We start from the raw sequence: 283,800 nt of genomic DNA, 5'->3' as shown, positions 1-283,800 counted from the left end.
TGCATGTGTGTGTCCGTGCGTGTGTGCATGCGGGAGCTTTGCTAAAAAGATGTCAGCCACAATGAGTCACGAAAGACCACATCTATTCCGGTTTATACCTCATATTTGACACTTAAAAATGATTGAATTTGTCAGTGGTTAGTTGTAATTAGTCAAGCAGATTAGCAAAATTTTATTTATTTTTGTCTTTTGACCTTACATGTACTTTTCAGAGAACTTGTACTTGTACACAGTGAGGCAATATATATACAGTATATATATATATATATATAGTTAATTTGTTTAAATATTTACAATTAAAATGGGGCTAGGATGAGTTCTATACCAAACTCGTAAACATTCCTGGGTTTTAAGATGATGTTGCCACTAACCATTTAGAGCCCAGGCCCCCAAACTCCGGGCCGTGGGACAGATAAAGCCCGCCTCCACATTTTGCCAGGCCCCCGAACAACACCACAGATGCATTACACTTTTTTTTCAGTCTGGCCACGTGATCGAGACTTGTACATGCATAGAACGTAACATTCTATTCCACACTTCCACACTCCGTGCCCCATCTGGAACCCCTCCCTCAAAAAAAAATAATAATAAAATAAAAAAACATACCCCTGTCAAGTAAAACGGAATAAAGGCAAAAAGATTAGGGAAGAGAAGGCTTTTTGGAAAACAATGAAGGTTTATGTTTCGACTCGTCTGCGATTGTCACACACTGACCCCGGCCCTTGTCAGAGAAAGGAAAAGTTATTTGGCCCTCACAGGAAAAAACTCTGGGGATTTCGAGGGATAAGGATCACACTACCATTGGAAATCGAGTTTTAGTTTTTGTTCACCACAACCCAAGCAAACCCCTAACAAGCTCTTCTTGGTCGCCCCTCAAGACATCAACCAGATAAAAGGTAACAACAATTACAGTTCCATTGAAATGCAATCCCGCTTTTTGGTTGCACCCAAGCAAAAGTGCACCGCGCTTAGCACAGTAAAGTCTAATCTGATTTTGCAAAGCAAAATCTAATGTGATCTAATCTACTTTGTCATCTGCTCAAAACAGTACTTAACTGCTCAATCCTCATGTAAAGGTGTCTGGATGTTCTTTCCCAAAGAGGAACGTTTTGGAAACCCATTGGACTAATAAATGTCACTTTTACGTTGATTTTCTGTGGCTCGACATGCAATTGTCTTCTTATCAGCATCTTTCAACGGGCGCTTTTAACCTGTTGAAAAACAAGATTAAAATGAATCCTCCATAATCCAATTTTCCTTGCAAAAAACACTAATTCTGTGTGAAATTGCTACACTGTGTTATGTGTTAGTGGTGTGCAAAATTACTTTTGGCTCTTGGATTCACCTCACTGTCATGAGGGGAAAAAAAAAGGTTTCTGTTTTGCCAGGCAAGAGGTTGTAAATTGGCTGAGAGCGATTTCACACAATTTGCTATGCTTTCCGTGTTGCATAATGCTTCAGTTTTGCGCACGATTCAAAGGATATTGTAGCTTGGGTCGTAGCGGCGGGGGGGCGGGGGGGCGGAGGTACCATCTGATTTGTCGGCTCCAATAAAAGCACATATTATGATAAAGGCATGGCACTCAAACTAGCCCATTTAACAACACACTTTAATTGATCACCTTTCTACATTTAAAAAACAAAAAAAACAAAATTTGATTTATTTGGAAATAGGTACATTTATTTAATGTCAAAGGAGGATTCCATGGATATTTATTAATACGGTTATTATACTGTAGTCATTAAACACTCTCAAGGGGAATTTCAACTCCCACTATGCCATGTACTGTATGTTGTGGTGCACACCATACAGAGAACTAAATTAAACACATGCGAGGCCAGATGTCAAGGTGAAAGTGGCGCACCAACTGTGTGGCAGCTCTTTGTGCTGGGAGTTGGGGAATGGTGCCTTACTCAAGGCACCTCGACATCAGACAGCTAGTCACCATTGTTACATTTGTGCGACATCAACTGTTCGTCGGGTGATATATTTATTTTTATTTAAATATATTTATTATTATTATTATTATTAAATATATTTATTTAATAAATACATATATTTATTTGCACGACTGTCCGTGTTTTATGTTATGTGTTGTGTTTATTATTTTACTTTATGTTAACTCTTTTGTTCAGCGCTTTGTTACAGCTGCCACTGTTGTGAAAGCGCTATATAAATCAGCATGTATTGTATTGTATTGTATTGTATTTTGTTTTAAATGCATGACGTCATCGAGTTTAATGCTCTCAAACAGGGGTGTCCAAACTTTTTTGTTTGAGTGCTCCAGACAGAAAAATGTAACGATGAAAGGGCCACGTTAAAATTCGTCAAATTTTTGAAACATGCTTAAGAAAGCAATTCACTATTGTTTGTTTCTGTTAAAGGTGTAAAGGCAAACAGTTTAGGTTTTTTCCAAGTTTTGGGGTGGCCAACAGTGTCATGGTTCTGTTTGGTGGCACCGTAGGGCTACCCCTGCAGCTGCACACCTGTTGGTCATTGTGTCATTAGTTGTCTGTATAAAAGGACTCCCGGCATGATCACTCAGTGTCGGGTCATTGTTGTTGTTTGTTTGTTTGCTGCTGTCAGGTTTGTTTGAGTCATGTTTCGGTCACTGTTATGTTTTAGCTTCAGTCATGATTTTTGTTTGATACTTTGGACTTTGTTTGTTTTGGATTTCGTTTTCTTTATGTTTTAATACAATTTGTCAAGTACACCATGCTCCTTCCTCTTGCCTGCTTTTTTTGGGGTCCACCACCACCTCGTAACGTGACAAACAGTCGTCTATCTCACACAGTAAATCCAGCTCTGCACCGAACAGCAGCTGAATCCCATCTCCAAATTCAGAACCAAAAAAAAAAAAAATGTTGTCAGGTGACCATTTTTCAGCTACTTGAGGATCATTAATGTGCCCTCTTAATAAATCAGCCAACCAGTACTAAGTGGAAGAAACTATTTTTGGCTCTAAAATGGAATTATCTCTATTCACTACAGTGTTCTGAAGATACATTGTGTTATTCCTTCAATCCCCAAATGGTTTCTTTGTATCTTTGGATATCGCGAAAAGATTAACAGTACACCCTCCCTTCTCACACTGCCCACCGTCTCCCTTTTAACTAACCTTGCAGCCGATGTTAAATGTCATCTTTCGGCGTTTTTTTGTTTTGTTTGTTTTTGCTGCTGAAAAATGGATGGCGGGCCATTGTTTGGATCCCCCTGCTCTGAAATATGACTAACCCTTACTCTTATGATTTATAATGAAGAATCTTGGAATGCTGATAGGCATGAGCATGTGTCGGATGTAAACACGGATATTGAGTTTTTGACAGGCGCTGGAAAGAAAATGATACCCCATGGAAAGATTCTAGCCACCAACACGCCACGAAACGTTTTGATCGGTTTGTGCATCTCAAGTGCCTTATTGGAGCAGGAACCAAAACTTTCCGTCTGCCACAAAAGGCATTGAAAGATCTTCCAGGCTTGAGGCCCCTTTTGTGTGTCCGTGATCATGCAATGAGTTTCTGAGACCTTCAGAATACTTTTTTTCATTCAATTCTGACAGAGCACTAACGATGAAACTAGAGCATCTTATGAAACAATTCTGTGCAAGGCCAACCAATAGACAGTGGTTGAGGGCAAGTATTTGCTCTTGGCCGAGTCTTGTATTCTGGACATGTTAAAGTCAAGACTGGCTCACTCCCACGTAATGTGAATTACAATAATTAACACCGGAGGGGATTGAAGCATCACTGACTGATCTTGAATTAAAGAAAAAAAGAAAAAACCCGCAACTAGTCGTCAGTAGTCTCATTGTACAATACTTCATTGACAGCAGACGCTGTTGATGTTATGAAGTTCATTCTTGAGGCAACTATGAACAAGTGGCTATGTGTCAAAGTAGTAGAGTAGTGTGTGTAATGTAAAAACAACTAGTACAATTACATAGAGATATGGACGGGGGAGAGAGAGAGAGAGAGAGAGAGAGAGCTATATAGATAAATAGCTAGAGAAAGATAGCTAGCTAGCTAGCTAGATAGATAGATAGAGAGAGCGTGGGAGCTAACTAGTTAGCTATAGAGAACTTGAGAGCTAGCTAGCCAGATAGATATCCATTTTAGCTAACAGGTTAAATAACGATTTGCTTGTTTTCATGCATATTTCCTTTTTGTAGAGACAGATTGTTCTTTGTAAAGATTTGTGTGCATTGTGCCCACTGAGCACTGATATGCAGCAGTTGTTCAATTGTAGTGATAAATTACCCAAAATGCACTCCCTCCTCGGCTGTCTCCCATGCTGATTCAATAACATGAATGTCAAAGCTTTTTTTTTTTTTCAAACAAATGTATTTTGTTCACGCACACAAACTTTCACACAGACAAAGCAGAAATACAACTTCCAAGTGTCTTATCTATATTGTGTTGCACGATACCAAACTGCGATTGGCTGGCAACCAGTTCAGAGTGTGCGTCGCCTACAGCTCGAAGACAGTTTGCCGAACGATAACCGACAAGGCAGTTCACGCGCATAATTTCACAAACCGAGTCACCCCTGGTGCTTTGAGTCACCGTGATATGACTGCCCATCCACAAGCAACGTGAACTGCAAGAACAAATCAAAACATATTTAATAAATGCCGAATGACCCTCAATTAAAATAAAGATGACCAGAACAATGGATGACTTTAGCGCCTTTTCTCCATGCAGCGTGTGTGTCGTTGGCATGGAGACAAGACCCGGCCAACACATATGCTGACCGAGGAAAAGATGTGGTCTATCATACACAATGAATGAGCTGATGACTGCGCTGTGCCAAGTGAGGCGTGGCTTAGAGCCACACCATTACTTGGTGAACACGTCATAGTTTCCGGTGACACCGAGAGGCACAATTCGGGCCGAGTTCCTTCTGCTCCACCAAATTGCAGCCTACTGTGTCCCTTCAAAAAACATCAGTTATCGTTTCATCACTGGGAATGAAATTATTCAAATTCCTCACCCTTCCCACATTCAGAGCATTTTAAGGCTTTCTTTCTTATCTGGGCTTTTTTTTCCCCCCCCTGTCACCGAACAAAATTGTAACCTTTATGAAAATGGAAATCAAAGCTTTTCATTTCAAATATTGCTATAAGAAGAATTTGATTACTCTGAATGTACCAAGTTGCATTCCAGTGATGTCAGCGACTTTGTCTGGCACAGCGCTGCCACAAGGGCTTTAGAAGGCAGAATAATGGCAGAGGCCACAGCGCATTTCATCTTTTCACAGTGAATGATTGATTTGCTATTCACAGCATGAAGATGGCCATGGAGCACATGTGGAATGTGTGTGAAAGCTTCACATTGGGCTCGGAATGCCAAATTAAAAAGGGGCGACTGCGTAACAAAGGATGCGTGAAATGAAGAAAAGAAATTGTTGACATTTAAGTTTAAAGTCACACGTTTGAATCCACATTTTGCTTGTCTGCCAATGAGTAGACAAGCCAAAACATAACTAGGCTGTCACATTAAACTGAAACCAAAACAAAAAGGAACATGACCCATCCATCCATCCATCCATCCAGCCAACCTATGCGCAATTGTGTCACAGTGAGTCCAGAGAAGGTGTGACAATTTCAGTCTCAATTTCCTTTGCAATGCAGTCAGATTCACTTTTCCTGTGGGACATCAAGACAGATGAGCAAAAAAATAAAATAAAAAATCCGGCAATGTTCCAGTTGTATCCCAGCTTTCGCACCCTGGGCTCCTACCAGCTCGGTGTGACCAGAACACCTCGGAGTCATTCTAATCAGATAACCAAGCTGCCTCTCAAAGTGACTGAGCAGCTGCTCTACTTCAGGCTCCTTTTGAATTGAACACAAATCAATGCCCCATTCGACAGGAGGGAACCCGATCGCGTTTACATGAGCCAATATTTTGGGTTAGAAAAGGGGGAACCCAGGAGTCTTTTTCGGGTTTTTAAAAAACGAAACGAGAGCTTATTCAGGTTTTTTCACATGTTTACTTGGCCTTTGAAATCCCGAATACTGCCAATATTTGCCTTTTAAAAGGGTTATTCAACATAGTCGAAATTGGAATTATCCGGCGTAACCACGAGTTTTGAACGCAAACAACAAGAGAATGGCTTCTTCGTATTTTCTATTTATTAAAAAATAAGGTATTCAAAAAAGGGTTCTCTTTAGTTCTCACATTGTTTGTCTAATTCGTTTGTTCTTGGAGAATTTAAAAGTTTGTTTGGTCAAAAAACGGTATGGCTTCAGGCATGAGCTGGTCTCATCTCTCTGCCTGGCTCACTCCTTCTCCACACTGTCCTCATTCGCCAGTCGCGTGACGTCACAACAAATAGTTCCGTCAAAGAAATATTCTAACATGCATGAAATAATAATGACAATGATTTCTACGAAGTTATTCAATATGCCAATTGAACATATCAAGACTACACGGCATATGGAACACACAAAATCCGACCAATATCAAATTGGCACCTACACCATCCATCCATTTTCCGATCCGTTTTATCCTCACAAAGGTCGCAGGGTGTGCTGGAGCCTATTCCAGCTGTCTTCGGGCAGTAGGCGGGGGACACCCCGGACTGGTTGCCAGCCAATGTAATTGGAATGAGAACATTTACATTTCAGGATGCTCATATATGTTTCTGTTTCTCAGTCTTGCGGTATTTTTTTCTTGTTTGTTTTGCATTTATTTTGGCCTCACTTCCCTTATCAACATTATACCATTATGTGTGACAAAATGCCTCAAACTGCATAGGAGGCATGCTTATTTGCATCTCATTTTGTTCCCATTCAGTAAATTGTGATTATTCAACATATTTCTTCTCATAATTGAATTTCATTCAGTGGGAAAGGGTTAAGTGACTGTTTGGCCTGAGTGTGTGTGTGTGTGTGTGTGTGTGTGTGTGTGTGTGTGCGCGCGTACGTGCGTGTGTGTGTGACAGGCTGAGTGTGGGATTTCGGTGGAAGGGTTGGGGGGGAGAATGAGATTTGTGGTTACTGGTGATTTTTTTTTTAAAAAAGGAGGCAGCAGATGAGTTGATTGGTTTGTGCAGTGAATTGGGAGATGACCAACTGCTTAAATGTCACATGATTGCAGCAATAACTCCGATGAGACGGCGCCTCTGGATAGCTAACAGCTGTGGCTTAGCGTGTACGCAGGCTGTGTTTACCGACACATGTTTTTGAGTCCCCCCAATAATTTGTACTCCTAACTCGAGCACAAGTAACATACAGGAAGTGGAGGTGGCAGGATTTTGGGCAGTTTTTAAATTGAGTCAAGCAATCACAGAGCGTCTTAATGTAGGCAGGAAATCCAATTAGGAGCCCCGTTCCCAAAAGTAATCCAGATGGTTTAAATCCAATATGATATGGGATTTGTTTACATTATCAACAGCTGCGGAAGCTTTCAAAGTGAATGGTCATAGACAATTCCATCACCCAACTGTATGTTTTTCAAATGGTCTTGATTTGTTTATTTCTTTCAGCTATGGTCGTCAGTGTTGGGAAATTCTTCCGCATTATACTGAGAACTGTTTCTGAAATTTTGATCCCACGTAGCTGTGGCTAACCATGAGAAATGCCAATCTATGCGTTTCGACAAAGGAGTTTTGTTCTGCCAGCAACAACGCAACCGAACACCACTGAACAATTGTGTGTGGGGTTCTGCAACGACGTTTCATGAGTTACCGAGACCTAGCTTGGCTGCGATTCCAAATGCGGAATCACTTTTTAGTAAGACTGATTTTTTTGTGTGTTTTATTGTGCCATGCCAGTTATTCCTACTGGTTAGGCACGAGAGTGAAGGAAAGCAAACAAACAAATGATTGAGAACACGAATAAGCAAGGAGGCGAAGGGACCTGACAGAAAAGGAAAAAAAATGCAGAAAATTAGATTGGCATACTGCAGTATGAGAAGAGGCTGCGAGAGAAGCAAAGCATTCGATGGACAGAACAAATCATGTACTCGGGTTGTTGAACTGTTGGGCCGGTGAGTTGATTGATGCCTGGCGTGCAGACCGAGCCGGTGCGGAGAATCAGCAATGAGTAGTGGGCTGAAGCATGCCGGAGGAGTGCCACACCCACAACACAATTGCTGGCAAACAAAGCGCACGCCTTTGGAGCAAATATGCCTGAAGATAATCAAGTGTGTGTGTGTGTGTGTGTGTGTGTGTGTGCATGCGTGTGGTCCTAAGCTTTTGTCTGAGCCAAACACGAGTGTAGATTCAAAAGGTAAAACCTTTGTGTGTTTATTTATGCATGTGACAGTGGCAAGAGGCGCAACTCCTGGAGATATTGCTGCCAGCCCAACGGCATTTTTACTAGCCTCTTAAAAATTGCACACGCTCACGTCCAAGCCAAGCACGAAAGTTTCAGCCTGCTAGTTTTATATACCTTGACTTTGTTACGGTCCACGTCTTGTGTCACAGACCCTTGTATGTACTGTGGGCGTATGTATGCCATCACCTGCGAGTTGGCCCGCCACAGACGTCATGTCAGCAGGCGGTCCTTTATATTGAATTGACAGCTTCACAACAAAAAAGCAAAATGTGAACAACAAATGAATAGAAGCTTCTCCCAAACAGTGTGGGTGGCAACTGGCTGAGCACAGCACTCACTGCTGGCTCTCATCTCCGGTGAGTTGACACAAACTCTTGGCCCATTTTGTCTCACCTAAGTCTACACTCGAGGCCAGCACTGATGGGAGAGCAATTGCCCAAGTCGTCAAATCTGTTACAAAACAACCACAGCGTTCAGTTCACACTGGAGGCAGATTTTAGTTTCACGTTGTGTGTTCAGTGTGTGTTGCTATTATACAATAGCTAGCATAAATGAGGAAGTCACTGGGGGCCAGACAACTTGGAGAGCAGTGCTACATGTGGGCTGCTCAAAACTGGTCAACTGTCACTCCTGAAAATAAAGAAAACTGAAAAATCTCCTTCCTGAATTCTGGCTGAATTGCCTTTTTATTCTTTTTTCACCTGGCCTGCTGTTTCGCCGCATAACAAATAGTTGGCATAAATGACTCTTGTTAGCATGTTCAGTGTGTGGTGCTGTTATACAATAGCTAGCATAAATGACATCACATACTCAAATTCTACTCTTGTTAGCATGTTCAGTGTGTGTTGCTGTTGTACAATAGTTAGCATAAATGACATCACATACTCAAATTCTACTCTTGTTAGCATGTTCAGTGTGTGGTGCTGTTATACAATAGCTAGCATAAATGATGTCACATACTCTACTCAAATTCTACTGTTCTTAGCGTGTTCAGTGTGTAGTGCTGTTATACAATAACTAGCATAAATGACGTCACATACGCAAATTTCACTGTTGGTTGTGACTCATAAATAACTATTAACAGTTGACAAATACAGGATTATTTCCAAATATTGGTGTCTGTATGACTTTTTTTTTTTTTTTATTCTCTGTGGCCGTTCACCCTCTTTGGGTACAGGTAAAACAATTGTGGCCCTCTACAAAGTTGCCCATCCCTGATACCGGGATACTATTCCGACTTGAGCAGCCAGCTCAGCTCCTTTAAAATTGGGCCTGTACTTTCTGTTTAAGGGCTAAAACCATGGATCACTGTCAGATATTATCCAACATATGAAGCTGACTGTGAACTGCGCATATCCAGAAGTCATTTCCCTGACAATGTAACAGCATGCTAGCAAAGTGATCGACATGCCACTTTCTCTAAGAATCTCTTGCTCGTGTCCAGGGGATTGGAAATGTGCTAAACACGCTGAAAAACCAATCTGGTTTCTCATAATCATGCCTGGGACATTTTACCCCCATCTCCAAATGCAGGAGTGACATTAAGCCCCGTAGCAGCAGGATTGGCCTATAGTTAGATGTGCAGCCTCTCAGGCTTGAGCCTTTCCGGGCATACACACACACATGCATGCACACGCGCATTATTTTATTTCTGAACGGCTTGATGCTATTCCAACACGATGCACTTGTATTTTCAGGAGAATACAAAGCTGAATCTTAATTTGTTGAAAATGAAGTTGATTTTTGTGGTATTCAACAGTGCATTGATTTATGTGAAGTAGTTTTTGAATGGAGATGTTTCTGCGCTAGATTCATGTCACGCTGCTCCCGAATAAACATGTCAGTGAGCTAGCAGCCGCCCTCGCCCGGTCAACCGTCAAAGATTATGTTTTGGCACGTGACGGCCGCACTCTGTCGCATGACGGCCCATCGATGACAAGTTTTGGTACCGGCACGTCCCGGTCTTCACCATTTAAGTTTAACATGACAAAAAAATGCATTTGTGTTCCACACTTTTTTCCGTAAACTTCTACTTGCCCATTTCTCGACCAATTCTCACCATTCCAATTCCAACATGTTGGAAAAAGTCACGCCTTTTGGCGTACTCATTTTTTCCCCCCCCAAATCCCATGTTTTTCAACAACAACAAAAATTCGGTTCAGCTCCTTCAATTCACTTTGGCAACAACTGTCAGCCTTCTTACAATTCCCACATACAGTAACATTAGAATTGTTTGCCTAGTGACATTTTCAGTGAGGCAATTTCAAACCCAGATATAAATTTCAGGTTAAATACATAATATGCTCGAATAGGTTGTATGCTCTTGAATTCTGAATTGAATAATCCCCTTCCACTCCCGGTTGTCTCCAGTCAAACACAAAACGTAGCTTAGTTTGAAAGATGTAACGTGTTGCATAAGACAAAACAAAATCCACTGGAATTTCTCGTCTGGAATCAGAGTTGGGAGAGAAATAATTGGCTATGTGTCCTTTGTTGTCTTCTCCCCCAGGCTCACCGGCTTATTATCTTGTTAGACATATAAGTCGGTAGTTAACATCTGTACTGCACTTATAAATCACAGACTACAGAGCATAGAACTGTACTGTGATTTTGCCAAATGAAACAAATTTCTCTGAAGAAAAAAAAAAAAACATTTAAAACTGTGGGTCCATTATTGCAAAAGTGACAAACCAAGTGTGCTTGGCTCACAGATTTTCTTTCTTCCGTCATCTCACTGACTAACAACACAAGATCCGGCTCTATTTTTGTGCCCCGCACAATTCTAGCTAAAGGAGGCTTGCTTGCATCTGCACAGAAATCAAAATGCGCCAGTTTTTACACATGGCTTTGTCATGTTTTGTTGTTTTTTTTTAACCTTCGACATTTCTGTGAAAAATATTTAAGTTGAAATTTTAAACAGGTTAATGCTCGTACAAAATGTAAATTCTCATGTGCAATGTCATTTGCGTATTACATAGTCCAACACACACATCACTGATCTTCGTGATCCCTGGCAGTGATCTTTCTATCGTTTCTATACACAGTGTTAGGACCATAAATATTCGGACACAAACATCATGATATATACGCAACGAATGTGAGAATTTCAAATTCAAGACGTAATCAAAGTATGGCTTGAGTGCAATTCAAACGTTGCTTATTTCCGGAACGCGTTACCTTCAGTTTTGCTATAAATCTTTTGGTGGAGATTTAGCCCACTATATACTGCACTGCATTGTTTTGCTTTTCAGCCACCACATTTAGGTCTTAGATTGAGGATTTTAACCATCATTTAATCACTCTTTTATCACAAGTAATAGAGAAAAGAAATATTTTAGATAAGATCTTTTGAAACAATAAATATGCAATCCACCTGTACGTCAACCATCCAGGGATTTACTTTCCTACTTCTGTCCGAGCAGAATTCGCTGACTGTGGTTGGCTTGGATTTGTGATGGTTATTAGCAGAGCTGAGCCAGAACTTCAAGGACCTTGGACTGAGATTGACTGGCTGTCCAGAAAGAACATGCGAGAAACACGTTTGCATCTGTAGTTACTTACCTCGATTGAAATTCCACGTGATGATAGGGTGCGTTTAGAAGTTCAGTTTAGAAGAAAAGGCAGTTCCTTCAGTGTGGACCGTCATCTTGCTCGTCTGCGTGTGAATTTCCCAGCATCGCAATTAATTCCCCATTGATGTTAAAGGTTGATGGCACTTTCATCCATGTTCCGACATTCCCTTTTCTGTGCTCTTAATAATCCGCTCTTTTGATGCATTTCTTTATTTTCACATTACTTGGGTCAGATTTTTACGTATAATTTCCCCATTGAAATCATATCTTTGCAGAAAGGATCCCTCGCAGCCAATAATCACGTTATTGCCTTACTAGTGCCTTCCAGCTTCCAAGGCAGGTACAGCTCAGTGGCACTCAAGGGACTGACGATAGGCGTGTTGGCAATGCCACTAAAAAAAGAGCCTCCTGAGGTATTTTCATTAGAATATGCTGCGTGGACAGCCGAATGGCCAGAGGAGCCCCAAGGATATTAGACCAAAAAAAAAAAAAAAAAAAGATTTTTCATCGGAGTGATAGTGTCACTGCATTCAGATAATGAGCTGTGAAACACATAGCTTGGTTAGCCACGTGATTAGTGCATCTGCCTCATCGGCAAAGGTCCCGGAGTTCAAATGTTGGAATGAGGAATAAAAAGAAAAGGAGTAAAAAAAAAAAAAAGTGATGATACCCCAAAAGGGAGATAACAGAATAGCATGATTGTAAGAAATAGAAAAGATGGCACTGTGGCAAAAGCAGAAGACAATGAAAAGATAAACGGTATCCGAAACCAAATCCTGAGATGAGGACTGCTGCAGAATGTTTCTTTACACAAAGAAAAAAAAATGGCAGGAAGTATACAGCTCAGGAAGCGGCAGAGTTGGGGGCACAGTTGCGCTTTGTTGCTCCGCTTCTCCACTGGCAGTCACAACGCTTTGACGAGAAAAGAGAAAACAAACTGACAAAGAAACAAAAATGAAACTCTGCACAAATCCAAACACAAGCAACAACGCTGTCATGTGGTAAAAGTTGAGTGGCGGGGCATCTTATGTCGCTTACTTGCAACCATCCTGACTCCACAGCGCTTTTGAGAACGACCCCGGAAATTGTTCCATCACTCTGATACTGAGAGGAGTAAGGATGGAGGAGAGTCCACAGAAGACCCCTAATCAGCGGAACACTGATGTAAACAACGCCAGTTTATAACACGCAATGAAAACCGGTCCATCCATCCATCTTTCTTTTTTGGCTGATCTGGGGTCGGCTCGTGTGGGCAGCAGCATAAGCAAGGAAGCTCTCAGACTTTGTCCTGCTCTCCCAGGGGATCTCGAGGCTAACCCGGTGACATGGTCCCTGCGGCATTTCCTGTGCCATCCCCCGGGCCCTGTTTCCGGTGGGATGGGAACACCTCCCCAGCAAGACATCCAGGAGGCACCCCGATCAGATGCCCGAGCCACCTCATTTGGCTCCTCTCAATGTGAAGGAGCAGCGGCTTAACTCGGAGCCTCTCCCGAATGACCAATTTTCTCAGCCTCTCTAAAAGAGACATTATTTAATCTTTCTCCCTTTCAATGTGACTCAGTCGGGTGGCGCCTACCGCCCTCTATTGATGAGCCGCCACCGGAGATAACCTCATTCCACGTGTAGAAAGTGAACCGACTCAATTGACACGTCACAGCACACTGATAAAGTTTGGCAGTTGCCTCCGCCGAATGTCTTGGTGCAATATGTGTTCGCTCTGTCTGTAGTGCCCCCAGCTCCCGTGGCACCGGAGCTGGAGGACAATGCAGATGACGTGGGGGTTGATGGAAGCGGCGAGGCGATGGCAGATGGCGGCGGGGATATACATCCAGACGGCCGAGGACGGGTTTCGACGGAGGGATTGGCCATGGGGGAAACGCTCTGTTCCGAGATCTCCGGGTGGGTTTGAGAAGCCGGAGCAGCTCGGCATACTGAACACCCGAGCCCAGAGGCTTCAGAGTAGCGTTCACGTCCATTGATGGCAGCACCACGCCCGGACCGGCCCAGGCGGGCTCTGCAAGGCAAACGAGGCAGGTTGGGCTGGGGGCGGGTAAGAGGAGCCTCCCATCTCAGGCGTCCATTTGAGAGATGACCATACTGGCGGGAGTGAAAGAATCACGCATGCGCAGATTGAGGGAACTTGGCATACACGCGCCACCGGGTAGTTCACATCACAAATCACCCGGACTAAAAGTGAACCTGCAAATGTTCTGAATATTTTGTCTTTGATGAGACGTAGAACCGGATTGAGACAGCAGAGCTATTGTTGTATCGGGTTGTCTACTCTGACGAGATGTCTGACCTTCAAGGCTGGAAGTGCACACGCTCTGCTCAACCCGCATAAAAATGGACACATATTGAATTCCACTCTCTATTTTAGATTGAATATTACCTGAGGCCATCTCGCTTCCATTAAAATTATATTGATTCATCCCCCGTCCCCAAGAATACGGTATAAAAGCACACATACTCTGTGTTGTATTATGGAACTATTAACGGCACAATATCAACAAATAAATTCTCAAGGTAATTGGAAATCAAGACAACGAAACTTTCGGCATATAGTTTTTCCTGCCGAACAAACCCCCGTGCGCCATCAACTAGCAGAAAATGAATGTGCTTGGAAGCCTGCTAAATTGTTTCAAAATTGCAGTTGCGTGGGCAGTAACTTCGTTTCATCACATCATGCTATTCCTATGACCTAAATTTGTCACATCGATGACAGCCAAAAGCTTTTTGAATGAATCCTCCATGAAGCATCTCCAGTTGGTCCAGAATGCTGCTGCTCGCTTCTTGACAGGTACTCGTAAGGGGGAGCAGATCACGCCTCCTCTGGCATCCCTTCACTGGCTGCCTCTACATTTTAGAGTTCTTTTGAGATCCTATGATTTGTTTTCAAATCTTTAAATGGACCCCCCTTAGCTCTCTGAGCTTCTTTGCCCCTTACGCTCCTGCCTGGCGCCTCAGGTCTGCAGACCTGACACTAGGAGAGGTCGCGAGAACTAAGCGGAGGCTCCGAGAGAATCTGGCCTTTTCCGTTGCTTGGGCCTCTCTTTGGAATGACCTCCCGCTGAACATTCGGCAAGCCCCCTCACTGCGCATATTGAAAACTAATTTTCAAATTTGGCTTTCAACTCAGCATGAGACAATGTTTTGATTGACTGTTTTTGTGCTTTCTACTGTCTTTGTTTTTACTTGATTGTTTTGTGGTTTGTTGTATGAATTCTTTTTGCTCCATGCACAGCACTTTGTATTCACTGTGGGTTGGTTTCAAGTGCCGCAGAAATGCAATTGAGTTGAGTTGAGATTTTCTCTTTGTATCCTAAAGATTGCAGTGGCTGTGTTGCTGAGGGCTGGACTGTCTCAACACCAAAAGTAAGAGATGCAGTTTTCTGATTTGAATTGGTCTCCAGTAATGAGGCCAAGTCGCACAGTTTCCACACAAGCTACATTTCTTCAAGTCTTTCTGTAGCTCAAGGGCAAGGCCACTTTTTTTTCTTTTTTTTTTGCTGACACCACCTCCATACATTGACCTTTCTGTGTATGTGCAGACAGAGGCACTTCAATGATTGAGATACCAGCCAGCAACCTTTGCACCTGATGCCTTGGACACGTCTCCTTCATATCCATGAAGAATGTCCCAGACGGATTCTCTTATACTGTTATTTCAGAGGCTGGGGGGTGGGGGGTGGGGGGGGGGGGGGGACTTGATTGCTGGGCCTGTTAATGACGTTGCATTCTAATCACTAACAATGCAAAATGTTCTTGCGGCACAATGGATATGGATTATATGGCCGACGGGCCTATTTTACTTTGCATACGAACTTAATTACTCTGCCATCTCAAGCTAATTGTCATACAGGGCCACGCTCGAAAGTGATTTTTATGAGTTGTCTGTCTTCTGACGTAATTGGGATGTTTCTGACATTTCTGGATCAGCATGGTGATACAAAGGACTGTGAAATGTCAAGGAAGTGTGGTTTCTGCCCCCCCCCCCCAAAAAAGGCCAATATGTTGTTGTTTTGTCTGAATCATACATATACATATTTCTCAGTCAGTCTCGCTTGGGGAGGGGGGAAGGGGCACCTGTTGGTTTCAGGATTCTCCCTCTTCCAACACACCTGGTTGAAATGAACAGCTCATCCGCAACCTCTGTCAAAACCTGAAAACGATCCTGATCATTGCAATCGGGTGTGTCAGAAGAGGAACTTCTAAAACAAGCAAGACTGCGACTCCATCGGCCGGAGTCTCCTACGCCCGGTCTAGCTAATCATCACGGGGACGCACACACACGCACACAAACAGCTCGTGCATGTGGTTTGAGCCCCCCCCCCCCACCCTCCCGCTACATGGCGGTGAATCCTGGATGGCAAATGCACTGCAGGAAAACATGCTCAATGCATTCCACCTGTCTATGACATATTTTAAACAGGAAGTGGCAAAACAGAATATGCAACACCACCGTTCCACAGAATTGTCCAGCATGTGCAACTTGCTGAAGAAATGACGCACACGATGGATTGGGCACCTCGTACGTACGGATGGTGGCACGATCCCGAATGACCTCCTATACGGTGAGCTAACACAAGGCCCACTGGTAGTCCAGCCCTGCGTGACAAAAGGTGTCTGTAGGAGTTACTTGAAGGCCCCCAGGCATCAACGCAAAGCTCATGGGAGGTCGTAGGTGAAGAACGAACACCCTGGAGACAGATAGTCAACCGCTGTCTCTCCAGCTTTGAAGGGTCAACTGCCCGGCAACTGGAAACCAAGAGAGAAAGAAGAAAAGGCCAAAGAAGCTTCTCTTCACCATTATTCATCACGATTCCAAAAGAACTGACAGCCTCGCATCGGACTTTTTTAACTCAAGTGGTTGCAGGAAAAAAAAAAGCCTCAACGGGATCCAGATAAATTTTTAAGAAGATGACTATTCTACTTTTTAAAAAAAAACGTATCTGGATCCCGCTGATTTTATTTTGTGCCACCACTGACAAAATAAAATGTAGCAATTAAAAAGCAAATCTTTTTTTCAGAGTGTTTTTCAGTGACCCATGAATTAATCACTCCTTTGCCTGGTTCAGTTAGCCCGGCCATTTAAAGAGTGGTTCAAAGAGGATGTTCTCAGAGGAGCGGCCATTGAGACGAGTGTCAGAGTGTCATCAGCGGGTTGCCACAGAGCGACGAGAAGAGTCACAGCAAGTGGTGGCAGGAGGTCAATCGTATTGTCCCTTCCACGAAGAGTGCTAAGAATATTGCAAGTGATTACAAATATCGAAAATAAACAAATGAACACATTTCGGCCATGTCTACACTTGCTCCATATTAGCTCCTAACAAGAAAATACAAGCTCTGCATGCATGCGCGCCTCTCAATTTGAAAGAGAGTGATTCTGGAGAGAAAAATCTCATAACGCGCGTGTGTGTGTGTGTGCGCGCGTGTGTGCGTATACGTGAACACACAAATGAGAACCATAAAGCAAGAATTGCTGCAGTTATGGCCTATTTTTCAAACAAATTGACTACCATTACAGTCTAACTAACTGTGGCGTGTGGCGCAGTAATCATAAAGCCATTTCGAAACAGACAGCAGTGGCAGTGTAAGAGCTGATGCACGCGGGCGTTCCATTATTTAAGTGATCTCATCAGAAATAACGCCGCCGTCATAACCGACCGCTGCGCCCCCATTTACTGAGCCCGTTTTGCAATTCTAAAAATCAGCAGGTGGACAGTTAAAAATGTATCAAGAACACCTTTTTGCCAATTGCCGGCAACAAAAGGGATGTTTGTATTTTTCTCATTTCTTATTTTACAGACCTTGGGCTCTCAATGAGGGTGCCGCGATATTTGAGCATTGTGAAGAAAATCCTGTCAAAAAGAAATGGTCAGAATTAAAAGAAATGTTTGGAATAGCACATAATTCTTAAAAGCCTTGATCAACCACCGGAATTAGGATTAATTATTGTTAGTTCTGGCAGCATTACATGGTCATGTAAGTCCTTCATTTCTTGTAAATGGTTTTTATTGACTCGTCCGAGTCCAACTATGCCAGGGGTGTCCAAAGCACAGCCCATTTGCCATTTGAATCCATTTTTCAGAGTCCCGCAACGTGACCAAAAAAACAAACCTGTTCATCTTCATTAGCTTTGTTTCGTAGCCGCTTGTCACTCCTCAGTGCACCTTGCTGCTCCCCGGCGCCCAAACTCGTCCTTGTCTGTCCCCCGAGGTCAACCACCATTAAAAAAAAAAGCAGTGAAGTTTTTGAAATTGAAATTGTTTATCTGCACACACGGTTGATAAAGCAAAGGGTAGCCTGCCATCTCAAAACAGCGCTGAGCAGAATTTTCAAGGCAAGTCAAGTCACAGTTATTGATGTAGCCCTTCATCACAAACACTCTCAAAGGGATTAACATGCACAGAGTGGACAAATATGAATGACAATTACTGATCTTAACCCCCATGGAGGCTGAGGAACGCCCCCGCCCCAAAGAAAAAACTATCTCCGGAAAAAAATAGAAACCTAGAGTAGGGGCCGCAGATGGGAGAATTCCCCCTTCCTCCCTGGAGGCGGAGTGGGCAACATTTGACGCAATCTTGTTCAACGCTAGTTGGAATGATAAAAAACAAAACAAAAAAAAAAACAAAGTCTATTTAACAAGATGAAAATGTTGCAGGGAGCGTATCACTCCAATGGAATTCATACCATTGTGCACGTGAGCTTGATGACCGTTTCGTTCCACAACTTCTTTTTTTTTTTTTCTTCCCACTTTCAGCCATCGGTTGCCTTTGCCAGTCATCTTCAGGCGATGACTCCGAAATATCAAGATATATTCCGAAGGACACACCTTTGCGATATTATCACGTCGCATCTTCATCATTTTTATTGGCGGCAACAACCTCTGTCTCGGGGTTCCGCGGGGCGTTCTGACCTCATCTTCTCGCGTGTACAAAAGGGACAAATTAAATTAGGTGGAGTAATGAAGCAAGGTGCATTTCATGTGAAATCGCTCTCTTCATTGTTCCCCAAGTCACCGAAGACGCTCATCTATGCGGCACGCAATCCCCCGCTCATTTCAATGATGTCCGTTTGGATGAGCTCCCAGGGGCCTCCTTTTTCAAACACGACTCCTTATTGGAGTCCTCGATCCACCCCTGAACAAAGGTACGGCATCTTACTCGCTACGGTGATCTATGGTGGCGCGAATGGAACTTAAAGTGATCCATCAAATGAACAAATTTGATTCCCTTTTTTCCCCGGGTGGCAATGGACTTAAATTCTCTGCCGTTTTAAATCTGCACTGACCTGTAGAGGAAGGAGAGGGGGAGGAGCCAAAAAGTAAAAAGGAGAGCGCTCAGTGAGACAGTGCAATGAGTGTAAACGATATATGTAATTAATGGCACACTCACTCCTAATTAAAACCTCTTAGTTCTCACTTCACAAGGTTGCAGCAGCTGGTAGACAAGGTTCTTGCGGAGAGATGAGGGACATGTATTTTCTGACAGTATCGCACCGCAGCACCTGCTTTTGCCCGCACCTGCTACTGCTGGATTCATATCTCATTAAGTCAATGAATTAACATCATCCTGGGCCAAGGAGGAAAAGGAGGATTTACTCATCACACTGTAGGGGGGGGAGCCTTGCGCCTCAGAGGTACTGCAATGTGCCGCCTTTCAAATATAAACAGGCGATTGTGTGATTCTGTGAGGCAAACATCTTCTTCACTTGGTTTAAAAAAAAAAAAAAAAAACTATTCAGGAGCCAACTATTACATTTCCTTTTAATCACCTCAAATGTCTCTCTCCAGTCAAGCAGTGCACAACTAACATGAGCAAGTGCAGGAAACAATAAGCCGGAAGAAGGCAAAGGACAGACAACCAAGTCGGAGGCAGGAAAAAAAAAAGGAAAGTCAGCACACAAGAGGCATCATAACACAATGCCCCCAGATAATAAAAGCTACATGGGAACAATAAAGCGATATCAGCTCGCTCACTCGGAAAAAAAAAAACACAATAGGAAAGAGCCTGGGAGTGCCATTTACGATTAAAAATTAATGTCGTTTGAATAGAATATTCTGTTGTCTTTAAAGAGAGCAGACTACACAAACTGCCCTGCGGGACATGCATACCGGCAGTTCATGAATACGTGAATCTCACCACTCTGGCCTTCCATGGCCGTCGTCCCGACTCACAATGCTTCCGTGAGCTACTTGCCAAACTTGTTGCACAACACCACACGTGCTGACAATGTTCAGCAGCACTAATGTTTTCCCTTTAAATATAATAAAAGACGCACACGCACACACACACACACACACACACACACACACACACACACACATATTGGACTGTGCTGAAATTTATGTTGGATGCTGAAATGTGCACAGGGGCAGGTTAGACTGGGTTTTGGTATTTCCGCAGAAGCATGAAGCTTGGCACAGCTAAAATCTGACATTTTGCGCCGTTGTGAGTGTCAATGCCGATGACTTGTTTTGCTGACAATCAAAGCAGCTCCACTCCATTTTCTTTTAAATCAGCACAGGAGGAACAGTTATTGACGTGGCGGAAGAAGAGACTGAAAGTACGATGATAACAAACTGCAAGATAGCAAATATCCAGACTGTGTTTTATTATTATTATATATATTTACAGTGAAAAGGCAGGGCATACAGTAAGTTCATTGGTAGATATACTTTCCTACATTTTTCCCACATTTTGGCAATGTCCGGATTTTTTTTTTCTTCGAATTGCACAAAGTGATCAGCAATATATATACAGTATATATATATATACATATATATATATATATATATATAAGAGGGGCACCCTGACTATATTCCCAATGCTGTTTCCACCTGACAAATTTCCTACCGTTTGATATTTCCAAATTATTGTTTGAGGACGCGATGGCACCACAGTGGAGCAACTGGACGGCACGCCAAGAAAAAACAAAAACAGAAAAGTGCCTTTGGTTGTCGTCCTTTTGTTATAATCGCGCAACGTGGACGGTCGAGCGTGACCGACCTCAAAGCCCTCCGGAAATAAGAAAATCAACCTTTCTCAGTTAGAAAGAGAAAAATTGACATAATTAAATGTACTCCGGCATCGGCAGCCCACGAAGAGCAGAGGTTAATGCGTCGCTCTGGTCCGCGCTGTAAAACGATTGTTGAAAACGGTAGTTGTGGTATTAGGCAAAGAGCCAAACACCCACTCGGGGACACATTGTGCTACTTCACGTGTCGTAACCTTCGTCATCATGCCCAGTAAATGATGTATTCAATGCATTAAGAATAGAGTCTTTTTTGCTACATTGGGTTTCCTTCACCTGTGAAGAAAAATACTCTGAATGGCTTTCAACACCAAACGTTCAATAAAGAGTGCAAATCATAAAGAACGGTTGGATTAGTTCATATTCAGGTCACAATAAGTGAAGCTCCGGACCCCTTTCTGAGGTTTTTGAAGCCATTCTTAATACATGTGGACTGCGGGTTAGAAAATGGCGTGTTCAATTTGGAACATCTAATTCCATCAAGTGGGACACTGTGTTGTCCATCTCCATGTATCTGGAAATCGATGATTTTATTTCGTGCACCCACTTGAACAAATACCATTGAGTATATTCAACAAAAACACATTTCAGTGGACCATATATACACAGTACGTCAGTGGTCCATTTGGCACGGGGCCACAATCGGAGTCCCCCTTCTAACATTGGTTTGCAAGTTGTCATAAACAGAATCGGCCCATGAATGAAAGAAGAAGCAGTACACAGTAACAAATTGACAAAATGTACAGCTGAACGCGCAGTTGACGGGCAGCCGTGACTGAAGATGAAGCTATTTGGAGAAGAGAAGTTTCTTCTCTCCTTAACTAATAAATCAAAAATATGTGAAGTATAACATATTTCATATGGGAGAATTTATGAGAGGGGGCCAGGTCCCCACTTGCCCCTGCCTAGGCCCGGGTCTGCATACCTCCCTGATTCCCTGTGTTTGAATACAACTGCCCTTTTGACCTCTCTCCAATGTATTTAAAAGAAAATCCAGTCTTTATGTCTTTGGTAAATGTGTATACATCCATAAGACGAGACCATACACACGCATAGGCAAAGGACACACACATACGCACCCACACACACACCCCCACACACACACGCGCGCAGACTTGGAATGAGATAAACCTCACAAAGGAAGGCCTGAAGATACTCGTGGCTGCTGAGCTTTTCTGCCTTTGTCAGCTCGACAGGCTCATTCAGCAGACTAATTAGATGACAATACGTAATCTGTAAATTCAGATGAATGCAAATACAGCTTTGATGGCGACTTGAACATTTTAATAATTAGCGACACGTTCAGGACTCTCCTTTTCTGCGCGCAACCGCAATGTCATGAGTCAATTTGCCGCTCTCGTGCGCGGCAGCCACACAAGTTTCCGCCGTAAAATATGCCATAAAAATTGCGAGGGGGGCTTGCCGAACGGTTATTGACCTGATTGTTCCCATGATGGCGGAATCTAATTTCTGAATATAATTCTTGATAGAATCAATGAGAAATTTGTAAAAGGAAAAGAATATATTGTAATGTCGTAACTCCTCAAATGGTGATAAAATGTCTATAAGAAATGTCTCTATAAGAAAACCGGTCTCACCATCCATAAGGACATGTACACTACCCATATCACTAAATACAAGGACCAAATTGCACAAACCAAATCCAGCTACTACTCCGGCCTCATCCTCTCCAACGAAGGAAATTCAAGAACTCTCTTCTCCGTCATGAACAAAATCCTCCGGCCACCAAACTCTCTCCCCCTCCACCTGTACTCCACAGCAACCTGCAACTCCATAATGGAACACTTCAATCACAAAATCCTTAAGATCCATCACCAACTCCATCAAAACCTGCCTGCTCCCCCCCCATCTGAACCTTCTTCTCCTTGTCATCTCTTCTCCAGTTTTGTTCCACCAACGACTGCTGAATTATCCAACCTCATACTCAAATCCAAGCCCACCACTTGCCAGCTTGATCCCCTCCCTTCATCCCTTGTTAAATCCTGCCTTCCTTCTGTGCTTCCTCTCATATCTGCTATTATCCACTCCTCACTCTCTTCTGGTATTGTCCCATCACTCCTCAAAACTGCTGCTATCACCCCCACACTGAAAAAACATGGCTCTGACCCCAACAACTTTGATAACCTCCGCCCCATCTCCAACCTTCCATTTATCTCGAAAATCCTTGAAAAAACTGTTGCTGCTCAACTCCACTCCCACCTGTCCCTTCACTCTCTCTATGAACCCTTTCAGTCCGGTTTCCGCCCCCGCCACAGCACAGAGACTGCCCTAATCCGTATTGTGAATGATCTCCTCATAGCATCTGATTCCGGTTTAGTCTCCATCCTCATCCTCTTAGACTTGAGCGCTGCCTTTGACACAATCTCTCACCCTATCCCCCTCAATAGACTCTCCTCCATTGGTCTCTCCCACACTCCCCTCAGTTGGTTCCACTCCTACCTCACTGGCCGCACTCAGTTTGTCCAGCTCAAATCCTTCACCTCAAAGCCCTCCCCAGTCACCACAGGTGTACCACAGGGATCTGTCCTAGGTCCCCTTCTCTTCATCATCTACCTCCTGCCTCTTGGCCATATCCTCCGCAAATTTAATATCCACTTTCACTGCTTTGCTGATGACACCCAGCTCTACCTCTCCTGCAAGCCAAACTCCATACTCCCACCCCCCTCCCTCACCTCTTGCCTCTCCGAACTCAAAACATGGTTCACAACAAACTTTCTTAAATTAAATACTAATAAAACTGAAGTCCTCCTTCTTGGCACCAAATCCACTTTATCCAAAGTAAACAGTTTTTCCTTCAACATTGACAGCTCCCTAGTGTCCCCCTCCCCCCAGGTTAAGAGTCTGGGTGTCATCCTGGATAGCATGCTCACCTTCCACTCGCATATCAACACCATCACCCGCACTGCTTATTTCCACCTCCGCAATATTACCAGACTTCGCCCTTCCCTCACCCCCCGCACCACTGCTATTCTTGTCCACAGTCTTGTCACATCCCGCCTTGATTACTGCAACGCTCTCCTCTTCGGCCTACCTCAAAAGTCCCTTCATAAAATCCAGCTGGTCCAAAACGCCTCTGCTCGCATCATCACAAAAACATCTTCCCAGCAGCACATCACCCCCGTTCTCCAACAGCTTCACTGGCTCCCTGTTCAACATCGCATCAATTACAAACTGCTTCTATATACATATATGGCCATCCACAACCTGGCCCCTCCTTACCTATCCGACCTTCTCCAGGTGCATATCCCCTCTCGCTCCCTCAGATCCTCGTCCTCCCTCCGCCTGTCAGTGCCCCCTGCCCGACTGAGCACCATGGGAGCCAGAGCCTTCAGTCACGCTGCTCCAAAGCTCTGGAACAACCTACCTCCGGACCTCCAAAACTGCACACCTCTTTCCACTTTCAAGTCCCGTCTAAAAACACACCTGTTCAGGATTGCCTACAACACATAGCTCTTCCATTTCCTATGTTTTTATGATTTTATGATTTTATGTCCTGTTTTTATATAATATCTCGTTTACTAATTTTTACATTGTATTTTCTTATTGTCTGTACAGTGTCCTTGGGTGGCATGAAAGGCGCTTTTAAATAAAATGCATTATTATTATTATTAAAATAACAAAAAGATTCATAATTTGATGGGAGTGGAAAGCAGATTGCAGTGTTTCCCTGTCCGCCATGGGGTATTACTCACTGGGGTTCACGAAAAATATCATGGGTGAGTTTCTTTGGCTCTCAATATAAATGATTAATATGTGCTCATGGACTGCGCGTCTTTTACGTGTCTTACACTGATGTTATGTCAGATGGAAGCTATATGGCTGTCCGACACTTCCCCTCTTTGCTACCTACTCTTAAATAATTAGGTAGTCGATTTTGCCGCAGCGCAGTCGTTCGCTTCCGTCGTATAAATGTTTGAAACCTTTGCAAGCAGGAAGCATCCGGACGTGGGCTGAGATGGTGCGAAGGGACGCTCGGTCTCCACTTGAGCTTCAGCTTCATCTGGACAGTCATTCCATTATTAAAAACTACAGCGGAAAATAAAATGCAGTTTACAATGAGACCTTTTTTTATTTTTTTAGGACTCATACAAACTTGCGTCCTTATCGTTTTAACATGTTTGGGCTTTATATTTTTAAAATCTGAATTTTGAATATATTTAGTGGCCAAAAAAAAAAGCCAAACCAACAGCGCGTAAAATTGAGTGAATTCAACAACAACAAAACTTTTTGCATTGCATTTCATTCGATCAATAAATCACAGCAACTGCCCTCAAATTATTATTGGCAAAAAAATAAAATAATAATAAAATAAAATAAAACCATATATTAAAAAAACACAACAACAACAATGTTTCCACTTATTCTTTTAACAGATGAAAAAAGTCTTATGCCACAAATCAATTGACACGAATGACATATCTCAGAAAGCTGAAGCGCGGACTTGGGATAAGTCCATCTCGGATGAGCTGGGGCCCGGAAATGCGTTCTTGGCCGTTGTCGCTTTGAATGCTTCGAGTTTCAATCAGATCTTGTCGCCGTAGTGACAAACCGTGCAAACTGACGATGGCTTTCTGAAGTGTTCAATATGCTTTACATAATGATGTCGCTTTTTCACGCGGTGCCACCTGTGGGATCGAAGGACACGGGCATTCAAGTTTGACGCTTATGTGCAAATATTTCTTTTGATTCTCAGACGCTTTTCATGCTATGAAGTCATGTACTCTATCTCACTATCTATTTGCTCTCGGTACACTCCTTGGCTCTTCCCATGCACAAAATGAGGTGTTTGGGAAAATTGTAGATGACATTTGCGAAAATATGATGAACCAGAATGTCTTTATTTTATTTTATTTTTTTAACAGGCCTTGCTATGAGGACTACACGGCTAATTTGATACGATTTTGTGGAACTGCCCTTAAAACTCAGAAAGACGTGACTCGAAAGACTTCTCACACGCACAGTCTTCCATATTTGCTGCTGTTTATTCATTTCACTGCGCTCAAAGGAAAATCAATACTTTGAAGCACAGTCTGTCAATCTATGCCTGCACCGAAACCGATTTTGGTGGTCCCACGCCGCAATATGGAGTATGTACAAGTTAGCGCAGCATTCGATCGATGGCTTAAAGGGGACTCGCTGTCACTAAAGCGCAGGATTAACAGCTCAGGTCGAGGACCGAAACTGCATATTCATACGCGGCGGCTGAGGAAACGGGGAACATTTGAATAGTTGAAAGGCTTTGATGGGTTGCCAATCAAATAGAGTCCATTTCTGGAGTGTGAATTTGCATGAGTAGCAAATGAAGATTTCTATGAAAAAACAGAGGCAGCACATTTGGCCGTATATGCCCCCCACCCAAACAAACAGTGGCCTCTCGCCGGTGTGCGTTGTGATGCGCGTTGTAGCGCTTGAAAGTGGGATGCCCAATGCAAGATGCCAAGCGCGACACAAAGCCACCCAGAAGCGACTTTTTATTCGCCGGCTGTTTGACTCTTCTCGATGGCCTCAAGCGAGGCGACAAGCAATAAAGACTGACTTTATTTTGCTCAACACCAACAATGTCAAAAATGCTCAGTGGGCTGTGACCTCGGGAAACGGAACCTCCAATTTTGAATGCCTATTAAGTGGTGGAATTCGGAGTACGACGAACATTGCCTGGGAGGAGGCGAACTCATCCGACCCTAACATAACCTTCAACCTAATTTCACCATAAGTAGACAAGATGCACGTCATAGCGCAAGTCAGAGCCAATCGCGTGCTTTGACAAACGGTCACAAAAAGACACCAAATAAGCACATTCACCCACGAGCTGGCAGGGCCCTCCAATTGAAGCGCAGGGCCTCAACATGTTAGCCAGTTAACAGCCAGCCACCAATCTGAAGCCCATTGCAAGCAGGTTCCACGCGCTCTTTTTCAAAGCCCAAGTTTGAGTTGACTTCCCCTGAACTCGAAAACGGTCACCATTCGGTTTCGGAACAGGCCATATGGAGTCGTTCCATCGAGTCCGAGGACGCCCAATTATGTCAATTCACCATGGAAACTGAGAGACACATCAAGTCACTTCCTTCCCTGTTGGAATTGCAAATGCGGGCATTTAATGACTCCATAAATATATTCCGTAAAACGAAAAGCGAAGCGACATGGGAGCAAACGGATGCACAAATCAGCGCCGAGGTTTGAATGTGTTATTATTCGATGTGCCGCGTTAGCATTTAACTGCACTTTAAATGGAGCCATATAAGAATATATCATGAATGACATTCCATTTTCATTTGGGTGTCATCCGGCGTCAGAGAAGCACAATTTGGAAGCGGTTTGAAATGAAATCTAACGGGAAAAAACTCATTCAGACATGTTAAACTTTTTTTTCATTATTACCCCAAGTGGATCTCCCTGAGATCATCCTCATGCAAAATGATATTTCATCCAATGATCACAATTGTATTTGCATATTTGTGTCCTTGATTTTTAGACTAAAATGGAAATGTATACTGTAAATCCCCCAAAAAGATGACCTTTCTTCTTTCTGCTTAGCCAGATGTAAATGTTGTACAGGAGCAGTGACGGGAGATGTGTCCCAACCGCATCACTTTTGGAAGCCGTAATAACACTAGACCGGTGATGGGAAAAAAAGAAAAAAAAGAAAATGGTGCTCAAGGGCAACATTGAATTTTAAATGGACAGATGGGCCACGGCATTTGTACAGATTAAATAGAAAAACAAACTTCAGCCCCCCCCCCAAAAAAAATAAATAAATCACAAAGTAATAGTTAGTTGTTTCGTAATGTTGTTTTATTTTATTTGCAATACAATGATAAACCCATTACTTAATTATACAAATGCATGAAAAAAATTGCATTGTGTGTAATTCATTTCATCATAATGAATCAAACAAATATATGATCACAATAAAATGATACAATTATAATTGCTTTATAAATGTTCAGTTATTTGAGTCATGTTAATTTATTCAGCGACAAATCATTGAATTAGCTCAACAAAATGACATTTAAAAACGAGTAGGCATGGAATCTACTTTATTGTACAAATAAAATAATTCCTTTGCCATTTTGAATTTCATCTCGACTCCAATTAGAGATAATTAACCAAAACATTGTCAAAAGTGGATTGTATTTTATTGGATTGATATAAAACTCATCAACCAATCATTTAATGAGCAAAATGAATCTCAAAAATTTAAATGTGAGAATAAATACACATCAATCAACTAAATGAATGCAACAAATATCTTACATCACTATAGTTTTCTTACCGTGATCATTTGGAAGAGAAATATGAGTTGGAATGATTGATCCCAGATCAGTCACTTGCAATCCTGTGGAACCGTTTTCCATTGATGGTTGTGCCCAGGACAGAAGACTTTTATGCAAATATGCACTGCATCAACTCATAAAATTAACTTTCGCAGGGAAAAACCCCCCACAGATTTTCGCACGGATTGGCTTGTTATAAGCATCGGGCATGCCGTTATGATCCCAGACGTGGGTAATTTTGTAATTGGGGTTTTCAATGCATATTGAATACAAAATTAAGATCAAACGCTTTCGGGGGAAAAAAAGAATAAGATAAGAGAACCTTTATTTGTCTCACAAAGGAGAAATCCGCAATATGACCCGATCTTAAATATCTTGTTTTTCTTGCTATTACATTGTTGAACAATTGATTTCAAAAATAATTAAAAGCTTTGGAAACAAACATTCCATATTTAATTCTCACTCGTCTTCTCTTTCCGGTTGATATTTTTTGACGTGACTCCCGAAGAGTCACTTTCTCACCAGTCATGAAGCTCAGCACACGTCACTGGCTGCCATTTCTGCACATTGGAGCTCTTGGATTCAGATTCATTAATCTCCGCACGGCGGCGCAAAGAAAATTGGCTGCTCCGTACGTGTCATGAATCCGACATTGATTTTGCGCGTATTGCGATGCATTTATTAGTGAAAAAGCCCATTGAGTACATCTACGTCCCACTCGACTCCTCAATGCATTCTCCAGGCTTATTGTGGGTTTTAGACGTTGGTATAAAGCACACAAGTGGATGGCAAGAAGAAATAAAGACTCATTAGAGTGGCAAAGGCGAGTTGCGGCAAACGTTGAGTCAAACAACCTGAAAAATGACAACCCCGAAGAGTGGTGGAATTTCTTGCACTAAATTTGAGCTTTGAAAAAGACGAAAAACACAGATGGCAAAATGCGGATTGATGGTGTGGAGAACAAAGTGGCGGAGGCCCGAAACAGTCAATTGGCTGAGACCAGGTCCCATCACATCTGCTCTCAACCAGCCGTGGCTCCCTCACCGACCTCCTGGGCGGCGCCATCAGTCATTTCCCCGCCGATCGGTATCGTATGGACACGATGAGCTCTGCAGTATTGGCGCTTCCTGGTTTGCAGATTAATGTTGTCTGTCTGCATTCCAAGACGCCGACTTCCCAAATTCCTGCACCGCAACGTCCCTTGTGAAAGACAATCATTCCTGGCCAGTGACGACAGACAGAAAAGTGCCAACCGCGGTGCGAGTCCTGTTGGCTGACACGTCCAAGGCTCGTCCACCTTGTCGCTGATATGAAGCTACGTCATTTCTTGACCACATTTCTATTGTCACTACAGTATCTTGAAAACGATCGGGAATAGCGGGAAGGGACAGAGGCTGATCACGGCCAGCTATCTACTGGGCAGCGAAACTAATGAGAGATGGGACATGCGACAGAAATCTTAATATTATTTATTTATTTATTCGTTTATTTTATCCGCTGAGTGTTAGCCTCCCTCAGATCACTCACAGTTGTGTGTGTGTATATATATATATATATATATATATATATATATATATATATATATATATATACAATATATATACAGTATATATATACCCTTGTTAATGATGTGAAGATGTATATGCAGTATTAATTGGGGCTTTAATAATAATTAGCAAGAAAAGGGTGGCTGAACAAACACTATAATAAATGACGCAGTCAATGATGGTCTTCATCTGACAATTAAATTGTAATTGTCTGGGGATCAAGTAAAGCAAACTCAAGTCACTCCAGCTTGCGTCATTCATCGGTGGTTTTAGTATAAATGGTTAAAATATAGCCACGCGGGCCCCGTGATGATACTTAGAGGACATTTGAGTGACGCAGGCTTATTGTGAAAAAGCTCATTATCACCTCGCTAAATAATTACAACCCCCCGGGGCAGAAAACTTCCTGATGGTACGTTAGCACTGAAATAAGAACACACAGGCGAAAATACGACAAGCTGCGAATGCTTTACTGACGACCTGTATTTTGTTGTGACGGCCGTAGGAGCATCCGTCTGGGTTTTGTGTCTATTTAGCTAGCGTGCACTGCGGACCCTTGACAAGAAGTTTGAGTTATCTCATGATTATGGCGGGCTGGGTACAACATTTTTTTGTGAAATCTGCCGCGACGATATGTTTGACATGCTAACGGTTAGCGTGTCAAACATATCGTAGCGGCTAACCTATCGTCGTATTTTCACGGCCGGACCTGGCTCCGAGCTTTCAATGTTGCTCACGTGTCATCGATAAACCGATGATATTGTTGCCATTCATTTGTTGTCAAATCAACTCAAATTTGTTTATATCGTCCCCAATCACAAGAAGGTCTCAAAGGGCTTTTACGTGTCCACAGTTGACAAATATGAACGCCATCCCCTGACCATGACAAATTCAGGTGTACATTTTCTGCTTTGGTTATTATTTGTGGTTATCGGGGTGCAGTGTTTGTAATTATACAGAATTTACACCCCAATTAAATTGAAGTTGTGTTGAAAATGAGCGAGGGATTAGGGCGGCTTGTGTGAATTGCTTGAGATACTTTATCTCCATATTTCTTCCTCGGTTCCCAACGGGATCTTCCTCCGTCTGTTGCCTTATTTCTTTATTTCTGTGGAGGTCTTTCCACAGGAGATCTCTCTATCAGAGCAAAATCTGTGTTCAACCGTCCGCTTGGCAGCACTTCACTCCAAAATAGGGGGGGATGGAAGCTCCGTCAACTGAAAATGCAGGAAAGCTTGATTTGTTTACTTATCTCTCAAGAACAGTACCTTCGGCCTCTTTTTCTTCCTGGTGCACATTTTAGGACTGATTAGTGCTTACATTTGTTCATCAAGTGATTGCCGCTGCTCCTTCAAAACACTGAATGCTCGATGACTTACATTTTACCGTCATCCCGAGCATCGACTTTTATGACGTAACCAAATGATTTAGCATCTGTTGCCGGACAATGGCAAAACAGTCGTACAAACAACAATTAAAAATGAGAATATAATCAGTGGTCCTTGAGCAACGGCGCTGCGAGAACAGCAGCCTGTTTCGGCAGCACTCACCTTTTTTTTTTTTTTACATTGTTTGTGTTTTTGGACCTCAGTGCACTTTGTATTTCTTTTGCTTTCTAAACAAATATGCACGGTTTATGCTGGCTTGGAGCCATGGCTCCTTTGTTTGCAGTCGGGATCAACTGTTGGCTCTCCATGCTAGCACTACGATGACTCCCCGAGGGAGACTCGACATTCCCGGTGAGCTGAGGAGGCAGAGCTGGAGATGTCATGCCGGGACGGGGCGGCGAGCAAGGAGGCGGCCATGTCAGCCAACCCTCCCGTCTGTTATCATGGGAACGTTAAAACCATCTCCAATAAGACTGAAGGGCTAGCGATGCTAACGTGACTTGACAGAGACTTCCAGGAGGCGAGCCTGCTGCTGTTTACGCAGTCACGGCTAAAAAGAGCGAACACCAGACTCCTTCCTCCTGCTTTTATTCTTTCCAATTCCTGCCTTCACTATTGTCATGATTCGGTTTGGGACCAACGGGTGGCACTGTAGGGCTCCCCCTGCAGCTGCACACCTGTTGGACTCCCAGCCCGAACACTCAGTGTCGGGTCATTGTTTGCTGTTGGCTTCTGTCATGTTTGTTTCAGTCATGTTTAGTTCATTGTTATGTTTTAGCTTCAGTCATGTTTTGGTCATGTTTTTGTTATTGAGAGTTTTTAGTTTCTGCCATGGTGTTTGTTTGTTTGTTACCTTGGATTCATTTTGTTTTCATGACTGTTTTGGATTTAGTTTTCTGTGTTTTATCAATATACTTCTTCAAATACACCCTGCTCCTCCCTCCTGTCTGCTTTTTGGGGACCACCACCACCATGCTACGTGACAACTATTGCTTCTGAAATGATGCAAGGGTCTCTATTGTGGGACTAACGAACGTGATCTGAATTACCTCTGACTCAAGCGTACACACTAAAATTCTGATGAATTAGTTCAGTGCTGGCTTGGACCACAGATTAAGGGAGTGGATCAAAACTCCCCTCAGGCCTCCGCTGTTGTATCTTTTCGGTTGCTCTGTACAGCAAGTCAATAGTTGACTTGCGACGTGCTGTTGGATGGCAGTGGTCTGGACTCCCTCCAGTTAGTGTTATTCATTTGAAAGCCGATTCAGTGGCTGCACAGAAGAGAAGTTTGACCTGATCGACGTAACCGGCTGGCAAACGCTCATTTGCCACTTTCAGCGATGTTATGTGTCATGCTTTGTCCCACTTTTAAGTCATGGATGCCTTTCTTTTCATGCGCGCCTTTGGCTGAAAAGGTTCAATCAGAGTTCGTTACAAACCTGGTTACAACGTAACCCAATGGACATAAAAAATCTGTACATGACATACAAATACATTCAATCGTACTTGCAAATACGCTCGAATGTACTTGCAGGCTAAATGCTACCAACGTGGCATTTTTCCATAATGCGACGGTTATTAACTTGCACGTGCACGGGTCACAATTGTGTTTTGTTTTGTTTTAACAAAGGAGTATGTTCCAAAATTAAATACGTAAACATTGTCCAATGATAATTTTATCGTTTTATTATGTCTGCACTGTGCCCGATTCACATTCGCCATTTTTCGGCCACTCTACCACTGAGCCCTGCTGCCCACATGTGAATATGAGGGGACGTTATTTGAAGTCCCGGTAATAGGTCCTGACACGCTCGAGGCTAAAACTGAAAAGTTCCAGTACTCCATACCGCAATGGCCCACTTAAAGCACTGCGTGGAAACCACCAACAAGCATTTTCCACAAAAAACAAACAAAAAAATGTGTGTCGTCTGCTGTATTGCGTAAAGACGGCTTTTCCAACTTGTGGGCTTTGATACTAATGTAGTGTATCACACCCTGAAGAACAACCATAAGAGTGCGTGAGAGCAGACGTTTCATGAAAGACGACGCATAGCTGGAAGAATCTCTTTGTGAGGCAAGAAAAACCCCACAACGGGGGATAAAGCCAGTCCTTATCTACATGTCTCTGCGGCGGATGTCGTCCGTTGTTCGCGTGAAAATGTGGGGATCCTGAGGGAGACCCTGACCCCACACTCTCCTCAACCACTGGTTCTTCCTCTTTTGGTTATGTGGCCAACAGCATGAAGTCTGGGTTTGTTTGTTTTTTCTGATGGTGAACTCTACCCTCTCAGTCTTTGGGCCGTTTGAAAGGGCATAAAGCAAGAACGAAGAAACAGCCCACAAGCAATCGTCTCCACACATTAATGTCTTGCACGCACAAACACACCCGTTTTAATCCTACCGATGGCTTTCTCAACCCCAGTGTGAAAACAACGGTAGCATCATTTCAATGTTGTAGACCAGTGGTCCCCAACCCACGGGCCACGGACCGGTACCTGTCCGTGGATCATTTGGTACCGGGCCGCGCAGAAAGAATAAATACCATACATCACTTCCGTTTTATTCATTTCCGAATCTGAAAGGTGTTTTATTTTGAAAAGTTACCGGATTCTCTGTTCCATCAGTCTACAGTATATCACTTTTGACGCAGGTCGAGACGCGTTTCTCGATCAGGTGATAGCTAGGTTAACGCTAAAATGAAACCCAGATGCTTGCAAAATTAGTAAAAAACAAACATCTTTGGCAAAGGGAAAAGGCCCAGCCAGGAAACAGAAGAGGAGCCTATGACTTTCAAGCAAAAGAAGTCTACATTTAATACACAGTATCAGGATTTCCGACTTTCTCAACGGGAGATTACCACGCACCAAGCCCACTCTACATAATATGCGGCGATGGTGAATCGTATTTTTCATGCACTTTGTATTTGCGGTGGATCTTATTTTGAAGGCACGTTTAAACATTACCATAGCGACCAAACAGTGTTGCGCCTAGACAGTACATGATATGTGTTTATTATTATCCTAATAAACACATATCATGTCATGATACGTGTTTATTATTATATTTTTTAAAAATACCACCGTTTCCATGCAGGTCATATCATATTATATTGTTGAATTTTTCTGTCACACCTTTATGGCCACTCCTCGAAAATATTGTCTGACATTAAACCGGTCCGTGGGGCAAAAAATGTTGGGGACCGCTGTTGTAGACCTTGAAGTTGCCACACCAAAAATCTAGATGCCCTCGATCGTTGATTTCTTATTGGGTGAATGTAAAACACAATCTGTCTCTATCTTAGAATGAATTCAATGTCTGCTTTGTTCCAGACAAAATTTCATTGGTTCAATTATACATATAAAAAAAAAATACTCGCATCTATCACGTCGCCCATGAATACTATCAACACTGCGCTGTCTATGAAACCGATGCCGAGCTCAATCTATCATTTGTGACGAAACTTTTATCCCCAGGAAAAAACACGCTCTTCCGTGACAGAACACGTCCCCTCAATTATTGCAAACACACGAAATGTAAAAGGAACGACTTTTGACCCACGAAAAATAAATCGTTCATCCATCGGCAGCATTTTCGGGAAGAGCATTTGCATTAATCACTACGAAATTTCTAAAATGCTTATGAACTAAAATACTTCAAAGCCACTTTGAACTTGCACCTTATAGATACAGAGGCCTCGGGCGCTGACGTGAATGAGTAGTGAAGTGTTTCTAATGTTCGCATACCTCAGTACGGTCTGTTAAAATATAAACAGACAAATCGCCGTAGATTTCCGAGGATTTTTTTTGTGTGTGTGTGTGTGTGTGTGTGGGGAACCAAACCGCCCATACCGCCCTCTGCTGACGACTGAATTTGACATCCAACTGCTGGCATTGCATTTTCGGACTTTGGCCATGTGACGTTCGTAATGCGAGCCCGAGGGTAACACCTTCTGTTCATTTAAGAGAAGAGGTAGGTATTGGCCAAAACGGCAACTCAGGGAGATGGATTTTTTTTAAAAAAATAGCCAATCGGTTTAATTTGTATTCCATAAATAAACATGAATAAGAATAATGTGTTTGAACTCGTGGGGGCAACGTATTCTTGCAGAGCAAATTTTTTGCATTTAGCTCCCCTTTAAATGATGACAATTCTGACCAGTCCTTTTTCATATCCACACTTAGAATAAAGCAGAACATGTTGAGATCACCCTTGTTTACTTGAACGTGTCACGCATCTGAACTTTTTCTTCACGGGCCCACGGTTAGCCCATCTTTCAACATTCGATCAAATCCTATTTCCAAAAACAACCAAAAAAAAACAAGTGGTGGACAGCTGCAAACAGGTCTGGGGCCACTGAAGCGTGGATTGTCTGGCCGAGTAAATTACACTGGCCTTGTTGTTTTTGGATTGTCAGGAGCCTTTTGGGACAGACTCCGAGTAATGCCTCGTCCCCCATCTCCCTCAGCACTCAGCCAAATGCAGCTGCGCAACAGTAGGCCCACTTAATGTGATCTTCCCCTGGCTTTCTGAGAGGGAAGTGGCACAGAGACAAAAAGGACAAAGAAGGAGTCAGACTGATGCACACGCGTACACACGTTGTCAGCAATGCAAAACCCGGAGCCAAAAATAGTTGCTGTGTGTGGCGTTGCGTACAGAGTGGAAGGCGTCGACTGACTTGTAAGTTCTGCTTCCCGCAGTTGTTGAACCGTCGACGGTGATGATCAAAGTTGGCTACGCATTTGTTACATGCGCTGCAGTGCTTCGACTTGGACGCGCTGAAACACATGCAAATGATGCAATGGCTTTTTACAGCGTCATGTATGCAGTCTGGATGGAGCGTGTTTTTAGTTACGGCGTCACGACTCCCGCGTCCAGCTGGCAATCAAAAGAATGTGTCGTTATTTTTTTGTTGTTGTTGTTTTTTTAAACCTGAATTAAGGACATTTATACGCTGACTTCGTTCCGTTGGCATCTTGTTCCATTTGCGTGCAGCTTAACGGCTAAATGCCGCTTCACCGTGTTTGCTTTGAAACCTGGGCTCCACTAATTGACCCGAGTTTGAAGACCTCAGAGCGCTACGGGGTTTCTATTCAATTAACATTTGCTTAATAGATTCAGGACCCAAAGCGTTTGGTGATTTATAGAGCGGTAGAATAATCTTAACATCTACTCTACAGCTATGACTGGGAGCCAGTGTAAAGCATTAGGACTGGAGTCATACAATATGTTCTCATTTCTTTGTTCTGGTCAGAAGCCAAGCGGCGGCAAATACTCATTATTTATTTTCCTGAGTCACAGAGAGCCACGGCAGAAGGATGAAAAGAGCCGAATGCTGCTCTGGAGCTGCGGGTCGCGGACCCCTGGGATAAGTGGGATACAAAAGAATGGTTGCAACCCCTCATATCTCAACAACAGTGTCAGTGTGTAAGAATTATGACCGAAATAGGTATGACGACATCCAAAAGTACATTTCATTTCAAAACTATTGGTTTAAAAAAAAGGCTGTCCTTCATTCCGTGCTCCCTCTCAGTGTCAACATCGCTTTATTTTTGTAAAGATCCAAGCAAGAATCTCTTTAGTCTCCAATCCAGAACATGAGCTATTTGTTTTATTAAGGGTCTGTTTTGTGTTTGAGCTGGAAGTGATTGATCACAGGCAAGAGGGGACAGCGGGGCCGAGGCGGCCTTGTGATTTAAATCCGATCGGATAGAGGGCACATAGATAATTGGTTGTCTGGCCATGTAGTCACGTGGAGCCGGCTGTTATCTTCCGGGCAGGGGGTGGGAGGGTGGGGGGGGGGGGGGGTAAACTAGAGGGCAGCCCGCAATGATAGCAACGTACCTGACTGTCAACAGATGAGATGCAAAATGAAGCCCCTCGCACCGCCTTCTTCTCTCTCTAACCTTTCTCCTTGCCTGTTATTGTTCAAATGAGAAGTGAAATGTTTAAGTGGATTGGAAATCAGTGGACAGAATTATTCGTTTTTCTTCTCTCTCTCTCACTTGTTTGCTTTTGCGAGATCCCGTTTGCGTTGTGCTGCGGTGGTCATCTGTGAATAGATGTATGTTAGAGAGCCTGCTGACCAATAAAGCAACCTGAAGGACTTTTTTGCAGCAACAGTGACGCACAACCATTTTGCCGACCCCGAGTGCTACCGTCACCTTCTCAAGACATCTCGTCCTCCTCTCCATCACTTCGACTTTTCCGGCTTTGTTGCCGTTGTCCCACTCAGCAGTTTCCGCAATAAAAGCAATACCCGTGCTCGTCTGTAACACAGCGAGTCGGTCTTGATGAAATAAGCTGAAATTGCGACGAATGTTACTGTTGCCAGGGAGACCAAACTGACCTTGGGTATTTTCCAAGTAGAGAAAGGAACACACGAAGCAGCACTTCAAAGCAAACGATGACCGCTTGACTTATAATGGTGACTGTGTAAAATGAGTGCCGCATCATTTCTGGGGCCAATCATCGTTTTTGTTGCGCACATTCAAATGCACCGTATATGGACGATATGGACTGTGACTGAATGAATGGCAACCAAACCAGAGTCTGCTGACCCTAAAGAGGATAAACACACAGAATAGGCATGCATGTTTGATGACAGTTGGTTGGCTACACGGCACGGCGTTTATTTTTATGCTCTTCCCTTTCCGTCCATTTTTGTGTAGCGCTGATGCCAAAGCCTTGACAATGCAAAATAGTGACTGGTTGGATGAAATGGGGTTTCATACGACTTTGCAAGAATGCCTATATTATACAAGACATGACACTGCAAGCACTTCTCATTCTGAGTTGGTTTCGTGTGCTGCAGCCTCCACCTTTCTACTCATAAATGCGGATTACAGGATTCTTGGAGCATCCACGGAGAACACAATACATTAAAAAAAATACTTTTCCTAATGCTGTGTATCGGATTAAATACTTCCTGAGCCCATGGCTGCAATAATGGAGCCAAAGTGGAGCAACAACAAAACACATATATTCATATATTCATATATATTCATATTGTGTTGCTGTGTAAAAAAAACACATCATAAATATACTGTATATATATATATATATATATATATACAGTATATCATATACTTTTTTTGTTTTGGTTGACTCGTGGTCTAAAGAGTCACCTCACGTCCAAGTGTTTCTTTGAGATTGTTTTTGCTCTGAACACAGCAACTATTTTATAAGTGGGATTTGAACAAAAAATCAGGAACGGTGGATCGTCAATATCCACCTCACTGTGCAGAAGCCGTGGGTTCAAATCCGGACTCCGGCTTCATGGTTCTCTCCACACCTGCATGGTTATTTTTCTGTGAATGGTTGTCAGTGCTACGTAGGGTTTAAAAAAAAAAAACGTTGACATTTCAAAGAGCCGATTTCACGTTTTTCATTATCCATTTGCCGTTTTTTGCTTACACCGTTATAACGTAAACTTCTTTATAATGACCCGATTTTTCTCACAAAGTAGTGAGAAGCGAACTGCCGCCGCGACCTCGCGTATGAAGGAAATGTACAGTGCGAGATTTGCCGCCGTTGCTTCACGACACGACGGATCGACTCGTAGGTTGTTTGTACTTCCGGAGGCAAACGTGTCTGGTACACGGAAGCAAATCTTGCTGTCTGTGAAGGCAGAAATTGTTTCTCGATTTGGAATCTCCCGGACGAAGCTCGCCCGAGACCGCGTCAGTGGGTGACAGTTGATTTCCCCGGCGGCAGTTGCCTATGGCGAGTTATATGATGACTGAATGTTTTCAGAAATGAAGTAGAGATGTGTTTACTTCTCGATTTATGATGTCATCCAAATGCACCCAAGGACAGAAAAACATGCAAGAGTAGGACATGATTAGTGAAGGTACCAATGAATGACATGCAGAAAGTCAACTAAAATCCCACACCATCATCCTTGTTGGAAAGCATAGAATGCATCGTCATGGGGCTTTTTCATTTTGCGTCTGTTCCGCCTGCTGGCTGCTTGACAATGAGTTTGGGTGCAAGAGGAATGGGAGGAGAGGAGACCTTAATTATTGTCATTCCTACTGTGTTTCTTCGTGCGCCTGCTAATTGATTGGCTTTTTCCTCTTGATTTCTTTTCGGAAAACAATTCAGCAGACGAACGTTCATTCGTCATTGGGGCATTGCTTCCACTGCCGTCATCCAGCATCAATTATGATACCGGCGGCATGACAGAAATAAGTGCATGTACATCTTAGTGCACGGGCAGCGGTGGGCTGGCCATCTTCTGGGGCGGACGTCGTCCTGGTGGGACGCAGACCCAACGTGGGCCTGTCCGGGAGGTAAGCAAGGAGGGCGGGGCTCAGACTCTTCAGTCGATGGGGACAGAAATGGCAAGTAACGTTAGCCTGGAGCTGGCCAGGCACCATTTTGGAGACGACCCAAAACAAAGGGAACGTTGTTCATTCAACGATTTTACCTTGAATGTGAGGTTACAGTCGTCAAAGTCACGCAGTCGTATCTTCGCGCAATGCTGCAAAGTGGCCAATGAAACCTCCTGAAAATGGAGTATAGTGTTTAGCCCACTCGAGAAAATAGATGAACAACCATTCAGAAAAGTGACATAAAACAGGAGACAAAATGTGAGCTGTTCTGAATGTAAAGTTAGCGTAGCCGCATGATTTATAATTCTGAAAGGCAAAACACCTGGAAAGTAAAACGGCTGCACAGAAACCGTTCATAAAGTTCAACATATTTTGATCTGGAGTATGAGACGAGGAGAGCTGAGAACGAAAATGACGGTTATTGTCAGAAATGGTCCAATTTGTGGCTTCACTAAAATCGCTGCGGCTCTCCTAATACTGGCAAATGTCTTTTATGGTTCATTGCTTTGATGAGAATTAAAAGTCTCTGAACTGTTGGCTCAACCTCCACGACACTGAGTCCTTTGTGCACATTGTAGCAGCAGTTTGCTGTTCCTGCTAACAAATTGCACTTTGGCAATGCGTCAATTGCTTTCATCCAATTTGCCGCAGTTTTCTAACACTGCCGCTTTGGTGAGGTCATTTCAAACGCCGAAGAGCCGTTCCCTGCAACGATACTCCTCTTCATTGAGTTGCTCGCGTCAGGAGATGCAAACATGTTCAACTGCTTGTCAAAATCTGTCAAGCAAACGTGATCCTGTGTTTTGTCACAAAGTGGCCTGTGCCTGACAGAAAATGTCAGGGGTGATTTTTTTTGTCCCAGTTGCACCCCTTTGCCCAGATGATGTCAAGTGTCAAATGTCAAAGTGCAGCAAGTACAATCGTCAACTTGCTCGGCTGTCCTGTCGAGCAGCACTTCTCATCCTTGGAGTCTGTATCGATCTGACACCGACCGGTATGTCGTACTCCTCACATGCATAATCAAACTCGGCCACATTCCTCTCCCACCTAATCAATAGCTATTTCGACAGCGAAGCTCCAGAGCCACGATTCATAATCAACGGAAGACTGTAATATATACACCTGACCTCTTTGTTATGATGGCGCTGATCTGAACATGATCATAACAACAGTTGAAATCGATCAGAGCCAAGTTCACAAGGAGGTGAGCTCACTTGTACCAATTAACTTCAGTTGAGGCGTTGTGTTTTGTGCTACGGCAGAGCGCAGGCCAATTCAAAAGAATTTCATTGGATTCTGAAACGAATCAAAACGCGATTCAACCTCGGTGGTCCCCCCTGCCAATCAACAGGGGAAATCCAGCTCGCTTGTAAGAGGACCAAAATCCATGACCCTTGTTAACGTGTGTGTGCGTGTGTGCGTGTGTGTGTGTGTGCGTGTGTGTGTGAGAGAGAGAGAGAGCACGAGCCCACACCAGGGTAAGAGCAAGGGCACTGCATCCTTTTTTTTTTTAACTTGTTTATAGGCCTCCGTTTTAATCTTGAATAGTTTACCCCCTAAAGAAATCTGCTACCTGGGCATGGCAGATGGTGTACTTCACAAAAGTGTGGAAAACTGTTGTGTAGTCTATGTCATACCCATTGCACACCAACAAAACACACTTTGGGGAGAAATTGTATTTGTCAGAGCAGTTTAGATTTCTATGACATATTTTATCTAGTTGACGTTCATACACTCAGTTAAAAAAAAAAAAAAAGTTAATTACCGGTTACCCATTAGGTTGGAAAAAATAATTGTATGTGCAATGTACTAAATTTTATTTTGTCAGGTGGTTTCAGACAACGTAGTCATCTGGATACAGATGCCTTTTTTTTAAAAGTAAGTCCACTTAAAATAATGCATCTTGACCCAGAGGATTTTTTTTTTGTGCAACCACGTGACAAAATAAATTCAGTAAATTCAACAAAGCATTTTTTCTGTCATTTTTTTTTTCCACAAAATATTTATTCTGACTCAAGTAATAATTTGGAGGACTAGCTGTGGAAATTACATGACTCATGTTGCTCAAAAGTACTTTAACGTGATGATAGTTTCATTTACTCACTCATTTTTGTCCAATTGTCTACGCTCGGGTCACAGGAGCTGCAGCTTAGGCAGGGATGCTCCAACTCGCCTCTCCCCAGCCACTCCTCCGGGTTGCTTAAAAAGAATAAGAGCAATAATATGTTTTTATACTTTTGCATTTGGCATTGTTGTGGATTTGCATTCACCATATGAAGCTAAATGAGGTGACAAAATGGTATTTGCATTAATGAGGCCAATCCCAAGTGAAGTGCTCTTTAGACAAACGCTGCCTCATTTTGCAAAATAACAAAACATTGTAATTCTATTCAAATTACTGCTCGCAAGGCTAACTCTGCTTTTTTTGTTTTGCATTTTTTGCATTTTTCACTCCAATTTCCCCCATGACGGCTCACCATCAAGCTGAAAACACATGCAGAAAAGCAGCGCTAAACAGGAAGTAGGAGTTTTGCCCAGCTTCATTATTTGTGGCTTCAAGAATCCAGTCGAGTATGCGGCACACGATGCACATTTTAATCCGTCATCATTCCATTTAGAGATTCTGTCAGAGCAGTGCAGCGGTTATATTTTGGCAAGTAAAAATCACATGTTCTTCGTCGATAAATGAGGTGACTGAACTTATTCATGTACCACATAAGTTACTATGGCGGCCTCAAGAAAATACATATTGGCCAAGAATCAACAACAATGACAAAGGAACTGTCAGTATTTTTTTGGGGGGTGGGGGGGGGGGTACATTTCTCCAATTTCATGTCTTTTCTTGTGCTCTTGAAATCCTCCACAATCCAGTTGATGTGTTGAATAGCTTCTGAAGTAAATGGCATGAAAGAGAAATCTCTCCTTCCACCACTGCTCACACGCACTTCATGTGAGAACTGTGGCGTTGTGAGTGAGGGATTTGAGTCTGCTCTTTTGACAGCTTTAAACCCAGCCAGCCAATCTTAATCCGATGGGCAAAATGCTCTCTTGCAATGGTTTCTGTCATCTGCTTTTAACCTCTAACACCCACCCCCCCCCAAAAAAAACACACATTGAAACATCACACGCCTGTTGTATTTCTGCATCTGCTTGCAACATATTGCATGCAGACAAGTGGATGTAAATTTGAGCTACTGAAAGGCACATTATGGAAATGTAAATTGGTAATTGTTTTAGGCCTCGGTCGGGTTGCTGTTTATTTTACTTCATGACCGACCCTGCAATGCGTTTTTCTGCCGAGGATTGCCGAAGATTCGCTATTGTCACGTGACGACCGCTGGAATACATTCTTAAAAATAAAATAAAAAAGACTTCATTTGTCATCGTTTGCTTTATTAGAAGAATAATGAACATATCAACTCTAAATTGTATCAAGTTTGGTTGTTGGTCTACTCATTCTCATCGCGCCCCCCCCCCCCCAATATACTAGACTATATGTCTACTTAAAAAATGTTTCTGGATCCAGATGATTTTATTTTGTGCAGCCACTTGACAAAATGGATTCAATTTTTTCAAACATTTTTTAACGTAGTTTACGGTGTACTTTAAAAAAAATGCATCTGGATCCAGATTTTGCACGACGACTTGATGAAAAACATTTTGTCAATTGGTTGCATAAAATAAAATCATGATCCAGATACATTAAAAAAAATAGATTTCGAGTCTCCTTAAAACAATGTATGTGGATCCACATGATATTTTTCATGAAACCACTTGATGAAATAAAATTGAGTGAATTCAACAAAAATGTTTTCAGTGCACGATAAGACACTTTTCAGAATTGCTGTGAAATTATTTGAGAAAAGTTGTTGACATTTGCAAAAAAAAAAAAAAAAAAAAGAAACCTTGCCCCCCCCCCCTTTATTTTACAATATTTTTGCAGCTTGTACAGCCATTGCTGCCGGATCATTTAAAGTGCAGCACTGTCACACACACAAGGGTCAAAAGCTAAGTGGATCAATATCAGAAACGGTAAAACTCAGACTCTCCAAGAAAGGAGTCTTGCTGTACCAAGTGATCTTCATATTTCAACTCTTAAGTCTCAGGGGAATCAGATGAAATCTGGTGTTTTCTTCCCTTGGTTCCTTAATAGGTCTCTTGGGCTTCCCAACCAATATGTGGCAAAAAGAAAGTTTCCCCAAAAAAAAACACATTGATAATTTGTAAGTTATGCATCGGATAGTTAGTAAGATCCACCTCACTAACGCTGCTCCCTTTCCCAGATATCCCCAAGACATTTTCCCACGTGTGTTTTGTTTTTCCATGCAAGAATCTTCCCTTCTGCCATCACCATATGTACTTGAGCTCACCGTAGACTAGCACGTAAATTAGCACGCAGGCTTTGGCCTGCTTTTGAAAATTCTCGTTGTTCTCTTTCCACTTTTGAGAGTGATGTTGACATTGCTGAAATACACGGGAGCAAAATCACTTTCTACCGTTCCAGTGAATTAAAAATCATTTTGAATAATGAAGAGACGTGTACGACGATTAAAGTTCACTCACGAAATCGTCCACATCTCCTGGCGAGAAAAGCTGACGCAGCAAGGGACCACTTTCATTACTTTCTCCACGCAACCTGCTGATGCTACTCAACTCGCACGGTAAATCCTTGCAATGTATTCGTCTTAACTATGATATCTATATGGTATGTATCAATTTTATATGATCAGATGATATTCCAAAGTGGTGACTTCTCCTGCAGTGCCAGTGCAAAGGGAAAGCTCTTCGAAATTGTGTTGACTGACCACAATCGTTCCAATTTCATGGCTAGCCACAATGGTTGAAGTTACGTTTCCTGGAGCTGCGATCTTACAGTTTTGGAAAAATAAAATGTGAGGCAAAAGATCCACATTTTAGCTCTTGTTTTTTGTTTTTGTTTTTTTTAATTTCCAGACACTTCCATCTGAACAGAAGTACAGAACACAACACCATTGAGAAATAGAATGGCACTCAAGAAAGCGCAAATACTCCACAGGACCGAAAGGTTGGCAGTGAAAAAAAATACAAGCGATCGTTTTGCTACTTCCTGGTTCATGGACGCTAACCTCTGCTATGCTCTGAGCAGTTCGAATGGAGGAAGTTCCGTCATTCGGTTCCTGCCAACATTATAATCGGCACATGCTTGACCCTTGATGCTTCATCTCTCCACAAAGTGCACATGTAGACAAATAACCATGCATACGGACAATTGCGAGTCTTGGGTGCAATGCATTTTTTTAGCCATGTGGCAGGAAGCCAGAGAAATGTGCCAAAGCAATATAGACAATTGAGGGAGGTCTGAGCGTAAATCTGATTCCAAACCTTGATTCAGACCCTTCACAAAATGCGATTGTTCCTCTGTACCCGTGCGACCCTTCCACCAAGTGTTGCAGAAATTGGCCGGGTAATTGTACGCGCAAACGTTTCATTAAATTCCTAAAACAAACGGCGTCAAAAAGCTCCCTGGTTGCATTTTGCACATGATCCAAGTAATAATGCTCAAGTCATATGCGACTCCAGCGTAAGCTGTGGATCCTGGCTCAACATGGAGCAGCATATGAGTGGATGGCAAGTCTTGCGTGGAGGCGCAGTGTCTTGAAAAGGGCCGTTTGACCGGGTTACTTCACACACGCAAACACATTCATACATTTTTCATCAATTTGAATGCAATATTAGCTCGTGTCACCTGCAAGGACACCCCCTCTCTGGGAACTCTTGAACCACCCGTCCTTTGGAAGAAGAAAAACAATTTAACCCACTGTCTATTTTGATTTCTGTCATTTTTAACCCTTAAAAAAAAAAAAAAAAAGGTGAACGAAACAAATGCCTGCCTTCTTGATCCAAGTTTGTGGAGTACACAATGGACACAGGACAAACACACTTTAACGTTTGCATGTCGCCGGCGCACCCGACAATTTGGTGGCTGAAAGTAGAATAAAGGAGCTGAAAACAGGTCTAAGTTGTGGTGCGGATGGCGTAACGTGATTTTGGTGAATTTGATGGAGGTGCAGGGAGACAGGTTCTGAGCTCTGTGGATGTGTGCGGCGGATATCATCGTATTTCATTCCTCTGAGTCACTTTCGAAATCAATCCACTGAGTGCCTGATTTTTATTAGTATCTTTATTATTTTTTAAATCACCCTCCTTGACCGGGGAACAACTCGGTTCACGCACGAACAAGTGGGTGGGAAGGCGTTCTCCAAGTGCCCGCTCCCCATGCCTCATTTACTGTACATCATCCATCAATGGAGGTCTGCTTACATTTCCTTTTTCTGCTTCCGCAACGTCAAAGACTCTGCGCCTCTCGCGTGTTGTTTTTAAAGGGAATGCCCGGGGGCTGCTACTGTTGTTATCAGGAAGCTAATCGGCTGCGTCCGTGCCCGCAGCATCGCAAACACCATTTCTAACCGCTACGACACCAAAAGAAAGGCATTGCCAGCTCTCGTTCACCGACTAGTGCGTTTCTACCGAACCAAGTAGGATTTGAGCTCATTTCATTTGAATCAGTTTCTTTATTTATTGAGGGCAAGTCGGCTGAGAGCGAGCTCCATTCTCCAATGAAGCCCTGATTGCAAGCACTTCAGAAATAAAGAAATAAATAGTACATGCGAGATCTGACCAAATGCGACAGTGGTCCTCCGGTGAGGTCCTGCCCGAGGTCCGAATCCATGCGACCGGCCTCCCCCGGGTTAAGACTTGAGTGCGCTCAGCAGCAGGCTAAAAGCCCAAGGTGCTCACCTGGAAGCCAGCGCAACTCTCGAGCCTCGGCGGAGTGAGGTTTGCCAAACGTATTTGGCACCCACTGGCAGCCACAACCTTTAAAAAACACAGCACAAGAATCTGAATCCTTTTCTTATTCAAGCTTCATCTGTCACACAGTCGTGTTTCTCTATTAGGCAAGTTAACCGACGACAGAAGTACCCACGGAACTGTGGTTGTTTGAGGAAAGAAAACAACAACAAAAAAATTCTCCTGGCATCGGTTGTTGAAATGCGGAAAGTCCAGATGTGATTCTCAGCACAATGCCTTCCCTTTTTATTTCTTTTCAGGTCAACATAGCCGAGGGGGAGAGTTGGAGTAGCTGTCTTGCAATTTGAAGATTGCTGGTGTGACTCCTTGTGCCCCCCCCCCCCGACCTCTCAAAGTGTCCTTGAGGGAGAAACTGAACCCCATTTGCTCCATGTGCCAGGCCCTCACGACTCTGGGGACTGCAAAGGATTATCCTCTTCTTCTTTGAACTTATTTCTATTTTTTGGATTGGGGGAGGGCATTTTCCAGGCGAGTTAAAGCCAAAAGTTATTTGTATGACCGATTTTAAACCGGAGTCTACCCAAAATGAAGTTTCACTTGGCAGTTGCAATTCACTCTTTAGTTTTTTTTTCCCCCAACAAGATAGTGTGAAGAAAGGCTGAGAGCAAAACATTGCACTGCTTTGAAGTGGCCTTCCGTGGCATTTAACATTTACACATTCCTGTACTCTCGTTTGCTATGACATGGATGGTTTTATTAACGATGACTTGCAACCACCCCACCAACTCTTTATATCTATAGATTATGCGTGGAATAAGTAAGAAAAATGATTGCGCTGCCAATGATGGAGAAAAACCGTGTTTGGTGAGTTTTCAGTTCAAATTATAAAAAAAAAACAATCCTTTATCCTCGCCTCAAAGGGAAATGTTGTTTTTGCACTTTTTGAATAAACCATAGCATAGGTTGGAATTATCCCGGCAGGGACCTGCAGGATGGGGATTCTACGGACATGTTGGTGAGTGCTCAAGTTGGAGGATATCTTGCAATTAAGTGTTGGGGACTTGTTAACAGGCGCCTCTGCATCAGCATTTCCACTTCATTTGTTCCTTTGAGTTGCCGAGGTCCAAAACTGGAGCTTGACAAACAACACTGCTGCTACAAAATCATCCTCCATTAGAAGTGACTCTGTAAAAAAGTGCGCAGAAGTAATATGGAAATTTGCGAGCTGACAATATAGCGGAGACGACCGTACAAAGTCAGATTCTCGCCGAGCGTGGAGAACAAAGAAATCCCTGTGTCTTTTATCAAGCGTTATTTTTTGTCTCCTATGTCTCCCGAGGTCAGAAGTCTGGCTTGTGTCCATTGTCTCTCGCTACCCCAAGGCCAGAAGAATATTGTCCTCGTTTTCCTACAATGAGATCTACCTTCAACAGAGCCATTATTCCAGCTAGGATTATTCTTCCTTTCTTTCAACTTCCTCCCAGTGACAGATGGGACTATGACTCGGATCAAATCCTTCAAGGCAAAGAAATTAGTGCCTTTCATATGGATCCAGAGCAGCCAGACACCAGGGAGGTTTGGCAGAGCGAGGAGATGGGTTCAAACCTTCCAGTATCATATACGCCTCATTGTTGCAAAAAAAATAAAATAACATTTCTTGTAGAAGACAAATACAAGGCTACAATATCATAGGGACTAGCCTGACATATTGTCTCTATTGTTTTACGGAACAAAAGACCAGCGCGCGTCAATATAAATAGAATGCACAGGGTGACACACATGCTTATGTGTATGTATTCCCCTTCTATTATTATACACGCACGACTCCCATACACCTCTGTGGGCTGGTGATAACTGTTTAGCAGCGTGCGCTCCAACAATTGTCAGACCGCCAGGGCAGAGGGAGCCAGTGAGTGAGGATGAGGAGGATGAAGGAGCAAGCTCTGAGTGGCACCACCGAGTGGGTACAAGGAGAGTTGGATGTCGCTGTGGAGAAGGATTGGCAAACGGGAGCACTGTGGAGGGAATGGTTAAAAAAAAAAAAAAAAAACATGTTTTGGCCACCGGAAAGTGTGACAACGAGAACAAGAAGAAAGAAAAGCATCGAGAGGAAGAGGAATGAAAACAGGCCCTGGGGCACTCATATTGGAGGGGGATGGTCAGCCCAACCCCACCAAACTCCCCACCCCCAAATTGCCAAAACGCAATCGGCATGACCAAAACCCCAATCAAAAGTCACGGGGCCCTATATCCATGCCCAGTGCAAGTCTGGCGCAAAGCACCGTCTCACTGGGCGCAAGGGTGGAGTTTTCTTTCTGTTGACGTTTTCGTAGATGGTAGAAATGGGCACTGGTAGCCGTTATGGGACTGAACACAACCAGCTTGCTTCCTAAACAATGGAAGTGGCTCCCTTCCTTCCCTTGAAATTCAGCACAGGAGAGGCTTGTGAACTACATCGCTGGAATCCATGCAGGAGATCGCCACAGGCAAAGTACGTTTTTAAATAAAGTGCAAGAAGATCTCCACTTGCAGATGATGTCAAACTAGCCGCCGTGAAGTTAGGATATAACCAAATCCAAACGTCACGATATCAGCCTGGCGATACAATAATTCTTATGTTATTCTAGGGAAGTTGGTGATATAAAATAAAAGGTCACGATACTGCATAAAAAAAGTAAAATAATAATACTGAAAAGAAGCACAACATTGTGTTTTTGTATCGAAAAGCAGTGACAAAGGAACAGGATTGGCCAGTCATTTTATTTGCGAGTGGCGCTATTGCCTCCGCGGCGCAAAGTGTCACTTTCGATGTAGTTCTCGATGCTGCGCTCGCCTGATAGCGCGAATAACACTGAATACTGAGGCGCTTACTTGCTAATGCACGTCCACATTGTGAATCGAGTCAATTCGTGGAGGAACTCAAATGTGTGACGTTCCCCTTCATCTGGCGAATAACGTGGGCCAAACTACGGCAAATTCACATTAAACCACGCTAATAAACTAACCACCAGATGTTGCTGGAAATGTACAAGTGGAAAATAACTTGCCGTACTTAACAGAGGTGGTACTTTTAATATCGTGACGTGCCAACGACGATATTATAAGATCACAATACCTCCGTTAGCGTTGCATCCCGACTGTGAAGTGGCCACTTCCAGACTGCCTTCCAACACTGATGGTGCGTCTGAGTGTGACAACGTATTAGCATCACCAAAAACGATCCGCCACCTGCGCCATAACTTAGACCTGCTTTTATGTGGTCTAATGGGCGAGTCTACTTTCAGAATCCGCTAGAAAAGCACAGTGCCATCTGCCAAATTCCTCAAAATGATAAACTTCACATGTGCCAGTTTTAGCACATGTGCGTCTGTTTATGAAAATAAGGCCCATTATCTGTCTGTAGTGTGCCGTATGTTTCCCCCCCCCCCCCCCTTTCAAAAAACATTTTTCAGAAACTAGTCACATGGTTGTCTGCACAATTATAGTCTCAAAGGAACGACTCTGACAACATGACATTTTTGGACCAAGTAATACATATGTGGCGGGCGGGAAGGTTATGTCTTGACGTCCACTGACTACTCCCGCTTTTGTCATGGTTAGCAGTCTGTCATCAGCAGGATATGATTTCTATATTGTCCTGTATACGGTTTCAGGGACAACTGACGCAAGGCTCTTCCTTTTGCAACATAAAAATAAATACACTCATGGCGTAGGTGAGTTTTGTAACGTCTTAATTTCACTGAATTCGTCATATCATTTCACATCACCCCACATTATTTTGAGGTAGGAGAGCAGGAGTGAGAGAAGGATGTGGTGATGTGATAAGTATGCCGTGGGGAGGCTGGGGGGTTATGGTGTGGAGGGCATAGTGAAATTGAAAGTGTCCGTAGCCCTGTGGTCAGCAGTCTACTAGCACCACCATGTGGCTGAAAAATCCGGGTCGTGTGTCTCACACAGGTTGTCTTGAACACAGAGAAAAACATCCTGAGTAGCACATATGCTGGATGACATTTCAAATTCTTACCGCTCATGTTTTGGGCAAATCACTTCAACCAAATTACACTTTAGTGTACACACACAAAAAAAAAAAACAGGCGTACTGCATTTGTATAACCACAAAAAATATATAATGATAACAACAGGATGGTGCTTGGAATTGGGTCCTCTTTGGGTCGCTATGGTGATGCAGTCTCCCCCATTTGTCCATGTCAACAACTGACCTGCTTTCGTTCACCCCCCGCCCCCGCCCCCTCTTTCCTCAACACCCCTCTTCCTTGCTGCAGACTGAAAAACCTTTTAGCGTTTGGATGAGGCGGCCAGTTTAGGTTCTACGAATGGGCAGAGAAGAGAGATCGATGACATGAACCTGAAGTCTGTCACGTGACTTTTGGAAACATTAAGTCACCCAATCCTTCATGACTCCAGATTAACTCAAAACCAAGAAAAAATAGAAATTGTTTGTGTGCGTGTGTGTGTGCGCGTGTGTATGTTTTCACCGTTATGGTTTTATGTATTTTCAAGGTGCTCAGAGAATGGTGAAGTGTTCAGTGTAACTTGCCCTGTGGATGTTACGCCGGCCAAATAACGGTCGTTAATCTTTCTTCTTCGAGGGTGCACGTGATGATTCATTATCTCTGCTTTCTTGGAAGCAAACAAAAAATATGTCGGAGCAGAATCCCAGTGCACTGACCCACTCAAATAGACATTGTGTTCAATGGCTGTGTAAATACCCCCAGCCCCCTCCCCCCCCCCCCCCTGCCGACTCCTGACGCTTTTTTTTCCCTTTTCAATTACACATACAGTACATCCACTGAACACATATAGCAAAGCTGACATGCACTTAAGAGGGCTTCAGGTTCTATTCTTCAAGTGGAATGACCTCGATGTATTTTCTCCACGGGGCTGCAGGATGGAAACAATACTGTCCATCAAAGCTTCTTTTGGTGCACAAGGAACCGTAAATGTGCTTTTGACGATGACTGACACAAATTAAAATCTGCTGTTAATCGCTTGCATATAAAAAATAGGCATCAAGGATCATCCAAGGGTGGTTGGCAATATTTTTATATTTGAGAGTATACAGTAGGATTAATATAAATATGTGCATACTTAAAAGACATATGAATAAATAGGTCTTATGTGCCAAATCAGACCTGCATTCATTCTGTTGTTGCTACTGCCTCTGTTTTGCTGTATGGTGTGACTGAAGTGTGACCTGGGAACCAGCCTTGTACACACAGCGCTGAGAGGTGGCATTCGGGCCTCGTTTTTCCATCGATGGAGGTGCCGCCCACACCATCGCGCTGCCTCCATGCCGTACGCTCTTGATACAGCAATCGCAAAATGCTTGAACGGATGACTTCTGTGGGAATCGGATCTCATTGCTGAATATAAAGTTCTCGAACTTGCTCAGGCTCCAATGCAGGCATTGCTGACACTATTGTAAACAGACTTTTTAATGAGGCTGACCAAGTGGACCACGTTACCATGGCGATATTTGTCACTGGGTGAGAGGCTAATTACATTAAATAGTTTGATAGACATGAACCTATCGTCACTGATGTCGCAAATGGGACCAGAACAACTTATCCCGAGTTGTTGAAAATAGTGATACAAAAATGAAGCTTCAAATTTGCTTCATGAACCAGTTGTTGTATTTGTTTATTTATTTATTTTTAATTTTTTTCCGCAATGATATGGCACTGTTGGTTTAAAGCAGGTGAAGACAACTCCGGTCCTCGAGAGCCTGCCGCCGTGCCTGTTTTCCATCCATCCATCCATCCATCCATCCATCATCTACCGCTTATCCGGGGCCGGGTCGCGGGGGCAACAGCTTTAGCAGGGAAGCCCAGACTTCCCTCTCCCTAGCTACTTCTTCCAGCTCTCCCCGGGGGATCCCGAGACGTTCCCAGGCCAGCTGGGTGACATAGTCTCTCCAGCGTGTCCTGGGTCTTCCTCTGGGTCTCCTCCCGGTGGGACATGCCCGGAACACCTCACCAGGGAGGCGCTCAGGAGGCATCCGAATCAGATGCCCAAGCCACCTCATCTGGCTCCTCTCGATGTGGAGGAGAAGCGGCTCGACTCTGAGCCCCTCCCGGATGACCGAGCTTCTCACCTTATCTCTAAGGGAGAGCCCGGACACCCTGCGGAGAAAACTCATTTCGGCCGCTTGTAACCGGGATCTCGTTCTTTCGGTCACGACCCATAGCTCGTGACCATAGATGAGGGTTGGAACATAGATCGACCGGTAAATTGAGTGCCTGTTTTCACTCCTCCAAAACATCGGATTCCAACGATCAGAATCATGATGCTTCTACAGCAGGGGTGCCAAAGCCCGGTCCTCGGGAGCACCCTAGCTAGCCTGTTTAAGATAGCTATTTGATAATAATCTTGTATTCAATTCAATTAAGATGCCGCCCTCTTTCAGCCCACCAGGTTCAAATGATCAGGATTATTATCAGACTTTCTCAGAGCTTGCTTAGCATCCGACATGCAACACTGATTCCAAGTTTTCCTGTCATGCAGGTCTCCTCGAGATCAGGCACGGCAAGCTAATTTTCGGATAAGGCACTTTTTTCTGTGTCCAGTACTTACTGGTGTGGGCACCGCGAGCTCAGCTATTAATAGCGACTGCAGAATAAGTGCGCCATGTTTACCATCGGCTTTGAAGAATCTGTACTTTTTTTTACAAGACCGCATACGACACACATTCTTGGCTGTTCTGCTCATCTCACAAATGTAAGTCCTATCCAATGGGGAACCATTTAAAAGGGAAATAATCAGCACCACTGTAGAAAAAATAGTGAGGAAAAGCAAGAAGCAGAGTTACAACTCCAGTAGGACAAACATTTCAATTTATTGATAATTTTTTTTTCCTGTTCTCCTCAGAAAAGCGACGAACAGATTTTTCTCACCATCTAAAAAAAGAGATGGTGAGAAAGGTTGGGGAAGGATACTTTTAAGCAGCTGATGTCTGGAGAGATGTGACACATTAAATCTCCGCACACACACACGCTCGCAAATATCTTCCTTCTCCCTTTGCACAGTGATTTGGAGGGAAAAGGCTAAATCGATGGGAACAACTCAATCACATTTCCCTATGCAAATATCGAAGTGACCCCCTCCTCACTCCGCCATGCTATTAGCATCGAGCCCCGTGGCTCCTCTGGCACAGAAATGCGCATGGGAGAAATTAACATTTGCTCTCATAGTCTGCAAATGGCAGCTCGTGCTTAGACGAGCCGCTGCAGAAGAGAAAGAGAAAATATTTGAGTGGTTAGCGATTAATAATTCGTCTCGCAGAGCAGTAACATTTGCTTTCGGGGTCAGTGAATTGACAGAATGAGTTTCCTTGGGAACTTTTGATTCAAAGCTGGCTTTTTGTTGTCATTTACATCTCCCACAGTGACTCCCCATGAATCATTGTGCACATAGAGGTATATTTTCCCTGTGAAGGGTAAGTCTTTTTTTTTTTGAAGAGGTTGGTTTCAAGCACCTAACTCTGAGGCTGGCTGTAAATCAGGGAGTGTGGAGTTTTCCAGAGCCTTGTGAATGTCCTTGAAATTCAAAGTAAGTCACCTTGAGCGAAGCATTTCAGTTGAAAGATTTTTTGCAAATTACACGACGAGTCAAACCACTCATTGACTGTTACCGTCGCGATGCAAACGTAGCCGTTAGCCCAGTGTGCTAAACGTTGAAAATCGAGCGCTTAATTCCACATGTTGTGCAGTCTAAATGAAAAGGTATGGCTCCCACTAGGAGAAGAAATGTAACAAAAGAGTTTGCAGGGGCTTGCGACCATTCATCTAGGTAAATAGGACACATGGCAATAAAAGAGTAAAGGACTGTCGATGGAACACAAGCGCCCGCTGAAACGCCACGGGATCCGAGAGAAGAGCGCTGTCCCCCTGCTAGTCAAGATGTTGCACTCAAGGCGAAGAGGGCGGCAGATGGCTTTTCTCGATTCAGCCGCAGCTGGATCCCGCTGTGGAAATGTACTGCCCTTTTTTTTCTTTTTTTTTTTTATAAACTCAGAGTTTGAATGGAAAAAAACCAACAAAAGGATACATAATCAGCTACCTTTTCCATCAACAATGTCCATCTTTAAACACCCTCGTGAAAGGTCATTGCAGATGGAGGAAATTACTCCTTTCACAGAAAGGTCCCAATAGATCAATATGTCATTTAGTTTAGAGTCATTCTGTCCTACTGTTGATCAGATGGAAGATGGCTGAACTTTCATGGTCAGCCATCTTCCATACCTCTCCCTATTCCCAACTTTTTGCTGATTGCACGGTATTATATTGTCTATACTGTTTATACTGTTCACATTACATTACATTATCTGCTCTCTTGTTTTAGCTGTGTGTTTAATGCACAGCATGTTTGTGTCACGATGCAGGGTGGTGGTGGACCCCAAAAAGCAGGCAGGAGGGAGGAGCAGGGTGTATTTGCAGAACTGTATTTAAAACAAAGAAAACTAAATCCAAAACAAACAAAGTCCAAAGTATCAAACAAAAACCATGACTAAAGCTAAAACATAACAATGAACTAAACATGACAGAAACTAAGAGCAAACAGCAACACACATGACAGTAGCAATAAGCAAACAATGACCCGACCACCTGGACCCCGCAGGTACTAAGGACTGGTCCCTGTTCCACCATGTGCCTGGCGGAGCGCGTCTGCGGCCGACACCCCTTTCCCCTTTCAGGCAGCGCTGGGGATGCGGCTGTCCTGTTTTCGTCTCGTCAAGCCGCGTCTAGGGTGGGCCGAGCCCCGTCCGCGTCTACGTTGAGCCGAGGCTCGTCATGTGTCTGTTGGAGCTGAGTTCCAACAGACATGTGTTCGCATGTGTTCCTGTTTTGCGGCGAGGCAAGGATTGCCGTCGCTTTTAGTTCCTGTTCCCCGGCGAGGCAAGCTTTTGGACAACTTTGGGACGTCTGGGATCCGTCCCTTGAGTGAGGGGTACTGTCATGATTCGGTTTATCGACCAACAGGTGGCACTGTAGGGCTCGCCCGGCAGCTGCACACCTGTTGGCCATTTGGTAATTAGTCGTATAAAAGGACTCCTGCCCGAACACTCGGTGTCGGGTCATTGTTGCTTCTTGCTACTGTCATGCGTGTTGCTGTTTGCTCTTAGTTTCTGTCATGTTTAGTTCATTGTTATGTTTTAGCTTTCGTCATGGTTTTTGTTTGATACTTTGGACTTTGTTTGTTTTGGATGTAGTTTTCTTTGTTTTAAATACAATTCTTCAAATACACCCTGCTCCTCCCTCCTGCCTGCTTTTTGGGGTCCACCACCACCTTGCTACGTGACAGTTTGCATGTTTGCACTGAGGAGGATTGAGAGGAAGAAATTTCATCGATGCTGCATGTCATACATAAAGCATATTTGACAATAAAGATGACCTTGACCTTAATGATTGTTATCCTCTCTGGTTGCTTTCTCGCTCTCCTTTCCCACTAAGACCAATGGCCGAGCAACTGTGAGCTGTGCGATACATTAGACACGCTTGAAAATGAAATGTAATAGCAAATATGAACAATTTCAAGTTCATTCTTAAACGCGACCATTTTGATGGAACTCAAGCCCTGCGCCTTTGCCAGACATATTCTTGCAATTTTGCCGAGATGCACAACGTTCGCGCGTATTTTTCTCCCTTTCCATGCAGCATGTCGCCATTTAATAGCAACCCACCGTGTGCAATTGCAAACCAATGATGGCTTTCACGTATGTCAAGGAGATGACATTCTCAAAAGGACATTCAATTCTAATTGCAGGCTCACTTTGGGATTTTCTTGTTCCCCAACCATTCAAATTTATCAGGACAAGTGGCGGCTCAAACTGGGAGGTGACTGCGCCATGCTGCGATGGAAACGTTTTGCTTCCTGATCTATGACAGCCAAACACTTGGCAAAAAGCCACATCAAATAAGAATTCAAACTGATTAGTCATGTGAGTCCTTGATGAAGTCCAGATGCCCTTTAAAAATAATTTCCACTAAAACACAGGCCGTGTTTGAGGCTCCTGCCATCCGTCCCAACAAAAAAGTCAAGTCACAGTTATTGATGTAGCCCTTCATCACAAATAGTCTCAAAGGACTTGACATGCCCACAGTGGACGCATATTAACGGCATTCACTGGTCTTAACCCCCAGGAGGGTGAGGAAAAACTCAAAAAAACCCTATCTGTGGAAAAAAAATAGAAACCTAGGGAAGGGGCCACAGATGGGAGAATCCTCCTTCCAGGATGACCAGCAATGGATGCCGAGTGGGCAACATTTGACACAATCTTGTAAAACAACACAAGTTAGAATGATCAAAAAGTCCATTTAACAAGATGAAAACGCTGCAGGGAGATACCTTCGGGGGGGGGGGGGGGGGCTCCCCCTCTGAAGTTGGTCAATGGCGAACTCTTCATAGCAGCGCCTCCGAGTGGTCGACCCGGCTCTTATCCAGCTCATTCGGTGCAAATCACGTGCACATTGATCGGTGAAGAATTCATCTCGCGGCATCCAATTGGGTCATCAATACCTAGCCCCCTCGGAAGGGGGGGGAAGGACAAACCGAGGAAGCGGCAGTCAAACAGGCCATGCAGTTGACCTCAATGCATGAGTATACAAATAAGATAAGATAAGATAAGAAAACCTTTATTAGTCTCGCAATGGAGAAATTCCCGATTCACAGCAGCAAAGTTATGAAAGGAAGATGTAGAACAACAAAATATAGGAGCTGCTGGAAAGGCAGCCACTCACGCGGCGCCATTTTGAAGTCAAAATAACAAAAATAACACAACACAACACATAGGACACAGACAGTCGTGCAATAAATGTGTCTTAAGTTGGGTTTTCAACATTTCAACGGGGTTGGTTGCTCCGATTTCCATCGGTCTGGCATTCCAGAGCACTCTCGGGAACCAGCGGGCTTCTTTTTGGATCTCGGGATCACGAAAAGAGTTCGCGGCAGAACATACGGTGTCACCAAGCCAACGAGATAAAGGTGCTCAGCCGTGTAATATTTTATAAGTACGTAGCAAAACCTTGCGAGTTGACGAGTACCGGGGGGAATGTGACCGAACTTCCTCATCCTCGTCAGGAGTCCGGCGGCAGCATTTCGTAGCAACTGCAGTCTTTTAACACTTTAACACAGATATGAGAAGACCAGAGAGTAATACGTTGCAATCATTGAGGCGAGATGCAAAAAAGCTCTTTGGAGTACTTTCTCTTCCCATCTTCGTTGTGAGCGATCATATTCGCCATGTGCGCTGCAGGGCCGCGGTCCCTTGGGAATTCTTGAGTGTTGACTTTTGCTGCACTGCGTATTTATTGGCAGCTGAGCTAATTGTTGTAATAATAAATTCTATTTGACCTAAACGTGCTAGTTCACGTCATGATTTAAAAAAAAAAAAAAAAGTTCACAAAGCGTTCATTGCATGAATTATTTTCTTTTTGGACTAACGAAATGATCCCGCTTGTATGATCGCACGTACTCCGCCATGTTCCTCTAACCAAAGTAGCCTTTTCAGCTGCACCTTAATTGTGTTTAATCTCTTGTGCTCCGCGGCGAGGCGAGCCGGTTTTCATTTGTCTGGGAGTCAAGTGTGCTCAACTTCAAGGAGATGTGCAGCGTTTGATGAGCGGGTCCAATGTTGATGCTGATTAAAAAGAGAAAAAGCGTATTAGAGCGCGGCTGTTATCCGCCGCCTCCCAAGCAGAGAGGACGGGAGGCAGAGCATGAAAGAAATCCTTTGTAAGTATAACCTTGGCTTACCTGTGTGAAGAGCGTCTTGATCAGAGGATCTGTCGGATGGGGTCCTCTGACATCACATGCTCTATTTCTTTCACAACATCAGTCGTCTTCATTAGAGTCGAGACGGTTCAGCTCAGCCTTGAGAGGGCCAATAAGAGTCAGCTGCTCCTCCTCGCGCATTATTCGCTCAGGTGATGTCACAAGCGACTGCAGTCAGTATTCTTTGTCTCTCTCGGGTCATGCTTCTTTTTTTTTTTTTTGCAGGGGGGCAGTGGGGAGGGGGGTATTTTTCTCACTTGGCTTGTGTATGCTAAGTGGAGTGTCCATATATAGTGCTCAAACTGCTCGTGTGTTGAATGTGTCTCGCTCAGCAGTGACGGGCTCATCACATTCAGCCTTCGCGATATAAATCATCGTCAGCATGTTTGTTTTTGTGACATGTTTTGTTGTAAGCAGTAGAATGCCAGCGACGCCATAAACAGGTTCTGACGTCAATAGATGCGCCAAGAGTGAAAAAAAAATAAAGTTTTGCCAATATTTTCCACATTCGCAAAAAACATTGGCAGGGAAATATCATGCAGAACAGTTTGCCTCCAAAGAGTTTTCGCTTCTCACCTGTTGGTGAACAGAAATCCTACTTTTGCCTCGCACCCCCCACTGGGACATAAACCTGGCGCGATCAGAACCCCACGACACAAAAGTGATAATGTTGCAAGCCGCCCTCGGGCCAAAGAGAAAGACCGCAGACACCCGAGGGAGGCCCTCAAAAGCCGTAGTTACCAAAGATGATCGTTTGTGAAAGGTGACTGTTGTTCCAGAAGAATGACAAGAGGCAACAACACGGCCATTCCATTGGGATCGGGTCCATCAGAGAAAGGCATTTTCAACCAACACACGACTCTGATACACTTGCAACCTGTTAGCACCCTGAGACGAAAACCGGTGTGCCCCCAAAGGCCGGGCACCTCATCGACAGAAAAACAATCTGGTACTTGCTGTCAAGTGCGATGACGAATGCTGCATGTAGAAGGTCGATTGGAGAAGCCCAGCAGGCACATTTCTCAACATAGACAGAGGTCACCACTCAGCCGCCTCAAATTGAAACGGCATCCTTTCCAGGACAAAAATGTACATCTTCTGCCCGGGGAAAACAGATGGTTTGAAAGCGCACTGAGGAAGGGCAACTATTTTGAAAGTGAAAAGGCAGCACAGGAGGCGGCTCGCGTCGGATCAAAACCTCCTATGTCACCATTTGGTCAAGTTGAGATTTTTTTTCTTTTGGTCAGTCCACATGCGTGGCTTCTATTTGTACACATTCTTGCCCAATCTCAAGTCTTGAGAAACAGGGTATTCTCTTTGACCATGCAATGCTGTTTTGGGGCACTCCTGAACAGTGACCATTTGGGAGGTACGAGGATAGTGAGATGATCGATACGAATTCCGGAAATCTGGAATTAGAGTGGATCCCACAAACGGAGACCAAGATAAATCCATCCATCCATCCATCCATCCATCCATCCATCCATCCATCCATCCATCCAGACATCCATCCATCCATTTTCTGATACGCTTATCCCCAAGAGGGTCGCGGGGCATGCCGGAGCCTATCCCAGCTGTCTACGGACAGTAGGCGGGGGACACCCTGAACTGGTTGCCAGCCAATCGCAAGACACACATTGGTGAACAACCATTCGCGCTCACACTCACACCTAGGGACAATTTAGAGCGTTCAATGGGCCTGGCATGCATGTTTTTGGAATGTGGGCGGAAACCGGAGTACCCGGAGAAAACCCATGCAGGCCCGGGGAGAACATGCAAACTCCACACAGGAAGACCGAAGCCGGGTTCGAACCCACGACCTCTGCACAATCACCGGGCCACACCAAGATAGAGCCAATGACGAAAATGTATGAAAATACAAGACGAAGCCGACAAAGTAGAAATGATGACGCTGGTCACGATGAACCAGGAGAAAATGCCAAAAGGCAAAAAAACGAGAACATCAATTCACATCGAGCCGACTCCAGACCTTTGAAATGAATGACAGTTACTTTCCTTTCTGTGTTTCAGGGTTGATCTGAACAGAGAAATCAGACTTGGGTGTTGCGCAAAACGACCCGTACAGTTCCGAATGAACTTCACGCGTTAGGTTGTTGCCCAACGTTGAGATGAATGAAACAATCACGTTTCACACCAACAATGTCTGATTGAAATGTGCTCGTACAGCACTCAAGTCAACACCCTTATTTCCATCGCGCCGCCCACCCCCCTTCCCCTTTCCGTCGATCAACTTTTGCTTTGTTATTCGATTTTAAATCAACATTTTTAAAAAAGGGAAAAGAGGCAGATGAGTGTTTGCAACATCCTACTGAGATGTTGCCTCATTTTCGATGATGTCCTAGAAACATAAATCTCATTTGAATTTCTCACATCAAGACAATCAACTTGCTAAAAAAAAACATAAAAACACCCAACACTCTAAAATCAGCAGATAGAGGAAAAGGCAAACAACTCCAGAAGCATCCATATGCATGCAGTGCTTTTGACGAGAAGAACAAAAAGCCAGAAACAAATCGGTGTGCTCTGAAATCTTCTGACATTTTCCTATGCAGCAATAATGATCAACATTGTTGATTCGGGCATACAAAGAACTCTGTGTCGTCCTTTTTCGGCATTTGCACGTTTGTGTATTTTGCACTTTTTATGCTTCATTGTTTGCTGAGAATCTCAGCTATCGCTCTTTTGTGTTTGGAAAGGATTTCTTTGGACCCATCTGGTCCACTCTTGTGATGCTTGTTACTTTTAACTCACTGGTGGTGTTGTGCCTCTTGTTATTATCGTAGATTATCTTCAAATTTTCACTCTGTGTGGCAGGGCTTGGTCCAGATTTGTTTTACGTTTGGCCCAGACAGAAGCGTATTTCGCTCTGCTCCACCATCCACCCATTTTCCGACCTGCTTTATCCTTACAAGGGTCGTGGGGGGTGCTGGAGCCTATCCCAGCTGTCTTCGGGCAGTAGGCGGGGGACACCCTGAACCGGTTGACAGCCAATCGCAGGGCTCACAGAAACAAACAACCACCCGCGCTCACACTCACACCAATTGGAGTGTTCAGTCAGCCTGCCATGCATGTTTTTGGAATGTGGGCGGAAACCAGAGTACCCGGAGAAAACCCACGCAGGCCCGGGGAGAACAAGCAAACTCCACACAGGAAGGCCGGAGCCGGGATCGAACCCACGACCTCTGCACTGTGAGGTCGATGCGATAACCACTGGACCACCAGGCCGCCCTCCGTGCCGGTGGGGTGGTAAGGGCGGGGGGCGCGGCCGCCTACCCGCCCGTGGGGCTGTGCTCCACCATTCATCTTAATTGATTTTTTAAAATTTCTGGTTGCTTCCTAACACAAGTTCACGTGACACTATTTTTTTTTCTTTGCATCCGGATCTATAATTATGCGTTATGAATAATGAAGGTTCATTCCAACCTAAAAATGTTCTTTATTCTCCAACCATATCCGTATTATCAAGTTGTCATGGCCTTAATTTCATTTCCTCCATTGATGAATGTGGAGTCATTGGGGTTGGAGAAGCGGAAGCTATTTTGATACCTCATCCAACCGTGATTCCTCTGGAAAACGAAGTCGGCAGCGTCATCGCGCTCATAGCAGCCCGTAGAACCAAAATTCATTAATCAGGCAGTCCTGGTGAATGGAGGAGGAGGGGCGAGCGCTCTTCTGAGCCTGCCTTGGGTGTACCTCCTTTGTACTGTTTACAGTTGTCTTTTCCAATCCGCCACCAGGGTAGTTTTGGACCAGGCTCAGCGGTAATTGCGATGCATATTGTATGTGGTATACACAATCAGCTTCAACTCGCACTACAACACTGTGTGGAGAAACCAGACAAGTCACGCTGTGATCAAAAATACGCTATACGCGGGGCTGCTGTCACAAAAGATAGATTTCAATTCCAAACGACAGATTATAGAAAATCCCTCTGGAGTCTCACATACTTTTCCCAGACGCCTATGTTGCACCTGTCACGTCTGTGCGCAGTGGTCGTAGTGGATCCAAAAAATGCAGAGAGGCAGGGGAAGCAGGGAGTACACCGAACAAAATGTATTGCACGAAAACACTTGCATGGGTGCACTGGAGCAACTCCATCGAAAGCACGAACAAAGTCCTGAAAACCCCCAAAACCCAGTCACAACAAAAGACGCCACGATGACAAACGTGACAGCAACAAAATCCTGAATAAACCAAAGAAACCAAAGTCCATGACAGAAGCCCAACGATCCAACCGCGAGTGTTCGGCGTTGGGGTCCTATTAACTGAAAATAACTGATGGCATGATGACCAACAGGTGCGACGCTGGAGGAGAAGCCCTCCAATGCCACCTGTTGGTCACAAACGGAACAGAAGCATGACAGTTAAACTATGAAACCGTTTTTAGGGTAGCGCCTTGGTACAGTGATTAGAACAAGTGCCATGTAGTTCTGAAGCTCGAGGTTTGAATCGCGGCTCTGGCCTTACTGTACGGTGCTGGTTTCGCCTGTGCACTTGTGTGGACTTTCTCCTGGTAGGCTGACAGTGGCTTCCTCGTAGGCTACGATCCATTAAAAACTTGCTCGTTTGGCTAATTGTGATTCTACGTTGTTCCAGAGGTGTGGGTGTGAAGGCGTATTTGTCGACATCTCATCCTGGCTACCAGTCCAGGGTAGATTCAACTCTCTCACCCGAGAGCCGAATGAAGTCAAGCAGTGTAGGCGATGGTTGGCAGCGGATATCCTCTCGCCAAAAAAAAATAAAAAATAAAAAAATAAAAATTACGCAGTCTTCAGCTTTTTAAGACAATGCTGCAGCTGTTTGCCTCTGGACAAAGTCGACATATTGACTTTGTTTTGAGGGCATGATTTGTTTCAATATGCTAAATGGCCTGGAGGTTCATTGTTTGCCATTGTTCAGCTGTTTTGCGGTCACTTGGCATCCCACTGCATTTTCGTGGGCAAATCGTTGCCACTCATTTTATTTGCGACAGCAAACAAAAGATCTATCGATCAAGGTAACTTTAATGTATCCCAAATGAGGTGACAATGCATCAATGAAAATTTAATTTGTGTGGATGAAATATGTTCTCTGAAATTCAACTGAAATTGCTCTCAAGACATCATCTTACTTTTATTCCAGTCATATCCTCGCGAGAGGGAGGAACAATGCCAACTTTAAAGCTTTTCAGAGCCAGGGATAATTCCAAGTGACTTAATGCTCTATTTATTCAATCATAATAACGTCTCATCCGTGGAAGTAACAGAGCTCCATCAGTCCCTGCCACCCCCTGGGGCAACAGATGTTTCACGGCCCATATGGTGCCTTAATTTCTTTCATGGTTTCTCTGAGTCTGTGTGTCTGTAATCTCAACATTTGTTGCTGGCTTGTTCTTAACATGAGAAAAAAAAAAAAGAAATGAGGAGAGATCTGGAGAATGCTTGTGGGCAAATAGTGCGGCCCGTCGCTCACCATAAGTCAAACAATTGCTGGCCCCGCAATCTTATAGAGAAGAAGAGTGTGTCGATGATGGCTTTATATCGCTTGGAATCTTTGCGCTGGACATTATTCTAGTCAAACGTCTGTTCATGGGGTTCATGCGTTCCAGAGTACGATGCGAGTCAAGTGGAGTGCCACTTTCCGTAAGGAGTCGAAAGTGAATTACCGTGAATAATTGATCCTCCACAAAAAGGGATTGTCAATGGCTTTTATTAATACGTTTGACCGAAAACCTCAAACTGATCCCAAAACATCAACAGAATTTCAAATGGTTCCAAAAAATGTTGTATGTCCCTTAAAAATACAGGAAAGAGCTAACAGCTAAGCCCACGCGCACACAATGGAGAGTACTTGCACGTTGGGCCGTATTTGTGATGATGATGATGATCAGGGTTTTGTACGCTGGCTTGTTCAAAGTTCAGTTCAGAATTTAAAAAAAAAAAAAAAAAGAACTAGTTTAGTTGTAGCTCATAACTCAAAGTTCACCGTTCCAAAAACGGGGCTGTATCTAGCCCGGGCAAGGACGACGCCTCCATCTGATGTCCAAAAATCGTTTTCTTTTTGGAACACTCTGAAAACTAAAACACATTTTAAAGAACAATCAACATGACAATAATCTCTTTGACAAGACATGAAATAAATAAACACCAAAAAATAACATACGGTGTGCACCTTGGTAAACCGAAAGTAGCTCATCTAGAATACAGTCGACCGAATGGTGGAGGTTCGTTTCTCCCGCAATGTCTCTTTCTCGATCTCTCTGCCCCTCATTCCCTCGCTATTCGCCACACGTGATACTGAACCGGAAGTGATCTTTGAGAAAATATTCAGAATACTTCTTGAAAAGATTTGAAGAAAAAGCATCAATATCAAGGTTCATATGGAAACATAAAACACTTTTGCAAGACAACCTCAAACAAATGAGATCCTAGTTGTCATGGCAGCCAATCGACTCAATACTGGCCCCAGCTACAGGGACACTTGCTTGTTTTTATTTAGTCACACGCGAGCAACCAGCTGCGACTTTCATACTATGGTCTCAAAAACAGGTAAAAAAAAAAAAAACGTGTGTCAAATGGTCTTTATTTTTCTTCTTCTTCTTCTTAGTGAGGAATTTATCCCAAAACAGGACTGTAGTCCTTCATGTGCAAACACACAATGAGGTAAGAACCAGGCTGAGGTCGGAAATGAACACCAGAAAAGTCCTTTGTTTGCTCGATTGCTGTGTATCAAAAGCAAAATGCCTTTTTTTTAGTTTCTTTGTTCTGGTGCGGTTCATATTCACCCTGCGCTTTTTGCAAAGGAACTATATTCTGTAAACACGTGACCATCGGTGCCCAGCTCCCTCCAGGTACTCGTGTCTTGTCCATATGTACCTGTACCTCGTTGTCAGATGGTTTAATTCCCTACTTCTTTTTTCTCCTCTAATTGTTGGGCCTTTGTTAGGATAGCATTGAAATATTCCAGTGTGTCTTGTAGTGTGCCTTTTTTTTCTGTTTTTGAAAATAAATCCTCTTTTGAGACTCATACTGCCTTGCCACTCTACGCCGGGGTCCTGCGCGTTTGCCGCCATCACCTCGTAAACCAGTCAAACTTTGTCAACTCAAAATTCTCAGCACATTTTCCGATCAGGTCACAAGTGTTTGATTCTCGTGGTTATCATGTTCTGGACGGACAAAACCAAACCAAACAAACATATATTGCTCACCATTATTTCACACGGAAACGCCACATGAATAGGAAGCGGGCATATGGCGTCAGTTGCAGTGGAGCTCTTTCTCCAAGAGACCCATTCAGCTCTGCTGCCATAAACATTTTATGTCCTCCTCTAGTCAATTTTAATTTGGATAACGACTCCCCACCATGTGTAAGGTGACCATTGTTGGCATGATGTACACGCACACATGCAACCATTTGTATGCTCATTAAAAACAGATATGTGCCCTAGTATTCATTCCATATGAGTGATATTACTTGTAAGAAAACATCTCAAATTCATTTGCTGCCCGTACATGCAAATGAATAGAATTACTGCGGGTAGCGCCTTTGATTGACTCCTTCTCTATGCCGCGGCATGTTTGCACGGTCGTGTTGCTCTTCCCTTGTCGTTATGCATAATACATAGAAATGTATACACATAGCATCATGTGACTACCTAACCTCAGGCTGTATTGTTGCAAGATGCAAATGTGATTCAGGTGTGCGCATCTACCAACAACTATGCGTGAGGAAAGTGGACCTTGCTGTTCTCTCTGTGACCCTGATGCGGAATAAAAGATTGTGACCGAACTAATGGGAAAGGTGGAAGTACAGAGAAAATAAAATGGAATGTTGAATTTAATTATTACTCTGTCAGGTGGGTTGCACAAAATAAAATCAATTGGGTCTGGATTTTTTAAGCCTTTTAAGTCCTTAGAACTGTTTTATTTATTTATTTTTTCATGGAACCACTTTTTTCAGCGTAGCCAAATATGGGGCATGGTTGGTTTCAGTCACCGACTGGCCCCCCAAAAATATAAACAAACACACAATATTGCATGTGTATTGGTTTCACACTAAATGTCACATGATCAAGAGTAAAGTTGAGTTATATCATTATTTTATTCATAACAACCAGTTAAGTATGAATCTGAAGAAGGTTAGCTTATACGCAGTTGAGTCAGTTAGCTAAGTCTGAATCTGAAGAAGGTTAGCAGATACCCAGTGGAGTCTGTTTGTCATGATTCGGATTGGAACCAACAGGTGGCACTGAAGGGCTCTCCCTGCAGCTGCACACCTGTTGGTCATTAGGTAATTAGTGCTTTAAAAGTACTCCCAGCCCGACCACTCATTGTCGGGTCATTGTTTGCTCTTTGCTACTATCATGTTCGTTTGTTTGCTGCTGCTTTTTGCTTCTGTCATGTTTGTTTGTGGCTGTTGGTATGCTACGGTCATACAATACAATACAATACATGCTGATTTATATAGCGCTTTCACAACAGCGGCAGCTGTAACAAAGCGCTTAACAAAACAGTTAACATAAAGTAAAATAATAAACACAACACATAACATGTCATGTTTGTTTCAGTCATGTTTTGGTCATGTTTTTGTTATTGAGAGTTTTTGGTTTCTGCCATGGTTTTTGTTTGTTACTTTGGATTCGTTTTGTTTTCATGACTTTGTTTTGGATTTAGTTTTCTGTGTTTTATCAATACACTTCTTCAAGTTCACCCTGCTCCTTCCTCCTGCCTGCTTTTTGGGGTCCACCACCACCTCGCAACGTGACACTGTTAGCTAAGTCTGAATCTGAAGAAGGTTAGCATATACCCAGTTGAGCCAGTTAGCTAAGTCTGCATCTGAAGAAGGTTAGCATACACCCATGTAAAACAAGAAGTATCAAATATTATAAAAACTTTTAAAAATAAAAAGTCAACTGATTGCTTTAATATTGATATGACAATAATAAAGCAGATTATAGAATATGTGGTGCGACCTTTCACACACATATGCAACCTGTCATTCAAAGCTGGTATCTTTCCATCAAAAATGAAAATTGCTAAAGTTATTCCAATCTATAAAAGTGGAGAAAGACATCTGTTTACAAATTATAGACCAATATCACTACTACCACAATTTTCAAAAATATTAGAAAAAGTATTTTCTCGCAGACTTGATAGCTTTATACAAAAGCATGCGCTGTTAAGTGAGAATCAATATGGCTTCAGGGAAAAACGGACCACCTCAATGGCAGATATGGAGTTTGTGGAAGCAATAGCCACTAATATAGACAACAAAGAATTTACTGTTGGGGTTTTCCTAGATCTAAAAAAAGCTTTTGACACAATAGATCACAGTATATTATTGAAAAAAATAGAAAGATATGGCATTAGAGGTGTAGCTTATAAATGGATAAAAAGTTATTTAGAAAACAGATATCAGTACGTGCAGCTCAACAATAAAAAAAACGAATCAACTGAAAATCACTCATGGAGTTCCTCAGGGGTCAGTGCTTGGTCCAAAACTATTCATCTTATATATAAATGAGATCTGCAAGGTGTCAAAACAATTTAAATGTGTCCTATTTGCCGATGATACAACTTTCTACTGTTCTGGAATAAATCTGAAACAGCTCCTGACAACCGTAGAAAACGAATTAAACAAATTAAAAACTGGTTCGACAGAAATAAATTGTCACTTAACCTGAAAAAATCGAAGTTAATTGTTTTTGGCACAAGACCAATCAAACACCAAGCTAAAATTATGGTAAACTCAATTGAGATAGAAAGAGCGTATGAAACCAAGTTTCTCGGATTAGTAATAGACTCAAAACTATGTTGGAAGCCACATATCGATAACGTAAAAAGAAAAATAGCCAAAACCGTAGGGATCCTCTACAAAACCAAGGAAGTGCTAAATAAGAGATCTTTGTACACATTATACACTTCATTATTATTACCATATATGACCTACTGTGTGGAAATATGGGGAAATGCCTGAAAAACAAACACACTCCCTATTCTAAAACTACAAAAAACATCAATTTGAATTATTAATAGATCAGAATATACGGAACCCACAAATCCACTATTTATCAAATTAAATACGATGAAATTTTATGACCTGGTTGACTTTAAAATCGCCCAATTAATGTACAAAGCACACAATAACCTGCTCTGCCAAAACATTCTGAAGTTTTTTGAAATTCGAGAAAGCAGCTATGATTTAAGAGGTACCAATTTATTCAAAAAACTCAAAACAAGAACAAACATCAAGCAAAGAAGTGTATCTATCAAAGGTTTTAATCCGTGGAATAATTTCGAAACGGACCTGAAAAATGAGTAAATCGCTTGCTGAGTTCAAAAAACAAATTCAAAAAAATAGTACAAACAACCTACGTCAATCAGAGTTAAAATGATAAATTCTAAACATTAAATATAATGATAACTCAGAACTAAGTTGATAAATAGAGAAAGGTATATAAATATCCATAATGAATACAAGAGAAAATTGACACAAGAGTGCCAGGGTGTGGATTTATATAATCCCGATACAAACCAAAAGTTGTAAAAATATCACGGTTAAGGGTAAAGTATGAGCCTTAATGGAGACTTCTTTCTTCTTACTTTTTTTCTTTTCTGATTGATATAAAAATGATTTATTAGATATAAGCACATAACGGGGTAGGACTAGATACGTTTTATTACTTCTTCCTACTCCCTTGAACATAATAACTGTGTTGAATGAAGACTGATTTCTTTCTTTTTACTATTGTATCTACCTTATCTTCTGTCAAATTATTACTGTATATGTTTTATGTTCAATAAACAACAACAACAACAACATTTGAGCCCGTTAGCTATGACCATGAACATGTTGAATGACTATTTGTGGTGAAACTCCAAAATTGTCCCTCACTTGACCTACCTGCCCGACTACGTCAAAAGGCAGTGCGTTAGTTGTTTCTCAAGTGCTAAGTTTCCGCATCTCATATTTTCAACCCAGATGTGGGATCCAAGAAAAGTTAATCACATCCATCCTCCGAGCGTCAGCATCGCAGCCGCACTTGTCATTGCAGTGTCCCGCCGCCTCGTCATCTCGTGACAGTTTTGTGCAGTGAATTTTCTTGTCACGGTCGCTTGTCTACAGATCCCGGATCTAAACACCTGCCATTCATCTCCCGGGATATCAGGCCTTAGTCGCCTGTCACCGCTCGGTAGCCACCCCCAGTGGGATTCTTCTCATCGCAGCCACAATAGCTTTCTTTTTTGTTCTTTTTTTTTTCGTGTGTGTCAAACTGGAAATAGCCTTGATTCCATTATCATGTAATCCTACCTTACCTACATTATGCAGGAGGGGAAACTGAACATAGCCTTTCTTTGTTTGTTCACACGGCGTGAGGAGTCCATTTGCAGATGCTGAGATCTTTTGTTGTAAATGCTTCCACAGCGCCTCAAGCTCATCCGAGCCAAGAGTAAACCACTCCAGGCTCGCTCTGCAATCGCCACAATCCTCCTGTCATTAGAGACAACAATGCGGAAACCTCGACAATTTCAGGATCATTATTGACAACAGCCCCCATCCATCATTTTCCATCGCGACAACACTTGACACGTACACCGCGCCTGATAACGCAGACGCTCAAATCCAAATACTTCGTCTTGACAGAAAAATTTCCAACGTTGCAATCAGGCCTCTTCTTTGTGATGAATGCGCGCGTCCCTCTAGGTGGAATTTGTAAATTATTTGCACCGCATTTTTGTCTTGATTGCCCCTCCTAAGCTAGTGCGCGAGTAAGCTAATCTTTGTGAAGAATAATGTGACCACGCTCGGAATAAGTTATGGAGGTGTTCAACGCAAAGCGTCGTCTGCCGATTTCTTTAAAGAGAGTTTCTTTTTTTTTTTAATGAAGAATTGTCTCAAGATAAAAGAAAACCACACGTCCCTTCCTGCATGTAGAATACTTATAATCAAAAGTCAAACACTGTTCCCCTTTCTTCAGTCAATTCTGTTGGAATTAATTTTCTGTGTTTCTCGGGATCATGTTCCATTTAGTCGACCCGACCAGGATAGCTTTAACCCCATTCCCTTCCTCTCATCGCCTGAGGGCAAAAGGTAAAGGGAGGTTTCTATCAGTCTAAAGCCCAGAGCTGCGAAAGGCTTTCAACTCCCACCAATTGAACCTACGAGCGAAGGAGCTGTCAAGCCAAGCTACTGAGCCATGTGAGAGAGCAGCGAGGGGGGGGGGGGGGGGGGGCAAACACCATGACTGTCTGTCTATGCCCACAGAGGAGAGAAAAACAGGCAGAAAACAGGGTCATTGAGCAAAACGGGGCGGAAATTGTGCTCTGATCCAAACTGAGGAATCCTCATCAAGGAACACTGACGACGACGTATCATTCGGGGCAAAATACGTAGCCTGCATCGGGAATGGATCTTTCAAAGCATCCTGTTTGAATGTTCTTGTCACGTATACGTTACACCATTTCAGTCATCCTTTTTTTTTTCTCGAGGAGGAAAGAAAAAATATTGTAATCTGGAATGTACAACAGATGCATGTTGGGCAACCAGGCAATAATGCGCTCAGCTCACTTTATCCAAGCGGCTAAAGGAACACAGCGGGAACAAATGGGAAGACTGAAGGTTTTATCATGCGTTGCTGTTGAATTTATGGCTGAGCAAAATCAAGCTTTCTCATTATTTCTAATTATTAGCCGGTTAGATAATCGAGCTGTCTGAATGATTCAACCTTTGTTGACTCCCAGGTGATGACGTAGGCGCTTAGTATTTTGAATCAATTGTAACCCCCGGATAACATAGCGTGCTCTCGGAGATACACGATAGATAAGTACAGCCTTTGAAAGTTAAGAAACAGTTTTTATCTCTTTCAGATTCATGTAATAACTTGCAAAAACACAATTGCATTTGCGGTGGGGGTGTTTGATCCCTCCAATTTCGGAACAGTGAATGGCAAGCATTCATATTGGGAAGATGTCGGTCGTTTTTCTTCAAGTACCGCTTGTGGAGTGGTTCTCGAGCAGACGGCATCAAGTGAGGGTTAAATTGCAATTTATCTTTGCGAATTGAGATTTTTGTGATAATACGCTCATTTGAATAAAGCACCTTGCTTGTTGAGTTAATCTGTCAAATGTTGTCTTCGGTGATGGAGCGGAGAGTTCCCGCGAGTCAATCTCGAAATGCTGCAATCCATCACTGCTACTGTCGAAGCACATCTCCCAGCCCGGAGTGGCTCCTCATCCTTTTGAAAACCCTTGGAATGATCTTTTCACTAATTGCTGTGGCTCTCTCGGGTGATCTTAGGACTCGGTAGTCATTAAGGTGAGACCAACACGTTTATAAAAATCTTGTTTTAATAAAGTCGAGGAGGAATGAGAGAATTATTTTTTGAGCAATTCCCCTTTGTGAGTGTGTGTGTGTGTGTGTGTGCGTGTGTGCGTGTGTGCGTGTGTGTGTGTGTGTGTGTGTGTGTGTGTGTGTTTTGTTGTTTTTACATGCATCGTGTTTGTAAATCACGTATTTAAATTGCCCAACAATCACACCAGGGAATAAATAAGATATGAAAATAGAAATTGGAAAGTTACGTGATGAAATTCCATTTCGCTGGCCGTGAGGAAATGAATGCATCAGAGAGAGAGAGAGAGCGAGAAAGATCTACAGTATATGTATAGATATAGATATATTTCTATAATTTTATAGAGCAATCTCATAAGACATAACAGAGTCCGGCATTTGAGGTCCTTGGTAGGGAAGGCGCAAAATCGGTACCAAACGGCCTGATCAAGTTGATGGGTACCTGCCCATATCCTGGCAGACAAAAGACAACAACAAAAACCTCTGGCTATGAGGCAATAAAATCTAAAAGAAAATCAAAAACTGAAGCATTTGTTCCAAAAATACAAAAAAATAATAATAACACCAGTAGATCAAAACTAAACAAAAATAAAATGACCTTGATCATGTTGACGCTCTTGTGTAGACATTCAAGTATCTGCGGGATCTGCTCTGTGTCAAGCCACACTACAACCCTATTTTCAACAAATACTGCAGTGGAAACAAGATTTCACGGCGGCGCCCGCCTTTCATTTCACCCCGGAATAGTTTTGCCGCTGATGGATACTTTCAAGGGTTCTGAGGAGCAAGTCATATTTTCAAATGGTGGCACGCATATGTTGCTAGTTGAAAAAAAGAGAACCATCAACGTGAGGAAATTCAGTGCTCAACAGTTGGTGAACGTGAGAGTCCTCGTCTTGTTCATTTTCTCCAGTTTATGATGATATTGGCCCACCACCTAGCGAAAATATGTGTTGAAATGTATATTCCACCGATTAAATAATCAACGTCATTCATCACAGAAAGTGACAGACAGACCACGTTTGCGTTCATGGTGCCTTGCCATGACTGCCCTTTGCTTTCTCCCACGAGACTCAATTTTGATGCCCAAAACCGATTGTGGCGACGATGTCGTTTTCCCTTTGGCAAACTCACAAAGACGAAGCAGACGTCATACGAGAAGGGGAAACAAGAGTCACCGTCTGCTCTCTGCGCCCCGATTTCTCTCAACACTACACTTGACAAGAGTGTGACAGCAGTGCTGGTGAAACATCAATTGTGGCATGTCTGAAAATGGCGCGCTCGCTTCATGTTCTGGCATTCAGATGACTGACATCATCATCGCCCATTCTGCTCCAGTTGTGGCCACAGAAAAGGCTGTGATTCTGTTCTGTCAAGTGAGAAAAATCATGTGTCACAGCATTCGTCGCTACCAATCAATACCATTTATATTGTTGTTGCTGTACTTTTAAAAAAAAATACAGACATTTAATGAATCGTATTTCTTTTAAACGGCAATACGTTGGAGGCTAAATTCTCTGCAGTGCTTATTTTGTCCATATGTCACATGAAAATGACACAACCAGTCGGAGACTGCTGAGCTAACCCTGAGCAAAGTGAGAAGCTGGATCTCCTTCACATCCCTGCAGATGGTGCCAGTCAAAATGGACAAGGAATTCCATTTTCATACAGTTCATTGTCAGCGCTAAGTGATTGGCCTGCGCATTATTTCCAATGAAGGCTTTTCTTCCATTTCCGGCCTTTGTGTGTGGCTTTTCTCTGGGTACACATTCCAAAACCACGCATGGCGGGTTGATTGGACACTCGAAATTGTCCCTAGGTGTGTGTGAGCGCGAATGGTTGTTTGTCTCCGTGTGCCCTGCGATTGGCTGGCGACCAGTTCAGGGTGTCCCCCACATGCTGCCTGAAGACGGCTGGGAAAGGCTCTGGCACGCCCGCGACCTTCCTGTGGATAAAGTTGTTCAGATAATGGATTGAGAGGTGGATGTTGAGAATGTTTTGCTCCATCTGAAAATTGTACCTTTCATCCCTTATATTATAACATTAACATCAGTCTGCTCTACCCAGCCAATCGCAGACAGCGTGACGTCAGCCAAGCAACTGGCAGCCTGCCCCAGTTCTTTGCGGCTTCGTCCCATCTGTGCAACTTGTCCGGGGCTATTTAGCTAATTCGGCTTTGCCCTTTGGTTTCCATTTCCCTTCCTTTGTTTTTGTCGCATTCTTAATCTGTTGCATTTTAGTCACGTTACGAAGATGAAGTCGTGTTACCTGACTGCCATTTGCTGCATTGAACATAAAATAGTCAGTCCCGCCTCGTGGGGACGGTCATGTGTGTCGCCGCAGCTGCATTGCGGTCACAGCTGTGAGCCAAAAGACTTGCGAGGGTCAGGGAGCAGATGAGGAAGAAAATCCAAGGGAGAAAATGTGCTTTTTATCATTGGCGGACAAAATGCAACGCGGATCATGTGGGGCAGTTTGAGGGTGTGAATTCAGGAGAATGCAAAATGAATTTCAAAACGTCAGCTTGGCGTGTGCTCGAAACATTCCAGCTATCCTTTGAATGATTTGTATTGCCTCAAGACCAAATAGCGACATCCCAACGACTGAATCAAGAAAAGGAGAAGAAGAGCATTGAGTTTATCAGGTTCACAGGCACAACTGCTCATTCCTACCAAGTTCAAATGAAGACGAGTCCTGGCCATCTGCGAGAGCAAAAGTGAGCACGGTGACCTCCAAAGTGCTCCTCGCTTTGAGGCGTAAGATGAGCTGGCTGGCTGAGGAGCTTAACAAGGTGATGCGAGGTGCCGACCCCTCGCTGCTCTCTCCACCTGGCCGGCACAGCTTGAGTTTTGACTTGCAATGGCCTTTGAGCTTCTCCAACCGAGCACTTTCACCAGGTGGCCACTGAACCAAACAAAACAACCTCGGTGGGATCGTCGACACCATTCACAAATACGGCATGAATAGAAACATTTTGGGACAAAATAAATGTCAACAGGGCAGCACTAAACGCAGATTAAATGCCAAGCGCGGAGGTTTAACGACTATTCGGCATATCCAAACTGATTACATTTCTTTTGAAAGATTGAAGTACGACTTCCCACTTTTGACCGCTGCAGTTCACCAACCATCAAAAAGATTTTTTTCAAGCCAAATATCAAACTCGCGAAGAGGGGATGTGTTATGCGGCTGTCGTGTTATTCTGTGTTTGTTTACACACTTCATTTTAATGCGGGTCTCAAGGGGTACAATGAGCCGTGGCACAATGGGTGAGTGAATAGCACATCCAACTCATAGCTCTGTGGTTGAGGGTTTGAATTCTTTCTGTGTAGACTGTAGGGACGTGAGTGGATGGATGGATGGATGGATGGATGGATGGATAGAGCTCTCGTGTCCTCTAGTCCTCGGTAGAAAGGCGATGTTACCGCACATAACAGCACATAGCATTGAATAACGGAAGAAAATGGAGTGGAAAAGAAGACATAAATGGGGGTTGCCGGGCACAGTGATAATAGGTTGCATTAGCCACATCTGCAGGGAAACGGCCTGCAGAGAGCAGACTTGCCCAGTGAAGTGTAATCTTCAGAGGCCTGGTCCCCGTGAGAGCCGGGCGCTGTGAGTGGTTCTGGGTGGGGCCAGTGAACCCTTCCATAAAAGCAATGACTTTCATGATGGCGGGGGATAGAAATAACACACACTGAGCATAAACACAGAAGGAGCTCATCAGACCATGCAGGAGCACCGACTGAAAGGTAGATTTCGCAATGATGTGGAGAGAAAACCCGATGGTGGAAAGGGGACTGTGGGGAAATTGGCAAGAGGGTGTTAATGGGTCTGAAGAAAATACTAGGCAGCGAGCGTAAACAGAGCCGAAGATGTGGAGAGGCACTGGGAGGAAAATATTGCACCGAGAATAAATGGGCCACACACAGGGAGACGATCCGGCACAGTGGCACTTGTCACAGCAAAGACGGGAGAACTCGTCAGGCCGAGACTCAGCTGTGTACCTCTCACCTCAAAGAGGAGCAAGCACTATTTTGAGGACCAAAACGGACATACGCCGCACGGAGAAGATGGATGCCAGAGAGGGGAGTGAAAGAGGCCATCGACGTCAAGGTTGACAAGCCGTGTCAGAACACGGCATATGCGATGCTGTCCTTCCATCCCTTCTGAAAAATGTAGTTACTTTTGGCTCACAGCCGCCTCTCTGACCATTGTGACAAGTGGACGGAAGCTAACGACGGTGATTCCAGCCAAACGACTGGCGTTTCCTGGCGAGGGCGCTCACTAATGAATCTTAACAACTGCCATTTTGCATCCCAGACAAGTGAAAGCATTTTTTTTTTATTTTTTTTGCGCCAGTATCCTACCTAAAAAAGGACAAATACTTTGGTCGGACAGGAGCTGTCAAATTTTTAAGCATCAACTGATGAAGCGGGCTCCAATCGAATTGTTGACTTAATGCGCAATGGTTTCACTTAAAAAGTGAAAACACTTGCGTCTGACAAATGTATTATTTTTAATTTGAAGGAAATTGGAGAACATTAAAAGTTTAATGCTGTATTGCTGAGGATGAAAAGGATAAATACGATATTAGGACAACTATGTGCGTGCGCGCATCCCCATTTGCTAATACAGGAAGGTTGCTAAGCTATGGGTGGTTATCTTTTCAGATTCGGATTCAGAAAACTTTATTTATCCCCGTGGGGCAATTAGACATTTTGGAGCTAAATGTTAGCCTAGCGTGACTGTTCTAAGAAGATATCAGCTCGTTTGATGTTACATTGAATATTAGACACTGCGAGTTTTGTAAAACATGTAACCGTGTAAAACATGTTTCTTGCTGAGCAGAAATCATTGACCTAAGAATGAAGTGACTGTAAATGTCTCATTTTATTTCAAGCAAATGTAAAAGACTTCATGGACCTGTTTTTCCTTTGGAATGTACTGGAGATTGTACGCACACGTAAAGTCTGCTGAGGAAACAGCACGCAGTGGCTGTCGTGATTATTTCTGCCTGTTTTCAGACCAAATTTAGGGTGCAACATAGTGAGAGGGTAACTCAAAGACATAACTGTCGATATCTGGGGTACTGCTGATCCGGCCGGGGCACTGTCCCTAGCTGCTGTCATTATAGTTGGAAAGGGGGTGGGGGGGGGGGGGGGAGTCCTGTCCAATCTTCTGTCCAGCTTGCGCATGTATCTCATTATGTCCTTTTCATCAAAGTGAGATGTGAATTGACTTGGACGGAACGTTGACGAGTAAACGTTGGTTTCATTGCCGCTCGTCAATGTTAGTCGAATGTGCCAATCTGCCAATGTGACTGCGTGAACAAATGCGTGCGGGAATTCTCGCGTGAATAGTCAAGCGCTACACAAGACAATATTGATGTGCCGTATGTGTGAAAAGCATCGGGTCAGAACTGGAAAATAAAATGTTGAAGGCTGAACACTTTTCATTTGTTCTCAGATGTTGCTCACTGAGGAATCGAAACTTATCAAATGCATCAATCGAAATGGTCAGATGAACAGAAACGAGCCCTGACAACAGCACAAACCAAGCATAAAGTGTCCCCGCAATCTCAATTATTCACCAGATTTCTCAGCTTGCCTTTCTACCGCGGAGCCATTTCATTGTCTGAGTTCCATTGGTGGAGTCATTCAAGTTTTAATGTCACTCAGTGCACATTAGTGACAAAGATGCAATTTGCAGCCCCTCTCGCAAGTACGCATGCACGCAAAAGCAAAAAAAAAAAGCACTCGGAACGCAATCAAATGATACGCCGCGTGCCTGAGCAGATGAGGCAGCCATTCATCCGTCAACGCAACATGACGATTGAAGATGTTGATCGCCGCCGCTTCTTCCACTTGACCGTTTGACTCCGCCATCGTGTCGTTTGTCTTTCGTGTTGCGGTTGGAACGCTCACAGCGGCGCAGGCAGCAGATTGAGTCGACTTCATCCCCGTTTTGCACATCCACCTCTCTTCACACCCTCGCGGGTGCCTGGCCTTTAAAATAAGAGTCTGGTGAAATGAAACCGGCAGATAAACCGAGAGAGGCTCAGGAGACGTGCACACCCCCAAGGAAGATGGGCAAACTCGTCCACACAGGAAGGCGAGGCACTTGAAAGCAAATAGGGAGCAGGATGGAAATAGAGGCGCATCAGCAACTGTTGCCTGCAGCGGAGAGAGGACTTTTTGCGTGCGCGCCGCTCAGGTGGAAATGTGTGCATGGCCTGGCGTGGTCGGTGGCCAATGTGTTTGTGCGTTTAATGTGACTTGACTTTAAAAAGGGGCAGTGGGGGCCGGGGGCGGGACAAGGTTTCCTTGACAGAAATGTTTGCTTTCACTGAAACTCCTGCCCAAGTGATCAGGAAAGGGGGTTCCACAACAGGCTCTAAAAAGAAATGAGCTTGGACTGTCATTAGTATGGACAGGGCAAGTCGTCGTATTTTTCAAAATAATGAATCTTGCACAGAACCCAAATTGCTGTTGGAATGTCCCTGTGAAGGTGGTTGAATTGTGGCTTTGAATTGAAACTTGAGAAATATCATAAATAACGGAAGCAAGGTTTTCATTGACTGCATAATTTATTGTTAGATGCAGAACTGAATGACAATTTGGTCTGTTTTTTTTTTTTTTCTGGACTGCTGTTGTTGCTCCTCACTAAAATGAGAATTGAACCAAAACAGTCCTTCGAGCTTACCCTTCCAAAAAGCAGAGGTGCAGGAACACGTATCATATGATCCAAGTTACTGATTTTATGACTGTCGACGTGGCGCAGTGGTTGGCTGGTTAGCATGTCCCCCTCACAGTGCAGAGGTGCAGGGTTGGATTCCAGTTCCAGCCTTCCTATGCGGAGTTTGCATGTTCACCCCGTGCCTGCGTGGCTTTTCTCCGGGTACACATTCCCAAAAACAATGAACAACACGGGGAGATACAACGGGGAAACTGTCAAACAATGTCCATGTTTTCTTTGATGAAAAAGAGAAAGATAAGTCGGGCAAAGGGAAAAATACAAGTCCTGAACTAAAAGGGAGAGCACAGTGTCGGTTTGGAAAAAAGTCCTCAACAAAAGGCCATTTGAATACAAGACAGAATTGAGAGAACAAGACAGTCTGAAAGCACAGACTCGAATTCTTGCGCAGGCGGGAACTGGGTCGGGGGATATCGGGCGGGTGACATTTGAGTCCAGACGCACTGAGCGGGCGACCACAACCTTGTACATGTGTAACGGAGTGACACATGAAGTTTATTAAATTATGATACCTGAAATATGTGAGCTCAAATCTCAACAAGATCCTCCATATTTACGTCTCCCTTTGTGTATATGTGACATCTTTGTTTGGAATTGTTTCGGATGCAAGACATGTGGCTTGGCTCAACTCATGTTTGGAGCCATTGATATGCACGGTGTCTTTTAATTCTTGAAAAACAAACGTGCCTCTGCTGTGTCACAGAGGCAAATGCAAATGCCAACATGAATGACGCTGCGGCGTTGTTCTTGTTGAGAAAAATCAGTTGTCCTCATTCAATTGTTGTACGTCCACGACTTCATTTTCAAAGGCAAGTGGTCCCCGAAGAGTTCTCATCGATATTAATCACCAAATCTAATGTCTGATTTATTTTGTTTTTGTTCCCCCGATGCTGTCAGCAATGTGAAAAGGACACGCCTCATCTGGCTGATGGATGGGCGCAAATGTAGCTCAGGGCCCGAGAGTGGCCCGCGAGACAAATGTACCTCCTAATTTACACACAAAAATCACAAACATAGCCTCCAGATGGTTTCCCCTTGGTGAGCGCTATGTAAGATCCAATTATGCATGTCTGCATCGTGTGTTGGTGTGTGGAGGCCGGAGACGACAATGTGAAGAGAACAATCGCAATGTGTGGCCTTTCACAGCTTTTTCAAGGCGGCGCGGTAGCCTAGCGCTTAGCATGACCGCCTCAAAGCCGAGGTGGCAGACTGGCGCAGCACCTCCACTAACTTTGTCTTTAATTTGTTGGTATTTTTATTAGTTTTTTTTTAACGTTTTGGCCGTGACATTCTTTGGCAGAGAATAGCAGCACTTGTTGTGTGCGCCTGTGGAATCGGGAGCCTGTTTACACATTTGAGAGGCGGACAGGACAGGGGATAGTCAGCGTTCCTTCTGTGTGTTACTCAGCGACGGAGGAGCTGAAGGCTGTTCGAAAACAGCAGTTGCTGTTGTTTGCCTTCAAACTTTAGCTCACAGCCATCACGTGCCACGTGAGCTATTGGAGGTGTGTTACAAGATTTCCACGGAGGCGAGAACAATTGTGACGGTTGGCCAAGGTCGAAAAGCGCGCGTCCGCGTCAGAGTTCGGCGGCGTTCCTTCGAGGTCGCGAAATGTTGGCCAGATGTTTGCCAATGGTTTTAGTGTTGTTTTTTATTATCACAAGGAAATTTTGAACAAAAGGGGCTGGGGGGAGGGAAGTCTGGGCTTCCCTCCGCGACCCGACCTCGGATCAGCGGTAGAAAAACGGATGGATGGATGGATAATTTTTTTTTTTTTTAAAGTACAGGCAAGCAGCTGGCCAACATTGGTGACCTTGAATGAACCTTCACAAACTCTGACGCGGACAGGAGCATGTGGGTTATAATATCACCAGTCCCGACTAGATGGCAGGGCTTAGTTGCACTTACAAGGGGTCTTAACCTGCCTTATACGACAACATAAGCAGGCCTGCCTAATAATTCGGGTCGGATTTGAAACGACACGCTGAACAAACATGGTACCTGAATAATGTTCAAATTTTGACTGAGTTGATTTTGTGAAAACAATCAGACAAAATGCGTCCTTGCACTGAATCTTGCTTTGCAGTTTTTGTGCCGTCCTCGAACGGTAGTTATTATGCAAAGGAACCCATTGCAATGGGGAACAAAAATACCTCACCGTAGATTGTTCAAAGCCTTTGTTATTTGAACGATGGCTCTTTTATACGCACGTTGAATATCTTAAGATTCTTTGTACATTGGTTTCATCAGAAACAGATGTGCATGTTTTGGTTCAAATTTAAAATGGTGTTTTTGTCGTACATCTGCATAGGAACTTGTGTGGTCCTACGCCCCCACAAGTAGCACCGATGAAAATAGATTTTAATCACGTCCAACTGGAAATCGAGTACTTTCAGTGTAGTCGTGCAAATACCTTTGATGACGTCATTCTTCGATGCATCTGCATCGCCCCGTTTTCATTCGTAGTAATCATCGTCTGCAAAGTCAGGCAGGTGACCGCGTCTGTCATTTGAGTATCCCACTTAATTGAGTCGATGCTACCGGTGAGTATATTATTAAGATGAGTACGAGAATTTGCTGTGATTTCGGTGCGTCTGGCGCTGCTTCAGCACACAAGTTATGACAAGTCAGGTCATTTTATTTTACAGGTCAAGGTTTGTGTGTTGTTGCTGTCGTAAAACAGTGTAATTTGCCGTCTAATCTTGCGCTACTGCATTACAGCCTTTTGTTTATAGGACATTTATCTTTGGCTTTTGGGATCATTTATACAAACACGAGCTTTATAGTGCGGCAGATAAAGAGGACAGAATGAGATGCCGAGTTTTGTTATTATACGCCATAAAGTACAGTCGCTTTGTTGTGTCGCCATGGGATGTGAGCTCACATGCTCGAGACTACCGGCATGCATGCACGCGCTCGTGCTTAATGGCCGCGCCGGTAGTCATCTGGTCCACACGTGTTTGAAATTCAACGATAGTCGGGACACCTTGCCGGTGTAGGAATAACGCGCCCTGTCGAGGGAAAGCTTGGAATAGGCGGAAATTGTAAAGGACAAATGTCAGAGACAAGTCGAGCCACCGTCACCGTCCCTTCTCCCACCTCGGAGCAGTCTGAAAGCACAGGGAGGTCGGAGATGAACAGAAGTCCCATGTGGGCGGGCTTCAGCACTCTGACCTTGTTAGGGCCTCATCCCGCAGCGGTGTCAGATTTAAGACAAAGCCCACAGGTCAAGTATGCAAAGGCATGCAAGGAAAATGGAACTTGAGAAGGTGAAAGAGGACAGGAAGTGATTTGAACGAGTGTGGAAAGGCCAGAAGTCGAGGACCGGCAAATGGGGACAAAGGCGCGTGCGTAGAAGACACTTTCAGGACTTGGACGGAGATGAGTTTCATTTAGCAGCACACCGCAGGCCAATTACAGCCCTTGCGTCCCTTGCTTCGACTTCTTCCTCCTCTTCGCGGTCCCCTTCCTTCCTTCACTTGGCTTGTCCTCTCAATTTCCTTTTCTCACCTTCCGTTTTGTCACCTCACACCTCCTCTCGGCCTCCTCTAAGTATCCATGTGCTGTCAGCGGCAACCGATCCCTAAATGATACCGGCGTGCCCTGGCAGGTTTTTATCTTTGACTGCTACAATAGGAAAGACGGATCTGAAACGAGATAAGATCGAGCCACCGGCGGCGATAATAGCGAGGCACCGGGTGGTGAGCCGCATTGATTGAGACGGTGCTTCACTGCCATCTACTGGCGGTTACAACCGATGCAGCTTTTAACGACAGCCTGCTGTCGTTGCCTTTTAGAATAGGTCAACCTTTAGCGGTTATATGGGCTGGATGACTCCCTTTCATGCCATTTGCATCACGATACTATTATGAGGCCCCAATGGAAAATGCCCTAATGTACGGCATTTTCTAATGTCGGCAAACACTAAACACCACAGTCTGTTCATTTGTAAAACCCAAACGTGCACCTGGTGTGTGTCAAATGAATATCTGACCGCAAACGCACACCATTTTGTGTATCTAGCTCGCAAGGAAACATATTCTGTAATGACTAAGTCACTGCTTTGTAACGAGTGTGCGTTGAGTGTTGAGCAGGGGCGGTGCTACATGATGACCAGGGATGACTTTTGCCATCTCTGGTCACTCGCTGTCCACCCCACAGGCCACCCACGGACCAAGGGTAAAATGTTGATGTTTGTCATTTTTCAGCGTTTTTCACACGGATGCAGTACTCTTACCACAAATTATATCTATTGACTGCATACGAAAAGAATACACGTGCAGTTGTTTAATTGCAGTTGTTTGTAGTTCAGTCATTGTCTCTGTGTGTCAGATAGTGTGGTTTTTTTTTTTTTTGGTTTTGTTTTTTGGTGTGTATGAGTTTATGTCAGTGTGTATGGCCATGATGTGAATAAAGTTGTAGCGTGTTTGAAACATCAAAAATATTACAATCATAGGACCGCAGCAGAAATCATGGGACATCTGGTAGAGACATCTGGAGCCGGAGGACTTTTAGGAGCTTCCCAGCATCCTCTCACCTTGCGACTAAATTAGCAAAGTGAGGAAATATGGTGGGGGTAAACGATGCTGACAATCTAACAGAGGGAGGATAGTTGCGACAGGCTGCAGGGGCATTCATCATTTGGAGGTCTTTTTTTGTTTTGCTCTCCCACAAACAATGCCTGATAAATAATGGCCAGTGAGGGTGTTGCTCGGAGAATGTGTGTTCACGCAGATGTTTGGGGGAGGTAGACTCTATCATCTTTCTTCCATTATAATTTTCAAGTCATGGTACGCTGCACACTCTGTACTCTGAGAAAGGGTCAAATCAGAAATGTTTCAATGGGGTGGCCAGGTTGACACAAAATCTCACCGGGAGGTGGCCAGAAGCCCCTGCTGTCAGTGAGAAGTCATTGTTTATCACGTCATCCGCATTCAGGGTTTCATGCAATAAAAAAAGCACAATTATCCAGAACCTTGCTCAACGCACTCATAATGAGCAAGTCGAAATGAAAAGCAACATTTTGTTAAGCTTTACCAGATAATCATTTCACTTGCAGTTGCTTTATTTGTATGTACTGTACTGTCTCATAGTTTGCTTCTCTCTTGTGCCGATGTGCTAGCTGACAGCCAATCAGAGTCATAAATTGTTATTGACTGCAGATACCATTTTGCAGACTGCCATTGATGGCCCATTGATTCAAATCGTTGTGAAAATGACGCAAAAGTCACGTCGTTCTTCACAATTCTAAATGTTAAGCGACTATGGTCAGTTCCTGCTTGTATTATGAATGTTTATGCCAAGATTGTTTTTTGTGTGCATTGCGTGACTGCGGATAAGATAAGATAAGAAAACCTTTATTAGTCTCGCAATGGAGAAATTCCCAATTCACAGCAGCAAAGTTATGAAAGGAAGAAGTAGAACAACAAAATATAGGAGCTGCTGGAAAGGCAGCCACTCTCGCGGCGCCATTTTGAAGTCAAAATAACAAAAATAACACAACACAACACATAGGACACAGACAGTCGTGCAATCTTCACCACTTTTCTGCATACGCTTTGTCGTCTGAAGCAGTTCTAGATGAAAGAGGAGAGGATCAAAGTGTCCTTTCACCAGTGGATCAGAGACGTCATGCTGAAAATGTGCACACGTCTGCTACAAGCTAAGTTTTGAAAGCAAACACAAAGCTGTAGCGTCCATTGACGAAAAGATAAGATAAGATAAGATAAGAAAACCTCTATTAGTCTCGCAATGGAGAAATTCCCAATTCACAGCAGCAAAGTTATGAAAGGAAGAAGTAGATGTGATCAACAATGAGTTCTTAGTCATGTCGGTTGCTTGCATTGGTGTGAAAGTAATTATTTTGATTGACAATGACGATAAGAATCTTACCAATTCAGCACTGGCCTTCCATTCCTACTTAAAAAAAACAAAAAAAAAGGAAAACTTCTTGAAGTCATTTTCCATAATGGTTAAAAAGTTTGGTTGTGATATACTTTTGCAGAGCTTAAGGGTCACTGCTTATTTTATATCCCTCAAATTTGATATGCCAGTAAAAACAGGGCATCAGTAAAAGAGTCCCCGGTGGCGAAAACCGATCTGGAGCGATGCGGCGCTTTTATGCGAGTACACACACCGATGGGTCAGCACGTGTCACAGGGAGAAAAGTGTCAGCTGTGACGTGTGCTTCGCTCTCCTTGGCTTCAACGTAAGGTCACAGTGGAAAGGTGAGACGACAAATAGACCAAGGCACTCAGACAGATTGACCCTTGGGAGAGAACGCACCCTGTCTACCCAATGCTCCGCCTCCCCAATGCCCTCTTCCTTCTCAAAACTCCTCTCCTCTTCCATTTCATCTGGTTTCATCTCATCATGTGTAATTCATCCGTAACCTTTTCTCTTTTCTCATGTGCAGAATCACCAATTGCGGTGCAGGACTTGTCATGTAAGCCGTCCCAATTCAACCTCACTGCTCGCAAAATTAGGTACACCCACACAGTCTAACACAGGAGGTTTAGATGTACGTGTAAAACAATGATTTTGAATTTGTCTGTATAGAGCAGTATAATGCATGGACTGAGGGGGGAAAAAAAAAAAGGTGTGTTGGATTTACTCACTTTTATTTTGTCAAATGGTTGCACAAAATGGGCGGCCCGATAGTCAAGTGGTTAGCACGTCGGCTTCACAGTGCAGAGGTACCGGGTTCAATTCCAGCTCCGGCCTCCCTGTGTGGAGTTTGCATGTTCTCCCCGGGCCTGTGTGGGTTTTCTCCGGGTGCTCCGGTTTCCTCCCACGTTCCAAAAACATGCATGGCAGGCTGATTGAACACTCTAAATTGTCCCTAGGTGTGAGTGTGAGCGTGCATGGTTGTTCGTCTCTGCGTGCCCTGCGATTGGCTGGCAACTGGTTCAGGGTGTCCCCCGCCTTCTGCCCGAAGACGGCTGGGATAGGCTCCAGCACCCCCCGCGACCCTAGTGAGGATTAAGCGGTTCGGAAAATGGATGGATGGATGGATGGTTGCACAAAATAAAATCCTCTGGATCCGGATACATTTTTAATTAGATGTATAGTCGTGATTGGAAAATGAAGTTTCAAATTTGCTTCAAGAACAAGTTGTTTTTCACTCCCTTAGATGGCACTCTGTGTTTAACACAGACACTACTTCTTAAACTCTTTTATTAAAAAACCAAAACAGTTCCATCTAGGGAAGTTAAAAAAAAAAAAAAAAAAGGTTCATGAAGCAAATTTGAAGCTTCGATTTCCCATCCTTAACGTGTTGTCTATTTAAAAACGTATCTGGATCCAGATGATTGTATTTCCAACCATTTGACGAAATACAATGAAGTAGATTCAGAAAAAAAAACAACTTTTTTCACTGCATATGCCGTACACCACTTTCAGTTTCAAAATAATCAACGTGCATTACTTGCCTCTCGCTGGTGGCGTACATAAAAATGGGGTCTTTTAGTAAGAATCTGGCATTGGATTCTCAGAGCAGTCGTGTTTAATATTGTGGTGATGGGGCGTATGGAAGCATGCACACTTCCCGATACAAACTCCTACCTCCGTACTTTCTTTGGACTCGAGTGTCAAACCAAGTAATAAAAATGCCGTCGCAAGGACGCCCAGAAATTCATATTCTTCCTTTTGTTCCACTCCGCTCACAAGTCTCCAAAGGGTATGACGACATGCAGCACCTCTCTGGGTGACATAGAATTATATTGGTTTTGTATAGCTTGTCCTCATGCACAACAACCTCATGCATACACAAAGAGTGAAGTAGCCTGTACCATACGAACAAGGCCGCACTCTCCGTCTCTGGGGATCATGAAAGGATCTATCTCATCCTAATCAAAACGACACGGCAAATGTATGTTTGAGGTCCCCACTTAAGGGAAGGAGGAAGGAGATTCAGAAGAGGGCGTGCGGCATTTGTCCTTCCTTGGGCTCCCTCAGCCACAATCTGAGATGCTGTGCCATGTTGTCTTGTCAAATATGTCCTTGAGCGAGTCCAATGTATGGCGACATCGACGCCGTGCTGTCAAATTGGACCACTCCGGCAATGTGAGTAAAAAACAACACGACAGCAGCATCCTAATGATGTTGCACTGAACAACGGTTGCATTAGCAAACAGCGGAGGAAGGTTTGTCATATCCAATTAAAGTTGTGCACTGATGTCTTCCCTATTAAACGCTTGGCTCCGTTTAGTAGTTGCAGTTCATCATCACAGGATATTGAATGACAACAACTGTTGCCATTTTGAAAGCCAAAGTATATACAGTATATTTATTTAATAACTGATATAATAAATGGCTGACACCTCACCTTCAAGTTTCGGTGGCCGTAGTAGGCAACGGTGTAGAACTACGTGCAGCATACCACTGAGATATGTTTGTATTCTCTTGCCCATCCGTGCGGCTCTAATGGTCATCGAAATGCAACCGCTGCACTGTTTGGGATACATCATGCTCTATGGACCAGCATGTTGCTTGCTAACTCGTGTGTGCCACTAACTGTCTGTTTGCAGAGTTCACTACTGTGATTCTTCTTTTTATCAAATTGAAGGGCAAGGCGCATACGCACACACGCACACACGCACACACACACGCGCACGCACACATATGCTCTTTTGTTCACAATTCCACACTCAGCTGAGTGATAATGCAGCTTCTAGGAATCTTCGTGACTGATGGACCTTGGTTTGCCACGTACAGTATTTGTATCAATGCCTGTGTAGGTTTTGTAATTCTACTTCACAAAACGGTAATTAGCATGTAAGCCCAGGGTCAGACACAGGACATTTTGTCTTTCAAAAATTGCCTTGACAACACAGTGCCATTTGTTGAAACAAGTTTATTCTCGGGCAACCCCGCCCATTTCTTTTTTCTCTGTTTTAAGATAAGATAAGATAAGATAAGATATCCTTTATTTGTCCCACACTGGGGAAATTTACAGCCTCCAGCAGCAAGAATGTAGGCAGACAGAAGAAGAAAAAAAACAAACAACACCGTTCAATTAAGTGCAATATAAATACAAAATGGATAAATCGCAGTGCTATTTACAGTTGTTTTCCACATCATTTAATTATTATTAATATTATTGTTGCTATTTTTTATTCAGCAGCCTGACAGCAGTTGGTAGGAACGAGCGTCGGTATCTCTCCTTCTTGCAGCGCGGGTGTAACAGTCTCTGGCTGAAGGAGCTACCTAGTGCTGTCAGGGCGGGCTGGAGAGGGTGGGAGGGACTGTCCATCATAGCTTTTAGCTTAGTTAGCATCCTTCTGTTGCCCACCTCCTCGGTTTATGTATGAATCGGAGCAAAAAAGAAACAGCAGAACTATACTATATCAATATAGTCGTGATGAGGAAAATGAAGCTTCAAATTTGCTTGATGAACCAGTTGTAGTTTTTTTCCCCTCAAGATGGCACTGTTGGTTTAAAAAAAAAAGGGGCTTAAGAAATGGCGAGTCAATGTGCTTTAAGCCCGATGTTGAACAAAGAGGGCCATCTATGAACGACTGCTTCATGAATCATATTGAAGCCTCACTTTTCCATCACTTCAATATAACGACAAAAGTCTATTTCTCTTATTTTACGTTCACGGTCCACAATAAGCCTTTGAAATTCTCAGTAGCCGCTCTTACAGGCCACACGAAAATGACATGGAAGCGATCTTTCTTCATTGCAGCACGCTTCACAGACGGTGTGCCACGCGTCGTCCTTTTTGTGTGACATCATTACTACAAATATTTCGATTCTCCGGATTAGAGATTCAGTTGTTGACATTCCCACTGAGCATAAACAGAATGTACGGACTGGTAAAAAATGATCAGTGAAGATCCTGCCAATATGATACAAAATTCAAAATCATCCAAATAAAGAGTCGATACTGTCATTGGCTGTGTCTCTCGTGTTTCCATTTCTTCTTGTATCAGACTCTTCTCGAGACATAAAAAAAAAACAACAACTCTTAATACACTTACTTTCTTGTAAATTCCTCCTTTGAAATTTACCATGCTTGTCTTACACAATATGACTAAATGTAGTCCTGCCAATTAAGTTGCAGCAAAGCGATCCTTGATTAGCAAAAGAAAAGTTGAAAGTTAACAATTGGTTAAGCAATAAACGCATTGCATAGTTCTGCCTGACCTTTCACCCTTGCAACGCCAAGGGGACACGATGTCTTTTTAAATCGGGTCGGGCTCTGACAATTGCTCTATTGTAAATGCAAGACCAACATTGAAACTCTCTTCAGCTTCAATCTGGCAGGAAGGGATTTAAGTAAATTGTTGGGTGTGTATAGAATATAATTCAAAAGTACAATATGACACCCTCTCAATTCTAAGCTACTTACTTTGTCTGGTATTTTTCTCCCCTTCCATCTGCCAGGTTTAATGAGCCAAACGAGCTTTGTACTCTCCTGCTGAGAGTTGCACAACAAAACGAGCAAATTGTGCTCACATTCGAACCTCCCCAATGAGCATTAAAATTCGAAACGCATCGAAAGCCTTTGCGAAAACAAAAACAGAAACAGAAAACGCGATCAGATTTTCTATTGAGCCAGATGAAGCTAAATTGGACTTTCTTAAGTCATTTACAATTGCTTTCCTTCGGTAATTGACAACCTGCAAGAAACATTCTTTTTATTTATTTATTTATTTATTTTAAATGGAACTAATAATGCGCTCGAAAACTTTAAATGAAAACTTGGAAACAGTTAGCAGACAGAAACAAGTACCTATGGTGGACCCAGTCAATAGAAACTTCATTACCGGTCCACCTGGCAGGTAATCTTCTTGGCGACCGCTGTGTGAGAGATGTTTTGCACTGAAGCGACTTTACCCAGGCAGGGACGTACCCAGCATGCGCCTTCAGTCACAGAGTCACAAGAAAAAGCAGACTCCAGTCTCGACCCGGCCCGTCTGTCAATCCAAAACAATACAACCAAATGGATTGACATCTCTTTCTGTTGTGTTCTTGTCAAGAACACGTTTGGCATTTGACAAGAACCGGAGATGAGGCGAAGCCCGCTCGCTCTTCGCTAGAAGATGTCAGAAGACAAAACATATCACCGGATGCATTTCGGAGTGAAAATTTGTACGTTTTTAGGAGTTCGTCTCTTTAAATATCCGTCAACGCAAAGCTGTCAATGCTCCAGAAAAGCATTTTTTCCTTTTTTTTTTTTTTTTTTTTTTAATCCCATGGTTGTCCTCCAACATTAGCGATGTATATAATTGCAACCAGCAGATGGCAGGAGAGGAGCAAATCAATTCAATCCATTTTCAATCGCACTGGCTGCGTTCAACCGCCATGAACAGGTCGCCAGTGCAGTGAGTCCTCTTTCCACGAGGACAATTTTGAGGCGTCACCGATGTTTTTGCAACGTCAGCATGGGGAGAACACGGAAACTGTTGTGAGCGGTTGAACTTGTGACTCTGTTTTGGGTTCGGCCCTTTATTTTGTCACCTTTCCTTTGTTATCATGGAATTTGCCCGCTGTCTGTCAGTAGTTAAAAGCGCCATTTGCTCTGTGACGCATCTCCGATTCTTGATGATAAAGATCTCTCTGTTTTCCCGCTTCTGGGTCCAAAAACTCCACATAGGGCGTATTTTGAATCCAAAACATTTCGAGGCAGAACCCACCAGTGACTAGACAATTCATTTTTAAATATCTTTGTTCATCAATCAGTGCCAGCGACTTGTCGTGACAGAGATGGCAGAAGGTGCAATCAACTTGTGCATTTGCCTGTTGCCGATCATACAACAAAATAATTCATGCCTTCCTGCGGGTATATCAGGCCTGTATTTGATGAAACAAGCTTTGGTGTGACATTAAACAAGCCCATTTTCACCCTTTTTCACCTACTTTGCACCTTGGAGAACTCCTTCACAACCCGTGAGTCTTTACTTTCTTGATTGAATAAAAAAACATCTCAAATATTTTGCAGGTTTTCATATTCATTTGCAGAGTTAGGAAGACGTGTGTGTGTATGTGTGTGTGTGTGTGTGTGCGCGTGTGCGTGTGTGTGCACAGCTATCAGGCTAGCTTAGCAGCACTTTGATTAAAAGAGGAGACCATCGTTGATAAGACATCTGTTTGGAAATCTGGGAAGAGATTACCCAGCCTCATCTCACACAGGATCAAATGACGTAAAGAAGTAATAAAGCCCTCGGCAGGATTGAAACTTCCTTATTCAACAAACCAGGAGTTTCCAAATTTTTCACGTTGTATTGTACCGTATCACTTCCAAGTGTAATACATGTATTTGTACGTAAACAGTTTCCAAGAAATGCAAATTTTCCTCATGCCGCTTTTAAGCAGTTTGGAGAGTAACTGAATCGGAACATTTTTGCATCTGCTGTGTTTGGATTGCCAAGTATTTGAATCCTTTGCTTTCACTCGCTGGATGTACTTAGGTGTCAACTTTCAGAACAGACCGTGTTTTAATTCGCACATGTTACAGCGATTGAGCAGTGGCATTTTTTCATTCTGTGATTGCCCTTGAATGCTGTTGTCACTTTGATCGCAATTAGGCCCAGGCTGCACGGCCAGCCACAGGTGGAAATACTAAAATACTGTCACACAATATTCAGAATACATTCTTGCAGATTCATAAAAAAAAATGGAATTAACGTTGCTTTATGTTTAAAAACAAACATATGGTTGAACATGTAGAAAAACATTTTTCCACAGAAAAACAAACATTGGATTTCTGGGTGGACCATCGGTGCGTTGCAACTCTTTTGCATCTCGGATCAACTCTGCAGTCACATTCCCACACGTTGACAATCGTGTTTTGGGTTTGCGTGCTTTGCTAAAAAAATGTTGGGAGGAAAAGGGATTTATCGATGATCAACATTTCTGTAGTGCGGCGCGCGCATGTGTGTTTTTCTGATGGTCTTCAATCATCATTTTCTCTCAGCAGTATGTTTCCAATCCCAGCAAACAGCTGGCCGGGCATTTAGAACACATGGGGATTAAGGGGCTGAATTATTTAAAGGCTCAATCCAGAATCAGACCATATCACTATTTATGATGCCAAGATCTGCCTTCTGATCTTTTTTTTTTTTTTTTTTGCCATTAATTTCGTGAACAAAATGGCTGTTCTAATGCCCTAATCATATGAGCATACATGTGCCCCACCTATGCTTGTGGTTTTGTTTTCAGATCATTCTAACTCACATCAATCTCCCATGTCAGGACATTTTATATTTGGGCAATTCAGGCCATTTCAGACAAACCTGTTGCAATTCATATGGCCCGTGCTGCACATTGCATTGAGGAGTGCGTCGCGAAAGGCCAGGCGTGCGATGATGTGTGTGAATAGCATGTGAAAAGCAGAGTCTGTGAACTGCAGACGCCTCGGCGGACGTTTGGGCTCATTGGTTGGCATATGGGACTGATTTGCATGTGGTGGGAGTGTCCTGAGCCAGCCCTGGGATGAATGAGTGCTTCAAGTCAGACAGCAAGTCGGCTTTGGACTAAGCAGACATCTGCATGGCTCAAAATGCCTCGCCTCTGTCAAATGCTACGCCTCCTGCTATAAGTGGAAACGGCTGGAATAGGATATACCATAAATATGGTCGAAAGAAAACTCCTTGGACTTGGCCCGAGAGGGGAAATATGGGTGAGTGGGTTTTTTTTCCCCCTCAACTATAGAGTAGAAATTGACAAGCATGACAAGAAACTACATTCGCAATTTTGTTTAGCTGTAGAGCATGATTGACAACATGAACTGGTCTTTTTTTAAATATAAACACTGCAATCATGTAAATATATATATATTCACATGTCTCATGGTTATGTTGCAGGTATTTTTCATCCTTTTGCTTTACTCCGGCTCTCCGTCCTGTTTTGCAAGCTTCAGTCAAGCAAAAGAACTCCTCTATAGAATAAAGGAGGGGTTACCAAAGGGGACCTTCATAGGATCCATTGGAGTGGACTTGAATTTGGATTTGACAGTTCACCCCCCCTATTTTTTCAGCGTGGCTCAAAGGAGGCTCAGCGAACAGTACGTGACACTCAATAATCTCACCGGAGAGTTTTTTACGTCCGTCACGGAGATTGACAGAGAGACACTTTGCCCTTCTAACCCACACGGACACGGATGTTTCCTCTCAGTGGATGTGTTCGTGCTTCCGCAGCAATATTTTCAGCTCATCAAAGTGAAGATGATCATCGAGGATATCAACGATAACAGACCAAAGTTCCCCGTGGACGAGATCGTGATATCCGTCCCGGAAAACACAGCCATCAACGCTCGCTACGCGGTGGAGCAGTCCGCAGTTGACCCGGACCTGGGTCTTCATGGAGTGCAGACCTACTGGCTCGTGAACGACTTTGGCGTGTTCACGCTGGACGTGGAGGAGAACGAAGGAGGGGAGCTGACACCCTTCGTCATCGTGACCGATTTTCTGGACCGAGAGACGCAAGCCGAATACATCACAGACATCATTGCAGAGGATGGGGGGACCCCTCCTCTACTTGGTGCAGCCACTCTCAAGATTGTCATCTTGGACGTGAACGATAACTGTCCCCAGTTCGCAGAGTCACATCTCAATCTCACTCTGCGCGGCAACTCCACCAAAGGGACACATTTGGCACGCCTGCATGCTTTTGACCCCGACATCGGGGCAAACGCTCAGATCGGCTACGCTTACAGTGAGCGTGTGCCAAGGGGGACCAGAAGCTTGTTCCATTTGAACCGAACTACAGGCGTGATCAAATTAGCAGGGAAAATAGACGCCGCGGCAGCAGCGTCTTACAAACTCACCGTTCTGGCCAACGGACCAGGTTGTATTCCCGCTGTCGCCACCGTCGCTATTCGTTTGATCAAAGTTCGAATGGGTCCCCCTGCGGTCATGGCCAGATACATCGCCCAGGAAAAAGACGGGGTGGTGACCATCAAGGAATCTGAGCCAGCGTACTCCCCTATTGCTTTTTTTACGGTCAAAAATATCGATGCCGGTCACGGGGTGGACTGCCGTTTGGAGGGGACCGGTCCTTTCAGGATTGGACCGTACCAGCTCGTCAAAAACGAATTCCTGCTTGAAACCACAGAGCCGCTGGACTACGAAACGGCTCAGGAGTATGAGCTCATTGTGGTTGCGGAAGATAGCCAAGGGCTCGTCATCGAGACCTTCCTCAAGGTGCAGATTTTGGATGAAAATGACAACGCCCCGGTCTTTCAGCAGTCTTTAGTGGAGATATCTCTTGACGAGAACAATCCACCCAACACCTATCTCACGCAGCTCCAGGCCACAGACCAAGACAGCCAAGCCCAAGGGGAGGTCATCTTTCTCCTCGGAGGCGACGCTCCCGCCATCTTTGTTTTGGATCGGCTGACGGGTATCCTGAGCGTGACCACGTCGCTGGACCGGGAGGAGAAGGATACGTACCGCTTCATGGCGAGAGCGGTGGACCAGGGAACCCCACGGAGGGAGTCCATTGCTACCGTGGTGGTGACCGTGCGAGACCGCAATGACAACAGCCCACGGTTCATCAATAAGGATTTCACCTTTTTTGTGCCTGAGAACTTCCCGGGTTACGGCGAAATCGGGGTGCTCTCGGTGACCGATGCCGACGTGGGGGAAAACAGCTGGGTGGCCCTTTCCATCCTCAACGGCAGCGACATCTTTCTGATCGACGCCGGCCGAGGCACGCTAAGGGCCAAGATCTCGCTCGATCGCGAGCAACAGGGTACGTACCAGCTGTGGATTGAGGCCGTCGACGGCGGGGAACCTGCGCTCTCCTCGGTCACCATGGTGACCGTGCTGCTGTTGGATGTCAACGACAATCCACCCGTTGTCCTCTTCCCTCAGTCGAATCAGTCCTACATGTTGGTTCTGCCCAACACTCTGCCAGGAACATCCATCACAGAGGTGTACGCTGTGGATAACGATACAGGAATGAATGCTGTGATTGCATATAGCATCATTCAAAGAAAGGGAGGGGAGCCCGGGTCCTTTTCCATTGACCCAGAAACGGGAAATATCACTTTAGAGAGGGAACTCAGCAACCGCGGTCTCCATAGCCTTCTGGTAAAGGTCAGTGATCATGGTCAGCCGGAGCCACTCTACTCCACAGTCAGGGTGAACTTATTTGTGAACGAAACGGTGAGCAATGAAAGCTACATCCAGAGCTTGCTGACAAGGGAGGCTGATACTGAAATAGAGGACAGACCCTGGCAGATTGGCCAATTGCAGGAGGGACCCGAAAGGTATGACACGTTTCCGTGTCAACCTGCCCTCATTGCCCTTTCGGTGACATGCGTCGGGCTCTTCTTCTCCCTTGTTACACTAACAGCTTGTGTATGCTTGAAAAGATTTCACAAGCAAAAGGCAAAATCCGAGGTTGAGTTACCTCTGAAAATGAAGACGGACTCTATGCAGGCCAATAATCGGAAGTTGGGGCACGTCTCAAACATCTGACGTCACATCACATGTATTGACTATTTTAAATAGTCAATACATCTACTGAAAAAAATTATCTCGATCCAGACGATTTCGTTTTGACCTAATACCAAATGGAGTAAATTCAACATTTTTCTTCAGTGTACAAACCCTCTTAGGCCACTTCATTCGGAACACAACGAAATCCAACATATCACCACAAGTAGGCCGATACAAAGACGTTCTCTTTCTGAGGTTAAAACGTAATATATTACATATTTGTTACCGTACTTACATTTTTCGGTGGTGCAGAATTGCACTGCATCATACTGAGAAGTATTTTTAACATTTTGTCCATCTGATGCAGGGGCGCATGAGGACAACATCCAATTTTGATGGAGCCTTTTCGGTGAATCTCAATCTGTTAGATTGTGCAAGTAAACAAAATGGATCTGCTCAGTGAGTGTAGACGACTGCTTGTAGTTCGATTTTCTGAAATTCCCACATTTCTGTCAGCGAAGGAACAGAAAACGAAAATAAGAAACGCTTTGAAAATGATGTCATCATGTATATTTTGCACCTTTTTTTTTCAACTTCGAATGCACAGCTGAAAATTGTCTTATCACTGTTGGAGACCATCCGCATTATTGTCAGAGCTGTCACGCTAATATACAAACACAATCTTTTTTTGTATCAATGTGAAAATGTTTTTTTTCTTGTAATATTTATGATGTGACCATGTATTTTGGACGTAACAGCCTGCAAGGAGTTGGTTACCTTATGTATTTCCGCAGTCAAATGTGTGAGAGTTTCCCCAATCTTAAAATGTATGTAATGGCACCCCGTTCACAAATGCCATTTAAAAGCTCTCTCTCGATGTCATACATTTGTCGACCGTGCAAGAGTTTGAGAATCTTTTGAAAATTGAGGTGTTTTTTTTTTTTGTTTTGTTTTTTTAATGTCCACAAGGAATTTGATCCATCCATTTCATCGTGAAACCTGACCGAAAGGTCCGTTTGGATTTGGACGTGTTTGCAGACATTTCAGGCCTCAACCACGAGGTCTGTCTCTTCAGGTTTTGTTGAACTTCAAACTGAAACCTGTTCTCGCGGATCATTTCAGGTGCCATAGTTGGCAAGATACTTTTTATGTTGACACAGAAGTCTTCATCGGACGCCATACGTGACACCGAGGCATTCAGTTGGCCTGTGTTCTCCTACGAGACAAATCACCCTCCGCAAGCGTGCAATTCTCAATGTGTCTGTGAATTTTGACAATGTGTGAGCGACAAACATTAAAAGTGCTTTTTATTTTATTAGACATGACCGTTTGGATTCGTATTTGCAAGTTTGACTTTTTTTTTTTCCGTAAACGGATAATGTAAGCATGTGACATCAACAATACCATAAATATTCTCTTCGGAAACCCTCAACAAAAAGCCAAAGACGAAAATCCGGTTTGGCTGTCATTACCTGCTAAGGTGAGGGCTGGGCTGTTCACTTCCAGTCATGCATAGAAAGAAAACAAAAACGCACGCATTCTTGCCTTGATTATTTACCTCTATTGTTTTTACAACATATGAAAGGGAAGGTGAGTAAAACAAAGAAAACTAATTGGAGACTCATGTCAAATGTGCACCCTCCCAAGTAAGGAACTCAATGGTACCACATGACTTTAAAAAAAAAAAAAATCTTGCTTGGGTTTGGCTCGAACAACAACAACAGAAAAATGCAAACAAACCAGTGCTGGGCATGCACTCACACACGTGCGGCGTCACAAATTCCAAACGACATTGCAACAGCGGCAGCAGCGGCATCAGCGCATGTCATGTAAGCACGGAGCACATCAGGAGCAGCTCAGGATAATCCGTCCTAATCACCTCTGGCCACCCACCACCCGTCACACATAGACTGGGCTATGATATTCATTTGACACACAAAATTAAAAAGTCAAATGGCAAAAAAAAAGAAGACAACAACAACAAAAGTGCAATAACATTGACAACAACTCTTGGCAATCTTGACGGAAGAAGGAAATGTTTTGTCAGACCAAATGTCCGGACAAGCCTGCCAAGTCGAGTCATTTGGCAATGGGAGATGCATTCGATTTCAAAGCAAGTTTGGTTTTCCCACAAATTATTTCTTTTTGTTTATTTAGTCGTGTAAGTGACTGGCAACCAGTTCAGAATTCAGCACACCTTTTTCAGCAGATTTCCCATTTTAGTTTCTTTACACTTAAAATCATTTTGCCGTTGGTTCTAAAGGGGAGAAGAAAAAACAAAAAAAAACCCTATAAATATCGCTTGCAGCAGCAAACTATGTCAATAAAACAAACTTTTAGCCCTCAGAGATCCAGCCTGCGCCTAAATTGTGATGTTTTGAGTATACAATTTGAGACAGCACAAGTGTAATTTTGTGATTTTTTGAAAAAAATTTAAAAAAATTCTCTGACACACTAATATATATATATATATATATATATATATATATATAGTACCCTGGCAGACACTGGGGTAAATTAGCAAAAGTGTTTCTTCCGACTTTCGGGGTTGAGTGAACGCTGGCGCGTCTGGCTGCCGCTGCTCAACCCGTTCTGTGTTTTATTGTTTTTGTTCCTGATTGTAAAGTGTCCTTGGGTGTCTTGAAAGGCGCTTATAAATAACATGTATTATTATTATTATTATAAAAGACTCCCAACAGGCATGAAATGGGATTAGCCGCACGTCGCTAGCTTTGACTAGCCGGGTCGCCGCTAGCCTGAGATTCGTACCTGCGGCACCACAGAATGTAACAAAAGCGAGCGATGCAAAGTGACGCTTCAGTGCCAGATTGTTTCAGTGTGTCTCAAAATAGAAGGGCTACAACTGCGTGTCCCTCGTCGGTGTTTTGGGACAATGCACAACAAGGCACTTGACTTGCGCTGCGCCGTTACTTTCGTAAACGCTTCACTCGCCATAAGGCACCTGAGCGCCATTCATTCCGTCTAAAATCCTGCGCAGCTCAACGTGACCTCATCCTGCCATTACGCTTCCGACAAGCATCTTCAAACCGTGCAGAATATACTGGACAGTGGAGGTGCGACTTTGCTCTCTGTGAACTTTAGGACAAGACATTTCTCCTTCTCACATAACACAGAACATATTTATGTATGTCCTGAATCAACACAACCAAACACTCTTTGCAAGCGCAAGAACTTGTACAGCTGGTTCCTGTATAAAGGTTTCCGCTTCATCCATGAAACAAACAGCTGGATAAATAGCCCAATGCCCCCCCCCCCCTGCCCCCTTCTCCCGCACCAACTATCTGTCCCATCTGTCTCTCCGGCAATGCCCATCTGAAATTACATTAAATTGTTAATGGTGTTGACAGACAGTAATTACTGCACTGTATTATCTCTCCGATCCCATTTTGAGATTGACTTGACTGTAAATTTGGCTGCCATGAAACTCACCAAATAAACGCACAATGAAAAGAGCCAGGTCGCGTTACACCTGTTCCGATGAATAGGAAAGGCCACGTTTCAGAAGTTCTCATATCAAATGTGGTCCCCACTTCTTGGCATGCAATACTGTACACACACACACACACACATACACATGCACACACACGCATGCGCACACACTTACACACACTTGCAAAGGCTGATAAGATCAAATGGTAAACATTGCTGTGGTGGCACACAATATACAACGTTCTTACCCTTGCATGATCCCGCAATGCATAATTACTTCCTTAACTTTGCATTGTTGTTTTGCAAGTTGAATGCATTCCACCCCAGCAGCGCACACAGATGCTAAACAGATTTATTTTGGCTTTGACTTGTGATTTTGTGTCTGATTCATTCTCTCATTGTCCCCAGTGCCAATTAGTCACGAGAGTCATCCATGTACAGCGAAGTGGTTCATTGAAAGAGGTTCCCCCCCCCCCTTTTTGTCCTTCCCTCACCAATAATAATGACGTGAATACTAAAATAATGGACAGGATGTTTTCAAACAGTCAAAACTGCAAAAGAATAATGCAAACTCGTTTTAAATGGCGTGTTGTGGATAATACAAGTCAAGCTAATGATTTTCAAACAAGTTACAGTAAGTGACCAGCTACAGACAAAGCGGCATTTGTGGAAAATTGTATTTGAAAAATCATAATCTGTCCGTATCACTGAGTCAAAAACATCGTAAAAATGCTCACATAAAAGCAGCACTTTTTTTTTTAATTAAGTCATCACAAAGCAGTTTTGAAGTTAAGTAAAATTAGTTTCAAATAAATCTAAAAGTGTTTTGGAATCATAGTTTGGGGTATATTTACATGTTAAACTATTTGTATTGACAATTGAAAAAAAAAGTACATTTTCTGGATTCACAGAGGATAGGAGCAAATGTCAACCGTGAACAGGCATCACTTGTATACGCTCATTTCTACACTGAAAAGAAAAACGATTTTTGTTGAATTTACTCGATTTGATTTCATCAATTGGTTGCACAAAATAAAATCAGCAACGTTTACTTTAAATAAGTCAGCTATAAGTAGAATACACATCCAAATCTGGGTCAAGATGATTTTATTTTGTGCAACCACTTGACAAAAACATTCATCTTCCGAACCGCTTGATCCTCACTAGGGTCGTGGGGGGTGCTAGAGCCTATCCCAGCAGTCTTCGGGCAGTAGGCGGGGGACACCCTGAATCGGTTGCCAGCCAATCGCAGGGCACACAGACACGAACAACCATCCACGCCCACACTCACACCGAGGGACAATTTAGAGCATGGGTGTCAAACATACGGCCCGCGGGCCGGAACCGGCCCCCAAGGAGGTTCAATCAGGCCCGCAGGATCATTTAAAAGTGAAAAAAATGCATAAAAGACACGGAATGAATATTGTTAATGAGGTGCAATTCATGGAGTATCCGCAAGGGGACACACTGTTTTGATCAGAACAAAGGAAAGACATGATATTTTGGTTATTTATAGCAGAGTATGGTATAATTTTAATGCTCCGGCCCACTTGACATCTACTGAGGTCGTATGTGGCCCACAATGTGAATCGAGTTTGACACCTCTGATTTAGAGTGTTCAATCAGCCTGCCATGCATGGTTTTTGGAATGTGGGAGGAAACCGGAGTACCCGGAGAAAACCCACGCAGGCGCGGGGAGAACATGCAAACTCCACACAGGAAGCCCGGAGCTGGAATAGAACCCGGTACCTCTGCACTGTGAAGTGAACGTGCTAACCACTGGACTACCGTTGACAATCCCGTGTCATTCGCATACCTAACAATGCCATTTAGAAAGTTGCCCCTTTATCTTTTTACGCTTTTTTCGCTTTAGTTTCGTATACGTTTTTGAAGGAGGAAATGTATGCACGACAATGAAAGAAGACTTTTTTTTTTCAAACATCACACCTCGCTCTTTGACATGCGTTGTCTTCTGTCATGCCGTCAATGTTTGCTATGTGGAAATGTCAGCAAGAGCCAAACCCACAAGGAAGTCAAGCAAAGAGCTACTGAGGCACATAAGCCATCGATGCCCTTTTCCATCCGACCCTTCTGGGGAGGAATAATAAGAAAGATGCCGTTTATGGTCCGGCTGTGGGGCTGAATTCTCAAATCACGCCAAGTGTCAGATGAGCGCTCCTTGTTAATATTAGCCATTCATGCATTTCAGGAATCTTTTCTCTCCGCCAAGAGGAACTGAGTGCTTGCACCACATTTGGCAAAGAAAAAGCGCCGCACATTTTCAGGAATAATTTGGAAACATTGGGATATAATAATTTGTCCCCCCCGCACACACACACACCTTTTATTCTAATTTATGTTGATATTCCTAAAAAAACAATTCTCATACACCATTCAAGTTTATTTGGGCTTTTGTCTGTATTTATATTCATATGTAAAATGAGGTCTTTTCTGATCTCGTCGGCACAATCTCTTCCTCTGTTACGGGTTATATCATGAAATTATTTTGTTGCCCGTGTCCAAAGTAAATAAATAGCGTACAAACAAATAAACCTCTCCGTGAGCCGTCACCTTACCGTGGTGGAGGGGTTTGTGTGTCCCAATGATCCTAGGAGCTAAGTTGTCTGGGGCTTTATGCCCCTGGCAGGGTCACCCATGGCAAACAGGTTCTAGGTGAGGGACCAGACAAAGCACGGCTCCAAGACCCCTTATGATAAAAAAAATTCAAGGATCTCAGTTTCCCTTGCCCGGACGCGGGTCACCGGGGCCCCCCTCTGGAGCCAGGCCTGGAGGTGGGGCTCGTTGGCGAGCGCCTGGTGGCCGGGCCTACACCCATGGGGCCCGGCCGGGCTCAGCCCGAAGAGGCAACGTGGGTCCCCCTTCTCATGGTCTCACCACCCGTGGGAGGGGTCAAAGGGGTCGGGTGCAATGCGAGCTGGGCGGCAGCCAAAGGCGGGGACCCTGGCGGTCCGATCCTCGGCTGCAGAAGCTAGCTCTTGGGACATGGAATGTCACCTCTCTGGCAGGGAAGGAGCCCGAGCTGGTGTGTGAGGTAGAGAAGCTCCGACTGGATATAGTCGGACTTGCCTCCACACACAGCCTGGGTTCTGGTACTAGTTCTCTCGAGAGGGGTTGGACTCTCTTCCACTCTGGAGTTGCTCATGGTGAGAGGCGCAGAGCAGGTGTGGGCATACTCATTGCCCCCCGGCTCAGTGCCTGTACATTGGGGTTCACACCGGTAGACGAGAGGGTTGCTTCCCTCCGCCTTCGGGTGGGGGGACGGGTCCTGACTGTTGTTTGTGCATATGCACCAAACGGCAGCTCAGCATACCCACCCTTTTTGGAGTCCTTGGAGGGTGTGCTGGAGAGTACTCCTGCTGGGGACTCCCTTGTTCTGCTGGGGGACTTCAATGCTCACGTGGGCAATGACAGTGAGACCTGGAGGGGCGTGATTGGGAGGAACGGCCCCCCCGATCAGAACTCGAGTGGTGTTTTGTTATTGGACTTCTGTGCTCGCCACGGATTGTCCATAACGAACACCTTGTTCAAACATAAGGGTGTCCATATGTGCACTTGGCACCAGGACACCCTAGGCCGTAGTTCGATGATCGACCTTGTGGTTGTATCATCGGATTTGCGGCCGCATGTTTTGGACACTCGGGTGAAGAGAGGGGCGGAGCTGTCAACTGATCACCACCTGGTGGTGAGTAGGCTCCGATGGTGGGGGAAGATGCCGGTCCGTCCTGGCAGACCCAAACGTATTGTGAGGGTTTGTTGGGAGCGTCTGGCAGAATCCCCTGTCAGAAGGAGTTTCAACTCCCACCTCCAACAGAGCTTTTCCCATGTTCCGGGGGAGACGGGGGACATTGAGTCCGAGTGGACCATGTTCCGTGCCTCTATTGTTGAGGCGGCCAATCTGAGTTGTGGCCGTAAGGTGGTTGGTGCCTGTCGTGGCGGCAACCCTCGTACTCGCTGGTGGACACCAGCAGTAAGGGATGCCGTCAAGCTGAAGAAGGAGTCCTATCGAGCCTTTATGGCCTGTGGGACCCCAGAGGCAGCTGACGGGTATCGACTGGCCAAGCGGAACGCAGCTTCGGTGGTCGCCGAGGCAAAAACCCGAGCGTGGGAAGAGTTCGGTGAGGCCATGGAAGCCGACTTCCGGACGGCTTCGAGGAAATTCTGGTCCACCATCCGACGTCTCAGGAGGGGGAAGCAGTGCACCACTAACACTGTGTACAGTGGGGATGGGGCACTGCAGACTTCGACTCGGGACGTTGTGAACCGGTGGGCAGAGTACTTCGAAGACCTCCTCAACTCCTCCAACACGTCTTCCTTGGAGGAAGCAGAGTCTGAGGACCCTGAGGTGGGCTCTCCTATCTCTGTGGTTGAAGTCACCGATGTGGTTAAAAAGCTCCTCGGTGGCAGGGCCCCAGGGGTGGATGAGATCCGCCCGGAGTTCCTCAAGGCTCTGGATGTTGTGGGGCTGTCCTGGTTGACACGCCTCTGCAACATCGCGTGGTCAACGGGGAGAGTGCCTCTGGATTGGCAGACCGGGGTGGTAGTCCCTCTTTTTAAAAAGGGGGACCGGAGGGTGTGTTCCAACTACAGAGGGATCACACTCCTCAGCCTCCCTGGTAAGGTCTATTCAGGGGTGCTGGAGAGGAGGGTCCGTCAGGAAGTCGAGCCTCAGATTGAGGAGGAGCAGTGTGGTTTTCGTCCCGGCCGTGGAACAGTGGACCAGCTCTACACCCTTAGCAGGGTCCTCGAGGGTATGTGGGAATTCGCCCAACCAGTCTACATGTGTTTTGTGGACTTGGAGAAGGCGTTTGACCGTGTCCCTCGGGGAGTTCTGTGGGGGGTGCTTCGTGGGTATGGGGTACCGAACCCCCTGATACGGGCTATTCGGTCACTATACCACCGATGTCAGAGTTTGGTTCGCATTGCCGGCAGTAAGTCGGAATCGTTTCCAGTGAGGGTAGGACTCCGCCAAGGCTGCCCTTTGTCGCCGATTCTGTTCATAATCTTTATGGACAGAATTTCTAGGCGCAGCCGAAGCGTTGAGGGCGTCCGTTTTGGTGGCCTCAGTATTGCATCCCTGCTTTTTGCAGATGATGTGGTGCTGTTGGCTCCTTCAAACGGGGCTCTCCAACTCTCACTGGAGCGTTTCGCAGCTGAGTGTGAAGCGGTTAGGATGAAAATCAGCACCTCCAAATCTGAAACCATGGTCCTCAGTCGGAAAAGGGTGGAGTGCCCCCTCCGGGTCGGGGGAGAGATCTTGCCCCAAGTGGAGGAGTTTAAGTATCTTGGGGTCTTGTTCACGAGTGAGGGCAGGAGGGAGCGAGAGATCGACAGGCGGATCGGTGCAGCGTCTGCTGTGATGCGGACGTTGTATCGGTCTGTCGTGGTGAAGAAGGAGCTGAGCCAAAGGGCGAAGCTCTCAATTTACCGGTCGATCTACGTTCCAACCCTCATCTATGGTCACGAGCTATGGGTCGTGACCGAAAGAACGAGATCCCGGATACAAGCGGCCGAAATGAGTTTTCTCCGCAGGGTGTCCGGGCTCTCCCTTAGAGATAAGGTGAGAAGCTCGGTCATCCGGGAGGGGCTCAGAGTCGAGCCGCTTCTCCTCCACATCGAGAGGAGCCAGATGAGGTGGCTTGGGCATCTGATTCGGATGCCTCCTGAACGCCTCCCTGGTGAGGTGTTCCGGGCATGTCCCACCGGGAGGAGACCCCGAGGAAGACCCAGGACACGCTGGAGTGACTATGTCACCCAGCTGGCCTGGGAACGCCTCGGGATCCCCCGGGGAGAGCTGGAAGAAGTAGCTAGGGAGAGGGAAGTCTGGGCTTCCCTGCTAAAGCTGTTGCCCCCGCGACCCGGCCCCGGATAAGCGGTAGAAGATGGATGGATGGATGGACAAACAAATAAATGCAAAATACAAGAACGGCCGGGAGGAGAAATAAGTGGCAATCGTGTGGCTTGCTTGGTGTCAGGTTCTCCTGATGGACAGGTGCTCATCTGCCATATGGCAGTTCGGCGAGTTCAGACCGTCGATTCACTCTCCGAATTAAAAGGGTACACAAAAGGATTTGTTGACCAGCCGTGATGGCGTCTGGCTGCTTTTGTTTTAGCCTCGTAAGCACACATCTCATCAGAGAATAAAGATGACGTCAGGGAGACACCTCTTGCCTCGGGACTTTTGTCAGGGTAACTTTTGAAAGTTTTCAACATGTCTCATCTCCAGAAAATGATCCAGTCACGTGCCTCGAGTGGTGTGTTAGGGGCTACGAGTTGAACAGATAGACTGCTGTTTTTTGTGAAGTGTAAGTTGTTGTCTTGTCAACCGCAACGTGTCCACGAAACCAAGATGAATAAGGATCTGGTTAGGGTCCTCTATAACCCCTTTTCCACCCAGAAAAAAACTTGGTGCTCATACGGCACCAGGGTCCATGCTATGCTTCGTTGGTGTTCTGACGAAGAACATGTTTGGTTTTCCATCGGCAAAGAGCCAAGGAGGAGCCACGTCATGACGTCATCGCAAAGCGTCCAAACGTTACGGCTTTATGTCGATGTTTACCCATGAACGCCTGTGCTATGAAAAATAATAAATAATAGTAGTAATAATGCGCTGTTAGCATCTGCTCGGCAATACAGCATAGGCTTAATTATACTTGAATGTAGTACTATATACTTTCTATAACTCGGTGGTGGCCTCGGCCATCCATTATGGCATTGTCTGCTGATCAGGCAGCATCTCAGCCCGGGACAGAAAGAGACTGGAGCGACTGGTCAGGAAGGCCAGTTCTGTCCTGGGCTGCTCCCTTGACACTCTGGAGGAGGTGGGCAACAGAAGGATGCTAACTAAGCTAAAAGCTATGATGGACAGTCCCTCCCACCCTCTCCAGCCCGCCCTGACAGCACTAGGTAGCTCCTTCAGCCAGAGACTGTTACACCCGCGCTGCAAGAAGGAGAACCGACGCTCGTTCCTACCAACTGCTGTCAGGCTGCTGAATAAAAAATAGCAACAATAATATTAATAATAATTAAATGATGTGGAAAACAACTGTAAATAGCACTGCGATTGATCCATTTTGTATTTATATTGCACTTACTTGAACGGTGTTTGTTTGTTTTTTTCTTCTTTCTTCTTTCTGCCTACATTTTTGCTGCTGGAGGCTGTAAATTTCCCCAGTGTGGGACAAATAAAGGATATCTTATCTTATATCTATACTGTATCTTATCGGGACGGATCCACGATCGCTCTTCTGGCATGACACAATTGTGTCGGAGTTCACCGTTCAACACTTCCGTGTGGCCATGGAGTCATTCCGCTACATCTGCGATCGTGGTGATGACCCCGCCCCCTGACGTAGTTGTCATGATTCGGTTTGGGACCAACAGGTGGCACTGTAGGGCTACTCCTGCAGCTGCACACCTGTTGGTCATTAGGTAATTAGTGTATAAAAGGATTCCTGCCCGAACACTCAGTGTCGGGTCATTGTTGCTTTTTGCTGCTGTCATGTTTGTTTGTTGCTGTTTGCTCTTGGCTTCTGTCATGTTTGTTTCAGTCATGTTTAGTTCATTGTTATGTTTTAGCTTTAGTCATGATTTTTGTTTGATACTCATGACTTTGTTTTGGATTTAGTTTTCTGTGTTTTATCAATACACTTCTTCAAATACACCCTGCTCCTCCCTCCTGCCTGCTTTTTGGGGTCCACCACCACCGCGCAACGTGACAGTAGTTGGTGCCAAAGTCTGGCCCAACAAATAATTGGGGCCCATCTTTTAGCACCAGTTTCAAGCACCAGAGCTAGAGCCAATTTCGGTGGTGGAAAAAGAAAGAACCGGTGCTAGCCTGGCCACTGGCCTCGAACTAGCACAAGCACAAGCGCGGTGAAAAGGGGCCATTTGTGGAGCACCTGCAAGTGACTGACAAAACAATCTGGATTGTCATCTGCCTTTTTTCCACAGCTCAACAAGGTTGGGGCTCAATCTTCTCCGCAGTCCTCGAACAGGATTAATTTTTCTCTCCGGCATATGCTTCTGTAAAATCCATATGCATTTACAAAAAGGGGTAAATCATTAACCTTGTTTGAAAAAACGCTTTGTAGAAGAGAATTGCCATGACACCATCCTCTCTGTTGGTGGTAGTTTTTATTTATTTATTTTTTTGCGTGTGCACAAAGACACTCGGATGTCCAAAGGTTAATCCTTCTGTGCTTCATCACACAAAGGCGATTAGTACAAATGACACACTGAACCCTAATTGGGTGTGCATGGACTATTTTTGTTTTAATATATATACGGTAACTTGTTTCTCTGACTTGTAAGTTTTGCAGGCTTCGCGATCTAACTTAAAATGCCTTAATTGTTCCAGTCTTCACTGATATCATTGAGCTTCACGAGACAATAATATTCAATGTCCGTGTCTAGTGCAAGTCCAGCGCAAAGTGCAGTCTAAATGTGCGCATGGGTGTAGTTTTTATCTTTTGGTATTTTCACGGACGAGTTTGTGCCGTTGTGGGCGTGAACATGGACAACTAGCTTGCCGGCCAATGGAAGCCCATCTTTCCCGTTCAAATCAGTGCAAGAGAGGTGCATGGTCTCTGACAGTGCAGAAGCAAAAGTAGACTCGCTGGAGCCCATGCAGAAGATTGAAGCGCGTAAAGCACATTTATAAAGAACTTGGCCAAGGCAAAAAACGATCACCGCTGTGAAGTGGGCACTTGGAGAAGCGGGTCCTACTTTGCTGTAGGTTTTTAAGTTCCTCCATGAGGTCAGTGGGTCGGGGAAAAATGCACCAAGCAGCAAACTCTGGTCCTCATTTGAGAACCATACGAAATTTATGTGCAACCTTGACTATGTAGGTTTTAAATCATTTAAGTTTGAAGACTTTCCCGCCTCAAAGGAGAATAAAAACGTAAACTGTCCTTGAAAAAAAAAAAAACATCTCCAAGAGGCCTCCGATGGAGACATGAGCCGATAGGATTTCTCATCAGAAAATATCAAAGCACCGAATGGTGGATTTACTGAGTAAGTGGCAGAAAGCAACGAAACTCCGACTGGATAATCTGACAGTGAAGCCGAATGCTGAAACGGGTGGCGGAAATAACAGCAGAGTGACCAGCATCGAGCTCATAAGAAAATAGAGGCAACGACTACACTCATAAAAAGACAGTGAAACAAATCTTGTATAGGTTGGCAGCCTTCCATTTGGGAAGCAACACTTCTAAAGACAGTCGATCTGCTTTCATTTAAGTTTGTCTGTCACTTCAAAAGCGCAACAGGAAAGGCGATATTAATCACAGATGCTTTCAACAAAACCGTCTTTGCCATGCCCATTACTCTAGATGCAAAAAAAATAGTCAGAGAATTGTGCCCCGATCTAATTACCGAGCAGAACCAATGACCTCCATACCTTCACCTTCGAGACTGTTCTGTGGAAGAATTCTCACATCCCTTTGATCAATCAAAGGGGTCACAGTTTGATGTGTCGTGCCTCCTTGGCTGCTGTGAAACACACAAACCAGATGCTGAAAGGCTTACTTCGTGGAGCAAAACAGACGGAATGAAAGATGGCAGGATGAGTCGACAATGGGAGATAAAATGCTGCGTACCATCCTCCACACCGCATCGTCTGTTGCAAACAGTTTGAATCGTGTTCAAACACGGAGTGATGAACTCACTCACTGGCAGGTGACCAGGCGTGCAGACTTGAGAATTTATTCTGCTGCGACCATCAGAAGTTACAGAATCTGCCAAACGAAGAAGTATGCATACAGAAAGATGCAAACAGCTAGTGGCGGGTAGATGATGCCTCAACGACTGAATTGACACATTCCATAAACTGTGTTGACATCGTATTGATACTGTGGTGGTCGGTCGACAGTGAACTCTGCTGTGTGTCGAAAATCATTGCAAGTCAAGCCAATGTGCATCAAACACATGTTGGCTGGATTATTGTAATGCACTTTACTTTGGAGTCAGCCAATCCTCCATGAAGCGTCTCCAGTTGGTCCAGAATGCCGCTTCTAAGAGGGAGCACATAACTCCTACTCTGTTTCTTGAGTAAAAAGTAGGCTGAGGAAAAAACAAACAAAAACAAAACAATACTCCAGTTGAGTTCAGATACCCCAAATTTCTAAATAAAAAAAATATTACTTAATGACTTGACAGCTCTTCAAAACTCAATAGAAGCAGAATAAGAGGATTACCAAGATGTCATTTGCAGTGACATATCAAAAAGTGTTGGAATGGGGAGCTGCACAAAAACAAACACACACTAATGACAACAAGCAACAAAAAATAAATCACACCACCTGGCCTCAGTAGTTCTTGTTCATGTGGCGCCGGAGCCATTAAGTGTGGCAACAGCGGGACCATAAAAGTGACTGAAAGGTGCTTGACTTTGTTTGCGTTGCCGCGTCGCGCATCATCTTGCAAAGGCGGGGATCGATATCCAGCTGCTGATTCATCACTCAGCTTTGGTCCCCACCGTCTACGATCAAACGAGCAGGTCCTGTCTGACCACAATATTGTCTTGTGTTATGAGTAGCACAAGATGTAGTTGGCAACAAATGGGGGCAGCGTGTTGGAGGAATGACCCGTGTAGGCCGCGGACCCATGCACACTGAAAACATCCATTACCGCTTGACAAGCAGCCAGTACTTTGCTCATTATGTGCTGAATCTCTCTGCTGTGGAAACACAGACATTTTAAACCCCGCAAAACTTTGGCCATTTATGTTCTTCTTGCAGCAGTCAGTTAAATGTTACGGAGGCCCAGGCATGACATTTGGAGGGGAAAAAAAAGCTTTGTACACACCAATTACTCCCACGTGCGCACGGACTATTTGCGCGCGAGAAACAATTAAAGTGTGCACACGAAATAGTTACAGCGTGCACATGTAGTGCTGATCCCTTATTGGACAAGAGGCAAAATATATCGAGCGCGCCTTCATAGACTCGCTTCATATCACCTGATTATTGCCTTAAAAAATCCACAAATGATTACATCTGACGTTTTTCTTTGATACCAACATTAAGTCGCGATATTATGACAAAATGTTTTCATTTGGTACACATCCACCGGTAACCACGATGCCTCTCAGAGTGTGGCAGTTGCTGAACAATAAAATCTGTCGGCGTCCAAGTCGTACCTCCGCCGGTAAAGCAAGCTAGCTCTCTACAGTCTATTCAAACGTTGCTCGGTGATGGCGATTCCTTGCAATGCCAGGCTTTTCGGGATTTCCTTGTAACTCATCCCGAGCCGAAAATGAAGTTCGACCACGCTGTACCTGACCATGATGTCGCTTTCCTTCGGCTTTCAACATTGAAAGATGGTGCGTTCGCTTTACCCTTCAAATGACCCGCAAGGAGCCACGGCTACTTCGTGCGCACTTAGAACAATTTTGTGCATACGATGCAGTAGTCCAGTAATAGTTCGTGCCCACAAAGTAATTCCTTGTGCATACATAATAGTTAGGGTGTGCACAAATTTGTTGTTGTTGTTTTTTGGCTATGTCAATGTCTGGGGCTCTGTAAAATGTCTTTGATGGGATGGCACAATGTTGAGAAAATACAATAATGTTCATCAACATTGTGTATGAATGATAAGTGGATTCACTTGACAATCAATGCAAACAAAGACAATGCAACAAAAGTATCAAAACAAATGAAATCTCAAAATACACTCTGAACTGGTTATGCCAACTGTAATAGGAGCTTTCTCTGACCCTTTGCTTATGAGGTGATTTTTTTTCCCCTTGAAGTCATGTAAGGATTCCAAATAATCCCTGTAAGCACGGTGATGTTAGTGTTGACCAAAGTTGGACTCCTTTCGGCAGTTAGAGGAGTGACACGGGGTCAAGGGGCAGATATCATTCGGTGTCTCTCAACTTGCCACCCATACGTTTCAAACCAAATTCAAACAAGACCAACGACCGACGTGTGCCTGGTCCGTGCAACATCAGGTTACTTGGATGCAAATCTTTCCGTGATTTGTCACACATGGCGTCCGGAACAGCGTTCACAGTACGAGTGACATTTTGCAATTCAAATAGCATTTGCCAAGGGAGATCAACAAAGCAGTCAGATCAAGTCACTTGTTGACATGTGATTCCACGCGCATGCTAAGAAGGTGGCTGGGCTTTCTTGTTGTGGATCGAAAAGTTTGCATGGACTGTGTTTATTTTGCATTCATGAGCACTGACACACACGCACACACACACACACACACACACACACACACACTGAAGTGATTTTGGTAATCTAACTGAAGCAAAACAAGTTTAATGTGGTTTCTTGCCAGACAATTACTACACTATTTTCTGTAGAGCAGCGGTCCCCAACCGCTGGGCCACGGACCGGTACCGGTCCTCGGCGCATTTGGTACCGGGCCGCACAATAAGAATTTAAATTAATTCCGTCGTATTTATTTTGGAATACGAAAGAGTTTTATTTTGAAAGATTACCGGATTCTTCGTTACATCTGGCTGTGTCACTTGACACACGTCAAACCACGCTTCTCCGTCACGTGACTGATTACGCTAAAAACAAAACACCAGAGCTTGTTAAATGAGTAAAATAAACTGCTCGGCGGCCTCAAAAGTACGTTCGAGATAACAACTCTGCTGATGTTCTGGATTCAAGTTATGGCTGAACACTCTGAGATCGCCACAATAGCACTGTTGCCATTTCCGACATGTATTGTGTGAGGCGGGGGTTTTGTGCAGCAACGGCGACTAAAACAAAATGACGAAGTAGACTCGACATGAAGCATACACTTCAGGTGTCATTGTCTCCTATTACCCCGAGATGTGACCGCCCGCTTGCAGAAAATCAAGCTCGACGCTCGCACTGATTCAGCATTGTGGTGAGTTGAGATTTTCATACACTTTGAATTTGTGTTGGATCGTATTTTGAAGGCATTAAGACCGTAGCGATCAGAGTGTTGCGGCCAAATTGGACGCTCCTCGTGTTTATCTCGAAACCCCCCCAGTGTTCATGCAGCTCTTAGCATATTATTTTGTAGTATTTATCCGCCACACCTTAAATGCCGGTCCGTGAAAATATTGTCTGACATTAACCGGTCCGTGGGGCAAAAAAGATTGGGGACCCCTGCTGTAGAGTATGTAACCTGATTTCAACTACATATTTTGAACAATATACAGAAATTGGTAGTTGACAAAAAATATAATAATAATAAAAAATCCAAGCTGCTCTGCAATGAAGGTAATACAAAAACTCGACCCTACAGCAGTTACTGTTTGAGCAATCAAGCTTTAAATGTGCGAGCAAAAAAAACAACATTGATGCAAAGTTGTTTCTGGTCGACTTTATTTCTCTCTAGAGAAGGGACATAAAGGTTTGTGTTGTTCGAGTTGATGTAGAAATGATCTAAGAAAGGACACATTGACCGGCATTACAAGGTTCAGATATCACTGCCACAAAAGGTACCATGGTGGGGATTGGAGGGTCAGGTAAAACCAAAGATAATGGTCATTGACGATGAAAAGTGACATGAGAGGAGGGAAGCGGGTGGGAGGCAAGCAGGCAGAGAAAAGGGCATGTTGTTCTGGGAAAGCAGGCGAGTCTCCTCTCGTGGGGCGCAAAGCATTCCTCGGGTTGCGCTGAAGGTGATCATGTTGCAGAGCTGATTGATGAAGATACAAAGATGCAAATACACCAACTACAGAAGACTGTTTTTCATGCACCACCTTATAAATACTCGGAAACATCAGTGTCAATATCAGATTAATTAGACCAGTGAAACCCTTTTGTTTCGTAAATAATTACCAAGGGTTCTTTTTTTTCAGTCAGGAGTGGCACAGTGTCAACTTGTTAGCACGTCCGCCTCACAGTGCAGAGGTGCAAGGTTTGATTCACTTCCTGTGAGGAGTTTGCAATTTCTCCCCCTGTGCCTGCGAGGCTTTTCTCCGGTTCATCCCACATTCCCAAGACATGCACGGCAGCTTGATGCAACAGTCAAAATTGTCCCTCGGTGTGTTTGTGAGCACGAATGGTCGTTCGTCTCTGTGTGCCCCGCGATTGGCTGGCAACCGGTCCAGGGTGTCCCCTGCCGACTGCCCGAAGACGGCCGGGATAGGCTCCAGCGCGCCCTCCTGTGGATAAGCGGATTCGAAAATGGATGGATGGATGGATTTTGTCTGGCGCTTCGGCCTTGCTCGGAATCAGAATCCCTTTATTTTTAAACCACGTTCACATTAAATTCAGGTCCCCCTTATCTTATTTTATTCTAAACTATTAATTCAAAATGAAATGAGAGTCCCTTTTCAAAATATTACCATCTGATTGAAAATCTGTCCTTGATGACTATCTGGACAAATGCTTTGAAGAGCTTCACTTTCGGTTCCTCTTGGATAACTTTCCATATTAGCGCATATTCATTATTCATTGGCGCTCGCCTGGCGCCTCAGTAGGAAAATAAAGCAAATCTATTGGACTCGTGACACAGTAGAGCACCGCAACCTCAACTGAGCCCCCGTGCATTGTCCATTTGTCTCCTGCCGCAGGTGCGGGTGTAATTGGAACCCGGGCGCGAATATTTTGGGACGTGTAAAACTTGTCCCTCACACAGTGCAAGTGGCACGTGTGCGACGCTTGAAGAGCCATCCCCTTTTGTAATGTGCAAAATGATATCTGTGCACTGCAAGCATCTCAATTTCAGGGGGAAGGGATTGTTTTACACGGCGGGATTTGCTTCAAAGAACAAGACAAATGAGCGAGGGGCTGCTTGCCACCGACGACGAGAAGCCAAAACACATTCAGGTTTTCGCTTGCTACATTAGTGTCATTTGTTCAATCAAAAATGCAACAGATGAGCTAGCTACATCAGGTTTTATTTCAACACATCCTTTTAAGAAACCTGCATTATTACAGTCATATCCAAAACAAAATCTAGTGCTCAGTGTCAGTTTTTGCTCCTCCTTTTTTTTTTTTTTTCCAGGTCGGCATGGCTCACTGGAAGAGTGGTTGTTTCAGGTTGGTGGTTCGATCCATGGCCATTTGCGAGCATGTCCAAGTGTCCTTGAGCAAGATACTGACCCCCCCCCCCCGTTGCTCCTGATGCTGCGTCATCAGGGGGCGAATGAGGTAAGAGTGTAAAGCGCTTTGACGACCCGAGGTAGAAAAGCGCGATACAACTAACAGCCTGTTTACCGTTGCCATTTTTGCATTGTAAGCCCTTTGACAAGCCCTCCGGGTCCCAACAGTGCGCAGACATCAGAGATGAGGGAACACTCGCGGGATTGATGAAGACAGTAAAAACTTGACTGAGAAACACACTTTTGAGTTCAAGCTAATTACCGCAATCCAAATGCATCGAAGAAGGAGAGCTTCAAGGAGAAGGAACAAACATTCTATATCCAATGCGTGATTCCAGTCGTCAACTTTTAAACAAAGTTGGGTTTTTTTTGTTTTTTTAATACCCTGTAAGATGGGTCGTGTTAAGACGCAATAAGACAAGGTTAGAAAAATGTCTTTGAATTAATGTGATGCTGAAAGATTCTTTCCTTCATTCAGTCCAATGTTAGAGCCGAGTTCATACGCAGTTCATCAACGCGGGCATTTACGGAAGGACAATCATAGCACTGAGGAGAAGACCCTGCCAACTAAAAATAAATTCAGCCGCCAGACTAAATGGTGCCATCAATCCCGTGCCCGGGGTGGCTGGTAATACTGTTGGGTTGGTCTTGTGCGCCTCGGCTGTCCATCTCCACCACGGCGAAACTCGAGAGAACTGTCATAGTAGCCATCATCTTCCTCCTGACATTTGACAAAGTTGAGGGTCCTTCAGATTAAATGTCAGTCACATTTCATTCTTTTTTCCATTCCATTGTAGCTTGGGATTTCCATTCAACAGGCCCGTTTGTTTTCATTTCTTGAGAATAATACGACCGCTTATTTCTTTACTTTTTAATGTCTTTAACTCCTATGTAACTGCTTTTAAATATTGGACTTTTAAGTATGTGAAGCACATTGAGTTAACTTGTGTATGAAATGGGCTTCGTGAGTCAAGGTGCCCAGGGCATTTTGCCCTTAACAATTGGATACAGTGCAACTACAAAAGCCCAGTTATCAGTCATATAGTGAAAATGAGTGGGATAAATATTTAGTTTGTCATTAATGTGTCATTTTCAACCTTACCAAGATGTCAGCAGTAACAGGCTTGAGGTTATGGAGGAGGACCTCTTCGCAGTTTCCATAATCGCTAAACACGACCACGGCTGTGGTGCCTGATGGATGCACGGCATCTATTCTGGCATGGTAGAACTTTTCCGCATGTCGAGACAAGCCAAAGTGTCAATGCAATGTCAAATCCAGAGCACTCTATACATCTTCACTGCTATCCTGTATGCACACGTCATTTAATTGCACATTGTTCGATCCTATTATATCCGTTCCTTACACAGCTGTAAAAGAAAAAATGTTGAAACAAAGTTCAATTGCAACTTTGCAACCTATTTTTTTTCATCTCCTTGCATGCATCGCACCATCAGTATCAGTGATGGGAAAATGCCAGTTTCAAGATGCTTCATGAACCTTTTTCTTTGAGACTCGTCTCGATGACTCTTGGTTTCAAGAAAGGGATTTAAGAAACGGAAAGCCAGAGGGCTTTCAGCTCAATGCTGATCAGAGAGTGCCATCTAGGGGGTTCCATAAACAGTACGACTGGTTCATGAAACATCTCGAAGCCTCTTTTTCCCATCACTAGCTGCTATCATAATGTCTGCATCAGTGTGTGAGGTTCTAACGACTGGGCGCCAATACATACCTTACTGTCTTCCCAGTACAGAGCGAGACACTGATCTCCAGGTTTCCATGTCTGATCGACATTCGTACTTTTCATCGCCCCTCGAGGACCTTGACCTTTACCTGGCCCAGACTTTCTTTTGGGTCCGAAATTATTATGAGAGTTCCGCTTAGGAGGCTGCTCCCTGTAGGTAGGAACAGTTGTGTTGGTAGGCTTGATCGGACCAGTTCTTATGGGTGCCACATCTCCGTTTTGGTAATTAGATGGACCCCCTGTCAGGAATTGTGAATCCTGAAACATTTGGACTTCACAGGATGTTCGGAAGCTCCCTCCCTTTGGTGGCACACCATCCTTTTGACGCACAACATAGTCAGGTCGGTCAGGTTTTGCTTTTCGCCTGAAGTTGTTTAGGTTAGGGTTCTGGATTACATCATTTCCTGAAGGATTCGGCGGTTTGGATGAGGGCGCATAGTCCTTTGCCCCTCTCCGAAGAAATGGGCCAGCCGTGTTCCCACCATCATCATTTCTTGACCGCTGCGGAAATGATCCAACTGATTCCACCTGCTGTTGCGTTTCCTTGGAATGAGTAAACGATGGTGCGAAGCAAGAGGCAGTAATATGTTCATCATCACTCTCTTTTCGGTCATTCGGTTGTCTGTCTGGTGTTCCCCGTGATGACCTATCTTGACCTTTCCACTGTTGGACTGATGAAATTTGGGAGGTTGTACAGTCCGAAACGGGCTCCTGTCCTGGTTTGGGAAAGTCTGCGTCCCTGTGAAAGCGGGGTGGCCTGTCATTCTTTTTTTGCCGATGATCATTATGGGAGGAGAACTTTGTGTGAGAAGCTTCTTTGGAGTAATGGTCTGAGCCATGCCAATTACTGTTCTCATGTCTCTGGGGGGGCTGGCTCTTTGGCTCTGAAACACACACAAAAAATGGAGCAATCAAATGCAAACATTGAATGAAACTACATAGATATTAAAAACTATGGAAAGAAAATGATTGAAATCATTCTTGAGTGCATAGATGTGATAAATGTTTGATTTGCAATCACTATTTGCACACCATAAAGTCTTATGGGTGCAGAAATGTGTTATATATTAACAGTACAGATGATCGAAATACATCAAGATTCCCTCAGCTCAATAGTCTTTGTCTATGCATGTTGTATGCGGAGATTTGAGATCAGGAGGCAAATCAGTCCACTTTACCCACCATCAATGGAGAAAACACCCATCTTAGATTCCAGGAAGTCAAAAAGAGTACTTGGGCCAGAGGGCCTTCCTCCAGCCTCCTGGTCCTCATCATTCTTGAAGCGGCCTCGTCCCCTTCCTCTGCCTGAACAGGGCGCCACAAATGCCAATATAATATGGACATGTTATTTCTTTCCCATTCTTGCTTGATGTACAACTTCAATTGTTCAACAGTTCGGGACTCCATTTTGCGCTTCACAATGCGCCACATAGTTTCAATGGGAGTCAGGTCTGGACTGCTGGCAGACCGGTCTAGTATTCACACTCTTTTACTACAAAGTCACACTGTTATGCAGAATGTGGCTTGGTATTGTCTTGCTACGCAAGGTTGTTCCTTGTCACAGACAAAAAAAAATGCAACTTATACTCCAGAGAGACTTTTTTTTCCCTTTTTGTTGTCCTTTTCCATGCTGCATTTTTGTGACTAGTGTGGCTTTACACTCCTGGACGATACGGTGTGTGAGTGTGTGAGTGTGTGTATTTAGTATATATCACAAGAAGTAAAAATTCAGTTCGTGTTGCCTAGATTGAGCAAAATTTACAAGCAGCCTGTGTGACACTTCTCATCACCAATGTCTGTGCAAAAGTAGTTGAAATGATAAATCGCATTAGGTGTTGATTACTGTAATGTTTTCATCAATTATAGTTAAAGTGTGATTGATTCAATTGTTGGATAAAAATCCTCAAGGGGGATTTTAAGGACTTCAGCTCAGCAAATTGGAGAGTTTTCACACCTTGTAGTGGATGACAAACAATTCTCAACCCTTGGTAGCAAATAGTAGGCTAACTTAAACTGTTGGATATTTGTAACTGATATCAAAGGCAGGAAAGACCAAGTGGCCCAAATTTCAAAATTCACCTTTTGTCAAAATTGAACTAAAGTATAGACATGATCATTTGGGTATATCAATTACAAACCTCGAGGCTGAGGCTTGTCAGCGACCGCAGAGTTGGATCTGCTACTCGAAGGCCCCGTGAGAAGACTGTTGAGTGCCAGCTCAAGATTGTTGTTGTTATCCATCAAGGCCTGCCGGGCTGCCTCCTTGTTAAAACCCATATCTAGGATGTCCCTGAGGGCACGCTCATCCACCTGTGCATAGAGTAAGACAGAGAACAACAATATTGTTTGAAGGAGGTACACAATGTTCATTTGTGAATCCTCTCTCTCTCTACCTCCCACCCTCCTTCCCTCCCTCTATATATTTGCGAGAATATCAAGCTACCTGAACAGCGGCTCAAGCACCACTATAGATAGGAATTAGGCTCTATTAGTAATGAAATTAACACACATGTAACAGTCTTATTTAAACAGCCCTAAACATTTGACTGAAATCAAGTCCTCTCACCAGCTCTCGAGAGGTTCCCTCTTGTCTGTTGTCATGTCTATCAACCCAGTCTTCCCGCCTGTGCTTGTCACGGTTCCGTGAAGTCGTGGCGGATAAATTGTTCCCTGCGTTTCCTCCTCCACCAAATATACGGGGAGCCTAATGAGGAAAACACGGAGCAACATAAGGAAACGTGCTTGGGTGAAACAAATAAACACAATCAAAAAAAAACAAAAACAAACAAACAACAACAACAATGCAAATACATATATGCAGCCGGGTCACCCAATGGACTCAGATGGGTATTCGTGTCTGTGTATGTGTGCCGTGCGATTGGCTGGCAACCAGTTCAGGGTGTCCCCCGCCTACTGCCCGAAGACAGCTGGGATAGGCTCCAGTAAGCGGATTAGAAAATGGATGGATGGACATTAGTGGTGCACAGGTACGCACATGCACTGAAAATATAAGGACAACCGATTCACACCATCCGATTTCTAAACCGCTTGCCCAAACGAACTAATTTTTTCAGTGAACGTACTCGATGTATGTTTTGTGTACAGAGCTTTGGTACAGCCGCGGCTTTGGTCAAAGCACTACCTCAATAATGTTGAGTGGAGAAACCAGTCTGAGACTGCTGCCCTAGAGAACTGCATAAAATCTTGTCGTCTGCAACAAGCCAGTCGATGCAAGTCAGCATCCGATTGAGAATTGACCTACCTCTTTGCCTTTGGCCACCTCAGCGATGGCCGCCGTCCGCTGTTTTGCAAACTCGTCATTCTCATCAGCAATTTTGACGACGGTCTGAAGGGTTTTTCTCTTGTCAAGCGCTTCACTGTCCATTTCATCTTTCTTTGTGTTCTTCTGCAGAAAGACGCCGCATCAAATTGATCTTCGTAGATCATAAAGCATTAGTCATTGCAACTCTATTTTCAATGTGGTTAAACGCATATTGTTGAGCCCTTGAAAAGTAGCCATGATGAAGAACCAGAATACTGGAATAGTACTTAAATTTCGCTGGATGTTGCGGCTGGTTAAATTTTGTAATTGTTTTTACCTCTAAGGGAATGATCATATTCAAATCAAAGATGAAGCCAGTGATGGCACTTACCTGGCCAAATGCCAAAAAAGGAGGCGGCCCACCTTCTGCTCCGATGTTGTTTCTGCTGTGTTTAGCCAGACTCTAGTGGAGTAATAACTTGGTTAGGAGGGTTTTCAAAACTAAGACACACAAGATGATAGACAGCCAGTGTTTATTTCCATAAACGTGCGTTAGGATTTCTTAACCACAAAAGCTGAGACTTAATTTAAAAAAAAGAAAAATTAAATCCTTACACGTTGCAGTTCCCATTTCTCCACCATGTGTTCGACTTCTCCACCAAGAATAGAAATGTTTGAGTCATCAAGAAGCAAAAACCCATTTCTAACCAGAACTGTACCCAGGAGCTTAATTTTTGTTCCGGGGGGAGTATTAAGGCTGAAAAGAAAGCAAAATGAGACGTTCGTGCACAAAAGCAATTTATACATTTGCTGGTAAGCTCATGAAATGGTTCACTTTAATTGTAACTCATCCTATTGGAAGAAATTGAGCCAGTGGGATGTTTTTTTTGTTTTGTTTTTTGGGAGGGCAATAAATCAGTACATTATAATACAAATCCAAATAATTCCAGCACTGGTGCGACACAACCTCCTTCACACTAAACATTAGCTACGAACTTTTGTTTTTTATTCCAGATGCCAATCTTAGCAAAAAGAGGCAGGATTTATGATGAACACTGTCAACCGAAGTATAGAACAAAGTGAGGGATGGCTGTCACTGACGACCTAGTTGTTACAAAATCCAAGCCTTGCAATGATCACTATTTGAAATGAAAAGCGCGATGCCTCCTTGTCATGTTCCTGAAGAGTTGGACTTGATATTCACAATAAACTAAAGGGGGGAGCTGGTAAGACATTTTTGTCTTCTGTTATCCAGAGGATATCAACAATTTGAGTGAAAGCACGAGACAGCTGGAAAAGTTTCCAGCATACTCAGAGATATTCTCACTGTTTCGGGAAAACATGCCGAGTACAATTTATTCCCTGTACATGTGTCTGCGACTTCTGCCGTTCCCATCCACATTTCTTCATGGCATGGGCTAAGGCCAGTGGATTAGGTATGCACGAGTTTAATTTTCAGATATACTGTACAGTATATTTTTAGCTCACTTTTGTCAAATGCATGTTTATGGCCAGAGGAGTCCAAAAATGTTGCCCACGTATGTAAAGAGGAGACTCATGCTACACTTGTCTCTCTCCCCATCAGGAAGTCAAAGCCGCTCCAACTGTACATGCAGTCTGGTCACCATGGAAGCAGTCACCAAGGCCACCAGTACTTGGCCAGAGGAATAATTCAGGCCTGGAATTGTTAGATCAGCAGCCACCACATGGAAATTGCAGATAAAGGGAAAACAGAGCCATGTGCGCGGGCGACAAGCGTTGACGAGGAGGTTATGTTCACTGTGGGCAGAATTTCACATGTGCTTATACACAACAAAGGTGCAGGTTAATGTGGAGCAGACAAATATGCATTCTAATTTTCTATTAAGACGGAAAAATAGTCAATGTCAAGCTTAGAGTATTCTGTGCAATAAATGGAGCACAGTTAAACTCAACCATGCATCCATTTTCTAATCCGCTTATCCTCACAAGGGTCGCGGGCGTGCTGTAGCCTCACCCAGCTGTACACCCCAAACTGGTTGCCAGCCAATCGCAGGGCACACATAGACAAACAACCATTCACGCTCGCAATCACACTTAAGGACAGTGTCCAATCAAACCTGTCCTGCATTTTTTGGAATGTGGGAGGAAACTAGAGTACCCGGAGAAAACCCACGCAGGCACGCAACTCCACACAGGAAAGCCTTAGCTAGAATCGAACCCTGCGCGTTTGCACGGTGAGGCTGGCGTGCTAACCAGTCGACTACCGGGCCGCCGTTAAAAATCAACCGTATTGATAAGAATGCAAGAAGCGGTGACTGCCGCACCTGATTTTGGTCAAATGTTGAAATTCCAATCCAGCACAGGTGGTGTGGCCATCTGTCATTTGCAGGCGCAGCATTCGCAGCCCTCCCTGGGACTCGATATCTTTTGGTGCAGAGATATTCCTTAACTTCTGCAGCTGCAGAACACATGGACCTTCCAGCTGGCCATATAGAAAGAGAGAGACATTGGCGGGAACAAAAAGTGCTGCAAATTGACAGCTACAACAAAGTACGAAATACATTTCATTCTTCGTTTTCTTTCAGATACATCGCATTTGGAGCAATTGGGAAGATGATCACAACAACGGAGTCCGTTTTTTTAGTCCATTCACTTGCAGAATGGCTCTCAAACAAGCAATTCATGCAAATTCATGCCGAAATGGGTGAGGAAAGAAAGGTGGGAGGAAAACCTATCACCTGTATTTTGCAGGCGGAGTTGGCATTCACTTAACAAGAATCAATCATGCAAACTGCATAGCCAGCATGCCGCGTGTATGTGTGGGTGGTGGTGCAACACATAAAATTACGTGTTGCTCTCCTGACGGCAATTTGAACATTTCCACTTGTTTGACAGTCGGAGCATGAGAACAAAAGCGGATGCATCTCTCCTATTTGAAGGTGTGTTGGAGCCATCTAGTGACATGTAGAAGAAATGCAAGCCAGCTCATCTGTGCAACTCACCTTTTCAACCCTTCCACTATTGATATCGGATGGCAGAATTTGTCTTCCAATCGGTCTGAGATCCGTCTGCAAAAGAAATGTTGCTTAGGTGCAATAATGGAGACGGCTGACACCAGCAACAAATAACCTTTGCTCATCTTTGAATGATTTGCTTTCACTGGAATGTGTACGAGAAGGACAACGATCTGCTTTATGCAAACATCAACCCCCCCCCCCGCAAGTCTTTTCTTAAGTGTGATGCCACAAGATTTGTGTCTGGATGTACAGAAAGGTAACCTGAAGCCACTGCATCTGATGTCTTGGCTGTGTGCTAAAACTCTCACAACTTCAGACATCTCTTGCATCAAGTAGAACTAATCCCAGAGCACCAAACTCAAAACAAAACAATAGGTTTAAGGTCGGTGAACACCAAGTTTCAGCTAAATCTATGCAATATATCCCAAGAAATGGCGTTACTTGAAATATATGAAATATTGAAACGATACTGTTTGTTCTGTTGGGTTGAGGTGAAGTTCATACACATTAAAATCTCTCACGCATGTCTTGATGGATGTTGCTTTGTGCATTGGTGCATCAATCAGGAAGTTGGGAGCATGGAGTTCCAGGAAATCTGAAGGCTTTTGGCATGTCAAGAGATTTTGGGTTGGGGATGGCAAACTATCTGTTCCAACGTCCTTGCCCATTGTAGAGGGATCGATTCAGACTTGGTTTCAGAAGATGTGTAAAATTAAGTAACTTGACTCTGACTCGAGTCCAAAAAACTAAAACAAAAAAACAACGATGTGATCGGAACATCTGTGGGAAATATTTATACAATCGAACTCACATCAAGTGCAATGCGAATAATATCCTTATGTGTCATATTCTCAACAGATCCTTTCAGTTCAGCAATGCCTTCATCACTGAGGTACCTGCGGAGTAAAAACAAAAACAGCCTATGAGAGAAACAAATAAGCCCATCAACTTAGTGAAATAATACTCGCTCCTTATTAAATGTCATACATTTTCTATTGCTGTGAGCAAGGCGAACCCGCAGTCTTGAAAACTTTCACCTCATGAAACTCTTTTATCAGCAGTAGCTATTATCGATAATAATCGATCGTACAGTAACGGCGATTTTTAACGAAATGGGAAAACTATATATGCTGCAAATGGGCCGTCACTATCATCCCCGTTACTATTAATATTTTATTCTGAGCATTATTATTACTAGTGATAGCAGTAGTAGCATTGTTGTTATCATTGTATGACGTAATCACGAAACCCGTGAAGCTGTTACTCCAACTGCAGCGATGTTCTGAGTTTCAAACCGCTGCAAATTTTCAGAATTACACTTTGATGGTGTTCTGATGAGATGTGCTTTCTGGTGTTTTTCAGCACGCTTGATTGCGCACTATTTCTTCCCAGACAAGCACAGCGGTTAGCCTTCTTGTAGTTCCGCGGTACATCGCTAAAACGTTGTGGTTCCCCTTTCGCTTTGAGGCCAAGACTATATTTAGATATACTAAATGTTTAATTGTCGTGGGTGTACAAAAGCAAGAAGTCCAAAACAACTGGACGCCTTGGTCATCGATTTGTGAAGCAATGTTCGCTACCATGCGACTTACCAGCCCTCGTTGGCCAGGGACTCCACCAAAGTGGACATTGTTGTCCAAGTAGACGTATATATGACGACTCAAATATACCCAAACACACACCCGAAAAAAAACCCTCAAACAAATCACGCTATACTCTGGTGCACATATCCTTAGGTAAAAATAATACTGTAAAAATAATACCCGCTACATCGAACAACTTCAACGTCACCTACGTCACTATTATGAGACAGGACGGCGTGCCAAAGAGTTCAAAACAGTGGCCACATTTTCGTTTTGTATCAAAGGTGGCAGGTAGTAAGGCACGGCACATAGTGAAATATTTGTGTTTGTTATTTTCTCAATGAAATCGGTTAAATACAGTAATTCAAATCAACGGCATTTCAACATAATGCAATTCTGAAACCCCATTTTGGAATGTTGTAAAAACGTTGTTGTAAACACATTATTTACCATTAATATTCAATGTGACATGCTATCAGACATTATGAAAGGGATTTACTAGTTTCTTTTTCCCAGTTGTTTACTATGATATGATACACTACCTGCAACATGTTCCAAAAAACACTTGACAAAAGTCGCCTAATAAAGCTAAGTTGCTCACAAGCAAAGCGAGTTTTGGCATATGTTTCACCGCTTTGTGAAGTAAATTGTATGAAAGAAAAGAAAGTGATCCAGCACTTTCAACAGGGTGTTTCTCACTGTACAGTTGCAAGAAATATACGATGTTCATCACACTGTCATAACATGAAAATTGGTTGAACACATTGAATGCTCATGACTTGCATGAAAAAAACAACATCATTGTATGAAGATATAACACCATGAAGTTTGTGAACTCAGGGTTGGTAGGAGACTGACTTGCCTCATTTCAGACCTGAGTTTAAATGAAAATGTGTGGATGCATCATGACCTGCAAAATGCAACAACTGAGACCCTAGTAAAGAATTTGGGGTCGCACATCCAGTAAGTATTCAAAAAAAATCATCCATAAAGCTTCAAGAATTAGGGTCCACGTTTACTGTATTGTGTGTTTTAAAGGTAATGTAATACTGTGGTAAACACATTCCAGTTCCAATCAAATTCTAAATTTGTTCATATTAAAAAAAATACAGATCAAATAATAATTGTGAAACGGATTGAATTATCAATAGGTTTGCATGTCTGACGTACATGCAGGTAAGTGTTAAGTTCCCACTCATTTTTGGCGTTACTTAGAATGTGTTTGTTGTCAAGAGTTTATTCTGCCTTTGGCCCCAAATCATCGAGGATAGGCCTCACTCCCCTGGAATGTTGAAGATTTTAAGTCTGGTATAAATATAAAATGGAATTCGAAGTTTGAACACATCTTGTTGCTGCAGTGTGTTGAATACACACCGAAAACGTTTTGCAGAGCCTTGAATATCGGCCCTAATTGGATACCTCATTGAAATTGGGCTTGCATGAAATATCGGTTTCCGTTACCGCTTTCACAAAGCACATATTTAATCTTATCCAGCAGATGGCAATATATGCACATCATGAAAACAATACAAAAACAAACAGACATAAATCCAACACAGCCCCAAAAGAACAAATCCACGGGTACTTCCGAGAAAAATAAGAATCACCTCTCGAAGAATAAGACATTTTCGGTACTGCTCATCCTGCTTCGGGGTTGCAGTGAGCTGAAGCATCTAGATTAGTGTTTCCCAGTGGCATGCAGCCAGGGCCTTCAGTCTTTTCTATTGGCCCAAATACTATCATAAGCACTGACCTATATTTAAAACTTAGTTTAATTGCATTTCCAAAAGTTTATTATGATCATCTCTTAGCTTGTGCCTTGGCTGCCCAGCTTTCAGACCTGTACAGTAAATACTTTTTTTTTTGTCCAATCAGATTTCGGTTTCCATGTATTGTGATGTGAATGTAATCAGCCCAAGGCCTTCACAATCCCAACTGCTGGCTAGGACACACATAAACACCAAAAATGGCTGTTTTTTCGGCATTTTTCAGTCACCCGATTGGTGCAGCTACCAACGATTGAGTTAACAAGGGAGGCCGATTTCGGACTGCCTTAAAATACCATTCTCATGACACACTTACAGAAAAAATGCACTATCACACGAGTGATGGATGGCTTCTTTAAATTTGTTACAGACCCATACCAAAATGGAATAAATACATTTTAAATATTTTTGAGCTTTTACCTTGCAAATAAATGTTACAAAAAGACAAAACGCCCACGTACACACGCTAGTGTTTTTAAAACAAGCAATTCCATTGAATGTTAGTTGATTGGCAACATTCCTAACCAATTGAATGCACGCTTAACGGAAAACGGGAGGAGTTAGTCCCATGATAGTTTCGCCTGCACTCTTCGTTGAACGCTATTGGTGGACTCAAACAGGATATTTTTTGCACGTCTGAGCGCGGGTCTGTCCAAAACGCTGGAATGAATTTCTGTGTCGGCAGCATTTCAGCTAATCGTTACAAGAGTTTCCCTACTTGGACATAATCAGTGGACGTAAACCATATCTACAGAGCGACTACATGTCCACCGCCTTCCCCAGGTTAGTGGAAAACTGACACGTTCACCCGACAGTCCACAAATTGGATTAGAGCTATGTAAAGCCACCTGTAAATGAGGTTGGAGCCAACTTGCTAGTTGACAGCCACACTGACAGTTGCAATGCACGAGTTATAATACGGCTTGCTTTCTCAATGAATCTGGTTCAGAATTATGTGACTGTATGCAATGGACCGCAACCCCTGTATACGCCTCTTCAACAAAGGCAACTTTTGGGGGGGAAAAAAAACAAACAAAAAGCCTCTTGTTTCAACAAGTGTTTGACAAAGATGTGTGGTAATTGTACACTCAGAATTTAGATGTGCACAAGTTGAGTGAACGTCATGGACACCTACGGTCAGCGGTTCGAAGCCACAGCGGGACGGGACGGTAAATCTCATAAGAAGAAGCCTTCCGCCTCCCACCTTGGGACGCCATCCTCCGAAGACGGAGACCGCAAGCCCAAGTTTGTAAGTTTCACTTCACATAACGGGGACATTTCTCTCCACCGTGCTGCTTTTGCTGTCCTCTTATTTGTGGCAACGACTGTTCCTATAAAAAGAAACAATGACAAAAGATAAACGACAGATGTGCACCTGAGGATATGTCTGAATTCAATGGGCACTTATCATTCTATATTATATTTACCGGTATTTGGCTTCCTAGTTGTGGTTATGGCACTCGAGTAAGAAACTAGTAATGCTTTGTGAACAAAATACACAACTTTTAATGGACTGATTTAGGGCTGTCACTAGCGAATGATTTCAGATTCTCATTATTATTTATTTGGTATCGTCTAGTACTGAAAGGTGAAACTGCCAATGCGCAGGAAACAGTTGTGACCCCGCTATGTCGTTCAAACGTACTGCAAAGAAGTTTGAATGTATTAATGAAACCGTTTAAATGCATTGCCAAGCGATTCGAACATCTTGATAAAGTCGTTTGAACATATTGGTAGAACGTAGGTGAAATGCTAAAAATAATTGCAATTGCATTTTTCCCCAGAATTGCACAGGGTATTCACATGCACAATCGGGCACCACATTGTATCTGCAAGCGCTCCCAAAATGACGGACATACAAATTCTTTTGATTTCTCAATAAATTCTGACACTGACAATTTATGATGCAGAAAACTACAGTCAATTTTAGCAACATTTTCTGTAAACAATATTTCCTCATGTAATTTCCTGTCTTGTTGAGCTTCATCCCGTCCACCTGTGAAGTGACTGTAGTGCACAATTGCACATGCACAAATCATTACTCCGTGGGGTTATGGGGAAAACCCCCCAGAATGTTTTCAGCATTTAGTCTGTTTGACCACAATGTTCGAACATATTCAAATCACTTTGCAGTATGTTCGAATGACATGGCCCAGTCAAAACTGTAAATGGTATCACACGAGAGGGTCTGATGTTGTACTTACCAAGATTTTATTTACTTTGCGTTCACAACCATTTAAGTTACCTGATTGCTTTCTATAAAGGATCAGAGATTAGTTTTATACATTCCAGTTGTGGCTTGTGTGCATGGCAGAGATGCTTCATGAAGCTTGATACTGTTTTTGTGTGTCCCCTATTCATAGCATCTACCATTTAGAAATCTCACTGATGACATGGTAAGATGTGAACAATGGAAACGGTTCTTCCATCTTCTTGGCTGCAGACTATCGACTAACATGACTAAAACAAATGTATTCTTTGAAATTCTGACCATGATTGATTCCCAAACATCACATTTACGAACAAACGGAAGCCTTTCCCCATAAGTCAACATATTTGTCAATATTTCTTTCAGCCTTTCTAATCACATTTATGCTTTTCTCACAATATTATTTTCCCAACCTAGTATGCAATGATGACTCCACTCTAAGAAACATTACCCGCTGTATAAACTAACACCCACCGTAACATGTTGCGTCTATTTACTTAATTTTGATTGTTGTCCTTCTATCCTTTTCTAGCTGGACAGATTTGCAAGCATTCGGATCCCGGGTAGCAAAAAGGAGCGGCTGGCCGTACCTCATTCGAAAAACAGTACCAGCGATTGGTCTGTATTTTCGTCATCCAACTCCCAATTTGAGGAACTTTCATCGAAAATCACTTCAGAAAAGGAAATACTGGCATTGTTTGAAAAGATGATGGTATGCAAGTAATATCATCCGTTCTTCATATCACCCTTTTGCCCACACTCTTTTTTTAATCGTTTTAATGAACAGCTAACTTTCACTGAGCTAATGACTCCTGGCATCAGCATCTCTTTACATTTAAAGTAGACCAGAGTCCATCCATCCACAATTGAAATTCTACAATTAACCCAAGATACATGTTTTGGGTTCGGAGGTGGGGCTTGGTGGCGAGTGCCCGGTGACCGCGCTGACACCCGTTGAGCACGGCTGGGCATGGCAGGGATCTCGGTACGCTAACTTTTCACCTGGTAGCACTCGTGCTAACAACTTTCGCATTGACAGTGACCTAAGTTATCCATAAGAGGGTAGGTATGGATCATTTCGCACTCTCTTATGCGGAGACGGTGTCTGAATAGATCCTAAATGATACGTCGAGGGCAGAGGTGATTTTATCATCTTCATTATTTTTTCAGTCCGGGTGTACTTAACACATATTAGCGTGCCAACCACGTATACACCAGAGGAACGAACACAAGTATCAATGGACATCTGTTTTCGAGAAGCACCTATATGAGGCGATCTGCCAATATTTCCATCCAATGTTTCAAGAAACACAGGAGGCGCTGTTATTCATGTATTTATTTTTGCTTTAACGGGGTCGCCATTTGGATTATAAACGCACATGTTGACTGTGTAGCCCTGACGGGGATGCGTGGACCAGTGCACATGCGTGGATTGCTTACCAACGTGTTGAAACAGCCTGTATGTTTGCCATCTGCTTGCAAATGTGCCATTGTGACCGCCCAGCCTCAGAAAAGTGGCATGGAAAAGCAACCACGCAGGGCGGAACCAGGTTCTTGTTTTTATTTATATATATATATATATATATATAGCCAAGAACAACAACATGCCAGCTTGGTGTTGAGGAGTTTGGTGTTTCCTCCAAGGAATTGAACAACATTCATGCTTTGTATTTATTGTCCACTGTGCCACGCATTGACTGGGGGAAAAAAAAAAGATTGAAATTTTTCACACTGAGCAATATTCAAACGCATTAATGAATGGGCTTCGAAAACATAACAAAGCAAGTGTACTGTAGCCATACACGCCGTGTTAATCTGTTTTAATTTTTGAATATTCGACTGATAAATACGACAAAAGTCACGGCTCCTCTTGATGTTGAGCCCACAATTGTTTCCCAAGTTTTAAGTTCTTCTCATACGTTCGAATGTCACATTGCCTTGGGCTTGTCAACAACAGGACAGAAAAATACAGAAGTGGAGTGTAATTCCAACTTTGTCCATTTTATATTAGGAGGACATGAACTTGAATGAAGACAAAAAGACTCCCTTGAGAGACAAGGACTTGAATACGAAGAGAGAAATGGTCATCCAGTATGTCTGTACTGCATCAAAAACGGTATGTTTGATATTTTATTACACAGTGATGCTATTGTTATGCTGACATTTGAAGGACCACTGTTAGTTTTTCACTTTTATGTGTTAACACTTTGGTACCTGATGCTAGGGATGGCCAAATGAAATCTTCCTTTAGGACATTTCATCTCATTTCTAACAAATGGTTTCTATTGCCATTTTGGCTACTTAAAACAAAATTTGAAAGTTCTTTGATTTCAGATTGCTTCTGATATTGGCTCAAAGCAATTTTTCAAACTGGCTGCCAAAATCCCCCTAAAATGGAACGTTTCCTTTCCAAATCTGTTCAAATCTGTGAAAATATGACTTGTAATATGTCTAAATAAATTTTAATTTTTTTAATAGTCACAGAGCACAAAAATAGATAAACCAGATACATTTCTTGTGGTACTGCGTGATTGTCTTTAGATATCCACCCAACCAATCCCTCCAGTGTCTTAAATATGCTGATATTTGTGGGGGCGGCACCTGTTTTCTGGGTTTGGTCACGTGACGTTTCCAGGCTGAGATCGTGCGCACTGTGACATCACTCGCCGGTGGCGGTAGCGGACAAAACGGAAGCCCTCTGAGGGGGATGGAAACGGGTGGATATTTCTGCTTCCAGTTTCACAAACGCAATATTAATCAGCATTCTATGCTTGGACTCGTGGGCACGCAATACATTTGTGACTTGACTTCTGCTTGAAGTTACGTTCACTGTAAGCAAAGGTGTTTGTACGTGCAAGTTAGGATCAACGCGGTGAAACCTGCAGCGTGGTTTCGAGCCATACTCTTTTCACATGGTATGCCCGAAGGCTTCCACTCATATAGTATGTTCCACACTTTGTCAGATTCTGTTTCTCTTTCTTTCCACATTTTCATGTCAAGTCTTTTTCTTTTTTCTTACCTCAGGGTAGCCTGAAAAGCAGCTCTCAGATATCTCCTCAGGAATTCCTGGGAGAACTGAAGTCAGGGGTGATGGAAGAACGCCTGTTTGCTTGCCTGGACTCACTGCGTGTCTCACTCACGAGCAATCCTGTCAGGTACCGTTCAACAAAGATCATTAGGCTTGCTCCTATTCCCAATTGTTTTGATTACAATTCAACGTACTGCCTGATTGAACTGTTCTATCATCAATCAGTTGTGATAGCCCACGTTTGCTCTTTTCCCCAGCTGGGTACAGAACTTTGGTCATGAGGGCCTCGGACTCTTACTTGACATTTTGGAGAGATTGCTGGCCAAGAAACAGTAAGTGTTTAATTACAAATTCATGTGTCGATGACTGGCATTTTTCACTCACTCGGGGTTACTACGCAAGTGTGGAAAAGTACGGAATTTTATTTAAGAACTTGTCACGTCCGAAAAAGCGTGGAAAATAGAAACTAAATATTACCTAGCTGTAATGTTGTAGAAATTATTTGGTGACATGATGCCAAATAAAGAATGAGAATGTTACACTCACTCAAATGTCACAAATTGTTGAGAAAATAAAAACAAAAAAATGCATATATTTTTTTTTTACCCAGAAGTTTGAAAATTTGGGTTGGAAAAAAGTTATGACATTTTAAAATCTCAAATCTGTAAGAACCCTGAATAGTGTTGACAAGGTCAAATCTTGGCTAAATCGTTCTCTGCATCTCGCTGTCTGGGATTGAATAACTCTGAACGCGGGATTTACCTGTTCTGCTTTTGTCCCAAGTCAGCTGAAATAGGCTCCGGCTTCTCTGTGACCCCGAGCAGGATAAATGCTACCTAATGAATTTTGTTCGTTCCATTTCCGTAGGCAGGAGAGGATCGACAAAAAGAACCAACATAAGGTTATCCAGTGTCTAAAAGCCTTCATGAACAACAAGGTAAATACACCAGCCACCATTTCAGAACGTGTCTATGTGTACTCTTATACGTAAAATGAAGAAATGTCATACAGGCAATATGAAGGCTGTTTCAAAACATCCATCCGTTAGTCCTTCCATTTTTCTAATCCGCTTATCTTCACGAGGGACGTAGGCATGCTGGGGCCTATTTCCCCCCCCCCCCCCCCCCCCCCCCCCCAGTTATAAAATAAAGAAAAGATTACATATAAAAATGTGTCACATTTTTAGGCAGAGCAACGTATTTGAAATTGTTGATTAATTTCAGAATAATATTGCATCCTCTCTGTTTGTTTGTTTTCCGTCATACCCATTTTAGAATACAGCAGTGTTCGCCAACTTGAACATTTGGAATATAAAAAAAAAAGGAACATTACTGATATGGATGGAGATATTTTTTTCATTTTCATGAACCTAAAGTATTGAAAATGGCTTCCTCTCTTGAACGATACAATGTTAGCAACTCAAGAAACTTTTTATTTTGATTTTTAAGTGATGGTTTCGTTGATATGAGGATCCTGCCTGACATCATCACTGTTGTACTGTGCGCACAGCTGTCCTCCCTACTTCCTTTCCTCGAGTCCTAAAAGCCCGCCGCCACCCCCCCCCCCCCCCCCCCCGCCCACCCCACTTGATACGCAACAATGACGCTTAAGTCGAGCAAAGTTAATGCAAGCGCATTTACATTTGCAAAATTAGACTTTGCCTTGGTGCAGTCATTTGAAAACAATGTTAATTATGCAGTATTTAATTTGTAGCACGGCGGCGTTCCAATTTTTTTTCGTAGCCCCCCCAACTATAGGATGTGTATCACTAAAGCAGAGCAGTAATGGCTTGTGCTTTGGCTCGTTGTTTTAGTAACCTCACTGAATATTCTACCGTTGCATCCGATTTTGCAGATGCGTTTGACATTTGTACATGTTTGCAATTGGAATGAAAGAAAATACCGGGATGTGTCATCGTGATGGGATGCTGAAGTTGATCATTCGCAGGGAAGTTGGAAAGCCAGAAACGGAGGCACAAATGAGGGAACCGAGCTAATGAGCAAGATAACTCAAGTGTGAGGAGCTGAGACACTGTCTTATTGTCTCTTAAGACCATTGCACCAGCTCCATAATGATCCCTCTGTGAGGCATTCTTTTCCCGTCGTCTTCACACCGCTTATATGCAGAGTGAAAGAAAATACGGGTTGCACTCACTAATGGTCAGTAGCTGTAAGGTCAATTACGGGCTCCATTTTTTTTTTTTTTTTTTTTAATTAATGCCAAACGTTTCGCATGTAAAAATGAAAGGCCACTCTAACCACCTCTTGAAAACTCGAGCCATATTGCGGTTTTCTTTTATTTCTTCTTTCACTCTTTTAATTTTATTTCTGCGATGATGTGAATTTGTTGTTAAGATTTGAATTTCTCAATCGAGATGAAAGAACACATTCTAAATGTTATATTTTGGTGGTACAAGTGCTTTCATTATGTGCAGCAGCGAGATGATGAACTGCTCCCTCTCCAACCCCAAAAATTGGAGAAATGGTGCAAAATAGGCGCTTGGCTTGCTTTTCTTTTGAAAGGTGAATTGGTGACCCAAAACAACTTGAACCCAAAGGTGGTGGCATCATCCGCTCACCTATGCTCAGCCTAGAGTTGTGCGATCCAACGATATGTACCATAGGTATAATTTAACATGTCCATCGTATGATATAACGGTATATTGTTTACATTGCTGCGCTGACAAACTCGTGCTGCTAAAATTCAGCCTTTGCAACGGTTCATTTGCGATCCCTTTTACAGGATAAAAATATGTGGCGCGCTTGAATGTTACTTGAAGCGCCAGGTTGTATTTATTTGAATTCTTCACACTTTACTGCATTCCTTGAAAAGTGGTTGCATGATCAGATGGTTCTGGTATTTACAAAGCAATGTTTTTTTTTTTTTCATTTCATTGTGGTCTATGTAAATGATGTCGGCTAAATGGTGAAGACAGCCCAGAAAATGGTTTGATTTATTTGAATATAATTTGAAGGAAAAATACAATATTGGGATGTATGAACGTTGTCTGTATTGAGACATACATTTTTTGTCCAGATTGCACACCTCGAGCTGAGGCAGTTGTAAAGTCCTCATGACCATACATTTTTGTGCAATAAACACTTCTCGGGCATAAATATGAAGCGGTTACATCAAAGCATCGCAATAACAGAGTGTGCCTTCTGGCCGTGTGACATTGTATTGTTACATCAAGCGTGAGCTAGTTCAAGGTCAAGGTGGACCTTATTCAACCATCATACAGAGCGGGATTTAAAAATACAGACGAAAACAAAACATTTGAATGGGTTCGAAACGAAAGGGCGGAAGCAAAGATGAGGGAACAAAGCCCTTCTACAATCCCGCTCATTTCGTTGTGCGACGTCCGCCTTGTATGTGCAACTGTAAATGAAGTCAAAATGCTGTCTTGAAAGTCATTTATTGTGTGAATGAAAAGCTGTTTCCACATGTGCCTGTGTGTTGCAGTATGGCTTGGATCGAATACTCGGGGAGGAGAGAAGTCTTGCGTTACTGGCAAGAGCAATTGACCCCACTCAATCTGCGATGATGACCGACGCGGTGAAGCTGCTTTCGGCCATCTGCATCGTCGGCGAAGACAACATGTGTGTTCTCGTTTCCTTTTGGCTTTTAGTTCAAACAACAGTGGCAATGCTTTTTCTAGTGTTGCCATTTAAACCAACAATTTTAATATTGATTGAAAACTCAATGCCAAGGACATTTTTTTTTTAAGATTCCAGATTTTCAATCCCAAGTACATCTTTATATAGACTTTTTTTTTTTTTTTTTTTTTTTAAATGTGGCAGGGTTAAGAAGGGTCTGAAAATGGCTGGCATTGAATGAGTTCAAATGAATGATGTATTGTAGTATAAAATGCTATAATCTGTTATTGACGAGTGATTCAGTGCCCACCCGGTACTGTCTATCCACTTGTGATCAAGTTACAGAGTAACTAAGAATCCTTTTGAAAAACATCATCATCATCAACCCGATCTCCACTCACTTGTTCCATGTTTTCATTTAGTTTGGAGAAGGTCCTTGAAGCCATAACCACCGCCGGGGAATGGAGAGCCATCGAGAGATTTAATCCCATCGTGCAAGGGCTACGAGATCGCTCGGTGCAGCTACAAGTAAGATGCACAGTTTGAATTTAGTCTCGAGATCAACTCATGCAAAGATTTTAATCTGATACAATGCTCGTCCTTCAGCTCATTGAATATCCCAAATGTGGTAAGGACGTCAGTCATTATTGCTGAAGTGTAAAGTGCGTTACCGGTTGTTTAATGAATGCCTGCCGTAACTGTTAAATTTGTGTTTGCACGGTGTAAACATGAACTGTGACTTGTGGGAAATACAAAAAAAACGCCCGGCTCGTGAAGTCACACTTAAAGCTGCGGTTAAGGCAAATATTGCACAACGTTTCCTAAGTCGTTGAATCCAAGTGTTCTCGCTTGTAATCGTTTCCTTGTCGAATAGAGATTGTGTGCCTGGAGCACTCCAACATGATGTCTGCCATCTGGTGGTGAACAATATTATTACCGCTTAGAACTGAAGCAGGAGAGGAAGCACGTGGGTCATGTTCGTAAAACACTTGAGGGGCCACTCCGAGTGCGGATGCGGGTTGCACACGTGCTGCCGGTTTGCCCGTCCCTAATCTGGATGTTGGCCTGTCTGCTAATAAAAAAAATAAATAAAATTGAATAACAAATCATTATAAATCTATAGTAAATAAATATCACTTGATCTTTTCTGGTTTTGCTACAACATTTTTCATAACACGAGTGGATTGCTTTGAGATTGCTTTTTGTCAAGCCGCGGGACGCAGCAGTCCCACAAATAAACGTGGGGGGACAGTGAAAACCAGCTTCCAAATGATCCAATTTTCCCTTCGATTGACGGTTGGTTTTATGTCTGCGGTTGTTGCATCAATATTAAAATCAGCCCTCCCCAGTTGGAGGCGGCAGAAAATAGACTTGCATTAGTTATGTTACTTTTTCTTCCTGGGGATCGAGCTCATTTAGGATGCATGTCAGCACGCTCATCAGCTGCTGGAAGAAGGATTTTATTTTCTTACCCTCATGGCATGAACTCAAACCTGCAATTCAAACCTGCAACCCTCCCCCCAGGATCCCTTACACAGGCACACATTCACACACTTATATTTCATATTTCAGGTGGCGTGCATGCAGCTAATCAATGCGCTCGTAACATCACCTGATGAGCTGGACTTGCGGCTGCACATCAGGAATGAATTTATTCGGTGTGGCCTGAAAACCATTTTACCAGTAAGTGCAACCCCAGTGACACTTGCAATGCTCAAGTTGCTTCCTAATCTTAATACTTTATCTCCTTGCACTGTCTTTACTGTATGTGTGTGTGTTTTTTAAATACATATAGCAACTGTCATCTTTGAGGAATGATGCCCTTGACATTCAGCTAAAGGTATTTGAGGAGCACAGAGAAGAGGACATGATGGAATTCTCTCATAGGCTGGAGGACATCAAAAGCGAGCTGGAATATCCTTTATACCGTTTACCTCATGTTGTGACCGTCCGCTCTTAGTAAATGAGAAATACACGTCACACACTGAAGGTGTTACAAAGTGTGACACTCTGAATGCATTCATCGAAAGGTACCAATGTTTTTGTTGTTGTTGTTGTTGTTTTAATGCTGACAAAAAAATTATCTCCATTTATCTGCGAGTCCTTGCCTTGACTCTCTTTACTGATGCAGGGGACGTGTTCAATATCTTGCTGAGTATGGTGAAGGACAGCAGTGCAGAAAACTATTTCATCTCCATACTGCAGCACTTGGTCCTCATTCGCAATGACTACTTTGTCAGGTCTGTCGACAAAGGGTGGAGGAAGTAGAAAATGACAGGAAATTATGTAGCGTTTCTCATAATTTGACGTTACCTATAATTGGACCTTTTTGGGGGTTTTTTTTGGACCTCTGCCTGGCACTCGGCACCGGTTGACGCATTTTAGATGACTCCTTGACTACGGTACTCTTCAACTCAGCGTGTAATGGCCCTTTTCCGCCGCTCTTGTGCTAGTGCTACTTCTGGGCCAGTCCCTAGGTTCGCACACGTTCTTTCTTTTTCCAACACCAAAATTGGCTTAAGCTCCAGTACTTGAAACTGCTGCTAAAAGATGGCCCCAATTATTTGTTGAGCCAGACTCTGGCAAAAACTGTCGACGTAAGCGGTGACGTATGGACGCTTTATGTGACGTCATAACGTTGCTCTTATTTGGCTATTTGCCAGTGGAAAACCAAACACGTTCTTCATCAGAACTTGTTCAGCACCAACGAGGCACAATACAGGCCCTGGCGCGTTTTTTTTGGGGGTGGGGGTGGAAAAGGGGTATAAGACGACCCGTGGTAACAAGCAGCTTCCTTTTTTGCTTCATACTCAACTGTATTTTTACAGCACTTTAAAAAAAAAACACAGATGTATCCAAAGTGCTGTACATGGAGCAAAAATAATTCATACAACAACAACCAACAATAAAACAAATTAATAACAAAGAAAGGAGAAAGCACAAAAAGAGTCCAACTAAAAATCGAATACATGAACAAATTCCCGGTAGTCCAGTGGTTAGCACGTCGGCTTCACAGTGCAGAGGTACCGGGTTCAATTCCAGCTCCGGCCTCCCTGTGTGAAGTTTGCATGTTCTCCCCGGGCCTGCGTGGGTTTTCTCCGGGTGCTCCGGTTTCCTCCCACGTTCCAAAAACATGCATGGCAGGCTGATTGGACGCTCTAAATTGTCCCTAGGTGTGAGTGTGGGCGTGAATGGTTGTTCGTCTCTGTGTGCCCTGCGATTGGCTGGCAACTGATTCAGGGTGTCCCCGCCTACTGCCCGAAGACGGCTGGGATAGGCTCCGGCACCCCCCGCGACCCTAGTGAGGATCAAGCGGTTCGGAAAATGGATGGATGGATGAACAAATTCCGTCTGAATCCCATCAATCTTGTGATGCATGTGACCTTGGAAGCACTTATTGCACTTGGAAGCACTTATTGCACTTCAAAGTCTTCGGACTATAACGCACTTTGATTTGATTTGTGGATAGTTGCTCATCTGCTTTATTATTTTTTTTAAATGGTGTCTTTGGTCAAGTTTTTATGACACAATCCCCCTGTGAGAAAAAGCGGTACGGAGAATGCATGGATGGATTTACTGTGACCTTTTTTAATCTTGCACAAAAGAAATATCCTGGACAGTGGAACCGCGGTTTAATGGACTCATTGGGCAGGGGGGGGGGGGGTCGTCCGTTGAGGCCACGCAATTAGTGTGGCACCCTCCCAATGTGGGGAAAAACAAAGAGAAAAAAACCCAGTTGGACCCACTGTCACTGTATTTGACTTGCTGACAATCGTTCGTGGGCCGCTCATAGTCTGCGAATGGGCCCGTTTTGGTCTTCTGGTGCCCATGTCTGCTTAAAAGGCTTTGAACGGCATCAACTAACAGAGAGAATGTTGCCTCTTTCATCTCGTAGCAATCGAGCTTCCACGGCTCAAGAGTATTTCCCATCTTCTTTTATGGTACTTTTCAAAGTCTTTCGTTGGGTTGGCTCACCCACAGCTGTGTGAGCCTTGATCAAAGTTGACTTGATCAAAAGATGGAGCAATAATAAACAACAATTGTGGCTTATTTATTAGCTGCCGTGTTATTTTATTTACCCGGTATTTATTTTTTACAGCCATAACGTAGTATTTTTTTTCAAAACGTGTCTGGCACAAACCCAACACTGTTTGAACCTCTATAACCTGCTGAATATCAGCGCCATTATGATTCACTGAAGATGTTTATGCTTGGCCTTCATTTAACAGCAGTCTTTCGAAATTAAAAGTAAAACCGACTGGAGTCAAATTTGTCAGCGCAGGTTCTTTTTGTCCCAGTGAGTGCAAATACCAAAGTCGAATTTGGTATCATGACGACGTACAAACTTTGCTGTGCTCTGCTTTGATGAGTTGAGGTGCCGCTTTTGTCACCATCTTGTGGGACGACTAAATTACTTGCGATTAACATTTTAACGTCTATCGCTATTACATTTTTTAAAAAAACGACACACATCTTTGATGTGGTTTGAAAACATTTCCGTCTCGAGTGTCTTTATTTCGTCTCACCTGCAAAGCACGTTAGAGCATTTGAATGAGAAAGCTCAAAAGATGATGTTTTAGCTTTCTTGCAAATATTACTGCAGACATCCAAATTTGTGTTGACGTTGTTCCGCGCATCGGCACACCTCGGCCACCTTCCATCAGGCTGAATGCATTTCTCATCCCAAACGATCGCAATAGGGATGCGTAGGAGCAAAATAGTTTTTCGTCACTTCTCCTCCTCGCTGATGTCACTTGGTGTCACTCTCAGGTCTCAGTACTTCAAGATCATTGAGGAGTGCGTGTCTCAAATTGTCCTGCACCGTAGCGGAACGGATCCAGACTTCAGTTATCGGAAACGTCTCGACGTGGATTTCAGCCATCTCATCGGCAAGTCAATTTCTTAGTGGAGTTATTTTGCCAACTTGAACTGAATTGTGTGTTTTCCTTTTCAGAGGTTTGTGTCGATAAGGCTCGATTTGAGGAGTATGAGCAAAGAGCTTCAGAACTGGCAGAAAAGGCAAGTGTTGACCCTCAGCATTGTTTCAACCACGTGTGACATTATTATACTTGGCGGCACACTCGAGACGGGAGATTAAGCTCAGCAACTGACATGCCCACTCTGAAATGAGTGATTCTGTGCTCCTCAAGCTTGAAGTATATGCAAAAAAAGAAAATTCAAAAACAGTTTCGGGAATAATTTGGGTATTTCTGTTTCTAGCTTGATGAAGAGTTTTTAAAGCGACAAGAGGCCCAAGCTCAGCTGGTTAAGGGTGAAGAAAAGATAGCCGAGCTTCAAGCCGAGTTGCAGGCCTTCACGTCCCAGGTATGGGAGGTGGTCTTTTGACGGGCTTCATCTGTGTTACATGATTAAACCTTGATTGTAAGACATCTTCCACTCACATAATTGCTCTTTTCTTTCAATATTACGGTCATCTTTTGGTAGATGTGTTTCATTCTATTATTTTAATGTTGTTTTTTTATTTTATTTTTTTTATTTCTTTTGTTCCCCACCCAAGCCGAATGTTTTGATGGCGCTGAAGCTTGTCTACTGGTAAACTGACACCGTCTAATGACAACTCAGGCACCCGTCGACCATTTCTGACGATTCCATTTGAGCAAATCGTTTTAAAAACAATTTCTTTTCACAATCCTCATCAACTTCAACTCGCCTACTCCCCCTGATCTGCAGCCTCAGAGGAGGATTTTCATTGTCTTTGCTTGATAAATTTTCAATTTGACAGCAAAGAACACAGAAGGAGTACTCAAATAGCAGCGTTGTTTCACTGGCCGTGGCAGGTTTACGAACGGCCCTTACACACCATCTGTCTCGCCACTTTTATGAGCCTGAATAATCCAACTCAAATGCTCACCGTGAATTCGACCGTAAATGACATCCGATTAACCGAAGATTAAGGCTGACCCCCATCGTGCATCCTTAACCCAAAAAGGATTGTAGGATCGATGAACCACTTGTCGCCGTCACTGTTGGTGTCATCAGCATGTTTGGGACTTAACTATTGGAGACAAAGAAGTCCAAGTTAACTAAATATGGATTTACTGCCAGACCAAACTGCAATCACTACAATTAATAGTTTAGTGGGGTTTTATTTTATATTTGGGCTATCACTTTCACTTTATGTGCTTACATCGATTGATCCATGTATCCAGAATGGAGTTGTACCAGCGGTTGTGTCATCTGGCGGCGGCGCGCAGGAGTTGTCTTGTTCTTCTTCGGTACCTTGTGGGGTTTCACCCTGTAACCCGGCATCGAGGTTGCCGGTTCCTCCTCCTCCTCCTCCTCCTCCGCCACCGCCTCCTCCGTTACCTGGTTGCCCGGCACCCCCTCCTCCACCCGGAGCGCCTCCTCCATTCGGTGCGCCTCCTCTACCCCCACTCGGATTTGGATGCGGTTCAGGCTTGTCCGCTTGCCTTGCGCTGCCTTACGGCCTCAAGCCTAAGAAGGAATTCAAACCTGAGAATTCCACCAAGCGCCTGAATTGGTCCAAGGTAAGTCCAAGTGTTAAAACGCGGTTAAATATAAATACATCTTCATTCTATACATGTTGTGCTAGGTTTAAAGTTTCTTTTTTTCCCCAGACAAATGTGTAGATATCGCCATAGCGCCAAGTCAGACAAGTTAATGCTAAACACTCAAAAGCGGGACATAACGCGTAACATTTGCAACGAAGCATGGGCCTGTTGTTTAAAAGGCGCGCACTCGTCAAGCAATGCCGTTTGATTACCGGTTTAAAATATTCTACCGTGTATTGATAGCGACAGCATCTACCGGTACTCCTCATCCAGTCTTGATAAAATGAGTAACCAAAAGTTGAACTTGAATTCAGTGCCCCCTTTTCTCCACTCTTCACTTTGTCCCTGACATTTATTGGCAGCAACACACTTGTTTTTCCGGGCCTGAACAACAAGCTTCTGTGCGAAGACGGCAATTCTTGAAAATAACAGATGATGGCATGCTTCTGTTAGATCCCACTGAGTGGCACCGCGACGGATGTTGTTCCCTACGGGGCGATATTGGTTCACACTGCAAGTGGTGTTAGTTTGTGCCGTGATTAATTATTTAATGTCAGCTGTACATATGTACAGATGTTCGACAAACTGAAACATATGCTTGAAATTCGAAAGCAACATTTCAGGAGGACATGATGAGGGCTGCATCAACCAGCCACATGGGATCAAACTTTTTGAGATATTGTCAAAGAATCATTTCTCCTTGCCATGAAAATACAGTGTACTGTATACAGTACCGGTATGTACAGTACAGGACTTTAATGTCTTTGATTTTCCACCTGCTCGGTGTGATTTGGTGGGTTGCTGCTTTCGTGGACGACCACCGAAATCTGTGACTGTTGAGAGTTCTGAAATTTCTGAAAGGATTTGGACAGTTTAAAATTCAACAAGTTCTCGAAAACACGAATTGACTAACGTGTGATTTGGGGATTTTTATTTTGTTTTCTATCCAGATTAATCCCCAAGAAATGTCAGAAGGCTGTTTCTGGGTGCTCGCCAATGATGACCAATACGCCAAGCCTGATTTGCTCAGCAGAGTTGCTCTCACTTTCGGTTCACAAAGAGCGGGTAAGACATTTGTGTGGTCATTTTTCTTTGTGTCGCGGGACCCAATCTGCCAGTTGTGCTGCATTTGTCACTGTGCAGATCGTTGTCACGTAGAAACCATCAAGTACCGAGTTGCTTAACAGACATGACAAAGATCCTCCTTCGAGGCTCTGTCAGACGCCTTCTATTTTTGTGAACTTTTTTTCTTCCCTATCGAAGTGTCATTTGCTTTAAATGTGGCCGTTTCAGTGATTGTCTAAAATTAGACTAAAAAGGGTTTCAATGTTGCGCATGGGTGTGTGGCTGCTTGTTCTTATTCAGTCCACATGTGGACGGTGTTTTCGCATATGTCCGTATTTCCTATGAGCTCTTGAAACTTGGAAGTGAGGCAGGAGGTTTAGTTGGGGGTCGGAGGTTATGACTCTCCCACAGGCACAGTCGTGCACACACACTTGAAGTTCATCTTTCATTTTCTGCATGTTTTATGCACATCACGTGAACAGCATCGCTTGATGATGAGCACGAACCCAGTCCTTGTAGATGATGCAATGACGATTCTCAACAATTACAGTTGACGTTTTTCTTAGAACTATTTGGCAGTGTACGTTTAGTCACATTGTTTTTCACCGTCTCCGTTTATTCATTTGTCAAGAGCTTTCAGTAGTGATGGGAAAATGAAGCTTCAAGATGCTTCATGAACCAGTTGTCGTGTTGAGACCTCTTGATGGCACTCTGTTGAATATAGGGCTGACACAATGATTACCGTTTAAACACCTGCCAAAAAGCGAGAGAGAGAGAGAACTTTTTTCTGGGGGGGGGTGATAATATTCACCGTAGTAACCCGGCATTTCAAGTTTTTAACAGATTAGTAAGACTGGCAAAGTCTGAAAGAGGTCTTGTAAAAGCGAATATTGCTCTTGTGCCCTTCCCATGATTTTATTCACCGTTCACCCCATGTGTTTTCTCTCCTTCCCCATCACTGACTTTGCAGTATTTTTCATCCAACTCTTATCTACCTGTCAACTATATGCTTCTTCACTCAAAACAACCCCCACCCCATCACAACATTTTTAATAGCAAAAGTACATTGAAAAGTTCAACAGATATTCAAGCTTGGGGGAGAAGCAAATACTATCGGCAGAAGGTTGTGCTTTTCTGTTTGGGAAAGGACTCAAACTTTCACGGCACAATCAGAATTTTATCTTCCCGCACTCCCTTCGCATCTTCAGAGAAGAGAGGATCGCGAAACGCGCTCCATCAATTGATTGCTTGTTTTGCATTACATGCTGCAGTTTTACATTTGGGAAGGAATGCATAAAATATGTTCGCTCTTCCAGATGGTTTGAGGCCATCTCGGTTGTTTTCCTCTTGTTTTCTTGCCATCCCACTGGTGGTTGTAAGCACAGCATGACTGATTCATTCAGCTGTTAGAGAGACTTGCTGTTGGTGTGTGTCACTGAGTGTCGGTCTACCGAATGTGTTTGTTGGATTATTATCACAGTGTTGCCGTCTCATTTAAGAACAACATCTGGATTGTCATTAAACATTTAGACGGACACCATATGAAACAGTTTTTCCTCATCAAATTTTCATTGACATCCTTGTCCTTTTATGACATTAGGGTCCTTCCTGCTGTTGACTTAGACCGGGGATTTTTAAGCGTAGGGCTGGGCAATTATGGAAAAAAAAGTCATCACGCTAATTAGGATTGATTTTAATTAAAATTATTCTTCGTTGACTGTGAATGGCTGGCAACCAAACCAGTTCAGAGTGTACCCCGCCTACTGCCCGAAAGACAGCTGGATAGACTCCAGCACGCCTGCGACCTTTGCGAGCATGAGCGGATTCGAAAATGGATGGATGTATTATTTGTTGATTTAAAAACATTCATCTCGTCAAACTTAACTTTAAATATCACAAGAACAACCCAGAAATAAATTGAGACCAAGTAAAATATTTTATTCAAATAACATTAAATGAATGAATAAATAATAAATACCTGCTGTGTGCACCTTGGCCTCTCAAGGGCAGTGTCGTGCAGCGCATGCATGGAGACTTGTGCTTACATCCACACCAAACGAGTAGAGGGAAAAAAGTCGATATTTAACTTGATTATTAGTCGTTATTCACAAATGAGGAAGAATATATCCTTGCGGCTGTGAGTTTTCTTACAGTTCCAGTCTGTTTGTGTGAATACAGCGTTTGTGTGAGAATATTCATTCTTTGAAAGTAAATCTCCTCTCATTTCAAGTCTTGAAACGCAACATGAGAAGTAGGGGTGTGCAAAAAAATCGTTTCACTCAACTATTGGAATTTTAGTTACCAAGATTCAATCAATCGATTTCAAAGTTCAGAATCGATTTTCATGATTTTTCAAAACGCAAAGGTGAAGCTACCGCTTTCCTCCAGCAGATGGCAGTGCGCAGCCAATTTGTTGTGGTGGGTCAGTGGCCTTCATCATTCAGCAGAGTCACACTAAGTCATTTGAATGAGCCGGCGCCTGAGTCACGCAGTCGGCTCTTTCTGAAATAAATGTGACTGACTTTCAGCTGACTGCATTGATTTAAGTACATGATTCAACGTATGTAATGCTTATGGTTTATATTGTTTAGAATTGTTTGAGAAAAATACCAATGACCGTGATATTGAATCTCAAATTGCAGCATATAATCGCAATGTAAATCTAATCGTCACACCAGTATTGTGATCTGAATCGAATCGGGAGGTAAGTGAATCGTCCCACCTCTAATGAGAAGTGGTTGCCGTCTCTGTGAACATGGGATGCCCACTTAAAAATGCCCCTAAAATCCTCCACAACAACTAAATTCTTGACCAAACAATTGTACTGCCCACACTTCATCTCACGAATAATGGCCCATGTGCGCTATTGAGCAGGAAAAGAACTGGCACCCATTCAAGGAGAATTAGAACAAGGGAAAGAAAGGCTTCAAGAAACTGAGTAGTGGCTCGTCTTTTCTAAAATGACTATTTTTCGGACAATTCTTTCAATGTATAAACATTCTCTTTGAAAACAATTTCGGTACCTCTTGTGTCGTCATCTCTGTTTTTTCCTGTGACATTTTTAAAGAGCTCCATTAGCTCTATAATGACCTTGGATGGCTGCCGAAATGTTCTGTCATTATGAGAGCGCTCATCAGATGCGTAATCGCGTCTGATGGATTGCTACTCTTTGGCTGTCTCTTTCTTAGAATGGCCTTTTATTTATTTTTTAAGTAGCATCTGGAGCACTCGAATCTGGACAAAATGGATGGACCTCTGAATTGGCACTGAAATAACTTGAAACGGAATGCCCAAATGCATATCGCAAAGATATATGGTTGCGCGCGTAATCATGATACATGCGTCAGAAACTGATAACGACCTACGGTGAGCCATGGAGGCGCTGAAGCACGGCAAAGAGCACATTCCTGACATCGGCTTCTTTGAGCCCCGATCTAAATCCTACTTTGGTGAAGGCACCGTTCCAAATACGAAACGACGGCATCATTTTGTTTACCCAGTCTTGGCGAAATGACTACGTGTTAACAGGCGACAGAAGTTTCATGGAGAGTTGTAAAAAGTGTTTGATTTTTGCGGTTGCCTCACAAAGTTGTGCAACAAAATATTACCTGAAGGATGCCATCGCTTTTATCCAGGCCAACTCCAGGAGTTTGTTTCATAGTTAATTATGGTGGCGCGCAAAAAGGAATTCGTGGATCGATAGCTCAATATTTTGATGTTGTGGTTTTATTTCTCTAGCAGAATGCTTCCAACAAATTTGTCTGTGCACGTAGTTTGATTTCAGGCAGTCGGAGCAAGAAGAATTAATTGATTGTGTAGTTCACACTATAGACAATACTTTCACATGCCAACAATAGTCCTGACAATTTGTTGCAATAATAAGCGGCCAAAGACATGCACAGAAACGTATTGTTATGGAAAGCCAATGATACGTGCGAGTTAGTCCATATCATTTCAAGGTTGCCAATTTTGTAAGCGACCCGGCATTTTCTTTGGCCCTGGTTTGTATGGTCGTTGATCTCTATTTTTCCGTAGCACTCTTCTCCATCATCATTTCTCTGTTTAATTTTGGCCACCACCGTTTCTCAAGCCTCAGCGTTTCAATTTCTTCCCAATTTGTGTTTTTATGTCCTCACATCACCCAAGTAATGCGTTGGCTCCTTAAAAAGATATTTGCGTTTGCAACATTTTTCCTGTTGTGATTTTTCTCATCCAGACTTGTGATTTGTGTATTTTGGGGTTGCTAAGTAGAGACAGCCGGAAGCAGACTTGCTTCCATCATCTGCATGAAATGGGCAAATGACTTTTGAGATGAGGGTGATTTAGAATTGCCTCGATCCACTAAGAGACTTGGGAAATGTTAGGGTGACGCAGACGGAGCTTGCCATACATTTAACATTTCAGAGAGATAGTCATGTCTCCGAGAAGAGACACTGTTGCCCGACCGCTTATGGCACTCACATTAGAGCGTGCGCGCGCGTGTGTGTGTGCGTGTGCGCGTGTGCGCGTGCGTGTGTGTGTACACAAGTGACCTTTAGAGGGCACTACTTCACTGAGAATAGAGATGATGGCCTGTAAAAAGCCTTTAAATTGTGTCAATTTGTGTGCAGCCCACTATGACGTCGAAGAGTGATGTTTATGCAGAGGTGATATTCCAGTCGTTGAGAATTTAAGGCAATCCGGGCACAAGAAGCCAAGAGAAGCTTGATCAAGTCTGTTAATTTGCTGCTATCGGAATTAAAGTCTGACAGTAATTATGGCCCTTGGTCATCGGGTGTGAATCGCAGGGAGATGTGGCCTTGCATGGTTCACTTTGATTATCTCTCCCACGGAACAGCTCCTCACTCCATTATTCTGATCGCCCTCTCCCGCCTTCTCCTCACTCATCTGCTGTCCCGTCCCGTCAGTATTATTCAAGGTGGTTGATGTGTGCGTTGAGCCCATAGAAAGGGATGTTGACTTGCTGTCAGGGTGACTGAGCGCCAAGACTTTGCCATAGCAGAAGAAAAAAAAAAACGGTGAGTCAAACGGAGCAGCTGCTTTGACAGATGTGTCGGAGGAGTGGATTTCATCACTTGTTGCGCATCACATGTCTGCTGGATTTTGCTTTGGGCAGAGAGGTGTGCGTGTGCGCTCCCTTTCTTGCGAACATTGATATCATACTGTTAATTAAAAGTCGCAGGTATGAAGGAAGGCTCCGCTCCAGGCCGAATAACGGTTGCCGCATTAAAATGCACGAACGTCTGTGACGTGAGAATACAGTACACAAGTGATGAGTCATCTGGAACAGTGGTGCCCAACCACCGGTCTGCGGACCAGTACCGGGCCACGGCCCATTCGGTACCGGGCCGCACAGAGACAGACCACCGAGCTGTGAGCATATTTGCTCCGTGAGACGTGGCGGAAATGTGCGCCACTCCAGCCCATCGGAGTCCTCCTTCTAACATTGGTTTGCAATTTGAAATAAACAGAATGCGTCAATCAATGAAAGAGGAAGCTGTAAACAGAAAGTAATCGAAATACAATTGCCCAAACGTACGGCTAAACTCGCAGCTGCTCGGAAGACATGACTTCTGAATATGACGCTATTTTGACAAGAGAAGTTCCTCCACTAGCGACGTGGAGGAGGAAGCTGTTGTGCATGCTATGTCGTCAAAAACAAGGCGATACAAGAAACCTGTTGAATCTTTCGAAGAAGTAACACCCAAGAGATCGAGTGGAAAGCTTGAAAAAGCGAGCAGAGTTTACACACCTTGCCCACGTAAACATTTGCAGTGCAGTCACTAATAAGTAGCCGGCAGCCGCCGGATGAAAGCAGCCAGTCAAACGTGTCATCTTTTGATCCATCACATATGCAAGTAGTCATGATGGTAACGTCGTAACCTACAAATGATTACGTTGACATATTCAGGTGTTTTATTATTCCTGATTGGTCCATTTCCGAGTAGTTCACTGTGTTATTTTATTGTACATATTTTATATTAATATAAAAGTAAAAATAATACATATTTATTTGTACAGCAGAATAACTGTTTGAAATGAAAAAAAGGGGGGGGTGGAATCAGTGTTCGTGAAATGTTTAAAGACTCTATAATTATCTTTCTTGGCCATACCAGCGCCTTAAAACTGGCAACATAAAATGGTGGCCGGTCCGCGAACAGCATGTCCTTGTTTCAACTGGGCCGTGACACAAAAAAATGTTTGGGGACCACTGATCTGGAAGACAGAATACTCTGTTCTTTGCTAGCAACACCGAATAAATGTTGGATAAAATATATCTGGCCAAATCAGCACACACGTCTCACACTGTTGCCTGATTAGAAAACACTGAAAAGATGCAATGGATTGAATTTAAATTTAGTGTGAGTCGTGTGCAGGCTGGACAGATGGAGTATTTGGTGTGTTCAGTGTGCGCGTGTGTGTCTGTTTTGTGAAGGGCGATTTGAGGTGTGACGTTGCTGTCTCTGAGGCCTGCCTGTCATGTACAGCATCAGTCATGCTCTTTTGCAGCAGTTTTATTTCCGCCACCGTTCCCCCTTTCGTGTTTTCACAGCGCAATTTAGTGATCCAGCCTTGTGGGAATTTTGTGCTGGGGGTTGCCTGTTGCCAAAGCTTTGTCATGGACCTTTTTGCGACCTTTTCATTGGACTGGATGGTTTCCTACGCAAAGTTTCCAAAAATTGTGTGTGTCCTTTTCAACTTGCCTTATCTGTCACCCCGCATCAAATGGAGCAGTCCAACAAACCTTGTTTGTTTCTGCCCTCTCCTCTGTGTACGTTACCGCCCTTACAATTTTGAAAGAGTGTGAAGAGAGTACGTCAACTGAAGAGCCACGTAAGTACACTCTTGTGTGACTGTCGGTGTGTTTCTGTAGTTTGGTGTGCGTAAGTAGCAGTGCACGCTTGCGGACATCCCGGCACGCTTTTCAATAGGAGCTCATGTCACAAGTCGCGTCTTCACTTCATCGTAAAATGTAGCAGCCCTTGTAAGGGCGGCAGGTTAAACAGTAGGACAGTCTCCCTTCCCCGTCTCTCTCTTTGCTTTTACTAGGTTTTTTTGTGTGTGCAAGTCGTGAGCAGCAACCTGCTCATCTTTCCAACGACCTGACAGAAATGAGACACAAATGGTTTGTTTCATAAAATAGTTATACGAGAAAGGACGGCTCATTCCTGAACTCGCTAGTTTCTCGTTGACAAGATTGTTGGCAGTTGCGCTGTTACTGTCAAAAAATGGCAAGAATTTTGGGGACAATCATGTCCAGTCCATCTTCTTGACTTTCATGACAAATGTCTTTATTTTATTTTTTTTTTTTGGTAAGTATGGAATCATTTAAAATGAATAAGCAACTTCCTGTTTACTGAATGCTGAGGAACATTTGACATTTTCTCGAGTACAGTATTGAACAAATAATTTGGCTTCCCCTTTTAAATTGCATGCCTGTGGGTACATCACGCACACCTCATGTGTCTGAACTGGGAATAAAGATAATACAGTATAATAAACCTTTGTTAGTGAGCAATTTGCATTTGTCTGCAACAAAATAAACATCGGGGTGTGCAGTTATTCACCGTATTGGTAGATCACCATTTCCTGTTTGTATGTTTCCAACAGCCAAAAGAGAGGAGGAGGATCTGGATGATAAAAAATCCATTAAGAAGCGAATTAAAGAGCTGAAGGTGCTTGATCCCAAGATTGCGCAGAATCTGTGTAAGTATTGGTTTTCTTCTACACACCCCTCGCCTTCTTCTCTTCAAAGAATTATATGTTTACATTTAACTATCAAGCCTCTTCTTTCTCAAGAGCACGTTGAAAAAGTAATTCAAGCCTTCGTCAAATCCCGGCTGGATTACTGTCATGCACTTCACTTTGGAGTCAGTCAATCCTCCATGAAGCGACTCCAGTTGGTCCAGAATGCTGCTGCTTGCCTCTTGATTGGTACTCATAAGAGGGAGCACAGAACTCCTACGCTGGCGTCCCTTCAGAGAGGATCGAGCCTTTTCTGTTGCCGGTCCCTCTCTTTGGATTGAATGTTCGGCAAGCCCCTTCGCTGCCCATTTTTAAAACTCGTCCAAACACGCATTTTTATTCTTTGGCTTGTGACTCGACATGAGACGTGATTTTAAGTGTGACTGTTTTTGTGCTTTCTGCTGTCTTGGTTATTAGTTAATTGTTTCATTATTTGTTGTTGTATGAATTATTTTTCATCTACAACACTGCAGCTCCATGTACAGCAGTGGTTGTTATAAAGTGCTTTCAAAATACAGTTGTGTTGATTTGCGATGTCTTAAAAAGAAATGAGCGTAATCAGCCCAGAGACGGTGATAAACCACCTAGCAGCAATTATGGAATTGGGAGCCGGCGGTTACATGGCAGTGGATGAGGTAAATAAACAACTACTGTATGAAAACATTGTATCCAAGAAGGAATGTTTTCAACATTTGCAGTGTTGTTTTAAATTCTTCTTTTCAATGGAGGATTTCATTTCAACAGTACATTAAAGTTACATGCATTCTATTTTTAGATCCGTAAATCAGCCTTACCATTCCTTTTTCTCGACTGTGGATCTATTCCGCTGTTATGAATGAGATTTATTTATTGTTTCCTGATTTCTACAAAATGTCCCAAGGCTCGAATATAACTCTTCTTTCAGGAGCACTTTTTCTCATCAACGACTTCATTTGAGGAATAACTTTCCAATTTTGAGGACCAGGTTCATCCCAGTGACCGGACGCAAACGTTTTAGTCACCAACCTTTTTGTTCATGCAAACACTTTGTTTTTCTTCCTTCTACCCCCCAATTTTGCTGCTGTCGACTGTAAATTTCCCCAGTGTGGGACAAATAAAGGATATCTTGATCTTGATCTTGAACATAACATAGCAATATCGCAGGGGAGGTATCGCAATTGAATATTTCAATATTGCAGTGTCCTACTGAAAATCCTCTCGAGTAATTGTGTATTGACAATGACGAGCTAAGGCACTGTGCTGCGCCAGTGACATTGCAAGCTGGCCGACATATCCAAAGTGCCATTAGCGGCTCGTGCATTGATGAAGAACGCAGCTAGCAGCGGCGGGAACTAATGTCAGTTGCACGACACATTGAACATCGACATTTTCTGCCGGGTGATATGCTTCATTTTAGCACAAGGACTCCTCCCCGATCGGTTAAGAGGGACCCAACGTGTCTGATGCGCTCCCCGCCTCCCGGGTCCCCCATTTGCTGCTGAATGGAAGCATTTTATGGAGCAGATCGGAAAACTCGAGGCACTCTGTGGCAGCCATATTTTTAAACATTCAGCACAATCGTGGGCATTACGAGTTTGGCAGCTCTGTCTTCCCACGTCGATGCCCTTTCGTAGTTTGGCTTTTCAATGTTTGATTGAGCTGCGAAATGCAACGTCTGCTTATTTTGAGCCTTGGGAGTCCGACGCTGCATCTTTTTGAGTGGTGGCCTGAGCTGAGATGGGGAGCCCCAACCCCGTACATTCATGAGGCACCTTTATGCCCTCTGTGACATTTATCAATTTCCTTTTCATGTCTTGGTTTCTCTGCAGCCATTTTCCTGGGTTCTTTCCGCATGTCTTACAAAGAAATTCGTCAGATGATATTGGAGGTGGACGAAGAACAGCTGAGTGAACCAATGATTCAGGTGGGGTTACTTTTGGATCATGTTTTGTCTGACAGCGAATTGTCTTGGTGTTTTTAACTCAATGGCGTCTACACTTGGGGGAAACGAGACTCCTCATTCGTCTTAATCAATTTCGGGGGCTTTCATTTTTCGACTCTGGTATTTCCCGCAGTATAAGGCGCACCTAAAAGCATTCGATTTTCTCAAAAGCCAACAGTGTGCCCTATAGTCTAGTGCACCAAATGTAGAGTCAGTAACTCTCTTTATATTCCCCATTGAGTTGTTTCCCTGTTAGCCTTTCTATGCCATCTACTAGTGATTATTAGCAGCAACCAATTGTAACCTAAAAGGGTTTGTTGATTCAATTGTCTTCATAACTTTTGTCTTTCATTTATTGTTTGCCGTGCTTGTGATCAGTTCTCATTGTTACAGCTGCAGCGGTTCTGAAGGCTCTACATAAATAAAGCTGAATTGTATTGTATTGTTTTCCCTTTAGCGTCACAACACCATCTAGTGGATGTGTTGTGCAATCGCAGCCACTATTTTATGCGCCTTATAATGCAGTATGCGCTCTCCAGTATATGAAAACCGTTTTAAAATAGGCCATTCATTGAAGGTTCGCCTTATAATCCGAAGCGCCTTATAGTGCAGAAAATACGATATTTTGACAAGAGCAGATTTTCGTTTGTCCTGGCCCACTGTGGTGGTTGTATATTGAGCCGGCGGCCTGATGGGCCAAGGAACAGATTAATCTGGCTTTGAGCGCCCAACAAAATTGCATGAGGCATTTTTTTTATTATTTATTTTTTTTACATTTTTTCAAGGCAGAAGGGTAGTTAGGTTTTCTGCCAGAAATGTTGTCGTGTCAGATTTTTGAGATGGAAAGCCAGAAAAAGAACAAAGCATGAGAGTGAGTATCGTGTTCCAGAAAGCCCCAGCACTACTTTTGTTTGGAGATGTACGGAAAAGTGAATGTCTAACGTCACCACCTTGCTGGGCGCTATATAATGTTGAAAGCATCAAACCTCCTGACCCTACACAAATCTTTTTATTTATTTTTTAATGTGTGTTTCGCTTTTTTTTTTTTCCTTTCTATATTTTTCCCCCCTTCTCATCTCTACCCCGCCAGATACATTTATTCCTTTTTCCCCTCTTGTCATTGCAGAACCTTGTGAAGCACTTGCCTGAGCAGGAGCAGCTGAATGCTTTGGCCAAGTACAAGAATGATTATCCAAATTTGTCAGAGCCGGAGCAGTTCGGGGTTATAGTGAGTGTCGATGCAAACAAACACACGCAAACAAACTCGCAAATATAATATTCTTTTTGTACTTAATCCAAGGCAATTCAATTTCTACATCACATCTGCAGTGACTGAGGGTGCATTTGCACAGGAATTAAACGACTGAAACCAGATTTTTTTTTCTCTTTGCATTCATCCAAAGGTCTCTGTCTGTATAGACGTTTTTAAAATGCTGACACTTTTAGGTATGGGAGTCGCGTGCTCCCGATGACATGAGGCAATCAAAGGCAGCTTTCTTTATATTGTGCATTTCATCCACAATGTGCTTCACATCAGTTACAAAGACAACATTTAAAGCCAACGAATTTAAGACATTAAAAAAAAAAAAGCACTGAAGACATTTAAATGCAAAGCAGAGAAATAAAAAGTAATTCACACGAATCGCTAAAAGAAGAATATGATTTGGGAAAAATTGATCGTTGAAATGCTCTAAAGTTAGTGGGAACCATGGCAACAAAGTTTGAGCAGTGTCATTATCTTGCAGAGCGTACACTTAACAGCGGCTCCGTGTTCCGCCATTCATGAATGCATACTTGTGAATGTGCATATCTTACTTTTCATATCGTATCATATCATTTTTATTTATCCACCCCCACGACCCCATTGACAAGCGCAGACGCGCTGGACGACTGTTTTTTTTTTTCATGTCCGCCTCATGGTGCAGAGGTGCAGTGTTCAATTCCGGCTCCGGCCTTCCTATATGCAGTTTGAATGTTCACCCCATCTCTCCGGGTGCTCCGGTTTCCTCCCACATTCCAAAAACATGCACGGCAGGCTAATGAAACCCTCGAAATTGTCCCTCGGTTGGCTGGCAACCGGTTCAGGGTGTCCCCCGCCTACTGCCCGAAGACAGCTGGGATAGGCTCCAGGACGCCCCGCGAACCTCCTGAGGATTCAGAAAATGGATGGATGGATACTTGACAAGCCATTTGTCAACAGCCACTGAATTCAACAAGAATGAATTTCATGCCCTTTTTTTTTCTGTGAAAAAAAATCGAATCGTTTCACAGAACGTGAACGTTCATAATGTGAAGACTTACCTTAAATGTACATTTCCTCATGTGGCAGTCATACACAGCGGCACTTTCAAATGAATATTCTCAGTCACAGCTTTTTAACATTCAGTCTTTTTGAGCCTTAAATGACACCTGGACTACCTCCTTAATTTATGCACTTTTAAAAAGAAACACTGCTATCAATTTCTTAAAGTCTTTTCAAATGAGGCTTGTGGAGAAATTTGCATGAGGAGCGTGTCACTTTTTCAACGTGACACGTCTCCTTCAAGCAGCACGTTTACTGTAGGTAAAATATATATATATATCGATATATATCTTACCATGTTTTTACTACCCAATAGGGACAATTGAATAACTTAAGAAAAAAATGTCGATCCAACTGTATATTATAATTCCTGTTGGACTTGATAATTGGACTTGGCTTCAGCTTGGTTAATATCCATATTTATTTTACGAATAACCCCCACTCGTGTGTAGTCAGCTCATGACTGGCAGCGTTTTGGATTAGTCTTTCATCTGGGATTTAGATTGTTGTTGACACTTCACACGGATGCATTTTACAAGTTGCCAAAACATTTACTCCCAAATATGTTCTTGTACAGTGCTTTATGGTCCAAAGTATTAAAATGTAGTTCTTTACATTATTCGGGTTTTTTTGTTTTTGTTTTTTTTAATCCTTTCACTTTTGAAAGAACACACACACACACACACACATACGTACTGGGATAGTCATTTGATATCTTTGCACTCGCTGTAATTACACGAGATGGAAAATCAAATTGCACAGCCAGCTGTCTTTTTAACCCACCACGCATCCACAATCACCGTTGTGTCCAGGTCTTGGGGCCCAACGCAATATTTTCCAATTTGCTCTAATTGTGTGAGAGTCGTAATCCAAGGCAGCCTGTTGTGTGTATTCCCTTCACCTTCCCTATATGGACACTAACTCCATAATTAACTTAACAGTCCCGGGTCCCAAATCGAATCAATGCCAGCATCTATTACACCTGCCTAGCAACACTTTTGAGCATGATGTTCGCCGGTATGTTTCTGACGTTAAACTCGCTTGGCAAGAAGGTATCGGCCTATCGGGAGTTGGTCATTTTCGGGAGATTCATCTTTATTTATTTCACCTCACCTCCCTTTTCTTGATCTTCCGTCTGTGTGTCGTGTCCTAGATGAGCGGCGTGAAGCGACTGCGCCCACGACTCAACCATATCCTCTTCCGACTGCAGTTTGACGAGCAGGTCAACAACCTGCGTCCAGATATTTTGGCCGTAAACGCTGCCTGCGATGAAGTCAAGACGAGCCGCTCCTTTGGCCGCTTGCTAGAACTTGTGCTGCTGCTGGGCAATTACCTGAACGCGGGTTCCCGCAATGCCCAGTCATTTGGCTTTGACCTCAGTTCCCTCTGCAAGGTGAGCCTTGACCCTTTTTGTCAGAATTTCAAATGTGATAAAGCAAAATGGCCTAATTGAGATTTAGGCCCATCATTTGGAGTGCGCTGTCATTTTCACTCATAGGAATTAAACAAATCACAATCATCCGGCAAGGTCAAACGCAGGGTCGGTGTTAATCGTGGCTATTACTTGTGTAGCCGGCGCGTGTATTTTTGGCCTTTGTCTAGATCAGTTACAGGGGGTTCACCTTCACTGCGCTCACATTAGCAGATACCTGATATAGAACTGATTTTTATCCGCATCTACAATCAGGTGGTCTCAAAATATGCAATTTCATGTGCGCCCCCCCCCCCCCCTCTCTGTCCACGCTGACGTGATGCATATCTGCTGAGAGCAAACAATAAAATCCGTCCCTTCAATTGTGCAGTGTAAAACCAAGCTGGATTTCTTAATGGTTGGTTCGGCAGCAGCTACTTTATCAGGATTGGTTTTGGGATGACTGGGTCTGAACCTTTAATTCCAGCCACAAAGACACAAATAAGGGGGACCCCCCCACCCCCACACACACACACACACGCGCGCACAATACCAGTCTCATATCCAAATAAGTCATTTGTTTGCAAAAAATATGCACTTTATAATTTTGTAGAGGTTAAACTATATCAATTCTCGTTTCCACAACGGTTGAAATCCTTTCAAAGCGCTGAAGAAAATGCAAACAGAAAACTAACCCTGGCTACCACAAAATTAATCAATCCAATCTAACCTTAAAATCACGTATGCGGACCTCATTGGACTACCCTTGCTTCAGGTGGCAAGGACTCGGCTAATGGCTGTGCATTTTCTATAGCATGAAGACGAAACAGCCACTTTTTCTGCACAATAGTGATGATGACAGAGAGTAGAGTGTAATCCTTGGGTAGGAGACTCATCCGTCTTTAGCTGCATAACTACCAAAGCAGCCATTCATCACTGACAACATTCTGCCCTGTTAAACTTGGGCTTTCAATATTACGTTCCGATAAATAACATTTATGGTATGTGTCTACTTGATGAATTGGGTGAACAGTGGTACAATCAACATGAGAAAGTGTTGTATTTTTTTTTTGGGCGGGGGGGGGGCGGTTCTTCTTTTTGAAATATGCTGATGGATTCGGTGCACATTTTGGATGATTGTATCACCTTTGTGGTGGGTACGAGGTAGATGCTGATATGAAAAGCTGATTACTGCAAACATTACCCTTCTGTTTACATTTGACTTATTCCACAGCGCACTGCGCAGCAAACAGAATGTTGAGATTGTCAACTGTGAAAAATATGTGGTTGTATTAAGAAGCTCCCGTGAGAATTTAAGAAGGAAACAAGCAAGCGATTAATTCAATGGATAATTTGGTGGAGGATATCATCATTATCCAGAGCTGCCAACTGTTACGATTGTCCTTATTTTGTGACAGAAATCATTGCACGCTAACTCGTTACGCCCATAACAATGATTGTTCCGGATATTTAAAAAAACGAATCACAGGTCACATTGCTGAAACAGGGCGAAAAGGAGTAAAAATGAGTCATGTGTTTGACAACATACCAAATGCAGAAGAAATTAGCACCTGGAGTGTTGAAGTGCACACTGTCAGGAAGAAGTTAAACCAGCCGCAGCAACAATTGTTGCTGCTTCGTATGACTGGAACATGCCGCCGACTTCAAAATAAATCTGACCTTACCAAATAACATATGGACATTAATGCCCTGCAATGCTTTTGTTGTGAAGGTTTTTCCGGCAGTGTGTCACGGCATGACAGCTGACATGAGTCATCTTCCAGACTGTGTTTAGGGTGTTTGTATTGCCGTCACAAACTCTTGTTACCAACATCAAAAACGCATAGTTGTCCTGAAACGTTCAAGGGCGCTTAATAAAAGAAGAAAAAAATCAAATATAGACTGAATTGATAAGCAAATCAGATAATGGATGGATACACTGACACTGAATTACGCCTGTTGCCTGGCGTGAGCGGAAAGCTGCGCTTCAGCGCTTCAAATTGTCTGGCGAGAGCTGTCGGCGTCTGATTGTTTTTTTGTTTTGTTTTTCATGGGTAGTTCAACAAACGCGAATGACTATGAACACTTTGATGTGCTGGCCTGACAGTTGTTCCTGCCGATCACTTTTGAACAAACCTGGTTTACTCAAGTGTGTTGTAGCTGGCAAAATTGCGACTGTGGTTCTCGTCTTGTGCTGTGTTAAGACTAGTGGGGACGCATAGGAGATATTGTTTATTTTATACTTCTCCATTAAAAAAGTAGCTTTGTACCACAAGTCACATTGATGTACTGTGTAGTCATTCAACTTGCTATTCGGGGTTAAACAAAAGACTATTTTCTGTATTGATGGGTTTAGGTTGGAATCTGAACTCCCTCTGTGCAGCTTGACAATACTAACGTCGATATTGTTATTAATGCTGACAGGTGTGACGCTCATGACAATGAAATGACAAATAAAACAACTGCAGTTTAGAAACATGGCTTTTGGTATTTTGAAAAATAATACAGTGTAATATGAACATTCATGGTTAAAATGATCACAAGAAGTAGCATTTAGTTGTTTATCTGATTGTCTTTGCGTCTTTCAGTGAACACCATGGTTCCTTTCACATTGGTCCACATTTTAGTGCTACTTGAACACGTTATTGCCACCCCTGTGAATGTATTTTTAATTTTTTATTTTTTTGGTGGCTCTGATTTAAACAGCTGAAGGATACTAAGTCAAATGACCAGACGACCACGTTGCTCCATTTCCTGGCCCAAATATGTGAAGAGGAATTTCCAGATGTGATCAAATTTGCTGAGGACCTTCAACATGTGGACCGAGCAAGCAGGGGTAAGCGTCATGCAAATTCACGCTTGAAACACCTTAATTTTTCCATTTTACAATTTCTACAACCATTTGAGAAATCAAAGTACACTGCACTTTACATAGAGTCAACTAACTACCTGCTTGCAATTCATGACTGTCCTTGAGCGTGGTTCGAATAATCCTCGTGAGCAAATGCGTCCGTCTGAAATAACACATTTGTGCAAGTAACCGTTCATAATTTTCTTCTCGTTATTTTTTTCAATAATTAATGACATACACGGATAAATAGTAATATGCAACACTTTATTCCTTTGAATCTCATCTTATTTCTGTGTATCTCTGCGAGTGTTTACATTTTCAAATCTTCACTTCTACAATATTCCAAGGCACTCACAATGTCCCATCATCGGTGAGCTCTTTGTAGAACTGGCCTTCGGGCTACTCGTCGGGGGGTGGGGGGGTGTCCTTGGGGGCCTCCTGGTGCCCATGGGCACCACGTTGGAGACCCCTGCACTATAGTTTGCCATTTGGCCAAATAAATAAAGACAAACATGTCTGAGTCGAGATTGTGATATCAACACACCCACACACTAAACTGAACACTGACTGATTAACAACGAAATTGTACTCTACATTTAGTCTGTCAGTTTAGATCGGCTTTTTATGCTCCCAACCAACCTGAAAAGGACAAAAATGTTTGGATGCATGAATTGATGGATGCTAAAAAATTTTAATTTTTTGAGATTTTTACCTGACAGCAACAATACATTTGTTTTATTTTACTGATTGTGAGAGTTGTGCAAAAGTAGAATTTAACTACTTGAATTGCACAACCAGAAGCATTGGGATCTCTTTTGGTTTTATTGGGAACCAGCACCCTGTATTTTTGGACAGACTCCAAAAAGTCTGCAAGGTGGATTTTAATTATTTGTTCAAAGTAACTTTCGCGGGATATTCTATCAGCAAAAACTCATTATGATCTCGACAGGACAGAGAAAACACTCGGCTGGGAAAGTGGCATTAAACTTTTAACCTAAAAATTAATTTTTGTGAAGAAGATAAGCAGTAAATGGTGTTCCCTCCAAAAGACCTGACAAAAGTGCCTACCTGTATAACTGGTGAGGTGATAAAAGGGAAATGAGAGTGTTTTCTTATTGAATTCAAGGGAAGTGGACTCTTTCTTGTTGAAGATGTTTTACGAATTCAAAAATGGGTGCCTGTGTTGTCAAGCGATGAACATTTTTTAACTAGTTCATCCTACAATTTTCCGTAATAATCGCAAATTGCGATTTTTCAACGTAACCTGTAACAGATATGTACTTAATAAAAAGAATAAATGTAAAATCATCAAACACAAAGTATACATAATGTGTGTGTGTGTGTGTGTATGTGTGTATATTTATCCATGGTCTTTGTGAATGTCCAAATAGCATGTGTTAGGTTAGTTGCATTCTATGTGTTTAAAATCTGGCTCACATTCTTAAGTATGCTTCAGTGTGTTTGCTGTCTGTGTTTTCCGTCTGAAAGCATAATTGCATTTTCAGTCCCTTAATTCCCAAACACAAAATGATCAACTGTATAGTGGAGCTCTGTGTCCTGTGCCCTGTGAAAGTGTGCGCAGAGACGTGTGCTACTCATTCCTATTTATCACACAGCGGGTTGGCAAAGTAGTAAAACCGGTGTCAATGGGGGATTTGACCCCCGCAAATGTAACAATTTTTATTCCTTTAAATCGTTCTACATCTGGCAGCAATCTCTCTGCCACATAGCCGTTCAGACTCCAGCGCCCATAAAATCACCCTGGCTTGTACACACAGAAGTAAAATGAAGGGAGACACAAACATTTGCTGGCACTGAATGACTTAATATGCCTCATAGGTCCATACCACCAGATTGGTTAATATTGACTAAATTGTTGTATATATGTTGTAGATCCAGCTAGCTAACTAGCTAGCTTGCCAGCTATCGCACTATATTCCTCATACCTGTATTCCCTTCTCACTAAGTATTTGTACCAATGTACATTTGCTGCTACTTCAAAATAAGGAGCCTATATTTTTGGGGGGGGGGGGGGCAATTACAGTCTAATCACGGTAATTTATGTCATAAATTATTTTTGAGACTTTCCGGAATTGGCAGGCATGGCCATCATAACAGAAAGTGTGGCTCATTGCTTCCTTTGCTTGACGATGCAGATTCTCTCGCCCTGACTCATGTTTTTTGCAGATTAGTAAGGATACAGATGATTTGGATTTGACAATTGGTGGTTGTTTTAAAGTGCTCTATAAATACAGTTGAGTTGAGAATTGCATCTGTACATGAAGTGTAAATCTGTTGATACTGATGTGTGAGCATCTCTGTGTCTCCACTTTCACTTGATGTTTTTTACTTCATGTAAAACATTATCTGGGGTAATATATGACTCTTAGACTGTCAACATTTTAATCATATCCCCAGAGTAGCGTCACGTGTTTAATCACACATCTGCAAATACAGTTAGTCAAATGTTGTCCATGAACGTTGACTCAGTGTGTTTTGTGTTTCTCCACCTTGTGCAATAGATTCATATGAACAACACATATGCCTTTTGTCTATTTTTCTCTGTCTTTTCCACAGTACGGTACAGTGTGGATGTATTTTGGCCACTTTGATCCATTTAGACCCTCAATCTAGTAATGCATTTGATGTTTGAAATAACTGTGTTGTCCTTTCTGCTTCTTTTTCCTCCAATTTTGTGGGCATGGCATTGTGTGTTTTTTGCACTATTATGACTCTGCGTGCGCCTGAATGCATGCGGATGTGTGTTAGTGTCTGCAGAGAATTTGGAAAAGAGCCTCAGGCAGATGGAGAGGCAGCTGTTGCAGCTGGAGAGAGACCTTGAGACTTTCTCGTCCCCTGATGACCCCAGTGACATGTTTGTCAATAAAATGGCAATATCCTTTAAACACATGAAACACTACATGGCACACTCAATAGATTTTTTTTTAGATATACAGTGGTGCCTTTAGCATACGAGTGGACCAATTTGAGACATTGCTTGAATTGTTTTTCTTTTTTTGTGCAGTGGCAGGTGTCTTAACTCACTTGACAACAAATGGCAATTTACCGGTATAATACCGGTAATCAGTAAATGCTCTTTCAAAAAGAGGCTTCAAGCTGCCACCCCCCCCCCCCCCCCCCCGCCCCACATTCTCAGATGAAGGACACTGTCAAACAACCACTGAGCTTCTGCTAGCTTGATGCTAATAAAACAATGGGAAAATCCAGGCACAGAGTTGAACAATTTGCATGGAGTTGATGTTACCGAAGGAAAACAAACAGCAACACACGTAGACAGATAATATAAACCAGAGTGTGCATGAAAATGGTTTCTGTTTTGTACCACCCCCCCCCCCCCCCCCCCTCCGCCCTCCCAAATCCACCAACCTCATGGATTAATGTCACTGAAAACCTGGGCAAAATCGGGCCCACGCGCCATATTTCACCAATATAGGGAATGTTTGTGATTCTTATTAATTCATATGTTTGTTTTTGTTTTTCATTGGCGAGTTGCACATTGGCCTCAGGCTGTGATGTCAGACATCTTATGCAGCTATGTGATACCGTTGTGCCCTTTGCAGCCGTGGATATATAAATACTGTAGTGTCTATGGATCCCTCAAAAGAAATCTTGTTTTAAAAATGAAGGCCTTGATTAGCTTCTTGCTATACTGCATCTGCCTTTCGAGATTTGACAGATTTCAAAATTTGTGTTTTGGTGCAATGTTGAGCAGAGCTGAGCAGAACTGTCAGCATTTGTCATCAATCATTGCGTGGGCAATTTCTCCTGATAATGATGAAGGAATCTCAACTTGGAACGGCTACTATGAGTTTATAATCGATATTCAAACTGTCAGTGCACCGTGGGCATGTTTTTATACATTTTGTCGATATGACTGCTTGCCCACATACCTTATTTCCTAATTGTAACAACATGTTGTATGTCTACAGAAGTAGCAGCTCATCAAAGCAATACAATTTGCTGCTTTTTAAAAAAAAAAAAAAAAAAGACACGGCGGCACATTCGTGAGGCCCTTGACAACCGCTCCAGTTCCTTACAAGACCTTTTTGCCAATGTCATTGTCCACATTTCCTCTTAAATGTTGTAGACGACAGAGTATTTTCTGGACCGCTTCAATTTGACATGTCAATTGCTGTTTCGGCTCACTCGTAAGCAAACTGCTCCATTACCTCGGGTTTGATGTGTGCCTTCTGCAGACTAACTGTGTCAACTCCACCAGATATTCAATGGGATTTAGAAACGGGGCACTTGTCCAAACTTTTGTTCCCAGCCAATCTGCAGTCTTATCTTCTGGGCTGTGAAAATGTAGCAACATTTTTTTCCGTGTGTGTAAATAATTCCACCCCTCGCCAGAATTCGCCGTGACCATATCATTTAACTCTGGTAAAAGGTGCATTTTTCTTCCTGGTAACTACAAATTTGATCTTCTAGTTTTAAATTTTAAATATGTTCCCGGAAGTCGCCGACAACCTCGCGCCCCCGCCCTTCGCGCCACCCCTGGGTAGCCGCAATATAAATAACATCAGGTTAATCCTGACCTTTCCCTTTGAGCCTTTCAGGCGACTTCATGTACTTGCGCTGCTAATATGCTGCATGCATAATGAATTTGTGCTGGACCTTGACCAACACCCTCACAGCTTCAGCAAGGTGGCACGTGAGCAGTATGGCAAACTTGTGACCATGCACAGCAGCATGGAAACGCTTTACCTGAATCTTTTGGAGTATTTTGCTGTCGATCCAAAGAAAACATCGGTGGAGGAGCTCTTCACTGACCTCAGCAACTTCCGGACCATGTTCAGAGTGAGTACGCTGGGATGCGTTACGTGCACTTTTACTTGCTGCAATTTTTTTTTTCTGTTTCATTCATGTTAAGGGCCGTTATGGCTGTTCGTCACCGTGCCGTGCGTGCGTGCTGATGTCGACAAAGTCAAATGGGAGTAAATGTGACTGAATGTTAAATTTGCATATCCCATTGGTTGTGTCAATACATATTTTCCGTTTATGTTTACGATATTATCCGTGGGCCAATTTCTAAAGCGTTACATTTCATCATCATCATCTCATTGGCATTATCGAAGGGTCCCACTGAACATTGCCGTCAATGATAAAAGAAGAAGCAAAGCATTGTAAGGACTTTGAATATATGGTCAGAACTCCCCGTGCGGTCATTTATTCCACTTTAATAGGCCAAGGTGCAAGCAGCTAACACCCTGAGTCATTTGTTCAAAAGGTGCCTTTCCGCCATCATCCTGCTGGAAGCCAAAGTGAGGTCAAAGAATGCGTTCACGCACTAAATCTCAGCACAGTCACCTCTTGGTCACATCTGTGTCAGCATATGCACTGCTGTGCCAAGGTCCATGCTAATAGGTACATGTTGGAGACCACTGCGTGTAATGAACTGGGCCTTAAACCGCAAGTACGTGTGCTGTGTTCTGAAGAAATGTGCGCTTGTTTGTGTGTGCGTGGGGGAAGGGGGAAGCTGCGCGGCTTTTCCTCGACAAAAAAAAAAAGCAGCGAAATGACAAGTGCATACAAAGGCCTACCCAAACAAGCGCACACACATGCAGCGCGCTCAGTCACCCGTAGGAAGGAGACCCAGGGCGAGGCCGCACATCTGACAGGAATCCAATTGAGCGTGGCTAATGGCAGACATCCAGGAGAAGAGGCAGGGGGATGTGGGAGGGGGAGGGGGGGGGACAGACTTGGAGTGATGAGGAGAGCTGAGGGCAGTGTCTCACTCTCTCTCTCTCTCTCTCTCTCCCTCCCTCTCACTCTGCATCATCACTCTATTAAGAGTTTTGTACGCACAATATGGCATGACTCCTGACATTTTTGGAATGACAGAATAGTGATCTTAACTTTGATTACTTTGTTTGACCTTGTGCTCCTTCAAATCTAAAAGACAAATTCATTTTGGCCTTTTGTTCGACACATTTCCCCTTTTTCCCTCTGTGATTATTCATTTAATTTACTCTCCTAAAACATTGCTTTCTTTTTGCTATTGGCATCAATGAAGACCCCCCCCCCCCCCCCTCCGAGAATCTGCATCGCAATATAGATCCATGTCCTATTACAATGACCTTTCATCAAGTTATGTCTAATTACATCTGGCATTGCTTTGCAGGACAGCAGGGAATTTGGTTGAACCTAAAATATAAGGTTAGCATAAATCTATTCAAATCTGTGACTTAATCATTCATAGGTCGTTGCACAAGTGAGCACGTCATAACCTGGTCAATTTCATGCCACAGTTTTAGTGTTACAATTTTTTATTTTTTATTATTATTATTTTTAACTCTATTTACCTTTCCTTTTTGCATTTAAGTTTTATTTGCCATGAATTGTTTTTGATAATCCCAATCATGTGTTTTTATTGTTTTCTCTGCGAGGGTATTAGGATCAGTGTTTCCGACTGCTTACAAGTAAGGAAAGTAGGCTTTTGAGGTCCCTAGAATTTGCGAGCTGATCCCATCCACCAATTTGCATAAGAACCCCATTTGCATGTTGTTCTAATGGATGCTGTAGGGGGGAAAAAAATCATGTTGCTGGAGATACACTATAGTGAGTGAAAAATAACGGAATGTTTGGACCTGCAAATGAACAAAGGCTGCGAGAGAGGACGCAGTTGTATTATTCCTGTAAATACCCATCTGGTTGCCTGATTTGGATTTTTAACATCAACCAAGCACTCAACATGAGCACTTTACGCATTTATATACAAAGGTGATATTGTTCAAAAATGAATTCAAATTCACGTCACATTGTACCTTCTTTGTTCCCTTCACACTGAGGGCTCTATTTTGCATTTTAAAACGGCGTCATGATTTCTTCGGAGAACCATGTTATGAAGTGAGTACTTATGAGAATTGAAAGCCATGTCCCTCAAATTCTTGTCTTTGCCATTTTTATCCTCAATTCAAGATGGCAAATTTTTGCCAAACCTTAGCTGTGAGGTACTTAGGGCGGGATTGTCCAGGTAACCCACGTTACCGTCCCTCCATTGGTTTGTGGGCCACAGTTTGTTCTATTTCCAGTGCTTAACTTTTCTTCTGTCTCAATGAGCTCCTTTTTTACTTGTCAGCAAAAAATGTTTGTGCTGTAATGAGTAATAATATCCATCCATCAATTTTCTGAACCACTTTATCCTCACAAGGGTCGCTGGGGGGTGCTGGACCCTATCCCAGCTGTTTTCGGGCAGTAGGCGGGGGACACCCTGAACCGGTTGACAGCCAATCGCAGGGCACACAGACGAACAAGCATCCGTGCTCACACTCACACCTAGGGACAATTTCGAGTGTTCAATCAGCCTGCCATGCACGTTTTTGGAATGTGGGGGGAAACCGGAATACCCGGAGAAAGCCCACGCAGGCCCGGGAAGAACATGCAAACTCCACACAGGAAGGTCGGAGCCGGATCGAACCCATGACCTTTGCACTGTGAGGTTGGCGCGCTAACTACTGGACCACCGGACCGCCCATGAGTAATATAACTTATTCAAATTAACCGTCATTTAAGCACCGCTCTTTCAGATGGTAGACTTCTTACTCCTTAACTCCTTGTACACATATGAGAATATGGTTATAGTGAATACAGTCCCGTCCCAAGTATTTGAACATCAGCAGGTTTTCTTCAAGCAAAATAGTGCCTTTTTCATTAATAAGGTCTGATGCCGGACATCACGATGAGTGAAATGTTTTTTATTTGGTGAGTAAATGAAAATAATTTGTATGACTCGACCTGTATCAAACTCGCATCCACCACTGTAAACCTTCCGACGTCATCTGAATACTGCAAAAACCTTTTTTTTAATTTTTTAAATCCCACTGTTCTTAAATGTTTTTTTTTCTTCTTACAGCAAGCGCTCAAAGACAACATGAAGCGTAAAGAGTCTGAGGAGAAACAGAGGAGAGCACAGGCAGCGAAGGAAAAGGCTGAGCGTGAAAAGCAAGAGAGACAGCAGAAGAAGAGCGCCTTGCTTGAACTCAACGCAGGTAAAAACCATTTCACATTTGCCAAACAACTTTTGCATGCGGTTGCCGTTCCCCATTACATGCCTGTATGCACCTTCAATCAAGGATCGAGGTCTAATTTTTGTCACCCGGGCTAGTTTGACACAAGCACCCTTCAGTGAGTTTCATTAAAAACTCCTCCCTTGTGGTTTCAGTTCAGTTGGATAAGGTGTGAACACTGTCAACAAACGTGTGTGATGCGGGCCAACTCAAATCGAAAAACGTTCGTGTAAGTTCGGATGTGATGTCAAAAACATATGACTCTAGCCTGCTGCGGCCTGTATGAGCGCCTTGATTTTGACCCGAGACAGCTCCTCTTGGCATTCTGTGATTAGTAGAAGTGACGGCTGAAGCGAGGTGGCTCCCACCATGCTCAAAATGACTTATGTTGAGGTCATGACATCCATCTGTCCATTTTTCAGTCAGCGCCTATTTTCCGTTTATTCGTAGACTTTTACTTTCACCAGTTAAGAAACTATCATAACAATGACAAGATTATCTTTGAACTGCTATGTCAGAAATATCGACGATCATTACCGTTTAGTGTAGTGTGTATTATTACATTTGCATATTTAATTGACGTCACCTATTTATGTGCACTTACTACTTTAAAAAATGTCCATGACTGTGCCCTTCAGTGATAATTAAACTAGAAATTAAGAACATGCTTCAAACTTCCAGTTGTTGTTTTTTGGTTTGTTTGTTTTTTTTCCCTCCCCCCCTTTGGAGTATTGCGGATGCCAAGAACTTGTTCAACAACACAGCCTGCAGACCTATTTTCAATGCCAAAACTAAGACTGGCAGCAAACGGCCCATCACTCTCAGCCCCATACTAGCATCTATAGCTAACATTTGCCAACTATTGTAGCTTGCCTGCAGACAGAGTGCACATATAAAACCACCGCGGTGGTTTGTGCCAACGTGCTGTCACATGTTTGGCTAAATATAATATCAAAGCTTCCCTTTCCCTCACTGTAGGGTGGCACACTTGAACGCAGATCCACAGACATTTTGACAGGCTTTATTAATAGAGCACAAGGTAATCAGTTAAATCACATTCTGGTGGATGTGATATGTCACGTGTCACTCTTTCCAGTTGTGTATAGAAAACCTTCTGCCTTCCGTCTGTTTGTCACCTGAAAAGAGAAGAGGGGTAAAAGTAAAATACTGCGATTCAAAGGTATAATGTTAGCCAGCCTTGTAGATCTTCCTATTCACGGTCCTCCACAGGTTCTCAGTTGGGTTAAGGTCAGTGCGCAATGGTGGCCACGTGATGGGTTTTTCTTGTATTGTATGCAGCTTGGGATGCTGCATGGTCTTGCATGAGATTTGTTTGACTGCAGAAAGCTTATCGATTTCATTCAGGGGTGTCCAAACCTTTTTCTCCGAGGGCCACAGAGAGAAAAATTGAAGGATGTAAGGGCTACTTGGATTTTTTTTTTTTTTTAACTTCAATATATCTAGCACACCAAAATAAATACAATATGTTTTATATATTAGTATTAAAACTGCTACTTGAACAGCTTTCTACAAAGCAAATTGTGTTTCCCATCTTTATACTGTCAGTATAAAGTATAAAGATACTGTAGTAAAAAACAGAATAATTTGTCGTAAGGTGACCATTTTTCAAGAAGTTCGTTGTGAATCATTCATGTTATATGTTCACAATTTGGACCGTGACACGGCGCAAAAATGGAGGAAACCATTTTGGCTTGGAAAAATGAATTTTCTTTATTCGCCACAGTTTTAGGAAGAGAAACGTCACCAGTTTGGTTGTGGGTAGTTAATTTGCATCTCTGTAGATGTAGAAAAGCACTAACAGTACATGAAATTAATTTATTTGTCGCAAAGTCGAGGGCCGCTTAAAAATGGCGGGCCACAAATGGACCCCGGGCCATATTTTGGACACCGCTGCTTTAAATCCTTTTTTCCAGAGGTTATTTTGACAACTTTAGGCACCCTAAAAACACCTGCGGTCAGGCTAAAATGATCAGGCCAGCAACTCCTTGCGGACTTTGCATCCGCGTTTGGGACAATGGTGGCCATCCGTCAACCATGTAGATCCCCATCCAGCCTGACCCCATTAGCTGAAGTAAAACTTCCGACATTCATCTTCATGTATTTCCGAGCTTTATGCATCAGCACAAGCCTTGGGATGATTCTGTAGTGTGTATTCAGTGTTTACTCTTGATGATGTTCAAATAAAGTGGACGGGGAGTGGCGGGGGGGGGGGGGGTGAACTTGGCAGCATACACAGTAGTACATCGTTTTTTTTGGCAGTGTATCGCGACGCTAGCAGACATGCAGTCGAACCCCCGCACACGCGTGCACAGATTGTTGGGATGAAATTAATATTTCGCAGTGATTTGGCATTTTGCCACCAACCTGGAAAGCCAGTGGGTGCTATCACAAACTCTCTTGCTCTTTCCGTCTGTCTCAGACCATATTTATGAACTAAAGAGCTTACACTTTGTTTGTTTGGGAGGATTGCCCTCAATGGGGATTTTATATGTAATCATTCCATCATCCACCAATTCCCTAAATGCCCCAGAAAGTCTGTTATCCACATTATGTTGAGGGACACTGCACTGAAATAACATGAGATCATGAAAAAGGGGGAGGTTTTCTTAACCACATTTTTCAATGGACCTGGCTTGTTTTTTGTTTTTTTTAACCAAGTTGTTAAAAATGTATATATTGCATAATCATCACATTATAATGTGCACACTGACATTGGGTATTGACACCCTGATATTCAGAACATTCTCGCCATCTGCAGTCTGAGTGAGAGCGTCATCGTAAATCCATTTGTGTAGAGCCTGACGGAGATTGAAATTCAGATTGGATTGTGTTTCTCCCCCCCCCCCTCACCCCCTGGTAACTATTCCTGTGTATGACAAATCTGTAGCATTAACTCCCAGGGTAGGCCAGGAGCTGGGATGTTTGTGCTCAGACATGTTACACAACGGCGCACTATTTAACACTCGTTGTATGGCTCCAAGCTACAAACTATTCAGACATCAAATAGAAAAAGAAGCACAAGTACACCTCTGCACTGAAAGACTAAAATAATACAGAAAATGATCATATCTGATTTTAGTGCTTTCAATTCTGAGTAAATAGCCTCCCAGATATTCAAATGCCACAATATTCTCTAATTTCGATCCATTTAATCCTTCACACCACTTCTGCTCACCTAAAATGTTCTGCTACAAACGCTGAGTTGATTAAAAAATGAAAACACAACAGAAGCAAGCATCTGCAATGATAAAACCACATCCGATAACAGAGATGTTTACTGTAAATAAACCACAAACAAGACTATTAGATTCTCAATTGTATATTTGTTAGAGATTGTACTTACCTGCAAATGGAAGGTTATCTTCTGATGTCAACCACAAATATTTCCAGTCTACTGTTAAAAAAAAAAGAGATGAACCTCACTGTTCCAATACTTTTGGAGGGCGTAAACGAGCCCTGCACTGTGAATGCATCTTTTTTTTTTTTTTTTTTTTTTTTTTTGTTTATTGCAGTTGGACAACTGTTTATAAGAGCTCTGATCCCAAATGACGCTTAAGCACGAGAGCCAGGCAAGTTATGCGCATCAAAGGACCAATCGGTTTGTTGTGCTGCCAGAGCTGGGAAAGCACTCCTCGCTCTCTCGGTCCTCTCGTGTCTTGATTCTCCAGCCAGATCTTTCGGTGCCACCTTTCATGCTGTAGCCATCTTCCAACCATGAGCATGTAGCTCCCAACAAGTGCTAACCACGTGACATGTCTGCTGATCCCGTTCTAACTTTGCAGGCATATGGGGGAGGTTAAAATGTTCTGTGACAGCCTGTCTATATTTTTATAAGTCACTTTTTTTTTTGTCTGCGAGTTGTGATAAATGTCTGCAATTGGACTATTTTTTTTTATTTTTCCACAATAATGTTAAGGCTCCAGTTCTGAGGTTTTTGGGGGTTTTCCCCTCCCCTTTTGCCTCCCCTCGAGAGGCTCCCGAAGTATTTCATGTATCCGTCCTTTGGAGGCAAGTGGGCCACGACACATGACGGTACACACTACAGGTTTCAGTTGATTTATCTGCTGCGGTTTGTTTGTTTGTTTTCTGCATTCTCTTTTTGATGGAAAACATGTAGCGGGAAGTGTGTTACTGTGTGCAACACTTGCTGCCCGTGATGAATCGTCTTGGCAACCAAGACAATTTTAGACGTCAAGGAGCGTTGGGCCTGCTCCGAAATCCATGCTGCTTCTCTGTTCTGAGTAATGATGAAGAACAAGGCGCAAGATTGAGCTAAAGCTGACCTTCAGTTAAAAAAAAAAAAATCACCAAAAAATGCTGACATGTTTGAAGCATTTTGTTTGTTTGAGGAAAATAATACTCTGTCAAAGCTGTTCTTCTTGTAAGCTGTCACACATTTGATTTAGAATTAAGTTTTGATCACAATTTGTCAGCGTTTCGTCCTTTACTCCGTCATTCTTCTGATATTCTGTCAGCAAATTGACAGCAGAACCATCTAACTTGGATGCCCAGAATATTGTTCATGAGCAAACACCAGCTTATGTTTTTGTGACAAATAGTTGCGATATGCGAGGCGTCTGTGTATGTTTGATATGCTGTGCTCTTCCTTTTCTCTTTTGTGTCAGCTCAAAATTGTTTGCAACCATTATGTAAAGGCTCCCAACTATACGGAAGTCTACCTTATCTGATTTTCTTCAATCTCCCCTTATTCTTCTTTGCTTTTCAGAGAATGATGAGACGGGTGTGATGGATAGCTTGCTGGAAGCCCTGCAATCGGGAGCTGCATTCAGAGACCGCAGGAAGAGAGCTCCAAGACCCAGAGGTAAATCTTCGTCCCTTTCGTTTACACACACGCACACGCACATGCTTAGGGACCCACATTGAATAGAACAGGGTTGTCCAAAGTCCACCCCGCTGGCCAGTTACGGACCGCCACCTGTGTTTTTTTTCCCCTCCCCACACACCAGCTCATGGCAAATGCTAAAAATAACTTTTAGCATTTCCAAAAATGCTACAACTCTTTTTTTTTTTAGACTTCATCCACATGCGGTACTTTTGAGCACCGTATTTCTGACTCCAACGTGTTCTTCTGAATGTTCCGACCTTTCTGACACTTCCAATATGCAACCGCATTGTGTGTGAACTGCCTCCTTTGCAGACAACCAGAAGCAGACCATCAGTCCCAGCTCCTACCGTCAGGTTCTAAAGCCTGTTAATCACGGTAACAATCATCTATTCAGCAAAGATCTTGGGCATGGTCAACGCTATCTACTTACTCTGATCAATCACCTGAAGCCATTTCCTCCTTTGCGTGTAATGGGTTCCTTGTGCCCTCTTGCCTTTACATTCATCTTATGGTGATCCTGTGCACGCCGCACACTTTGTATGCTTGGCTACTTTTTAGCAGTGGTGTGTTTGTAACGGGGGAGGCAGTGGGCCTTAAGTTTGAGACATGTGCTTTACACTCTGTGCAGTACTACTTAATCGCGTTTTTAGCCATTCTCGTCTGTGGTTTTGCAGCTAAAAATATATTGGATGAATATTTTCATTCTGTGAAATCTTGTAACTTACATGAAGGCCTTATTGGATGTTCTGTGCACTTGCCTTGGCCAATTGCAAAGCCTGTGTTTGCAAAATACTCAGCAGAATGGCAAAACATACATGTTGAGTCAAAGTGCTTGTACATTATGTATTACTTAATATTAATTATTACTTAATATTACTAAATAAATATACAGATATATCTATAGATAGAGGTAGATAGATAGATAAAATCTCCCTGTTGGCTTTTAATGGCTAGGGCTGTTCAAGTGGCTTTTAAGCATAGCAAACCTCGACGTCTGATTACTTTCTCTCAAAGGTTTTCCACAATCATGCCTGTGCCACTTACGCTGCGGCCCTTTTGCCTTTTATTACCTGTAATTGAAATCCCCAATGGCTGAGGTACGGCACACACACACGAATAAAATTATTCAAGCTCAGTCCGCCCACATCATTGACGGCAATGATAAAGGGCCGTGCTCAGTTGTGCTGCTTTTGGAAAGCGATGAAGGGCTGGGAGATATACGGTGTGGGAGGAAAAAGACAGATCAACGCGGCTGCAGCATCAGAAATAAAGACAAATTGTGTGAGGAAGAAAGATTGAAGCTGTTGGTATGTCTACAATATCAGCATTCTGGGACTCTGGGCTGTGTGTGTGTGTGGGGGGGGGCATGCATGCATGATTGTTTTTGGGTTTTTTTGGACAAAGATTGCGCATGACAGAAGTAGGTATTAACGTTGTGGTGACGACAAATGCGGCTCACAAAGTTACCGTTTCGTAATGCCTCTGATATGAACTGTGAGAGTAATAAGCACTCGCAAGTGTGCTTGGACCAGCTTAGCCAGTCGGTAGGTGCAGGCCTAGCGTTCAATGCGAAGGACCCAAAGCAAACCGCTAATTACTTTTCTCTGCCCTGCCCAAACACCAGCTCAGCCCTCTCAGTGCCCATTCATCTTAATTTCCCCCACTCTACCATCTGCCTCCTAAATAACACTCCTCCACATTTCCCTACCATCCGCGTATCCCTGCTGTCTTATGCGATACTCTCACGGCCTGACGGTGGCCCACCCCAAACATAATTGCCTGTTATTGGTATGAAGTCGACACTTGTGCCTCAGCCCATCACTCATAATTCCCTGCCCACCTACCTGACGAGAAAATCGGGGGCTTTTATCCCCACGCTTTCCTTTCAGTGAGTTAAACCTAGTCATCGGTCTGCTTTCGCGGCAATGTTTATGCAGCGGTACGGCTACCCAAACAGCGACTTTTATGTTCACACCGCTTAAATTGCAACTTTTTTTCCCAGAGATTTTTGTAATTGATCTTATGTGGGCTGTCACTGCACTCCGGTGAAGCAGCAAAGAGTCGCAGAGCAGAATCTGCGCTTCCTGAGACTGCACATCGAAGGAAGGCTTCTTGAATGTAAACATGACGAGCCGTTTTAAGTATGGCGCAGCACTGATTAACATGAACGGCATTGTTTTCTCGCCAAACGGCATATTGAACGGCATATTTTACCCAACTCTTCTATTCTCTCATCAGTCTCTCTTTCCTGAAAAACTACAAAAGACCCCTATTATGATGATGATGAACCATCATGCAGTACTGTATGAAAATAACTCTTTTTTAATAATACTGAACTAGATTTACAATTTCATTTCAATCCGTGGCTAAAAAGCAAAGCAGGGAAAGTATCTTGAACCACAGTGCATTTTTCAAGTAAATGAATTGAGCCGTTATTGCCAAGAGCCTTACAGATACTGTATCCATCCCCTGTCCAGTTTAGCATTCTGTCGCGTCGCTCAGAGCGCGCCTGCTCTTTTTTATGATTTTATTTTTATTTAGCTGGGTCTGCACACATACAAAAGTACACAGACACACCCGACTCGAAGGGATGAACGTAAGCAGGCTTTGTGGTAGGTGCGCCTGGGTTAGGATAAGGCTTTAGGGCTCTGGGGCTCCTTGGCTTTCTAAATTGGATTGGGCTCTACAGAGTGATGGATCGATGGTGGTTCACCACACGGGTGTAGGAGACTTATTGAATCTATAAAGCAGTCATCGCTTTTTAACAGTATCCCTCTGAAAACGTCTCTCCAGGCACTGTCTGATCATTTCATTACTTTTTGAAAGCCGTTATTTTAAGGTGGTTGAGAGGTGGTTGGTGAAGGTATACACTCTGTGGTTAAACTGGGCTACGGTTTAAAATGTGAAAGTCATTGGCAGTCGTATCAATGGCTTTACCTCCTGTCATATTTTTCCCTCATAAACCATCAACAAAGCCATGCCAATTTTTCCGCTTGATTTTGCTAAGCATATGCACTTTGGAATCAATGGAAAAAGGTCTTTTTACAAAGTCATGTTGATGAGATCAAACAAACAGCTGAGTGTGGTCTTGTTTTGTATGGCGTGTCTCTGTGGTGTCAAATGAAGGCAGTTTCTGTTCAAATGTAGCGCAGCTCTTACATGTTCTTCTTGGTCGATCCAAATCATCATCCTTAAATGTATCTAAAGGTGCAGATGTTGTGTTGCAGAGAGTGATTTCTATTAGACTAAGTCGAGTTGAAAGTTGACTTGCAAGGCACAAGTGGAAATGATCTCTTGGAATCTGTTCAGATGGTAGACGTTTTGTTTGGATCTCTTCTAGCAGTGGCGGGTCACGTGAACCGAGCTGTGCCAGAGGGCCACATCGAAGACAAAAAGCTACACTCTATAGAATACTATTATTAGGGAACAATTATTTAGGGTGGGGGTCTCAGACTCTGGTCCTTGAGGGCCACTTTCCTACTCCTCAGCAAGCTCTGCAGGAGTCTGATAAGGTTCCTGATCATTGGAATGTGTTGCAGCAGGGAGAGATGGAAAACATGCGGGAAAGTGGCCCTCTCGGACTGGAGTTTGACACCCCTGCTCTAGTGACTGCAGGCTGAATAGTCATTTTGTTTATTATACTGTATTAAATTGAACTCATTTCCTCTAATGTATTGCTCATTGGCTGCTTCGGTCAAAGCATGAAGTGGCTTCCCAGAACTGGTTTTTCGTTCGGGTGAAAATATTTTCAGCTGCTGCCTCGCTAAAAAGGGGAGAGAAAAAAACTACTTGACATTTCTCTCTCCTCTAGCCTGTGAAAACTAAAAACTGCTTTCAATTCCAGCTGAACCCATCAAGCCCCTTTTTCATGTCCACTGTATCCACTGGCCTCTCTTTTGCCATGGCGCTTTTAAATGTCAACTAACCATATTATGGATCACAATACAGTTAGAGGACGAAAAGAACACAGCTGGCTGTTAAAGGACTCATTTTAAAAATAAGTTAAGAAGTGAACCGAGCTTGACTTTGGGTAACAATGTCGCTGCTTTCAAAATACTTGAGTTAGAAGCTTTTCAAAATGATTTTAATGAAGAACTTGTGAATTCATGAGGAGCAGGGCAGCATCTTTGCACAGCAAAAGAAAGTTAATGCATCAGTTACTTATTGACGGGGGAGCGCCGAAATCGATGAGTGACGGCCCGCCACACATAAATAATGCATATGTGGAAACCACCGTTTGACTTTAATTGACTGTTTTAAGTTTATCGTCGCCGTCGATGGGTCGGAAAGGGACCACAGCACAAATGTTGTGTGCGCCCCTGTGTATACGTGCTGGACACCAACATTTCAATATCACGAGTCATGCGTAAATATGCCACCGTGTGCTATTTCTTTGATCACGCCTCTTGCTAACGTGATTTGATCAAATTTATTAAGCTGTCATCTGTCATCAGACGAGACGTCGAGCCATTTGTCTGCCGCGCGGGTTCCTTGTAACACACACAACAACAACAACAAAAATAGAAAACACCAAATAAAATGCAGATAAACAGGACAAGTTGACATGGATATAAACCTGGTCTGTTAGATACTGTTTTCTATCTCTCTAATCAGCTCTCACTTTGAAGTCAGTCATAATTGCTCCACACACAGGGAGCTGCACAATTTTGCCATGTCCAAGTGATTTTATTTTCCTCTAAAGCAGAAATGTTTGGGGGGGGGGGGTTAAAATCGCATGGCAGTTTGGCTGTGCCCCAGTAAAGCCCCTTTGCATCCTTTGCTCATTCTCAACATATCCCTTGGCTTGGCCCAAAGGGACTCACTTCATCGAGAGAGGGTGTTGTTTACCAAAGGTATATTCCCGCACCTATGAACTAAGCGGCATTTCTGTAGAAATTTATGGTAGAATACGTAGAATTGTACTTGGAACTAAGAGCTTCTCTGTACATCCAGCGATAACATATTTTTCAGCTGTCGAGTCAACGCACGCAGTTGCTTCGTTTTTCTTCACCACATCCATGAAACTACCACCTGCAGTAAAAATGTTTTATTTTTTTTAAAAATACATAAAATGTGCTGTCAACCCACGATTGTACAATTGCCTTAGCTCACAGGATAAGATAAACAATCCATATCTTTTAGCGTGGACATGAGTAGGGGACAATAAATACTGAAAAAATATAAACACAAATGTTTGTTCATATCGAAGAGATTATTGCCACCCGTATTCTGAAAAGTTGATGAAATGAATAGGTATGTAGTTACAAATAGGTGTACGGTATGTAGTAAATTGTGAAATTATTTATTTTTGTCAGTGTTTATTTATTTATTTTAAGCTAATACATAACACATCAAGCGATTTCCGGGGCCATAATATTGTACTAATGGGTACCAAACCTCCAGTGTTTGTAAAAGTAAAAAGGGGAACTCAGTAGAGAGGATCAGAAGCCACACTTGAGGTGGCGCAGGCATCACCACCGCTTTTCATATAATTCTTTTTTTCGTCTCTCAACTCCGTGTTAAAAAAATTAATGGAGTGCACGGGCTCTGTCTTAAGTGTGAGTGCGTTGATGAACAAGGCTGACTTATCTAGGAAGGGTTTCGAGACGGAAGGAGCAGGCTGCCTGTAAATCACTCGTCCGCCTCTAACGCGTACACACTGAGCTGCGGCTCCGACAACGGAAGCTGTTTGGGCTGCAGCCGAGGCGACATGATTTATCAGTATGGTGAGTGATTATAGGAAGCCTCTGTACGCGCCAAGCAGATGGACCTAAAAAAAAAAAAGATCCCTTGGCGTTTCATGAAACATGCAAAGAGTCGTCCGTTGAGGCCTGTGAAAAATAGACGTATGAAGACATTGCGAATCCTGTGAATAAATTTAATACAGCAATTTCAGAAAACGGAAAAGGAAATGTGTGGTCCTGTAAACCAGGAAAATGATTCCTGATGGCAAGATGCTCTTTCCGAGCTAATTGTATGTAATCACTGGCCTTCAAGCTTGTCACTCCACTGTGTCATATTTAAAAACAGCCCGAGGTAGGAAATGACAAAACGCAGGACCTTTTTCATTTTTAATGGATAATTATCTGTCTAGGTCGTTGCAGAGGCGAAATGATGAGCACCAAAATAGATCAAGTAAAATCAAGTGTCTGTGATCTCTTTCCCTGGCAGTGAAGTGGAATCAAGTAATGAAACACTTAATGTTAAACCGCTGCTCTTTTTATGTGCAAATTCAGCTTCACACCATGACAGTTCACACAGACGCGGTTGATGGACCCCCCCCCCCGTACTTGTCATGTTTTTATTAAATGTGAGTCATTACGTCTTTGCTTGGTCCCACTTGCCATGACGGTGAAAGATTCATACTTTGATGAAAGAGGGTAAAGGAGTTGACACCCATTTTAATAAGCTTAAGTGATTCTCTTTGAGGATGCAAATGCCGTAAATAAAAATCAATACAAATAAGTACAATCACAGGCTCGCAGTGAAGGTGGTTGACAGACACACGATAACATAAAAATAAATAAGGAAAAAGAAATTGGAGCAGGTGACGGTATTTAAGTGCAACAGGGGGCGGGGGGAGGCATCCAATGGGAGATAAATGAAATCACTGAAAGAATCAGTGATTCAGCATGGCAGAACTCTCTTTCTCCCGTTGCAAAATTGTTTTTCTCCACCTTGTCATGCTCTTGGCATTGAAGAATTTGCTCTTGAATAAAGATGGTAATTCCTTATGAAGATTTTTTTATTATTATTATATATATATATATTTGTGTGTGTGTGTGTGTGTGTTTTGTTTTGTTTTTTCCCCAAAGAGAGCGAACCCTTGAAGGTTGACTTTGTTCTGATGACAATTTAAGGGGCTTCATAAGAAAAGGTGGGATTTAGTAAAGAAGCGGGCACATATTGGGTTACTTGAAAAAGGTAATTTCAATCAACTTGTTAGGTGGCAGCCATATTCAGACCTTTCATTGCTCGACCACGTGGGGAAAAAAAATAAAATTAAAGACGTACCTGGAAATGAATGCTTGGTTTCTTAAAAACAACATGAAAATACATCTTTGGCATTGAATGAGTTCATGACAGTTCTTAAAAATAATTAAGCTTTCTTGCTACGAGTTGGTTGCATAAATGAGGGGAACAATAAGCATGATGTATTTTTTGTTGTTCTTGCTGCTAAAAAAATTATGCAGTAGCCGTTGTTTGTTCTCAAGTTACTTTAGAATACTGTTCATGAAGTAAAGAATAAAAGTAAAAAATAGTCCTCCAAATGATCGCCAGAGAAAAACGTATTCAATGAAAAAAAATACGCAAGCACTATGTGATGACGTGGTTCGATCTGCAGAGCGCACGTGTGTCCGTGCAGCTGGTCAGGACAGACGCTTCGCGGTCACCCCCCTTCCCATTCATCCTCCCCCTTATTACATATTATGTCTTGTGACTTGTTGTAACTGTCATATGCTTATTTATGTGCTAGGGTCTTTTTTTATCCTGGACTTAAATTATCCTCAGAAGAGGATAGTTGGAGCATGGGTTTTTTCCCTCTCCCTACCCAGCGTTTTCCTTTCTGAATTCTGATTGTAATTTCCCCATTGCGGGACAAATAAAGGATATCTTATCTTATGAGTAGTTTCGGATTTATTTTGTGATTGTCAAATACACTAAAACAATATTTTAAAAAACAGGCAAATTCGGGCCACATAAAATGGGTTTAAAATAACATTTTGGCAAATGCAGACTGAGATAGAGCCTCTCATATGTTTCTCAAGTTTCATGGGGAGTTCTTGTAGGCTGAAATGCACACGGAAAATAGAGATATTTAAATATGGATGGCACGGCTCTTTTTTTCCACGAACAGTTGAATCACTTACTTCATTTGAAGAACATTTTAATTTTGAGGAGCAGATTTTTGCTGTTTAATCCCAGGGAGTTGAAATAATGAGAATTAATTTAACAGTAGCGGCCCGGTAGTCCAGTGGTTAGCACGTCGGCTTCACAGCGCGGAGGTACCGGGTTCGATTCCAGCTCCGGCCTCCCTGTGTGGAGTTTGCATGTTCTCCCCGGGCCTGCGTGGCTTTTCTCCGGGTGCTCCGGTTTCCTCCCACATTCCAAAAACATGCATGGCAGGCTGATTGGACGCTCTAAATTGTCCCTAGGTGTGAGTGTGGGCGTGGATGGTTGTTCGTCTCTGTGTGCCCTGCGATTGGCTGGCAACTGATTCAGGGTGTCCCCCGCCTACTGCCCGGAGACGGCTGGGGTAGGCTCCAGCACCCCCCGCGACCCTAGTGAGGATCAAGCGGTTCGGAAAATGGATGGATGGATGAATTTAACAGTATAATATGGCAATAGAAAAATTGAACTTTTTTTTTTTTTTAATCAAACACTTTTGGGAGCATTTCCGACAAAACTTGTCCTTCTGTTTGTTTGGGTTTTTTTTTTTTTTTTTTTTTTTTTTTTTTTGTTAAACAGTCTTCCCACAACATCCTAAGCAGATGGGAAGACATATGGATGCTTTTTACCACTGAAGTATACATAGGAGCACAAAGCTGACTTTCGACACAGTTCCTACCTCTCCCTCTAACTTTGTACCTCGCTTTCAGCTGATCAAATTTGCAGTGATTTATTAGAGCCGTTAGTAGCAGGCGGATCACACTGCTGGTTTGTCCCTGTCAGAGCCGAGTGGAGCCTAAGGTTAGAGAGCTTTGCCGATCAATCAACGCTTCTCCTGCTCTTCCCTCATCGCCGTCCAAATAAAGCCAATTGCTTTTCAAGCGCAAGACCATGAATGTTTTGCCGTGTGATGATGATACCCCTTTTCCACCTGATAAAACTTGGTGCTCATCCAGCGCCAGGGCCCGTATTGTGCTGATTTGGTGCTTAACAAGTTCTGACGAAGAACATATTTGGTTTTCCACCGGCAAAGAGCCAAGTAGGAGCCATGCCATGACGTCATCGTAAGGCATCCAAATGTCGATGTTTAGAGCACCTGTGCTATTAATAATAATAGTAATAATAATAATGTGCTGTTAGCATCTGGTAGGCAACATAGCATAGCATCGATTATACTTTAATGTAGTATATAACAGTCAGGGACATTCAGTCAATACACAATCTTTCTTAATCAATGTAGATGATCACGAGGCTGGTTGCGAGTCAGAGATCTCATGCTATTTAGGCACAGCCGCGATCACTCTTCGGGTGGGACACAAGTATGCCGGAGTTCACCATTCAATACATCTGTATGTCCAGAGAGTCATTCGTCTACATCTGCGATCGTCATGATAACCCCGCCCCCTGACGTAGTTGGTGCCAGAGTCTGGCCCAACAAATAATTGGGGCCAGCTTGAGCACCAGAGGCATGTAGCCAATTTCGGTGGTGGAAAAAGAAAGAACTGGTACTAACCTGGGCACTGGCCAGGAAATAGCCCCTGCCACAATCGTTGTGGAAAAGGGCTACGCGATGCAGAGATCTGGTCAAAGCTTTAATGTATTATTGGCAGAATTGAAAGAAAAATATAACAATGGCTTCAAATCTTTAGCTGTGCCCACTGTGTTCGCCTGCTGGCAACATCAAATATTTGCTTCTCAATTTGCTAACAGTCTTTCTCCCCAAGATCTTTGTAGTAGCACCTTTACCCGGAAGGCTTTGAACAGTTTTAAATAACTCACAGTTGCACAATCGTAAAAATCCAGTAATCCCGCATTCAAGATATTTTGCACCATATTTCATCATTTGCCTTTCTTCACATGTAACAGCGGCATACCTTGTTGGTACCTCTCTTTTTTAATTTCGGCTGAAATCCTTCTTCATTTACACTCGCTGAAAATGACACACCGAACTGTCAAAAGCACCTCTGACAAGAAATAAACTATGGCTAATAGGAAAATGTCTTGGAAAAAAAACATTGCAGCTACCATTGGCAGCTTTTCTGTAAACAGTGAAACCTTCAAAGACACAATCCATTCCATGAGACTGGTCCACTTTCAAAATGTTCTGATTTCAACATTTCTTGGAAGTGAATCCATTTCTTGCTGACTTCCGAGTTAAAGGTTAAAATGACTCAACCACTTCATCTTACCGACATTTAATGGAGAGGAAATAGTCAAATGTTAGCAAATGACCGATAGTTATATTCTAGGTATTGTTAGTTTAACTCATTACCCATAGACGTTTTTAAACGTCTTTTCAGACTTGGCCTAGAATTGGCTGGTACTGAACGAGTTAATAACAAATGATGGATATTGTACTTTCTTGTCTTTCTGTCTGTAGAAAAAGTAGAACACACTTAAAATGCTCAGTTGCTGTTGTGTAAAAATGGTGCTAATATCTCCAGATTTTTAATGGAGCACGTTCTCTCGCCTTTACATCATCCCGTCACCCTTCAGAAATCCCCTTCAACCTCGACACTTGATTGCCTTGAACCAGGAAATCATACGAACAAAACGTGTGCTTGTCTTTTCTCCCTTTTCTCGCTTGTGACTGATAATCAGACAGCAGTGTTGGCCAGTTCGTTCTGGACCGTCTGGCAGCCGGTGTTCATTCAACATTTGGATCACACCTCGCTGTGTGGGCACATGGCTATCGGTGGCTGTGCCTTTACGCGTTGGCAGCAGACACAAAGCAAAATAAAGATTTCTGTAAGTCAAATGATTTGCTCGTGTTTGTATTTTAGGCTGCCAATCACTATAGGACATATTCTCCGCGCTTTTGGCTCTGTGGATTCTCCCGTCCACACAAACGTGTCACTTATGCGCACCCATGCCAGATACGCACAAGCGTGGGCGTTCCCTGGCCCTGCAAGCATGCTACACACATTCTCCTGTGGATTTCAGCACATTTTCTCTCTGATATAAGTATTCGCTGACCGGAATCTTGGCCTTCTTTGTAGCTAGCTAGATGGTGCCCGACTGTCTCCCATTCATTCTATCGCGCCTGCCGTCGCACTCCGGAGCAAACGCCTCTTTGCACGGGGGGATCGTCTCTCAGTACAGACGAACCTCGTTACAACGTACCTCGACATCACGAATTTGTACGCTGTAACGTTCGTTCGGTGTAACCATTTCCAATAAAATGGCCGCCGACTACAATGTATAATACAATATGAACATTTATTGATGTAAAAACGTCAACGTGTAACACAGTATAAACATGTCCATTACAAATGTGTGTACACGGTATGTAGAAAACATTCAGTCAGCAAATGAAAAGTGCCCTCTCCGGTTCAGGATGTGCCGCGCCCCGAAGCCGTTTACGATGATCTTTCAATCTGTTGGCCTCGAACTCTGCCATGACTTTGTTGCCATTACGGATGATTGTCAAAATCGTTGCCTTTGCCAATTTGTAGTCTCGGCTGAGCGTCGTCTGGGAGACTCGTTTACGAAAGCGAAATATACAAGCACGTAAATCTAACAAAACGGAGCATTTTGTACATTTTAAAAAGCAAAAGTCCATTGTTTCAATAATGCCTAAATTAATATGTGTAATGTAAAATACATTTGTGAGTAAGACGTTGTGGTTCCAGTGGTGTTGCCTTCATTTCCATTTTCAACTGGATTGAATGCTTTCCTGACACTATTCCATGATCTTTTGACACTGCCTCGACATCCCTGTTTTGTTTATTCATGTGTTCATTTTTTATTTTCTCCAGTCTCAGATTTGGAATGGAAATATTAGAGTTCGAATGAAATTTAAAAAGCTAAATCAGCTTGCTGGCTATTGCCTGGAAAGAAGTACAACTTCACTGATTTGCTGCAGACTCAGGAGTGTTTTCAATATTTTTCAAAGCCTTTATTTTTGTTGTTTATGTTTTTACTTGCTATTTTATGATAATACACTGTTTAATCTCTTGACAGTTTTATCAATGCATTTTCTTCATTCATTGTAATTGGTTGCAAGACAAATGTGTCAAACTTGATATACTCCATTTAGTGGAACCGCCTTTACGACCAGCAGTTGCACGAGTTATTGTTTCGCCCTTTAGATTTGTGCCTTCTGTCAAATAAAGCAGGATAGATACACACGTGTATTCTTAGCATGCAATTTAAAAAAAACAAAAAACAAAAGTGGAGAGCCATATTGATAAATATGAGATGACAGTGAGGGGGAGGAGGGAGAAGGAGAGAGGGAGAGTAATGTAACACGGCCAATCATGCCCCAGTGGTTCTTCTAATCGCACAAACAAGGTCACTGTGCTCCAGAGCCAAACTGGCAGACTTGCATCTCGGGCTTGCTGCTGTCTCGCCTTTTCATCCCGTATTTCCCTTTTGCCATCATTGTGCTTGTTTCCTTCATTCATTTCATGCATACCAAACAGTGCAGACCAGCAATTGATGCTCTCGCTGGGAGGTGTGCGCTACTCTTGTGAGATTGCTCATCACTTCAGTGCATGTACATATGTGGATAAATAAGTATGTTCCCTTCTTAAACACGCACTGCGTACAAGACGTTAGCCACGGCTCCTACGATAGTAGCTTGGCTTATATATATTGGAAACTTAATATTATTGGTTTGATGTGGTTGTTGTTTTTTGACAAAGAACAATAAGTCACAAACTGCCTCACTGTCGTCTGGTGTTCCACAAGGCTCAATTCTGCGGCCTCTGCTGTTCTCGCCGTATCTGTTCCTATTGGGTTCCATCTTAAGAAAATATGTTTGTTCCTTCCACTGCTATGTAGATGACTGTCAGATCTGTGTGCCGCTGAGCAGAAAAGACGCTTTCTCATTGAGGCCACTGTTATCCTGTCTGGAGAAAATCAAGACCTGGATGACACTACATTTTTGGAAACTAGAAAAATGATTATTTGTCCATACATAAGCATCTCATTTACCTTGAACACGACTCAACTAGTCCAGATGAAGTTCATGACTGCCATTTCGACTTTGCTTAGAGGCGATCCCTTGGATATGTGCTGACAGCTGTTTGCCAAATTGACCTGCACAAGTCAAATATCTCTCTTCCCCTCTGGTGGTCACACACCTCTGTTCATCTTTCTATTTTTCTCGCTTTGTCCAAACTGCAGTGGTCTTCTGTGCCAAAGCTAGTTCATACTTTCAGTGTCCACACGTTCCGTGTGACGTAAAAACCGTCAGCCGCCCTTGTGCGTGAGCACCCGCACATACACTTATACATTCGACTGCGCATGGCACCATTTTCGTGACTGTGCATGCACCAGAGAAATGCATAAAAGTACGCAAAGGACTGGCGATGCTTCTCCTCGTAGATATCACACATTTCTTGCAACAGTGTGAATATGTGACACATATCAGATTATTTATTTATTTATTTTCATGCACTGTGCAAAGTCCAATTCCAATTTCTTTCCCATCCAACCTGGGCCTTTTTAAGGTATTTAGCAATGTATGTGATGCTCATCCGTACACACCTGACCTATACGTCATTCAAAGCCCAGCATGCGCTCGGTAGACTGGTGACATTGTCCGTGAATCTGCAAATGTTTTGAGCGAGAGTTTTTATCTTTACAATTGAATCCCACTTTGAACGTGAAGCATAAAATGGATATTTGTGGTGATGGTAGTACACGTTTCCATGAAATGAGATCAAGGAGTATTGCCTCGTATCCCCAAAATATTTTCACCTCCTTCCTCGTAGCTACTCTGGCGATATATGATACGATAAAATGAGGCCTATACGTGGTGTGCATATTAACTGGGCGCACATCACTCAACATCTTGCTTTGTCCGCTTGTGTGTCATATCACTGACGTATAGCGTAAACGTTAGGAGTCGCCTGTGTTTTTGTAATTTTGTAGTAATTTCACTTTTTAAAAAAACGAAATGGGCATCACGCCCTGCAGTGTGAACAAAGCCTTAGTCAGAGGTCAAAGGCACGATGAAGACCGCCATAACTGTCACTAGTCAATAGTATTAGGAAATATTGATTTGCTGCATATTCCAGGTCTCATGCTCTGTTTTTGTGGGAAAACACAATTAAAAAAAATAAATAAAGGCACTGCGTCTTCATGGCTGACACCTACATTTTCTGTACCACGACCACTTTTAGCATAAAAATAATAGCCCGTAGTCTATCTGCTCTGAGCTGGTCCAAACCTAATGTAAACATCTTCCAATGTTATGGTAATGTAATGGGTTTGATTTATCAATGAGACATCACATCAGTTATGCAAAAATCCTGGACCACGGCTTTCATTTCATCCTGCCCACAGGCTTGTGCATGCCTTTGTCATGTTTATTCATCGTAGATTAAATATGAGCTCAAGTGGGAATAAATGAAGCATTTTGTGGACAGAATTTTAAGTCCCTTGTGTCCATTCTCTTCTTTTTTCCGTTTTCAGTCATACATACTGTCACTACCGTTTAAATTTTTCAGAATTGCCATCAAATGATAATTTTGCAATATCAATCAGCAGCATCCATCTGACACAATTGCGCTCCTGCAAATCAGATTTTAAAAAAAAAGTCAATAATGTGTATGCTGTACATGTAGGTATACAGCCCCCACCATATTCAGCCTTGGCAAAAATGGAAGACGCCATAAGAAAATATCAATGAAAATTCTAAAGCTGCAGGTTGCAAATGCTGTGTGGGTGTTCGGGGAGTGTGGGCGTGATGTTAGCAAAGGCCTCCTGGAAATGGCACCGGTTAGAGCACTTTTTGAAGTGGGTATTATTATTTGGGCCTGAAAACGCCGTAATTGCACGAATGATGAATTGCTGTGTATGAAGATGCTCATCAATTCAGCGAGCAAGACACTTGTGGCAGACAGTGTTTATTTCTTGAGAAGATGAGCGCATGCAAGACATTTCATTAATAGCTTCGTTTATTATTCGCAGCCATTATCACTGCTGTATACTTTCTGCATGAGTGAAAATAATGTATTGTGGTGATTGCAATTGTCCTTTGGGAATACTACGTGCGAGCCCAGCACCTTCGCAAGGTAGTAGTGCGCTTCTCTTTCAAATAAGTATTATCTTGTACATTATGTCATGTTTCACCATTTTTTAGCTTGGGGAAATTTCAATTTAGTCCCGAGAGAGAAATCAAGGGTGTGTTGTACTTGCTGCTTTAAGACACAAGGTTGAAGGACAGCTCAAGGCTCGTAAGAGAGTTACCGGAGCGTTCCATCCAGTACCCCTATTAAAGGGGAAGAAACGGAGCTCCTGAGTGCGAGAAGGAAAAGGGTCACAAATGAGAGGCAAGGAGGAAAAAAGTTGTTTGAAAGAGAAAGAGGGCAAACTCGACGTCGATGGAGACAGCCTGGTTACCAGATGGGTTTTGTCAGAACGAGGGGGGGGAACAGGAGAGCAAACTGATGAAGAGACGCGGGGCCGACGTGGCTGTCTGTAATGCGATATGGCAGATGCGATTTTATTTTTAGGACACAAGGCCCCAGAACGATGGGTTTTATAGGGTTTTGAGTGGGTTGATCTTTTTAAATATTCAACTTCAATGAAATATAGAGCATGACTCCGGGCCGTTTGGAATTCATAAGTCTGTTTGGCAGGACTGGCCTTGCATGTTGAGATCTGTCAAGCAGCCTGAGTGTTAAGCACAACCACTCAACTGGCACTGGAAAACAATGGCAACGAGAAATACTTCAAAGCAAAAGGGCATGACAAACATCTATAGGAGGCGTACGTATTTACTCAAACTTCCATTCAAGTGGAAAATAGCACTTTATTGTGTCTTCTTTGTATACTTAGAGTAAGGGCGGCCCGGTGGTCCAATGGTTAGTCCATTGACCTCACAATGCAGAGGTATGGATAACCAAATGCGAAAAATTCCCCGGGGGGGGACAAGTCCTACTTTGCGGTTTTTCACTTTTCGCGGGGGGGAGGGGGGGGGTGTTCTGGTCCCCATTAACCGCGACAAATGTGAGATTTTACTGTACATCGTTTAGGAAGCACTGTCATAAATATCCACCGTTGACGTGTGTTGAATGACATTGACTCCCATTACCACATTTCGAAAATACATGAAATAAAACTCAAGCTTTCAAACCTTACCTTCAAATTAAGTTTCACTATCACATAATTACACGTGTGTGTCCCCGAGCAATAACAGTGTTTTGTCTGTGTGAGAGCCGCACAAAGGTCGCTTGCCAAGTGCTCAGTCAGTGTGACTCTTTCTGTTCTATTGAATATGTATTAACGCGCTCGCTGATGGGGGGATATTTACCAGCGGTAACCACATAAATAACAACGGGTAGCGGAGCCTGAAACCAAGAAATGTTTAATTCAAGCCAGAGGCTGTGAACTCCGTCGGCAATATTTTACCCGCGAAACAGCCAGAGTTTGATAGAAAAGGTGAAAAGGAATTGCATGCCAGTCTGCGGGCGGGACGGAACCCGAGACAGACCTTTTGGAAAGTGATGCCGTCCCCACGATGAGGATCCGTTCTCAGTCTATGACCCTGCACGTCGATGTCATTAGAGTAAAGCAAAGTAGACGAAGGGCCTCGGTTGCGATGCCATCTGCCAGCTGTTTCTGCTCTTTCTAACGTCTTTTCATCGCTCACTGGATTTCACAACACTGACTGAGTTATGCCATGAATTAAAGAATGCGTTTTGACAAATTGGGCTGGCTGAGTGACAGCCCGAGATTATCAGGTTACTCATTTTTCTTTGTTTGTAGTTTTGTTAGCGGAGAATGAAAGCATCCCTCACAAAGTGGAGTTGCTTTCGATGCGCTTTTTATTTCTCAGTTTTTCTACTTAGTCAGTCTTTGTTTAACCAAATAAGGCAGTTAAGAAGAGTTTCTCATTGTCGATGCAATGCAATATTTCCCTTAAGGCAACGGTGTGATGACAGTTTGTGGATGCTAAATAATAATAATAATAATAATAATACATTTTATTTGAAAGCGCTTTTCATCACACTCAAATACACTTTACAAGAGCTTAAAACACAGGATAAAAATGTGCACTTAAAACAAGCATACATAATTTACAAAAGCACATTTAAATGAACAAAAAGCAAAATGGGTAAAAGAGATTAAAAGGTATTAAAAGCATTGCGGAACAGGTGAGTTTTAAGGGATGATTTGAAGGATTGGAGGTCAGTACAATTGCGGATGTGTTGTGGTAGAGCGTTCCAGAGGGTTGGGGCGGCGACGGAGAAGGCTCGGTCCCCCCAGGTTTTGAAGACCTAAAGAGCTCGCTCATAAGGGGAACATCCAAATGTTACAAACCGCACTTTACATTTGATCAAGACACAAAATGTGTGTCTTTGTGACTTGGCAAAGGGTCTCCGAACCATCCCGAACTCTGGGGAGAACGGGCCAGGGTAGCGCTCGTGGTTGGGGAATCAGGTTCAATTTTGAGGCATTGTTTCACATGGCAAAGCGTGCAAACGCAATGTTATGCTTCAGTGCCGCTTAACAGCGAGCCGCCGAGCTTGCCGTTCTGTCTCCCCCTGTTGGTCATTTTTTTCTTGATGTTCCTCTGGATGGCTTGAAACTGGGAAAATAAATTCCTTGATTCCCTGATTCTGATATCCACCTATAAATTGATCGGGCTCTAGTTTGAGCACTGCCATTCGCTGAGTCTTTGCCCGATAAACGGGGTGATCTTAAACTGCAGCCATTCTAATTGGCGACTCGCTTTCACCTCTTCTTATAGTTGACTGAGATTCGGTGACATCATAAGATGTCCCATATGTGGTAAAAACAATCGACAAACGCTTAACTTGTTGTTCGGTTCGAGTCGGAATTGACTGTTTTGAGTCTAAAAATACGAGATCAATAAAACAATTTTCATTGGGCGGACGATCAACAAACCGTTCCGGCGGTTGCGGTATTTGGTGTTCATATACGTGCCGTAGGTTTGATCCCTTTAGCTTTAACATGTTGTGTCAATCACTCCACAGGGAGAAAGTGCATATTTTTATAAGTGTCGGACGACTTTCTTCTTTATGTGATCAAATGCTGCAAACTTCATAAGAGCGGCGAGATGGAGAGCGCGAGAGTGATGAGAGGAAAGGCTCATCTGCATCCTGTTTGATGTGGCAAATTCAAATGGACCAAATGATCTGATGAGGGAGGGGGGGAAAAATGTGTGAATTCTTCCTTGCAGCTATTTGCAGATGGGGGGGGCGGGGGGGAAGCATCGACGGGGCCTTTTGCGTTTCTGCAAAATACAATCTCATCCGACATGCATACATGCATGTTTACCTTTTCTTTCCTTTTTTTTTTTTCCTGAACAATAATTAGTATTTGATTTGCCCGGCAACATATGCTGAGAGCTCAAGACTCGTCAAGCAAAATTGAGAGAAACACTTTCTCTCCCCCAAATTGAGTCCCTCCATCGAGACGGACTGAGAACGTGAACAATTCAACCTTAGAGAAAATTGATGGCGGAAATGTAGGTGTTGCTGCTGTACAGTGAAGAATTGAATCACACCACAGGTTTTCGAAGTGCCGGATGTCGAGTAATGAAAGCAGCAGCAGAGGTTGGCGAAAACATTTCAAGGGCTAACACGCTATTTCCCTTCATTTAGTTTGAGGCAAAGTGTATGAATGGGATGCAACTTGAGAGGAGTACCAAATACGGTTCGTTTTTGGGTCAGTACTGCCAAGCGCCAATTCACGTGACATCGCACGGTGCCGTGTCGCGGTTCTGAAACATGTCTTTCGACGTTGTGGCGAGTAGAGAGTAGGTGAGTTGTCGATTTTTTTTATTTTATTTTTAATTTTTTTTTGTGGCACACTTGAACGCAGTGGCGGAATTCACCGCTCAACAGTTTGCGAAAAACTTGCGCGCGTCGAGGGAGTCATTCTTGGACAACACATCCTGCTCTTCCGAAATGCCTCGCTGCACTGAAGAATTCCAATTCAGGGGAGGCCCTTAACTCTTGCCTGATTATTTATTGATTAAGTGGGCGCATCAATACTTAGGCCCCGCCGCCGTCGGCCGAAACACACTCGAGGCTTGGTCCGAACAGTTAGCGGCTGGCGACTTGCGCTTGACTTGTCCTATCGGCTCTCGGATTAAATTAGCAAACGGGAGACGACACGCACTTCACATCTTTCAGGCTTGCTTTGCAGCTTCCGCGAAGGCAAACACTGAGCAGCTATTTGACTTCAAAGCAGGGGTGAGCGAGCATGTCGCTGAATGCCAGCGTGAGAAGAAACTTAACCTGAGAGCACTTTGATCATGTTCGCCACTCGAATGCTTGAAGGATCTCGGACAAAAAAAAAAAAGCGAGATAAGAGGTCATACTTTACTTTGAGCTTATAATCAATATATGCCCCCATCTTTTTATTTTTTTATTTTTAATTTAGAATCATTCCCTGTTGCAGCAAAGAATTGTCAATATTTCCAGCACAGCCCAACCTCCAAGCTGACTGACATTCAATTCAGCAGCAGCATGCTGGATGTTGGATGTTAAAAGGCAATTTACTGATAGCGCCACTGCCAATTTTCACATTAGCGCCGAGTGTGTTTCCTAAGAAATATGCGTTTATGAGGCACTGCACACACATCGGGCAGTAAAGCCGTGACCAGGGTGAATGTCGCAACGAGGAAGAACGGAATGATGGAATGGCTCTATGCCGCAGTCGAATAACGTTGTCCTTTGTTTTTCCAAATTCGATTCTGTCCCGCTATTTTGGGGGTGATGGGGCTTTTGAAAAGCAGCGTTGACACCTGTGATGTGATCCAAAGCTGACTTTGCTTAATTTTGCCGTCCGCTCTATCTTGTCTTGTCTCTCGCTCGCTCTCCTCTCCCTATATCCTTATTTATTTGTCAGAGTTTGTGTTCAGGGACGCTCCTTGTCATCCGTCAGCGTGCCCATAAAACACACTGTCATGACTGACTGGCCACGTTCCAAACTCATTACCGATTGGCTGACAGAGGGCCCTGTTCTGTTCTGCTCGGCTGTGTTTGACTCCTTTTTGCCAGACACCTCGTGCTCGGAAAAACTTTCAATGCGCCGGCGTCTGCGCTCCTGCCCGCTCCTTTCCCGTCTCCCTCTCAAGGTCACATGAATATGGATTCACCCTCTCCTGCCGGCGCGCAAATACTGATGATGAAGTCGAAGATCTACTCACGGGGATTATAATTCAGAATGCAGGTCTGATTTGGTCACCGGCTGACTCTCCTAACTATGAAATCAAATGGGAGCGGGGGGGGGGGGGGGGGGGGGAGGGGTGGGGGGCGGTGAAAGACGAGGACGGGAGCGGAGGTCGTGCGGGTGGACTCGGGCTAAATAAGGATGACGAGAGCCACCCAAGGAAAAGGGAGCGAGGTGAAGAGAGTGGATAACGATTTTGAAACCGGCGGCGTTGGGGCGAGCTCGTGTGCGCCGTGGTGGTGGACGCCGTATGAGGGCGGGAAAAACAGACTTGGAGATAGAAAGAAGCTAGCATACAATGTGATTGCGTTTCTGTTGCCGTCGATCGGCCGCATCTATTTTATCGTTTCGCGTTGGCCGTAAGCCTGCCGCAGCAAATCGCTGCGTCTGTTATACGGCACGCGCGTCCGTCCCGACTAACAGTGTCAGGTCAACGGATGCGTGCATTGACTTTGCTTCCCATTACGTGCCTCTCGCTTCTCTTTGCTGTTCTTCCTGTCGCCCCACCGTGCACATTTCCCCACACACTGGCAATTTTCATGTTGTGTTTACCGTGTTTGTCATTTTTGATTCATTTGGTTTGCTTGCACGCATGTAACCGTCTCGCTGCTGACAAATACCGTTTTGTTTTTTTGCCCCTCCCCTTGCAGAAAACAAGAAGGCAACTTTACCTCGGTCTCGCTCTCGGTTAAATGTAATCGCCGGTTCTGCGGCGGTCAAGGCTTCGCCGCCCTCGGAATCTGACAGCAAAGCGGCTTCGGCGGCACCGGCCAAAGCTGCCTTGTGTTCAGATGGAGGACACAGGTACAGGAACACCCCAGGTCACGCTCATGTGTCACACAGCGAAAGAGCGCCAGTGAGGGGAGACTCGAAAGCGACAGAGATCGATGAAGGGGAGCCCCCGGCCTCTCAGACGTGGTCCGCGGGCGCCGTGCTCCCGAGCGCCAGCGGGGATTCTGATGTGGAAGCTCTGTTAGCAAAACTCAGGGCCTTGTAGCAGTCATGCCCTCCAACCCAAATTCTGTCCACCACATGATTGTTTGCCATCTAAAAGAATCGAGTCTTGCACGAAGCTACGCAGAATTAGACGGATTCGATCTGGACCAAATTTGCATACGTGGTTGAAAGTAGATCAAAATGACACAAGTAGGCCACGATTACACTTTGCCATAGGAAACGGACACTGTGTTAACATTAAAGCGTGAAATCTGACCTTTAATGCTGCAGTGTCCAAAAAAAATTTTTTTGTTTCAATCCAGCATGTTATGCGACTCCGCACTTTTTGTATTTATCTTTAACTTACATGTATTTATCTTTCTCGTCTATCATATATTGTCAGCGGGCTCTCAAATGGATTCAGTCGAAAAGTATACTAGATCTTACATTGCATACAGGCGGTTTTTCTGCAAAGTTTTTAAACGATTTTCTACTCGTATCAAAATGCCGCTCACCTACTTTGCTATGAAATCCTTCAAAGTGAAGTTTAGTGTTGCTATCGAATGACACTGCGGCTAAGCTTCGAGATTATATTTTCCTTATGTTGCGTTTTGTATTTTCTATTGACAGTAAAAGTTTTTCTACTTACTGCATTACTTGCGATATAATTTTATCTTTTTAAGGGGCAATATTGTTATTATTTTGTTGGGGGTTCCTAACAAGTGAAATTTGACCTAGTTTTAGCTGAGGGAACATTTACTGTATACCCAAGCAGTGCTTAAAGTCTTAAAATACCATCCCAAATTTGCAAATAAAAATGTTAATGGCTGCATACTTGATACTGTACGCTTCCTTTTCTATCCTAATTTGCAATAAAATATTTGGCTGTGTGACAGATGCTGTCATTGTCTGCATTTTTTTCCCCCCTTGCAACAATCTAAAGCGCCTGTTTGGGTGCAATGTCAAATTGAGTCAAAGAGCGACCGTGGAGCTATATTTATAATCGCGCTCTGTGCAATTTTATGGCACTCTTTATTTTTTCAATCTTCCAATCCTCTGGCGGAATCATTTGTCATCTGCTGTTGATGATGTCAGTTACATTGTAGAGGAGACGAAAAGCCGGAAAGAGGAAGCCATCCATTGCTTTGTCCTTCACAGCGCGTTTGTGCGCTGTGATGCACTAATGCTTCGGCTTGCCAAAAATAATTTTGTGGCTTACTGCCGGCCGGATGCTTCTTTAGTTGTTTGTCTCCTGGAAGTATGTAATTCTTATTCCGGGTCCAAACAAACACAGAGGCCATCGCCAAATGTCGGTCCACTGGCGGGGGCGCTTGGCCTTGTCAAGAAGTCAAACGCGAGTGGTGGATTTGGACTCTGAAGACGGACTCTGGTCTGAGACTGCCCTTTTTCAGGCTACGAGAAGACTTTTTTTTTCTCCATTATGCAAACAAAAGTTCTCTTGAAACTTGGATCTTACCGCTCACTTTGGAAGCTCCCCTGGCCCTCAATTCTGGCTTTTCACTGCTAATACGCTATTTACTCCGGGTTTTCTGAATATTTCAAATCACGTACGGGATGCCAGCTCCCTCACGGGTGAAGGAGGTGGGGGAGAAGAAGACGAAAGGATAATAATGCAGAATGTAGATCAGGATTAAGGTTCACAACATTTTATATTAATGGAAAAGTGATGTTTTGTGGTTGTGAGCTTCGTTTTTATTTTTTTTAAAGTCATATTTGCTGTCTTGGTAAGAGCCAAGATTGATTCGTTTTCACTCTGTCGTCAACTGTCATTCACAGGCATCTGCTGTTAAAAAAAAGCAGCAACTGCGGCAAACATTGCTGGCAAATCGATTGGAGTGGAGCTCATTTGATAATTGACCGCTCAAGAAAAAAATGCTTTGTGACACATTGCTTGGTAGTCTTATCTGAAATGAGTTAAGACTCTTCCCCACAAAGGCTCCTGACATTTACGATGCACACCACTGGTTCATTCTTTCACCACTGACTCATTCATCGAGGTGGGGCTCAGAGTCCAGCCGCTTCTGCTCCACGTGGAGAGGAGTCAGATGAGGTGGCTCGGGCATTAGGATGCCTGGTGAGGTGTTCCGGGCAGGAGGCTACAGGGACGACCCAGGACATTCTGGAGAGACAAAGTCTCCCCGCTGGCCTGGGAACGCCTCGGGATCTCCCGGGAAGTGGCCGGGGAGAGGGAAGTCTGGGCTTCCCCGCTAAAGCTGCTGCCCCCGTGACCCGACCCCGGATACGCGGCAAAGAATGGATGGATGGATGAATATCCAAGACGTGGTGGTCAACCGGGTAATACGAAAGCGAACCTTCCTTTGCTTGTGTGAAGCACATTGAGTTACCTTTTGTATGACACGTGCTCAATCAAGTTGCCTTGCCTGCGATCCAACAACAACAGCATCGTGCACTCATCGTTCTGATTTTAGTGTGCAGCAATGTTTCAAAAAGCACAGGTCTGAAAAGCGAGGCTTCTTACTTTTTTTTTTTTTTTTCCATTTCACGTGCAAGTATTTTTCGAAGGAGAACACTTATTTCTGCCCCCCCCCCCCTTTCAAATTGCACTCTCGGAAAGCTCTAAGCCATGCCGCAAGCTGTCCTACGCTGAGGGTTCACGGCCGCTGAGGGTTCACGGCCGCCCAATCACTTCAACGATGCCACGTTTCCGTCCTGGACCGCAATTATTTCCATTCATCTTTGCTTGACTTTGTCATACCGCTGCGGTTGTCATGTCATCGCGAGGCAGAAAGTCATCCCGAGGACTTTGGCCTTTGGTCGCGCACGGTCTCATTTCGAGTCCCGCTGCGGACAAAATAACGATTGCAACTGCTGGAATTTCCGGACTCCGCTCCGGAGTATAAGTTGCACCAGCCCAGAAATGCAGAATGAGGTCGGGAAAAAAAAGGACATCAGTCACACTGACGTATAAGTCGCATTTTTTTTGCGCATAATTAGAATTTCAGATAAAAAACACACATTTAGTCCTAACCCCGCCAACTTGGGAAAAGAAGCGAAATGGAATTCCCCCCCGCCCCCACCTGCATGGCTGTCGTCAGACTCGGAATCCGTTCCAGTTCCAATGTTTCCATCCTTTCCGAATCCAGTCAGGGTGGTCTTGCTGGTCACTGAAGCCCGCACTTTATGCATCCATCCGATAGCTTGCAGAAAAAGTTGCATGGCGCATGCTCCCGCTTGCTGTCAAGCTTGGCCATCTATTATTTCATGCGTAAGACGCCCGAGAGTATAAGTCGCAGGACGAGCCAACCTATGCGGGGGGGGGGGGGAACTTTTTTTTTTTAAAAGCCGGGGTCGGCGGCAAAGTCACACGCACGTGACGACGAACTGCCGCGGCGCCTTTTGATTCTCCGCGACGTCAATCTTGAAAAAGAAACCCACCTGGGTGTCTTCCATTCAACGATTGTCTTTGTGTGAGCGGCGACAACAACGGCGTCTTTGTTGCATATGAAAGCCGATCTAATTATTTTTGATTCGTAACATCAGATGCTGGCGACCAGATCCCGAACAGACGAGAAGACATTTAGTCGCGCGCCCAGCCGAGACTCTCCTGATGGCGTCTCGGTGTTTACGCCTCTGAAAAGAAGAATTGTTGTAATTGCTCAGTGCGTCAATGCCAGAATCCGCTGCTCTTCTCAAAACTTTTTGCTCCCGACATCTAAGAAATTGGACTTCAGAGAGACTGAGCTGTGTCTTTTTATTTTGTGCGTGTGCGTTTTTTTTCTTCCTATTTCTACTACCAAAGCGTTTCATTTTTTATTTTTTCCTTACTTCCGAGCTATGAAGCTGCAACAAAGAGTCCGACTGGGTGCCAGAATCCCACTGATCTGGCAGCACCGAAGCAGGGGGCTCCTCGACATGGCGCTCAGATCCACAAGGCGACTGTTGGTAAACGAATCATGTCACGGGGACCAGACGGGCTCTTTTCTCTCAGCGGGCCAAAGATCAAGCTGGTAAGCCGCCGACTCCCGGGCTATTATCCCTTCGTGTTCCTTGTACCTGTTTGCGCGCGACTTGCCTTCTCTCTTGTGAAATGGGGCGACCGCCATCTGTTGCGGCAGGTGCGTTTGTGTGTCTTGTTCGTCTTTGATCACCGTCGCGTGACGCCAGCGGAAATGTTTGGCCTCCTTCATGTGTTTCTTTGTTTCTCTGCCCCCGCTGTGATGTTTTGTGGATGTTTTCTTGTTGCCGGCGTCAATCGGCAAAACAATGAGTCGCGTTTAAAGAAATGAAAAAGGAGAATCCCTCGCCGCGCTCAAAAGAAACATGGCGTTTGGTCACCGCAACAGGTTTTGAACAAGACCTCCTGCGGGCTGAACCGCATGCGTTGGCAAAGTCCTTAGACGGCGTCGCGTCCCGACAACACAATTAGATTGGAATGCTCAAAAAGGGCCGTATTCCGCCATTTGTGCAGTCTTTTTTTTTTTTTTATGTGCCTCGTTTGTGCACAATGTGTTTGGGGGCGGGATATGCGGCTGTGACGAAAACGTTTCTCAGTTCACAATCGACTCGATTCAAAAGTCACCGTTGTGCCCTTTATCCGCACGTCTACATTGCAAAAAGCGACAACTATCACTCGACGCCACGATGCCACTTGTCCTCGTCATTGAAAAAAAAAAAAAAAAACAAGGACTCAGCTGGTCAAAATGAGCCGCATGCTTGTCATGACATTTTCATTGGTTGCTGGGATTGGTCAAAACGGAAGTTACCGGATCGCCCAATCAGCGTGAGGTATTGTCGTGATTGTCCCGCCTTTGCGAAGCTGAGAAGATTGAAGCAAGATTGAAAAAATATGCACAAAATTAATTCTTGCATTTAATGTTGGTTTTCTGTTCAGCAGTTTTGTGCCATCCTTGAATGGTGATTTTAATGGAGATGAGCCCCTTGCAATAATAACAAATATCTTTTTGGGGGGGGGGGCGGGGGGGATAGGCCTACTATACTACTGTATGTGGTGCACGGAGAGCCATGTTATTTTTAACTCGCACTTGGTATAAATAGTTTGAGAGCCACTGACTTTAGATGATTAGAAGGTCGGCGTTTGTTTTTCCTACGGCGTGTGCGGGCGCTCGCGTCAGTCAGCCGAGGAAGCAAAGCCTTGCTGTTGGCTTTTCGAAAGCTTGTCATAAGCAATTAGGAACGACTTCTGGGAGGAACGACAGAGAAGCCATCAAATCTCCTCGCTGCCCTTCCTGATATGACATTGACGTCGGCCTTCAATACCGAGAATGTGACAAATGATATTGATTGGAACTTCCTGTGTTTCCAGAATTGGTCACCCAGATGACTTTGAATCTTGATACCTTTCAATGAGGTGTCAAGGCAATTTATCTTGAAGCGGGAAGACATTTCCGGTGCTCCCAAGCCGCCCACAACCGTGCAGATTCCTCTTCAAACACATACCAAGAAGTGAGGGCCACTTCTGTAAAGCAGATTCATTTGTCTCGTTTCCGAAAGCGGAGACGATTTTGAGCGTTGGGACGTGTCAATCTGCTGCAAGTAATCAATCTGAAATCGGTACGCGGAAAGAAGAAAGCCTCTCCCCGGCGTTTGCGCGGTGCTTGTTTTTTTTTGTCACTTTGACATGCTCGAGCGCCTGGCGTTGCTGCCGCCGGACTGTCTGGGTTGTTCGTCTCAGTGTGCCCTGCGATCGGCTGGCAACCGGTTCAGGGTGTCCTCCGCCTACTGCCCGAAGACAACTGGAAGAGGCTCCAGCACGCCCCGCAACCCTCCTGAGGATAAAGCGGTTCAGAAAATGGATGGATTGCACGAAATACAACTGGAAGCATTGGTTACAAACGTGTTCATCGCCAAGAGGTTAAGAAGCTTTTGGTCACGATGATTGCCTTTAGGCGTATCCGGAAACACAAAAGAAAATAGTCGTCGAGCCTCTCGGAGGTGGAGGACTTGTGCATATGAGCTCTCGTGCGTTATTAGGAGAGCAACGGCGGCACAGCGACGAGACTTTCAAGCAATCGGCCACAAAATGTAGCCAAGGAAAGCCAGCAGCGGCAAACCTCCTGGTTGGCCGAGGCCACTCAGTCCTTGATTATAAATTGTACGTCGCGATGGACCGCGGCGATGCTCCATGTGTGTCGACCACCGGGGGTCAGACACCCTGCGGCGACTCCTGCCAGCGCCAATGCGAGGAAACAGCCACCACTCGTGCCCCTGCTTTTGGAAAGGCGAAATAGGACTCTTGGCTTCCCTCATCCTCCACCGGCAGGCTCTCGAATAAGAAAAGACAGTCGAATATCTTCCAATTAGACTGCCGCCATTACCTTTTGCGCTCACTGGTGCACCTGCTGAGAGATTGGGGGTGGTCTCAATTAAAGAGGAACAATAGGGTGCGATTGCTGCTGATTAGCTCGATGGGCAAATGTATTCAGACACCCGTTAAGGGAAACTTAACCCAACATTGACAAACTGCATCGTCACTTTTAGGACATGGATGTTAGCGGTATAAATGTCATCACGCACACGTCGTTTGTTGCCCAGCCTCGATTTCTTTTCGGTGTTTTGACGTACAAACGTTTTCACTTTTTGCTACAATTCCACCGATGGCGGCTGCAACGGTTTCCGTAGCCGACACCGAATCGAATGATGACAGCCATCAGTCTCAACATATGTCAGCTCACACAAATCAACAGCGGCGGGGAAGCTGCGACGTCACTTTCATTCCGCAGCTGCCGATGATTTTTGTCAACAGTTTTTGTCGTTTTTTTTTTTGGTTGTGAATGTGGAGATGAGATCCGCCTGCTGTTCAGTGCAGAGCTGGGATTAATGCGTGAGAGGGAGGGCTGCTGGCCACCCCGAAAATTTGCAAACATTTGCCTGAACACCTTGAACAGAAAGTCAATGAAATCAACTAGACAATACAAACTATCAAATTGCTTTCTTGACTTACGGATTTGAAAGTGGCCCTTTTCGTCAGGTTGCTTGTATTTGGTTCTCTGTTTTTGTTTTTTTTTCCAGTCTTTTGTTGGCTTGTTGTTGCTGTCACGTCGTTTTGTTTCTTCTCGTAGTGATGTGATTTGGATGTCCTGGTGTTTTGTTGTTACTTTGAGTTTTGGTCTTTTCAGGAGTTGATTCGTGCTTTCGATTTCGTTTTTCCAGAGCACATCTGCAAGTGTTTTATTTGCCTTCTCTTTCCTCTCAGCTTTTGGGTCCTCGAGCACACATAAACAGGACACATTTTATTTTGAAAATGCAAAAAAACAAAAAAACAAAAACAAAAAGGAACTGAACTGTACAGCTGAATGGAATTTAGGACTGCAGAGCCTACTCAGGAGAGTTCCACTGAGGACAATCTTCTGTTCATGCACACAAACACACATTTAACGAGGTTTGCAGCATGCCAGTCATATTTAATCCACACAAAGCGACTGGATGTGGTCATGAATTGAACATGCTCTTGCCCCTCAAACAGTCTATGAAAGCATCATTATTTTGGCACCATTTGGAAAAGGGAGCCGCTGCGTTGCTTTTTTTTTTTGTTTGTTGTTATTTTTTTTAATAGTGTGCTTTTCAGTTTCAGTTGATACTTGTTGTGGAGAGTTGTTCAATTGGCAGCTGCATCCCAGTTGGAGAGGAACAGACCGTGGCATCCCAACAAAGTGTCTCTGCGTGTGTGTGTGTGTGTGTGTGTGTGTGTGTGTGTGTGTGTGTGTGTGTGTGTGTGTGTGTGTGTGTGTGTGTGTGTGTGTGTGTGTGTGTGTGTGTGCGCGGGTGCTTGTGCCTCGTGCACACACATTCCCCCGATAGCAGGTAAGCACTCTTTCTCAAACCTTTCCGGACAAAGGAACACCAAAAAGCTATGAAAAGAAGACCACCTTATTTTAATATACGGTTGCAAGAATAAGTATGTGACCCTGGATTTTTTTTTTTTTTTTTTTGCGGTGGTGGTGGGCGCATAAATCGATCCTCAAATGTGTTCTGATCTCTATCGGTGTCATGACTTTCTGTATCGAAACTTTTTCGGCCAAGCGCGGCATTCAGAGAAATCAAAGGATCAAGGACAACTCTGAAATTCTTCAACTTGTATTCATGAAGCATCCTAAAATCAAGTCATCCTTGAATTTATACATTTGAAAAGATCAAGGTGGCGCCGTGGTTGGCAGCCGTCTGCGAGAGCTCTGCTGTTTTGTTGTTTGCCTTTTGCCATATAGCGTTCGTTGTCCTTCGGGTGGATCCGTGTGGACTCTTTGCGGACAGGAGGCACCCCCCATTTGTACTTCAGTAACTGTTGTCTTTATTTGTCATCCTCCACGCGCACATCATTTCCGACAGACAATGTGACAGTTGCATAACATCGGGGTGAGTCCTATCCAAGAACAAGATTTATACGACGGAAAGTTATATTATCTGCAAGTCCTTCCTCTCATGATTATGTATGTTTGTTGCCTTTGAGGCAGTATTGAATGTGCGCACACACACACACACACGATGCATTTTTAATGCGCGCGTTCAGCAAATTGCATTCGTGTTGAAGACGACCCTGACCTCTTTGCCTAATGGATGAATTGAGATTAAAACAAAGTTGAAGGCCAAAAGCTACAGATGCCGATTGCGAGCAAATAAATAGCTTGTCTCGTCTAATTTGCAGATCGTGTAAAGCAGGGGTGCCCAAACTTTGGATCAAAAAGCCTCTTTAAAATGTGTCTGTTTTTTTTTTTTTTTTTAAACACGCCAAAGTCAGTCAAGAAAGCAGTTGTATATTGTTTGTGTTGTTCATCAGCTTTCTGTTAAAGGTATAAAGGCAAATAGTCGAGGAGTTTTCCAAGTTTTTGGGGTGGCCAGCAGCCGCCTATCTCACAGAATAGATCCAGCTCTGCACTGAACAGCGGCCGAATCCCATCTCCACTTTCAGAACCCCCAAAAAAGAACAAATTGTAGCAAGGTGACCATTTTCCAGTGACTTGAGGATCATGAATGTGACGGCTTCCTAAATTGGCCATGGAGCACAAAGTGGAAGAAACTATTTTTGCCTGGAAAATGGAATTCTCTTTCTTCCCACTCTGCCCACCTTCAACTTGCCCACCTTGCGGCCCATGTCAAAAGTCATTTTTAGTGGTTTCTTTTCTTTTTGGTCATGTCGCGGGCCGCTGAAAAAAATGGATGATGGTCCACAAATGGCCCCGGTCCCATACTTTGGACACCCATTGATGTACCGTGTTTTGGAAATCCCTTTGATTCGCGACTCGGGATCAGCAGGTGAATAAATGACGTGTGTGACTTATGCTCTCCTTATTTACATACGTATTATTGCCTTACTCAGCAGGCTCCACCCTATATTAACGACCGGTCTGTAATCCCAGCAAACAGCTCCGAGATGCACCGCAACAAAGATGATGAAGCACCTGTCGCCAATCGTCACCGCCGCTCCCTCGTTTCTTTTCATTTCGGCCATTTCCTGCCAGCGTGAGCGGATGCCGTATGGAGTGAAATGCACTCATTTGTTTCTGCAGACTCTGAGGCTGCGCCGTAAATGAGACGCTGGCATTCAAGAACCAGTCCCTCTAATTGTCCCTCGGGTCTAACGCTCAGGTCAGATAAAGCAACACGTGGCCAGCGCGGGGATGCTCAAAAGCCTCCAAGCGTGTGTTGGAGTCAAAGTTCCACTTGGAACGTTTCCAGTGATGGCGAGGACTAATCATCTTTCATTATGGGTCATGTTATGGTGTTTTCTTGAGCAATCAGCAATTCTATGGATGTGTTTGGGTCCATAGATGGAGTCATAATCTAGGCAGCATGTAGGAAAAAATGCTCCAGAGACTCAACTTTGATGTGTTTCCTAGATTTTTTTTTTCCCTCCCCCCTCTGGCAGATAGCGTTGCCGTTTGATTTGGGGCCGAGGGCTTGGAGTGTATGAGTCAGCTGTAGTTTTGCTCTGGGAACAGTCTGTCTTTCACAACATTTGAAGACGCACTAATATTCCATCGATTTTAAAAACTAAACTACCACAGGCAGAGATGAGGGATCCTCGTGACCTCATTGGTGAGCGAAAAGATTTCGTGTGCATCTAAGTACATTCCGAACCACTGTAGTGTTAGATTCCCACTTTGTTGTGGACCATGTATGCAGATGCGGACGCACGGGGCTGAATGTGAAAGTTGGGCTTCAAGAATCTTAAGGACACCTGACCCTCACCTTGGGCATTTTGATGCCATTAAGAAAAAAAACAGCCGGGTGGCTCCAGTTCATCCATCATACGGATGCCTTTTTCATGAAAAGAAGTCACCAAAATATCTTGAACCTTTTTTTCTATCCGAGCGGCAATTTATAAAGTTCCATTCACCTGCCATGCATGTTTTTGGGATGTGGGAGGAAACCGGAGTACCCGGAGAAAACCCACCCGAGCAAAACGTGCAAACTCCACACAGCAATCCGGGGCCCGGAATTGAACCCTGTACCGTTGCACTGTGAGAGGGACGTGCTAACCAGTCAAGCACTGTGCCGCCACATTTTTTGTGTTAATTTATGTTCACCTGCTGCACAATTGTTTCATCTAACAAACGTGTCAAATTCAAGGCCCGGGGGCCAGATCTGGCCCGCCACATCAGTTTATGTGGCGGGCCATGAAACCAAATCACGTGTGTCAACTTACATGATCCTTACTAAAATCTCTACCAAAATGTGAAATTGTTATGTGTCATAAATAACGTTGAACTTTTGCACTACATTTGTTGCCCTGTCATACACTCACTTGTACAATAATTGAACAAACTACTATAGTCGACTCGACTGATTTCAAAACGAGTCATCCATCAATTTGTTGTGATTTTTAATCAGTCCGAAGTGAAATGCGAACCATGCCGTTGTCATTCTGCATATTCAAATGATATTTTCAAACACTCTTCTGAATCGCCAACATCCCACTTCCAATGAGTTGCTTACATGTAAAGTCTTACATGAAGAGAAGCAAAATTGCTGCTTCTTTCCGTAGTGCCGAGAAGTGGAGTGCCAATTAAAGCAAGAAAGCTTTGTGTTGCTGGACAGGGGGAAAAAAAAAAATAAACGATTTCTTGAGCCGTTTCTCTGTTTCTTGAGGAAAAGTCATGACAGATAAGAAATGTACAGTAAAACACACAGCAAATGATTGGGGTGAGACTGTAGGGCAGCAAATGTATTTCCCGACATACACAACTGATGGATGTTGTCAATGCACACAGAAAAAAAAAAAAAAGATAGTCTTATCTTGTGTTGTGTTTCTGTGCGTAGTCCCAAAAGGCTCAGCTTTCTTTGACATACTGTAGAATGGATTTAAATTGATCGTGTTCACATAAATGTGTGTGCGTGGGGTGCGGCGCGGCGGAGGGGGGGGGGGGGGGGGGGTCCTTCATCGCTTTTGTGATTCAGTTTCTTTCCTTCCCCTTACTTATTAGTCGGTGATTAAAATCACCCACGAGAAAGACGACGGACTCATTTTGATTGACACCTCAAACGAACGAGGAAGCTAACAAGAGTTCAAGCAAAAACAAATGCGTCAGGAAGTCTGATCCTCTGGAGCAAAGGGCCATATTTATTCTTTGTCATGTCATTTATCTCCAACATTTCTAAGCAGTGTGCGAGTGTTTCCTGTACATTTGTAGCCACCCTTAGCTGTCTGCAGGAGCCCAAGTGGACAATGCGAGCAGAATTGAGTGGCCTTCTGCCATTAATGGTGTTTGTCTGCCAACGTGATGGATAACTTTTTGTTTTATACACGGACTAGGACGTACGTTCAAATATGGCCAGTGAATTAGAAAAAATAGTCCAAGTCCACATCGTTGCCAGGTGGGCACCGGCTGCTAGCAGTTGGAGGCTAGCTAGCCACTAACTTTTGACTTGTTCTGTATCGTGCAATGAAGGTAGACCAATTTACTATTCTTGGCATCATTAGTTATCAAATGATTTTGGGATGGTGTGTTGATGTTGGTAGCAACTCTGTCATGCCCATAAAATGTGAGATCATGCAGGCCAAAATCTTGAGAAGGTAAATTAAGCTAGCCAACAATCCACCACATGCTTCCAGGGCCTATGAGTATGTCTCCCGCTTCCTTGTCTAAGTGACCAGTCCTGGTACACCGGAGGCTAAAACTGTGAAGTGCCGGTACTCCGTATGGCTGCCTAGCGGCCCACTTCCAGCACTGCCTTTACCTGATTCCTGATGACAGAGGCAAGCATGTCACAGTTGGCTCAGTGACCCAACTTGAGGCAGGCTGGTGAAGCCAAGTAGGTCAAGCTGGTTGTTAAGGCTTCAGTCCGATTGCATCTCCTGCAAAGTGGTGGGTGGAGGGGGGGGGGGGGGGGCTTCTTCATATGCAACAAGGCTGTCATACAAACAAGTGCACACAGCATTACATTTGGCCATTTTCTATTGCTTTTTTTCGCTGCACAACATTTGGAAACGTGGGAATTGGACGACATACATCGTGAATGGAAAATTTCACATTCAAGTACAGAAGCTTGACTTTAATACATGATTGGTCATTCATGAACAAACGTGAAAACAACCAAAGTCGATCACATTGGTGCCTTGATTTACAAGTTCCCCAACTAATGACTTTTGGGATTTACAAGCCATCACTTGCTTGATTGTATTTATTTAGTTTTGCTTTTATCGTGAGCCAAATTTCAAGTTATGAGCCAGCTTCTCATACGCCAAGTGAAGTGGGGAGGAGAGGGGCGCGGGGAGCCGCGATTCCCATCACATTGTTTGATTTATACAAATAATCACACGCATGTCCAACCTGTTTTTTTTATTTATTTGTGTGTTTGTTTGTTTTTTCTCTGGATCTCCCATTGCCACAGTCTTGATCTTGACTCGGTCTCGGTTTGTTGTGTGGACATTTTGCCCCACGAGCCTGCGCTGACACATACTTACCGTACATATTCCGTTTCATTACGAGTCTTTCCTGATACGCGAGGGGCAAACGGCGGTTGGAGGAATTGCTGCACGACCAGGCGTTGTCAGATAACAGAGGTCAAGAGGAGGGCCTTTCAGATATGGACCTTGTGGGGCTTCCTGGTCGATGCCGAACCCGGAATCCTCAAACTGCGGGCTGATATTAGTCAGAGAGAGAATGCAGATGGAGGTCTTTGACATGATATTGTTGAATATCGTGTCTTTCTGCTTGGCTCTCAGCGAAGGCGGACGCTTCTGCACTGCTCCCTGCCCTCCCACCTTTTTTTTTCCCTGCTCGCCACTTAGTCTTCTTGTGCTGTCTTTTGTCCAACTTTTTCTTTTTTTTTTTTCCCCTAGCCTCCTACCGTGTTTTCATCCGAAGAACTAACCATGAAATTAGTTGGCTGGTCTCTCGATGTAATCAACAAACAATTTTCGACGAAAAGAGCGGACAGTGGGGAGCCTGCTTGCCCTCCGGGGACACTTGCTGCCGGATACGCCCTGGATCCATGGAGAAAGTGGAGACCGGTGTGCCTGACAGTACTGTCCGTGGAGGATGTGGAAGACATCTACATTATTGGCCTTTTGATAACAGGTATGCTGCTGTTTGGTGTTGGCAGCTTGCTGTTCTATCGCAAAATTCAACCGACAGGAGCGGCTCTATTGGAAGTGAAGAAGCTGCCGGTCACTCTGGATGGCTTGGCGCGAATGTCCAACACTCAGACTCAAGCGGTGACTGAGCTCAATCGCAATATTGTTGTGATTTTGGAGCGACTCCGCGCGATCGATAATACCATGGAGACGTTGGAATCCACGCTGCGGAAAAAATTTCTGGATCAGACTGATCGGTGCCACTGAGGAGATACAGACCAAGGACTCAAGGCTGTCTGGAATTGTTGGCGGCCGTCTCTCCAAAACAAACAACGCTATCTGGCCTTTCCCCTGGATGGAAATACGCACGGAGTCTATGGCCCCCACCACCAGCACCCCCCTCCTTCTCGGCCATGGACTGATAAGCCGGGACTGTCTTCATGATGAGCAGACCTCGACGATGCAGCTATGACCTGTACACGCATACACATACACAACTGGACAACCACACGCGCATACACATCCTTGTTATCACCGTCTTCATCGCTCCGATTCTTTTTCCCCCGTTCGTGACGGTGGACCGTGCGGCTGGTCATTACGGCTGCGTCGCGGTTACCCCCCCCCCCTCTCCCCCCCCCCCCCCTTCCCATTCATCCTCCCCCTTATACATGTTATGTCTTGTGACTTGTTGTAACTGTCATATGCTTATTTTATGTGCTAGGGTCTTTTTTTATCCTGGACTTAAATTATCCTCGGAAGAGGATAGTTCGAGCGTGGGTTTTTTTTCCCTCTCCCTACCCAGCGTTTTTCCTTTCTGAATTCTGATTGTAATTTCCCCATTGCGGGACAAATAAAGGATATCTTATCTTATCTTTTTCTTTGACCATCTGCTGTATGGGTATTGTGTAGCTGGTCCGTCTGACAGCTCAAAATGCAAACTGTCTTTTTTTGAAAAGACAGTTTGCATGTGAAACTTGTCACCGCTGCTGGCACAGAGACACAAATAATAGATTCACATTTCGGGACACAAGACTCTTGGTAAAAAAGGAAACTTGTATCTTCGATGCTGCCCGGACGCCCAAAACGCACACGCACACACACACACACACAAAAGAGAGACAAAGCTTCTGAATCATTAATCGCAGTGACATCTGTGTTGCCTCCCATTCCAAATGCCGAGCCACCGGAAGCTTTCTGGTGGATGCGCAAGCTCCCCAAGTGGCATCTTCAGGGGGGGGGGGGGTGTGCTCAATACAGTCGATGACTTCATAATGTATGCGCGCACGTGCAATCTGGTGGAATTGATTCAACATTTGCCATGGCCACACAGTACAGTTCCGGAGTGTTCAGAAGTGGGCGAGATATTTGCTTTGAGATAGTGAAGAGCAGAATGAAAGTCAAGCGCTTGTTTGACTCAACTCATAACACGCGAGAAAAGCAACTCGACATTCGGCCGTGCTGCCTCACAGCGATCAGGTTTCATCTTTTCATTGTGCCGGTCTTGTGTGGAATATAATTACTCGACGTCCACTGACAGTTTCACACTCTGCTCAAGCTTTGTTTTTCCACGCTGGGGAAAAAAAAAGAGGAGACAGCGAGCATTCAACGTGAACCATCCTGGAGGACAAAGAAAGGCGCATGATGTTGCATGACACTCTTTCCTGATGCCAGTGCCAGGCCCCCAGGAAAAGCTCCAGGCTGTGTGCATACTGTGCCGTGCTGGACTGACTTTTCACTGCATCTTACTGCGCATTCTCATGTACTCGTTGGTGTGTAATTGCAAACCGCTTTCACGCTGTCAAAGAGTTGTACTTGAAGGGCAAACGGAACTCATGATAATGTTCAGAGTTGTCTGTGTGTGTGTGTGTGTGTGTGTGTGTGTGTGTGTGTGTGTGTGTGTGTGTGTGTGTGTGTGTGTGTGTGTGTGTGTGTGTGTGTGTGTGTGTGCGTGTGTGTGTGTGTGTGAAATTGGCTACGTAAAGCTGTGTGTGTGTCAAAAGTAGCCACAAAAACATTTCTTGGGCTATTATACGGCATATCGGTGTACATTATTGGGATGAACTCCAAACCTCTGACAGGCAATGCATGTTCCTCAGAAGACAATTTTGTTATGAGAAAATAGGCACGACAGTTGCCCGTAAAGCATCAAATCTCTTTGGGTGTTCTCCTTATACACAACCATTCATACAACAAGCTTTCAAGTAGGGAGTAGTGTGCTTTTTGCTTCCCCACCATCATCTTTTTTGTTGCTTATAGCAATCATGTCTTGCTGCCGCAAGCTTAAAATAATTTTCAAATCAATATACAACAAGGGGTGTCCAAACTCCTTCCGTTGAGGATCGCGCACAGAAGAAGGGAAGGACCAAAAGGCCACTTTAAAATTTGTCGTCTTGAAACATGCTAAAATCAGTCAAGAACGCAACGCTATATTGTTTGTATTATTCATCGGCAATCTGCTCAAGGTATAAAGGCAAATAGTTGAGGATTTGTCCAAGTGTTGGGGGTGGCCAACGGCCCTCTCTCTCACGGAATAGCTCCAGCTCTGCACTTAACAGCGACCGAATCCCATCTTCACATTCACAACCAAAAAAAGAGCAAACTGCATTTAGATGACCATTTTCCATTGACTTGAGGATCATTCATGTGACGTCTTCATAAATTGGTCATAGAGCACCAAGTGGAAGAAAACATGCATCGCCGAGCAAAATGCTAATCTATGAAAGACACAAACGTAAGGATGATAGTAGGCAAAGTACTTCAGGCTTTTCCCTGAAGAGAAGATGCTACGAAACGACCATATGGTAGAGTCCCCAATCCAGTTTAAAACAGCACTTGCAAGGCCCGGCCTCCTTCGTGCTTTGAGTGCTTTTATTAGCTTGTCAAACATGTGCGGTATTTGCTTTAGCTTGCATGCCTCACGAGAGATGTTGGGAAAATAGTTACTTCTCTTCTAAGGCTGAATTTGATGGATTGAAGTATCCCAGATGAAGCGTGTTGCTTCAGTATGTGCTCAAACCCCCCCCCCCCCCACAGCGTGAGGTTTAATCCAATGTTTATTTGTTGACTCAACCCAGTGACCGATATAAGATGTCAGTAGTCTTGACACACAAGTGACAGGTGTCATGATTTGTCTCTTTTTTTTTTTTCTTTCTATGCACCGACTTCGACAATAACCACGTGAGAAGCAGCACGGGCCCCGCACGGGGGTCCACAAATACAGGCTGTCAATCAACCTTTGCTGCAGAAGGGACAAGAATCAAATGACGTCTCTTTTCAAACAGAGAAACTCACATGACTTCATTTGAAATTGTTTATTTCGTGAAGTTTGGATACTAAAAGAAGTTAATGTGATGATTGGACCTTGCCGAACAATGCTAGCGATAGCGTGCGCTCAAGCCAAGTGGGCCTCCTCCCACCTGGAAACAATCAAAGCTGAGGCGCAATCCAATGAGGACTCGCTAACTGGATAGATGATTGAATTACGTGTTCATGTCTCCTCCTCGCAAGAATGTCAGTTATTCTTCTTTTAATGGCTCAGTCAGCCCATTAGCCAGGGCATTTTGCGTGTTCCACCACACACGTGTCACATTCGAGAACCAGCGGAAAAGATTTTTACGTTGGCAAAAACAATCCGTTTTGATCGACACGGTCGCGTCCACTCATTGGGCTCTCCATCCGTTTTGTGGTGTGGGAGAAGAATAGAAGAGTGGAAAAACAGACAAGTAGGTGCTGCATCTTTGCCTTTGGGCTGGAATGGGAAAAGTCGAAAGACTCTCCGATTGAAGATGGAGTAGAGGAAGAAAGACGCCCACATGTGGCGACACGCTCATAGATTTCACAGTCTCGCAATGCCAATAGGAACACTTGAGAGGAAGAACATGTTGGATTTTCCTGTCGTGGTTCAAGCAAAGTGTGGAAAATATTAGACAGATTTTGCCCGGAGCCTTGAAATCAAACACAAGATCGCTACAAAGAAGGATTCTTCTGAAAGGCAATTCTCCTGCTGTCAGGGTCAGCTCAAACTCTGGCCACAAAAAACACACTGAAACCTCTCGAGCTCTCCTTCGGTGTTCTCATTAAGGCCAAGTCCCCCCCTTCCCCCACCCTCCCAAAAAACCATTGTTAAATTCAAAACAGACATATCAAATAATTTAACAGTACACGATTCCGTCTCCCAGCTAGGAATGCTGTGTGCGGCTATTGTATTGAAAAACCTCCTCCATGTCATAGATTTATAATATTTAGCCCCTTAACATGCAAATCGAGAGGATCTATTTTCCAATTTAAGGTAAGGGTCCTGGCCGAAGTTCAATCTGTCATGTTCCGTATTTGGCAGCAGGTGGCAGGCGTTCGTTTCTGCCGCCTGCACACCTGCTGCCTATTTGTCGGTGATTGCACCTGCTATATTTAGGCGCTCCGGCGGTCGACTCATTGCCGGAGTATTGCATGCCGTGCCACTGCTGTTGCCAATGTTCGTAAACATTATTCGAATTCAATTGAGGTTGGTTACATTTTCTTCTTCCCATGGGGATTATTCTAAGCGCATACGTGAACTAGTAATTGTTTAATCAGTTTTCCTTGCCGTTTTTTGCAAGCGTTTTCTGTCGTCGCGTTACATTATTTCCTGGTTCTCGTTTTTACCAGCGTTTTCTGTTGTTTATTAGGCGGAGTTTTTGTTTATAATAAATATTATTTTTTAGAGGGGCGGCCCGGTAGTCCAGTGGTTAGCACGTCGGCTTCACAGTGCAGAGGTACCGGGTTCGATTCCAGCTCCGGCCTCCCTGTGTGGAGTTTGCATGTTCTCCCCGGGCCTGCGTGGGTTTTCTCCGGGTGCTCCGGTTTCCTCCCACATTCCAAAAACATGCATGGCAGGCTGATTGGATGCTCTAAATTGTCCCTAGGTGTGAGTGTGGGCGTGGATGGTTGTTCGTCTCTGTGTGCCCTGCGATTGGCTGGCAACTGATTCAGGGTGTCCCCCGCCTACTGCCCGGAGACGGCTGGGATAGGCTCCAGCACCCCCCGCGACCCTAGTGAGGATCAAGCGGTTCGGAAAATGGATGGATGGATTATTTTTTAGACGAAGTCCTTGTTGGTGTCTGCTATTTCGGGGATCCACTTATTCTCGTTTGCTCTGTTACGTACAAAGCAGTTCCTTTTCCTGCTTCGTGCGTAACGTGACACAATCAACGTAATAATTTGTTCCATCCAGCCGCATTTTCTTTCTTTCTTTTTTTTGCCGGGAGGACACCTAAGGGATCACCCCCCCCCGTGCCCCCCCCCCACACACACACTGGGGTCCAGTTGCGAGAAGTCATCCCTTTAGTGTGTCCTCGTTCTAACCCGTCATTGCATTCCACGTTTACAAGAACGAGGTGACGGCAGTTGACACAAGAATGCAGTTTGCAGAACCACATGAAACAAATATTTCAACTCATGGCCTGATGACTTGGAACAGAACGCTTGGCAAGATGAATGGCAGGGAACGGGGGAAGGCTTTCAGCATCCGTCACGGTGATAAGGGAGAGAAATGCGGCTTCTCTTGAAGGTTAGATTGCAATGCGGCCAGCGTGAGAGTCACAAAGAGGGCAACGCTGTCAAAGTGCACCGCTCGGAAAAATCACAACCGGGTTCCCAAACTAATTTTCAGCCAGGGAGTATAATCGTCCCTCAACTGCTGTCTGCGTGTTTGTAAAAAATAAATAGATAAATAAATAAAAAAGGTGAAATGAACGATCTCAGGTTGCTGCCGCACCCAAGTGTGCAGCATCAGGGGTGAAAATTGTTCATTTTTAATTCCAAAGTAAATGCTCATCCATGAGATGGCGGACGCGCCAACTTCTGTATATAAACGACGGTGTAAAGCCATTTTTTTTGTGCTCATGATTTTCTTTTCTGTCCTCTGCCCACATTGTTGTCAGATACATCAGTTTTGTCCCTCTTGCAAGCTTCCGTTGTTCGTAACCGTCACCATCGATTTGCCACACTTCGGGGTTAAAATTCCATGTGTTGCTTAAAAAAAGAAGTTCATTCAAATTAGAGTTTACTTTTACGAAATGATTTCTGAAAAAAGATCACAGGACAAAAGACAACAAGGTGTATGCAGGAAAGTGGTTAAGAGTGCACGATTGTCTGTGTCTCACGTGTTGTTTTGTATTATTTTGTCATTTTTTTGTGAACTTTTCTTTTGATGCGGACACCCGCAGCGGCTCCTCTTGTTTTGTGTTGAGAGGGAAGAAATTTCATCTGTGCTGTATGTTCCACATACAGTACATTTGACAATAAAGTTTATCCAATCCAATCCAACGAGTGTGATATTGTAAAAAGAAAGAGACAAGGTGAACAAAGTTTCTTCTCAGATGTGCACGCAAAGGCTAAGCCAACACATAAAAACATTCTGAAAAGACAATTAAATAACAAACACTTGCGGGCTCCAATTATCATTATTTCCAAGTTTGCTGCGAGACCTGATATGTGAAAATAGGCGTTGTTGTAGGGTGATTAAATCACGGGTAGGGAAGTGGCAAGACCACTCCTGGGCAAGTAGCACACACTTCACCAGGAAATATCAGACACCAATCAAGGAAAAAAAAGAGCTTGAAGCAAACAAGCCGAGATTCACGAGTGAATCTTTTTGGAGCTGTTTTTTTTAATATATTTTTTTATTTTTTCATCCACAGACATTTTTAATTCCAGAACAAGAAAAAGAGTGGCAATGTTGAGGACGTCGCAGCATTACAGAAGCACTTGAATGGATGTCATTCCAAAGTCAAGGCTTGACTTTGAAAGACAAAGAGCAGATGGTCGGCACGTCGTGTCGATTCCCATCTAACAAGTGAGAGCTCGAAATAGACCGTTGGCCGACACCTTAGCCTTGTTCTCACCAAATATTCCAGTTTGCCACGGAACCCGAACACTGCCTGCAGTGATGCAGACTTTTATTTATTTATTTTTCCTGCACCTGTTTTCGGCGGCCAGCTGTACAGACGCCAGAAATAGACCAGCCATGGCAGAGGTACAACACATTTGGATATATTTTTTTCTTTTTCTTTTTTTGCATATGTGCTTGTTATGACAGCTGGCTCGATATTGTGTTGTGTTCTGCAACAAATACAAATGTTTGGTGACGGAATATAGATATTGTATAGATGATGCTGCAGCATTTTTTTTAAAGGCTGTATCAAAGGAGTAAAATATTTCCGGCCAAATGGAAGGTTACAGCTTCCCAAAATGTAATCGCCAGTGGAACCGTTCATTCTTCACACATGTAAGACTGCTCCTTGACTAAAGGCGACGATATTGTCATGTGACACATTCGGAAAAGTCTCATGAAAGACCTGAAAAAGTCTTCGAATTCTGCATCAATGGTTGATTGCAAGAGACATGCCATTCTTCTTCAAATCTCTTATCACACAAAGTACGAAAACCTGGCTGGCTGTTTCTGCATTCTCGGGCCGTTCATTATTTTCATTTGACATCTTAAAGCTACTGGGGGGGGGACAAACCACTTTCTTGTTTAAGCGTGAAGTGCAAAGAAGTCAAGCGGGTCGATGAAGCAATGATGTCCATGTCAAGTCAAAATCAAAGAAATGATCCCATATCGTCAATTTAACCTCACAAGGGTCCGGAGCCGTTCAGATAATGGGGGCAATATCCACACTTGCATGCGCCACTCTGATTGGCTGTCACAATGTCATCGTCTTCTCTCCCGAGAACTCGGAGCCGCCGGCCACAAAGAACGGTCATGAAATAGCTAAGCGTGTCTCTTTGTCTCTCGCTTGTCTTCAGACCTTCGCACCACAATGATATTTTCAACATTGCCTAAGGTGATGCAGTGGGGTGACCCATTAGAAATGTACTTTATCCGCCAAAACAACTTAATTTGGCTCACTGATTTCACATGCCTCGGGCTGTTACCGCTGACTGGACGCCGTGACTCCTCACCTTTTCCTTCCTTTTTCAAACGTGACCATTTAATGCAAAGTCACTTTGATTCACACCACTCTGCAGTACTTTCGCCCTTTGGAATGTGAGGAGTCCGGGATTACAGATACAGTATATTATCTCCCTCTCTCTCTCTCTCCATATATATATATACAGTATATATACATGTATATATTAGAGGTGTCAAATGATCAAATTAGTTGCGATTAATTCATTACATCATATTTAGTGCGTTATCTTTTTTTAAATCACGTTAGTCTAAATTTTAATCTCTACCTTCATTGTTTCTGTAGGTTGGTTGCCTTTTTCTTATAGCCCTTTTTGTGTGTGTTCGAGTTGTTGAGGGTGGGGAAACAACTGTCAGTCACAGTCTGAAGCGGACGTTGATTAGCTGCCATTACGTTGGGGCTTGTTTAGCCGAAGCTGATAGGCTCCCATTGGAGTTGGGCGGGCTTAGTAAGCATCAGTGAGGAGTGGAAAGGTGAAAATGGAGCAGCATGTGAGAGTTCTTGGCACAATGAATGGAAAATTTACATTCGAAAAACAGTGATATTCCCCCTCGTGGTCGAAAATAAATGTTGCAGGTAGGACTTTGACGAGTCTCAAATACAGCAGAAAGTAAATGGCTAGGACTGCATCTGTCCAAGTCTGCTGAAAAACAATAAAATACTTTATAATGCCACTTTTTCTTTTGATCTGCCTCAATAATGTAATGAATTTAAAATGAAAATAGAGGGGTTTTCAGTAATTTTTAGATGAGATTAAAATATAGATTAATTAGAGTAATTATTTACATACCTAATTATTTAATCACACATTTTTGATCGCTTGATAGCACTTGTATCGCACTTTTGTACCTTGGGTCCTCAAAGCACTTGGCACTGTTGCCTCATTCCCCTAAATAGGGAGTTCAGTATCTTGCTCAAGGATACTTCGACAGTTGCAATGGCCAGGGATGGAACCGGTAACCTCCATGCCGCCCCCAGTTAAAGGCATAACTGTGGTTCATGCTGTGCAGCTGTCACCAGTGGATGCTGGAAACTCAGCCAAAGCGGTCTATGAAGGCAGTGAATTCCATTGATAATGTAATTGCAATAAATATCGACCCTGCCTTTGACAAATAAATCACGTTGTTCCACACTCAAATTGCGTCTAATTGGTCTGCCTGTGTGTATATTTGGCAGTTGTTAAGAGCTGGAAAAAAAGTCGATTCTATTTGTGCAGTCTTCACATTACGACATTAGCAAATTGCCGTCCGCGTCAGCTGATGCTTAACTCTATTTTTATAGCTGGTGTCTTCATGCGCGCCTCACATGCAAATCTAAAGCGGGAAAACGTGAAGACACCTCAATCTCTTTTCTGCAAGTAAGTGTGAGCTAAGGGAGCACGTTTGATGAAGAGGGGATCAGTCTCTGATTACAATCCCCTCACAATCCATTAGACACTGAGTCTAATCACTTCCTTTCATTCGCCTCCCCCACATATTGATGTCCGCACGTGCCTTCCCCTTGGTGTCACTCTCAGGGGCAACGCAAACAACTCCACCCATCTATTAGTCTGGTTTCTTCTTCCCTGACCACATGCCGGATGATCAGACAATCCTTTCGACATGACACGTGTCGGTCGGTCCGTGGGTCTATCTCGCTTGGATTTATCGATCGCTTCCCCACACGTACATATCCGTGCAACTAACCAAGGGAGAACAGCTGTGGCTGTTCTCTTAAATCAACACTTTCTCCGCTAGCGTCATTTTAATTGATGTGTCTCGATTACAACTCAAGCGTCGCCATTTCAAACTGGTTCCTCTCTGCCTTTGTGCTTGTTGAAATTGATTGGACTTTTGAAATTGTCACAGAAAAAAAAAAACAAGTTTAGCTGATGCACTTTGGGAGGTTCTGATTAAAAAATATATTCATAATTAAGTTGCTGTCTTATCTGGTTTGCGGCAGGTGTTACTCGAATGCAGACGGGGTTGAAATTACTTTAGAAAATAAACAAAATGAGGGAGAAGATGAGAGGGTAAGCGGAGAACAAGGAGGAAAAGCCCTGCAGTGCAATCTAATTAGTTGCCTCTGACAGACAAAACGCTATTCTGACATGCCATTTGTCACTGCATCAATTTACTGACCGTATACACACACACACACACGTTTTTGGTTTTCGTGTGTCATGGGGACTGTCTTCGACACACTTTTGTGGACAACGGCTTTCGCAGGCTTTGAGTGCATCATTGTCAGCTGCGTTCTTCACAAAGCCTCGGCCGCTGTTTCCAAAATTAAGTGTAGCATAGAAAGCGCGCTCACGCACTTTGTCCCAACACTTAACAAAAACACACCACTCCAAAAATAAGAGTGCCACTCGCTGAACCTGCATTGAATAAAATTTTCATTGACCTTGTTTTGCACTATTCCAATTGCGTTTTCCTTCTCCTGGCCGGCTTTAATTGTAACACTAAAACCATTTCTGATTTGGCCAGTAAACATTTTACACCCTCAAGCTTTGCGGGCACATTGCAAAAGCCGATGAAACGATTCGTGTTTCCTCACTGTCTGTGAATCCTTTTTCCCTTGTGCCCTTGTGTGATGGTGCTGATGCCATTGTGGCTTCACAAGGAAATGACTCCACGGCGCCAGTCCCTCATTATCCGTGAGCGCCATTGCCCACCGTCACCCCAACAATGGCGGCTCCAAACTCAAGTTCATAGCTCAGGCTCGCTGAATAAACAGAACTCGTCTTCCCATCAGGCCACGAATCAAAATGCTGCGGCAGTTGAGAGACAAGTGATGCAGCCAATTTCGAATCTCTGAGAACGGATGGACAAAATGAATACCATGCACGCGCAGCGGGCCTAACACGTATTTGCGTGTCAGCCGTCATAAAGGATTGTAATGAAATGAAGTTTATAATGACCGGTCGCTCATTGGTGAGTGACACACAGAGAGAAGGATTCCTTCGATTCTCTCTTGTCCAAATTAGTTCTTTTTTAGCGCCGGCTCTCATCCCTCTCCATTTCTCCTCCGGGACACATTCGGCTCCACAGTGGGGGCGTCGCTGCCTGCGGCCGTAGCTCACCGCGGTCGCGGCTCCTCGCGGTCGTGGCATCGTAGACGAGACGAGAAAGTCCAAATTGGAAATGTCCAATTCTGTTTTCCATGACAAGTTTAAAGAAATTGTCGAAGCCGCGATGACATTGAGTGTCTTAACTAGCATGTCAAATTTGATGTATTTATTCATCGGCAAATGACTCCAATTTCTGTCAGGTAAAAGATCATGTCGCTCTCCATATTTGAGTGATCGGCGAAGGACTGCTGTCCAGACCGGCCTCAATATCAACGGTCTTATTGCTTCAAATAACAGCCTCGGGCATGAGCACGGAAGTATCTCTCCAAATGAAAAACTCCTTTGAGGAAATGCGTTTTTGTCCAAAGCGAAGAACAAACGACGACGCCTCTTGTTATTTGCTTGTCCGGGCACGTGCCAGTAGACGTTTGATTCCTTTTCTCCTTGTTCGGGCTTTGCCCTCTCAATTCTTCAAAACCAACTCTTGAGCCATCACCCTCAACAACGCAGTGCCCGTCTCATTATTTCACTCTCCAGCTCTCAAGAATTGATGTTTTAAGGTCATACCGCATGGGACGAAAATGGTCACAGACCGGGTTGATTACTCCGCCGCTTCACTGCACTCGCCTGGCAAATCGTTTATTTGTAGAGTTGGCCGTGATAAATGACAGTTTCTTCCATCTCGCCATCCGTAGTCACGCCCGCCATCAATCCCATTTGTCTAAATGTCCTTAGCCATCCCTCGCCTTCACACGTGTCCAATTGTGGGATACGTTTGAGGAAACGATTCAATTACGGGCCATAGTTGTTAAGAGAATAAAAATGCCAACAGTCAAAAGTGTCACTCGCTATCAGGATAAACCTTCTTGGACCCTCATCTCCGTCTCTGTCTGTCGTGTACGGCTCCGTTAAGAAAAAAACAACAACACCACCAGATTTTGTACAGCAACACATAGCTCTCTGCATGTGCAGTCTTGCATTATTTTGCACTTGGATGCTTGTTTGGGGGATTCTTGATGCCATCTGCCCGAGACTGACTGAGAAGGAAACAACTCCAAAAACATGAATTTCCTAAAATATATGACACGAGAACCCGGCGTGTGATTTGACTGAACGAACAGCCTCTCGACTTTCATTTTGCATGTGCTCCTAGCAGATGGTCATCAGACCTCTGGCCCACAGATGAAGTCCCATCAGATGCTAAATGAAACATGATCGTGATTATGATGACCACGGTAACTCTTGATGCGGCGCATTAGTGAGTCGACTCCGTTCCCCTGGCGAGAAGCAGCAGACCTTATCCTCCGCTTTTCCCTCGATGGTAAATTCGAATGAAAAACGACATTGCAGAGGGCCTTGCACCACTGAAAAGGGGAAAATACGAATAGTATATTTTCGGCTTGGAATCGAACCTGCAAAAATAGACTGTGCGTACAGACATTTTATTTGGTATGCATATTTTTGGGGGGGGGGGGTGAAAACATATTTTTCTCTCTCTTCACTACACTTCAACAGCAGGAAATCACAATGTCCCATGACTGATGAGATATATTTTAACAGGCCCATTGGCGACTCATCGTGTGGTCCTTGGGTGCTGAAGTGGTCTAGGCACAATGTGAAGAGGTCAGCATGTCATAGTATATATTTTTAATTGTACTATTTATTATCAATATTTACAATATTGCTAACTTAGCAATTGCTACCCGGCAACGTTCACAACTTATCATCATTTCAAGCATTCTAATCACACACTTGGGTATGGCAGGTAAGGGTGATATTGCATACACACGTACTTGCCAATAACGCACACAGCCCAACCAAGTTTGAGTACACTGTGAGCCAAATCCATAAGGAATGAGCTTTGTACTCCAAGTTTGCTACTTCTTAACGTCAAAGAATATTGCGCTCATGACATGCCGGCGCAAACATGCCCCCAAACGTTGACAGCTGACTGCACTTTGCACCTGTAGCATAACTACACTGCCATAAAATATTGTATGAGTTGGCATCTTACCAAGAATAGTTTAAAATTTACAACCGCAAACATGTGAGTAATAATAATAACAATATAATAATAATAATAATAATTATAGTTGCTGTCCTTCCAAAAATGAAAAATTTTAAAAAACACCAGTGTGGTGCGCTCGTAAACTCTGCTGATAGGTCCAATGCTGCAATGACTCCCTACATGGTGCAGAATAATCCTCGCTGATTGACTGGGTCAGTGTCATGTGGTTCTTCATATCTTTGGTAGGATGGATGCCACGTGTTGAAAGCTACAGTATATCATCTCTAACAATCAATCAATCTATACATTTTATATATATACTGTATATACATATGAAGAGAGAGTGAGAGAGAGATATTGATATATAGAGATATACCTGTAGAGAAATGTATTCACGCCCATATCACTCTTTCCCTAGCGTATCGCCCACCTCAATGACCCCTGGTGTAGTAACCGTTGTCTTACAATGATGAAAATGTTTCTTTCGTCGACAGGCTCTTTATGCAGATTGCTAAAATAACTTCAGAGTGGCTTGCAACAACAATGTGCAGGTTATAACAGCGCGGCAAATTCCAGGGCCATGCGGTTGTAAATAGGGTACCTTCAACTGCATTTTTCGCTGCATTATGAACATGGTAGTGAATGTTGCTAATCAAAAGGACGCAGCTGGGTACGACATTAGGGGCTGATGTTCTGCTCGGATGCCTTACAAGGATGAATGGAAAACATACAAAAGCAAGAGAAGAAATGGAAGGAATGAGAAACAAAATGTGCTCAGCATGAACAAATTTAACCCATCAGAAGGAGGAGAGCACAGCACAGGACTGTGTTCATAAACAAACTTAATGTGCAGCAAAGTGGTGCAGTGGTGAGCACATCTGCCAAGAGATCTTGGGTTGGGACCTGTGGATGACTCACCCGTTGCACACCTCTGCTCCCACCAAGGGGTTGCATGCGAAGTGCACCCGGAAAGGCCCGAATTGATATTGATTCCCGAGGCTCTCGGTTCAACCAAAAATACTCCACCGAAGTCCACCCGGAAAGGCCCGAATTGATATTGATTCCCGAGGCTCTCGGTTCAACCAAAAATACTCCACGAGATAAATAGTGACCATTCCAATAAACCTATTAAAAAACAAACAAAAAAAGATCAAAGTTGCGTTCGTCATCTTTATGCTTGCTTTTGAAGTAAGGCTGCTGTATATCTCACAGTAGCGCCTACATTAGCCATTATTTGTGTTGATCCGCATGATAAAAAAAGAGGTGCTGTGAAGATGCATCATGTGGAAAACTATGGACTGGGAGACGAGTGCGCACCACGGCTTAAGACATCAAAGTGAACGGGGCGAGAGGAAGATGAAGGGATGTGCACATGCAATGGCTTCAGTAATGCGAATGAAGAAAATCATCAAAACAACCGTAACCATTTAAATCAGGGGTGTCAAAGTTATTTCACATTGTGGGCCACATACGGCCTCGGTAGATGTCAAGTGGGCCGGACCATTAAAATGACACCATACTCTGCTATAAATAACCAAAATAATATGTCTTTCCTTTGTTTTGGTCTAAAGAAGCACAAGAACATTAGGAACATGTTGACATTTTAATGAACATTTTACAAAACATTTTATGAAGCACCTGAGATTATACTTCACGTAGTCAGCCCTAAATATACTGTAGTGGCAGAGATTTAAACTTTCATTAAGCTTCGATTCGAGCCATGTGCCATTTCAGTGCGACAGAGCAAGGTTGAAATCTAAATACAAGAGGCAGCACGCCTTTCAAGTCAAATGCAAGCCTCGCTCAAGAAAAAAAAAAGTCATCAGATATGGCACGAGTCTAAAAAATTCCACCGATAACCTTCGCACTGAAATGTCCCTGAATAAATGTCAAATGTTATCTGCTGTTTGCTCTGTGCAACCACTGCATCCAGTCTGAACGAATGGAGGTGAAAAGCGGCAAGAAAAACAGCCCGGATCTGCACGACAAATGACGCAGATGAGAAATCAGCATGTTGATTGGATCTGCTAATTGTGCAGTGCCCGTGTGGATTTGTGAGATTGTGCCACAGTCAGTGCTCGCAAAGATATTGTCCAGATGAAAAATAGAGTCGGAGAGACGGTGGCGCACGTACTGTATGCATTAGCGGTACGGGAGACATTGCTCCAGGGTGCACATACTGTCACGTCTGAATATTCGAATAGGACGGGCAGAATTCAGGCCATCTCGCCCCTCATTTCATAGACCGTGTGAGGTAATATCTGTCGGCTTTTATCAAGGCCTCCGATGTGTCTGAGGCCACGTGAGGCTGACAGGAGATGAGCATATACATGACTGCGTTTTTGATCAGGAAATTACACAAAACCTTCTTTTGTCACCTCTGAGGCCATTTTATTTTGAACACCATTCATGTCGAATTTGAAGACAGAGGCTAAAAGGAGGGAGTTGGTTATTTATTGCCACGGATTCAATTTGTCAGTCTGCGCGTATCAGTCCTGTTGCATGCTGCTGTACACTGGGTTTTCTTTCCCCACGACGTTATGCTGTGACATCTCACAATGTACTCTTTGAAAATGTTTTGAACCACGACAAAGCCAAATTTCAGCATTGGCACGTGCGGCCCTTTGCCAAAAGGAAAGTGAAAAAGTTACAAACCTAATTAGCAGTCAATGGAAAACAGAGCTACGTCTGTGATCTTCTTCTTGACCTGTGGGCAGGATGAAAAGATTCAATCCATCCACGCCTCCATATCTTATCCTCGCTACGGTCGCGGGTGAGTGGGACGCTATCCCAGCTGACTTTAGATGAGAGGGCAGAGTACAGTACACCCTGGACTGGTCACGGGACCTCTAGGACCCTTAACCTGGCTAGCCCTAACCCAGGAATATTGATGGATAATGAAGTTATATTTTCAGTAGTCAGTGTACAGTGATGACTTTTGGCTCGGTGGCGCAATACCAGAGAAGGCCAACATGCGGCTTGCCAGCTCTTGGACCGCCTCAGTGCGGGTCTTCATCCACATTCATGAACTGTGTAGCGAGTGCTCCCACGAGAAAGACTGTGAATGGAGAGAGATAAAATGTCATTACGACGTATGCCATTGGTTGATTGAACAGTAAGTTTAACAAAGGAAACATAAAAATAAAGCCCACACACAACGGGTGAACAACATCAATCATGAGCATAAAACCATGCAGTCATTCCACTAAAAACAAAGTTGTTGTTTTTTGTTATTGTTGTTTTTTTGGGGGGTTCTCTGTATAGCCCTGTCATAAAACCACAAATGGATTCGGGCTGAAGAAGAATCCGCTTTCACCAAGTGGAAGTGCCACTTCCCCAATTGCAAGGTCACCGCAGTTGATTTGCACCAGCATGGCTCCCAAGATACTTTATGCGACAATAAAGCTCACAACACTCCCATCTCCTTTAATTGAATGATATTTACTCTTATCTGCTAGCTGGAGAAACCTGCGTGATTGAACAAAGGTTCAAGCTTTCAGTCTGATGCAGTGCACTTGTACGCGATTGCGAAATACTCTTGATAAAAGGACATCTGTTTAAAGCGGCCGGATCGGACCCCATTTGGTGAATGCAATGTGGCTTGATCTCACGATTGTTGTCGCGTTTTTTTCTTTAACCTTTTCAAAACAATTGGCGCAGTTTGAGTTTTAATGAGTAGACCCCCTTGCAGTTCTTCAAGCTAGGAGCAGAGCATCACAGCCATGTAATCACTTCCCTATTTGCCTCGCGTTCTGTCAACATCTCGCTGGATTTCTGCTTGAGCAGCCACCTGGACCGCACTCTGCCCCCCAGGATTTCTGCCCGCTTTCTCTTTGGCTGCTGTTGACTTCCAATCACTTGTCCTGTACACGTTGCCAACTGATCTTTAACTCTTGGATCTGGAGAGTTAAGTGGAATAAGATGGAATGGAAAGCAAAGCAGAAAAAAACAAAAACAAAAAAAATAGGGAGGACGGAAGAAAATTTCCGATTAATAAGCAATATGAGGCTGGGACTGGGCCTTGATCCAGTTTAGACAGCTTGTCACACCTGTAGCGTCATTGGTCTGGCACGCACGAGTAAGAATCGTAAGTTGATAGCCATCTGCTTCATCATGCCCCTCTTCAATATGTACCACGGGGATTTTCTTGTCCAGCCTGTGACATGCCAATTGTAGCCAGATTCCATCTTCTACTTCATTATCTGCTCATAATTTCCTCAATTGCAAAGACACAACGGGGCCAATTCACAAAGAACTTCATATGGGTCTTCTCCAATCAATATGTTTTTTTTCTTGACCAAGTTCTCAATAATTGTCTAATTCAGATTTAGGAAATGTTCACAAATTGGAGTTAACATTGGTGTACATAATAACTAGCATGTCATATTGTCAAAGTCATATGTCAAAGTGCAGCTAGGCAGATACACAAACTCCATGGCCATATTATATTTCATTCATGAACACTAGTGATTGGAATATGGAGCTTCAAATTTGCTTCATGAACCAGTTGTATTTTTTTTTGACTCTTCTAGATGACACTGTTGGTTTAAGCAAAGGGTTTTAAGAAACGGCAAGTCAGCTATGGGGGGCTTTGGGGGTCACACATGGGCACGAACGATCAGGGTGGAAAGCAGTTTCCAAATGCCCACTTCATAGATCTGCGATCTCCATGGCCAGCTTTCCATCCATGGCGGTCTGCTCGAAGTCCCCTGTAAACAATAATATACTTTGCGGACTTCAATCATGGACTCTTCTTCCCTCTCCCACCATGTCAAGGACCGCACATTTCATGGTGATTTGAAAGGGAAGGAGAGAAGCCACTTCAATTGGCAAGTTGGCTGTGTTCACGCCCACAACGCCGCAAAATTTCAGTTTCTAGCTGCGCCAAGCGTGCGCATCAGCGAAAATGACAAAACCTAGTTCATCCCACCCCTGCGTACACCTAGATTGAACGAAAATAGAGCTCATTCGCCTTGGCTTGGACACTCAACACAAAAAAGCTTTCACTCTCACATTCAAATTGCCATCAAGGGATTTTGTTCTTTGCCCCTTAAAATCAATTTCAATTTGGTTGTCAGTTTGGATGATTTTAATTACTACCAGGACAAGTGTAAGAACCCCCCCCCCCCCACAATATATATATTTTTAACATTGTGGAAAAGCGAGATTCACCTCAAAACTTTAATGATGCCTTTTTTTTTCTTGTTGAAATATGAATCACATGGTGCTGGTGTGATGAAAGTGACATTCGACGAGAGCATTTCTGTTCCTTTGCAGCATTTACAGACAGACGGAAAAAATGATCAAAGGGAAGAAAGCCACTGTTAGACGTATTATTAGTGGCTCACTGGACGAATACTCCATCCACTATTCATGGCATATATTAATGATTCACCAGACATGCTAGCTTGTATGTGTCATCCAAGTCGCTACACTTACCAAAGAAGATGTCACCCTGAACCATTAGTCACGATCAATATTTCATCCACCAACAAAAAGGTTGATCATGTTGCTTCCCAGATGTTGTAGGAGAAGTATGAGACTATTATTCTTGTGTTTGTAGTTAGCAAATACGTGAGTGAAGACAATATATTTGGTTTGGTGGCACGGTCTGCATGCCGACGCTGCATCATGACTTCTGAGACGTTCTCTTTGTTTCCTTTGCGGCATCATCGGGAGACAGACGCTCATTCAATGGCAGCATGAATCCACCCGCTCCTTGATCCACTTTCATATGGAGTTTGTGGTTAGGAGAGCATCTGCTCATAAATGAAGCAGCAATGACTTAATTCAAGGATTCAAGGAATTGTATTTTCATACCAAGACACATTTTGACATGATATGGCCCAAAATACGATACCAGAGGTTCCAGGATTAGCACAGTAAGTCCCAGGACTTGTGAAAATGAAAGCTGAACATCAAAATAAGTTCAAATAAATATGATGAACAGATAGGGAAATACTTATTCACGGTTTGAACATGAGCAAAGATGCAATGAAGCAAAAGTGTGTGGATGCAGTACAAAGAAAATGCATGAGGCTGGGATTGCCCATGATATTTGCAAAGTCATTTTGGCCTGAATGAAAAGAATAGAGTGCTCAATAATAAAGCGCGGTGTAGGGATGAATTGGCATGGGGGTGGCTGATGTGAGGGGGCTACAAGAGCACAATTGGAGCTTAACACGAACAGTGTCCGGAAATAAGAGCCTCGCGGCACTGTTTCCGGATGTTCTGTAGCCTCCTGCTTAAAGGGAAAAGAGATGGCAGAGAGATTTTCGGGTCCTTGATGATGAAGGGAGCCCTATGGTGAAGATGTCTGAGCAGTAGCCAGGGTCCTCTGAAGAGGCTTCCTTTCTGCAGCCGTTGTGCCACACTGTGATGATGGCGCTTAGGATGCTCTCCACCGTACATCTATAGCGGCTCCTCAAGACAGAGCTCCCCAGTCCTTCCGGAGGAATTAGAGACATTCAGCCTTCTTCAGTTGAAAGGAAGTGTTTTGAGTCCAGGTGATGTACTTGGAAAGGTGGAGTCCAAGTTACTTGTCGCTGGCGACTACGTCCGTAACTGCTGCTCTGGTGCACAGTGGGGTGAGGAGGCGGTCTGAAGTCCACCACCATCCCCTTGGTCTTTCTTCCCATTGAGGCAAAGGTTGTTGTCTGTGCACAAGTCCACAATATGTTCTAAATCCTCTCTGTACTGGATTTTCACAGAGCAGTCATAGGTCAGTAGTGTGAACTGGAGGGGGCTCAGCACGCAGCCCTGGGAACGGTGGCTTGCTAGCCTTTAGCTGAGCCAGCCGTCCTGCACATTTGCCTTGCTTTTGTTGTCACGAGCAAGGTTTTCATCAGCCAGCCGCTCCCTTAGTAGTGCTGCCTCTCTTTATATATTGTATAATTCATCCAAGCTATATTTCACAATCCTTATTAGCATTGAGATGGCAGTAAACCTGATTAAGTCATTGTAAGAGGGCTTATTTTGAGAGCTCAAGAAACCACGACCCTAAGCGGTGCCGCCATCTTGTAATTTATAAGTGGATAAGTGTATTGTTTTTCATACACTGTCACAGAAAGTCTGATTTGTCTTAGACACGTCTGTCATCAAATCTGTAATGGATACACTACGATATTACATTTTCCTCGGGTGGCACAATGTTAAGTTATTGCCCCTTCAAAAATCAATCCCCTTTAAACGTGGCCATAGCAGAATGATAAATCACAATAAACTTCACTTTGATCGAGTGCACGCTACTCAGAAAGGTTCGCTGCATGGCAAGTGGCATTCCTGTGAGTTTACCTTATAGTCTGTTAGAGTCCCATTTTTTTTTCAACTACAGATCAATAATGATCTGCTCAGCAATGATTACGGTTGCCTTATAAAATGAACACCCGAAAGTACAGTACAGGGCTTTCATGGCTCCGTCTAGCCAGCTCGCACCAACCGACAGTAGATCACTCGTGCATACCAGAAATGTTTTTGCCGTGAATAGTATTTTTGCCATATCCTAATATTATGAATATGATAAGATAAGATAAGATATCCTTTATTTGTCCCACACTGGGGAAATTTACAGCCTCCAGCAGCAAGAATGTGGGTAGAAAGAAGAAAGAAGAAAACCAAACAGACACCGTTCAATTAAGTGCAATATAAATACAAAAGGGATAAATCGCAGTGCTATTTACAATTGTTTTTTACATCATGTAATTATTATTATTATTATTGTTGTTATTTTTTACACATGATTGTGTGGCAGCATGAGATTGGACAAAGTCTATTACCGAAGCTTCAAAGGTTGTTTGGATGGGACACAGGCAGTTATTGAGCTGTTGTATAAATAACATTTTTATTTAGTTTTCCTTTGCGTATCTCTTACGAAGGACTGACATTGGATATTGACTAATGCAACACATGATTAGAAAAAAAAAAGGATTTACTTTAGCATCGGTTGAAGAAATGAAGCTTTACTGGTGGGCTGAAGTTTCCTTTTAATTTCATTTCGCTCGTACACCGTAAAATGAAACAAACATGATGTCATGCAGACACTGCTCAGGATTTTTTTTCCACTCGCAATGTTTGGGTCTTTTCTCTGCATGCAGTTTGAGGTGAGTTGTTTTTTTTTTTTTTTGTATCCACAAAGCTGCATGGGAGCAACAAGACAAAGCTGTTTGATTTTTCTAAACAAAAGTAGGACTGACAACACTCAAAGGGATTCTTCGACAGTCAAACTTCAAATTAATAGCGATACAAAACTCATGTGATCACTGTTTTTCCCTATGCCCGGCATGACCAGCACACAGTCGTGACCCCTGATTAAGGCCGCCTACTGAGGCAAACATATGTTTCAAAAAACAAACCGCGTTCTCTCTCCTCCACCTACCAGAGAAAGAGTGGTCATGATGAAGGAATCTCAGTAGGGTAGAAGCAGCGAGGCTCTTTGAAATGCCACAAACTGCCTGGACTGCACACTGTGATCACACTCTGTTCACACCGGGTGAATCTGTGAACAAGCCTCACTAATAATAAGCGCAAGGTTAGCTTCACTGATGGAGTGGATATTTTGTGCCGGAACCGGATGAAAAGCTCTCTGCATATTTATTAACACAGTATGCAACCATCGGAAAGACTTTTGCTTGATGTTGCAGTTGGGAAAGACACCTGAAGACCTGAGAACATAAATATTCATTGACTCTTTCTCTCTCTCTCTCTCTCTCTTTCTCCCTTCATATACATACAGTACATATATACACATTTATATTCATATGTATATGTATGTATATATATATATATATATATATATATATATATATATATATATATATATATATATATATATATATATACTGTATTTATCAATCTATCAATCCTCTGATCGGCTTCTCCTCGCAAGGGCCGTGGAGCGCGCTGGAGCCTCTTCCAGCTGTGTTCGGGGAGTACTGGTTGCCAGCCAAATCTTCATTTTTAGATTTCATTCCCTGTTAAACTGACAATCTTAAGAAGCTCTAGAGTGCAGTTTCTGATTTAACACAACATTTTTATTATTTTTATTATTATCTTCTGCATAGATGTTTGTAGCATTGAGTTATCCAAGCACTTTTCTTCTCTTTTTTTTTTTTAGGTTGTAATTAGATGAAGGAGGAGATTATTTGAAAAGCTAGCTTGCGATACTGTGTGTGTGTTATATCCAGCATGAGATTGGACTCCTCTTCCCATATTGTACCCAAAGTGGTGGTCAAATTTCATTAACTAAAAGAGGTTGGCTTCCAAGTGTCTCCTCGCTGGCACTGAGCTAAGATAAAGATGTCTTGCAAAGCTACATTAAACTGTTTTCTCCATTAAAAATCCAGATCGATGCTAATGATGAGCCCCGCACTGCCTGCAATATATTCCAGCAGATAATTTGGCTATAAAGAATTCAGTGTCAAGATCTGACCACATTGACTAAATTGGCAAAGCAGCCCAATAGAAGCAATAAAAAAATGGTCAGTGAGTGGAGACATAGTTGGCACACTGGGCTATTTAACACAAACTAAACGAAGGGATAACGTTGACAATGTGACTAATTAGGCCAAGTCGTTGCCAACCCAGATACTGTAGTTTGCTGTTTGGCCTTTTGTTAGCTCCCCATATTTTGTCAGTAATTTGAACTACATTCATAATTAGTGGTAATAATGATTCCTTTTGAATGCCTTGAACAATATGTTCATACTGCTACAACATGCAAACTCCACACCGGATGGCCAGAGCTGAGATTTGAACCACAAACCATTTACAAAGAGAGCACCTGAAGGAGAGCAAGAGAGTACGGCTCGGGTCGCAAACCACTCAGTGATGTTTCTGCACACCCTGATGTCATGTGGTTAAGACGCAATAAAAGAATTCTGTGAGCAAGAGTTTGACTCCCTCTTCATTTGAAAGCCAGGACACAAGACAGGAGAAACGCGGGCAGTGATGGTGTCAGAGCATATCCGGTAGAGGGCCATCAGGTCAGCGCAGGGGGGCACTTTCAGCTAGTCAATAAATGTACAGGCACACACACACACACACCATGAAGCATCATAACAGGTAAACCGTGGGGCGCATCGGGTATATTAATGGCGTGACGATGGGCATTTTGCCATAAACAACTCTATTCTTCCACTCGTCTTGCGCATTTGGGTTATGAAAAAACTACCATGTATAGTAAGGCGTTTTGAGCCGAAAAAAAGGACCACAGATAGTAAGGTGCTTTTAGCCGGAAAAAAACCCGACCAAGTATAGTAAGGCGCTTTTAGCCGAAAAAAAGGACCATGTATAGTAAGGCGTTTAAAACCGAAAAAAAAAGGACCATGTATAGTAAGGCGTTTTTAGCCGAAAAAAACGACCATGTTTCGTATTGCGTTTTTAGCCGAAAAAAAACCGACCATGTTTTTTTTAGTAGTAGTTTAGATGGTTGGTTTAGATGAGGGGTGCCCAAACTTTTTGCATCGAAGATCTACTTTTCGATCAACTAACCTCCCAGGATCTACCCTTACCGGCGCGTGCATGCGCACGCGCACACACACACACGCCATGATGAGAAACAGCCTGAAACGGAGGCATGCGACGCACTTTTGCAGCCTGTTAACTATCGTAGCTCACACGTACCGTTTTAAAGTGATAAAAGATAGAGCGCAACAGCTCTGATCACGAGCTGCAATTGCAAACTGCTGAGCGCTAACAACTTCCGGTGACGTAATCACGCGCCACCGTAAATTTAAGATTTACCTGCTTTATTTATTTAAAAAAAATTTTTTTTTGTGAAAATGAGACTGATAAGATGATTAGGGTGCAGTGTGTATTAACACAAAAAATATATTACTAACATGTACAAAGACACACAAATGGTTGTTTGTTTGTTTTCTCCTCGACACTCCTCGGATCTACTTGGGACCTGTCTTAGATCTACCGGTAGATTAGGATCGACCTAATGGGCACCCCTGGTTTAGATAGTTAGGCGTTTTAATAAAAAAAAAAAAAAAACGACCATGTATAGTAAGACGTTTTGAGCCGAAAAAGACGACCATGTATGGTAAGAAGTTTTAACCCGAAAAAAACGACCACGTCGCGTTCGCCATTTTTAGCCAAGAATCACAACCATGTGTAGTAAGGCGTTTTTAGCCCAAAAAAAATTACCATGTATAGTAAGCCGTTTTTAGCCGAAAAAAACGACCATGTTTAGTAAGAAGTTTTAACCCCGAAAAAAACGGCCATGTATAGTAAGAAGTTTTAACCGGAAAAAAACAACCATGTATAATAAGGCGTTTTTAGCCGGAAAAAACGACCATGTAAGTAAGGCTTTTTAACCCCAAAAAACGACCATGTCGAGTTCGCCGTTTTTTGCCAAGAATCACAACCATGTATGGTAAGGCGTTTTTAGCCGAAAAAAACGACCACGTTTAGGAAGACTTTTTCAGCTGAAAAAAAACGACCATGTATAGTAAGGCGTTTTTAGCCGAAAAAAAAAACGACATACAGTATATAGTAAGGCGTTTTTAGCCCAAAAAAACGACAATGTATAGTAAGCCGTTTTTTGCCCAAAAAAACGACCATGTATAGTAAAGCGTTTTTAGCCGAAAAAAACGACCATGTATAGTAAGGCGTTTTTAGCCGAAAAAAACGACATACAGTATATAGCAAGGCGTTTTTTGCCGAAAAAAAACCACCATGTATAGTAAGGCGTTTTTAGCCGAAAAAAACGACCATGCATAGTAAGGCGTATTTAGCCGAAAAAAACGACATACAGTATATAGTAAGGCGTTTTTAGCCGAAAGAAATGACATACAGTGTATAGTAAGGCGTTTTTAGCCGAAAAAAACCCACCATGTAGATTAAGGTGTTTTCAGCGAAAAAAAACGACCATGTATAGTAAGGCATTTTTAGCCCAAAAAAAACGACTATGTATAGTAAGGCGTTTTTAGCCGAAAAAAAGGACCATGTATAGTCAGGCGTTTTTGGAGGAAAAAAACGACCATGTATAGTAAGGCGTTTTTAGCCGAAAAAAAGGACCATGTATAGTCAGGCGTTTTTGGACGAAAAAACGACCATGTATAGTAAGGCATTTTTAGCCGAAAAAAACGACCATGTATAGTAAGGCGTTTTTAGACGAAAAAACGGCCATGTACAGAAAGGCGCTTTTAGCCGAAAAAAACAACCATGTACAGAAAGGCGTTTCTAGCCGAAAAAAACGACAATGTATAGTAAGCCGTTTTCTGCTGAAAAAAACGACCATGTATAATAAGGCGTTTTTAGCCGAAAAAAACGACATACAGTATATAGTAAGGCTTTTTTAGCCGAAAAAAACTACCATGTATAGTAAGGCGTTTTTAGCCGAAAAAAAGACAATGTATAGTAAGGCGTTTTTTGCCGAAAAAAACCCGACCATGTATAGTAAGGCGTTTTTAGCCGAAAAAACGACCATGTATAGTAAGGCGTTTTTAGCCGAATAAAACCCGACCATGTATAGTAAGGCGTTTTTAGCCGAAAAAACGACCATGTATAGTAAGGCGTTTTTAGCCGAAAAAAACGACCATGTATAGTAAGGCGTTTTTAGCCGAAAAAAAAGACAATGTATAGTAAGGCGTTTTTTGCCGAAAAAAAAGACAATGTATAGTAAGGCGTTTTTTGCCGAATAAAACCCGACCATGTATAGTAAGGCGTTTTTAGCCGAAAAAACGACCATGTATAGTAAGGCGTTTTTAGCCGAAAAAAACTACATACAGTACATAGTAAGGCGTTTTTAGCCGAAAAAAACGACCATGTATAGTAAGGCGTTTTTAGCCCAAAAAAACGACCATGTATAGTAAAGCGTTTTTAGCCGAAAAAAATGACCATGTATAGTAAGGCGTTTTTAGCCGAAAAAAACGACATACAGTATATAGTAAGGCGTTTTTAGCCGAAAAAAACGACCATGCATAGTAAGGCGTATTTAGCCGAAAAAAACGACATACAGTATATAGTAAGGCGTTTTTAGCCCAAAAAACCGACAATGTATAGTAAGCCGTTTTCTGCCGAAAAAAAAGACAATGTATAGTAAGGCGTTTTTTGCCGAATAAAACCCGACCATGTATAGTAAGGCGTTTTTAGCCGAAAAAACGACCATGTATAGTAAGGCGTTTTTAGCCGAAAAAAACGACCATGTATAGTAAGGCGTTTTTAGCCGAAAAAAAAGACAATGTATAGTAAGGCGTTTTTTGCCGAAAAAAAAGACAATGTATAGTAAGGCGTTTTTTGCCGAATAAAACCCGACCATGTATAGTAAGGCGTTTTTAGCCGAAAAAACGACCATGTATAGTAAGGCGTTTTTAGCCGAAAAAAACTACATACAGTACATAGTAAGGCGTTTTTAGCCGAAAAAAACGACCATGTATAGTAAGGCGTTTTTAGCCCAAAAAAACGACCATGTATAGTAAAGCGTTTTTAGCCGAAAAAAATGACCATGTATAGTAAGGCGTTTTTAGCCGAAAAAAACGACATACAGTATATAGTAAGGCGTTTTTAGCCGAAAAAAACGACCATGCATAGTAAGGCGTATTTAGCCGAAAAAAACGACATACAGTATATAGTAAGGCGTTTTTAGCCGAAAAAAACGACATACGGTGTATAGTAAGGCTTTTTTAGCCGAAAAAAACCACCATGTATAGTAAGGCGTTTTTAGCCGAAAAAAACGATTAGGTATAGTAAGGCGTTTTTAGCCCAAAAAAACGACTAGGTATAGTAAGGCGTACATGGTCGTTTTTTTCGGCTAAAAAAGCCTTACTATACATGGTCGGGTTTTTTTCGGCTAAAAACGCCTTACTATACATGGTTGTTTTTTTTGGCTAAAAACGCCTTTCTGTACATGGTTGTTTTTTTCGGCTAAAAACGCCTTACTATTTACTGTATGTCGTTTTTTTCGGCTAAAAACGCCTTGCTATACATGGTCGTTTTTTTCGGCTAAAAACGTCTTACTATACATGGTCGTTTTTTTGGGCAAAAAACGGCTTACTATACATTGTCTTTTTTTTCGTTTAAAAACGCATTACTATAATGGTTGTTTTTTTTTGGCTAAAAACGCCTTTCTGTACATAGTTGTTTTTTTTTGGCTAAAACCGCCTTACTATCCATTGTCGTTTTTTTCGGCTAAAAACGCCTTACTATACATGGTCGTTTTTTTCAGCTAAAAACACCTTACTATACATGGTCGTCTTTTTCGGCTAAAAAAGCCTTACTATACATGGTGGGGTTTTTTCGGCTAAAAACACCTTTCTAAACATTGTTGGTTTTTTTCACCTAAAAACGGCTTACTATACATGGTTGTTTTTTTTCCGGCAAAAAACGGCTTACTATACATGGTCGCTTTTTTCGGCAAAAAACGGCTTCTATACATGGTCGTTTTTTTCGGCTAATAACGCCTTACTATACGTAGTCGTTTTTTTCGGCTAAAAACGCCTTACTATACATGGTCGTTTTTTTCGCCTAAAAACGCCTTACTATACATGGTGGGGTTTTTTCGGCTAAAAACACCTTTCTAAACATTGTTGGTTTTTTTCATCTAAAAACGGCTTACTATACATGGTTGTTTTTTTCCGGCTAAAAACGGCTTACTATACATGGTCGTTTTTTTCGGCTAAAAACGCCTTACTATACATGGATTTTTTTGGGCTAAAAACGCCTTACTACACATGGTCGTTTTTTTCGGCTAAAAACGCCTTACTATACATTGTCGGTTTTTTGGGCTAAAAACGCCTTACTATACATTGTCGTTTTTTTCGGCTAAAAACGCCTTGCTATACATGGTCGTTTTTTTCGGCTAAAAACGCCTTTCTGTACATGGCCGTTTTTTTCGTCTAAAAACGCCTTACTTTACCTGGTCGTTTTTTTCAGCTAAAAATGCCTTACTATACATAGTGGTTTTTTCGTCTAAAAACGCCTTACTATACATGGTCGTTTTTTTGGGCTAAAAACGCCTTTCTGTACATGGTTGTTTTTTTCGGCTAAAAACGCCTTACTATACATGGTCGTTTTTTTCGGCTAAAAACGCCTTTCTGTACATAGTTGTTTTTTTCGGCTAAAAACGCCTTACTATATATATGGTCATTTTTTTCGGCTAAAAAAGCCTTGCGTTCTCACATAGGGTCTACGCAGAATGTTCATTACAACCCTATTAGTAAAGTGGTTTGTGCGTCGGCATCCCAATGCAGAGGTGCAGGGTTCGATTCTGGCTCAGGCCATTTGTGTGTTGTCAAAAACATATGTGGCCATGCTTTTTTTTATTCTCTACATGCTCTCACTCACACCAAGGAACAATTCACAAAATGCCTAATGATTCTTAACCTTTTTTTCTGCAAAAATACTCCCTTTTTGGACATGGTCGTTTTTTATTGTGAAAAACGCCTTTCTTTACAAAGAAAAAAAAAGCCTTGCCATGGTGTATTGAAAAAAAAAGTGTCATATGAGACAATGTCAACTGCTCACGTCCAGCCAACTAGTCGAGTGGTTAGTGGGTCTGGATCCCAGTGCGGAGGTGCTAGGTTCAATTCCAGCTCTGGCAATTTGTGTGTTCTCAAAAACATGTGGGGCCATCCATTTTTTTGCTCTCATTCACACCAATTAACAATTCACAAAACACCTGACAATACATGGTCGTGTTTTTGGCTGTAAAAAAAGGCCTAGCTATAAATGGTCCTTTTTCTATTGTGAAAAATGCCTTCCAACACACAAAAAAAAGCTATTCAGGCCTGTATTTTGAAAAAAAAGTGTCTTGTATCGGAACTATGTGAAGCGTTCATGGTGGCCTGGTAGTCGAATGGTTCGTGTGGCTGCGTCACAGTGCAGAGGTGCAGAGTTCGATTCCGGCTCCGGGCTTCTTGTGTGTTTTCAGAAACAAGCGTGGCCAGACATATCTTTCCACTCACACCAAGGAACAATTCACAAACAACCTTCCTACCCATCGTCGTTTTTTTCGGCTAAAAGTGCCTTACTATACATTGTCGTTTTTTTCGGCTAAAAACGCCTTACTATATATACATTGTGGTTTTTTTCGGCTAAAAACGCCATTCTGTACATGGTCGTTTTTTTTGGGCTAAAAACGCCTTTCTGTACATGGTTGTTTTTTTTCGGCTAAAAACGCCTTTCTGAACATGGTCGTTTTTTTTCGGCTAAAACCGCTTTTCTATACATGGTCGTTTTTTTCGGCTAAAAACGCCTTACTATAAATGGTCGTTTTTTTCGGCTAAAACCGCTTTTCTGTACATGGTGTTTTTTTCGGCTAAAAACGCCTTACTATACATGGTCGTTTATTTTCGACTAAAAACGCCTTACTATACATGGTCGTTCTTTTTTCGGCTAAAACCGCCTTACTATACATTGTCGTTTTTTTCGGCTAAAAACGCCTTACATGGTCGTTCTTTTTTCGTCTAAAACCGCCTTACTATACATGGTTGGTTTTTTTGGGCTAAAAACGCCTTACTATACATGTTCATTTTTTTCGGCTAAAAACGCCTTACTATACATGGTTGGTTTTTTTGGGCTAAAAACGCCTTTCTGTACATGGTTGTTTTTTTCGGCTAAAAACGCCTTACTATACATGGTCGTTTTTTTTGGCCAAAAACGCCTTACTATACATGGTCGTTTTTTTCGGCTAAAAACGCCTTACTATACATGGTCGTTTTTTTCGGCTAAAACTGCTTTTCTGTACATGGTCGTTTTTTTCGGCTAAAATTGCTTTACTATACATGGTCGTTTTTTTCGGCTAAAATTGCCTTACTATACATGGTCGTTTTTTTCGGCTAAAACCGCTTTTCTGTACATGGTTGTTTTTACGGCTAAAAACGCCTTACTATGCATGGTCGTTTTTTTTCCGGCTAAACCCGCTTTTCTGTACATGGTCGTTTTTTTCGGCTAAAAACGCTTTTCTGTACATGGTGGTTTTTTTCGGCTAAAAACACTTTTCTGTACATTTCTGTACATGGTTGTTTTTTTCGGCTAAAAACGCCTTACTATATATACATTGTCGTTTTTTTTCGGCTAAAACGCCTGACTATACATGGTCGTTTTTTTTCGGCTAAAAAAGCCTTTCTGCACATGGTTGTTTTTTTAGGCTAAAAACGCCTTACTATACATGGTGGGGGGTTTTCTGCTAAAAACGCCTTGTAGGTGGTAATTTTTTTTTTTTTTACTAAAAATGGCTTACTATACATTGTCGTTTTTTTCGGCTAAAAAAGCTAAGGCTATACATGGTCGGGTTATTTTCGGCTAAAAACATCTTTCTATACATTGTTGTTTTTTTTCACCTAAAAACGGCTTACTATACATGGTTGGGGTTTTTTCGGCAAACAACGGCTTACTATACATGGTGGTTTTTTCGGCTAAAAACGCCTTACTATACATGGTGGTTTTTTTCGGCTAAAAACACCTTTCTATACATTGTCAATTTTTTTCTGCTAAAAACGCCTTGTAGGTGGTAATTTTTTTTTTTTTACTGAAAATGGCTTACTATACATTGTCGTTTTTTTCGGCTAAAAACGCCTTACTATACATGGACGTTTTTTTCGGCTAAAAATGCCTAACTACATTGTCGGGTTTTTTTCGGCTATAAACGCCTTACTATATATACATGGTCGTTTTTTTCGGCTAAAAATGCCTTACCATACGTGGTCGTTTGTTTCAGCTAAAATCGCCTTACTATATATGGTCGTTTTTCTTTGTCTAAAAACGGATTACTAGACATGGTTGGGGGGTTTTCGGCGAAAATTGCCTTACTAGATACATGGCTGTTTTTCTTCCGGCTAAAAACGCCTTACTATACATGGTCATTTTTTTCGGCTAAAAACGCCTTACTATACATGATCATTTTTTTGGGCTAAAAATGCCTTGTCGTTTTTTGGGCTAAAAATGCCTTACTATATATACATGGTCGTTTTTTTCAGCTAAAAACGCCTTACTATACATCACTGGTGTCAAACTCATTTCACATGGTGGGCCACATACGGCCTCGGTAGATGTCAAGTGGGCCGGACCATTAAAATGATAACATACTTTGCTATAAACAACCAAAACAACATGTCTTTCCTTTGTTTTGGTATAAAGAAGCACAAGAACATTTGGAAAATGTTGAAATTTAATGAACATATCTTTTACAAAACATTTCATGAAGCACCTTACATTTCCTTCAACAAATGTGCAATTTACTTTTATCATTCCCATAAATGCATTGCAACTGATCCCATTGATTGTACAAACTTTAACAAGTAATTGGTATTGAAAAATATAGTAATGCACTTTGTGATTAAACAAGATTTATAAAGAAAGGAAGTTTTAAACCATATACATGTGCATTTAAAATCTAACTGTAATCCCTGCCTACACCTTACAAACTATGGAGAGTGCTATTAAATGTGTAAATGTGAGAGTGCTATTGATAGCGTCTTCTGTCATGGGTCTGTCTTAGTGTTGTGTTCTTCTTTGGTCAAAACAGCGGATACTCAATGAATTGCACCTTAATAAAAATATTAATTCTGTGTCTTTCATACATTTTTTTCATTTTTAAATTATCCTGCGGGCCTGATTGAACCTCGCGTGTGTGTGTGTGTGTGTGTGTATGTGTGTGATGAATGGAATACTGGCTCAATACTGGCTGGCCAAATACGGGCCGGAGTTGTGAATCTATTTCTGGCCCAAATACTTCACTCCACAACTGGCCCTTATCTGGTTTGCCAGAGTCAAGCCAGTGCCTCCTTTGCCACTCCTGGGCCGTGTTCGGCCCACATGCATTATGCCAGTGCCAATGCAAGGCCAGCTGTGCCAGCTTCATGCCGAATCCGGGCCAGATGCCTTTGCTGACTGGGCAGACCCCAATCGTCCATGTTCAAGTTTGTGTCTACGTTCAAGGTCACAGGGGAACATATCCCCAGCGGACTTTGAGCAAAGGGAGGACTACACCCTGGAATGAATACCAGTCGAGTTGTGAAATTTGGGGTAGAAAATGAAAACTTTGTTATGATTACTTTCTCCCCGCAGATGCCAACATTTATTAATTATAGAGTTATTATTATTGGCACTGTGTGAGCTTATTGGCTGTGGAGGACCGTAAACTTGGGCAGTTGTTGTATTTGGCATAACGTTGTGACTCATTTGGAACAAACGCTTTTTGCGGTTGTGGCAATGCTGAGAGTATTCGTCATTCACACTGCTGTAGTTGGCCAACAACAACAACAACAACAACAACAAATTCTCGGGGCAAAAGGTTTTTACAAACCCAAATGAAAGAGCCGAGGCGTTATCACCCGCCTGAAAATTTTCACAAGTTTCTTTGCCGTTTGACTCGATGACCGTTGACAACCAGTTTGCAAAGAACTTTCCCAAGTTCCCTCCCCCACTTTTTTTTGTTTGTTTGTTTTGTCATGTTGGAGATGTGGTTACGGTCAAACGTCAAATGTCGCAAGATTACACAATTTGGAATTCATATTTTTGTGTGGAATATGTCCTCGCAATGATGATTTCATCCATCATTTAAGCAACTCTGTTTAGGCAGCATCAAAGGATTTACTCATATGCATGTATGCGGTTGTTTGTTCCCAGTTTGTAAAATGCTCATTTTTTGTTTTGTTTTTGTTGCCACAGTTAAATTTATAGCACCTGTACTCTCAAAGACATCAGTCAATCATGCACGTATATTGAATCCATGCATTACAGTGTCAAATGATCTCATGTCATGAGTGTTGTGGTGGTTTAGTCTGCTATTTATTTACAGGCAATGAGTCTTCCTCCAGGAATATGGCACTTAATATGTCAGGAGAGGCTTTAATTATTGTCTCACCAGAACATTGCATGTGCCTTGTGTTGTATCTGATTAGTGCTAAGGGAATCAAGGCTGTAATTGTTTGCGCAAATAGTGCGAGTGTGTGTTTGCGTGCCTGTGTGCGTGCGTGCGTGTGTGATGAGTGGCTGGTCACCCATAGGGCTAATGTTTCTTCTTTGAACAGAGGGGAAGTGATTTATTCGCTGCGGGCCTCGATGTGCATCCAATCAGCCCCCAGGACCCTCGGGTGACATCGCCACGGTCATCTCTTCGGCGGGAAATCATGCAAGCTTTACAGAATTATATAGAGTGCGAGAGCAACAAAACGGGGCCTATTCTTGTCACTGCATCAGATAAGGACCGGCTGCTGGATGCATCGTAGCAATTACTGCGCTCTTCAGCTGTGGGATTGGGAAATGATCATCTGTGAAGTGCGGTGGAGTACCATCGCCTCAAGCACAATAACTCAACATGTCCTCTTGGCTAGGCCCTGTGTGCATGAGATCCAAAGGGGAAAGTGACTAAAACAACGGGAAAAAATATAGATGTTTATTTGTATGTACAAATCGATCTCATCTGAATGCATGCTTCAGTGAAATACTGTAAAATATAGAATCGCCCTTGAATTGCGAATTAAATGCTATGTCCTCGATACGGGACACGGTTTGTTCCGTATTTTCCTCATTGTACCGTGCGTCTGTCACACACAAACGTGAACACTGAATGTGAACAATAATGAAAAGACAGGCAGGAAGGTGGTATTGGGGGGGAGGTACGCAGTACCTCTTGCGCAGCCGCGAGCGGAGCCTACATCTGCCGCGTTCGCCTCGGCTCGGTGCCAAATCCTCTGTTTGTCTGCCTGCACGCAGGCCTTTGCGCTTGCCGCTGCCTGTCATGATCCTTGCCGAGTAACGCGCTCACTGCACCCTTAACACCAGGCTGGGTTTTAAAAATGTACATTGACAGCACTTTATAGGCTATTTAAATGAAGTATTGCCCTCTTTCAGTCAAAGTGTCCCCAGATAGGCTTTGTTTAATTTCCAGCACTTTATAATGTAAACAATACAGCAGGCCACGTCTATAGGCTTAAATTCAGACTATGAAGTATTTCATAATTGTTAAAAGTGTTAACATACAAATCTTTGTTTTATTTAGAGCGCCTTTTAATAGTCTAAAAGCTATGCTCAGGTTCAGGCTACTTCAGACTGTTATATATAATATACAAGTATAATCGATGCTATGCTAAGTTGCCTAGCAGATGCTAACAGAACATTATTATTATTATTATTAATAGTGTTTTGGGGAGCCAAACCCTCAAATTTGATTTTGCCGCGACGCCGTGTGCCGTGCCCCTTATTTCCACATCTGAAAGGTGGCAACCCAAAGCGCGCTAAGAAACAGAAACACTGAGACAACGTAACGGAGATGCGGACGGCAAACAGACAGTTGAGCCTTGCAAATGACTGTCCAGTGGCCTAAACGGGAGGCACGATGGAAGGAGAGGCTGAGTGTGAAGAAAATGAAGACTAATGAGCTGTTTAGGCATTTACGCAGTGAGCTGGATAAGCATTGTATTAAATCATAATATAACAAGTAATATAACAATAGCCAGGCTGAGGGAGGTCACCGTTAACAAAAGCTCGCATTACCCTCTGCTCAGTGGCACGATATCCATTACTTACAGCGTAGACACAAGTCGGATTATTCACTTAAAATGCTTGAGTAGAAACTGTTGGACCGAGCATCGGTGGCACTGTTGGAATTCTAGTCTTGTTCAAAGAGACTCGCCTTTCTCACCGATTAGCAGTCATCTGACGCGTTCATTTCGACATGCTCATGAGCCCCCGTGCGTGCTTTGGTCATGTTACAAATGATCATCTTGAAACAATGGGTGATCATGGCAGCGAGGTATTAAATTACACTATTGTGTTTATGTTTATTTATTTATTCATTTGTGGGGCGGGGCGGGGGGGGGGGGGGCGTACAACTGCACTGCATCACAGTAGGAAGTAGTTTCTCCTGCTGTGGGCAGAAAAATGACCTTGACCGTGTTCCTTTTTTTTCCCAAAACATCAAGGTCATCCAATTTGGAATTTAAAAATCTCTTCTACCGATCATACGAAAGCTCCATCCCATCTGAAAGCCCTTGGCTCAAGAAGTGCAGCGCTGCTCCTTGCGTGCCTGCGTGTGTGGGATCTCGTTCTTTGTGTTGGTGTGCAACAGAAATAATACAGCAGAGTGTAAAATTAATTTGCTCTTTAGAGAATAAAAAAAAAAAAGAGAGAGCGGGGGTGTTTCTAACATGTCTCGCTTTTTATATCAATTTCTGGAATTGGATCTCTGAACCATAATGCTGTGTGTCTGCGTGTGTGCGTGTGGTTTTTTTGTAAACACTGTACGTGTAGGTACATCTAGTGCTGCAAGTAGAACTAACTAGAATATCCCAAGACATGGAGGGACCGGCTTTTAAGCTTTCATGAGGTCGAGTCTCATGTGGGACGCACTATCGCTAAATTGTGACAATTTTCGAGTCTGCTTCACGTCCAGTAAGTGAGAATGTCTGCTTTGAATGTGTTTGCTTGATAAGAGCCATTGTGACTCCGCATGAGTACTGATGGCGTTTTTGTGTATGTTTTCAAGACTGGTTAGTGAAACGAAGCGGAAAGATGTTGGGGCACTGACAGAAATAGATCTTTCTTTGGGTCTCAAGAAAAGACTGCTCAGATAATACGTAAAAAAAATTTTTTTAAATACTCTTTGTCAAAAAGTTGCATGTCACAAAGCCGCCTTTTTACTTGCGGATTTTTTTTTAACGAGCGTAAATTCTCTTCATACAGGACAATTTGTTTGTAACTCCCGGTGGCACAATATAAAAAGCATAAATATAATTAAACAGAAGTATCTTTCAAAGTACCGGTAATAAAATGAAATGACTAAGTAATATGTCGTCAAACATCCGATCATTATTTTTGTAAAGACAGCAGAATATGAAAACAATATTTATGAAAAGAGGCAAGTGCTTTCTTACCCACCACCTGACTGCATCGCTCTCCCTGCCCCTCCCTCCTGGCTTGTTTGGGGTCTTACTCGCTGTCGGGAGCTGTCGGTTGTGGGATCCTTGATGAAGCGGACGATGGTGACCCTCATCAGCCTTCCAGCAGGCCCCGAGGCCGCTGACGGCGCCACAGCTGGCTGGACGGACAGAATCATTTATTCGTTGAAAGGATGAACCCACCCCTACCACGTCTGCCTTTGCCATCCTCTTTCCAACCTCTCAGCCAATATATGTTCTGACATGCACGTATTCATGTCAAAGTGGGGTTAATTGCAAAACAAACCCCACACGTGACTGTAGGTTCAAAGGACCCGCGCCTACAAAGTCGGATTTCATCGGAACCACTCAGTTGAGAGTACAACTTGAACTGTTAGGACAGCATCCTTGTGAGCAGCTCAGTCATTCATGCCTTCGTCACATGGATTCCTGCAATGCACTTGACTTTGGAGTCAGCTAATCCTCCATGAAGCGTCTCCAGTTGGTCCAAAATGCTGCTGCTCGCCTGTGGACAGGTACTCATGAGAGGGAGCACATCACTCCTATTCTGGCATCCCTTCACTGACTCCCTCGACATTTTAGAGTTCTTTTTAAGATCTTATTTGTTTTCAAATCTTTAAATGGCCTCGCCCCACCTTACCTGACTGAGCTCCTCCGCCCCTATACGCGTCTGCGGACCAGACATTATTAGAGGTACCGAGAACTAAACGGAGGCTCAGAGGGGATCAAGCCTTTTCTCGTGCCGGTCCTTCTCTTTGGAAGCTGAACGTTAGGCAAAACTCGTCTTAAAACTCATTTTTATTCTTTGGCTTTTCACTCAGCAAAAGAGTTGATTTTTAGTTTTAAGGTTTTTGTGCTTTCTACTGTCTTCATTATTGATTTATTGTTTTGTTGTTGTACGGACTATTTTTGCTCCAATTGCGGCATTTTGTAAAAAGAAGTCTGCAGGTTCTGCGGCATTCTCTGTACTCCTGAATACCTTAGCTGTGTCAATTCGAGCGGCTATTGCCATGGAAATGTTTCATCTTGACTCAAGACGTATTTTGACACTGAACCAAACCTTACGTTTTTCCACAAACATGACAAACTACATCTTGCTATTGTACAGAGTCAGACTGAGTGAGCAGCGCAGCAAGTTTTTGTGTTTTCTGCACTTACTGAGGCAGAATGATGCCTTACTTACTGATGCGTTTCCCATCAACCGAGCATAATGGAGAGATTTTAACGGTCCACTGTCTTCCTGTTAATGCAGCACGTGCCCTCCAATGTTCAAGTTTGATTTGAGAATCGCGTCTGAGAATCAGATGTATTGGTGGATGAAATCACACATCACTAAACGGCTGACATCTTCCTTGAAATCAGACTTTTCATCACTAAATGCTGTGCGTTTTTGAAGATCTGGATGTGCTTCTTGTACCGTGTGGACACACACACACACGCACACACACTCGTACATGATCAAAAACATGGCTGTCTTGGCTGAGCATGAATATTCATTAGTGTACCTCTAATTAGTGTAAACAAATAAATACATCCCAGGTCAAATACAACAGTGCAACAGCCTGAAAAAAAAAATCTGTATTTTTATTAATATTTGAATCTTAATTTTTTATTTAATTGCAAGAACAAAAACCATCAATAATCAATTTTAATGGCTTTAAAATGAACGTTACATGAATGTTTACTTACCAGGAACAATACAGACAACATTGCCTTTAAAAAGAAAAAGGAAAATCTAGTTACAGCTCATTTGCAGTCCTCCGTCAGGCTTTTCAGAATATAATGAAAGTATGTTGTGAATACAAGAATAACACCCTGAACAAATAGCAAGAATAAATAAACACAGTCAAGCAACTCGTTGTTAACTACAGACAAAAAGCTACGGCGTACACAACATGTCAGCAATCCAGTGTAGAAAGATCATTTCCTAAAATAGGCTAGCGGGTGGCACGGTTCTTGGCTGCTTAGCACGTCCGCCTCGCAGTGCAGAGTGTGAGCGCGATTGGCTGGCAAACAGTTCAGGGTGTCCTCCGCCAACTCAAGAGAAAGCGACTCGGACAATGGATGGATGGATAATAGGCGACTGCCGCAGGCTTGCTTTGTTTTGTGTTGCGGTGAGGTTAAATTAATGTTAGCTAGAAGCTAAGAAGCTGCACTAGCGCCTGGAACACGGAACCGTCGCTGAACAGAAAACGAAAAACAAAGTTAAGCGCTAAAGTGAAATGATGACAAATGACCCCTCGCGATTCTCATGCCGCAAGCATTTTTGCCATCTTTTGTTCAATTCCCTTGCTCGCATCAATATTTATAAGCTTGAAATAGACCAGCTCATCGAAGGTTCTGGAGCTGTTTTGACGGAAACACAGAGGAGTATCATTTGTCCTTCATGGGTTGAAAACAGCTCCAATTATTAACTGCAAGACTGTGATCAGACGTTTGTTTTGAGCACTGCTGCTGGAAATGCACTCCTTGCTTTGAATGCCCCCTTCTTTTCCTGATAAAATGGAACGCGAACACGATTTCCACGAACCTAATGAGACCGTACTGAAAAGCCGTTTTTCTTGGAATGAGATTTGAAATACACTGAAGTCACACCAATTTCATTGTGTCTTGCCGTCACATGAAAGGAGCCCGTATTTACCCGAAAACACACTTATCACTTTATTGAGATCGACATTTCCCCACTAGATTATTTTTAAAAAAATAGATACAACTGAACAATGCGCTGTAATGTTGTGTAGCCGTGACATGTGAAGTTTAAAAAAATTTAAAAAAAGGTTTCATCCTACATTATGGGATCTGGCAATTCATGCTGGGCACAGAGAGAATCCTGAAATGGATTGCAACGTGATGTGCGGCGCACCCTTCAAAGCTTGGAGAGTTCACCGTAACCGTCGTTAATACTTCCCGCGGAGGCAGGAACGCATCTTAACCTGTGCCGACGCTCAACATTGGCGTTCAGCAAAGGCTTTTGGAAGCTCGGACAGATGCAGATTTCACACTTGACACGATGGTTTACAAAAATAAAAATGAAATGCGGATCAGAAATGTGTCTGTGTGCTGCTCACCAAATAAACGGCTGTGTAAAGTATCCCCTTTGCCCCGGGGGAAACATTTCTTCATCAAACATTTTGTGGTGTTTATCTTGCTGACCAGTGAGTTTTGACAAGTAAGTAGGATTAGACGAGTACTCTACACACGCGCGCGCACGCACACACACACACGCACACACACACTTGATGCCTCACCAAGCCCCCCTGCCTCTGGAATGATTGTAATCAGCGTGGTTTGACGCCCCCGAAGAATTAGATTAAAGTCGCCCAGACACGAACAAACGGCACGACTTACAGCGCGCGAGCATCCTCGCTCAATTTGTTAGCCCGAATACATCTTGTGATGTTTTTCCCCGCAGCACCTTCTTGAGTTAAAAGGCAGCAGATGTGCAAGCGCGCGCGGCCAATTATTGGACGACTGTCGGGAAACCGAGCGCCCGGCGAAATGTTTTTTAACAGCAGGTGCGATCCGGGGCGCTCATTAAATGCACAAAGATGAAATGACGGCGCAAAACAACAGAGGCTCCATTCCAAAGTTAACTGGAGTCGATTGGAGTTGCGTAACATGAAAAGGACCTTGTATTTTCTTTTAACTGATGCCTTTCTTGCGGGAACATTTCACGCTAAACGCAAGGCGACTCCCCGTACGATTTGGACAGGTCTGCGTTTGACGCCATTTTCATCCCAAAAGACACAAGAGCGCTACATTATAAACCTGACATATAACTCCACAAAAGCTAAACAAAACTCTTATTATTATTATTATTTTTTAGATATTTGATTTGCATGCCGAAAAGTAACATGGCAGGAAGGGTTACATAGCTGACGATATTTGGATTTTATCCTGACTAAGTTGAAAGGAACATATGGCGCAGAGAGGCTGTGGAGCTCTTCTTGAAAGCATATGGCGCCAGAACAATTCATTTCGAAATTTGCCATGCACGCAGCTTTTTTTCTGAAGGTGTGTGCATACCAAAATATATATACAGAAATGTTAACAAGTTGAAAACAAAGCTGTTTGCTGTGCGCGCATCGAAAAGCAAATTAGGAGGAATAAAAAGAGGAAGTGTTTTCAATGTTTTGTCGAGTTTACTCAGGATTTGTGTGTTCTAAATGAAACAATATTGTTCTGATCAACTATTCATCAACGATCCACATCACACGAACTGCAACCGTGCTAACATCTGCAAATCAAAGTGAGAGATGTGCAATCTGACAGCTATTTCAAAATCATCCGCATAAAGTCGATGGATTTCATGCTGTGTGAAGGTGAAATATGAGGCACCTATATGTGCCATTGCAACAAATGCAGCTTTTACATGAATATGATTTTTTTTTTTTTCCCAACCTCACCTCTTATTTTCTGTGCGGAAACATGAGTGATGTTGCGATGCTGGTGTGATACCAAGTGGGATACAATAGTGATTTTTTTTTCTTTTTTCAGGGGTGGGGAATGAGCAAGCGGCGATGGGCTGGTGTGTGGGGGGGGGGACTTGAAATGCTATAGGGGGAGGAATGAAACAACGCATGACAGAAGGCGCGAGGATCCTCTTTAGTTTACCTTTGTTTGTTTGAAAAGCAAAAGGTCGTTTATTTCTTTTGCGAAGCCCGAATTCAATTGCGCATTCAATCATGACATCTATGTGACAATGGGAAATGGAAGAGTAAGACGACAAAATGCGCCTTTTTTTCTTTTCACCAAACAAAGCTTGTCTGGTTCTTGTAGCTGAGAAGAATAAAGAACAGATGTCCTTTCTCCTTGTCCTTTGTTTACCATGTCACAAATGTCTCTTTTTGGGTGAATTCATTGTACTGATAAGATGTCAGCAACGCGTGCCTGTCTGGAGGATTCTAGGTTGGAATATCTGCTCAGACCGTTTAGCATATTGATTGCATTTTCTGCTCGTGTGAGTTTACTCTTCTTGTGATTGATTGATTTCCCCCTACATTTAAAAATATTATACATGTATATGGTAAATATTCTAAATTGCCCATACTGGAAGGGTGAATGTGTGTGTGTGTGTGTGTGTGTGTGTGTGTTCCTTGTGGTTGACTGGCGATATACTGTGTATGTTATTAAAAAACAAAAGAAAACAATGCTTTTAGTGACGTGGATGTTTTTTTACATGTTTTTACAAATAAAGGGGCCATATCATTCTAAAATCGACTGTTTTGAGCAGCTAATCATGTTAAGATGCTAATTCATTCAAACATTCAAACATACCTCCAAAGTGGCGTTTTCCTCCATTCGCAGTCCTGCTCATTCCTCCTTTTCCGAGCAAGAACTCCACCCAATCCAAGAAAACGACTCCATCCTCACTCTTATACGTCACAAAGTCGAGGAGTCACTCCCATGCGGCCTCTGCAGACTAAACACACACAGCCACTTTCTCAGAGCGGCCACCAGTGAAACTGTTTCATTTTGGCACCCGAGTTGGGGAGAGATGGCTCCTTTCTCACACTGGGTCCCACTCATTCCGATGGGGGTTGCGGCCCCCACCTCGAGGATGGCGCATTGGGCAGACGTCGACCCGCATCGGATGCCGCAGAGCAAAGACCATAGGCTCTTGACTCGGAGTGGCACCTAAATGAATGACAATGATCTCAGCTCGGACAGGTGTGTGGTTGTTTGGGACGAATGGAAAACGGCACTAGTCTGCCCAGAAACTGTTCAGCAGCCAGCTTTAGGCCGACATCACGAAAGGGCTGCGGCAGCCACACGATGAGTTTTGCTAAGCCGGAGGTCTTGCTTCATGGTTTGAAACGTAGCCACCGAAATAACTCATATTTCATCAGAAAGTAGATCGTCATTGTGCCAAAGCTAATATACAGTACATGCCCCGAGTTAGCTATGGAAAGCTTCAAATAGCATGATAGGTCACCTCCAATGTACGAAATATACTTCATTTTGAAGATCGATATGAACATACGTTGCTTCGTTCACAGCCAAAACACAAGATCAGTCTGTAAAAGAACCGATAACATTCCGCATCACTCCAGACAGCTTTCACAGACAATGCAACTGCGCGCAGATGTTTTGTTTCAGTCAGCGCGTCCCAAAGTCAGTTCCCGAAAACATTGTCTCACAGTAACTTGAAGCAGATGTTTTATGAAGCATGTCGAGGGTCAGATGACGTAACCGTAATCATATGAATTTACAATATCGTGCTTTTACTTGCATACGCACCCACGTTGCACAGTTAGTCAGGCAAATAGTGTCGTTGAGGTGAATCAGGATCGGGTTCGAAATTTCGGATGGCTATTCATATGAGATTTTGAGCTTTGTTTTGTCATCTCATATTTGTCAGTGTTGCCAAGCGTGACTTGTATGTGGCCGGCGGCTGCGTCTTGATCACAGTTGGTTCACTAATTACTTAGAAAGAGTCTGCAAAAACAGCAGATGGGTCAAAGAAGAAACATTTATTAAGGTGTAAAAAGGCAAATGTAGTTGTCGTGTATCGGCTAAACCTCTTGAAATGATGGCCTCTAGGAAAAAAGATTGACAAAGAGCCAACCGAGGGTTCTCTTTTCATTATAATATCTTAATGGTTACTGTCAGAATAAGAAATGTCTCACAGGTGAGAATTTTTTTTTAAAAGCTGCCAAATGCACATTTGGAGAGGAACATCTTTGACATCATAGATTTGCATCCTGGGACACATGACCAAACTTCCCCAATGGGGGGTGGCACAATCAGTAATTCTCAGTCGAATTTTAGATCCGCACGGACACCATTCAAGCAAGGACTGAGGTAGTGTGCCTCAACCTCGCAGTGTTTGAAAAGCATCTCTTATTTCGGTATTTTAGTTTGTTTACAGTTGATTTATGAAAATATAATGAGGTCTTTCAAAAGGAAGCGCTAAAATAACTGACTGAGTGTCTTGATCAAAATATCATCAACACGAGATGAAGTGTTTCCATAATGAGGACCAGAGTGCCCCAAAGGGACAATTTGGAGCATTGAGAGCATTCTGCTGACATTGCTTATCTGGAGAATAATTAACACCTCTGCCCTTTTTGTTATCCCCGAGGAAGGCCCGTCTTCATCACCGGTGGCTAAATTGGGGGAGGGACATTGTAGTGGTGAGCTTAGTCACACGTTCACGGGAAGAACACATCACAGAAAGGTCGCCAAACACACATTTACTGCAGATGTTACGACGTCAGGCACTCTCCGTTCCAGCAGCAATTGATCAACATTGAATGATGTAACTTGGAGCACTGCAGTGAATGTTTGCAAAAGGTTTAAGTTGACATTTGGTGGTGGTGAGGCAGAGCCTCCGGTCCAGCCAGTCAAAGATGACCCCATTCCTTCAGTGACTCAGATTATCTGGATGATGACAATTCTTTTCGGCTGCAGGATGTTAAGTTGTAACAAATACATGTGTAGATATGCACACTTGAAATGCATTTTCAGGCCGAGGTGTAAATATTTTCTTAAATTGCGTTTTTCTTAATTGGGATTTGCTGGATGAGGAAGTTACTATCACTTTGGGCTTCAGGATGTCAAGGTTAGGGTTAGGGGGTGGGGTTCGGGTTAGGGGATAGGGTTAGGGGTGAGGGTCAGTGTTAGAGGTTAGGGTTCATGTTAGGGTAAGGGTAGGGGTTAGGTGTATGATTTAGGGTTAGGGGTATGGTTTAGGTTTAGGGTTAGGGGTTAGGTTTGGGTGTTCAGCTTAGGGTTAGGGTTGGGGTTGGAGTTAGGGTTAGGGTTAGTGGTTAGGGTTAGGGGTTAGGGCAAGGTTTAGGGTTTGGGTTTGGGTTAGGGTTTAGGGTTGGGTTAGGGTTTAGGGTTTGGGTTAGGGTTAGGGTTTTGGATTAGGGTTTACGGTTAGGTTTAGCGTTATGTTAGGGTTAGGGTTAGTGATAGGGTTTAGGGTTCAGGTTATGGTTAGGGTTTAGTGTTAGGGTTAGGGTTAGGGTTAGGCCTTTGGAAGCTTACATACTGTAAAGTCAGAACAAAATGAACTAACTATGTCACAGCGAGGAGCGTCTATTTTCCGACGCCTAATCATATGCGGCCTTGACAGACACGGGGGAAAGGAACCAAAGGAATTAAGTAAAGTTATACGGTACGTTGGCAAATGTCTGCCGAGCTAAAAGTTGCGGGGTGAGTTAAGAGGACCCTTGGCAGTAGCTCTAAGAGCCACAGATAAAAGTGAGTAGGTAATGTGATGAGGCTGCGCTAGGTGAGATCAGCCTAAAGGAGAGATAATTACACAGGAGCAGAGGGATTAGAGTGATTCTAGATGAAGTGGAAAAGCTATGCAAAGCACATTATTCTGATGAGAAGAAGTAGAACTCGATCTTTATATCCTTTATCCTGTGTGGCAGCAAGCAGGTAGAGAGGATTAAGGGACCTGTTTATTTCTCTGAGAATTCAAAGAATTCAGGCCCAAAACACTCATCGTCTGATTTCTAAATGAAATCAAGGCCGGGTTTCCCCAAAACATGACTGGCAGGCAGGCAGATACTTAATTGCTTTCAACTGAATCTGTTGGCATTGTATTGTCGAAAGACACGTTTCTGTCATTGTTTCAGTCAATCGTGTGATGATGTCGAAAGCGCTGCCTTTCTGAACATATACTGTTGTGCGATGACAGTCAAAAAGCGCCGACATTTACACTGTCAAGATCAAAATCAATGCTGCTACACGCCCCTGCCTAGAAGGCGCAACCACCAAGCACAGATTGTTCTCCTTCGGCGGATGTCCTGGCCAAAATACTGAAAACAGTCCACAACGGGTCCATACAATGGGCAGCAAACACCATATGACAAAACAAAATACAAAAACAACAAAAAAAACAGAGCTCTTGAAGAGCTCTCGCAGATGACTGCCAAATATGGCGCCATCTTGAAATGGGTCAAATCACAGCATGTTTTTTTCATCCATCCATCCGTTTTCTGAACCGCTTTATCCTCACAAGTGTCGCGGGGCGTGCCGGAGCCTATCCAAGCTGTCTTTGGGCAGTGGGCAGGGGACACCCTGAACCGATTGCCAGCCAATCGCAGGGCACACAGAAACGAACAACCATCCTCAGTCACACTCACACCTAAGGACAATCTGGAGTGATCCTGCCGTGAATGTTTTTGGAATGTAAGAGGAAGCCGGAGGACCCGGAGAAAACCTGCGTAGGACGGGGAGAACATTCAAATTCCACACAGGGAGCCCATAGCCAGGATCGAACCCAAGACCTCTCCACTGTGAGGTCAACGCGCTAACCACTGGACCACCGGGCCACAGTATAAACACTCAGTCAGTATACCCGTTTGGGTGAAGAGCACTGAACCTCGAGCCTGTCAGTCACAGGCTCGATTTTGAAACGAACACTTCACAATTGTCTTACTGTTTATTGTGCATGTTAAATTGCTCCATGTACAGCACTTTGTATGCAGCGATGGCTGTTTGAAAGTGCTCTATAAATACTGTTGACTTGACTTGACTTGACAATTGCATCGGTGATGTGTTGCTAATGTGTAAAGGCAGTTCTTTAGTCCAAATTGTAATGTCTCCCTACCCAGCTGTTTTCGTCACTATCTAATTAGCCATGCTAGGAGGGCTAATTAGTCTCCCAGGAGTGCGCAAAGCTTTCCCTTAGCATGATGTAACGTGTTACACCGAAGAGCTCCCACAACAAGACATTGGTGGTGATTAGATCGAGTGTTCTGCCTGTCAGTCACCACATTAACTAACCATTTTATTTCTGTCTTCAGTAGAGGTGTAACATCACGCTTGTCCTCACGTGAAAGGCTTGATAAAGCTTTCAAAAAAAATACACTTGATGGACTAAATTAAGCTCTCAAAATAACACTTGACAACATCATAATAACGAGAAAAACCTAACCATAAAAAGAAAACATCCTGCTCGCATAATGCGGGCTGCTTGATCGGTCACCATCAAAAATCAAGGTAATGGTTGACTCACTACTTGTTAAGAGGAGTGATTATCGTTACGTGGGATTCAACTGAAGGTCAAGTCGAGGTGTAAAACTACAGCCTCTGTTGTCATGGTACCTCACATGAACAGAACATCAAAGCTTGTGGCAACATTAGCAACCGCTCAGCCAAAACAATGTCTTTCTTTTTCACCGCGCACACAAAGTACACCGTCAATGAAATTTAGAGAATCGTGGACAATGAACTGAGTGGACGACTGGTTAGCACAGTGCGATGTGCAGAGTTCGATTCCGGCCTTCCCACATTGCAAAAACATGCATGGCAGGCTGACTGAACACTCGAAATTATCCCTCGGTGTGAGTGTGAGCATGGATGGTTGTTGCTCACAGAGGGGATAGACCAAGGGTAGGGAACTCGGGTTCCTCTGGAGCCATATCCTGCCTGTTTTCGATCCCTCCCTACTCCAACACATCTGATTCAAACGATCAGATCATCAGCCAGCTCTGTAGAGGCCTGAATCGATCATAAACAACTGAATCTGGTGTGTTGGAGTAGGGAGGGATCGAAAACAGGCAGGATATGGTTCCAGAAGAACCGGAGTTCCCTACCCCTGGGATAGACCCGAGCACACCTGCAACCCTTGAGGGGATAAGCGTCTCGGGTAAATATACTGTATATATACACAGTATACACATACATACAGTACATGGTTACACATTATTGCAGGTAATTCCGTAGCAGTGTGGTTTTCAGCAGGTTTGAACATCAAGTGCGAGATGGACACAGAATTTGAATTTTAAATCTGACAATTGCAGCGGTAAAGAGAAAGCATCAAACTGTCATTTTGCTTTCTCCCATGCAGGACTGAAATGATTCAAATCATATCTGCTGAAGGTTCCCAGTGACAAAAGCCCAATGAAATGCCCTTGGTCTTGCGTGTGGGTGTTTGAGCTCCACAGTCGTGATGGCACTTTGAGACCGTGGCAAGGCCAGGCAAGACTATTGTGTTTTTGTCAGACATTTCATCCACAAGGCAACTCACTCAATGTGCTTTACACAACCGAAAGAACATTGACCAACAGAACAACTGGAGACATTTTTTTGGGGGTGGGGTTCTGCACGTGGTAGGGCCTGAAAATGGTTGCCACGGAATGAGTTTCAGCACAACCAAGAGATTCAAAGACATTAAAAGTGAAGGAAAGAAATAAAGAGTCACGTTTAGTGGGCTGAAATTTGTCGAGGCTATTCTGTTGTGGATGGTGGCATGCCGATTGCAATCGCAGCTGGATAGAAAAACGCACATGACATACTGCGCGGCGGAGCCACAAAAGTTCAACCGCTGCTGGATCGTCATGTACAAGCTATCCTGCTCAGTCACATTCTTTTTTCTGCTTTTTATTTTTACACCTCAACATCCCACTTTCAAATTCGTCACCCTGCTAAAAGATGTGTTGGTACAGCGACTTCACACTTTCAAGACTGACTTATGCAGTTAATGACAGGAGATGTGAAGTCTCTTACCGTCTCTCGCTCTCTATGTGTGTGTTTATTTCCTCACATTTCAGTTAATTCCAAGGTGTGAGCTCTTGATGCGTTGTTACGTGAACCGTCACTTCTCTATGATCATGGGGAAAAAAAAAAAAAAAGATCCATGGGGTCAAGCAATTTATTTCTTCCATCAAGTCATGAATGTTTTCCTTGATACGGTGAGTGGTTAATATATTAACTGTGTACAGTTTCTCACCTTTAGGCAGTCACAAAGTAATATAATGAGCTCCTGAGTATATTTTTCTAATATTATTACAGTAAATTAACCGTAATTGATTGGTGAAAAGTCCCAACCAATTCCGGAGATTTCAAGAAGTCAACAAGAGCATAATTAGCTTGTGCGGTCGAACATTCCGGTTCCAGTTGCCAAAAGGAATCACCCGAGTACTGGGACCACGATCCCAAACGGCAAGAAAACGTCTTTGCCAATAAAGGGAGAAACTTGATACCTTACGATAACAGAAATGATATTACCCACAAGGCAGAACTGGGAGCTGTCAGAAAGGAGATGGAGTGAGTGATTGCCCCAGTTATGAATAGCTGATATATCCCATTAGACTTTGGTGGAGGCGCGAGCCCGCAGCTCGTGCCGCTGAGGCTCAGGGCCGGTTATTGGCTGACACGAAAATTATTTTTCAAGCGTAAAGTGTCAGAAAGTAGGATTGATGCTCCCGCTCATTCATGCACCGGCATTTTGGGTGGTTTAGCTCGAAATGAATCCGAGTGAAGAGCCGCGCGCTCCATATTTATGGCAGCTGATGTTTCAGCCGACGTGCGTGCGAGAAGAATGAGAAAGAAATTACAACCAAAACAAGATCAACTCATTTTCGAGATCAATAATGACGTTTGGGTAAAACGGCTAATGGCCAGGGAAGCTTTGACCCCGACGCAGGCATACGAAAGCCAAACATCTGGCAGATTTTTCCGTGTACAGTAATAAATGGCTGCAGGCCTTTGGAAGCTTTCTGGAGTGTGACAAAATGCATCAGCTCAAATACGATGCAGCCTCTGCGGCTCACATCAAGATTTTTTTTCAGCTGCGACATGAAGACTAACCTCAGAAATGTGCCACCACATTCGGTTGCCAAATTACCCTCAAAAAAGCCGTACGGAGGAATGGGGTCATAGCAGAAAAATTTGTTGACACTTGAGTACCTATATTTGAGCGAGGGGTAATAGATTCAGTCATGGCTTCAGTCTTGGAGTGAAAAATCACAGAGTAGCTTTTGTTTGATGCCTTTACATACAAAGCTTCACAAAGAAACCTCACTCGGGCTCCGTGAAATCACAAATGCAATGAGAACACCCACATCAGGCTGCGATTTCTGGAGCACTACTGACTTTTCTAAATGTGATTCCTCGTCATGGAGGATGATTATTTTTGGCTTACAGCAGCCACAAATTACAGAAACAGGAAAAGCATGGGTGGTTTTTTTTTTTTAAATGTTCGTTGGTTGAGAAAAGAATGATCCTTTCTGTCTTCCAGTATTGTCTTTGAACCATTTGAAGAAAACAATGCGTGGCGACATTTTTGTCTAAACTTCGCCTGTCCTCTTTTTGCACTACAGCTACGGTGTTTCAATCAGGTTTCTGTGATTTTTTTTTTTTTTACTCAACACAACTCAACTATATTTCTAGAGCACTTTAAAACAGCCACCGCTGGAGACAAAATGCTGTACAGGGAGCAAAAAGAATTCATTCAACAACAAACAATAAAACAATAAGAGCGAAGACAGTAGAAAAGCCCCAAAACAGTCGAACTAAAACTCAAGTCTCCTGCTGGGTCAAAAGCCAAAGAATAAAAATGAATTTTAAGACAAGCTTTAAAGATGGCAGCTTGCCTAACGTGGACGGGAGGTCATTCCAGAGAGAGGGACGGGCTCCATCCCCTCTGAGTCTCTACTTAGTTCTTGTCCCGCTAATAGTGTCTGGTCCGCAGACCTTGAGTCGCCGGGCAGGTGCGTGGGGGCGCAGGAGCGCAGAGATGTCAGGTGATGCGAAGCCATTTCTAAATGTGAAGACAAATAATAGGTTTTTAAAAAGAGCTCTAAAATGTTTAGGGAGCCCGTGAATGGATACCAGAGTCGGAGTGATATGCTCCCTCTTACGAGTACCAGTCAAGAGGCGAGCAGCAGCACTTTGGACCAACTGGAGGATTGGTTGACTGCAAAGCCAAGTGCGTTACAGTCGTCCAGCTGAGACGTGACGAAGGCATACATGACTGTTTGAAAGCGCTCTTGAGAAAGGAGAGGCTTGACTTCAGCCAACAGGCACAAATCATCACTTTCAAAGTATTTACGAAGCTTATTTGTGCTGCTAATTGTGTAAATCCTCAGCTAAAATTATGAGCTTGGATGTTTTTGAGGTCTAAAGCCACACCTTTTTGTCTCGGACAGCATTTGCTCCATTGTGCACATTTGAACCTGTCAGGAATTTGTGAGTTATCGCTTCCAGAACATGAACAGCAGAGTCAGGAGACGGAGTGAATAGCAATTTGTGATATTGACTGCCGCCTGACTCTTATGCCGGGGTCCGGCTAAAAATTATAATGAAGTCAGCGATTATATATTTTTCTCTGGCAACAGACCCACCTGACTGATAAGCTTAATTAAAATATAAATTTGTGTCTGTTGCTTTTTGCTCTTAAGGCCATAATGTCATCTGCGTAGCAAGTTGCAGATGATCCTTTTTTTTTTCCCGGTTTTGCTCGATCGGAAAGCCGTGCTCAACATAAACAGCCAAGTACAAGTCTTAATGAAGATCGATATGTTGTTTTGGTTTTTTTTTCTCAAAGCAACACAAACGATACCGTGAACGTTGACGTGTTTTTATGTGTACGTCGTTTTGCTCATGTTGCAAAAGGGCCACCAACTCTGGTGCAGAATGCAGTCTGAACATTTCTAGATCTAAAAACATGAACATGTAATGCAGTATAAACATGTCAGTTAGGGATACGTGAATACCAGGTCAGCGCTTTGTTCTGCTTTGTGTCGTAATTGTGTGTTCAGCACCGTCCGTCTCTCATCAATAATTTCTTTTTTGTTGTTGTTGCTTACTTCCCGCGGCACTCCCATCACCTGAGTATTATTTCAAATATTTTAGCATTTTGAAGTTCTGTATCTTTCGTTTGGAAAGTTCGGGTAAGCCAGGAGTCAAAGGACAATTCACGGAATGCAGGAGGGCAAGTGTTCTTTTCAAGCAGCATTGCAAAGTGAGCCTCCAAGTCGCAGCAAAGCTATTAAACATCGAGTTGCATCAGTCAGCATCTTCTCCAATCTGAAGTCCTTCCATGCCGAACCTTGGGGGGTTCCGCGTGTTAATTAGCAGTAGCGGGCAACTGCTTGCAAGTAACATGACCAACCTTTAAGAAGTCGTCATGTATCTGATTTAGACGCGTGCGTAAAATGTTTATGAAGAGAAGGCCGCAATCTATCAATTTTAGAAGAAGAGAAAAATATATGATTGATTTGCTCAAGCGTCACTCAAAATGAGCTTAATGACCCAGTATCTTATTTTCACACGTCTGCCTGAAATTGACATTCACTTGACCATCTTAATTCACTTGGGTTTGTATGGTATTGATTGAAGGAAGAACACCATCATGCTTTAGACAACCACGCGTGTCCTGAACCTGACGAAAAACAAGTTTGCTAGTCATGCCAATCTATCGCTCGGCCGAAGTAAGGAGAACACGTTTGGGCACTCGGAATTTGTCACAGCAGAAGAAGAGTTGTCTTGTTGAAGGGGGTTAGCCGTGAACACTTTATTTTGCCCTCCGATGTACAACAATCAATTCGACACTCGGCACTGTCCGCATCACCACCATCTTGACACCATTTGCTGCCTCGTTCGACATCAGGCGCAGCTCTGGGATTTTTCTTTTTTTTTCAATTTCTTTTTCTGGTCCTTCAAATGAAGTCCAATTAGTAAAACTAAAAACTTTTTGAAACATTTGGTGGAGTGGAACAAAACCTAACGGGACATTATTTTAGGGTATGTTTTGAAAGGTGTGGAGACGGTCTTCTGAGACTTGTGAAGGATTAGAAAGGTGAGTTCTTTTCTACGGCTTATGGTAATGAAGGTTTGTTTAAATGAGCTTTCAGCTCTTTCTCGGCGGTAAATGAGATGCACATCTTAATTTAAGTCGGAGGGTCACGCGGGTGATATCCAAATAAAACCGATGCCTAACTGTAATTCAGAATCAAAATCTGTTCAAACCGCAATCAGAAAGTTGAGCCAAATGTCAAGACCCACCTTGTGACCTTACAGTCGAGAGATAAGAAGGAGAAAGTATTACGAAACAGGAAAAAGAAATCCAAACGTGTGTTCCGTTGAAAGAAATGTCATTAAAGACAAAGTTTCTAACTCGTAAAAATCTTTCATGCGAAGATTTAGATGAAAGGTTCAACTCTGAAAAGAATCACTCTCAGATTAGTTGGAAGATAAATCCTGAGCAGGAAATAATCTAGACCTGATTCATACAGTCAAAATAGTATACTTGAATGTTTTAAAGGGTACGCCGCCCCCCCCCCTCCACCCCCTTCTCGGATGAGTGGTTTTTAGCTTCTATCGTTGATCATCTGTGAATGGTTGCCTTAGTTTTGTAAGTGTCGCATTTATTGGCAGGCAATGGTCTAGCGTGGTTGTTTGTTGGTTCGTTTCAAACCAAGCAGCCGTTTGGCTTAGCTCGACGAGAGCAAAAGTGCCGGGAAGTCGTAAAAGACGTGTTACGTAAAGGACAAAATGTGAAAAATGGACTCCCTTAACCCTTCAGACAGCAACCACGAAGATTTCTAAACTCAAGGCGATATGCAAGACTGATGGCAACTCGGTAGTCGAGTGCTTATTCATGTGGGTGATTATTTATTGGTTGCTTATTTTCAATTGAGAGACTTCCTTTAATGGGAGTGTACCAGGGCCCGCCAAAGAAAGCAATCGTAGACATTGGCTGTTCAAGCGGAAAAAGCCATGAGAAATCAAGATTTGAGTTTGCTCTTCTTTTTTTCGACCTACTAATGCATAAATGAGGTCACGGGCTTCAATTCCCTTTGTGGTTTGTTCAAAATATGGCTTCAAACATAACACCGTGAATTTATTCGCAAGAATATAATTGGCAACGTGCCCTTGAGATATTAGTGAGAGAGCAAATGAATTCTAAAATGTAATTAATGTAGCCCACGTTTTGGATATATCACACCCACTCATTCTTTTGGCATACTCTAATTGTATACGACACTGTAAAAACTTTACTGGCTGTTAGAAAAAAAATGCACACAATCCAAGTGATACAACTTGACGAAACTTGGAAGGTTGCATTGTGGTCTAACTCAGGGGTCCCCAACCTTTTTTGCCCCACGGACCGGTTTATGTCAGACAATATTTTCACGGACCGGCATTTAAGGTGTGGCGGATAAATACTACAAAATAATATGCTAAGAGCTGCATGAACACTGGGGGGATTTCGAGATAAACACGAGGAGCGTCCAATTTGGCCGCAACACTCTGATCGCTACGGTCTTAATGCCTTCAAAATACGATACAACACAAATTCAAAGTGCATGAAAATCTCAACTCACCACAATGCTGAATCAGTGCGAGCGCCGAGCTTGATTTTCTGCAAGCGGGCGGTCCCATCGCGGGGTAATAGGAGACAATGACACATGAAGTGTGTGCTTCATGTCGAGTCAACTTCGTCATTTTGTTTTAGTCGCCGTTGCTGCACAAAACCCCCGCCTCAACACAGGTAGCATGTCGGAAATGGCAACAGTGCTATTGTGGCGATCTCAGAGTGTTCAGCCATAACTTGAATCCGGAACACCGGCAGAGTTGTTTTGAGGCTGCCGTCATTTGCGATCTCCAGCAGTTTATTTTACTCATTTAGCAAGCTCTGGTGTTTTGTTTTTAGGGCAATCAGTCACGTGACGGAGAAGCGTGGTTTGACGTGTGTCAAGTGACACAGCCGGATGTAACGGAGAATCCGGTAATTTTTTCAAAATAAAATATCTTTCGTATTCCAAAATAAATACGACGGAATTAATGTAAGTTCTTATTGTGCGGCCCGGTACCAAATGCCCCGAGGACCGGTACCGGTCCGCGGCCCGGCGGTTGGGGACTGCTGGTCTAACTTGTCTTTGTCATTTACTTGTGTCGCACGTACAAAAAACAAAACAAACAAAAAAAAAAACAGTACAATAGTACAAAAACGAGGTGCAGGTTAAACTAAATAACAAGGAGGACGAATAGCACCGCCTTGCTACATTTTCATTTCATCAGCGGTTGAATTTTTCTTTCAATGCCCGTGTTGGATGCTCCAAAAAGTAAAACTGAATTGTTTACTTTCATGCCTAAAAAACAAAACAAAACCAAAAAAAAAAAAACCAACAACAACAAAAAGTTCCAGTGCCCCATCAACGTGCTTTGACAACTTTCTCTTCGACCAGTGGAATTAATTACATTTCCACAAATGACCTCTTAACCCCCTTCTTTTAAAAAAACGTCTTTTGGAAAATAATTACTTTTAACGGTAGAACTAGCCCCTCCTCCAGTGGGACTATTCACACCACGCTCTGGCCCATGTCCAAAAATGTGTGTGTGCGTGTGTGCGCGTGTGCGTGTGTGTGTGTGTGAGTGAGAGGCACGCTTACAGATGGCCAACAAAAGAGGGGAGCTTAGAGTGCAGCTCACCCCTCTTCCCAGAATGATTTTCTTCTCTAACTTGGTCAATAGCCCAGCCGCTTTTATTTTACTTGATAACACAGCTGCCTGCCTGTTGACACCTTTGAGTTCATCGCATGATTTATATTATGACGCCATGGGATGAAAGTTACAGTCCAGCCTTAAAATTAAAGGTGTAAAAAAAAAAAAGAGGAATAAATGCATCAAGTTAATAGAGAAACAGAGCAAAGTGAGAAATAGGTGAGCAAAAACAATAAAATAAGGAAGTGAGAAAGTGAATCACATTTTTTCTGTTACGGTGTTGCACAAAATAAAATCTAGTTCCCCAGAAAAATCTATCGAAATCCAAATGATTCGATTACGTGCAACCACTTCAAATAAAATAAAACACATTTTTTCAGTGTTGTTAAAATATGAAAGTACAAATGTTAACGTGCGTCTGAAAAAGCGGAACTATTCCGTTCCTATGAAGACAGCACAACGGGCCACAATGTCGTGATGTGATTGGGTGGAATTTTAAAGCATGGCTTTCATGCTCCTGTTTGAAAGATGCAACTGCCAGACTCCCGACTTTCTGGGTGGGGCCCCACTCCGAGCTCCGGCTTGCCAAGGAAACCTCGCCGACCGTTAAAATACTTTGAGGCCCCCCGTCACTCAAGATCAATGGTGCTTCGACAGGATGTGATGTCGTTTTCTGCTCAGCTGATGTCCACTGCGTGAGTGAACAACAGCAACAATAGCGAGCACGCGTGCTCTATTGTTGCAGTGAAACTGAGATACAAAAGCTTTTCCCCCTGGGCTTCCTTCTACCTCCCATCTGTCAATGTTTGTTCGACACCATTTGGCTCCAACGGCTCGTCTGAAACAATTTCAAGATCAATGGAAAAAATAATAATAATCTTCATGCGTTCATATCATTCACATGCACACACATGGTTGATATTCTAACATGGGATTGTCGCAAAGCAGTAAAACCGGGGGTGGAATTCACAATGCCACGTGCACCATGATGCTCAGTCACGTTTTCTGAGATGGGCCTTTTTCCACAGCGCTTGTGGCAGGGGCTAGTTCCGGGCCCGTGCCCAGGTTAGCACCAGTTCTTTCATTTTCCACCACAGAAATTGGCTCCAGCTGAGGTGCTTAAAACCTGCCCCAATTATTTGTTGGGCCAGACTCTGGCGCCAACTACGTCAGGGGGCGGGGTTATCAAGACGAGCGCAGATGTAGAGGAACGACTCCTTGGACACCTGCAAGTTTTGCACAAACTGTGTCTCGCCGGAAGAGCGATCGCGGACGTGCCCGAAGAGCATGCCATCTCCAACTCACAGCCATCCTCGTGACCATCGACAATGATTAAGGAAGATAGAAGTGTTTGTTGATTGCATGCCCCTGACTGTTGTGTACAACATACGAGCATAATTGATGCTATGGTATGTTGCCCAGCAGATGCTAACAGTGCATTATTATTATTATTATTAATATTTTATTATTGTGATTATTATTATTATGCGCGCAGCCGCTCTTGGGTCAGTGTCAACGTCAGCGTGACGTTTGGATGCTTTACGATGACATCATGACGTGGCTCCTACTTGGCTCTTTGCCGGTGGAAAACCAAACACGTTCTTTGTGACTTTTTCTCAAAGCCGAAACAGGGTTTCTGCTTGACCTATGAACTTTTTCAGGAACTGATTTTACAAACTTCTAATCTAAACACTTTAGTTACAATGGAGTGAAATTTCACTCAAAGGCCTGAGCAGAAAAAAATCTTTTCTTTTGAGTATTGCTATAACATTTCGTACTTGCCAGGATGATATTTGAGGTGTTGGTTGCGTGTCGGGTGGTTTTTATTACTCTATCTGTTCAAAAAGTAAATAAAAAAGATGGTCTGGGTGATAATCGTAAAGGTTAAACATGTTTCGTAATTCTGATTGCAAGTCCTTATGCGTGGGTGGTGAACATAGAGGTTCGTCACTCCACAGGGTCAGTCAGGGTCAAATAGAGAGTCGCCGATTATTCCTTTACCACAATCAAAATCGCAAAGAGAAGAGCTTGATATGATGGTCCAACAGCACTTCATTTCCCAGAATACCTTGCTTTATCTCAGCCTGTAAAATGACTTCCGAAAAACCTTTTGGACATTGGACTGTAATTCAACTTGAATTCGACACCCTGTGTCGTGGAGTACATTCAAATTCAAATGCATCCCTGAATTGAATTTGAACCCTAAAATTCTGAAATTTTGCACGGCCCTGCCAGCTACCGCCTCGTTACCTCTGAGCAAGGCCACCGCCGCAGGTTGCGTGTGTGGCGCGGCGCACTCTTTGCCCACCTCAAGCCGACCATCCATCTTCGATGCCGCTGACCCTTGCGGGTGCGCCGGAGCCGGTCCCGTCGGATTTCGAGCTCGAGGCGGAGTACACACTTTGGTGGCCGTCAGGCAACTGCAGGGCACACATAGACGAGTGACGATCCGCCTTCGCGTCCGCATCGACTGTAAGGACAGCTTGGAGTAACATGACGCAGCATGCGAAGAGCCTTGGCGCACCTCTCTGAGTCTTGATCTCGCTTGGCACGCCTGCATGTGTGTGAACTGGTTATCAGGTGTGCGGTGTGCAAGAACGCATCAAATTGTCAGCGGAATTTTCAGGTGAAGGACAGTGATGGGTTTCATGAAGAGAAAAGTGAAAAATGGTTCGGCGCAAATCAGACTTCAGCTGATGTTGGCTGGAACTTTCTTCTTTTCTCCAGTATCCGCACACCAGTTCGAGACCAAAATAGCATCGCTACCTTGGAGTCCAATAATAAGCCCTCTGACAAGATGTGCCACAAAAAAGAAGAATGAAGACAGCCGGCACGTCTCTCGAGTATTTCACCCAGTTTTACTGTAAAAAAAAAAAAAAAATCTTTGCCTTATAAAGGTACATAGGACAGGTTTCCCAAAAGGCTTGAGTGAAATGCTCGACACTCACCCAAATGCACACAGACACATCTCGATTTTTCTTTTTCATTTTGATTACAGGGATAAGCTCCTCCCACGTCATTCAAAGCTACTTGCACCGATTGGAAACTGTCCGTTATTATTATAGTATCCCCGTAATACGCATTTCCATCACTGGCGCTTCAATCCAAAGACAGAATGCAAAGGCACGGACGGACGGCCATGGCTTTTCCATCCGCGAGCATTTGTTGTGTGACTGTGCACACCGGCATTCTGGCTTTTTTACTTCAGTTCAAATTATCACCAGAGGATTAGCATTGTTGGAGGCTGTCATTCTGAGTGTTGACAATTCTTTCAGAATAGGGGTGTCCTACTCAAAAGTGTCAGCTCGTTGACAAGCTCTGAGACGTCTGATCATGATCCCGATTCTTCCGTCTGGAGAAATTCTGGACAGAACGTGGGAAACATACGGAACCTGACTGGCCCGAACCGTCATAAGGTAACGATGCTAAATGTAGTCAATATTTAGGGCTAAGGTCAAAATCCTGGATTCTGAAAAATTGGGGATAACCCATTTCCACACGCGAGCGGAGAGAGTGACTCCTGCGTTTGAAGAACCGGATTGAAATGGCAACGTTATTTGGACGTGTTACTTTCAGCTACTGATTTTGTGGTCATGTGATCGGACTTGCGGCTGCATGTCTGAGACTCGGGTGAAGAAAGGGGCGGAGCTGTCAAGTGGTCACCACATGGTCTAAACATTTTGTAAGAGTCTGGCGGGGACGTGGCGCAGAGTCCCCCGTCAAAAGCAGCCTCAACCTCGGAACGTCGACCGCATCCGAGAAGCAGCAGGGAGTCGAGTGGGGTCGTAAGCCCCGTCTGCTGGTTGTAGCCGGCTGTGGCAGTCATCCCCGGTCCAGTTGGTGGGCACCAGCTCCCAGGGAAGAAGGAGTCTTGAATACGGAGCACCAGTCCTCCTGAGCGGGGTGTTCGGTCCCTTTCTGGCCCTTGTCGGAATTTGGTCCACAGGACAAGTATCTCGGGTTGTGGTTCACGAGTCTGGGAAGAATTGAGCGGCCGATTGACAGGCGGATTGGTGCAATGTCTGCAGTGATGTGGACTCTGCTGAGGTGAGGAGGGAGCTGGAGTTCTCTCAAGGTTTCTTTGCCCTCCCGGAGGCTTTGGACCGTGAATATTTGTCAAGACCTTTGAGACTCCGCTGTGATTGAGGGCTATGATAATAAATATGACTTGGCTTGATGAGCAGAAATGGGATTTTTTTTTTCAATTTTCTGGTCGATCACATTCCCACCCTCACCTGTGAAAACGGAGATCATGGACACAAGCAGGAAAAGAAATTAGCTTCCTGCGCAGAGTGTCTGCACTCATCCTCAGCGATAGGGTGAGAAGTTTGGTCATTTCGAAGGTGCTGACAGTCGATGCGCTGCTCCCCCGCATCGAGAGGAGCCAGATGAGGATGGTTCTGGTGTTTGGTTCAGATGCCTCAGAAGACGCTTACCTGTTGAGGTGTTTGTTGAGGCATGCCCTACCGGGAGCAGGCCCCCGCGAGGGAAACCAAGGACACGCTGGGGAGACCACGTCTCGCGGCTATCCTCTGTGAAGTTGCCGGGAAAGGGAATTTTGAGCTGCCCCACCCCCCCAACCCCGAGTCCCGATTAGCGAACGAAGATGGATGGATGGAGGGGCTTCTGAGGACAGGGGGCTTTTTGTTAATTTAATGCTTTTCAAAAAGCTTTTGCCATGCAATTTGAATCCCCATGAACACTAAAACCCTTCTTAGCAGGTGCATAAAGATAAGAAATTTGGTTTCGAGGGACAAAAGGCTTTTTCGTTCTCTTTCTTTTTTTTTTTTTTTACAGATTCTTCAACCTGCATGGAAGCCGGCGACCATTCCCATCATGAACTGTGTTTAATGCATTCGGCGATGTGTGGTGTTGAATCTAAGGTGAGCAATAGAAAGGCTTCCAGAGAGCACAGCCTCGTCCCTGTTCCTCCTCACTCTGCATTAATGACCGGATCTTTCCTATTACCTGCTCCGAGCCCCGAAGATGGGATTCCCGCGGTGCAAGCCGGGAGCTGTGCTGCAATTCTTATGAGGTCTCTCCTCACGTCTCTCCGCTCATGCTTCTCCAGCTCTGCCGGTTCCACTTATTTCCTTGCCTGTCTTTGGCCACAGCATGGTGTTGTTGTTTTTTTCAAGATGTACACTGTATTCTTTTTTAGTGTGCTGAACCTAGTGTGTGTGTGTGTGTGTGTGTGTGTGTGTGTGTGTGTGTGTGAGAGAGTGACAGGGTGCAAGTTCCACTGATGCAAGTGGCACGTAAGATTCAGGAAGGTGTGTGTGTGTGTGTGTGTGTGTGTGTGTGTGTGTGTGTGTTTGTTGCTTGTGAAGCGAAGCTATATGTGCGAAATAATGAGCAAGGACTACATTTGTAAGTGCCCAAACTGAGATCTCGAACGACTGCTCCACTGATTTCAGCCTCCCACACAAGAAAACCGCCATACAGTGCGCGCAAGACAGAAGACAAGAAACCGCCTGATCATAGAACACTCGATACACAGCACCAATGTCCGACTTTCATCTTGTTTGACAAGGTGAGCGGGGCTCGAAAAAGGGAAATGAAATGGTTGTGTCAAAACGTCACACGCTGACATCATTTAAAACAAGAAACTAATGGCTGTGGAGATGTGTAGGCAAGATGACGGGATCATTCCGAAATGGTTGCACACATCCTGGCATTCGGCTATAATTTCAGCTTCTTTTTTTTTCTGCCTTTCGATTCAAGTCAGCTGTCTCATTTGCGAGGTGGTGGTGGACCCCAAAAAGCAGGCAGGAGGGAGGAGCAGGGTGAACTTGACGAATTACATTTAAGAAAACCGAATCCAAAACAAACAAAGTGCTAACAACCAAAACTAATCCAAAGTAGCGAAACAAAACCATGACTGTGGCAAAAAACGAACAGGAACAGAACCATGACAGAAACAAACATGACAGTAGCAAAGAGCAAACAATGACCCGACAATGAGTGGTCGGGCTGGGAGTCCTTTTAAAGCACTAATTACCTGATGACCAACAGGTGTGCAGCTGCAGGGGGAGCCCTACAGCGCCACCTGTTGGTCCCAAACCGAATCATGACATCGGCAAAGGCACAAGTCTGTCTCTCTGATGAAGAGATAATCCCGAGTGTGCTCCGGTGGTGTGGGGTGTGCAGAGCTTGACTTTTCTACACCGGTGCGCTCGGAAAAACAGTCTCCAACCTGTTCAGTGTTTACAATCTCAAATCCCGATTTTCGTCAAATCCTCGCGTGTGGGTGTTTTGTTTTGAAAAATAAAGACGGGCCTTTCCACCTGGCAACTACGCCATGCATGCCATTATTATTTTTTTGGATCCAGTCTCTTCCCTATTGTTGATTTCTGAACGCTGACCTTAAGTGAGGTGAGGGAAGGGTGCCGCTCTTTACAAGTTGTCTGGGGTTTACGTTTAAACTCCGGGATTTGTCGCCGCTGCGCTCTTCAGCTAATTATTGTCGGCCAGTCGCTCCGGGGAAGCTTGAGCAGTGTCCCATAGTGTTCTCCATTTGGGGAGAATGCTTCTCAACTGGAGTCCTGAAGCTCTTGGCTTCATAACCCCTTCCAGACTGATGGATGTCACTTACTTTATTTCTTGAATGTCCTCTTAGAATTTTGTTGCAGCTTTTTGACATCTTTTGCCGGACTTGACTTTGTCAAGTGGCTTTGGGATTGAACAGGTCAGCAGGTAATCAGGCTCGGGTGCGGTCAGTGCTCATGAGCTCTCCCCAAAAGTGCGATTCGCCACAGGAAATTGACGATGTAACAAGTGGGGCAAGTACTCAAAGTAAGAATTTGAGGAGAGGACAGATACTTTTGTTCATTTCACACTTCCCAAAGCTGATCATCCGGCGACATTTTAACTAGCAGCCTCAGCTTGAAATGTCCGCAAAATACAAAGTGCAGAGGAACAATCGGATTTGAATCAACGACGCAGTTATAAATAGTTGAAATGAAGTTTGCCACACGTCGAATGACAAAACCATTTGGATGTAAACTTTAGCGAAGAGGGGAAGTGACGCTTTCACATCGCATTTTCACTTGCGTCCTCCCCTCGCTTCTTCTCTGTATGTTAATGCCTCTCTGTCTATTTACTCTGCATCCTCCTCGAAGGCAATCGCTGTTTCATCTGTTGGCGCCCTCTCGGGAAGCCCGTTTGTCTGCTTATTCCATCGGCGTCAATCTTCTCGACGCTGGCCTCATACTTTTGCTTCCTCTCCCGGGAGTCGCCTGTCACTATCTGTGCCCCCAGTGGTTTATCTGTGCACAAACAACTCACAGGATGTCTGAATAATATGGACGGAGTTCGATAAAAAAATAAAATTAAAAAAAAGAACTCAGCAGGATCTATCCTGTTGTAAGGGTAGTTCAAATCGTTTCCTTTAAGTTCGATGTCTAATTGTAATCCTGGGAAATGGGGCGTGTATGTTCATTTGGGGCATCTCCCGCAAATGGATTTGATCAAGCCACAATGAAGTCCGCATTCTCCAAAGAGCTTCTGGCTGCTTCCGGGAGTTCTGCCCGCCCCGACTTTTTCAGTTGATCTCCACGCAGTCCTGACACGGGATCCTGTTTTTCCCCAAGGACTGACAGGATCTAATATTCTCCCCATTTGGGTCTGCACAAAGTCTGGCTGGCTCGTCACAGAACTGGCGGCCTGACAGCTCATCCATTCAAGCCCCCCCCCCCCTCCCAGACTTTGCCCCAGCGCTCGCTGCTTTAACTGGGCCTACCATAACAAACCTCTTCATATTAGTGACTGCGGGAAGTGTGTTGGGCAAGAAGTGGAAAGCCGAGCGGGCCGCATGGGCTGGACGACGGTTGGAGTGGAGGAGGGAGGGCAACGAGGGCGAAAATGTCAGTATGAAGAGAGATGTTACAGTCAATAAGCAAGCTAATACGGCAGGGCTAGGCAGAACAGGCGTTTCTCCCGCACGTCCCTCGTGCTTTGCGCGGAGAACAATTTTTCACGCAAAGAGAAGGATTTGGGTTAGACGCGGAGGCCCGTGAGAGTCAACGTGGCATTTGCACCGCACGTTGCACCTTCATGAAAATAAACGATTTGGTCCCACGACTACAAATGTAAACGCATTGCTAAATCGAAACAGAGGCTAAATGGGAAAGAAAAGACACATATTTGATGAGATGGAGGCGCCGCTGTCTTTGGTCCATAGGGGACGAAAGAATGTATCCAGCGCAACAATATCATATTCCGCAGGAATGTCACCGTCAAGACAGTCTTTTAATCACTTAGCCCTAGATACTGAAGAACGCCACTAAAATAGCTTGTGTTGCGCCCCTCTTATTCCCTTATGTCTGAGTGGATGCGCCATTACGGAACAACCTCCTCCGCACTTGCCACGGTGGCCAGCTTGGACTACGGTCGGAAGGGAAAGGACAAGTATGTGTCGAAAAAGTTGCCGAAGTAGGACAAGATTTGCCTGCGGCAAATAAAAAAAGTCAAGGAAATCAATTTTAGAATCCAAATGATTTATTTGGGCCTGACCCCTACGCACTCAATATTGGTCTTTTCAGGGGTGATTGAAGGGTGCTTAACCTCCATCCGAAATAGCAATAGTACATAAACACAGAGATGAACGCCTTATCGGTCAAATGATTTGCTGCTGCGCTATGTTAGCTTGGACTGCGGTTTAAAAAGAGCATACTGTACTATTTTCTGCCGCCGATGCGGGATCGAGTCGCGGCAGAAGCAGCTTTAGCAGGGAAGCCAACAACTCCCGCTCTCAGCCACATCTTCCAACTCTTCCGGAGGGATCCCAAGGCGTTCCCAGGCCAGCCGGGAGGCTTTGTCTCTCCAGCGTCTCCTGGGGTGTCCCTGGGGCCTCCTGCCTTAAACACCTCACCAGGGAGGCGTCCAGGTTGAGTTAGTTTCTGTAGCCGGGGATCGGACTGCCAAGGTTCCCGCCGTTTTGCCCCCGCCCAGCTCACAGGGCACCTGACCCCTTTAGCTCCTCCCACAGGTGGTGAGCCCATGGGAAGGGGGACCCAAGTTGCCTTTTTGGGCTGAGCCTGGACACCAGGCACTCGCCAGCGAGTCCCACGTCCAGGCCTGGCTGCAAAGGGGGGCCCCTGGTAGGGGAGAATGTGTTGCAGATTTGTCAATTATCATCATGGTCTCTAAGCGGTGCTTTTTCTGGTCCCTCACCTAGGACCTGTTTGCCATGGGTGACCCCGCCAGGGGCCTAAAACCCCAGACAACTCCTCGGATCATTGTGACACACAAACCCCTCCACAGCGGTAAGGTGACAACTCACGGATGGGTGACGGCTCATGGAGGGGATTTTTTTTTTTCCTTTAATTAGAGTGAATAAATACACTGCACAACAATAATAGAGATGATCAGATCATCGACAGTATTTATGTAAATAAGAAACAGAACAGAATAATCAAAGTAGCATGGCAGTTAAACTGACAGGTGGCCCGCCGCCACCATTAAATCAACGCAAAGCAAATGCTGTGCTGCCACTTAAGAGTAGACAGCAAACAGAAGGATTTGTTTTCTGTCCAACTTACATTGATTTTTATTTCATGTTTGAAAAAAAATCATGAAATGGTGGATTTAATTATGGTCTTACGGGGAGAATGCCCATAAATAATAAGTGTTACTTGTTGCTTTTTCTTCTCTCATCTTTCCTACTAAATACATATATTTGGACATATTTGAACCTTTCACTATGAATCACATCACAATGAAAGATATTGCAAATTAAAATTAAAATTACAACAAAAAAAATGCAATGTCTATCCTCATGTATAATCTTTCATTGAGCAGCTTTATTGAACATTTCACATTTTAACAACATATTGATAAAAGTCCTAAAATCTCGTCTTGCCATGGCTTTTTATCAGGGACAAACACAGCTCAAACAGTCCAATACTAACATTTGGTATTATGTCTACCTCTTCAAATAAAGGACATAAATATGCCGTATTCATTCATTCAGTTATTAATTTTATGCCGCCTGTGCAGTGAGTGCCGGAGCTATCCTAGCTGCGTTATTTTTGGCCTGAGGCAGGGCACACGCTGGTCGGGTCCCCAGACAATAACATCCAAGGCTGTAGTCAATATTATCTATTTTTCAGATGTGTTTCTGCCATCATCAGACATTTAATTGGGCACAGTGGTACTGTTGAGAGATTTAATTTTTTTCATTAATCCTGTTTGTTTTTGTATGTTTTTTTTTTAAATGCTGCCCTTACTGGTAGCATTCAATAAAGAAAAACCTGCATCAAGGTCAAACAGTCCTAAAGCAATCATGATGTAATAGTAATAATAAAATGCTTTAACATCCGATTGCGGGTACGCTGAAAAATCGTACGATTCTGTGGGGAAAAAAAAGCATGCAGACATTGTGCCGTATAGTTCAACTCTACCAAGTAAACACACACCAAGTTTCCCGCACAAAATCAGTATCTAACAGCAAACATTGCTTACTATAGTCTGATGACGTGTTATGAGTGCCGATGGGAAACAGTCAGAACCACTTATTCTTATTTTATTTTTTTCAATCATTTTTTTATGTGCAGTACCGCTCAAGTACTGTTACCAATCACACATACCCCCCCCCCCCCCCACACACACACACTTTATATATATATATATATATATATATATATATATATATTTCTGCTTAATGTCGTGATAACAGGATAACTATTGATCGGTAAGATGCAATTTGATGCATCAGTTAAGAATCCCACTCAATGCTGTTTGCATTTTTCTGCGCTTCTATTGAAAGAAAATCCACCGGGAATAACACAGCGAGTGCCAGAGAATAGCCTGATTGATATCTTGTCAAAATTGCATGCTTTGCTACTGCATGCCTTTGCCAATTAGGATTATTATCAGTCTATTGATAATCTATGAAAACAAACATTCAGAAGAAACTTTCACCCAGAAGAGATGCCTAAAGCCTTGCTAACTTTTCGATGCCATACTTTGCTTGAGTGCAGAGTCAGCTCATTGATCTGTTTTACATGCCGCTTTAATTCGACACAATTGCTTTATAGTAGCACATCATCAGCACATACAACATAGTAAGTGTTCATAAGATGATGTCGGCTACTTCTTTTAAAAGGGCCTGTGAGTGGGAAATCTTCCTGTAAAATTAAAAGTGCCCGCTGTAAATGTCAGCATATTTTTTTTTTCTTTAAAAAACAAGACAGACAAAATCGAGTCCAGCCTATGTTTTAAAATGATACTTCAGTTAGTGAGTTGGACTTGTTTGGTGAAATTTAAACATCCCTCTCAGAGTCAGTCACTGTTTCTTGTTTACCAAAGTACCATGCAAGAAGGATTATGTCACTTTTTTTTTTTCATTCAATTGCTGGCTTTGACGGGAGATCAATAAGACACGCCGCTTCTCCTCTTACTGCGTTTGGGGAGCTTGTCAGAACGGGGTGATGGATTGCTGGAGAAGAAGCTGAGCATTGGAGGAAAATGAGCTGGACACGGAACACTGAGGTCAGCCAAGTTAATGATGTTGGCTGTGATTATTTGCAGGTGAGAATAATCCAAGATTCATCATTTAGAACTTGAATGGCAGGAAGTGAGAAATGGCCATCATCAAACTGACGGAAACATCCATGAGCTCCCTGCAGGACATTTAGTCTGGTGGAACACACTGAAGAAGTGATGGAAAAGTTGCTGTGGCAAGAAGTAGTTCAGTTCATAAAACTGTGACGGATTTCTGCTCCACTGCACACACATTGTACACAAAACCGAAGTAAACAGTATATGGTCATGCCTTCATCAAATAACACACAAACACACACAAGTGCATACAAACACACCAGACGCACATTTATATCCTGTATATATATGTTTCTGTAGGTGGGTTGCCTTTTTATAATGTCCCTTTTTATGTGTTGGCTTCCTGTGTTTGATTTGTTGACACACACACACACACACGAAATTGTGAAGGTTATAGCGGCGAAAACGTTGGAGCGGTTTGACTGCACTGATTTTCCCTCACTCGGCACTCTCTGTTCAGTGATGAATTAATTTGTTTCCAAATGCAATATGAGATCAGAGTATACCACGTGTTGACTTGTGCTGGCTCATCCAATGCATTTTCGCTTTCAAGTTTGGGGGTGGGTAAGTTCCCTTTCAAAGTAAAAAGTCAAGAGAATCGATGTTGAAAGACCAAAGGGACAGATCCCAACATTTGGTAACTCGCACAACAGTCTGACGTGACTCATGAACTATACACTCAGCTGATTTATTCCTAATAAAATGTGATTGGCCAGCAGAGAGTACTTCTCTGCTCACTCACACGGACTGCGGGTAAATGTACAGCACCTTAATTAATGAGCCTAGCGGAGGATAGCACATTTGTTTTGTTTTCCCTGTTGCTCTTCCAAGGTGAACCCGCGCTCCGTGATACATGCTTCCTGCAATAAAACAGCCCTTGGTTTTGGCGCCAGTCCAATGAACAGCTGTAGTCGAAACAAAAGGGGGTGGGGAGGTGACACACTTCCGAGCATTCAAAGCAGAGCCACTTGAGTTCGTGGAAATACGACACGACGGTGCACATCAAAAAAGGCATCGAGACATTGTTTCACCTTTCGTGTCGTGCTCATCTGACCCGTTTGGCTCATACTCAATGACAGCGTGAGTGCGAGTGCGAGCTATTCGTCTCGATGCGCGTCTTGGGGCGGCGCGGTGAGCATATGGACTGCGTGTTTGCCTCACAGTGCAGAGGTTCTGGGTTGGAATCGGCCCCCGGCGGCCTACCTATGTCAGGTTGGGTTGCGTTGCTTTTCTCTGGGTACTGCGGTTCCCTCCTACATTCCAAAAACATGCATGGCAGTCTAATGGAACACTCTAAATTCTCCCGAGGTGTGATTGTGAGCGCAAATAGTTGTTCGTCGATATGTGTGCCCTGCGATTGGCTGACGACCAGTCTAGGGTGTACCCTGCCTAATGCCCGAAGGCAGCCGGGATAGGCTCCGGCACAGCCGCGACCCCCCGTGAGAAGAAGCACATCAGATGATGGATGGATGGATGTTTTGTGGATTGAAAATAAGTCCGGGGTCGAGTCCACCTTTCGCCCACGGTCATTTGTGACAGGCGTCATCTCCCTTTGACCTTGAAACCAATAAAGTGATGGATGGAAACACATGGACACACTACTGTGGTCTTCAAAGTAGGAAAGTAGTACATGAGGGCACATGCAGTGTACCCACACTTCTTTTTTGTTTTGCCGGCTTCCGCTTTGGTTTGTGAGACGGGCATTCTGCAAACTCGACTCGCAAGGATGATTCTTGTGTGCTCAAAACACGCTACGTTGAAAAAAGGTCTTGTTGAATTTATTCCATTTTATTTGGTCGAGTGGTTGTACGAAATCAAATCACGTGGATGCAGACAACATTTTTTTCAGTCGACGATGCATCGACTTAAAAAGTGGTTACATCTACTTGTCAAGTGGTTGCACAAAATCAAAGCATCTGGATATTTTTTTGGAAGTAGATGATACGTTTACTCCAGAAAATGTATCTGGATCCAGATGATTTGGTTCTGCGCACCCAAATTTGAAGAAATTGTTTTCAGTGTATGCAATGAAGATAGGCTATTGGAAATAAAATAGTCCAATTTCATGTCCGTTTTAAATGCAGGTCGGTGCTTTTGATCATGTCTAGGCCAGCAGAGAAGGCTTTGAAGGCCCCGAGTGCTCGCTACCGGGTTTGGTCATGATTAAAAGTTGTTGTGGAATTGTTCCTTTTGATATGCACTCCTGCTTTCCATTCAGTCGAGCTCAGGCATCGAATATGATCAACTGACATTTATATATTTTTTATTTCTCAGCATCCAAAATGTCCCTTAGTTGCCAACCGTCCAAATGATTTGGCTGTTTTTCTACCGCAGGTGTGAAACATAACAAACATTCCAAACAAAATGTTACATTTTTAGTATTCTGAAGGAAAAATCAAAACAAGGGCAAGCGCTGAATCCGAATGAGATGTTTACACTACTGGAATGGTAAAAGTAATGAGCGTGTTTGTGTTGGATTATTAAATGCTCGTGTCAATCAAAACTTTTATGAAAGAAATTATCTTTGTTCAAAGTTTGATATGACCATTGTTTTGGTTCTAATTAGTTTGTGTCTGTGGATTAAGTACTCGGTCAGTCAAATTGTTCATGTTGTCAGTTTCCAGAACAGACCATTTTATACATGAACTGTTTAGTCATTGTCACGGACTTTTTCTGGAGGGGTGGGGGGCATTTGTCAAACTCATTTTTTTTTTCTTCGAAATTATTCAGAGTAGAGATTTGCAAATGTATGCCTCAAGAGCTCAGGTGTGGTGTGTGTGTACACACACACACACACATGAAAGGTTTTTAAATGTTCATTAAGGTATACAGTATACAGTACAGGAAAATAAAAGTTGAGCTAACCGGTCTGATTTTTGTTCCTCCCATAGAACAATTGAACGTTTGCATTAACTCAATTCTACTTTCTTTATCGAGCACTTTAAAGCCCATCACTGCTGCATGCAAAGTGCTGCACGCAAAAAAAAAAAAAAGACATAAAAACTAAGCCAGTGAAAACAATAAATTCATAACAAGAAGACAGTAAGCACAATGAAGCACTGAAACAATGCCGAGTCTCATGCTGAGTCAAAAGCCAAAGAATGCAAATGTGAAGTTTTAAAGAGGGACCGAGAGGGTGCTTGCCTCAAGTTCAACGGAAAGTCATTCAAAGAGAGGAACTGGCAACGGAAAAAGCTCCATGAGGTTCGGCTCAGTCCTCGGTCCGTCGGCTCAAAATCAAGCAACATTTGTGTCGTCGGACGTCGGCGTAAGGTGGGGCGAGGCCATTTTAAAATTTTAAAGACAATAATAATGTCTTCGAATGAACTCTAAAAATGTACAGGGAGGGCCGGAATTGGAGTTATGCGCTCCCTCCTAAGAGCTCCGGTTTGAGGCGAGTATCAGCATTTTGGGCCAACTGGGGACGCTTGTGGGAGGATTGGCTGAGTCAAAACAATGGTTATGAACGGAATTCAGCTGAGATATAACAAAGGCACAGATTACTGTTTGCGAAAGGAGACTCTTGACCTTTGCCAGCTGCTTAAGATACTAAAAAAATGGCGTTCCCCGGTCAAATTTAAAATCCAAACTCGAGACTTTTGACATGATTATGGATGACACGGACAAGGGGAAACGATTGTCCTCGTCCATGATAATACCGGGGCCAGGATACGTCTAAAATTAAGTATCACCCTAAAACACAACCTTGCATAAAACATTCTAATGTATTCTCCCTCTCTCCCACATCGCACTCTAACTAATGAGAGGCAATAAATGAGGAGGTATGGATCGTGTTTATCTCTGTGGCTCCAAGGGGGCCAAGGTGCCCTCACACGCCGAAGTGAGTGGAGACGGGGTGACTGCTCGCTCTCATACTTCACACATTAGTCGCCTCCGACTTACGCTACCTCCGGCTTGGCTCCGCGTGCCTTCCCATCTTCGTCTCGGCGTTTGTTTTCCCAAACCGAACTGGGCTGCCTCCCAGCGCTCCCCATGTTGCCGCATCGCATCACATGGCATGGCAAGCCAGCAGTTTAGTCATTCCATGCAGCACTCTTTATTTTGTGAACAAGCCCAGTCATCTTCTCAGCCCATAACCTTCCCCTTGATCCCTCCCCCATGGCTAACTGCCCTTGTCCTGCCAAGCCTGCTGTAGGGTCACATCTGGAGTGGAGAGTTATTGCTGCTTTTCATCTAACCACAGATGGCCTGTTGATTTTAAGCCCGCTAGAGTCGGCTGAAAATGGAAGAGGTGGCGGGTAGCGATAATGACTTCTTCTTTTTTTTTTTTTTTGCTTAGAAAACAGATTATGGAAAGTTATTATAAAACATGTCCAATTAGAGTTTGATCCAGTTTTACAAATGGTCTGCTATTGTGACTGATGTTTTCTTTCTCCATCCATTTTCTGATCTGCTTTATCCTCAAAAGGGCCGCGGGGGGGGGGGGGGGGGGTACCGCAGCCTATCCCAGCTGTCTTCGGACAGTAGGCGGGGGAAACCCTGAACTGGTTGCCAGCCAATCAATCGCTGGACACACATCGACAAACGAGTATTCTCACTCACACAGAGTGAGAATTTCGAGTGTTCCATTAGCCTGTCACGCATGTTTTTAGAATGTGGGAGGAAACCGGAGTACCCAGAGAAAACCCACGCAAGCACAGGGAGAACATGCAAACTCCACACAGGAAGGCCAGAGCCATAAGTGAACGCAGCACCTCTGCACCGTGAGGGGGACGTGCCAACTATTTGATCACCGTGCCGCACAGTTTTTTTTTCCATCTAATTATTATTTCTTAAATACCCGAGTTACTGAAGCAATGCATACAATGATGGATTTTTTTTTTCAATATTTAGCTGCTAACTGGGCTTTTCTGAAGTTGAGCGTCCGACGGCAAATTGTTGTACAAGTGGCCTTCACGGCCGGTTTTGGTGACCACCCAGCTGTCTCAACAACCGAACCATGTTTCCATGCAGTCCATATTTGGGTTAAGGTGAAAATTCCAATTTTTGAAACCTTTAGACATTTAGTTAGTCTCGCATTTGAATAAGTTGGTTTAAACGGCGACACACGGACGTTGTGATGCAACTTGACGTCATTTCCGCTTGTGACTTTTGTTTACCTCTGATTATGTATTCCCCACGAGTTGCATGCCGGATTTACGGACTTTTTTTCACACAGGTGTAAATATACGCACGGTGCCATTTTCAAAGTGAAAATAAAATACACACAATTTACCTTGATGACGGCACAGTGGAAGCCACAATAAATTATGACCCCTTGTGGCAGCAGCATACTTAAAATGGCAACAAAAGGAACCAACCGGTCAAAACGCAAGCAACCATGACAGAAGGAACGTCAGGATAAAGGTCCAACAAAGACTGAACAGAAAGGGGGCAATAACGACATGCCGACTAATTACTGGACCAGACAGCTGAGCAGGACGCAAGGGCAGTAAGGAGCTGATTGCATGTGACACAAAAGGGGAAGGGCAAGCAAACGAAACCAAGTGAAACTAATGGCAGACATTGAACGGGCACCAGGGAGTGACACAAGAGGACTTGTGGCAATGGATTGGGGGATTTACGAACGGAGACTTTGAAAGTAACTGTGACTGAGACAGATAGCAGATAACGGAACGCGCCGCCAGCGCAAAGGGTGACTTCAAAATAAAAGCTTACCGAAGGATACATTGACGTCAGTGCAATAAACGTAGTAAATATTTCATTGGAAGTAGGGCCTCTCCGCGGGTGGTGGCATGGCAGCTAGCTTGTCTTATCTTGTCCAGATTTCAACTTGCTTTATCCGAGTTTTTATCACCATCACATAGTTGCTACCAACATCAACAAAACGCCTTCCCAAAATCATATTCACCCGCTAATTAAGGAGGCTGGGAAACAGCTTGTTAAATCTGCCCTCATTGTATTATATGGCCAAAGTCCCCGGCATTGGCTGGCAACTTCTACGCCTAGTAAGACGAATAAATTTGCTTGATAGTTTTTCTATTTACGGCTTCAATAGTAACGACATTTCTCTTCATTATGCCTCATGTATGAATATAATTCGTTTCAGGTACAAAAAAATGTCATCCGCCGTTGTCTGTGTCAAGGTCTGATTTGTGAACGTAATGATTCATGAAGATCCGCAAATAAACACATTTGCTTGGTACAGATAACTCTTGTTTTAGTTGTGACTGTGGAGGTTTGCTCAAAGCAGGGGATGATCTATTCTTGTAGAACAGCCTTCGATTTTTTTTCTGTAAGCTGCTCCATACATTTTCGAAGAAAATGAAATTGAGACATTAATTTGGACCGTTGAGAAAAATGTACAGTCAAAAGGCCATAGTCAATACGTTCAAAGATTGAACGTAGCATCCTGACTAATTCGCTGGCAGTTCGCTGTAGGCCTAACCATTTGACCTGTGGAATGTAAGCCGCCAACCACATTTGCCAAGCTAACAAAAAATGACTCGTCTTTACCCAACGAAAACATGTAAAAAAAACATGATAGAGTGCGGATGCCAGCAAAGAGGGATGATGTAATGCATGTGTACAGAGAAAAAAAAACTGCTTTTAAAGAGCAATTTACAAATAGCGTACCCTAACCCAATAATGTGAGTCAAATGTGTCCTTAACATGTTTAGCTAACGTGCTAACAAACACTGTACGCCTGTATCGGCTGGGCTACTGCCACCAGTCAAGTTGGTAACCTAATTTGCTCTTCCTCGGCAATGTGTTTGAAAGTGCTTTTCGAAGCTTTGATAGTTAGTTTTCTTGAAGTTGCACTCTTGACTTGAGTAGCAGCGTGGATCAGGGAAAGAAAGAATCATCTGTGTGAAGATTTGCCAGTCCTGGAAAGACAACAAAATGGTGGGTGAGTAACAATCTGATCCTCAATGGCTATGATCTCGAGAGCGGTGGCGCAAAGGGCTGAACTCCAATTTTGTTTCAGGGGAGCAGCGCTGATGCCAACAAGAAAAAAAGTCAGCATACCGGGCAAATGTGAGCAGAAAACCTTGTGTGGGTGATAGCTTTCAGCGAGAAAACAAGAGCCGGCAAAAAGCCGCCAAAATATTGTAACGCGCAAATGGGTGCGTTATTGCATCGAGGTAACTTAAAACAGCACGACGTGTGGATCTGCTCAAGAAATATATATGGTAACCATGGAAGCGGGATTTATTATTCATAACATCACCGTGCCTCTTTTTGTATCACTGTGCGGATGGAGAAGGATGTGAGAGGACTACTGATGTACCTCCATTTTTCATTTGAAAGTCACAACATTTTGTGTTCGAACAGCTCTGTGAGGCTGATGGAGGGGGCTTGATGGGATTCCTGCATGCTTGTAGGTGAATAGAGGCAAAAGCCTTTTTCTCATCAACACCTGGGATGAGTGGGTGCTACCAGCTTTGACCGACAACAAAATGTTGAGGCCCCACACACGTTCGGGTGGGAGGTGACGTGATTCAGCGAAGGAAAACAGCAATGGAAAAAAAAAAGTAGTGTGTTGAATTTACTCTGTTTTCTTTGGAGTGGTTGCAAGGAGAAAAATCATGTGGATGCAGGTTACATTTTCTAAGTAGACGATCCAACGACTTAAAAAAAAAAAAAGTATCCGGATACAGACGATTGTCTGCAACCACTTAACAAAATAAAACCGAGTGATTTCAACACACCATTTTTTTCAGTGGACTCGGTTAGAGGGAAGGAAGAAGAGAAAAAGAAGGGGAGGAAGGGCAATGTGGACGTGAGACACAAGAGGAGAGAATGCAAAGTCAAGAGGAGAAGAGAAGAATTAAAAGGAACATTTCAAATGTGGAGGAAGGAATAATGCACACACTTGCAGCATCCGTTCTATGGTATAGTGACTTAATAAGCTTACATTTTTACGGCCGTTGTGAACCCCCCCCCAAATCATACACAACATGCCCATCCCCGACCCTCATTTCTAAATTTTTTTGGTGGACTCGTACTTGGGTATGTCTGATTTTTATGTAATATTTTTTCACAAATGTTGACATGTTATTTTTTTTTTTTATCAACCACTGCAGCAACGAAAAAGACAAAGAATTATGGTTTCACCTTATGCATTATACAGTACATTCGGGTGCGTCAGGTGTAGAGGGATGCGTGATGGATGGAGGCTGCTTTATAATTCGGGTAATGCAGATAACTGACAGCCAGAGAAAGGAGGACCCTTGCGTGTGCGTGTGTGTGTGTGTGTATATATACATGGATATATATATCCATCCATCCATCCATTTTCCGAACCGCTTGATCCTCACTAGGGTCGCGGGGGGTGCTGGAGCCTATCCCAGCCATCTCCGGGGCAGTAGGCGGGGGACACCCTGAATCAGTTGCCAGCCAATCGCAGGGCACACAGAGACGAACAACCATCCACGCCCACACTCACACCTAGGGACAATTTAGAGCGTCCAATCAGCCTGACATGCATGTTTTTGGAATGTGGGAGGAAACCGGAGCACCCGGAGAAAACCCCACGCAGGCCCGGGGAGAACATGCAAACTCCACACAGGGAGGCCGGAGCTGGAATCGAACCCGGTACCTCTGCACTGTGAAGCCGACGTGCTAACCACTGGACTACCGGGCCGCTATATATATATATAATTTGTGCCAGTGGCAAAAGTTCATGCACAAGAAAAAAATAAAAAAGCAACAGAACCTGTGAAACACCAGCCGAGTATCCATTTTGTTGACATATATTGCATTGTGACCTTTATGAATGATGGTGTGTTGGATAAGGCGGCACATCGCCAAGGTTACACCGTGCGAGGCTAAGAGAAAGTGTAGGCTCACCTTATTCCTTCTCCTTTTCGAGCCGTATTTTTGTATGAGTAACTATAGGACAGGTAGTAACTCTCTCCAAAGAAGTCATCCGGTGGCAGGCCTTCTTTGTAACCGCAGGCCTCCAGCTGTCATTAGAGGCTTCCAGCTAGTGATCTTAAAGAAGTGTTCGGGCTAACAGGGCTGCTTGGACATACCTTGATGTGTCAAGCATCCCCAGGGTGAAGAAAGAGCTTTTTATTCCGTGTCGTGTCTCGCCGTGCGCCCAGTTGCCACCGGCGCTCAACGGACACGCATATTCGCACTGCATCTCATCACCTCTTTGAGGCCGAGAGGTTCTATATGCACGCATGGCTTTACATTCTCACTTTGTCGTCGACTGCACATACCGCCAAATGCTCGGGTGTTCTGTCTGCATGTCTCCGACTCTGCTCATACCGCTCGCAAGTGACACCCACAAAGCCAAATCTGACTAATGGGATAAATCAACTCCTCTAATCTCAACCAGGAGACCGGTGCCCAAAATCAAAGGTTTTATGCAAATCAACTTCTTTATGGGGGTCTTACAGTCATCCAAATATGAAGTCACATCAGGTAGTAAGCTGGACAGCTTTGAGCGCGCGATGTAAACAAGTGTCAGGCTGTGTGCTGCTTGCTGAGACCCCGCCGACGTTCTCCTGTCAAAAGCAGACTTTTTCTTCTGAACTCGCACCTTTTCTAATGACGCCTCGTCTTCCGCAAAGGGGTTTAAGTTGTTAATAAAACGTGTTGGTTGAAGAAGTCATCGGCTCGACTGGTTGCTGCTGCTGTGACCTTAAAGCGCTTAGCAAACAGTCATCACTTCCCTTCTTGATCTCTAGCGTGTAACACGGGTGCCCTCAACTAGTCATTTGTGTATCTGTGTGTGTGGTATTCATATGATATATTTTTGTGTTTGTGTACACTGCACCCTAAGCGTCCTATATGTCCCCCCCCCCCCCACAAAAAAGAATAAAAACATAGGTGACCTTTAACCAACGTCTGTGCATGATCTGCATTACAAGAAATTGTTAGCGATCACCTGGCTGCAATTGCAGCTCGCGATCGTAGCCGTTTAGATCGATATATTTCTTTATAATTATTATTTTTGTTCTCAATCAAAGTTTGTTTGATCTGCAATATACCGATAGCAAAGAAGGGGAACCCGGAGCGCTAGGAGTAGCATTTTAAAACGGTACACGCGAGCGACGACGGTGATGATGCTGCACTTAACATGCTACAAAAATGCGTCCCTGTTTCCCTGTGCCGAGATTTCTTTTTTACAAACTCAGTCTTGTCTTGTATTGCGTTTATTTTTTTTGTCTCCTTCATGGTCAATGGTAATGGGCTGTCACTTATTTTTTTAACTTACTTTTCTACCTCGGGTACTCAAAGCGCTTTACGCTGCGACCCCATTCACCGACTGATGACGGAGCAACTGGGGGTTCACTGTCTCACTGAAGGACACTTCGACATGGTCGCAAATGGCCAGGGATCGAACCACCAACCTCTGTTAGTGTCCGTTATGGGTGTTGCTCAACATGGCTGGCGTGTGTACGTGGCCTATGCTCGCGCGCATGCGTGTGTCGGCGTGCAGGTCAATCGAGGGAGGGTAGCTGCTTCGGCCAAAAAAGGTTGGGCACCCCTTGATGTGACATTTATCCCACATTTTGAAACCTGTATCGTCGGATATGGAACGTTATTTGTTGCAAAATAATGTAATAGGACTAAAAGATTTTTTCCCCCCTGTCTGGTCAATTCTGGCCCTTATATTCTCTCAAAGATTGTGTCGCTTCATTTATTCATCTCTTCCAAGCGGGTAAGTACATGATGATGTTTTTATTAGCAGCGAAAGCATTTAAACATTAACAACAATACATCAGAATATATGGGAGCTGTCAAAGTTTATGCTCCAAGTCGGTCTTGGGAGCACATCACCAAAGCACAGCTGTCTTGTAAGCGAGATGAGGTTCAGTGCAGCAGAAAGACAAAGCATCACTTTGCAGTATTTATGAACAGTTTTTAGAGTGGTGGCACTGAGTGCTCTCCTTTGTATTTGCCACTCTGCATATCCTGGCCTACATAACTTATGTGTGACAACAACAAGCAAGTTGTCCGTTGAGCGCCGTCTGCTCTCCAAGCGGAAGTCCTGCTTTGCTGGCACAACACCCGCAGCACTTTCCGCATTTTAAATATGCCTTTGTTGATTCATTGAAATACACGCACGCACACATGTACGCCCGCGCGTGCGCACGCACACACGAACACACCCGTGCAAAATGAATAAAACAAGATTTATTCACCGTACTGTAATTACACGAACTGTTGTCTGCTTTATGCTGACGATCAATGGTTTAATCGCGTCTTGGCCAAGGACAACTGCGACATTGCAGTCGATTCCCAGTCAACCTACACATTGGTATCAGAAATGTTTGGTGTCTGTTAAATGTTGTTTTTTTTCCTAAAGATGTACTGCAGCCAATTTGTGTCTCTACTGGGCATTCTAATTTGGATAAAATGGAAAGTGAAAACTCATTCCTGCCACCAAACACCATGGGATGGGTGAGAATGATCCACTGGGTGACGGAAGCTCTCCACTGAATGTAGGTCAATACATTTGCATCAGATCGACACATAAATGAGTAAACGTATTCTTCTCTTCATTTTTGCTTTATTGGGGGACCAAAGATTTCATTTCAATGCTGGGCAATTTTCTTACAGCTGTAGTTATGTAATAATATCATCACTAAGGCCAAAGCAGTAATCGCTTAATATTATATGCAATTAACAACTTGATTCCCCCCGGATGTTTTCTTTTTTTTTTTTTACAAAGGAATAAACAAAACGTGTCTCAGGACTCAAAACGGATGACAATTTTAGGATGTTGTTTGTTAAATATAATTATGTGTAATGAGAGAGAAAAAGCTGAGGGCTAAAAGATTTGCCGCCAGATTTTTTTTTGTCGATATAGGATTCACTGTCACTGGCCTCATCTTCTGTCTGTGTGCTTTTCTTGGAATGTGTTACTTCCCGTATCAATAGTTACTGTCATTGCGCATCACGCTTTACCTCCGTATTGATGCCATCAGGGATGGATATGGTCTACATATCACACAGGCCTCGCAACTGCTTGAAATTTCACGGTTCGCATCAGATGCTTCTGAACCATCTGTTGTTTCGTTTTTTTTCTTATTGAATTGGATCGCCAAAGAGCGCGGTACATTTTCCGATGATATTCTATGGAATACATTCCAGGAATTACGTTCCTTCCTTCCTTCCATATAACGATCCCAGTGATAATATGGCCATTCATACGAGAGTTATACACATGAGAAAATACAACCCAATTCTATAAATGTCCTCTCATGCCTTCTTCACATGATACAACCTCACTGTATCATATTGTCCACTACCATAACCAAACTCCAATGAGCAATGCTTCCTAAAAAAAAATAAAGTACCTACTGTCACTAAAATGGTAAATAAGTGTAATTGCTGCTATATAAATGAAATGTTGTACAACACCAATATGCCCATTCTGCCTTTTTACCTTTGTGAGAAAAGTGCAAGTGGAAGCAGACAATTAATTCATCCCTACAGTCTACGTTACTTTGCAAAATTTCAATTGTATGCATTGCGAATGTGTATTTAGCTCTCACCGTAACAAGAACATCTCTTCAGTCACTGACATTGGTGACACGAGCGTCATGTATTCAGCCAGTTGCTTGATCTGTTAAGCTGATTGCTGAATAAATCAGTCAGGAAGGACAACGTTGTCAGACAAAGAATCCGGGACCGAACCCATCTTCATATTCGTCCCTGGCAAAGTGAAAGCTTCCCGTCAAATGGTGTCAGGCACATGATCTGACACAGCACCGTCACCGTCCCTCTGCCACGCAGCTGACACTTGAAAAGAGGGTGTTCAGATGTGCACTGGGCTATGATATGCGCAATGACACTGGCCAAGTTGCACAACATATGCACGCTGACTCACTCACTCACTCTCTCACCGTCACGTTTGCGAGGTGGTGGTGGACCCCAAAAAGCAGGCAGGAGGGAGGGGCAGGGTGTACTTGACGAATTGTATTTAAAACAAAGAAAACTAAATCCAAAACAAAGTCCAAAGTAACAAACAAAAACTATCAATAACCAAAACACTACTAGAACAAACATGACAGCAGCAAAGGAACAGCAAACAAACAAACATGACAGTAGCAAGAGCAAACAACGACCCGACACCGAGTGTTCGGGCTGGGAGTCCTTTTAGAGCCCTAATTACCTATGACCAACAGGTGTGCAGCTGCCGGGGAAGCCCTACAGTGCCACCTGTTGGTCCCAAACCGAATCATGACACTCACTCATAATCGTGTTGATAGGCTGTGTGGTCCAGAAGAAAAGGGAGGAAAGGCAGAACGCAAGCAAGATGTCTGAAGGGCAGAAACATGAAAAGAGAGAACAAAAGAGACATAAATGGAAATGGAACAGCACTTTTTTTGTTGTATAACCCAAGGCGAACATGATTTCATGGTGACTCCAAAAGCTCATCTGTGGTGTCAAACTTAATGCATTCCGTTGATACAGATTTGTGTCGAATGAGGACGGTATCCTCAGCAGTTTATATTCATAAAATGTGGTGCTGCCATTCACTGACGTGGGAAGGAGACGGTCATACGACAGAATAAGCAAAATCATACCAAAGGACAATTTGCAGCAATATGATCAGGGGTGCACATAAGGGGTGCGCTGGTGTGCATGCGGCCTGTAATTTGAAAAATCTGTCACCGTGCTTTTTGGGCACTTCAATAATGGAGCTCAGTCAGTTAGCTTGACTGCGATCAGGCTATGCGGCCGCAATTCGAAGTCAAGTCAGCCGGTTGCTTCGAAATTAAAGATTCGTAAGGCATTAATATCCATGGACAG

The 283,800-nt window shown here is 43.5% G+C and overlaps 3 protein-coding genes and 2 long non-coding RNA genes across 6 annotated transcripts; 3 read left to right on the top strand and 2 right to left on the bottom strand.

The window, feature by feature from the left end:
- The first annotated feature begins 91,601 nt into the window (after nt 1-91,601).
- pcdh20 (protocadherin 20) lies at nt 91,602-95,842 on the top strand. Its single transcript, XM_086107838.1, has 2 exons — nt 91,602-91,763; nt 91,948-95,842. The coding sequence occupies exons 1-2, from the start codon at nt 91,716-91,718 to the stop codon at nt 94,564-94,566; spliced, it is 2,667 nt and encodes an 888-aa protein (XP_085963964.1). The 5' UTR covers nt 91,602-91,715; the 3' UTR covers nt 94,567-95,842.
- A 14,695-nt stretch (nt 95,843-110,537) lies between these two features.
- LOC147208048 (uncharacterized) lies at nt 110,538-121,576 on the top strand. Its single transcript, XR_015100533.1, has 3 exons — nt 110,538-110,850; nt 112,945-113,090; nt 120,613-121,576. It is a non-coding gene; the product is annotated as an uncharacterized LOC147208048 (long non-coding RNA).
- Nucleotides 112,817-122,852, bottom strand: tdrd3 (tudor domain containing 3). Of its 2 annotated transcripts, XM_086107835.1 has the most exons (13): nt 122,637-122,852; nt 121,856-121,940; nt 121,030-121,095; nt 120,352-120,509; nt 118,661-118,802; nt 118,437-118,508; nt 118,046-118,189; nt 117,350-117,487; nt 116,922-117,093; nt 115,966-116,088; nt 114,772-115,667; nt 114,144-114,269; nt 112,817-113,762 (listed from the first exon to the last, which is right to left on the bottom strand). In XM_086107835.1, exons 1-13 carry the CDS (start codon nt 122,672-122,674, stop codon nt 113,646-113,648), a joined length of 2,277 nt encoding a protein of 758 aa, XP_085963961.1. In that variant the 5' UTR covers nt 122,675-122,852; the 3' UTR covers nt 112,817-113,645. The 2 variants fall into 2 exon arrangements, with proteins under 2 accessions (XP_085963961.1, XP_085963962.1); XM_086107836.1 differs by lacking the exons at nt 121,856-121,940; nt 122,637-122,852 and adding an exon at nt 121,566-121,827.
- Nucleotides 122,853-125,009: 2,157 nt separating this feature from the next.
- Nucleotides 125,010-191,832, top strand: LOC147208046 (protein diaphanous homolog 3-like). Its single transcript, XM_086107834.1, has 30 exons — nt 125,010-125,176; nt 125,486-125,642; nt 126,757-126,789; nt 127,135-127,314; nt 128,614-128,718; nt 129,627-129,757; nt 129,888-129,962; nt 130,498-130,567; nt 133,093-133,229; nt 133,649-133,754; nt 134,799-134,909; nt 135,022-135,140; nt 135,350-135,466; nt 137,997-138,115; nt 138,181-138,245; nt 138,447-138,551; nt 139,397-139,735; nt 140,710-140,824; nt 147,626-147,658; nt 148,436-148,531; nt 150,379-150,473; nt 151,618-151,719; nt 153,947-154,186; nt 156,911-157,040; nt 159,825-159,949; nt 161,712-161,876; nt 164,932-165,067; nt 169,833-169,928; nt 170,265-170,327; nt 190,652-191,832. The coding sequence occupies exons 2-30, from the start codon at nt 125,517-125,519 to the stop codon at nt 190,996-190,998; spliced, it is 3,681 nt and encodes a 1,226-aa protein (XP_085963960.1). The 5' UTR covers nt 125,010-125,176; nt 125,486-125,516; the 3' UTR covers nt 190,999-191,832.
- Nucleotides 191,833-240,298: 48,466 nt separating this feature from the next.
- On the bottom strand, nt 240,299-257,678 carry LOC147208045 (uncharacterized). Its single transcript, XR_015100478.1, has 3 exons — nt 257,379-257,678; nt 245,581-245,725; nt 240,299-240,443 (listed from the first exon to the last, which is right to left on the bottom strand). It is a non-coding gene; the product is annotated as an uncharacterized LOC147208045 (long non-coding RNA).
- Between the last annotated feature and the right edge of the window lie 26,122 nt (nt 257,679-283,800).

Source organism: Hippocampus guttulatus, chromosome 3 (genome assembly GCF_054856545.1).
Source record: "Hippocampus guttulatus isolate MCC_2025c chromosome 3, RoL_Hgut_1.0, whole genome shotgun sequence".
Taxonomy (NCBI): domain Eukaryota; kingdom Metazoa; phylum Chordata; class Actinopteri; order Syngnathiformes; family Syngnathidae; genus Hippocampus; species Hippocampus guttulatus.
This window is presented reverse-complemented; position numbering and strand designations above follow the sequence as displayed.

Coding starts and splice junctions, on each gene's coding strand:
- LOC147208046 (XM_086107834.1), top strand. CDS start 125,517: ATGGACACCTACGGTCAGCGGTTCGAAGCCACAGCGGGACGGGACGGT. Junction 139,736..140,709: donor AGCGCCTGAATTGGTCCAAG/GTAAGTCCAAGT, acceptor TTTTCTATCCAG/ATTAATCCCCAAGAAATGTC. Junction 154,187..156,910: donor ACCTCAGTTCCCTCTGCAAG/GTGAGCCTTGAC, acceptor TGATTTAAACAG/CTGAAGGATACTAAGTCAAA.
- pcdh20 (XM_086107838.1), top strand. CDS start 91,716: ATGGTCGAAAGAAAACTCCTTGGACTTGGCCCGAGAGGGGAAATATGG. Junction 91,764..91,947: donor GCCCGAGAGGGGAAATATGG/GTGAGTGGGTTT, acceptor GTTATGTTGCAG/GTATTTTTCATCCTTTTGCT.
- tdrd3 (XM_086107836.1), bottom strand. CDS start 121,712: ATGGGCAAGGACGTTGGAACAGATAGTTTGCCATCCCCAACCCAAAAT. Junction 118,509..118,660: donor AGAAATGGGAACTGCAACGT/GTAAGGATTTAA, acceptor TTACTCCACTAG/AGTCTGGCTAAACACAGCAG. Junction 118,190..118,436: donor CTTTTTTGGCATTTGGCCAG/GTAAGTGCCATC, acceptor GTCTTTCTGCAG/AAGAACACAAAGAAAGATGA.